At 48.4% G+C, this 248,834-nt stretch overlaps 2 protein-coding genes and 1 long non-coding RNA gene across 7 annotated transcripts; 1 reads left to right on the top strand and 2 right to left on the bottom strand.

The window, feature by feature from the left end:
* Positions 1-54,553: 54,553 nt before the first annotated feature.
* On the top strand, positions 54,554-70,644 carry LOC139041811 (uncharacterized). Of its 3 annotated transcripts, XR_011497780.1 has the most exons (4): positions 54,556-56,535; positions 64,606-64,724; positions 67,876-68,022; positions 68,222-70,644. It is a non-coding gene; the product is annotated as an uncharacterized lncRNA (long non-coding RNA). The 3 variants fall into 3 exon arrangements; XR_011497779.1 differs by having other exon boundaries at positions 54,554-56,535; positions 67,670-70,644; XR_011497778.1 differs by having other exon boundaries at positions 67,876-70,644.
* A 17,738-nt stretch (positions 70,645-88,382) lies between these two features.
* On the bottom strand, positions 88,383-207,908 carry LRRK1 (leucine rich repeat kinase 1). 2 transcript variants are annotated; one of them, XM_044762940.2, is made up of 34 exons: positions 207,757-207,908; positions 202,929-203,147; positions 167,031-167,194; positions 159,817-159,988; positions 155,689-155,868; positions 155,107-155,255; positions 135,856-136,082; positions 134,657-134,784; positions 134,404-134,567; positions 133,429-133,566; positions 130,790-130,902; positions 129,385-129,461; positions 124,256-124,385; positions 123,491-123,603; positions 122,850-123,064; positions 120,691-120,855; positions 119,936-120,108; positions 118,689-118,809; positions 118,261-118,420; positions 117,569-117,845; positions 113,845-114,016; positions 111,400-111,563; positions 110,237-110,376; positions 108,137-108,386; positions 105,514-105,680; positions 102,377-102,574; positions 101,082-101,359; positions 99,273-99,467; positions 98,373-98,524; positions 97,140-97,257; positions 95,607-95,723; positions 92,099-92,949; positions 91,594-91,695; positions 88,383-89,792 (listed from the first exon to the last, which is right to left on the bottom strand). In XM_044762940.2, the coding sequence occupies exons 2-34, from the start codon at positions 203,023-203,025 to the stop codon at positions 89,615-89,617; spliced, it is 6,045 nt and encodes a 2,014-aa protein (XP_044618875.2). In that variant the 5' UTR covers positions 203,026-203,147; positions 207,757-207,908; the 3' UTR covers positions 88,383-89,614. The 2 variants fall into 2 exon arrangements, with proteins under 2 accessions (XP_044618875.2, XP_070352554.1); XM_070496453.1 differs by lacking the exons at positions 155,107-155,255; positions 155,689-155,868; positions 159,817-159,988; ... (1 more) ...; positions 202,929-203,147; positions 207,757-207,908 and adding an exon at positions 149,758-149,891.
* Positions 207,909-211,281: 3,373 nt separating this feature from the next.
* Positions 211,282-248,231, bottom strand: ALDH1A3 (aldehyde dehydrogenase 1 family member A3). Of its 2 annotated transcripts, XM_014854208.3 has the most exons (14): positions 247,985-248,231; positions 247,408-247,650; positions 242,272-242,376; positions 240,122-240,262; positions 235,806-235,935; positions 235,431-235,492; positions 232,658-232,786; positions 230,912-231,025; positions 228,452-228,554; positions 225,908-226,092; positions 221,198-221,362; positions 219,634-219,791; positions 218,737-218,811; positions 211,282-212,689 (listed from the first exon to the last, which is right to left on the bottom strand). In XM_014854208.3, the coding sequence occupies exons 2-14, from the start codon at positions 247,504-247,506 to the stop codon at positions 212,617-212,619; spliced, it is 1,539 nt and encodes a 512-aa protein (XP_014709694.1). In that variant the 5' UTR covers positions 247,507-247,650; positions 247,985-248,231; the 3' UTR covers positions 211,282-212,616. The 2 variants fall into 2 exon arrangements, with proteins under 2 accessions (XP_014709694.1, XP_044618858.1); XM_044762923.2 differs by lacking the exons at positions 247,408-247,650; positions 247,985-248,231 and adding an exon at positions 243,740-244,032.
* Positions 248,232-248,834: the final 603 nt, after the last annotated feature.

Here is a 248,834-nt window from a genome sequence, read left to right as displayed (position 1 = left end):
CCATTGATCATGGTGTGGGACCGAGCTAACTGACAGTCGCCTTTCACCTCAATCCTGTGTCCTGGAGGGGTCACTTGGAGGTTTGGGTTTTGTCTGCAACCACCTCCATCCACTAGTCACTGTGTCCACAGAAGTAAAATGCATGTGCCAGTGAGCCGAGGTCTCCACACCCCACCTTTTAAGGACAACAGTGAGGTTAAAGGAACAGTGGGTTTTCAGAGGCGTTTCTTGCCTTTCAAGGCTGGTCCTCTTGAGAGGTGACACATGTGGAACTGCCTGCCCCACTGGGCTGCTTGCTGGAAGGAGGTTTGCTCTGGCCCCAGACTTCCAGGATCATCCCTTGTGCTTTCCTGTCCCAGGGAAGTGGGTGCCAGCCCTCCCTCACCTGCGCTGGCGCCTGCCCTGGGGGATTAGGCTGCATTACTGCGTATGAATTGCTGTAATCTCTGCTGTAAAGGAGTTTATGTGCCGCAGTGACAGGGCCAGCGGGGGATCTGTCTGCTGAAGTGGCTGCACAGGGCCGTACCTGCCTCAGTGGATCCCACTGTGCTTTCCGAGCCCTGGAAGGATGTCCGCTTCTGTTCCACTTGAAGGAAAAGTCTGCTCACCCCAAATCTACTTAGTCTAACTTGTAAATGCAGTGAAAATGTAAATGTTACAATGCAGTGGATCAAATTACAACAAGTCATTGTATGACTTCCAGTAGGACAAAGAAAATACTTCTGTTAGTTTTGCTATGCCTCAGGGTTTTGTTTGTGTTTTTTGCAAGGGGGTGTGTGGAGCGGGGGATGGGTATAAAATCTTCACCCGGAAACCATAGGGCCCACCAGATTAGGGGTTGGCTTGTCGTCAGTGCAGTTAAACCACGTAAATGCCTGTTGTCAGATATTTTTTAATGCTTTTAATTTACCATTAATTATATTCCAGTTTAAGGGTCTTCATGTCTTTCTACTCCAGATAAAAACAAAATTTTGTCCTTGAAAGAACATTGTAGCTACATTTCCTTCCAAGTGATAAGAGTTGTCAGTTATGCCTGACTGATTTCTAATGAGAAAATATAATAAGAAATTGATCATATCATTTAATAGTGCAAATTAGGCAAGCTCCGGAATCTACTTGAAGGGAGCTGATGTATCTGTAATGAATTTCTCTCCATCCACTTAAGTCGGTGTTGCCTCTGGGCTGCCACCTTCTCTTTCCTCCTGTTGATTTGTCACAACTCATCACCCCGTGTCAGGCCACAGCCCACTGCATACCTGGCTTGGTGCTACATGCACATTTCCCTTGCAGAAAAGAAAGCACTTCTAGCCAAACCTCAAAGTGACCTTCAAATTCAATAATTCTGAATTAAGCTTGGGTCTGTCTTTAGGCGAACACATACTTCCTGTTACCTAACTAAAGGAGGAATCTCATTCGTGTGCTCCAAATGCCCTCTGCAAGTTAGAAACGACCTGTTTCTAAAAGTGCACATTCAAGTGATCACATTTGTGTTGTGAAGGAAGCATTTTGGATTTTTAAGTCAAGTCTGTTTCTTCCATTGTAAATAACACAATACAAAAATATATGTATACTGGGAAGTAGAGGAGGAGAAGGAAAGACTCACAGTACCCTCCTCTTAGACCACCCTGTTCCCACTCTGGCAAATTCCTATGGGGTTATTGGAATATATTTATAGTTTGATGTAATGGCGTACATACAATTTGGCATCCTGTTCCCCCCACCCCCACTTAAAACACATGAATTCTTTAAGATCGTTTTTAAAGGCCGCCATGTCTCCTGGAGTTGAGAATTTCCCTTCTGTTGACCATCTTGAGTGCCCCGTTGTTCCGTCTTGAGTAATGCCACAGTGGGCGTCTTTGACTCATAGATAGCCCTTTTCATACTTGGTCATCGGATGGATTTCCAGAAGTGATCCTCCACCTCTGGGGCTGAGGGAGTTTGGTGTTTGGCTATTTCTGACATAACACTAAGTCATTTGGTATTTTACTCCATTTTGTACATACTAGCAATTCTAATAAAACCTTTTAAAAATAAACCTGAACAGCTAAAAGAACTTCAAGAAATACTCTGGGAATATTGCACGCAGTATCTTGGCTACGTGATCCCTTGAAAGTGGGAACTCCACAAACCCAACTCTGTTACTGCAAAACTTGAGTCACTGCAAAGTCAGAGGAAAGGCAGACAGATTTATCAGTGACTCAGGGAGTGAGGATTGGCAAGTTGCAGACAGATGGCCTGTTTTTGGGAACAAGGTACACTTCCCTGCTCCCAGGCCACAGACATTCATCCCAGGAGACTGCAGGGCAGGGGCAAGGGACGGAAGTGGCCAGCTCGAGATAAGAGTGGCTCTTCGAGACTTCAGGAGGTGGTGAGGGTGCTGGGCGAGTTGTGGACGTGACCAGAGGCACCCAGGCATCCTTCTGTGCAGCCAGAAGTGAGTCTGCATTTTCTGGTGGGAAACATGTACATTTTAACACAGATGGGAGTTAATTTTATTAAAGATGAAACTACTGACCACTTACCTATGTTCTAGGTGAGTTTTGAGGACTCATTATATATTTTATATAATATATGTAAAATGTGTTATTTATAATTTATTTTTATTTAGCTTCCCTACTACTTGGAAGCCAAAGCACATGACTAAACTGGAAGGTGATGTTTGGCTGTGGCTAAGTTTAGAGCCCAGAGCTTGGGGACTCCGAACCATCCCTTGCAGTAGGAGCAGGCAATGAAAAGAAGATACAGGGTGTCTTATGGTAGAAAAGGGCAGCTGGAGAACCTGTTGGGCCTCGGTGAGCTGGAGATCTCTGAGAGAGGGTCTTGGGCTCAGGGAAAGCCACTGTTACTAATATGTACCTTCACGCCTTTTCCACGGGCTGGAGCAGGCTGAAGGTCTGAGGTGGCTCCCCACGCAGACACTGCATAATGAGCAGTTTGTTTTATGATTCACGGACCTTCTTTAAAATTAGATTTGGGGACGGGCCTTTCCTTCTCCCAAGGAACAGAGTGTGTGCCTTCCAGCAAAAACTCCCCAGGCCCAGTTTCTCTCAGGCGGATTGTCAGCACAGTCCCTGGCTGGGCCACGTCCTCAGGAGGATGCGACATTTCTGTTCCACCAGGTTGGCGGGATAGGAAAGCCCTATTGAGTCCCAGCCGGTGTCCCGTGGGTCTGTGGGGAGTTGCCAGGCAGCCCTGGCAGGTGTGCCCACCCAGGAGCTGGGTCTCAGCTGCCAGGTCTTCCCCGAGCAAGGAGGATGCTTGACTCCCACTTCCCAGCCCACTGGGGACCCTCCAGTAAGCTCGTGCTCTGTAGTGCCATGTCACCACCCTTGCCTCCTGACTGAGGGCCTGACATAGCCTTGTCCCTCAGAGTCACTGCTGAAGCAGCCAGCTGCCCCCTCGTCGCTTTGGGAGGCAAGTTTATCACAGAATCGCTCCATTTCACCCCGAAGCCCGCCTCCTCTTCCTGCGTAGAAGGCACTGTCAGCAGGGCCCCGCTTGCCGTGACTCCTGGCTCTGTGTGTTTGCCTTTCTCCTGCCTCCATGGCAGTCAGTCCCAAGTTAGAAGGAAAATATCCACAAACCGCAAGATTTGGGAGAAAATGTGACCCATATGGACTTTCATAGGTTTGGCACTAAAATGCTGCAGATTGTCTTCAAATGAATTGTCTGAGAGGATTCGAGTTGCCAATTTTGAAGACGCGCAAATTGGATCCATTTGCAGAGTGTGACAGCAGAAACACAGTTCCTACTTGGGAGGAGAAATCGCCGTGTTGGGATCTGAGTGGCGAGCAGGTATCGGATCCTGCTGATGTAGGAGAGCCGCCAAGGGCAGCTCCTGAGGCGAGCACGAAAACCAGACACACGCTGTGCGCTGGAGCCGTGCCTGTGCTTTCAGCAAAAAGGCCCTCTGCAGGAGGTTCACCGCTTGACTACGGCTCCAGAATTCACTAACTGGGCATCCTGAATAGCCTGGGGCTGGGGACAGAATGAGGGACAGCGGTTCTATAGTAGTGTTAGGCGTCTCCCTAAAACACATTTGACACGTCAATCTGTGGTTGAATAAACGCGGGAGAGTTTGGAGTGAAGGGCAGTGAATAAAAATGCAAAGAACTGGGTTGATTGTGAGGTGTTTGGTTTGGCACTGTGGAGGGAGAAGGGGCCGCAGAACCAGACAGACCTGGGTTTGAGTCAGTGGTGGGCTGGAGCCGGCTCGTACCAGCTCACGACAATCGATTATGCAGTTCTTCCCAGCTCCGAGTTCTGTGACATCACGCTGGTAGCCCAAAATTGGCCATGGCGGGAGCATTTACACCACAGGAGATGGCAAGGGCTTCAAATCAGGCTTTTTTTCCTCTAAGAGTTGGATCTACCAGCACAGCACGGGTTTGCACTGGTTTGGATCAACTCCTCAGACGATGGGCCGGGCCCTGTGCCAGTCTGCCTGCCACTGTGTGACCTCGGACAAATGACCTGTGCCGGAGCTCAGCTTCCACCTCTAAAATGGGCACAGTTGTGATTACCTTACAAGACTGATGAGAGAATTCATGGGACCTGGTTCTCCTCCAGTCACTTTGTTTCAGTTGATGTGTCACCCCCATACCATCTCCCTGCCTAGAAATTCCAGTTGCTCAAAACTCCTTCCAGACCCGCATCTGGAGTGTCTTCACATCCCGTGAGTCTCTCCCGGGTAAAGCCACCAGGATGGCCCCCACCCGCCCCGTCTCCCCACAAAGCTGCATGTATAGGGTAGGTCCTGCCCACTTCCTGCTCCAGTCCAGCCTCTTCTTGGCCATCGAACTCTTCTTCCTAAAAAAGACAAACCTTATCTGGACTCTGCTGCTTAGACATGACTCCAGTTCAAGTCCAGACATAGTCTGACTGCCCTAAGGCTCTGCTTGACCTGGCCTCCGCCTGCCTTTCCAGCCTTCTCTGATCTCAGCAGCCCCTGCTGTCATCACCACACCCTCCTATCCAAGAGGAGACAGGAAATCCCTCTGAAAACTCCCAGCTTTGGCCCAGGGGCATCAAGTGCCCGGAATGCCCACCTCCTCTCTCCCTGGGCAAGCTGTGGATTCTGTGGCAATGATACCCTCCCAGTCAAGCCTTCCTGGGCACCTTCGGCAGAGTTTCATCCTGCCTCCTCGCCCCATCTCAGGCCCCCTTTTCACTTGCCCTTGTCAATTCTAGCTCCTAGCTGGGGGCTTCTTGTCTCCATCTGCTGGTTGCCTGGCTGCCACACGAGACTCGCTGAGACCAAGGCTCACTCACCTTTGTGACCCACCAGGGGCCTGGCAGGTCGTTGTGTGCAGCCAGTGTTAGTTTCTCTTTACTGCTATTGTAGGTTCTTGGCTGGGTTATTTGCCAAGCGAAAATAGCAATCAAGATGAAATATTTCTATACAGACAACCTGGGACATCCAGTTTTTAGGTGAAAACAATCAGTTTTTAGTGTAAGAACAAGAACCTTACTTCAGAGACATGGAATGCTTTCCCTATTGAATCATGAAACGAACATTTATGGAACAGTTACTAAGTGCTGGGAACTTTACATAAGCTCCTTCAGTTACTGTTCCCTTAATCACTATGAGATCAGTATTCCTGACCTCAATTTACAAGGGAGGAATGAAAGTTCAGAGAGCTTAGGTGACATGCCCAATGTCACAGAGCTGATAAACAGCAAATCCAAAATTCGCACCAGCTCAGCCTTTTTCCAAAATCCATGTCTGGAGCAAAAAAAAGCAGTCTACGTGTCAGGGAAATTTAAGGTCTTCAACCTACAGCGCTCACAGACTACCACGAAGTGGTAACCCACTGAATGGGGTGTTTTCAGAACCACAGGAGAATGGCGGAACTCATAAATACTTTATCTTTTCATTTTTCCCTGCCTTTTTAAAAGACTGAATTTTAAGGTTCTAAAACCATGCAATTCAATAGAGATGTAGTAAAAACACTTTTTTCAAAATGCACAGTATTCAGAAGAGTTGTAGTTCTAGTCATGGTGGAGTATTATGTATCAAACCGGCCTCCCAAAGATAGCAATGATAAACTGTGGACAAAGTAGCAAAAAAACCCCCCAAAAACCCAAAAAACTATTTGGAGGCACTGGAGAGTAACCAAAATCAGGCAGATAGAGGAGGAGATTTGACCCTTAAAAGAAAGGAACTGCAAGGAAACAAGTGATGGAGAGGATGTGCAGAAAAGGGAACCCTCGTACACTGCTGGTGGGAGTATGAACTGGTGCAGCCACTATGGAAAACAGTGTGGAGTTTCCTCAGAAGATTAAGGATAGATCTACCGTATGATCCAGCTATCCCAGTGCTGAGTATTTATCCAAAGAACTTGAAAACACAAACGCATGATACATGCACCCCTACGTTCATCGCAGCGTTATTCACAATAGCCAAGACTTGGAAGCAACCTAGGTGCCCATCCACGGATGAATGGATAAAGAAGATGTGGTATTTATACACAATGGAATACTACTCAGCCATAAGAAATGATGAAATCCGGCCATTTGTGACAACACAAATGGACCTTGAGGGCATTATGCTAAGTGAAATAAGTCAGAGGAAGAAAGTCAAATACTGTATGATCTCAATCAAAAGTAGAAGATAAAACAACGACAAACAAACACACAGAGACAGAGATTGGATGGGTGGTTACCAGAGGGGAAGAGGGGAGGGATGAGGACGAAAGGGGTGATTAGGCACATGTGTGCGGTCATGGATGGTAATTAGTCTTTGGGTGGCGAACATGATGTAATCTACACAGAATTCAAAATATATTATGATGTACACCTGAAATTTATATAATGTTATAAACCAATGTTTGCCAAAAAATAATTTTTTTAAAAATGAAAGGACCTGCATATTGCTATAATTATGCATATTATTTATCCAGCTCTCCCGGAGGTCACTCTCCAGGCCACAGAGCACTGGAGGATCAGAAAGTTCCATTATTATTGGCTTGAGGTGTCAGAGGATGAAATTAGAGCTGACAGAGCAACTGGAAGTGAAGAGGGAAATCCCAAGAAGCAGAGACACACGGAGTGGGGAAGGCCCAAATCTGCATATTGGCTCCCTTCCCAGCCTCAGTTACTCCTGAACTGTGCCTGCCTGGGGAGACTCCAGGGAGCACAGCAGAAGGCAATGGTGGAAGGCTGGGAAAGCTAATCGGCAGCTGCCAGCTGCTCCCCATTGCAGGGGAGTCAGAGTTTGGAGTTAGAATCCTGCTGAGTCAGAGGAGCTGCACAAACACCTTGGGATTTCCGGTGAAACCCCAAGCGGGCTGCGTATTAGGAACAAAGACTGTCTCAGATTTATCCGAAGACCAGAGGCAAAATCAAAACAAACTTCCCCCCAATGAGTGTGAAAAATATGCCTCTACAAAATCAAGGTGATTGTCTAGGAATTTAACACTCAGGAATTCACAAAAATCAACACCCTTCAGAGGAAGATAACAGGATCCAGTGTTTGTCCAATAGATCATCAGTGAGATCCAGAATTTCCTTCTGGTCGAGACTTCTTAGTGCCGTGGGCAGAGTTTTAGTCTATGGCTCATTCCCATCCTATACCCTCTTTGCACTGCACCTAGTGAGTTCTAGCATGTACATGGGGGCTTCTTGTCAAGATCTGCTGGTTGGCTGGCTGCCAGACCAGACTAATAACTTTTGATTAGTAGACATGTAAAGAAACAGGGAAATGTGACCTGTAGTCAAGAGAAAATTCAGGCAGTAGAAACAGACTTTGAGATGAGCCTGGTGTTCAAATTATCAGATAGCTTCTTTAAAATTATTATAAAATTTTATATTTTATTATAAAAATATATTATTATATTATAATTTATATGTTATATTATATAAAATATTTTATTATGAAATATTCTATTATAAAATGTATAAAATATATTATTTATAAAAATAGTGTTATTCCAAAAATATTCTATTATAAAAATATTGAAGGAGTGACTATATGGAGACTCTTAATTCAGAAATAGAAAATAGAAAAAAGAACCTTTCATGGATATTCTGAAAAATACAGTATCTGAAATGAAGAATTCACTGGATGGATTTCATGGCATATTGAAAATTGCAAAAAGTTGTTTTTTTTTAAAAGATTAAAGAAATTAGAAAAGTCTTACAAGACTGATCAAGAAAAAAAAAGACAAAACACAAATTACCAATATCAGAAGTGAAAAAGAGGCTGTCACTACAGATCCTGTAGCTATTAAAAGAATAATAAGAGGAGCCAGCCCTGATGGCCGAGCGATTTAAGTTCGGTGCACTCCACTTCAGCAGCCTGGGTTTGCTCCCCTGGCACGGAAGCACACCACTTGTCTGTCAGTAGCCATGCTGTGGCAGTGTCTCACACAGAAGAACCAGAAGAACTTACAACTATACACAACTATGTACTGGGGCTTGGGGGGTGGGGAGAGGAAGAAAAACGGAGGAAGTTTGGCAACAGATGTTAACTTAGGATGAATCTTCCCCTGCAAAAAAAAAAAAAAAAGAAAAGGAATAATAAGAGAATATTAACTTTATGTCAATAAATTAAATAACAAAGATGAAATGGACACATAAATAAAACACAACTTACCAAAAGTGACACAAGATGAAATAGATAATCAGAATAACCCTACATACGGTAATAAATTTAATTCGTACTAAAAAATCTGACCAGAGAAAAAACTCCAGGCCCAGATGCCTTCATTGGTGAATTATATCAATATTTACTGATGAAATGATATCATTCTTACAGAAGCTCTATTAAGAAACAGAGGAGGAGGGAACACTTCTCAATTTCATTTTTAAGGCCAGAATAACCCCAATACCAAAACCTGACAAAGATATTACAGAAAAAGACTGATATCTCTTATGAACACAGACATGAAAATCCTTTACAAAATATTAGCAAATTGAGTCTAGCAACATGTGGTGGTTATGCTGGGAATGCAGGGTTTTTACAGCATTCAAAGCTCAGTCAATAGAATTGATCATATTAATTGAATAAAGTAGAAAATCATACAATTATTGTCATATATGTAGAAAAAAGCATTTGATAAAATTCAGCACTCATCCATGACATTAACTCAGCAAACTAGGAAGAGAAGGGAACTTCTTTAATCTGGTAAAGGGTATATACAACAAGACCCTGAGCAGTGACATTATACTCACTGGTGAAGTATTGAACGCTTCACCCTGTTGTTGGAAATGAGGCAAAGATGTCTGTTCTCATCACTTCTACTCAGCATTGTGCTGGAGGCCTTGTGGAGTGCAGTGTCTGCTGAGATGTCCTGGCCACTGGACTCGGCCTGTGGGCTTCAGACGTCACTATCATGTCCACATCCTCCACTGCAAGGTCTGTCTGCATGGAGCACCCTTTCTCGGTTTCAGTAGTGCCACTTGCCACATTCAGGAAGCATTTGTCAACTTCTGGGCCCCTTCTGTTTCCCTTCTCCAGCACTGCCAGGCGCAGGGTTAAATGTGGGGTCTTGCTAATATCCCCAGTCCCACTCAGGATGGGTTTGCCAGTTCCCTCTGCTCTTAGATTCCCCAGAAACTAAGCGTTCAAGAGAGATGGCCCTGAGACAGGATGCCTGCCCCCAGCTCTGCTCTGCCCCTTGCTTCTCCTCCTCCTCATCCAAGGGGTCTTTATCTCATCTCATGGGTGTAAGATACTAGCTCTGACTTGCCTGTGTCTTTTGAAATTCAAAAGTCCAGAACTTGACTATCATCTGTATTCTGCTGCGACAACCATCCCTTAGGAAATGGATGTCTCCTAGGCCAGCTGCCTGGCTGAGGGAACAACATGGGGGAACAGGAAATAGTGCGGTGGAGGGAATATTTGTTTTCAAAATGTACTTCTGCCGCACTGTTCTGTAATAGGGGACTGCTTAAATGAAACCTGGGGCCGACAGAGAAACAGATCAATGGGACAGGCTGCAGAGCTCCGAAGCAGGTCTGTGCATAGGTTGATACCAAATGTTACAGAGGTGGCCCGCGGATCTGTGGGAGAGGATCGACTTTTCAACAAATGGTGCTAAGACAATCGGGTAGAATTAAACCCCTACTTTATACCATATACAAAAACACCACAGACGGATGAAAGACCTGAATGTGAAAGGCAAGACAAGACAACTTTTAGAAAGTAACATAGTAGAATATCTTCATGACCTTGGGGTTAGGAAGGGTTTCTTAAACAAGACCCCAAAAAGGTACTAACATAAGGCCAAGACTGATAAATTCACGCACATCAAGAGGCAGCATAAAAGGAAGAAAAAGACAAGCCATAGACCAGGAGAAAGTATTTGCCACACATATAGCTGACACAGGACATATATTTAGAATACATACAGCACTCCTATAAGCCAATAAGAACAAGAGGACAACTCACAGGAAGTGGGCAAAAGATCTCAACGAGAATTCCACAACGAAGGAAATCCAAATGGCCAATAAACATGAAAAGATACTCAATTTTATTAGTAATCAGGAGCATGCAAATTAAAACCACAATGAGGTTAGTAAAAATTTCAGTCTGGTAAAAGTTTTAAAGTCTGCTGCTGCCTAGTGGCGGTGAGGATGTGGAAGAATGAGCGCTCCTCCACTGTTGAGGGCAGTGTATGTCGGGGTAAGCATGTCGGAAACAAGTTTGGCATTATCTAATCAAGTCAATGGCACTCATACTTTGTCTTAGGAGCAATGCCACTCGTATTTACCCAGCAGCAATTCACAGCATATGCATAGGATTCATATACAAGAATGTTCATAATAGCATTGTTAATGGTAGCCAAACTCTGGAAAAAGTCCAAAATTCCACAAACAGTAAAAGTGGGTGAATAAATAGAGGTAAGCATATATTTATACAAGGAATACTATATAGCAACGAAAACTAACAAACTGTTGTTACATACAATAGATGAATCAACAGGCAAATGAACGAAAGGAGCCAGCAGAAAGACATTACTGTATGTCCCATTTATATAAAATTCAAAAAATAGCCAAACTAAACAGTGTTGCCTAGAGATGAACCCAGAGATACTAAAAGTAAGAAAAGCAAGGGAAAAATGATCATAAAGCCAGGATAGTTGTTGAATCTGGCAGGGTAAGGGTTTCTGGGGTACAGTAAATGCTGTTTCTTTACCTGGGTGTTCATGTTATAATTCTTATTTAAATGTTGCGTATGTTAATGGCCTCTTTTATGTTAGCTATCTCACAAAAAGAATGAGTTAAAACAAAAAATGAACTATGGCGCTGTGGTCCATATCCATTAAAAATCATCTTCCTGGGGCCACCCCGTGGCCAAGTGGTTAAGTTCACATACTCTGCTTCAGGGGCCCGCGGTTTGCTGGTTCAGATCCTGGGCGCGGACCTAGCACTGCTCATCAGGCCATGCTGAGGCAGCATCCCCCATACAAGAACTAGAAGGACCCACAACCAGGATATACAACTATGTACTGGGGGCTTTGGGGAGAAAAAAAAAAAGAGGAATATTGGCAACAGATGTTAGCTCAGGGCCAGTCTTATTTAAAAAAAAAAACAACTCATCTTCCTGAAGACAATTCTACAACATGGTAAATTGTTCACATTTCAGTAAGAATAAAAAGGAGGTTACACAAGCATATGCACGTCATGAGCCCAGCCTAGAGGAGAACATATATATTCATAGAGAAAAGATTGAATGGAAAACCCTCCAAAATGTTCAGTGATTCCTTTCTTTTCGTTTGTATACTCCTAAGTAATTCCCACATTTTCACAACAAACAGGTGTTAATTTTTCGGTTTTAAATAGGAAACCAATAAATGTATGTAAATTCTCTGCAGAAAGGTCTGAAATAGGACTTACCAAATTATTTCTATCAGTCAAGATCCAGTGTGAGAAATGGAAGCTTCTCGAGGATTTCCAGGAAAGGCATTTAGAAGAGGAGATCAGGTGGCTACTGTGCTATTGGCAGGTGAGCCAGAGGCTGCCGCTGGACTGATCTGTGGGAGGCGCACCATTACAGCTCTGGTTCAGAGGTCATCGTTTATCCCAGCCGTCACTGCCACACACACCTCTCACACCCGTGAAGCATCTCGAGATGCTGCAATATGCTGAGGCGGCCACGGACACCCACAGTCTCATGTCTGCCAGCAGCAGAGCAGCCACAAGCTGGTCTCTACCTCAGTCCCACCTTCCAGATCCCACAAGCAGCCCTCTCATCAGTCAACCTAATTCATATGCAGAGCCCCGGGTGTATGAAAGTCTGGTGAATGGAGTTTGGAGCACTGTGGCGCTAGCGCACGGTCCACAGGGGTTACCCTGGAGGAGGATTGGAGGGGAGGCGGCTAAGGGAGCTGGTTAGGGCTGCCATCATAAAAGATTGTAGACTGGGGGCTTAAACAACAGAAGTGTGTTGTCTCTCAGTTCTGGATGCTGGAAGTCCAAAATCAAGGTGTCAGCAGAGTCGGTTCCTTCTGAAGGCCCTGAGGGAAGGAGCTGTTCCAGGCCTCTCTCCGTGGCTTATAGATGGCCATCTTCTCCCTGTGTCTTCACACGGTCTTCCCTCTACACAGACACAGTTTCTCTCTCTGTGTCCAGATGTCACATTTTGTAAGGCCATCAATCATATTGGATTGGGGCCGCCCTACTCCAGTATGACCTCCTCCTAACTAATTACACCTGCAGTGACCCCATTTCCAAGTAAGGTCACATTCTGAAGCTACCAGGGTTAGGGCTCCAACATACGAGTTTGGAGGGGACACGAGGCAACGCACAACAGTAGTGTTCAAGGTTTTTATAAGAAGTGTGTATGTTGGAGGGAAAAAGGAAACCTAAGATTCTCTGCAGATCAATCGTGGCGACTTTGACAGCGTGCCGTGCCGGGAAGGGCCTTGTGGAGGCTGTGATCCTCAGGAACTGTCCCAGACTGGAGGTCAGCACCACATGCACGGCCGTTGACCTTCTGAAACTATTCTTCCACGTGGTCACTTCATTGGCAGCAGGATCCGAGAACTGACATGAAACTCACCACCGAGGGGTCTTCTTTTGTGTGGCAGAGGAGGACCTCGTGCCCTATCCCCTCCCTTTTTATCCTTCTCCCATAGAATCCAGCTGCCACCTGGCTGGACTCACCTTGGAGAGGGAGGAGGGAGCCCGTCCCTGGGGCTTGGGGCTCCTACGCCTCTTTATTCTTCTGGGTCTGGCTTAGAGCCTTGGCAAGTGCTGGGGCCCTGTGAAGAGCCCCTCTCTTGATCTCGCCTGGCAAAGACCCGGCTTCAGGGCGGGGGCACATGCCTGCCTTCCTCCCAAGGCTGCTGCAGTGTCTCTGAACAAGGACAGCCTCACTGCTGCAGTGGCAGTGGACACGGCTTCTGAGAGGCTGGCCGCAGCAGGGCCTGGGCTCCGCTCTGCCCTGCTGGGACTGTCTCTTGAATGATAAGCAGTCATCCGAGGCCAGAGGGCCAGAGCGGAGCCTCGAGGCTCCCCGGGAGGGTTTTGAGTTTCCCTCGAGTCGAGCGTTGGCTGGGGCAGCACAGATGCCTCTGTCCCTGCCGGTGGCTCCGAAACTTGGATTCCATCCCTGGCCAGGCCCCAGAGACGCCGGCTGGTTTTCTCCAGCGGAAGAAGCTGCTCTGTGTGTGTCTGCAGATGGTCCTGTTGCAAGCCATCTCGGTCAGGGGGTTCCGGGAGAGCAAGCTGGAAGGAGCGGAAGTTCCCCTGCTTTTGAGGGCGGCTGCTGGCCGGGCTAGGAACAGCCTTGAGGTCGAGGGGTCTCTGTTCAGTACTTCTCTGGAGACCACTCACCCTGTCCCTTCATGACCTGCTCCTCTCTCTTCCTCCCCTTCCTCCTCTTAGCCATATGGATGCATGGCTCTAGACGCTCTTTCTGCACACCGCCATGTAACCTTCCACTTGTGCTCTGCACAGGCCTGCTCCAAAACCTTCCAGGGCTCCCTGTTGCCTAAAGTGGTGTTTCTCAAACTGCGGTGTGCCTCAGACCTCTTTATAGCTCACAAAAGATCAGCCTCTTCTGGGTCCCATCCCAGACTCCACAGTCACATTACCAACGGTGGAGCCAAGGACAGGACTCCAAATCACTCCACAGGTGGTTTGGTTTAACGGGTGTAATTTAAAAAACACTATTGTGGTAAAATATACGTAACAAATTTTACCAGTTTAACTGTTTTAAGTGTACAGTTCAGTGGAGTTAAGTACTATTATGGACTGAATGTTTGTGTCTCCCCAAAATTCATATGGGGAAGCCCCAACCTCTATTGTGATGGTATGAGGAGAGGGGCCCTGCGTGGTGCTTAGGGTCACGTGAGGTCACGGGGTGGATCTCACGAGGAGATTAGTGCCCTTAAGAGAAGAGGAAGAGAGAGCTCTGCCTCTGTAAGCGCCCGCTGAGGAAAGGCGTGTGAGTGCAGACCGAAGAAAAGGGCCTCGCCAGACCCCGGCCAGGCTGGCCCCTGATCTCAGACACCAGCCTCCAGAACCGTGGGAGACAAGGGTCTGCCGTTTAAGTGCCCGGTGTGTGGTACTTTGTTAAAGCAGCCTGAGCTGAAGCTGACAGAAACAATACGTTCCCACTGTGGTGCAGCATCGCCACCACCCATCCCCAGAGCTCTTTTCATCTTCCCAACCTGAAACTCTGCCCCAATTCAACACGAACTCCCCCACCCCTCCCCCATCCCCTCTGCTTTCTATCTCTATGAGTCTGACTTCTCTAGGACCTCACAGAAGTGGAATCATACAGTACTTGTCCTTTTGTGACTGGCTAGTTTCACTTAGCGTGATGTCCTCAAGGTTCGTCCATGTTGTAGCGTGTGTCAGAATTTCCTTCCTTTTGAAGGCTGCATAATATTCTGTTGTTTGCATATCCTGCGTTTCGTCTATGTATTCATTGGTGGATGGACACTTGGGTAGCTTACATGTTTTGGCTGTTGTGAGTAACCCTGCTATGAACCTCAGTGTACAAATATCTCTTCTAGACCCTGCTTTCAATTCTTTTGGGTACAGACCCAGGAGTGGAATTGCTGCATCATATGGTAATTCCATTTTTTATTTTTTGAGGAACTGCCATACTGTTTTCATAGTGCTACAGCATTTTACATTCCCACCAACAGTGCACAAGGCTTCCAATTTCTCCACGTCCTCACCAATGCTTGTTGTTTTCTGGGTTTGTTTTTTTTTAAGATTGGCACCTGAGCTAACATCTGTTGCCAGTCTTATTTTTCTACTTCTTCTTCTCCCCAGAGCCCCCCCAGTACGTAGTTATATATTGTAGTTGTGGTCATTCTGGTTGTGCTATGTGGGGCACCCCCTCAGCATGGCCTGATGAGCAGTGTCATGTCCGTGCCCAGGATGTGAACCAGCGAAACTTTGGGCCACCGAAGCAGAGTGTGCAAAATAACCACTCAGCCCTGGGACCGGCCCCTGGGTTGTTTTGGTAGTAGCCATCCTAGTGGGTGTGAGGTGATATCTCATTGTAGTTCTAGTTTGCATTTTCCTGATGATTAGTGATATTTAGCATTTTTCATGGGCTTATTGGCCATTTATATATCTTCTTTGGAGAAACGTCTATTCAAGTCTTTTATCTATTTTTTAGTTCGGGGTTTTTTGGTGTTAAGTTGTAGCCACAGGTGATTTTGATGGAAGGCGAAGGGAGAGAATATAGGATTGAGAAGATGAGCCCTTCGTGGGGTACACAGGGCCCTTTGTAGTGTGGTCCTGACCCACCTTCCATCTTATTTCCGGCAAGAATACTTTGCTCAAGCTGGATGCTTCCATCTTCTGACCTTGGTTTATACCATTCTGACAGCTTAGACTACTGCAGCAGGAAGACTTTTTCTTGTCTGCACAAGAACTACCCTCCCCTGTCTCCTATTGACATAGTTCTGATGGGACTGTGGGTCATAGCGTTCCTCCTCCTGGCCGCATGATGACACGTGACAGAGGCTTGCCTGATCCTAGTGCTCCCATCACTGTGGTATCAGGGATTGCCCCAAAGGGTGGACATGAGATTCAAGCCAGTCAGGCCTCTATGAGGCTAGTAGAGAAGTGTCTCTTCCTGCTTAGCTTGCCAAGCTGGGGTAATGTAAGCCTGGGCTACCGTGGCTTCTTCCTTGATAGCACAGCTCACCTGCAGGAAGAAAGAAAAGGTCAACACATAAATGTAAGATGAGTCAAGACAAGGAAAATGAAGACAAAATGTGAGTAAGAGAGAGAATGATATTATTGTGTGAGTCCCTGGATCACGCCATACCTGAAACTAGCGCCTCCCCTGGATATTTGGGATACATAAGCCAATAGATTCTCTATTTGCCTAAGCTGGTCTGAATTTCGTTTCTGTCGTTGGTAACAGTAAAAGTTCTGAGTAATGCAAATCTCCCTTCCCAGTTCTTTCATCTGTTGCTCCATGTGTCCATCCACCTGCCCTTTCACCTTTCATCCCCACCCAGCTCAGATCTGCCCTCTTCTCTTCCATGTCTGGCCCAAAGGGCTGCTCCCTTTAGAGATCTCTGGTGGTCGGGCGGTGGGGAGACGGCTTTCTAGGTGTTCTGATTTCCAATTCCCTGCCTGCCATGTCCGTTAAGACCCTCTGTATTTTACACTTGCTGTCCATACCTTGTGTAACAGGCTGCGTCTTTACAGGAAAAGTAATCCTCGTGGCGGCTGGCGTGGACTTGCGAGGGAGACACGCTGCGTCCCCACACCCCCCACCCCCACCTCGGGGCAGCCTCGGGCAGAGGCTCAGCCCCAGCTGAGGAACGTTGGGTCCGCAGGGCCTTACGGAGGGAGGGTGTGAAAAGGTGAGTAATTGCGGAAAACATGAGCCAGTGTCTCCTTGTGTGGGTTTTGAGTGTGTGGCTTTTTCTTTCACAGCTGTGCTCTCCCTAGAGGGCTTCCCACCCCCAGCCCGGAAGGGGAAGCCGCCCCCGGGTGTCGGAAAGGGCTGGGCTGTTCCCATGGGGGAGCCACTTCTCTTTGTGGTTCGGTCCCTGGGGGCGCTGCATCCTTGGAGCAGGATGGTGGTTGGTGGCCTGGGTCACAGTGTTGGGGAATGGCCGGGCCACCCCGAGAGAGGGGAGGGGATGGATGTAGGAGTCCTGCTCGGTGGGGAGACCAGCACCCTGGGCAACCCACTCCCGGAGAGCGCCGAGCAGGGGGATCTGCTCCCCACCCTTGAGCAGCGCTGGGCTTATACCTCGGGCGTGTGTCTGGTATGACTGGCTCTAAGACAGTGTTTTTAAAGTTTAGAAATTTTTATTCGAAATCAAAGAAATGTTTCTTGCACCCAGGCATTGTGGACCAAGTTCTTACATGCTAACCGTTGATGTGTCAGTGGATCATGTGGTTCCTCTGACTGTTTTTCCAGCGCTGTTTTGAACGCTTGTTTCGTACTTACACTGTTAATTTGGGGTGTTCGCGTCCCATCTCTCCAGTCGCATAGTTAGAGTCCTGCTTCCGCTGCTTTGGATTGCCCTCGGTGTGTGGAGCCCAGCCGATGAGAAATGCACAAAGGGCGTGCAATCGATGATAATAACGACAACTAGCATTTACAGAGGTTAGTCTGAGTCAGGCACTGGTTTAAGCACTTTACAAGTATTATTTTATTAACAGTTGATATTGAGAAAGGTCCCAAGTTGGTGACCTACGCAGATGTGTGTGGGCTGGGACTGGCCCCTCCTGGCCCGCTCCCCCTGCACCCAAGCACACGTCCCTCCAAAAGCGCTCCGAGCCGCCCCCGAGGGTCTGAGGGTTTCTTCCCGATATGTTTATGCCAGTTGCACTTGTTTTAATAAGGATGTGATCTAATTAAATATGGTGCAAACCAATGAGGTCTGAGGGTAACAAGGATGAATTGTTGTTTCCATGATGTATAAGTTGAATGTTTTGGAAACACTTGATAAAGATGAACATTTTGCCTTTGTGGTCAAATTAGATGTGGGCAAGACAGCTGTAAAAGATCAGGGAGACCCAGGCGAGGGGACCCTGCCCCGAGTTCCTTGCTTCACACAGGTCTTCAAGTTCTGGCTCTACTTGAAAGGAAACCAAGCTGGAGATCGTGGATGTGCATTTATGGATATGATTCATGCCAAAAAAGCTGATGCGGGGCTCCACCGAGGGGCTCATTCTCAGATAGAAGGCCTTGAACCTACATCAAAGTGTAGTTGCTAGGGGTGTTTTCACTTAAAAGCTTTAAATCGTAAGAGTGGTTTTATTTCATGACTGCCTGTCTTTTTCAATTAACCCACCCACAGCAGGTGGGAGGGTTTCAGCCATAGATATGTGTGAGTGTTGAAGCAAGGTCACATGTCCACTGCTGTCTTTCTTAGGAAGATTCCAGAGACATTCTCTGCTTCACTTCCTGTCCCCTTGTCAGGGGCAGTCTTTCTTTCACCCCCAGCCCCCCAGGTGTCCAGGACTGTTGGGCAGCGGGTCACCTGCAGGCCCAGGTCGCGGGAGAGTCCCACGTCCACCTTCCATTCCATCCCCCTGACGACTCCAGCTCACCTTGGCCTCTCCTCCCTGGTCTCGGGGAGCCTCTACCGCACCTGGCCCTGCAGGCACACATCCGAATCTTTCTGTTTCTTGTTCCAGCACCTTCTTGGAGACTTTGTTGTGTGCTGGGAGGGGGAAGCGGCCCTCAGGGCACCAGTAAGAGTCAGAGGGGAAGAAAGTCCACAGAAAACACTCAGATTAAAACACAGCATTTGGATGAATGGATCAACAAATGTGGTCTACCCACACAATGGAATATTATTCAGCCCTAAAAAGGAAGGAAATTCTGACACCTGCTCCAACATGGATGAACCTCGAGGAGATTATGCTCATTATGCTAAGTGAAATAAGCCAGTCACAAAAAGACAAATACTGCATGATCTTACTTATATGAGGTCCCCAGAGTCATTACATTCATAGAGGCAGCAGGTGGAATGGTGGTGGCCAGGGGCTGGGGGAGGGGGTGGGGAGTCAGTGTTTCATGGGAGCAGAGTTTCAGTTTGGGACGATGAAAAAGCTCTGGAGACGGATGGCGGTGATGGTTACACAACGGTGTGAGTGTACGTAATGCCACTGAACTGTACACTTAAAAATGGTTAAAATGGCAAATTTTGTGTTATATATATTTTAACACACATACACACACACATACTCTGGGCTAAGCCCTGCCCCTCAGTGCTTCACCTCACCAAGAAACCCCAAGGTTGTTTCTCGTGGGTGGGATTGTGGACATTTTAATGTTCTTCCTTGAGCCTTAATATGTTTTCCAAATTCCCTAAAAGAGGGCTTACTACTTTAATAATTGGAGGGGGGAGAGGAGGGCACTTTAAGAATTTAAAAGAAAATAAAAAGTGAGAGAGTGAGGAGTTAATTGCCCAGATCCCCTCCTCCTGCCCAGGTCCTGGGTCTTGTCCAGTTGGGCAGAGGCCGTCCTTTTAGGTACATCTTAAATAGAGGAGTAAAATGAACAGCTGCACAGTTAGCACCACGTATGTGTGCATTTCTAATTAATTCATTAGATAGTTTTCATTATTTTTGTATTTTAGTAAATAAGATCATATTAAAGGAAGTCTTTTTAAATTCTGTGACTCCCCACTTTTGCTCAAAATCATGTTTTTTGAGGTTTACCCATTTCATGATGCTAGATTCCATTGAATGAGTGTACCGCATTTAACAAATAATTTAGTCAGCTCTTGAGGGTTATTTGCACCCTGGCCAGTGTTCTGTGTCTTGGATGATGAGGTGTGAGTACCCCCTCGTGCCTAGGGCACTCGTGCACGAGTTTTCTCTAGGTTACACCTAACAGTAGACTTGCTCCGTCACACGGCGGGTCTGTACCCGCCTCCTTAGGTGCTGCCAGACTGCCCCTCAGAGTGGGTGCACTGAATCATGCTCCCACTGCTCCTCAGTCTTATCTTGGCTTTCTTTTGCATTTCAGGTTAAGCATCTTTTCCTTCATGTAATTTGAGTTTCCTTGTTTGCAAATGCCACTGTGTGTCTTTTGTTCATTTTTCCATTGGACTGTTTATCTCTTCCGTGCTGGGTGGAGGAGTGTTTTCTATACTTTGAATAGTAACTCTTTTTTGGTTATAATTGTTGCAAATACTGTCAGTTTGTGGCTTGTCTTTAGCCTCTTCATGATGTCTTTTAATAACAGAAGCTCAGAATGTACTGTAGTCAAATGAATCACTCTTTCCCTTAAGTGTGGCTTTTTCCTCTCCAGAAAGGAATTTCTGCCTCTGGCACCGCAATCAGCACTGAGTTTCCTGCTTGAGGAAGCTTCCTTGGCTGAGGTCTCAATCCCCACTGTACACGGGGGCAGATGGTGGTTCAGATGTTGGGGTAACGTGCTCAAGGCCGAGGATTGATGCCCAGTTTCCTACCCAGTCTGCTCCTCCTGAGGAGTTGCCAGCACAAGCCCAGCCTCCCAAGGCCAGAGTGAGCCAAGGAGATGCCTGCCCCTTCCCAGACCAGCCAGGGGCACCCTGGGCTCTGACGCTGTCCTGGACCCCCTCAGGCCCCCTCTGCTCACCACCCCAGCGGGTCTCCCCACCCTCATGCACCATCATCAGCTCCTCCTTCAGGCCTGGAATTTTATTTTTCTGTCTAACGTGCATCCCCATAGCACGACTAGCCTGTATTCCTTGGGCAGACAAGCATATGCCTTGTCCTTTGGGACATAGTGCCTCTGTCCCCCTTAGGGGAGAAGGAGAGCCTCAGCAAGTGGCTGGAGGTTGCTCCCGAGAGTGGGTCTGTGATGTCACCACCACGTGGCAACTTCCAGGGGCAGCTCGCTCTCTCTGGACCTGGCGTCTCAGGACCTTGGGGAAAGTGTGATTCATCAGGGAGGGTGTTTAACGTGACTCTAGCTCTGATGACAATGACAATGATGATGATAATGTTATATTGTTTCCACAGGGGCTGAGAGGAAAAGCAAGGATTTGGGCAGGAGGGGGAAGGCTGGGAAGCAGTTTAGGGCATTTCCTCCTTTCTCCACCTGCCAAGAGGAGCCACTCCTGGGGTCTCTCGTCCCCGCCCCTGGAGGACAGGCAGAAAACCCAATGGGCTTATTAAAGGAAGGGAGAGAGAGTGAGAGAGAAAAAGAAGGGAAGGAGGAAAGGAGGGGGGCGAATCCCCTGCAACTCAGCATCCCAGCGTCTGACCTCCTTCTGGGTGGTGCACTTAGTACATGTGTCATTTTATGTTCCTTCATTGCTTGTTATATATGTGTCCTTTTGAAACAGGCATAATTTTTTTTTTTCCTGAGCAAGATTGGCCCTGAGCTAACACCTGTTGCCAGTCTTCCTCTTTTATTCTTTTTTTTTCATGTGAGCTGCCACCACAGCATGGCTGCTAACAGACGAGTGGTGTAGGTCCACGTCCAGATCCAAACCTGGGCCACCGAAGCGGAGCACACTGAACTTAACCACTAAGGCCCTGGGGCTGGCCCAAAGCAGACATAATTTTTAACAGCCGTAAAGGACACTATCAAATTGATAGCCATGCACTAATATAGCCATCCTTCCAGGGCTGAACACAAGGCCATATCCAGGGTCAGCTTAGATGTTTCACTCAAACCCTGCAGTGGATAGCTTTAACTATTAATTTTTTTTCCCCTTCCTTTCAATTATTTTCTAAAGCCACATTCTCAGAAATGGGATTTCTGGGTAAAAGGGAATGGCTGTTTTGCAGCCTTTTAAAGAGTGGCAAATTTCCTTTCAAAGATGCTGTGTTAATTTGTAAAACCCAAAAGAAGTTCTTGTGACTTTTTAAACATAGAGTGGGGCAGGAAAGCTCCCCGGAATGTCTCTCCAGTGGCTTGGAGGGCTCTGGATGTAGTGTTTCTGGAAGGTTCTAATCAGCAGCCCTATTTTCGTGGGGCCAGGCTGGAGGGGTGGGAGGCTTCATGGCTATCTCGACTGATAAGGTTATTTGGGGACTGTTTCTGGCCAGTTTAAGTGCCTGTCGTGCAGGGCCTGGGCCTGGGGACCTGGCGAGTGGTGGCAGGGGTCTAACTGTGTCAGACCTTGTCTCCACCGTCCCCAGACGTGCACTTTAGGTGGAGCGGGAAGCAGCTGAGGGGACTGCCAGCCAGGGTCAGGCAACCTTGCTTCCCCAGTGCCCTTGTGTTGGCCTCTCAGAAGGTCAGGCCCAAGTGACTATGGCCAGGCCAAGGGCAGCGGCCCCTGGGGGCTAGAGATGTGCTGTGCTCATCTCAGGCAGAGCAGGGCCCTCAGGGAAGCACCAGGCAGCACCAAAGCCCAGAGGGCAGATAAGGGATGTAGGGGTGCCCCAGACCCCCACCAGTTGGAACCTTTCCCCTGTGGGCTGGGCCTTCCCTGGGACAGACAGGGACCCCCAGCTCAGAGATGAGGGGCATATGTCCCCACGCTGGCCGGGCCACAGACCCACAGGCATCCTCAGCAGAGGCAGTGACCTTTTTGCAGGTGCCTGGCCGGAACCCAAGCCCTCTCCTTTGGCCACCCCAGAGAAAGGCCATGGCCTCAGCAAAGGCCTGCCCAGGACCTGACGACAGGCACAGTTCCCTTCCACTCGGGGAGCTGGAGGGGGGGCTATGTGGGGACAGGAACCCAAAAGGGCCTGTGTCTCATTACTCAGAGCAAAATGTCAAACCCAAGCCACTTCCTGGGAGGGCAGTGCCTGGGGTGGGAGAGCCCAGGTCCCCACCTCGGGGCCTGCCACGGCTCAAGTGGGCTCCCAGGCTCGGCAGAGTTCAGGGTGCCTTCCCCCAGAAGTGCTTCAGTCATGCAGTTTCACAAGCTCCTCCACCCTCTCCAGCATCATCATCATCATCGTCATCAACAACAACAGCAATAAAAATAATACAGTAGCAATAGCTGATGCTTACACAGGGCCTCTCCTGTGCCAGCCACCGTGCTAAGCCCTTTACATAGCATAACTATGTGGTAGATGCTACTCTCGTTAATCCCCATGTTGCAGAGGAGGAAACTGAAGTGCAGAGAGGTTAAGAAACTTGCCCCACGGGCTGGCCCTGTGGCCGGGTGGTTAAGTTTGCACACTCTGCTTCAGTGGCCCAGGCTTTGCCAGTTTGGATCCTGGGTGCCGACCTACGCACCGCTCATCAAGCCATGCTGTGGCGGCCTGTCACATAGAAGAACTGGAACAACTTACAACGAGGATATACAACTATGCACTGGGGCTTCGGGGAGAAAAGAAAAGAGGAAGATTGGCAACAGATATTAGGGCAGGGCCAATCTTCCTCGCCAAAAAAAAACACCCAAAAAGCATATCTTTAAAAAAAAAAGAAACTGGACCCAGGTCACACAGCCAATGAGTTGTGGAATTGGGAATGAAACTGAGGCCGCCTGGCTCCAGAGTCCCTAGTTTACTCACCTCACGGTACAGCCCTTCAGGATTATGAGATGACAAATCTTACTTGAAACTCACAGGTGCCAGGCCTGCAGTTGGGAGCAGTGTGAGGGCTCCATGCGCTGACCTGGGCCTGCATCCCAGCACGGCCACTTACCGTCCAGGCGACTTGGCTGGTTACTTTATTTCTGTTGGGCTCGGGTACTTCATCTGTAAGATGGGAGTATAAGCCCCACTTTCCAGGGGGGCTGCGAAGTTTAGGTGAGGTGACATCCACGTACGTGTGCAGCACTGTAGCCCCCCTGGCAGTGTTGGACATCCAGGAAGGGTGAGCTCCCGTCCCCAGTCCTCTTCTTCCCTTTTGTCCTCAGAAGGTCCCCTAACTGCCCCGGGGGCAGGGGCAGCATCGGCAAAACAGTGCTAATTCTACGCATCCTGCCTCACGAGGCTCTTAGCAGAGACAAATGGACCTGACAACACAACCCCGGCTGCACAAGGCGGCGCTCTCTGTATGACCTCTAATGAGCCGTGAAACCAGGGGAAAAATAATGCTTTCCCAACACTTTCCTACCCACCCGAGGGATCTGTGGGTCAGCTGCCTGATGTCCTGCTCTCGGTTCCATCGTTTCATCACACGGCCCTGGGAACCAGCCAGTCTGCGAGCCCAGGGCACACGCCCGCAGGCAGTAATCAGTTTCCCCTCCACATTTATCTCCAAATTCCAAAAAGGGCCGTCCGGGAACTTACTCATCTTCTTGACCTCCCTATTCTGTGGGAAAGTCAGCCTGCCTGGCCAGAGCAATAGTGAAATATTTATTACCACCATAAAAATTTAATGCTGATTTGGATTTCAGTTTTATATTTTGACTCCACTTAAATAGATTGGGGGAATTGCAGGCATACAGCCCATTGCACCGTGAATATCACCGATGACGCTGTTACTGTTTCAGATAATGGATGGTATTAGAAAATGCTTGGCAAGGCATCGACTTTGCTGGGCTGCAGTCTTCCTTCCCCTCCTTGTCCTCTTTCCTTCTATGTTCCTACAGTGCTGCATGCTCCTCTCCTAGTGCTTCCTGCCTAGGTTCCTTCAGAGTGGGGTCATGTCTGGCTTTCTTGGCAAGCAAGCTGGCTCTCCCACTCACCACAATTTCACATCTCTCCTCTCTCTCCTAACCCCCCACATCTCTCTGGCTTCCTCACACTGGTTGGTGACATCTCTTCACACCACATAGTCACAAGATGGCTGCCGCATCACCAGCATTGTATCTCCTTTCTGGGCAGGAAGAGGTAGAATGAGGGAAAGGCAATGGAACAAAGGCAGAGTTTTGACTCTTTATTTAGAAAGCATTCTTTTCCCCAGAACATTGCGCCTACATTTCATTGGCCAGACCTGGGTAACATGGCCACCTCTAACTGAGAAGATGAGTATTTTAAAAGGGCGCATTTATAACCCCTCCCAAACCAGGATTCTGACAGTAAGGAAGAAAGGGGGAATGGATCCTGGAGAGGCGGCTAGCAGTAAACTGCCAGACAGCTTGCATCCAACCCTCATTCACACCCTCCCTTCACACACAGAAAACGTCACTGTCTCCCAAGGCAGAGAGTCAAAATCTCCTCCTGCTACAGCCAGGGCGGGCTTCTCCGTAAGGCTTCCTGTGGTCTGCAAACTTTAAACCACAGGACAAGTTATCTGCTCCAACATTCTCAGGGTCAGCGGAGGGTTGGAAATAGGAAGACTGCAATCACAGCCTCCATTAGAAAAAGGGAGAATGGGAAGCGGGCAGCTGTCGCTGGTGTGGGCACCTGTAGTCCTGCTCCGTGGGGACACCCAGCTCTGTTTCTGGGAGGATCTGCTGTGGCCGTTGCCCTCTGTGGACTCAGTTCTGCCCTCCAGAGGGGACCTCCTGCCCATTGCTCTCCGTGGTCACACATGAGGTGGGTCTTAGGGGGCATGCCATCCTTGGGGGCCACGTGGCTTCCTGTTGGTGTGAGTTTGGGGTCCTGGGGGTTGCATCAGGGATTAGCTGTTATGCACCAGCCTTGGATTATTTTGGATAATACATTTTACTCAAAAACCTGATTGGCTTCTGGCCTTTTTTGGGGGGAGTTCAGTTCCGTTTGAGAGTAACCGTAGCCAACGATCTCCTCTAGCCTGAGCCCCACACGTGACGATTATTTACCTCCTGGCCTCTGTGCTTTGCCCTCACCTAACTGAATGGTTGCTGCATTGGACGATTCAAAACAGTGGCCTCAGTGGGAGACGCCCCCTTCATATGCTGTATCTGGGGGCCTCTCTGTGGGATGGTATTCTGAAGAGAAGGTTCTGGAGAAAGACCTGTGTCCCAGTTTTATCTCCTGCTATGGCTGTCATTTGTAGGCAAGAATCTGCTTCAGTCTGAGGTAAAGAAACTGTGTGTGTGTGTGTGGAGGCGGGGGATTTCAGCAAGACTCCAAATTCTGGGACTTTCAGTCCGTTCAGATTACAGGCCACCTGGAGCAGGTCTTCTCTCAGCACTGTCGTATTCCCCTCTATCACTGCTCTGCTTGACGTCTGGCTCTCTGGTCTCAATCCATTCCTCTCTTATAGAACATTGCCCAAAGTAGCCAATAACAGGCCCATTCTGGATTTTTTTATAAAATTTCCCCAAGGCTGTGGCCTCAATTGGCATGTGGTCTGTGTCCCACAGTGCAGCAGGTGACAGTTAGGCCCAACCTTTTGTCGCCGCATAGCTGAGGTCACCAACATCACATCCTGCACAGTTGCGGTTCTCCATATCGCTCCTCCCTCCGCCCGTTCCTGCAGCGCTCCACTGCCAGCTGCCAGCCTGGGGCTCGGGAGGGAGTGCGTTTGGCTGCAAGAAAACCTGATGGACGGGGAGGGGTTTTTGGTCTCCCACAGCGGGCAGTCTGGGGCCGTCCAGGGCTGGCCCGGCACCAGAGGAGTCAGGGGACTCAGGCTCTTCCTTGTCTGCTGTTCTACTCTTTTTATTCTTTCTAAATCAGGCGTGGTTCTTAGTTCATGCCACAGAAGCTAAGTCGAGATGATTTAAACAAAACAGAAGTGTATTAAGAGGAATTTGAGAAAAGGCTGGAGGAGCAGGCTTGAAACTAAGCCCCAGAGATGAACTCCCTAGACTATAACACCACAGGACCAGCTGAGAGGAAACCACTGTCCGTGTCCAGATGCTACGTTGTGGCTGCTGCCTGGAGCAATTGGCACTGCTGTCACCACCAGTCCCTTTGGTGCTTGGAGCTCAACCACTGCTGCCCTCTGGAGCCTCCTTCTAGACTGACATCTTAAAAGGTTGAATCTGATTGGTGGAGCCAGGTCACGTCTCTGTCTCCTGGCTACAAAAAAGGCTGGGAAGGGATTTTGATGTCTCATGAATCTGTGAATCTGATTGGTAGAGCCAGGTCACGTGCCTGTGCCCTGGCTGCAAAGTAGACCAGGAGACCAGGAGGTTTTCTCCATTCTACCTCAGGGACACAGGACTCTCAAGGTGGGAAATGCCCCCAAACAGAGTCAGAGTGTTCTCAAGGTGGGGGGTGGCCAGGAAACATGACGGATGTCTCCCCACATGCTGTTTCCACTTTCTCACCTCCCCTTCACTCTTCCCCCGACTCCTGGTGGCCTCCTGTCCCACAGCCACAAAGGGACTGCTTTGGTCAGTCACCAGGGACCTCCACAAGGCCATCCCCAGGCAGGTCTCTGTGCTCATCTAACTTCTCAGCAGTCTGTGACACGTCCACCTCCTCCTTGAAACCCTTCCCTCTCACCTTCCATGGCCCCACTCTCTCCTGGTCCTCCTGCTCCTCCCCTTCCTCTGGCTGCTTGTCCGTCTTCTTAGCTTGCTCTTACTCCTCCTCCTGACTTTGAAATCTGGGGGTCCTGCTTTACCTAGGGCATTTCATCTATGAATTGGTGGCCTCACATGTCTATCTCTACGCCAGCTCTCTCCTCTGCATTCCAGCACCCCATCTCAAACTTCATCTGTACAACACACAACTCCTGATCTCCCCTTTTAATTTGTCTACCCACCTCAGTCAGTGTACCCCATCCCCGGGACTGCGACCACCATTTTAAAGCCAGCAGTCTATGGGGCATCCTTGATTCTCCTTCTTTCCTTTCAACCTCATAGCTAATCCAGCAGCAAGTTACATTGGGTTCTGTAGTCAAAATATATCTCAATCCTCACCTCTCCCCATCTTATACCATCACTGCCGTCTAAGTAACCCTCAGTTTTGACCTGGGTTTCTCCAAAGTCCTCCTGATAGGTCTTGTGCCTCCACTTTGGTTTCTTTTAGTCCATTCTCCACACGGCGACAGAAGAATGGTATTCCTCAGGCATAAATATGAGCACATGGCTCCTCTGCTCCGAACCTTCTAATAGTCTCCCATCTAACAAGAATAAAATCCACGCTCTTCTATGGCTTATGAGGCTTATGCCCTCTGTTCCCATCTCTCTCACTGCGTTTCAGCTGCCTTAGACGTTCAGGGGATTGAGCATGGCAGCCTCTCTCCTGCCACATGGCATTTGCACATTCTACTCCCTGTCTGTAATGCTTTTCCTTCCACTCTTCCCAGGACTGGCTCATTCTCCATCCTTCCAATCTCAGCTTAAATGTCATGCTGTCAAAGAGGTCTCTGATCGCTCAGTATTATTATCACCTCAGTCCTTTATTTTCTTCACATCACTTGAACACTTATTGATTTGTAATGGTTTTATTGATTTGACTGTTTCCTTGTCTGCTCCTCAACTTAAATAGCAGGTCCACGAGGACAAGGGCCACCCTCGTCTTATTCATTGACTAGCAGAGTACCTGGAAGAGTAGGCGCTCCGTAAACAAATGTTGTCTGAATAATCTTTCTGCCTGTCTCTCACAGAGCCCAGCACCTGGTGCTCCAGAAATCTTTATTGACTCGTCTGGCTTGAACACGTGGGCAAATGCTCCCTGTAGGATATGTTTTTGTTGGGAAGAAATGGTTTTGCAAACCCTGTGGCCCACTGAGCTCTCAAGCTGCATTTACAACTAACTGATCTGATCTTGAACCTTCTAATAACCAGCAGTCAACTGCAGCCAACCAGTTCGCCCCCGGGGTGCACAGGCCGTCTCCGGCCCGCTGTGAATTGAAGCTCCGTGGCTGTTCACACGCTTGTAGCAGGCGGCTCCCCGGAGGCCTCAGACCTCCTGGTTATCTGGCACGTTGACATGCATGATGAAAGTGCCCCACAGATCAGGTGTGGCGTGTGGGGGCAGAGCCCCGGGCAGCTCCGTGGGGTTTTGATTGATGACGCGTTGCCCTTTTCCGTTGAGTACAAGCCGGAGCCCAGGCACAAGATGGTTCTGCTCAGGCTTGTGGAGTTATAGGAATAATCCTATGCACCTCAGATCTCTAGTTTATGGCATCAGAGTGTGTGAGAGTAGAAAGGGCGCACATTGTAACCAGGCACAGCACTGATTAGGTGCCAGCTGTGTGCCAGCCCCAGCTAGGCCTTTATTCACATCATCTTGAGTCCTCACACACTCTGCAAGGTGGACGGTTCTGCATTTTCCGGGGGGGGTCCTGAAGCTCTGAGCAGCCCCACGGGTGGAGGGCGGGAGGGCTGGGACTGTGGCCAGGCCCTGAGAGCACCCTTTCCAGCTCCTCTGAAGGGAGGCTGGAGCCACAAAGGCCGCCTTGGCCAGACTCTTCTGCAGGTGAGGTCACGCTGTGGGGGTTTCTAGGTTTCTTCCTCTTGTGGGGGCGGAGACTTGGCAGCCTGGAAACATGGGGCCACAGGGAAGGCAGATGGAGGACTGGCCTGGGGCCCACTTTAGCTAAGTGGCCTGGCTGGGGGGTCTCTCACCCTCCCACAAGCCTCCCTCAGGGGGTTTGGGCCAGTCCCAGTATGTGGGTTGATAGCCTCAGCCCACCTTGGGAAGCACAGATTTCCAGAGGGGGCGAGGCCCGGGAGGGTTCCTCAGCGCTCACCAGCGTTACGTTTACGTTGTCTCCATGGGGCATTCGCTCCTCATGTATCAGAACACTTATCACACCACTACGCCAGTTGTTGTTGTTATTATTATTGTTCTGCTAGTTGTTGTCATATTGAGGAGGGAGACTGTGGCTCATTCTTTCTTTTTGTACTCACGGTGCTCGACAGGCAGGAGTATGGGATGGATGGATGGAGTAGTGGATGGATGGATGGATGGATGGGTGAGTGGATGGGTGGGTGGATGGATGGGTGGATGGGTGGATGGGTGGATGGGTGGGTGGATGGGTGAGTGGATGGGTGGGTGGATGGGTGCGTGTATGGATGGGTGGATGGGTGGGTAGATGAAGAAGAAGTTGAGGGTAGAGAGGGGATTTGCCTGCAGTTGTCCAGTCAGCTAACACAGAGGCTAACAGCACCCTCGTCCTCCTCACCCTAAGTTCTCTGTCTTCTTCCTTGTCTCCATTGGTCTCTTCTCCCACACTGGGGCTGCATGAGTTAGCTGGCCTTTGGGCCCTGGCATCAGGCAGAGTCTCCATCCCATTGGTTGGTGTGATAGGGCCAGGGTGTGGCTCTGGTCACGGGAAGTAGGAATTGTGGTCAAGGAAGAAGCAGGAGCACTGAGTGGGGCCCACTGCCATAGGTCCCCCATGGGAGCTTGTGGACTCTGGCCCCTCATCCCTCTGAGGCAGCACTGCCATAACACTTTATGCTATGATGGAATGTTCTACATCTGTGCTATCCAGTATGGTAGCCACTAGCTCCATGTAGCTATTGAACACTTGAAAAGTAGCTAGTGTAACAGAGGAAATTTTGGAAATTTATTTAATTTCAATTAATTTAAGTTTATATTTCAACAGCCACAACTGAATAGTGGCTACCATAGGGGCAGCACAGCTCTGGCGCCTGGGCTAGCTCTTGTTTGTAAAACAGCATCATCTAAGGGAGGGTTCCAGGACAGAGAGGCCCCTGACTTCTAAACCTGAGAGCTCTGAGTGCATCTGGTGGAGGGCTGTCATTAGAGCAGAGACGTTGGCAGGCACAGCCCTGGGGGCTCAGGTGCCCTCCACTGTCTTGCAGGGCCAGCTCGGAGCATCTCCTGCCTGGAGGTGCTGTGGCCCAGATCGCTGGTCACCTGCCCACATCCCTTTACCACTTTCCAGAACTCCTGACTGAGCTGGCACCTGGCCTCCTGACATAAGACTACATGTCTCAGTCTCCCTGGCATCTGGGTGTGGCCCAGTGACTGTGTTCTGGCCAAAAGGATGGAAGCAAGAGTGGTGTGAGGCAGCGGTTGGGAAATACCTTGAAACACGGCTGTGGAATGGCCCAGGCCCTGCTTCCCTTTCATCCATCCTGTTGATTGGAGCCTGGACATGATGCCTAGTGCTCTATCTCCAGTCATGAGGACCGGGGACAGCCTGGGGACAGCCCGGGGATGGTGGCCGGAAAAGCTGGAGGTAGCCTGAGCCCTATGTTTAAGCATGACTAGCTCTCCTGCCCTGGTGAGAAAGCCTGGCGGGGCGAGGCTTCCCAGGCCTGCCTCTCCCCTGCCCCTCCCCTGCCCCTCCCGCCCCACAGCCTCTGGCTGGCCCGTTCTTCTCTTCCCTGAGTGTCAGCAGCCTGCGATGGGAGTCAAAGGCTTACATGTGCAGGCTCTCTTCTCCGCTGTGGGCCCCTCGCGCTGAGGACAGCTAGTCTGAAATAACCCCCTGCCAGAACAGGCTAAGGGAGGGGGTAGCAGAAAGGGGAAAAAACCCAAAACGGAAAACACAGTCCTTTGGTTAATATGTCAAAATATTATCCTGCCACAAACAGAAATAGCTCCCGTGAAAGGAAAACAAAGCTTTAGTCTGTTAGTGAGGTAGACCTTTTTCGTCCTGAAAGGCATTTGGATCCCACGGGGGGACAGGTGGGAAGGGCGGAGTGGAGGGGTGGGGCGAGCCCTCTCAAAGGTTGTAGCCCCCTAAGGGCTTTTGGGGCCTACTCCTCAAAGCAGATGCCAGCCTGAGGCAGGCCCCCAACACACACACACACACGCACACGCACACGCACAGACATACACCTACCCACACGCGCACGCACGCACCTGCACCCTGCCCACCACCACTCTGGCTGGCTTGATGTTTTCACTCCCTGCCTCTCAACTCTGTCACAGAATAACATTTCCATTTGCATCTTGTCAGGCCCTGGAGACTACGAGAGTTACAAGGGAAAAGGAAACACATGGGTTTCTTCGCTGGCCATCATGAGTTCAGTGTATTGCGGCCATAAAGGCCGTCAGTGCCCCAGCAGAAGCCCCAGGAGCCCCCTGGGGGTCTTGAAGGTTACAAGGAATGATGTCTTTTTTTCCTAGAGCAGTGGGTGGGCAGGGGCTGGGGCTGCCAGAGTGTGACACTTATATGTGCGGTACTGCCCAGACCTAGACGGTCCCCAAAGTCTGTGTGGGTCCCCAAGCTCCTCCTCACGCAGAGTGGCCCCTCCCTCCAACCTCAGGGCCCAGGCACCTCAGGGTTGTGTTTGTCCCATCAGTGGCATCTGCTCTTGGAAGCATCTGAACACTTAAAGTGAACTCAGCGAGGGTGTGCTTCATAGAGACGTAAATGTCGCTGTTTAGGAATGAACGGTGGAATTTAGGCTTCCCCTAGTGCGCAGGCAGCTCTTTTTCTGTGTCTGGCCTTTTCCAGTGCCCTTGAAATGACTCATCGTCTGGGCTTAAGGCCCTGACATGGGGCGAGACCAAGGATATGAAAAGGACCCTGGCGAGGCCTCCTTTGGGAGCACCATGGGCCGGATGCCTAGAATGGACCTGGAAACCTCTCCCCAACCCACAGAGCCTGGGCCAAGCGTCGAGGGTTTAGTTCCCTCCCTGCCCTGGCTGCCTGTGGGAACCGGCCACTCCCCAGCCCCTCTCTGTTGTCAGATCTTTCTTCTGTCAAGGGAGGTGGGTCACCTCCATGACAGTGAGCACACCGAGAGCCGTGCCAGGGACCCGCAGCTCTTCCGGACTGGCTGGATCTAGGTCTGGGGAGGGGCAGTGTGAGGTGGGCCTGCGACGTCTGGTGCCAGGAAGAAGGAAGTGCTCAAAGATTTCTGGGGCAATTAAAGCATCAAAAAGCATAATGACTATAACTGAGCACAAAGAACGATACATACAAATCCACGGGCCCATTGTGATCATCAGAAATTGAAAGAAAAGACAAGGAAGGAAAGAAGCAAGAAAGAAAGAGGAGAGAGAGAGAAGCCCGTCTCCCACCCCTGGTGGCAGGTGTGGTGCCTCTCTGGGAGAAGCCCTCGTTCATCCCAGGGGACAGGGAAGTCCTCTCCACAGAAGAATGTCAGCTCATGTGGAAAGAAGGAGGGGAGCAGAAAGTCGCTGGTCTGCAACCCTCAGTGAGTAACCAGTTCAGGCCAGGACCACTGGTGGACGCTATAACCATTTAGTGAGAGGTTACCAGGGCCCAGGATAGTCAGGAACCCCGCAGTACCACTCGGCACTAACTTGGCGATTACTAAAGTGAGAAAGCCCCTAGGGGGGCTCTGGTCCTCCTTGAACTGGAGCCCTCTCCCTGAACCAGCTGCCCTTATGGGAAGGGCCACCTTGGGCGAGGGTCTCTGCCGCAGCCTTCTGGGCCCTTCAGTTGGTCCTCAGGATGGGAGGGCAGTGAGTCTGGTCACCTGTGTGGCCCAGGGGGCAGGAGCAGTCTACGTCGCTGGGACCAGATCCCTGAGAGACGCCTTTCTTCCAGCAGAGATGCTTCCTTCGAGGCGGCAGGCAGGCCGCAGGCCTCTGACTCTGCCCCCTGGGGGCGGCCTTGGCGCAGCCTCCAGACCTCTCCATCCCCTCACCTGGAAAATCAGAGGTGCTTGGATCCACACCCCTTCCAACTCTGGACAATTCATGAAAGAACACTCCAGAAATCTGTCACTGTTGTTCCTAGGCCTTTCTTGCTCTTCAGTGAGGTCTGAGATAACCCAACACTGCTCAGCGATGGGGTGGCTCTGTGAAATTTGGCACTGCCCACAGAGGACAGAGCTTCCTGTGGCTGGTAGGAGCAAGGCCCCCCAAGTCCTGGTGTTAAGTGACAAAAGCAAGTTGGAACAACGCATATGCTAAGAAACCATTCACACACACACCACCCTCCACTCGGGGTGCTGAGCATCTGAGGGCTAAGTGTAGAAAACCACGAAGGCCCAGCCCACTCTGCTACATGGTGGGGAGCGAGGAGGGTGTGTGTGTGTGTACGTGGCTTGGTCTGTCCTCGTGTGTTACTCGTGGAATTAGAAACATCTAAAGGGAGGTCTGGCAGTCTGGCCCATGTGTGGCGCGGGGAGGCACTCTCTGGAATAGAGGCATATGAAGAAGGCTCTGTGGGGGCCAGGATGGTAGATGTCTCTGTCCTGATCAGTCCCCATCACATCCCTGCTCAGAAAGCCATGCAACCGCCTTGGTGCCACCATGTTCCCTTCCACACCCACTAGTGTCAATTCAATGACCTGCGCATCGCGGTCCTGGTGCACACAGCATATCACGCCTCTGGGCTACTTGACCCGCAGCTCCCTGCGGAGGCAGACTGGCTTATTGTCATTAGCTCCATTTCACAGAGGAGGAAAATGAGGCTCATTGAGCCTTGGGGAGTTGTCCAAGGTCTCACAGCCAGGAGTGGCTTCTCCTGAACCCACATTCCCGCTATAGCCCACTCCAGCCCCCAGGCGACCTGTGCCCAGCTCCTCCGCTGCTGCCCAGCTCCCTGATCACATCACCGCTTGCTCTCAGCCTTCAGTGCCTCCCCGCTGGCCCAGAATAAACTCAAGGCCTCTGCTTAGCAGTGCAGCCCTTCCCCCTCTCTCAGTCTCCTCTCCCCCGGTGCCTTCCTATTCGCACTGCTTCGTGCCAGCTAAGACAGCCTGCTCCCACTCCCCAGAGGCTGGAGCCTTGGGCTCTGCCCCACAATCATTGCCCACAGTCACTACTCAGGAAATGTTGGCCTTAGGGGTTCAGAGGAACGAGAGTGACAGTGACCTCTTCCTGGAAGATGCGGTTGGTGGGGACAAGGCGTTCCTGGTGGAGGGACAGAAGCATGAGGCCAGGTCTGTGTGTGAGATGCAGGACTGTGTGAGGCCACTAGAAGAGAGAGGGCAGGTGACACCAACAGAAACCCTCTGAGTCCTGCTGGGGGAGTGGGGATAGTGTCCTGTGGGCAGTGAGTGGGAGCTGAGCCCCACTTTGCAGGGATGGACAGGCCTAGGGGGGCCTGTGATGCCCAGATGGCCTCCTTCAGGACTTGATCTCTAACTTGGAGGCATGGACATCAGGTTCCAGACTGAGAACATTTGTATCAAATTCTGAATGACTAGGTTATAATAATGATAATAGTTGACACTTAATGAGCACTTGCTGTTTGCTTGGCACTGACTGAATGCTTTCCGTGCATTTCCCAATTCACCTTTATAGGTACTATTATTTTACCCGTTCAGGGAACTCTGCATTCCTCCCTGTCTAGGTCCCCATGGGGGATGCCCACCAGAAGGACGGGGCCGGCCCAGGGCATGTTCTGGCTGCGGCCCAAGGCAGTACCGCCCCAGCCCCCTTTGGCTGGCCCATGGCTCTTGCTTTAGTGCACCCTGCGAAGTGAGTCTGGGGGGTCGGGGGAGGGCATGACATGTAGACCATCATGGCCCCAAGCTGAGAGACCACCACTGAATAATCGGGCTCTTCTCTGGCCAGTATTCAGAGCTGTGTTCAGGACTTGAGTTTGCTAGTTTCCCCTGATGCTACGGAGCTCTTTTGACAGCTTTACAAGCCTGTTAAAAAAAAAAGGAGGGGCAAAAGATTTGAACATCAAAGAGTATATACAGATAGCCAATCAGCACATGAAAAGCTAACATCGTGAATCATTAGGAAAATGCAAATTAAATTCACAGTAAGATGCCTCCATACACCTGTTAGAATGGCTAAAATGAAAAAGACTGACAATACTAAGTGCTGATGAGGATGTGGAGGACCTGAAACTCCCATCCATTGGAGGGAGTGTAAAATGGTAAGCCATTTGAGAAAACAGTTTGATTGTTTCTTATAAAGGTAAACCTACATTTACTATGTGACCAGTAATCCCACTCTGAGATATTGCCCAAGAGTGATGAAAACATATCCACACACAAACTGGGACACGAATGTTCATAGCAGCAGCATTCATAACAGCCAAAAAATGGAAACATCCAAATGTCCACCTGGATGGATAAACAGAGTGTGGGACATCCATACAGTGGAACACCACCCAGCTGTAAGAGGATGATGTTCTGATGCAAGCAATGATGTGCGTGTGGCTTGAAAATATTAAATGAAAGAAATAGACCCAAAAGGCTACATATTTTATGGTTTTAATTATATGACAGTCTGGAAAAGGCAAAACTATGGGGGTAGAAAAGAGATCAGTGTTTGCCAGGTTTGGGGATGGTGGAGGGATATTGACCACAGAAGGACACAGGAAATCTTTTGGGGTGACGGAAATATTCTTTATTCAGGTGGTGATGGTGGTTACATGACCGTATACATTTGCGAAAACTCATCAAGCCGTATACCTGAAATGGGTGAATTTTACTGTATGTAAATTATACCTCAATAAACTTGATTAAGAAGTAATTCAACCTGAAGGGCTGTGCCTCATATTTACTCATGGGCCAGGTCATGCCAGTCTATGCCCATCTTTTGTACAGATTTCCTGGATTGAGGAGGCCACAGTAAGAGCCGGAAAGGAAAGAATGACACCCACCAAGGGGCTCAGGTTAAATGCTCAGACCCTGGGCGTGTCTCTATCTCCCAAAGTCATTTACTTTGTCATCTTGATTCACTTAAAAGAACCCTGAGCAGGTCCATCTCTGAGGAGACATTTCGTCAGGACATTTCAAGGCCAGATTCTAGAAACATCCCGCCTGGAGAAGGTCCCTATCAGCCCTGGCCCTGCTGGTCACTCCCTGCTCTCCCAGTGGCTCTGGGCACCCTGGCAGGAGCTCCCTGGGGGCAGGCCAGGCTTGAGTGGGCAGCCCCTCGCTGTTCCCACCACGGCTGCCTGGGAACCTGCAGTTGCCTGGCACCAGCTGCCCCCTCTGATCTCACAGCCAGAGTGTCAGGGAATTAGAAACATATGGCTGAGAGGCCCTGACAGATGGGGGGGCGTGTTGGAGGCTCCTGGCAGCTGTGGCCCAGCTAGACCCTGGCCCTGGGATGCTGGGGTCTTGTCAAGCTCTGGGACCTAAAGCAGAAGCCTGGGGCTAGGGCGGAGGAGGGTCAGAGGTCAGGAGGGGAAAGGTTGGTGAGCACAGGGACTTTTTCAAGAGCGAATGGAGACTATTTCTTGAAAAAATAAAGAATTGCTGCTGGGCAACCAGGGCCTCCTTGGTGCTGGGGAGGGACTGGGAGGGGCTGGCCTGGCTGCTTTCTCGCACAGCACCCCATGGCTGGTCTGGCCTGCCTCTCTGACTGGACCCAGCAGGGCCAGCCAAGGGCATCTGCACGCACATCTCAAAGCGACCCTGCCCACTCCTAATTGCTAAGCCGCCTGCTCCTTTGAACGAGCCTTTAGGTTTGTACGAGGTTTTAGTCACAGGGCTGCCACGAAGCAGCTGTGGAGCCCCTCCTTGCCAGAGCTGGACCTGGAGAAATGGCACTGTCAGCATTTAGGAACTTCTGGGTGGACCCATGCCACCCACTCCATGGGCTGCGTCCCCTCCAGTCCCCACAGCACCACTCAGGGTGGACCAGGCTGGTCCCTTGGGCCAAGGTTAGGTGTGGGCAAGGGTAGAGAGGGACACAAGCCAGGCAGGGGCTCCAGGGCCCTCCTTTGCCACCACTCTTACTGACCACTGCTACCACTGGCTCGGTTGTCCTCCTCCACGTGGAGAAGGAAGGCAGCCTCCCTGTGGATGCCTGAGGCTGGGGGTTGATAGCTGTGTCTCGTTTGGGGTCTGATCTGGGTTACGTTGCCATGAGCACCCAACCTGTGCCTCGCCTAGGAAGACAGCCCACCTCACAGCTGGGTTTGTGCAGATGTGCAGAGCTTATGTCTGTCCCCCGGGCAGGGCGGTCACACATAAAGATGCTGAGGCCATGGGGTGAACGTCTCTCCCAGGTCAGACCAGGGCCCCAGCCCCCTGCGTGCCCTGAAGTCCAGGGTTAGTTCCTGCAGCAAAGCAAGCGCCTAAGGCAGTGCTCGATCCTTCCTGCTCTTCCAGGGCCAAACACTGCTTTCCAACGGCCAGTGTACTATCATTCCTGCAACCTCTTTTTTAAAAATTAAATATTTTTGAATTGGCAATAGTAGTACACTGGTACAAAATTCGGAATGCACAAAGGCGCACATGGTGAAAATCTCCTTCCCCACCTGCTTCCGGCCACCCTGCCCTGGAAGCAGCAGTGGACCCATTTTCCTGGGTATCTTTCTGGAGATAGTTTTACTTAGTGGGCAAACACGTTTATAGATTCCTTGGACCACTTTTAACCCAACTGGCAGCATACTATACATAACGATTTGTACCTTCTTTTTTTAACTTAACATAGTATGGAGACTATTCCTTATGCTTACAGAGCTGCCTCTTTCGTTTGGGGTGGCATCGCATTTGGTCGTAGGAGTCAGTATTGCTATTTGCACCACTCCAGAGGGTACCTTTCACACGGTGTGCCATGTGGCCCTGGATAGATACATATAGTTTATTTAACCAGTTCCCTATTAATGGACATTTAGCATGTGCATCAGTCAGCTTGGGCTGCCACAACAAAATGCCGCAGACTGAGACGCTTAAGCAATAGACATTTATCTTCTCACAGTTCTGGAAGCTAGAAGTCCACGCTCGAGGTGCCCTCAGGCTTGGTTTCTGGTGAGAGCTCTCTTCCAGGCTTGCAGATGGCACCTTCTTTCCGTGTCCTCACATGGCAGAGAGAGTAAGCAAGCTCTAGGTCTCTTTCTCTTCTTAAAAGACACCGGTCTATTGGATCAGGACCTCAGTCTTATGACCTCATTTAACATGAATTACTTCTTTAAGGCTCTATCTCCAAATACAGTCACTTTGGGGGTTATGGCTTCAAAAATGACTTTTTGGGGAGACACAATTCAGTCCATAATAGCTTGTTTCTGTATTTGGCTATTGTCAAATAAAAAAGAAAACCAAGCCTTTGACGACTGCACATTCAACACTTTTGGACCAGAAGCTCATGCTGGTTCTGGAGACAAAGCAGGACCTGGTCACTTGGTGCTCTGTCTGACCTCTTCTCGACACAGTTGCTGCCTCGGGGCTGACTGGCTCTCGTCCAGCTCTGCTGGGGCGTGAAACCGTGTAACTTTGTCTAATTAATGGTCATGGACGCAGCGCACCTTGGATGTGTTTCCTCTTATTTCTGATGAACAGTTGGCCTCTGCAGCAATTGCCTCCAAGGTTGTCGTGCCTCAAATCTCATTTGTGGCAGCTGATACAGAAACGACATTTTAATGATCATGGCAAATAAAACCATAATCTTGACCTTATTAACTGCCTCTTTTCTTAATGGGCTGCTTATGTAAGCATTCTTTCCCCCCGTAGATACACATCAACTTTCCAAACCCTCTTTGAAGCAACACACTGTTTTGTTACCTTGCCAATTCCCTTGTTGGAGGGTTAATAAACTTTGACATATGCTCAAGAGCAATTTGTGTTAAGAAATTTTCCTTTGATACAATTACTAGCAATCCTGCAACATCATCAGTCGTACGTCATTTCACACATGTGCCAGTTTACCATCGGATACATTCCCAGGAGTGTGTGTAATGGATGGTGGTTTGGCAGCTAGCATCCTTTCTATCCACCTTTCAGTGTTCCTTCAAAGGCTAGAATGTGAACAACTGCATTTCCTGCTTCCCTTGCAGCTAGAGTTCTAGATGTGAACTAGGTTTTGCCCAGTGGTTTGCTGGTAAATATTTAACAACCAGCTCTCAAAAAAAAAAAAAAAAATGCACCCTGGCTTGTCTGCTTGCTAATTTCCATGGTGTCAATTTCAACCAAGCTATTCCCACGATGTCACTGAAGGTGGAGTTGGAATTGCTGTGCACAGATGACTCTTGCTGGGGTGAGCTGGCTCCAGCACATGCCTTGTTCTGCCAATTAGTTGCATGCCATTACGATCCAAGGCCAAGAGCCTCCTTGAGCTGCTTTTACCTATTTCTGCTCACACACAATATTGTGGTGGTTGTTCCTTCTGCAGCCATGTTCCAGTGTCCATTCAGTCCCTTTGTGGGCTTAAGACGCAAGTGTAGAGGCAGCAGTGGCGACCTCCTGACCCAGCATCTGGTGGAGGCAGCAGCGCCTGGCCAGCTGGTCCCCAGGCTCTGTTCTGGGCATCACTCCAACAGGTCTGGCCCACGCCTGCTCCTCCGGTCCTCTCAATAAAATTGTAAGCCCCTCATTTCCTGTTCTAACTCTTTTTTCTCAAAATCGTTAGAGTGGTTTCTGTTTCCTGTAACTAAATCATGACTGATATAAAGTGGAATCTGAAACCTGTAACCATTTTTTGTAAAAGCAGATATAGATTTTTCTCAGGCCTGTTCCCTAATCTGCCTGTGCGGAAGGACTTTAATGAGTCGTGGGGTCCTGGAGGACAGTAATGAGGAAAGGGGCGCTTATTAAGCTTGATAAATCTAATAACTCCGGAGGTGAAGCACTGAGTGCCCTGAGAAAGGCAGGACCCACTTCTGGGGTTTATGAGATTTGGTCGTCTCACGCCTCCTTCTCCCAGGCCCTGGTGAGGCTGTCTGTGTTCACAAGGCAGAGGCTAATCTGTTGGATGCTAGCACCAGTGGGGAAGAAACTAGATTTTCTTGGCCCCATGTAACCAGACATAAGGCATGGGAACATGTCATTTGATTGTTACTCCAAATGCACTTTGTGGCCGAGTTGACTGTGTGGTCTCTCTCTTGCTTTGCCCTCAGGCAGGCTCATCTTTGGATAGCAAGCTACTCCTGAGGTGATACGGAGGAAAAGGGATGTGTGCATAGAGGCCCCAGCAGCCTGGAGGGGAGGGCTGGCGTTGTACCTGTAGAGGCATTCTTTTGGCTAATTAAGAAGTAGCCTCTTTGTTAAGGGCAAATACCTCCTGGGATAGGAGCCTGTTACACATTCTCAGCATCTAGGTGTGAAGGAATTTCCAGGTTCTTTCCAGGCTGGCAGCAGACACTGGGCTGAGGACAGTTTCCTGGGAGTGAGGCCCAGCTGGGGTGAGTCTGACAGCAGAAAGGTGGTGGGTGGACCAACCATGGCAGCAATAAGAGAGGCCAGTCTGGATGGGGGCCTGCAAGTGGGGAGCTGGGCCCTGAACCAGAGTGGCTGAGAACTGGGGTCTAGTGAGCATGGTTCCAGGCTCTGTACCATCGTGCTAACCCCTGGACAAGCCACTCACCTCTCTGAGCCTCTCTTTCCTCAACTGTAAAATGGAGATTATAATACTAGCCTCATAAGGTTCTTGTGAGGACTGAATAAAATAAAAACTCCTAAGCCTCAGGGAAATAGAAAGCACAGGTGGTGCCCCAAGGGCAGGGTGGTGGGAGCTGTCTGCTTGGGTTTAGGCAATAAGAGGATGCCATCCACGGAGAGCGGAGCAATAATGAAATCCACCAAGTTGGAATGCTGTTTTTTTATCACCTGGTGTGTTAGGCTAGTCCTCCCAGGGAAAATATTTTGTTGGTCTAAGTTCTAAACACTTGCTAGGGTTGCTGTGAGTATATATGTGCTACAAATTAGCATGATCTTATCTCTTACCCTTTAATAAGCTTTGTATTCTACATGAAAGTGAATTTGGAGGACTCCCAGGTGTACAGTTGGCCCAGAAATGTGCTTTGAAAGTAAAGTTGTGAGGAACTGGAAGGCCCTTTGGGCATAACTCACGTCTCCACCCTGGGTACTATGAATTCTATCATTTAAACAGCAGATTTGACAAAATAACAATGGTACAGTCATTGGAAAGAGGAAGATACAGAATTTGAGTTACTTCAATTCTTCCACTTTATGAGACCACTGAAGTTTTTTTGGTGTTAAAATTTAAAATGGTATAACAGAGTGCAAACTGCAAGGGGAATGCAAATTTTAGTTCATACATGAAATATTTTACTAAATTGGAATAATATCTTTAGAATTTAAACACATTCTTTTAAAATTATTAATTTAAAACTAAAGAACACGATTCTGCATTCAAGGAGTTTGGAAGTCGCCACTCCATCCTGATAGATAAAAAGCTGAACAAAGTGAAAAACCAAGAACTCCTTTTGAATGGATAAGAGAGGGGAGGACGTAAGGCAAACTGCTGCCCCCAAGACTGCAGAGGCAGACAAGGATGTTACAGGGAGTGACGACTTCCGGGAGCAGAGACTCATGGCTGGAGACAGCCACGGGAACCAGTGCCCAGATAGGAAAACCTGAGCTGTAATTGGTGAATTGCTGGATGAGGGCAACTCTGAGAGTTGAGGACTTTAGGGCACCCAGTCGTGGTGGGGGGGGGGGCCCACAGTGAGATTTACCTGCAGGAGTTCAACCAGGATCCCACAGTAAGTATCAGAGGAAAAATCCCCTTATATTTCTGGCAGAGGGAGGGAAAAAGGAACCTTTTTGAAATATGCCAGAGCAATCTGTTCTTCTTAACAAGGTCTGCCCTCAGGGGAAACTAGTTAACCAGAGCCTAACCTGCTGGGGTATTCTCAGAGAGTAACTGATCAGGAGGAAGGGAAACATCCAACTCCAGACCACTCTAACCATCCTGTCCCACCTAAGGGGGGAGAAAAAGTCTGAGAAACTCTTGTGAAGTTCACAATCCAAAGACACAGGCTCACTAAAAATCTGGGACCTGATCATAGGACTGTAGAACTCTTCCCCTCCCCGCACCTCACCACCACATCGCTAAGGGCTTATTTACAGCAGTTCTGTTTGCCCAGGACATTATGTTTGGCTATCAAGAAAAAAATTACAAGGCGTAGTAAAAGACGAAAACACAGTTTGAAGAGATGGCGCAAGCATCAGAACCAGACTCAGATATGGTAGGGATGTTGGAATTAATCAGACTGAGAATTTAAAACAACTATGATTAATATGCTAAGAGCTCTAATGGATAAAGTAGACAGTATGCAAGAATAGATGGACAATGCAAGAAGAGAGATGGAAATCCTAAGAAAAGACCAAAAGGAAATGCTAGAGATCAAAAACACTAAAGAATGCCTTTGATGGGTTTACTAGTAGACTGGACATGGCTGAGGAAAGAAACGCCGTGCTTGAGGCTATATCAATAGAAACTTTGAAAACTGAAAAACAAAGGAAAAAGACTGAAAAAACCCAGAACAGAATATCAAGGATTGTGGGAATACTACAAAAGATGTAACATACAGGTAATAAGAACACCAGAAGGAGGAGAAAGAGAGAAAGGAACAGAAGAAATATTTGAAACAATAATGACAGAAAATTTCCCCCAAATTAATGTCAGACACTAAACCACACATCCAGGAAATTCAGAGAATACCAAGCAGCATAAATGTGAAAACAAAAGAAAACTACACTAAGGTGTATCATTTTCAAAGTACGGAAAGTCAAAGATAAAGAAAAAGTCCTGAAATAAGACAGAGGGGGGAAAATATCTTACTTACAGAGGAACAAAGATAAAAATTGCATCCAACTGCTCCTCAGAAACCATGCAACCAACAAGAGAGTGGAGTGAAATATTTAAAATGCTGATAGAAAAAAATTCTACACCCTGGAATTCTGTACCCTGCCAAATGATCCTTCAAAAGTGAAGGAGAATATTTGACTTTCTCCAACAAAAAAAAGTTGAAGGAATTTGTTGCCAGTAGACTGACCTTGCAAGAAATGTTAAAAGAATTTTTTGGAGAAAAAGAAAATAATATAGGTCAGAAACTCAGATCTATGTAAAGTAAGAAAGAGCACTGGAGAAGGAGTCAGTGAAGGTAAAATAAAAACTTTTATTTTTCTCATTCTTAATCGATAGAACAGGTAACAGTTTGCTCAAAATAATAATACTGACAATGTGTTTGATTATGTATGCTTAGGTACATATTATATATACTTGCGTGAGCTTATGTGTAAGTGAATTATAGCAATGATGCAAGGGGTGAGAGGGAGGAATTAGAATTATTTTGTTACATAAGGTATTTACACTATGCATGAAGTGGTATGGCATTATTTGAAAATGGACTTGGGTTAGCTGTAAATGTACATTGCAAAGTCTAGGGCAACCACCTAAAAAAGTGAAAAAAAAAGTATAACTGATATGCTAAGAAAGGAGAGAAAATAGAATCAGATAAAATCCTCAAAGCTGCAAAAGGCAGAAAAAAATCGGAAGACAAAATAGAAACAAAGAACAAGGGCAACAAGAGAAAACAGTGAACAATGTGGTAGATATTAGTCCAGCTATATCAATAATCACTTGAATGTCAATGGTCTAAATGGACCAAATAAAAGAGCGAGATTGTCAGAGTGGATCAAAAAACAAGACCTAACTACATGTTGTCTTCAAAAAGCCCACTTAAAATATGATGACATATATAGATTAAAAGTAAATGGATGGAGAAAAATATACCGTGCTAACACTAAATCAAAAGAAAAGAGGATTAGCTATACTAACTTTAGACAGACCAGACTTTAAAGCAAGGAAAGTTATCAGGGATAAAGTAGGGCATTACATGATAAAAGGATCCGTTCTCCAAGAAGACATGAAAATCCTTAACGTGAATGCTCCTAACAAGAGAGCGTCAAAACATGTGAGGCAAAAACTGATAGAAATGCAAGGAGATATAGCTAAATTCACTAGCACGGTTGGAGACTTCAACACCCCTCTATCAGATGTGGACAGATCCAGCAGGCAGGCAGAAAATCAGTAAGAACATAATTGAACTCAGCAACACCATCATCAACTGGATATAATTGACATCTTTAGACTAACTTCATCCAACAACAGCAGAACACATCTTCTTTTCAAGCTCACATGGAACATTTGCCAAGAAAGACTGCATGCTGGGAAATAAAACACATCTTAACAAATTTAAGAGAATAGAAATCATATGCTATCTGCTCTCAGACCACAATGGAATTAAACTAGAAGTCAATAACAGAAAGATAATTCTCATTTACATTGTTGCCAATGTCAAGATCTCATTATTTTTTATAGCTGAATAGTATTCTATTGTATACATATACCACATCTTCTTTATTCATTCATCTGTTGATGGGCACTTAGGTTATTTCCAAGAGTTGACTATTGTGAATAATGTTGCAATGAACATAGGGGCACATATATCTTTTCAAATTAATGTTTTTGTGTTCTGTGGATAAATACCCAGAAGTGGAACAGCTGGGTCATATGGTAGATCTATTTTATTTTTTTATTTTTTTTATTTTTTTATTTTTTCCTTTTTCTCCCCAAAGCCCCCCGGTACATAGTTGTGTATTCTTCGTTGTGGGTTCCTCTAGTTGTGGCATGTGGGACGCTGCCTCAGCGTGGTTTGACGAGCAGTGCCATGTCCGCGCCCAGGATTCGAACCGACGAAACACTGGGCCGCCTGCAGCGGAGCGCACGAACTTAACTACTCGGCCACGGGGCCAGCCCCTGGTAGATCTATTTTTAATTTTTTGAGGAATCTCCACACTGTTTTCCATGGTGGCTGCACCAGTTTGTATTCCCACCAGCAGTGTATGATGGTTCCCTTTTCTCCACATTATCTCCAACACTTGTTATTTCTTGTCTTTTTAATAATAGCCATTCTGATGGATGTGCAGTGATATCTCATTGTGTGTGGTTTTGATTTGCATTTCCCTAATAATTAGTGACGTTGAACATCTTTTCATGTGCCTGTTGGCCATCTATATTTCTTCTTTGGAAAAATTTCTGTTTAGATACTTTCTGCCCATTTTTTAATTGAGTTTTGTTGTTGTTGTTGTTAAGTTGTATGAGTTCTTTATATAATTTGGATGTTAACCTACTTATTGGAGATATGATTTGCAAATATCTTCTCCAAAATGGTGGGTTGTCTTTTCATTTTATTGATGGTTTCCTTTACTGTGCAGAAGCTTTTTAATTTGATGTGATCCCATTTATTTTTTCTTTTGTTTCCCTTGCCTGAGGAGACACGATGTTCAAAAAGTGCTGCTAAGACTGATGTCAAAGAGCATTCTGCCTATGTTTCCTTTTGGAGTTTTATGGTTTCAGGTCTTACATTCAAGTCTGTAATCCATTTTGAGTTAATTTTTGTGTGTGGTGTAAGATGATGCTCCACTTTCATTCTTTTGCATGTGGCTGTCCATTTTCCCAACACCATTTATTGAAGAGACTTTCCTTTCTCCTTTGTATATTCTTGGCTCCTTTGTTGAAGATTAGCTGTCCATAGATGTATGAGTTTATTTCTGGGCTCTCAATTTTCTTCCACTGATCTGGGTGTCTATTTTTCTAATAGTACCATGCTATTTTGATTACTATAACTTTGTAGTATATTTTGAAATTAGGGAGTGTGATACCTCCAGCTTTATTTTTCTCTCTCAAGATCACTTTTGTTATTTGTGGTCTTTTGCTGTTCCATAGAAACTTTAGGATTCTTCTATTTCTGTGAAAAAAGGTCTTTGGGATTTCAATAGAGATTGCATTGAATCTGTAGATTGCTTTAGGACGTATGGACAATTTATCTATGTTAATTCTTCCAATCTATGAGCACAGAATATCTTTCCCTTTTGTGTTTTCTTCAATTTCTTTCAATAATGTTTTATAGTTTTCAGTGTACAGGTCTTTTACCTCTTTGGTTAAATTCATTCCTAGGTATTTTATTTTTTTTGTTGCAACTGTAAATCAGATTATATTCTTGATTTCTCTCTCTGCTATTTTGTTGTTGGTGTATAGAAATGCTACTGATCTTTGTATGTTGATTTTATACCCTGCAACTTTACTGAATTTGTTTGTTATTTCTAAAAGATTTTTGGTGGATTCTTTAGGGTTTTCTGTATATAAAATTGTGTCATCTGCAAATAATGACAGTTTTACTTCTTCCTTTCTAACTTGGATCCCTTTTATTTCTTTTTCTTGCCTAATTGCTCTGGCTAGAACTTCCAATACTATGTTGAGTGAGAATGGTGAAAGTGGGCACCCTTGTCTGGTTGCTGTTCTTAGGGGGATAGCATTCAGTTTTTTGCCATTGAGTAGGATGTTAGCTGTGGGTTTGTCATATATGGCGTTTATTATGTTGCGGTACTTTCTATACCCATTTTATTCAGAGTTTTTATCATAAATGAATGCTGTATCAAATACTTTCTCTATGTCTATTTAGATGACCATGTGATTTTTACTCTTCGTTTTGTTAATGTGGTATTTCATGTTGATTGCTTTGCAGATATTGAACTATCCTTGCATCCCTGGAATAAATCTCACTTGATCATGGTGTGTGAGCCTTTTAATGTATTATTGTATTCAATTTGCTAATATTTTGTTGAGGATGCACATTTTGTTTATCCATTCATTAACTGATGACATTTGGGTTGTTTCTACATTTTGGCTATCACAAGTAATACTGCTATGAAGATTTGTGTATAAGATGTTATGTGAACATGTCTTCATTTCTCTTGGGTGTGTACCTAGGAGTAGAATTAATGAGTAATATGGTGACTCTATGTTTAACTGTTTGAGGAGCCACCAAACTGTTTTCTAAAGTGGCTGCATCATCTTACATCCCCGTGAGCAAGGTAAGGGTTCCGCTTTCTCCACATCCTTTCCAAAATTTTTTATATACCTTTAAAAAATTATAGTTATCCTCATGTATGAAGTGGAATATCATTGTGGTTTTGATTTGCATTTCCCTAATGACTAATCTGTTGAACATCTTTTCATGCATCTTTCTACACGAATGCTCATTGGCCATTTGTATATACTCTTTGGAGAAATGTCTATTCAAATTCTTTGCTCATTTTAACATTGAGTTATTTGTCTTATAACTGAATTTTGAGTTCTTTACAGATTCTAAAAACAAGTCCGTATGAGATATATTATTTGCAAATATTTTTTCCCATTCTGTGGTTTGTCTTTTTAATTTCTTGATGGTGTCCTTTGAAGCACAAAAGGGTTTAATTTTGATGACATCCAATTGATCAATTTTTTTTCTTTTTTTGCTTGTGGTATTATGTCAAAGAAATCATCACTTAATACAAAATCATGAAGATTTATGCTTATGTTTGCTTCTAAGAGTATTTTAATTTTAGCTCTTACTTTTGGTTCTTTGATCCATTTTGAGTTAATTTTTTTATATGCTGTGAGATAGGGTTCCATTTTCATTCTTTTGTTGGTGCATATCCAGTTGTCCCAAAATCTTTTTTCCTGAGGGATATTTTTGCTGAGCTAACATCTGTGCCAATCTCTCTCCACTTTGTATGTGGGTCACCACCACAGCATGGCTTGATGAGCAGTCTGTGGGTACACGTCCGGGATCTGAACCCAAAAACCCTGGGCCACCAAAGCAGAGTGCACAAACTTAACCACTACACCACTGGGCCGGCTCCCAAAAGCAGTTTTTGAAAAGAATATTCTTTCCCCTGTTGTCTTGTTTTGACACCCTTGGTGAAAATCAGTTGACCACGGGTGCAGCTATTTGATGTTTCATTTCTGTTTGTCCTCCCAACTTCTTATTTTGAAAAATTTAAATTGCAAACCTTGACTCTTATTTCAGTTAGTTATTTCTTCCTAACTAATCTTTCCCTGGTAGTTGGTCGGGCTGTTGGCCTGGCACCTTGCTTCTTCTCCACATGCCCTCTCCAGCAGGCAGCCTCAGGCTTCCTCACAGGGCCCTGGGTTCCAAAGGGAGGGAAGTGGAGATCGTGAGACTTCCGGAGGTCTTGCTTGGAGTTACGTGGTGTCATGTGTGCTACACACTATTGGTCAAAGCAAGTCACAAGGCTGGCCCAGCTTAGAAAGGTGGAGAAATAGACTATGTCTCTTGATGGAAGAAGCTGCAAAGAATCTTTGACCATTTTTAATTCATAACAATCTCTAAACACACCAGTGTGTAGCTCCTAAGAACAAGGAAATTCTCTTGGATTATACAGGGATTACACATGGTTGTAAAATAAGTCTTCCCAGAGGAGAGGATGTTTCATAGCAACCAGAATGAAGTGAGGGAGTGTGGCATGGGGAAGAGTATTAAAAGCAGGAGGAAGAGCATGTGCAAAGGCCCTGGGGCAGGAAAGTGTTTAGTGTATTTGAGGAACAGCACAGAGACCAGTGTGACAAGGAGAGAAGGTGGGGCTGTTGTGAACGTCAAATGGGATAAAATATGTAAACATGTTATATTATGAGATGACAGCATGGTGGACTATTTCTCATCCCTGTGATTCTCTCAAGATGTTTCCAGAGGGTGGGAGAAGACAGAAAAGGAAATGCCTTCAGTAATTGCACCCAGCTAGGTCAGGGACAAGGACAAGCCTCAGGGATGCCACATCTACCTGAGTGTCTGGGTGCCACTAACTCCTGCTGCCCAAAGCTGGCGCCACCTCAGGACCCTGGACCAGTCCACCCAGGTGGGCTGAGCACCTGCCTTGGAGTTCCTTCTTTCTGGCTGCTCAGTGCCAGCTAGATAGCCCTTCCATGTCACATCTGGCTGGCTACCCCAGCCCATTCTGGCACTCAGGGTCCCTGGTTCCTGTGCCTCCTATGGGACAAGAGGGTTTAGAGGTCTGAGCATTGAGGGGTGCAGGGCTTGCCCCCAGGGCTGTTCTGGGTCCTGGGGCCTGTGCCAGAGTCCATAGGAACCCTGCCGTGCTCTGAGCCAGGCACTTACAGAGCCACACTAGCCTACCAGGTGACCTCAAGTGGAGGCAAGGCCTGGCCACTTTTGCTTTTTGAGCCTTTCAGTATATTTAAAATAATAATAATAATAATAGGAGACGGACAAAACAGGATTGCAAGCATTGGTGTATTTTCCATGTATTAACAAATTGATAATTTTTTAGTCTGCAAAAATACGGTAGAAATAATTTGTGCTGTTCACACCGTAGCCATGGACTTTCTGGAAACCTTATTTTATAGTGCAGCCCGAGGTTATCGGTACCCAGTGGGCAGCAGCTTCGTTCTGTCCTGCCTGTGTGACTCTGGGTCCAACTTCATTTGGAGGGAAGGTCGCCCAGGAAGTCCTCCCGAGCATGCTCAGCCGAGGGGAGTGGGGCCTTGGCGGGGGGGGGGGGGGGGGGGGGGCCTCTCTTCACACACAGGTTGGGGCACCCACCCTGCAGGAGATCAGGGGCCCAGGGGTCAGGAGGGAGCTAGGGCACCTCACTGTGCTCCCCAGCTCCCTTCATCCAGTCTGAGAGTTAGAAGGTCTCCTCTCTCTCTTTTTCTCTCTCTTTCTTTCTCTGTCTCTCTCGTCTCATTCTCTCTCTGTGTCTCTCTCCTCTGTCTGTCTGTCTGCCTCTGTCTATTTCTCTCTCACTTCTGTCTTTCTCTCTCTCACTCCAGATGCTAACGCGGGGCCTTCCCACCCCCACCACCTGGCTTCCCAACGTTAAAGCTGCAACTGGACATCTCAGGGTTGGGAAACAGCAGAAGGTCGCTGGTGGAGTGGGGACTTTCTTCTCCCCGGGCTGGCTGTCTCCCAGCTGGAGGGCCAGCCATCCCTGCCCCAGGACTGCCTGCCGCGTGTGGTTTCTGGCCTTGGCTGTGGCCAGGGCGGTGGTGTCTGGTGTCTCGGGGGGCCCCGCATGGCTGGAACAAACTGAGGACACGGTGGACGGGCGTCGGGCATTCCTGGTGAGTCTGCCCACACTCTGCGTGGGGAGAACGCTCTGGAGAGGCGTTTCCTCTCGTGGTCTCCTTCTGACTGTCTTCTCTAACCAGTTACTATTTTCCGCAGATGCTGGGAAATAGGGATGTGTGTGGACATCACAGGGCTTCTCCTCTTACTGGGCCAGGCGTGGGCCCTGCAGTGCTGGGGGCATGAGGGTGACATTGTCCCAGCTGGCTGAAGGCACAGCGCAGCCTGGCTCAGCTGCACAAATGTGGTGTTTAAATATTTATTTTTAGTGGCCATTGGTTAAATAGCAGCCTTCATTTTGGAGGGGGCCACCCTGAGAAGTAAAAATAAATCAGATCTTTGCCTTGTCAGTAAGTCCTACCAACCCCTGCTGGGTGGACCCTGGGCCCAGTGCCCCAAATGTCCAGGGCAAGCAGTGAGACCAGTGATTTGAGGGCCCGTGGGGAGCCAGGCTGGCGGGTGACCGCAGCTCCTCACAGAAGACCACAGCACAGCCTCCCAGGCCCAGCCTGTGCCCGCCTCACCTGCCTCCCGCAGGGCCCTTCAGAGGCCGGCAGACCACTGCTCAGGGCTGGGGGGCCTGGGGCTCACGTGGGCGCTTGCTGACCTCTCAGGTCAGGAGGTGCTGGCTGTTCTAGGAGGCACAGGAGACCCTGTCAGCCCTGGATTGGCTTAAATGCTCTGGAAATCATCTGTGTTTCCTGCCAGCACCAGCTCTCGGGGTTACCCCCGCTGGGCCCCTCCTGCTTGGTCCAGCCTGGGCTGGCCCTGGAGGTGAGAGGCCATTGCTTCTCCTCATGCTAGCATCGGAGGGCGTGGGCGAGGCTGCGTGCACCCTGGCATTTGGATTTGAGAATGTTGGGTGGTAGGATCCTGGCCCCACAGTGGAAAGGACAGCTGGCCATGGGGGGTCTTGGAGGCCACAGCCCCAAAGTCCCTGGCCGAACCCACCCCTATCCGGCTCATCGGGGGCCTGGCATCCCCAGCAGAGAGGGCTTTTCTCGGCTCCAGCTCCGTCTCCAGGGGAGTCTGGGCGCAGCAGGCCTGCTCAGGCAGAGTGACACCTGGGGCAGAGACCTCCTGCCCTTTACCGTCCTCTGCTTTCAGACGTGAAGACGAGCTCCCCGGGTCAGAGCTCTCGTAAAGTGATGCAGGTTTGAAGCCAGAGCTGTCTCTGGGCTTTCCACCCTCTTCCCGGCTGCCTCTGTGTCAAGTCCCTTACTGGCTGGGCACCTCAGACGGGACGGATTATTTTATCACAGTGTTTCTCAGAATCAAATAATGTAGGACCATCCTCCCCCCCTTTTAGAGGGAAAAATTCTCTTGAGTCCCTAGTATTGATTTAAATTATTTGTATTATAATGTTATTTAAATACATGAAAACATGAGAGCAGGAATCACCCGTTATGTTTACAGCCGTTATGGAACCATACCACCCAGACCATTCACAAATTAGAAACAAAGAAAAAGAAGAAAGAGATTCCAGTGAACAACATTAACCTAACGAGGTGGGTGACACCGTCTGGCTGAAGTGACTACTCAGAGCCCACTGGGCCTGCGGGATCTCCCCCATTGTCTTTCCTTGAACTGTGGGGCCTGTTGGGTGCACACGACATGGTGTTGTCATCTGGTCCTCCGCATGTTGAGGACACGAGCACATTCACCCACTTGGACCCCATCCACAGGACAGAACACCGTGGGGTGAAGACAGGGTCTGCCTTCTGGTCGCTGAGCAGAGCTCCAAAGACATGGGACGCTGGCCAGGGAAGTGTTGGGGCAGGACTGGAGCAAGAGACAGCAGCGCCCGCGTGGAATGGGGAGCCCTGGGCTTGGAGCAGGGAGAGGCCAGGAAATCTTTTGCCCAGGGCTAAGATGGTGGGAAAATCTTGTGGCCACATGTGAATGGGTGAAATCAGAATCACGTTCCTGTCCTTTGTCCCAGGGAAGAGCAGCCCCCAAGCCCCGCCCCACAGGTCCCCCTGCAAGCTGTGCCTGGCCTGGGCCCCTGGGAGCGGACCAATTGTGCTGCTGGCTACTACGGGCGTTAGAGGCCCTGCTGGGCCCTCACTGGCCCTGACCAGCCCCAGGGCCTCTGAGAATGAAGGCCAGGGCAGCGGAGGGCCAGGCCCCAAGAAAGGACTGCCAGGCAGGGAGAGGCCCCCCACTCTTGACCTGAGAACGACTGACAAGTCAGGAGCACTAACCCTGCCTCCTGTGGCCGACTGACAGATCTGAACCCCACACCGAGGGACAGACCTGGTTCTGTCTCTGTTCTTGGTTACCACATCCAGCCTCCTCTCAGACTGAGTGGGACTGACAAGAAGTGTGTGTCCCCTCGTCTCTCAGGCCTCCCATTCAGAGCCTCTCCACTTAGTAGCTGATTGTCCTTGGGTTTGTCAATTGACCTCTCTGGGCAGCAGTTTCCTAGTCTGTGAAATGAGCCCATGTGTGGATTCCATGAGGTAATACAGATCTTCTGCATTAGATGCTGGCTCACTTTCATATATCTATAAGATATATGTATACACATATATACATATATGTGTAGATGTAGTTATAATTTTGTTAGCAAGCTGAACACAACAGCAGCAGTAACAACTCGAGCTCCTCTGCAGGTACCTGGGACGCCGGGATTTGCCTCAGCAGAAGACGGAAACCACGTGCCCCCAGTTGGGAGTGCATTGGGGTGAAATGGTCACGGGCAGTGAGCCTCGGCAGTGACACAGCCCACATCCATTTTGCTTGTCCTGGTTTCATCTGGGAGCAGGGAAGCCACACAACTCTTCAGCTTCAGGAAGGGAATCTTGGTCAGGCAACATCACTCTTCAGTCAGGAGGTCTTGCCTGCTGGTGGCCCTCGGCCCATCACTCCACTTCTCTCAGCCTTCATTCCTCACTGTGAACACCCCGTGGGAACTGTGGCGACATGAAAACCCTTTGGAAGGATTATAAGCAAGGCCAAAGTTACATCGTGGCCTCCGATCTCTTTTGGAAGTAGACGATGTGTAAATTATTAATAAAGGAGATGCAAAATGCTATATTAGACTTTCCATGCCCAGAACCATCTAGGTAGTGTGGTGAGTCTCCTGGGTCCTGAAGCTGCCCCTTCGGAGCTCTGCTTCATGAGAGTTGCCAGAGCTTTTACTTTCCCAGGAAAGATCCTGCCTTCAGGCTCCCTGGACTGGATGGGGACAGAGCATTTACCTTGCCAAACCATGAGGAGGAGGAGCTGTCCTTCTATGGGGTTGCTAAGCCAGCAGGATGTACATTTCTAGCTTCCCTCATAATGGGAGGCTCGCCTGTGTTAAGGCCAAGATGGAGACATGAAGAGGGAGACCCTGGATCGTGCTGTGCCTGAAGCCATCTACTCAAACATCTCAGTTATATGAACCTTTCTTCCCACCAGCACTCCTCTCCCCTTTTTTCTTACAGAAGCTGGTTTTCAGCTGAAAGCATCTTGACCTCTCCACGTACTGTTATGGAGTAAGAAACGTGTGGACCTGCTCATTTGTCCACTCACAGGCTACCACTGTGCCAGGCCCTGGGATGATGCTTGGGGCACAGGATGACCTGCATCCTCAGTTAGGGCCTCAGTCAACTGAGGGGGCAGACGTGAGGCAAATCCACACTGCCTTGTGCTGAGTATCAGTGCGGAGAGCAACTGACTGAAGGAGGGCTTCCCAGAGGAGGGGACATGTGCCTTGAACTCGAGGGAAGGATGGGGCTTTGCTAGAGAGAGAAGAGGCCATGTGGGCACAGGCCAAGCAGCTGACAGAACACGGAGTGTGTGAAGAAACCACAAGCGAGGAGCTGGCAGCTGGCGTTCCCTGTGCCGGGGAGGGTGGGAATGGTGGGAAGACAGCTGCGGCCCCCACCCCGGCTCCTGCAGGGGCCCCAGGGCCAGCCCTCTGACTCCGTCCCCGCCTGGAGTGTTGGCAAGAAGAGACCGAAGGGAAACGGGGAGACACGCATGGCTGAGAGCAGTGGGGAGGGAGGGGATAAAACCATTCCCTTTCCAGCTCTGAAGCGCAAAGAAGTGTCTTTCCTCCTGCACAGCTGGACTTCCTGCAGCTGGAAAGAAGTTGATTAATGCCATGTTTTCTGATGCCCCGCCTGGGCCGAGCAGGGCCCAAGCGCGCACAGTTGGCCTGGCCGCCCTTGATAGCTCAGTGACTGTCCCGCTGGCCCGGCCCTGGGCCCCCGGCTCCAAAGCCAGGCCGGAGAAACTTGGCTCCATGGCAGCTTTCAAAATAAAGTGGTTTTTATTTCATATTCACCAGAGAGGTTACAAAATATAATTGGGGTTGCTGCTTCTCATATTATTTATGCAATTCTCCCCTGTGTCCCTGCCCAAAAGCAACTCACAAAAGGGTCTTTGTTCTCTGCAAGTTCAAAGTCAGCAGCTCCAACGGGAAACGGATTGGCGATTACAAGGAGGAGGCTGAGTTTTACTGGCTGTCAGACCAGGAATATGGGACGCGTCGGGGTTCCAGCAGGAGCCCATGAGTGTGCAGTTTGCCGGCTGCAGAGGCCTGTGTGAACGGGTTCCCAGTGCGAGATGAGGGCCAGCAGCAGGAGGGGGCGGTGGGGGAAAGCCCGCTTTCGCCCCTGTGGGCTGGGCCGCCTCGCCACGCACCCTGCCTCCACGGCCCCGAGTTCCCCACCCACAGAACAGGGTGCCAGCACACTAGGCTGCATCAGAAGGTTTGTTCCATTCCTCGGAGCTCTGGGGCTCTGCTGAGGGTCTCCGAACTGGGTGGGCAGGGCTCCAGGCATCCACGCCCACTCCTGCCCTTCAGATGTTTTGACTGATTGAACGAACATCCAGGTCAGATTTTATTTAAAGAAAATGTATTTTCAGTGGACATTTGCAGAGGGCTGACCTGGAGTCAGGGAGGCCTGGGAAGTGCTGGGCCCTGGAGACTGTGGGGTCGGAGGCTCAAAGTCCCGGGTCCTGTGTAGCCTTGAGCAGAGTGGCTAGCCTTTCTGGGCCTCATCTGTCCTTCTGGGAAGTGGAGTCACAGCTGCCCAACAGGAGCTGAGTGCAGGGCTGGGGGACTGTGGTGCTTGGAGGTGCAGAGGTTTCAGACTTCCCCTGCCCTGGGGCACCTGCTGCTTGGTCGAGCCAGCCTTCCACAGGTTGGAGAGCTTGCCTGTAGCACCTGGCATCCCTTGTCTAGCACACGCCCATCACCAAGGTGTGCCCTCACTGAGAGCAGGAGTGGCAGGGGCTCAGTACTGTCGGCCCCAAGCTGTGACTCTGGCGCTAACCCACAGGGGGCGATCCAGCTCAGAGCCTCCTGCCGTGGGGGCTTGCTCCCAGCATCCTGGAGGAAACACTGAGCAGGTGGTACCTCCAGAACCTCCGTTAAGGGCGCCTCACCTCACCATGGTGGTCCCAGGGTGGGGGAACCCATGAGGACCTCAGTTGCCAGCCTTATTGGGGCCCCAGGACACAGCAGGCCCATAGGGGCCCTCCGGGAGGATGTCCTGGCTTCCCTGGACGTAAAGCTGTCCCAGGACCTACGCCTCATTGAGGGGCCTCAAGGCCGAGGCCCTGGGCCTGGCCTCTCCTCCCCGCCACAGTGGAGCCCCTGCAGGCCTGACCATCAGACCCCGGGGCCCACCATCTCCCAGTTTTCATTCTAGCAACAAGACAGCCCAGGAGTTTGGGGGTGGGGCAGGGGTGTGTCCCAGTTGGCTGTCCTCACCATGGGGCTCTTCTCCATCCCTCGGGGCGGGAGGGGGCTGTTGGAGTGAGAGGGAAGGAGTCCTGCCGTCCCCTTTGCAAGGAGCCAGAGCTTCACTTGGGAGGCCTGCGATGTTTTTGCAGTTCCAGGGCCACGCTGGGCCAGGGCAGGGAACTGAGGACGGGAGTGGGAGGGGCTTTAGGAAAACCAGACCTACCACCTTCCCTCTGGCCCTCCCAAGAGATGCAGCTCTCCCTAGTGAGATGCTCTGGGAGTAGGGAGAGAGACATGGAGGGGAGGAGAGCTGGCTTCATGTGTGAGCTTCATGAAAGCCAGACGGAGATGGAGAGTCTTGGAGGTCCTCTCCGCCAGGATTCCAGATCTTTCCAGAGTGATCTCAGGGCTTTGCAAAGCAGAAACCAGGTCCAGATGGAAGCCCACAGGGAGACCTCACCCAGGGCTGTCGGCTCTTCAGAAATGGCCCTTCCTGTGGCTGTGAGACTGTGGGTGAATCCTGGGGTCCGGGCTTGGCTGCCGTGAGCCGCTGCCTCCCGGCTGATAAACATCGGCCCAGGGAGCTGAGACACCGGGGCCCTGGAGAAGGCCAGTGCAGGTGAGAGGCGCTCTGCTAAAACCACAGCTCGGGGGTGGCCTCTCCACTCACACCCCGTACGGGAAAGCAGCTATTTCTACAATAACGGCTTCCACATCGATGGAAGGACCACCAGCAGGGCTGCAGGTAATCTCCGGGATCACGGGTCCTGTCCTCCCAGACACTAGGCACTGTGGGAGGGGGAGGCTCAGCCAGGCCCACCCGGGGTGCCCTGGTCCACCACGGAGGACGGACCGTGATTCTCCCCATTTTACACTCAGGGAAACCAAGGTTCACAAAGCCAGGAGGGGTAAGGTTGGGGCTGCGGGTCATGCTGGAGTCTGCTGGCTCCAATCCGGGTGCTCTTTACTGCGTGATAACGGAGCAGGGAAGGACGCCCATGTTTCACACTGCAGGGTAGGGAGCATGCTGTACACCATGTCTGGACAGTGGGTATCAACCCATTTTACGGATAAGAAACTGAGGATCAGAGAGGTTAAGTAACTTGTGCCGAGTGAGCTAAGATTGAAACTCCAGCCTACCTGACCCCGAAGGTCTCACCCACCCCGCCCCGCAGGGCTCTGCTGCCTTTGCGCACTGCCTCCCTAGAGCTCTCCTTGGCCGTCCGTAAAGCTTCCCTGGGGTGCTAGGAAAAGGGCCCTTGTCTGGACTCCAGCCCCAGAGCTTCTAACCCGGCTGGCTGGGGTGCAGCCTGGGGGTCAGGGGTTCTCAGAGCTCCCCAGGGCCTTCCACGGGGTGGGGCTCACAGCTTGAAAGGGAGTGCCATCCGCTGGGAAGGCCCAGGTGGGTCCCGGGCATCCTGCCTCCCGTCTAGCACCCCCTACCCAGGAGAGCGGAGGGGGTGGGGGGCTGGGCTTGGCCCCGGCCCTGCACGCCATGAAGGAGCTGGGTCTGGCTTGACTAAGTCTTGGCCTCTTTAAACAACCCCCCTTGATTTGAGGCGCCTTCTCAGAGTGAAATGCCCGTTTTTGGTAAACACACGGGGCTTACTTCACCTCCTCTGGCCTCCTGACCACCTGGGCAGACGTCAAATGGCCTAGCTCATTTATTGTCAGTCTCCTCACCGAGACGGATCCCCATGGTAGAAGGACCTTGGCTCTTGCGTCCATCATGGTGTCCCTGTGTCTAGCGCAGTGGCCTGGCCCACGGAAGGTATGTGATCCAAGCATGTGGAACAAATGAATGAACAACGGGAGGGGGTCCCACTCATCAGGGTGCGGATGTCCTGTCTGGCTTGAGGCTGAAAAGTCAAGACCCCCGGTGACTAAGCCAGTCCTCGAGAGCCCTTGGCCCAGCGGTCTGAACAGGAAACCACTGGAAGGCAAGCCCTCCCTCAGGAGAGTGGGGTCTCTGCCTCCACCCCAGGGGCCCTCTCCTGGTCACCCTGGAACCAGCCCAGCCCAAGGGCCAGGCCCTCTGAGAGCCTGGGGCCCTGCCTGGGATGCGAAGGAGCTGGAAGACCCCGGACAAGCTCCAAGTCAGCTTGGGCTGGGCCCCAGGGGTCTGGGGAGCCTTGCCTACCCCTGTACCCTAAAACTACCCCAGGCTGGTTCCCAGAAGGGCTGGGTATGGGGTCCACTCCATTCAGAGTGGGTAGTCTGACCCCCAAATGAGCTGCGGGCCAGCAATGGGTGACCATGGCTCTCTTGACCATGGCCTCAGTCAGGTGGGCTCACCAGGGCCTAAATTCACTCCCCGTCCCCCTCACTCTCCCCAGCAGGTGCAGGGCTGGTTGGTGAAGAGGCTCATCCTCTCCTCCGTCCTCAGCCCCAATGCTCCCCAAACCTGTGCATTAGAGCTGTTCTGGAGCTCTTCACGTCTCTACCCGGTAGCTCAGCCCCCGCGGTCCCCGCAGCCAGTGGGACCTGGCTGCCGTGGCTTCATGAGGAACAGATTGTTCCCTGGGTAACTGAGATGCTCTCGATTCTGCCTCTTTTGCTGCTGGCACACTTTCATTCTAATCATTTGGATGTGATTCATTTCATTAGTGGTTAGCAAAGCCGTGCAGTTTCTAGGATGTTTTGATGACACACGGTGACAGCAGGATGGAGTTTCTGAAATTAGGATTGTCTAGGGAAAGTTGGGGTGTCTGGTGATCCCCTGATAGATATAAATGCCATGAGTGACGAGAAGGGATGAGGGACCCCCAAGGATGGCTGAGATGGGCTTGGGGAGGTCATGATGGGCGGATGGGGTCTGTGCTGAGTTGGAAGGTGAGTGGGTTCTGGAAGGGAGCAGCTGCATTCTAGGGAAAGGAGTTCCAAAGGGGCAGAAATCAGAGACAGATGGTGTGTCCCAGGAGAATCCCTGGGGGAGGCAGGACATGTTGAGGAGAGCCTTGAATGCCACATCAAGGAGCTGGAATTTTAGGTGGCAGGTGAAGGATAAAGGGAGCGACTCCATCCCTCTGTGGTCAGGACCCAGCAAGTGACCAGGGTGCAACCAAAGTTTAGAAAAGGCCTAAGGTCTGCTGGGTTTGTAAGTGGGTCCCCTCGTTTGGCGTCCTGTGGGGTGAGTTGCGCCCAGGGCTGGCCACCCTCTGAGCACCCACAGGAGCTGCTCAGGGCCTCAAGGCAGCTGCTGCTGAGCCTGGAGTCTCCCCGCACAGCCCCAGCTATTCCCAAGCTGTTCCTGCCAGCCCTGGCTGTTGTTCAGAGATCTCAGCAGGACCAAGGACAAATCAGCTCCCAAATACGTGTCCTTGGGACCACAGTACCTGGCCAGCCTGGGCCCTTTGTTCCCCAACCCTGCACTTGGCTCAGGAGGAGCCGGCTCCTCAAAGTCGGGCCCTCCAGGCTATGCTGGCAGGCTGCTCCATGAACTGTGTGGGGGGTAATTTAGAGTGAAGAATTCCCTCAGCGCAAGCCCCTTGAACACCAGGGCTTAGCTTTCAAGACATTTACTGATGTGATGGATTATTTTGTGAGAAGAATTTTGAAAGTTCTGGTTAGAAAGGAAGAAAGGAGAGAGAGGGAGGAGGAGAGAGAGAGGAGGAAGGAAGGAAGGAAGGAGGAAGAAAGAAAGGGAGGGGAGGAGGACGGAAATTAGTTAACTAGCTGAAAAGCCTCCGAGCCTCTGCGGGGGTTGCAGAGCTGTCGCTGTGGTTTCCAGCACGCTCTTCAGCCCACAGTTGGGCCTTTCTTGCTATTTTGAGAAGCAATCAGGTCCCTTGTTACCACTAATCCTGTTTTCTTGGACCACGGCAACTGGTTCCTTGACTGTTGACTTCCCCAGGCTGAAAGCAGCACAGCAATTTTTAAAAATTGTATAAACAATGTTACAGTGTGTTGTGAGGACAATAAGTGACTCAAATATTTGTTGTTGTTGCCATAATGTCATCTGTGCAGTAAATATCCCAAGAAGGAAGAAAAGACAGCCCCGACCCCAGCATCCCCATGCTGCTGTTGCCATTCTGGTCTTTTCCTCATCCTCCTTGTGATCTCAAGCAGATACATCGTGTTTTACTTTCATGTATCCTATTGTTACACATTTACCTGGTTTCCAGACATACCTGGGATAGATAACACCGCAGTGAACATCTCCATGCATGGGACCTTTTTCTCCTGCTGAAATATTTCCTTATGATGAACTTCTTAGACAGGAACTATTGTGTAAAATAGAAGAGGCTTTTTCAGGGCTTCTTAAGCACAATGCCAAGCGGCTTCTCACCAGCATCCTGCGCTGAGGACCGTCTTTGTGTTTTGATTCAAGCATTGCATCCTGAGCTTGATTCCCAGCAGCAGGCAGGCCCTGCACAGGTCTGAGCACAGATGCTCGGGGAAGGTACTCTGCATGGAGCGCTGCGGGGCTCCAGGATGGGCACAACCACGACACAGTGGATGGGGAGGGCTGGCTGTCTTCACTCCAGTGACCCCCTGGCATCTCAGACTCAGTCTTCCCCAATCACAGCCCACCGTCTCGTCACCCAGAGACCCCACCGACTCCCCAACGCATGCCCCCAGATCTCTCGCCAAGGCCTTTCAAATGTGTCTCCTATCTATTGCCCTGTATGCAAGTTTTACCTCAATTTTAAAAAAAGATAATGAAAAAATCTACTTCCCTAATCCTATCCTTCTTTCGACTCTGGCCAGCAGTTCAGTTCAGACCCTGGTACGGGACTATGCTCCAGCACCTTCTTCCTGGCCCCCAGCCTGCAGCCAGACTGCCTGCCGTGGAGTCATCTCTAGGGCCCCACTCCAGGTCTGAGAGCCGGGCCTGCAGGCTGACACCTCTGGCTGGCTCCCTGGGTGATCTTTGTGCTCCCTGAGGGAGAGAACTGTCCTGTAAGAGGAGGTCCACACACCCTGGCAGAGCCCGACTTCTAACTCTTGTCTCATTTGTTGCTACTTACTTCTTTACATTTTGGTCTCCAGGAACACCAAAGAAGTTGTAATCTTTCCCCCACCACTGCACACACACACACGAAACACACACACACACACGCATGGGTGTGCAGGTGCTCTAAGTCAGTCACGGCTCCGTGCCTCTCCCTGCCTAGGCTGTGCCCCTGCCAGGTCCACCTCCCTAACTCCCCCAGGGTCCTCTCCCTCCAGGACACTGTCTTGTCAACCCAGCTCAGCTCTTGATGGCTTGGTTCTCTCAGCAGACACCAGCTGGCGTCAAGCACTTTCGGGGGAAGGGTGCAGGTGGGAGAGAAGCAGGGTGGGCATCAGGAAACCCCACCTTAGAATTTAAAATGGACGCAGAATGGCTTAGCACACATATCACGTGTGAGTGTGTGTGTGTCTACACACATATACCTACATTCATACATATGTGATGAAGGGCCATATTTTCAGAACAAATAAACTAAATCCTTATCTGACAAAATATTTTTTTCCTGATTTGTGAATTTATATGTATGAAAAGCCCCACAAAAGTATAAAATTAAAATATAATTTTTTTTCAGTACACAAAACCACATAAAGAATAAGAGGACATGAACAAAAATTGGAAAACTGCAAACAATGCATCCCTTAATGGGATATTTGAAAGTTTGAAGTGGGAACTTCATGCCCAGCTCTCATAGCCTGGACAGGCTGAAGCTCTCTTTTCTTCAGAACTAGGCTGTGGGTCACAGGGACTCTGATGAACTTCATATTGGTGGCCTGCGAGGGGACGGGCGTGGCGAGGGGCAGGCTCCACGGCAGGGCGGGCGCAGACTCCTTCTCTCTCTGTGTCTCCATCCATCCTCTGAGACTGTACCAGGCCACGTGCCCCGAGGCTGCCCTGGCGGGATTCATTGCTTAGCAAGGAGAATGCTGCGGGGAGGTCACCCAAGGCAGGAGTTGCCCCCTCTATGGTCCTTGTATGGCTGCTGAGCAAGGAGCCCCAGAGCCAGGAGCACCTGCTTATGAAATAGATTGGACGGGGCAAACCCACAGGCATCACAGGGATCTTGTTTGGAATCCTGCATGCAGCTGTGGGGCATCAGCCTGTGCTGTCCCCTGCGTTGGGAGCTGGACGAGAGCCCGAGCGGACGCCACGGACACGGCAGAGTGCGCTCTTCTTCTAAGGCAGGTCCTGGTGTCCTCACACTGCCTTTTGTCCCTGCTGCAGTTCACTGATTGCTGGCTGAAACCTGGGATATAAACAAACATCCTAGAGAGCCCCTCTGATTGGGTGCCCACAGAGACAGGGCACCCACGTCCCTCCAGGAATGGCTGATGCTTCCTCGCAGGCCTCCTGCTCTGGGAGAAATGAAGAAGTTTCTTTCAGTTTCCAGTTGGGGAAGTCAGAGCCCAGGTGCAAGGCGTGCAGCTGCTACACCTATGGGGGCGGGTAGGGGGGCCAACAGCAGCCTCTGGGCCCGGACGTCAGGGTGGGCTGGCAGGAGGCACAGTGAGGATGGGAGTCGAAGGAGGACCAGAGGCTGGAGCTGGACAAGAAGTTGGGACCAGGATATGGGCCCTCCCTCCTGGCAGCACATCCGGACCCCCAGCTTCATCTCTGCTTCTTTTTCCTGGCTGCGTCAGATCTTTTTAAGATTGAAAAATATTCCATTGTCTGGAAAGACCACATTTTGTTTATCCATTCATCTGTCAGTGGACACTTAGATTGTTTCCACTTTTTGGCTACTGTGAATAATGCTGCTATGAACATTGGTGTGCTGCTTTCTTTTAAAAAATTATGTCATGTATGTTTTCCTTACTGGTGTCTGCCTGGAGTGGGGGTCAGGAAGCAGAGGGGGAGAGGACTCCCAGCTGACTCCTCCTGTAACGCTGCCTCAGCAGGGCCACAGCATTTCCAAAGGGGGTGGAGCCAGAAGACAGAAGGATGGGCTCACGGCTCCAGAGGGTGGTCCTGGCACAAGACTGATGTGGATCCAGGCAAGGGAGCTCTGATGTTGAGATGTCAGACTCTCATTGCAGAGTGTCTGCAAATGGATAATGACAATATCGTTTGCCTAATATTGGAATTAAGCAAATTAGCCAGCTGGCAATTACATTAAATGACGAGATTGGTTTTGAAAAATAGCCATTTGCTAAACTGCAGTCAGCCAAACAGAAAACGATCAATTTCCTGAATACATTTTGGCCTATGTTGAAGGTACGAAGGAGTGAGCATCAAGCCACCCTGAGAACACTGGGCCTTTGATCCAGCTCACTGTGTGCCAGGAAACGTGTGAATTGCTTTGCATATATATGGTAAAGAAGGGGAGAAGGGTTGGCCCCTGCAGTGGGCTGGATGGTGGCTCCCAAAAAGTTCTGTCCCTTTTCGAACCCCTGGAAACCTGCGAATGTGGCCTGATTTGGAAAAAGGGTCTTTGCAGATGTAATTAAGTTGAGGATCTTGAGAGGAGATCATCCTGGATTGCCTGTGTGGGCCCCGAATGCAAAGGCAAGTGTCTTTATAAGAGATGGAGGAGGAGACACAGACACACAGAGGAGAAGCTCGTGCGATCATGCAGCCAGAGCCCGGAGCGATGGAGCCACCAGAAGCTGGAAGATACAAGGAACAAGATCTCCCCTCCAGCCTCGGGAGGGGAAGACGGGCCCCGCTGCTCCTCAAGCTGGACTTCTGGCTCCGAAACAGAGAGCAAATTTCTGTTGTTTGAAGCCACCCAGTTTGTGGGAATTTATTGTGGCAGCCCCAGGAAACTAATACGGGCCTTGAAAATTAAATTACTAAAATCTGCAAACAAGGAGTGGGTGATTAAACTGAAGTGAACGTTAGCACTGTCTGTTGGTTTAGATCAGCCAGCCCTTCAACTGGGTGAGGCAGGACGGGAAAAGCGTGAGGTGTTACGAGAAGGTTCAGTGAATGGAGGGCAGCAGCCTGCAAGGGATGGGTTGCAGAATCCTGAGGTTCTGTGGGAAAGTCCCCGAATGTTTGATTTGAATTTCATTTATCAGATATTTCTAAGTATTTGCAAATTGTCCTGAAAACCTCTCTCTCTCTTTCTCCCTCTTTCTCTCTCTCTCTCTCTCACACATACGCACACACACTCACGCCCCCTCACTCAATGTGACCAACTCTTTACCCATCAGAGCCCACCAACACGTTGACTTGTCCTGACAGCTAACGTGATTTAATGTAAACCTTAGTTTAAAGCTTTTGCCATCTCTATGACAAACTTTTTAACAACAGTTACCATTTGCAATTAATTGTCTCTGTGAATCAGAATTTCCTTGATACTCTATAGCCAGGGAAAAAATTGGAAAATAAGGCTGATATGAAATTGTCAACTATGACTTTCAATTTTTAATTGCATCCAGGCCTGAAGCTGTGTCATCCTTAAAGAAATACAACTCAGATAGTAATTTCCAACTTTATTTACATCTTTCCAAAACATTTAAGTATTTGGTCCATAATGATTTTTACTGAAATATCCATGTGTGTTCCTAGTCTTTAACAGTGAAATTCCTGGGAAGCTCCTGCTTTCCTAGCTCATTGTGCCCCCACCTTAGTCCCTGCCCAACCCCTCCCCTCACTGTGAGCCCCGGCCACACAGAGGTGCCCTGATGAGTGGCTTTCATTGCTTTCTTTGTCTTCTATTTTGAAAATCCCCCTTCTTGGCTTTTGTCGCTTGTCAGAGAGTGAGGAAGCGTGAAGGCTGTGCAAGGCCCCGAGTTAGTGATTTTTATCCTGTCCCATCATGTTATACATTGGAATCCATAAAATACATTTATACCTATAAATCACCGCTTCTGTCTATTGTATAGATAATTGTCATGTATTGTATTTTATTTAAAGGCCAAGTGGTCACTGCTAAACTCGCCTTGGAGAGAAGAAGCCTGGATTATCTGTCAGGTCCAGGGGGATGATGCTCCATTGGTCCCCCAGCTTCATGGGGCTGCTACCTTGGTCTGGAGGTAAGCCCCCCCCCCCACCACCACCACTGCCCACTCCCGTGCTCACAGGGTACAGGCTCACCAGGCACCATTCCTAGGACTTGGCATTCTGGATATTCCAGCCAGAAATCCTTCTGGGAAATCAATTAATTTCAGCCCCTTGAAAAGAGCACCCTCCATGTGAATAAATCATTTGGCAGTTCTGAGTTTAATCACATGAGTCGGCTTCCCAGAGTCGCCCAGTTGTGACACATGCACACGACTCTGGGCCAGCCAAGAACCATGGGACATTTGCGTTTGGAACGCCACCCTGGGGCTTCCTGGTGAAAGCCCAAATTGTCAGCACCCTTTGTCAACTTTCATCAAAGTGGAACCAGATGATAAACAACATGAGCATTAGCATTAGTTGGTCAAGAGTGGAACACTTCGGCACAAGCCACCCAGCTTCAGGCAAACCACCACCAGGCACAGACTTGTGTGATGAGGGACGCTCTCCAGGATAGACTCGGCCCAGGGGGAAAGGCCCTTCAGCACCCAAGCTGAATATCGCAGCTCTTCTCCCTGGATGCTGGGCTGCCGCCTGGGGCATCTGTCTCATCTGTGGCGTGGGTCTCGAGGGAAGCTTTCTGGCCTGTCTGGAGCCTTGAAAGAGTTCCGGGTCCAGGGGGTCTGAGAGTGGGTTGGGTGAGACTGCCTTCAAGGAGGGTTTCTGGATGAAGCTTGCCCATTCGCTAGTCTCACCACAAACCGGCTCTCTTAGGGAGACGCCTTCCACTCCTTCCAGGGAGCGCTCTGTGGTTCTGGGTGCCGAGGGAGAGAGTCCCGTGCTTGTCCACGAGGCCGCTCGGCAGACACAGATCTTGTAAATGAAGCCAGAGTGCAGATGATGACCCGGGGCTGCCCGGCTTCTGGATTATGGCAGAGAAAACGTGTGCTTTAAAAAGGCTGGGATATCCTCAGGTTCTCTTCTCTCTTTATGACAACTACAATGTCTGTTGTCTGAAACCTGGAAAGGGAGCCACCCCCTGAGTGTGCTCAGCCTTCTGAGAGATGGGGCATTGCTGTGTTGCCGCTTGCTCAATTGGCTTTGAGATTGGTTGGCAACTCCAAAATGGATCTGAAAGTGCAGTTGCCTCCTCAGTTCCTAGGATCAGGTTCCTATCAAAGCCCAGCAGGCTTTGAAAAGAGCTTAAAAAATTCCCTAATCCTGGCAAGAAGTCAATATTCTAACTAGCATTCAAAGCAAACAGCCATTTCCAAGCAAAAACCACCTGTCCCAGGATAAAGGGTCTGGATTTTCCGCTTCAGACCTCTTTTGGAGAGTAAGAGCAACGCACGCTTTAAATTTATCAGAGCATCTTTCAAACATTCAAAGGCAATTTGTGGGGCTTGGGAACATCACTCTAGAGTCCAGCTCTTCTGTGTCCCATGGGGTAGAATGTTATGGGCTTTATGGTTTGAAGATGATGGCTCCAGGAGGACTCCAGATGCTGGCACCTGTGCCAACTCCTCCCAGCTCCACTCCCACGGCAGACATCACCAATCGATTACAGTGTCTCTCCCTGACTTGCATACCCTTCCCAACACCCTCAGCGAAGCTCTTGGCCTGTTTGCCTCTCAGGGCATATTAGTCAACACTGAAATAGGTGCCGGGGATGCAACAGTGAAGCAAAAGAGAAACAGTCCTGGCTCTGGTGGAGTTTGCACTCTAAGGGGGCCCTGACATGGTGAGCGGCCCACAGGAGTAAATGCGCGATTGCACCAGTGGTAGGAGAGAGATGTGGTACTAGGACCGCTTATCCTGGGGTCGCAAAGGAGCGACGACTGAGTTCTAGGGGATAGGTAGGGGGGAGAGGGGAGGTGTGCCTAGAAGCTGCAGGCAGAAGGCAGGGCCAAAGCATGGAAAGGCCAGTGTGGCTGTAGCAGAGACTGGCTGTGAATTCAGAGAGCTGAGAGGACCAGATCACATGGCTTCACAGGCCACGTTGAGGACTGTTGTCTCCACCGAGAAAGGAAAAAGCAGGCCCTGTCCAGAGCTGGCCTGGCCCCCAGAGCTGGCCTTGGTGTGGGTGGGAGCTGGCCTGGCGCTCCCAGCCAGGCCCTGCTGTCCTGTGGACACAAATACCCTTACAGAGTGCCAGCACTGGGCAAGATCACCCTGCGGCCAGGATGAAGTGCCACAGAGCAAGGCCACCCCATATTTGTGTCTAAGCACGGACACCAACAAGGTGGTTGTGCAAACCACAAAACAGCAAAGGTCCTCACTCCGTTACAATGAGTGACTGCCCCTCCTCACCTTGCTGGAGGCTACCCTGCCTGGGGACAGCATTTGTAGGGACACTCAGTCGTGGTGCTGTCCCTGCTTCCTGATGGCACCCAATCTAGAGCAAAGTCCCGCTTCCTGGGACCCTCCCAGAAGTCATGACACAAGCCAGCCTCAGCCCTTTCTAACCCCCTCCGCCCAGTGCCCCTCGGTTGCCCTGGGTGTCTGGCCTCCCTCTCTGCACGGGGCGATGTGCTCGCCTGGCTTCTGGAGGTGTTCCCAGGAAGCCCGGAGTTGGGGCTCCCCCTCCTCGCCTTGCTTAGGCTCCGATGCCTTCCCATCAGTGAGCAGAGCAGGCAGCCAGGGAGGTATTACTTGGCGGCTACTGTCATTGTGATCTCACATGGGCTCCCCTAGACCAGATGGCTTTTGTTAAGGGACTCTCTTTTCTGGGCACTGAGTTCTCCAGGAGACCCCCACCCCCACACTCCCTGGGGTAGGCTCTGCTCAGTGACCTTGACCCCAGGGAGCACATTTCCATTAAAGTTGACACCTCCAGCTTCTCTCTATCTGGGCCCCTCAGAAAGTATCCATCGGATGTGGCCCATGACACCCAACCTTTGGCCTAACTTTGGGGGTCTGCCCTCCCCTTCACCCTGCTGCCAGCAGTACACGAGCCACCGAGTGCCCTCTGAATTTCCAGGCGGGCGTCGAGGCGCTGCGTGCCCTGCACTGCGGGGAAGAAGATGAAGATTCTGAGGGGCCCTCTCAGGCCCTGCTTCCGAGATCTGGGGTGAAGGGGAAGCACCCTCTACTCTTCTCCTTTGGGGTTAGAGAGGGGACTCACAGGACTTCAACGGCTTTTTCCAAAACTCCGCTTCTTATCCCCAACCGCTGCCCGTGCTTTAGACCCTCCGTGTGTGAGGAGTTTGCACCCTTCAGAGTTTCAGCTGGAAAGTGGATCTATCGTCTTGGTGCTTCAGAGGAAACTTCTACAATATTCAGATGGACGGGGCTCTCAGCCCCTCGACCACAAGGCTGTTCCAGCCTGAGCAGGTCAGTTCTGGGAAGTCTGGGAGCGGGAGGAGGGGTCCGCAGAACTCTTCCTGTCCCCGCTTTCTGCCTTCGCTTCTCAGGGGTACCCTGCCCTGGAATGAATGAGCTCCGCAAATACTCATCTCTGGGCAGCTGCCAAGTCTGGCCCCGCTCCAGAGGACCGAGTGCTTGCATCTGTCCCACTTCCCTTGGCATGAAGGTCCCTGGCTGTCAGGGTGGGGCAGAGCTCTGGAGCCAGCCTTGGTGCTGGGACCCGGCCGAGCGAGGAGCTGCGGTGCCCAGGCCACATGGTGTTCCCTGGTGAGGAGACGATGTGATGGCCACCAACACCCTTGGAACCCGTGTCGGCCCCAGTGCGAGTCAAGTGGACCCCTGCTGTCCTCCCGAGAAGTGTGACCATTTAGTCTGAGGGGAGGGACAGTGGCATCCTGAACCCCCAACAGTGGCTGAGAAGGCTTCCAGCTGCCCAGCTGCCCTCTCTGCCCAGGAGCAGACGCTATGCCAAGGTCCAGCTGTGGGAGAGTCTGCATTTCCCGTGCCATCCACTTGGAAAGGGCCTTCGTGCAGTCAGGGACTGGTGTGATGGGGAGAAGGAGCCCAGTTTTCTTCTTGGGCGTTCCAGCCAAATCAGGCTTGTTGAAGCCCTTCCCTGACTGCCAAGAGGGAGACCACTGCCTCCAGCCCGGAGTGCAGGATGCCCGTTCTCACGTGGATTCTCGTCCAGTGGAATCTGGAGACAGGCCTGGACTTGGAGCCTTCTGCTCGTTGTCTGACCACAGGCAAGCCACCCCACCTCTCTGAGCTTTGGTCTTCTTGTTTGCACAATAGGCAACTGGAAGTGAAAGTATGGTCAGTAGTTTCTAGACGCCGGGCACTGCGTCAGGGGCTCTCACACTTGTGTTCGTCATAAGCTCCGTGGCTGCCACATAGGTAGTGACTATGCCGGGGACCACTGGCTGGCCCCAGAGGTGACTTATTCTCTTTATTCTGCTGCGAAACCCTCAGCCCCTCAACTGCAGAGATTGCTCCTTCCATTCTTGGCGCTCAGCCCTGTGACTCCCACATGGAAGGTTCTTGACTAGATGTTGCATGGATGCATACTAAGTGGGAGGGAGCTCACTTCTGGCTTTCACACATCAAATTAAATTTTCATGAACTCATGAATCAACAAGAGAAACTAAGCAGCATTTTACTGAACACCTACTATGTCTGATGATTTACATATGTTTTCTTATTTAGTCTTCACAGTAATCCTGTGAAGTACTCTCTCTTCCGTTTTGCAAGTTAGGAAATTGTGGAAGCTCACGCCTTGTCAAGATTAGTCAACATGTAAGAGGGAGGAGCAGGATTTGAATCGGAGTCTGATCCCTCGGACTGTGCTCTTTGCATTCCACCAGGCTGCCAACAGGGAGACGCCTGCTAGACCGTGGTTGTTACAAAGCAGAATCGTGGTCTAGCAGGGGGAATAATGCATCCCAACCAGCGTCAGAAGGAGGCGCCAGCAGAAGGCCCGCTGCTCCCATGGGCTTTGGGGATGAATGACGGAGGCCAGGACCTTCCCAGGGCGTGCCTGCAGACTTCTCCACCTAGACTGTCGTGGCCCAACCTCAGGCCAGCCCAGGCAACAGCGAGGCAAGGCCCGGCCTGGGTCTGCCGCCTCTCAGCCCATTGGCCCTGTGGATGCTGCGTTGCAAAACCACACTGTTTTGTTCTGACTTCCTCTTGGGTTCCCAGGAAGTTTATTTACAGAAGTAAAATTGCCTCGTAACGTAAAAAAATATTTTTTTGCTGTGGTAAAATATACACAACACAAAATTTACCATTTTAACCACTTAATGTAAAAATGTACAACTGCATGGTGTTAGTTCACAATGTGCACATTCCAGATGTTGCATAGCCATCACCGCCATTTGTCCCCAGAACTCCCCAACGGAAGCTCTGTACCTATTAAACACTAATTCCCCCCCTCCCTCTAGGCTCTGCTGATCTCTTGTCCGTGTTCTGTCTCTATGAATTTGCCTACTCTAGGTATGTGTGTAAGGGAGTCATACAGCATTTGTCCTTTTGTGACTGGCTAATTTCACTTAGTATAAAGTCTTCAGGGTTCATCCGCGGTGTAGCATGTCTCAAAAAGTGTTTCTTTTTTAAGGCTGAATAATATTTCATTCTGTATATATATCACATTTTGTGTATCTATTCCACTGTTGATGGGCACTTGGGTTGTTTCCATCTTTTCACTGCAGTCACGCATCACTTAGTGACCAGGATACGTTCTGAGAATGTGTCGTTAGGTGATTTCCTGGTTGAGTGAACATCGTAGAGTGTGCTTACACAAACCTGGACGGTATAGCCTACTACACACCGAGGCTGCACAGTACTAATCTTATGGGACCACTGCCATATACGCAGTCCGTCATTGACCAAAACATAGCTATGTGGCTCATCATTTTATTGTGAACAATGCTGCTAGGAGCACGGGCGCACAAATGCCTGTTCAAGTCCCTGCTTTCAATTCTTTTGGGTACACACCTAGGAGTGTGATCACTGGGTTGTACCATAATTGTAGGTTTAATTTTTTGAGGAACTGCCACACTGTTTTCCACAGCGGTTGCCCATTTTACATTCCCACCAACAGTGCACAAGGGTTCCAGTTTCTCCACATCCTCGCCAACACTTGTTATTTTCAGTTTGTTTTTTATAATAGCCACCCTAAAAGATGTGGTTTTTGTCTCTTAATTTTTTAAAACCCTCATATCCAATTAAAAAATATAATTGTCCTTTTTTACCTTATTTATCATCATTTTTTTATTACATGTGCAGTACCTTAACATATTCTTTAGAGAAAAGTATGAAGAAATGGAACAATTGGGTGCAAGGGTGCATAGATTTAAATGTTTAATGGCTGCTGTCAGATTGCTCCCCGAGGTGGCTGTTCCTGTTTACCTTCCACTGGCAGAGTGCGAAGGGCGAAATTTCCTCACATCCTCGCTAACGTTGATGCCATCACTCTTAACATTTTGACAATCAGTTTGGCAAAAAGTGGTGCCTTTCATGACTAGATTTCCAAGATCTCCTCATTCGATATGGCTTGGTCCCCACAGCTTGCCCTCGGCAAGGGCAGAAACAGTGTGGCCACTTGACAACAGCTCCCCTCCCCTCTGCTTGGCTGCCCTGTCTCCCCTCTCTCTCAGCCCTGCCGATGGATGCCCGTGAGCTGCCCAGGATCCTCCTTCAGACTTGGAGGTGCCTCTGTGGAGGGGCAAGCACAGCGGCCTTTGGAGATGGCACCAGCTTGGCTGGGTGAAGTGGGGCCTGAGGAGGGCAGTGCAGCCCTGCGAGGGAGGGGGAGAGCCTGGAGACGTGGCTGCTTAAACCGGGGGCCACGGTGAAAGCTTGGGAGTTAAGAGACCATGGTAATCCCTGGTCAGTTCAGCTGGCCTCCAGCTTTGCCCCTGCGAGAGGCTCAGGACATAGTGACGGGAAGGAACCTCCAGCCGGGCCTATGCTGACTTGATTTCTTTTGAGACAAGAGAAGCTGGAATTCTGCCATAATTGTCTCCATTCCTCACAGAGAAGTCTGGAGTCATGTCCCACACAGCTGGATTAGTGCTGCTTTTTGGTCTGATGTGACAATTAAGTGAATGTGTGTGACAACATGAAATCGTGACAAATGACCCCCTCCACTCCCCTAACTTTGCAGAGAAAAGAAAATATGGCAACCGCATCAGATTACAGGCAAAGAACTCAATCTTTTAACCTCATTCCTCCTTGAAAGCTGCTGATTGAACAAAGTGGACAAATCCTGGCAGGAGGCTTTGGGCTCAGGCGGGAGCCGTGCACGGGTCTGGGAACCTGCAGGGTTTCTGTCGGAACGCATCGACTCTCTGCCTGGGTTTGCCCTTTCAGGCCGTCTGCAAGTGATGCCGTGTCCTGGAGCAGCATTTTAAAAAGCTGATTTGGTTCAGGCTTTTTAAAAATCAAAACAAAACAAACACCCACCCCCGCTGTGAGGAACGACAACTTTTTCCCAGGCTTGGGAGCCAGTGAGCCTCGCGCCCAGGTTGCCTCGGTGAGGACACATTTTGAGTTGGCTGCTCCTCTGGGCCTTTGTTTCTCATGTGCACAATGGCGGTGGGAGAAGGTCAAGGTCAGTTTCGGCTGCACATTCTGGGAGGCCAAACCCACCCCTCGGGCCTCTCTGCTGCCCCTTAGCCCCCTGGCGGGCATCACATGGGGGAGAATAATGGGGTCTGTGTTGCAGGGTTCCCAGGGCCCCTTGCCTGGGAACAGATCTTCTGATGGCCTAGGAAGGCAGCTGCTGACCACCCCGGGGCCCCATCCGCTGTGGGCCACTTGAGCCCCTGGAGCTGGGAACACTTGTCCAGGCTGCCCAGCCCCCTACCCAGCCCCACCTCCACAGCCACAGGGACCTGCTGTCCTTTTCCCCTTTCCTGGAAACCTCCGTCCATCCGTCGTCCGCTCCCAAGCAGTCAGAGGAGCCGATGGAGAGGAGGGCAGAGCCCAGGCAGGAACAAGGGCAAAGCGAAGCCCTGTTCCCTCTCTGAGTTTCCCATCCCACAGAGGCAGTGTTTTGCCTTCAGGTCCCTTGTGAGGACCGGTTGCTGCTGTAACCCATGACTTGAGCCTCCATTCATCCATCAGGCTCAGGAACGCTGAGCGCAGCCTGGCAAATCCAGCCCTGGAGCTCAGCCAGTGACAGCGGCCAGTCGTCGTCGGCCAGCGCCTTCCTCGGCCCCCGGGAGACGCACACCAGCTCTGCCTGGCAGGGCCTGCCCACATTACTTCCCTGGGTCGGGCCGTGGAGCCTCCTAGTTGAGCTGCCCTGTAGGAGGCTCACCCGTGGCCCTGAGCCTGGGTCATTATCTGCTAAAGAGGGGGCACCTCTCCAAAGGACCTGTGGCGTCACAGTCCCAGCAGCATCCAGGAAAGGCAAAAGGACAGGAAGGGTGAACTGACATAGCTTTCAGAACGCTCCTTGGCCACCCCTTCCAGTTTCCATTGCTGCGTAATGAGCCACCCCAAAACTTAGCAGCACACAACCCTCTTCCCATACGCATGATTCTTTGGGTCTGGAATTTGGGCAGGGCGTAGCAGGCTGGCTTGTCTCTACCCCGTGAGGTCTGAGGCCTCGGGCGACAGTTGAGGGTGACCAAACAGCTGGAATCATCTGAAGCAGCTTCCCTCATGTTTCCCCCACATGATGCTGGCTGTTGGCTGGGTCCTCAGCTGGGGCTGTTGGTCAGAGTGTCTACACACGGCATCCCTGTGGCTTGGGCTCCTTCACAGTGTGGCAGCCTCATCATTGTCATACTTCTTACCTGGCTCGGGGCTCCAGAGGTGAGCGCCCAGCTTCATTGCCGTTTCTGAGCTTTGGAAGTCACAAGGCATCATTTCCACCACACTCTATTGATTACAAGCAAGTCACAAGTCCTCCAGATTCAAGGGAGGGGACACAGACCTCTCTCTTGATGGGAGGACTGTCAAGGCCAATCATAGAAAAACACACAGGATGGAGATACAGTTGTGGCCATGTTTGGAAAGCACAATGGGACTCACCACTCATGGGCTCTCCTTCCCTCTCCACCCCGGCCGCTTTCCGGCTGCACAGACCACCTTGGCTGGACCTCCCCAGTGCCTTTTCCCCTCCTGACGGCTGCGGGGCAGGTCCCCCACAGGCCCACTGGGCCACACAGCACGGGGAGGCCCCTGCACCTCTGCCTTCTCACTGCGCCCGGGCTAAAGAGGCAGATGCAGGGTTAACCGGAGCTCAGAGCTACTTGGTTTAGTGGAGGGTCCGTGGCTGCCTGGGCCGGCCAGCCCCCTTGGTGTCCGAGGCTGTTACATGGCTTCGGGCCTTGTGTTTCTTGGCTCTCGACCTGCAGCTCTGGAATGAGGGCAGCCAGGCAGAGCGTCACCCTGGAGCCAAGCAGCCTGTGTCCCCAGAGCCCCCCAGTGGCCCAGAGGGTCTTCTGTGGATGGCCCCCCCTTGGTGGCTGTGGTTCAGGGGTCTCGGGCCCTATTTGTGTAAAGGGGCAGGTTGTCCTCTGTGGAAGCCGGTGTCTGTGGGGCTGAGACGGAGGGAACCGCACATGTGCTCCCTGCTGTCTTTGGTGGTTGAGAGACTCCGAGGCACTCAGCTGAGCACAGTGCAAGGATTAGTAGGTCCCAGCTGTGAGAACTGCGGGCCTTTGTACTTCCAGAAGCTACTTTTGTCGAGAGAGTCTCGCAGGAGAAGTTTTCTCGGGACTTCCAGACTCCCCCTTCCACTCTTTGGCCTGCTACCAATGTGCTGCTGACCCTCAGACCCGCGCCGTCCCCGGAGTGGACACAGGCCCCACTCAGGACACAGGGCCTGCACCTGGCCATGGGGCCACATGGCAGAGATGAGAGCATGTGTGCGTGTACACACACACACACACACACACACGCACACACATGCCCTCACATGTGCATACATACCCACACACCACACAACACCCCCCATACACACCCCCCCACACCATACAGACACACTCCATCACACACACACATACATGCCCCATCCTCCCCCACACCACATGCATACATTCACACACCACCCACCCACCACACCCACAACACACACTGCATGCGTAGGTACACACAACACATATCACACACCATACTACACACGCCGTACTTCACATGCCACATGCACACATGTACACCATACACTCCCCCCCGACATATGCACACATACACAGAAAAGCATCTTCATAAGCCTGTGGCATATACAGAAAAGCCAAGTTACATTCTTAAAAATTGCTATTACATGAGGAATGTAAGATGTCGATTACAAGGTTCCAAGAAGTCCGGAGAAGAGACTGCCCCGCCTCCCCTGCGGCCGGCCCCCAGGCACGCCAGGCTCCTTTGGGCCTCTGCCTGCCCCAGCAGCTAGGGTGTCTGTATTTACATATGTCCACACTCAGCCACAAGGGTTCCTTCTTCCCCAGATGGGATCATACTTGGGAATACTTGGTAAAGTAAACTCATCAAGCCCACAAACTCTTTTCAGAGGGCCAGGAGCCCAGGGCCTCCATTTTTCCACAGGCCCTGTGGAGGCTGGACCTGACAGACAGACAGAGAGCAGGGTCTGGGCCTCTTGGAGCTGGGCGCCCCCTGGCCGTGGGTGAGGGAAGTGCTCCCAGGAGCAGGGTGAAATTGCTGGAGTGGGGATGGGAGTGGCTGTAAGAAATAGGGATGGAGAGGCTGCATTGACTCCTCTCCTCTCCAGGGCTCCAAGGAGGGAGAGGAGCTCTTCTATTTGGGAACAGCACGTCTTTTTGGCCAAGTCCCCAACAGCTGGTGGTCATGGTTGGTGGAGTTCTTTCTCCACTGTGGGAGAGTCAGGGGCTGGCCCCAGGCCTTCCCCAAGGGTGCCACCATCACCGTCGGGGGTCTAATGATGGCTGGAGAGAACAGGCTTAGAGAAAGGGGCCATGTCGAGGAGTGCCACATTTGCAGTGTGCCCAGAAGGCCTCTGCACCCCGACCTCCACATTTCCCTACCTGAGGATCCACCTGCCGGTTTCCCTGTCTTTTGCCCCAGCCCCTCACCTCCATGGAGCCCGTTCCTGAGGACCAGCAGGGGATGAAGAGAGGAAAGCTCCCGTTGTGATTTTGTCCACAGTCGGCCCTGCTTTGAGCAATTAGAACTCTTCTTCAGGGCCTTGTTGCCTGGGGAAATGGGCCCCTCAGCTCTGGTCCCTGGTATGGGGACAGCCGTGTGCAGGAGCTGAAGAAGAGAAGGCCCACGGCCACGCCTCTGAGTCCAGTCTCCTCCCTGGCTTGTGCAGAAGTGAAGAGGAGGAGGTTCGGGCTCTGCCACCAGAGGCTGACGCAGCCCTCGGCCCTGGTGTGCCAAGGTGAGGAAGCGTGTGTGTGTGTGTGTGTGTATGTGCACGCATATTGGTGACATGGGTCTTCAGCTCTGGTCGGTGGATGTCATCCAAGAAGTGTCGACAAGAAAGGCTCCGAGGCCTCTGGATAGCAGCTGGCCCACACACTGGGAGCCAGGGTGGGAGCTGTGACATCTCCTCTGACCCTTGGTCCTCAAGGAGCATTGTTCCTTGAGGGGGTTTGACCCCTAAGTAGTCCTCGCCATAGCGGAAGGTCGCACTATGAACACATCCTTACAACCTGCAGTTTGAGCCCTGTGTGGGCCCAGCCCCTGAGAACCTGTGCAAGGGCCCCGGGCACACACACACACGCATGTGGGCTGCACGGCCCACTGCTGGGGCATGGAGACTTCCCCTTTCGCTGACCCTTATTATGTGCCTGGAGCTGTCACTAAGTCACCTGTATCATTTTCCAAATCTGTCAACGAGGAAACAGGATCTAAGAGGCTGAGAAACTGGCCCTGGACTTTAGGGCAGTTGGCACAGTTGAGAATTGAACCTGGGCCTCCTGTCTCCAAACCCTGCCCTCCCCCACACGTGGGGGAACAGACACTCCCTTAGTCCTCAGCAGGCCTGAGAGGCACGTTTGGGGTGAATGCCCAAACCTGGGTACTGGGTTTTTGAGGTTTAGCGGTGCCAACTACAGTACTACGCAGAGACCCCGCTCCTGGCTGCCCCTTCCCTGTGCTTGGGGTCTAAGCTTTTGTGTCCTAGGACCCTCAGGCCTTCTCATGCTGGGAATTGGTCGTTCACTAGCACATGCCATGGGTTCTTTGTCGCTACCCAGGAGGTGGGCTGGTCATGGGAGCTGGAGGTCCCAGGAGAGGGACTTCCAGGAGGTGGCAGAGGGAGGGCAGGCCGGGTTTTCTGACTCCTGCCCCAGCTGCCGCTCCTCACACTGTGCTGGATCAGTCTGCTCTGTTCTCCCAATCCCAACCCCTGAAAGTACTGTGAATGAACAGGAAATCACCAGTGGGAAGCCTAAAAGACAGAAGTTTGGGGCTGGGTGGCCCAGCAGCCGGAAGGGGTCCAGTCTGGCTCCTGGGATCACCGAAGGCCCTGGGTCCCCCCACAGCAGGCCTCCTGTGAAGGGATGTCAGCCTCACTGATGAGGAGGCTGGGTTTGAGCCCTTTCTCTCTCCGTGGACTCCACTGAAGGCCACAAACACTTGGTGTACTTTGATCAAGTTTAAACCATTTTTATAAATAAAATCAGATAAAGCATTCATTTATTTTCATTTCTCCAGCTGTACTTGCTTTGAGGTTTCAGTGACCCGACGCAGCTCTTTCAGAGGTGGAGGTGTTTTCTAATTCCTTCCACCACGTGTCTACTGAAGCTTCCACACGCCCCCCACTCCCGTCTTCTCTCTGCTCCCTCCTACCCTCGTCCCTCGTTGCAGACCTAACAAGAGGATACACTGTGCGAAGGGTAGGGTTGGCATGGACTGGCCTTGGCTGAACTTGAACAAGACGGAGGACTTGTTTGAGGCAGTGGGAACGATGTCACCTTGCCCTGCACTGCACACACAACAACTCGGAGGCCACCTGCGGAGGAAGGGAGAAGGTGGCTCCTCATCCCCGTATGCTGGAAGCCAGCCCGCCCTGCAGAAGTGTTTAAGATCCTCATGAGGGACTAGTGTGTGCCTGGAGGGCAGAGGCTGGGCCTGGCTCTCCAGAGCACGCAGAGAAGCATCTCCTGGATATTCGAAACATACCCTGACTGGCATCAATTTTTCCCCAGCTTTATTGAAGTATGATTGACAAATAAAAATTATACATATTTAAGTTGTATAATGTGATCTTTTGATATACATGTACATTGTGAAATGATTACCACAACCAAGCTCATTAACATATCTATCACCTCACATAGGTTTTTTGTGTGTGATGAGAACACTTAAGTTTTACTCTCTTAGCAAATTTCAAGTACACAATACGGTCTTATTAACTATGGTCACTGTGTTGAACATTAGGTCTCCAGAACTTAGTCATTTTATAACTGAAAGTCTGTGCCCTTTTGACCAACATCTCCCAAGTTCCCCACCTTCTAGCACCTGGTAATTACCATTCTATTCTCTGTTACTATGAGTGTGACTTCTTTAGATTCCACATGTAGATGAAATCACCCAGTATTTGTCTTTCTGTGTCTGGCTTATTTCACTGAGCATAATATCCTCCAGGTTCATCCATAGCACTGCAAATGCCAGGATTTCCTTCTTTTTTAAGGCTGAATAATATTCCATTATATATACACCACATTTTCCTAATCCATTCATCTGTTGATAGGCCCTTACACGTTGTTGCCATTTCTAGGTGACTGTGAATAATGCTGCAATGGACACGGGGTGCAGGTATCTCTTTCAGGCAGTGATTTCATTTCCTTCAGATAAATACCCAGAAGTGGGATTGCTGGATCATATGGTAGTTCTATTTTCAATTTTTTGAGGAACCTCCATATTGTTTTCCATAATCACTGCACCAATTTACATTCCCATCAACAGTGTATGAGGGTTCCTTTTCTCCACATCCTCTCCAACGCTTGTTAGCATTTGACTTTTTTATAATGGTTATCTGAGATGTGAAGTAATATCTCACTGTGGTTTTGATTTTCATCTCCTCATGATCAGTGATGTTGAGCATCTGTTCATATACCCGTTGGCCATTTGTATTGTCTGTAGTAGTAGTTGTTGTTTTATTTTCGCTTTTGTTGCCTGTGCTTGGCAAAATCATTGCCAAGACCAACGTCAAAGAGCTTTCCCCCTATGTTTTCTTCTAGGAGTTTTATGGTTTCAGGTCTAACGTTTAAGTCCTAAATCCATTTTGAATTGATTTTTGAGTATGGTGTAAGACAAGGGTCCAATTTCATTCTTTTTCGTGTGGACATTCAATTTTCCTAGCACCATTTATTGAAGAGACAATCCTTTCCCCATTGTGGATTCTTGGTGCCTTTGTCAAAGATTAGTTGACTGTATATGGATGGGTTATTTCTGGGCTGTCAATTCTGTGCCCTTGGTCTATCTGTCCATTTTTATGCCAGTAGCATGCTGTTTTGATTACTATAGCTTTGTAATATAGTTTGATATCAGGAAGTGTGGTGCCTCCAGCTTTGTTCTTCTTGCTCAAGATTGCTTTAGCTATTTGGGATCTTTGTGGTTCCACATGAATTTAAGATTGTGTTTTCTATTTCTGTGAAAAATGCCGTTGGAATTTTGATAGGGGTTGTACTGAACCTGTAGATCCCTTTGGGTGGTATGGACACTTTAACCATATGAATTCCTCCAGTCCACGAGCACGGCTATCTTTCTGCTTACTCACATCTTCAGTTTTTCAAATCAATGTTTCGTAGCGTTCAGTATCCAGATCTTTCCCCTCTTTGGTTAAATTTATTCCTAAATATTTTATTCTTTTTAATGCTATTGTAAATGGGACTATTTTCTTAATTTGTTTTTTGGATTGTTTGTTTTTAATGACTAGAAACAGAACTAATTCTTGAATGTTGATTTTGTATCCTGAAGTTTTACTAAATTTGTTTACTAGTTTCGGCAGATTTTTTGAGACGTCTTTAGGGTTTTCTATATACAAGATCATGTCATCTGCAAACAGAGACAGTTTTCCTTTTTTTTTTTACTATTTGGATGCCATTTATTTCCTTTTTTGCCTTATTGCTCTGGCTAGGACTTCCAGTACTATGCTGAATAGAAATGATAAGAGGGGATCCTTGTCTCGATCCCAAAGGAAAAGCTTTCAGCTTTTTACTGTTGAATGTGATGTTAGGTGTGGTCTTGTCAAAGATGACCTTTATTATGTTGGGGTACAATCCTTCTATAACTAATTTGTTGAGGGTTTTTCTTTTATCACGAAAGGATGTTGAATTTTGTCAAACTCTTTTTCTGCATCCATTGAGATGATTGTATGATATATATCCTTCATCCTGTTAACGTGGTGTATCACACTGATTTGCATATGTTGAACCATGCCTGCATCTCAGGGATAAATCCCACTTGATCATGTTGTATGATCCCTTTAATGTGCTGTTGAATTTGGTTTGCTAGTCTTTTGTTGAGGACTTTTGCATCTTTGTTCCTCAGAGATATTGACCTGTAATTGTCTTCGCGGTGTCCTTGTCTGGTTTTGGTATCAGGGTAACGCTGGCTTCATAAAATGAATTTGGAAGTGTTACCTCCTCTTCAATTTTTTGGAAGAGTTTGAGATGGATTGGTATTAATCTTTCCTTAAATGTTTGGTAGAATTCACCAGTGAAGCCACCTGGTCCTGGGCTTTCTATGTTGGGAGGTTTTTGATTACTGATTCAATCTCCTTACTCATTATTGGTCTGTTCAGATTTTCTATTCATGAGTCAGTCTTGGTAGGTTGTATGTTTCTAGGAATTTATCCATTTCTTCTAGGTTATCCCATTTGTTGGGGTATGATTCTTTATAGCAGCCTGTCATGATCCTTTATATTTCTGTGGTGTCATTTGTTTGTGATGTCTCCTCTTTCATTTCTGATTTTTTTATTTGAGTCTTCTCTTTGTTTTCTTAGTCTAGCTAAAGGCTTGTCAATTCTGTTTATTTTTCAAAAAACAAGCTCACTTTTGTTGGTGTTATCTATTGTTTTTCTAGTCTCTATTTCAGTTATTTCTGCTCTGATCTTTGTTATTTCCTTCCTTATGTTAACTTTGGTCTTAGTTTATTCTTATTTTTCTAGTTCCTTGAGGTGTAAAGTCAGGTTGTTTATTTGAGGTTTTCCTTCTTTCTTAATGTTTTTCTCACTATAATACTCCATCTTAGAGCTGCTTTTGTTGCATGCCCTAAGTTTTGGTATGTTGTGTTTCCACTTTTGTTTGTTTCAAGATATTTTTTGATTTCCCTTTTGATTTCCTCTTTGACCCAATGGCTGTTCAGTCATGTGTTGTTTAATTTCAATATATTTGTAAATTTTCCAGTTTTCCTTCTGTTATTGATGTCTAGTTTCTTGCTAGTGTAGTTGCAAAACATACTTGATACGATTTCAATCTTCTTAAATTTGTTATGACTTATCTTGTGACCTAACATATGATCTATCCTGGAGAATGCTCCATGTGTGCTCGAGAAAAATGTCTATTCTGCTGCTGTTGGATGGAATGTTCTGTATATATCTGTTAGGTCCATTTGGTCTAAAGTGTAGTCCAAGTCCAAGTTTCCTTAATGATCTTCTGTCTGGGTGACCTGTCCATTGTTGCAAATGTATTGGGTAGGGTACTGAAGTCCCCTACTGTTATTGTATTGCTGTCTATTTCTCCTTTTGTATCTATTATTATTTGCTTATATGTTTTGTTGCTCCAATGGTGCATATATATTTACAATTGTTATATCCTCTTAATGAATTGATCTCTTTATTGTTATATAATGACCTTCTTTGTCTCGTTACAGTCTTTGTCTTAAAGTCTATTTTGTCTGATATAAGTGTAGCTACCCCTGCTCTCTTTTGGTTTCCATTTGCATAGACTATCTTTTTCTATCCCTTCACTTTTAGCCTATGTGTGTCCTGAAAGCAGAAGTGAGTCTCTTTTAATCAGCGTATAATTGGGTCTTGTTTTTTTTTATCTATTCAGCCACTCATTGTCTTTTGATTGGAGAATTTAATTTACGTGTATTTAAAGTAATTATTGATAGGTAATGACTTACTATTGCCATCTTGCTAATTGCTTTCTGGCTATTTTGTAGTTCCTTTGTTCCTCTCTTCCTCTCTTGCTGTCTCCCTTTGTGATTTGATGATTTTCTGTAGTGGTACTCTTAGATTCCTTTCTCTTTATCCTTTGTGTACCTACTATAGGTTTTTGCTCTGTGATTACCATGAGGCTTACATACAGATCTTATAACAATCTATTTTAACTGTAAGAACTTAACTTTGATCACATACAATAACCCTACCTGCAGTGGGTCAAAGTGCAGACTGTAAGCCTCTGGTCAGGGTCTCTGTTCTACACTCCACGGGGTGGAGAAGGGGGATCCTAGAGCTGCACAGCCTGTGGGATGGTGTCAGGCCATCCCTGGCCTCCCCAAATGCTCCTATGTCCCACCCCTTGAAGGTTTGCATCTGCAGAACCACACAGGTGTGCCCAGAAGGGCACCAGCGCTGATCTTCCTTCCCATTACTCAGACCTTTCCTGGGTCCTCTGAGGGTACAGGGGAGGGAAAGGAGTGTCTAGCCTGGAGTGGGGTGGATGTGATCTTTGGAAAGGTGGGAATAGGATGATGTCCTCCTCTGATCTTTCTGGCCCCTAGGGCAGAGAGGTGGCAGACACTCCGGCACTTTAAGCCAGCAAATCTGAAGCATCTTCATTGCTGTCTCTCTCTGCCTTCAATTAACTCTGGGATTTGTGAGCATTTCCTGGGTGGAGGCCAGGCTGTGGGCATGGTGCTGGGCTCACACGCTGCTGCCTGGACACTGGCGATGCCTGCTTTATCTGGCTTGTGGATCTATTAAACATGAAATAATTAACCCAGCTCTAAATATTAACACACTCTTTATATATTAATATAGAACACCTGAGTTTTGACAATTTTCCCCAATTTAACACTGATTTAAAATTTTATTGTATCCCACTTACCATTTAATTAAAAATCCAAGTCTAAAATATTAGACTGCCTTCAGTACTTTGAACACTCTAAGAAATGAACAAAACACACATAAAATGCTATGTCACTTACACAACTGAGTACTCGGCTCACTATAAAACTGTACCCAAATGCTACAGGATTCACATTTTCCTTCCTTACTCCACACTAGCCTCTTCTTCCAGGCATTCATTGGTCTTCCCAGGGTTTCGGAGCCTTCCCAGGGTTGCAGTGATATTTCCAGATCCCAGTGAGAAGAGATGAGACCTCAGACCCTGAGGGGATAAGGCTGAGGACGTAGGATCCAGGGGGGTCAATGGTTCTCGTGGAGCAGGACTCCCGGCTGCTCCTCCCGAGGCGACTGGAACCCAAGCCTCAGGTGTCAGTCAAGCTGCGTGTCCTGTCGGTGTGAAGCGTTAGCTTCCTGCAGCCACAGGATCTTTTGAGCTCAAGCTTTCCAGGAAGCTTTGCGGAGTTTTGCAGACTAGTGTCCACCTCCCAACATGAAGCATTCTCTAACTTCCGCTTGTTGCCGCCTCGTCTGTGACCTGGTCTGTTGGCATCATGAAAAACGTATCTTGTTAGCATCTTCTAAACAGGCCAACTCAAGGTCCCTTAGGAACTTAAGCCCCAAAGGAACTTAAGGCAAGTTCCTTTGTCTGTTGAACACTGCTCCTGAAATCCCTGGGTACCCAGCCCTAGGCCCAGTCTAAATTGTGTGTGTGTGTTTGCGTGTGTGTTTGTGTGTGGATGTGTATTTGTGTGTGTGTGTTTGTGAATGTGTGTGGATACGTGTGTGTGTGTATGGATGTGTGTGTGTGGGGTGGGGTGTGTGGTGTGAATGTGTGTGTGTGTAGATATGGCATCAGCTGCCTCCAGCTTCCTGCTTCCCTTCAGTGGGGAAGAGCAGCAGGTCCAGATCTCGGAGCTGGGGCATCCATTAGTGTTGTGATGTATGAAAGTGCTACTATATGGGCCACTTGCAATGCCAGAGCTCAGAAAGATTTTTGGCGATTTCACATATTAATTTTAATTTACTTTTTTAATAAGAAATACTCATGATAAAAGGTCGACCCTAACCATCTGATTCAGCTCCCATGGCAACCACACTTCCCTCCTCTTGGTCTCCTTTTGCACCAGAGGTTGTGAGTGTGCGTGGATGTTTCCCATCCCACGTATTGTGCTGCTGTCCCCCCATGCCCCACCTTTCTTTTAGGATGAGAGTTTTTGAGTATTTAGACCTTTCTTCCCTGTTCCTTCCCTCGAGAAGCTCCTGGTCCACAGGAGACAGAGCTGGGGCCATTTCCTCTTTGTAGAGCAGGGTGGCCAGCACCGTGGAGCTTGGTGGCCAGGGCACGAGACCTGCGTGTGAGTGTGCTGGGGGATGGGCATGGAGGGTGGTGGGGGTCGGGGTCATACATCCATGAGGACGGCTGAGTGAATTCGGCGAGCAAACCCCAAATCCCAGTGGCCCCAGCCACAGGTTCACTTCTTTCTCTCTTCCCGTGCCCACGGGGGATGTCGGGCACCCTGGGTCATCCCTCCAGAATCCAAGCCGACTGGACAACCATCAGCTGCAGTTGCAGGTCCTGGGGACAGAGGGCAGGATGTCCTGGAGGGTCCCACCCAGGCGAGGGGCACCCCTTCCACTCACCCCCCATTTGCTAGAACTAGTCACAGGGCCTCTCCTGAAGGCTGTGGGCCGAGGAATGCAGCTCGATCACAAGCCTGGAGTACCAGTGACAATCCTGAGGATGACACAGACCAAAGATGGCAAAGTAGAAATTTACTTATTTTATTTGTGGGCACATCCTTATTCTTGGTTCAGTTTTTAAAGAATGTGTTCTAAAGTGAGACTCCTAAACATTCCTATCATCTTCTCACACATCAGCTTTCATTATTGTTCTGTGTACTACACCTTAACTCAATTCTCAAATAAAGGTGTTAGTGAAAATCCTCCTGATATTTCAGAAAAAACAGAAAGGAGATTTATTTTTAAAGTTGGGCTATTCCATGGGAACAGAACTGCTTGTGTTTCCTCTGAGTGGTTCTCAGACAGAACTTGCGCATCCCTCTGGCTGAGGGTCCTGGGTTGCCCTTCCAGGCAGGGGAGAGGGTGGTCATGACCCGGGGGCAGGGAGGGAGTCCTGGCCCTGGGTCGGGGGCTAGGCTGGGGCTGTCACTCTTGGTCCCACACTGACCCTGATGGGGTAAGAACTGTCATTGTCATTTCACAGAGAAGAAACGAGGGCCCCAGAGGTGGCAGAGCTTCCCCAGGGTCGAGGATTTAAACTTTCAGGACGTCAAAGTTGGCCTTGGGGTGACTAGGATGCAACCCTGGACCCCTTTGTAATTGTGGTTCCTCCAGGGAAAAGAACTCTAGACCACGCATACCCAGCAAGCTCTCTTGGGGCACATCGGCTCACAGAATGTTCCAATCCATCATTGCTGGGGCCCCTGTGCCCGAACCTGAACAGAGCCTGTCAGGGCCAGCTCCAGAGCATCACTCATTAGCTCTCAGGGCTCTGGCTGGGCTAATGGAAAACGTACCTGAACATTTAGGAATTGCATTTGGCTGCTAGTAATAGAGAGCTGGAAAATACTGGCTTAAACAGGAAATGGTTTCTGGTCCATGAAGTAATGAGGAGACTGGAAGTTAGCAGCTGGGGCTGGCATGGAGGGCTGCCTCCCCACCTCTGTCCCAGGTCTTCCTGGCACCCCCAGGGGCCCTGCCCTCATGCTCTATAGAGCACCAAGGAGGCAGGAGCAGGCTCGAAGGGGCTCCCACGGAGTTGGCCATTTTACAGCGCTTCCCTGAAGCCCCACTCAGCCATCTCCATGTCATGCCTGGCCGAGTTCAGTCCCAGGGCCACCCCCCTATAAGGGAGGCTGGGAGATGATGCACTAACAAAAGCAGTCTGTTACTGAGGAGATGGGGTGCCGTGAGCAGTTTCTGTCACAGTGACTCTGCAAGTGCTATTATAACCGACTGCCCATCCCCATTTCCTTCCAGATGGCTCCATTCAGCCCAGGATGGGAAATACTGTCAGGCATTCAGGGATGCAGAGTTTGAGGCCCCAGGCCCACCCGTGCCAGAAGATGCAGCTCCTCCCAGGGCAGCAGCCTGCTGGCATCCGGAGGGGGTTCATTTTGCTGGGTTTCCAGAGTCTTGGGGTGTGATGGTTCTGCGTCACCAGGCCTCCTTTGGGGCTCAGCAAGTACTTTCTGCAGGAGGAGCCATAGGGAAAGCAGGACCCACTCTCAGACCCTGAGGTGCTTTGCGGGGAGGGGGAAGTCTGGTGCACCCCCAGGCAGGTCATTGCAGAGACTCTGCAGGCCCGAGCAGTCAGTGGCCCTGGAAGTGGGTGGTGGTCCAGCCAGTGACCAATCATCAGAAAGGCTGCTGCTTTCCCAGGTGCAGGGTGTGGGTGGGAGGAGGCTGGCTGCCGTCTGCTGGGGGCTGTGCGTGCTCTCAATGTTGGGGCTAGGGGCAGACCAGGGTCAGAGCCCACCGACCTTTGCTGACTGTCCCCAGCCCCTCCTGCCCGTGCCCCTCTTTGCATGTCCACCTTGGCCTGGGACTCTCTGCCTGCATCCCAGAGACAGCTAGGGTGGGTTCTGGTTGAGCCAGGCCACGTGGTCGGATGGATGTGACAGATTATTGTCCCTGTCCCTGGGACCTGATAGCCGCCAGGGGGGTCAGCTGCCCCCACGGAGGAGAGTGGTGGACAGAGGGGGACTTCCTGTTATTACCTCTGGACAGCAAGGCCAGGCCAAGGGCATCCTTCCTGGGGTCCGGGGGAGAAGTCCCTCCCAGCCTGGTTTACCTCTGTAAAGAGGCCTGTATACAATCTGAACAGGCAGAGAGGAAGATGAAAACAAAGGGCCCACTCCTCTGGGCCAGCCCAGGATTCTCTTCCCCAGCGGCAACTAGTGTCCACCAGAGCCCTGGGCATCCTTCAGGATATTTCCCCCGTGCACACCTATGTAGCTGTATGACATTTTTTACGTAAAAGTAACTCTATACACACCACACTGCAAGTTGCTTTCTAGAAAATCAATGCCTTTATTATACCTCAGAGAACCTTTCAGACCAGCACTGTCAGCACCGCCCCGGAGGGCTGCAGAGTGTGCCATTGTTGGAGGTACGGGCATTCTGACTTCCTTCTTGATAGAGGTCTAGGTTGTCTCCTCAATATATAACTGAGACCATTATATATTGGGGCCATTATAAGCGACGCTGCAATGACATTCTTGTTCTGTATCTTTGGGCATTTTCCAGATATGTCGGGGTCAAATACTTAGTGGGACTGCTAGATCAAAGTTTAAGTGCATCTGAAATTTTATGGATACAGTCAAAATGCCGTCTAAGGGGTGGGCCCAAGGTAGACTGCCTTCCTTTCAGTCCATCTTCTACTGAGCAGTCAAAGTGATTTTTAAAGACAACCATCTAACACCCCTGTTTAAAACTGCCAATAGCTTTGCCGGGGACCCATGCCTATAGTGAGGTGCCTAGCCAGCCCCTGAGCACCCCTTCTTCACAACACTCCAGCCACGCCAGACTTTCATTCACCCCTCCCACACAGCAGCTTATTTCCACCACAGGGCCTTTGCATATGTGGGTCCTTCCACCTAGTGCCCTCAGATCTCCACATGCCTCTGTCTCTCTTCACCATTCTCAAGTGGTACCTCTTCATGCCTTGCCCAGCCTCAGCTAAATGTAGCAGCCCCCTCGGTCATTAGCTCCTGACTTCCCGACTTTATGGTCTTTATGGTCTCCTAGCTCCATCATCTCATTTGTGTGTTCGTTGTCATCTCCATCCACTAGAAGTGAGCTCCTAAAAGCAGAGATTCTTGTCTGTTAGATTATCACTGTGTCCCAGGGACAGTGCCTGACACTTAGTAGGTGTTAAGTAAGTAATTGCTGACTATTTAACATTTGCCAACACGAGCGTAGTAAATGGCAGTTGATTGCTGTTTTGTGACTATCTCCTCACTGCTGGCTGAGGTTGAGTGTTGATGGTTATGGGCCTGTCTTTGCGGTTCAGTTGCTCACTCGTGTCCGCTGTTTTCCTAGTGGGTTTTCTCTTTTTTACTGAGATGTAAAAACTCTTTGGATACAAGATAAATGAGCTATTTGTCTCTCATTTGCCACAAATATTTTTTCCCAGTTGACTGTTCATCTTTTGACTTTGTGACAGTTTCTCCACGTAAGTTTCTAATTTTTATGTAGTCAAGTTCATTAACCATTTCCTGTCTGGTTTCTAACTTTTGGGAAGACGTTCCCCAAGCTGGCTCTGGGAGGCCATGGGCTGAATGTGGGCCTCTCCCCCAGCAGCTTGGGCCTGGGGCCGGGCTTTGCTCAGGGACAGGAGGAGGTGAGGTCAGAAAGGCAGGTGGGGACCGGATCGTGGCAGCCTTGAGTGTGGGCAGAGCAGCCTGGCTGCAGGTGACGGAGAGCGCAGGTGTGGGGTTTGGGAGGGACAGGATCCAGTTGGCATTTGGGGGGTTAACTGGGCAGCTGAGGGGTGCTGGGATGAGAAGAGGGGCAGAGCACTGCTGAGGGAGCAGGGTGGGGACTGTGGTGAAGTGGGCAGGAGGCATAGACCCTCGGCCCCCTGGAAGTCGGTGCCCAGGCTAGTAAAAGGAAGCGGGGGGCCTGACAAAGCGGCCATCTCTGCCCACGGGAACTGCTGTGGGCAGCCTGCACGGGAGCAGCTGTGGGCCAGGGAGGGGCAGCCATCACCCTGGGCCATGGTGGGCCTGGGTGGGATGGAGCCTGTGCGGTAATTACAAGCACTTTACAGACGGAAGCCATGACTCCATTCTTGAGAGACTCTGTTTATTTTCAGATAAAAGGAATCATATTTGCCCGCATACCCCAGCAAATCTTAAGTTGGATTTTTATAATTTAATTTTAGAAAAAGGTCAACAACTTGAACTGGAGTATGATCTCACATTCAAACCCCTGTTCTGGGTCAAATGGTGACTCTTGTAACGAGGTGGATACGTGTGTGTGTGTGTGTGTGTGCGTGTAACTTATAGAAATTTGTGTCGTGGGACCTATAAACCCCCCTTAACAGTTTCCTTTTTATCTCTGCTCTACATGTGTGTAGTAAATGTCTAGCAAATACATAATTTGGTATAAGCCCCATACGATGTGATTTCACAACCAGAGGCCTGACCACTGAGATACTCTTAATTTGTTAAAATGATAAAAAAGATTATTATGTGCAAACAAACAGGGCTTGTGCTCCAGCTGCGTCTGAGTTTATTTTACAAAGCTATAAACACAAGGCCCCTTCTCCGGTCCTGCCGACTCGGATTCTCCTTCCTTTTGTCGGCAGGAGGACGTGAAGGCTGAGCTGGAGTTCTCGGCACTGAGCTAGCCTTGGCTTTCGGCTGTGTCACTTAAAGGAACCCATTCATCCCCAGATTGGGCAGTGCTCCTTGCCGAGGGTCCTTCTGAGAGTTTCTCACACAGACTTTCCTAAGTGGGAGACATCTGATCTCAGCTTGCCCAAGCGGAGCCCTGGGCCCCGGGGACTCAGGATCTTGTGAAATGTGCTGAGAGCCTGGGGGCCGAGGGGAGAAGGGGCAGGGGTCACGGCCCTCCTCTCACCCTGCCCCGAACTGCTCCCCAACTGAGAGCCTTGAGTGTAATTCCATCCCAGACCTGGGGAGGAAAATGGGCAGACCCTTTATACTGGGAAGGCCAGCCTCCCCTTTGTGTGACCCAGTCCCGAATGGGGTCCCCCCTACTCTTGGAAGTGGATGGAGGAGGCAGAGGGAGTTTCTGCCGACCAGACCCCATCGTCTTCCCTTGAGGTGTAAAACCAGCAGTGGGGGAATGGGGGTCTCCAGGTAACTGTCCTGGAGAAGCAGAGAACCCCCGAACCACCACCAGGGTGGTCACTTCTCAGCATTTCTTAGCAGCACGTGGTTGATGGGAGAATCTGGTCCATCTTCTGGGTCCTCAGAGGGCTGCGCTGCAGGCGGAGGGGTCAGGCCACTGGCCCGGCTGGGCCAACTCCGAGCCACTGTCATTCCACAGGAATTACCTTCTCTTCCGCATGCAAGCCTCCAGTCGGCCCAGCTCCTCGTAGGACTGGTAGAAAACATCAAACTCCCTGGTGCCCCAGCCCCGCCAGACAGCCAGGCACCACTCCATGTTTTCATTCTCAAAGCCGCACACAACTGTGTCCTTTGCCACCACGGCCGCATCCATGAGCACCCTGCAGAGAGGAGGGGTCTGAGAAAACTCACAGGGGTCCCTACTCTGTCGGGGCCGGGACCCTTGCCCCGCACCTTCTCAGGAGCCTCGCTAAGGGAGGCGTTGTGCAGCCCAGGCTGGTACCACCAACGTGCTCTAATGCCCTGCGTCTCCCTGCTGGTCCAGCCTATGGGCAGAGGCCTTCTAAGGTCTGAAGGGCCAAGGCATTCACGGGGATTGTGTGTAAGGGACTGACTCCTCGGAAGGCCACTGATGCAATCTGAGCAGGTCACCTCTGTAACTGGACGCAAACCCCTAAGTGTCCAGAAAATACCATCGACTCTGATTCCTGCTCATCAATGGCCCTGATGGATGGTGAGCTTTAGCTCACTGCCCCCATCATCAGCTCGGGTGCAATTCTTCCCTCATTCTAGGTTTCCACACGCTTAGGAAAAACAGGGTAATAGATCAGGCAGGAAACCTGTGCCAACAAGTCCTAACTATAAGTGCTTTTCTTGAGGCTGTGGGTTGTCTTGCATGATCTGTGCATGTCCACAAGCTTCTCAGGGCCTCCACCAGGTTGTGCAGCCTACTCCCTGCCTGCACCCCCTCCCTTGGTACCTGGCACCAAGGCCAGCACGTAAACCAGGATGTCTGGGGCCTCTGCCTCCCCGGGGCCTTGCAGGGCCTTGCGCATGGCGGGCACTCAGGAATCAACACTGGAGACACGTCTCAAAAAGCTGGTGGGCTCAGGCTACGACCCTCTTTTCTGGCCACCTGGGCTGCTCTCTCCCTACAGTGAGTATGCCTGGCTCTTGGTAAACCTGCCTTTGGGGGCTGAATAGGAAAAACAACACCAGGAAAAAATTCAGGGACTCTAACGGTGGGCGCTCTGAAGTCAACGGGCCTGGGGCCTATAGACCCATCTGCTCTCCCAGAAGCATGACCTTCACTCTGGGAACTATTTCAGCCCAAGGCTGCCACCCACAAACTCAGCCAGGGCTCAGCAGCAAACTCAGAGCTTGTTTCTAGAATCAGTGGCAGGGCAAGGGTCATGGGCCCCAGCGACTCGGGCAAGGGGAACTGCTGTAGATGTTTCCTCTGTCATTTTCCTGCTCTAGGGGAAACAGGCTGAATGGGATTTCTCCATAAGGGAGACTTACCATATGGGGCTGGGCAGACAAAGTGAGGGGTGCAGACATTGCCAGCTGCCAGAGGATTCTGGGAACACCACCCAACACCAGCCTCCCATCTCCACAGCCATTCAGACCATGTCCAGGAAGGCTGTCCTGCCCAGAATGACCCTCACAGTGGAATCTGGCCTGCCTCCCGGTAGGAGACCCCAGCAGATGGGTACGAAGGCATGGCTGAGCCAAGGCTGGGGCACGGCGAGGGGTAGATATGCTAGCCCATGTGGCCCCACTCAGTGCTGTCTGGGCAGGTGGGGCACCTCAGGAAGGGCTCTCCTGCTCGGCAAGAAGGACAGTGAATCACCTCACTCCCTATTTCAATTGCACCTGAACTCTGGTTGTGGAGACATACTCCAGGCAGGGCGCTTGGTCCGTAGGCATGCTGGGTACGCCAGAAACAGGCAGCCGTAACCAGGGGCTGAAGCGTGGTTCAGCTGGTATTTGCTGAGCCCCTGGGAGCTGCCTGGAGGATCCCATCTTGCTCCTTCTCTGCCTTATGGCCACTTTGGTGGATGAAACGTTTATTTGTGGAGGACAGACGGGTGGGAGGCCATTGTGCAGGGATGTGGCAATGGGACCTAGATTCCCCACCAGCCATGCCCCAGGTCCTAAGGGAGTTGCCCTCTGTCTTACCCATGCGGAGTCAGCTCGCGGGCTTTTAAGACGGCAATGACTCGTCCCCTCTGGCTGCCTGCATCCTTCTCCAGGCCAATGACGATAACATCTCCACCGCGCCTAAGAAACCAAAACCAAGAAGGGGAAGCGTCTTGTCCAGGGCTGTGCTCCCCTGGGGAAATGGAACCAGTGTGCAGAAAGGCTCAGCACAAACGCGCAGTTTCTGTGAATGGATTGAGTTTCCAGAGGGCCCCGAAGCCGGGCGGAGAGGCCCTCTCCAAGGAGGAAACTTGACTGATCAAGGTTGACCTCGGCTCTCCTCTGTGCTGCCCTAGCTCTCTGGTGGGAAGATGAGCTTTAGTGCAGCCCTTCTAGATTTGCTAAAGAGAGCCCTCCAGATCCCAGAGTAGAGGAAACAGCTCCCGATGGATGGATCTCGACAGTGGCTGAAAACTCCGTTCGCCCTGCCCTCAAGGTAGGACCAGTGGCAGCACAGGAGTGCACCCCCTGCCGGGAAACCTACCTGGGGACCCAGATGACATCTTTCACGGCAAGGACCTTCACAGCCTGCAGGTGCTGGCTGAAGGCCTCCCCATCCACAGGGGTCAGGTCGTGCTCAGACCTGTCGGAACCCCCGGTGGGCCCGTGCAGCCGCTCAGAGTCCTCGTAGTCGGTGGAGAAAGGCATGCTGGAGGAGCTTGCTGGGGAGCAGGGCAGGCTTGAGGAGGACATGGGGACCCGGTGGGGTGGGGACGAGGAGTAGGAGGACATGGAGCAGTAGTCAGTCAGCGAGTCCTGGTGGGTCAGGATCTGTGTGCCCAGCTCCTCGCTGTACATGATGCTCACGTCCGCGATGAAGTCCCCCTCTGGCTCCTTCAGGCTGGCCACGTGGCTGTCTGGGGACTCTGGGCCCAATGGGCGCACAGGAAACATGTCCCTGAGGGGACTGGGGTCCCCGCAGAAGTACCGGGCACACAGCTGGTAGGTGGCTGAATGGTACATCACCAAGGAGTTGGCCTTGTCGTCCAGGCACCAGACCACCTCCTCCCCCGTGCACTCAGAGCTGCACACGACTGACGTGACCACTGAAGGGGCCGAGTAGGGTTCCAGCCGCCTGCTGATCTCCAGGGCCGCACAGTTGATGATCAGCAGGCCTGGCCCATTGCTGTACCAGACCTCGGATCCACTGTTGACCACCTCCATGGCCTTCACGGGGTAGGGGTTCTGCCGTGCATCTTCGTCTGGGATGCTGAACTTGGACCTGTTGGCTGTGTGTGAGCACAGGTAGGAACAGCTGTCATCTGGGATACCCCGCACCACTGGAAACACTGCCACAAGCCCGTCAGCCAGACCCGCCAGCACCAGGTAGGAATTCTGCTGGGAGAAGACAGGCACAGGTGATGCTCTTTCGTCTCATGCATTATAGGAGAAAAACAGAGTGGGTGCAAGACTCATCTTCTGCACATATCCCAGGTGGGCATATGCTGTCTACCAGTATACCCCGGAGGAGTAAGGCTCCTAAAAAGGCAGGGGCTGCCAGTGGGAGCTTCTGGGCATGCTCCCAGAGGAGGTGCAACTCAGGCCCAGAGGAACCACACCCACCCTCCCTGCTGGGAGCAGGAGAGGATCGTGCCTTCAAAGAGCACGGCCACAGCACCAGCACCCAGCGAGAGGTGTGTGTCGCCTACACTGCATGGCCCTGCCTCTGCTCAGGCTGGGTTTACTCAGGCTGGCTACTTGCAATGCAAACGCAGTGAGCTGCCTTCTTCTGGAGGTCAGGTGTGGTTCCCTCCCCTCCGTGAACTCTGTCTGTTAAGGCAACAGCAGTTGGGGGCACCCTGTGGGTCTACTCCCTGCTTCCTGCCTGCTGCCCTGACAAGGTGGGTGCTCCATGAGAGCAAGTGTGGGTCTGGCCTGGCTCAGGGAAGGGCTGAGTCTCATTCATCTCTGTGTCCTCACTGGGTTTTCTGCTCGAGGAGACATATGCCTGCTGAACTAATTCTTGAAGAAATTTTGCTTCCAACTCCACCCTCTGGTGGAGGCACTTCTTGGCTGCTGTGCCTACACTCCCAGCTTATCATGTCTACTCTGAAATGCCTGTGGTCCAGCTGACGTTGACGGGGTCCTTGGGGTGCCCTGGACCCCTGCAATGAAGTCTGAGCACTTCTGCAGCCACCAGAGGTCATGGGGCCGAGACCCAAGTTGCAGGGACCGGGCTGAATGCTGGGCCCCATCTGAGCAGGTGCGCAGAGCTGGGAACAGAGTGCAGCTTGTGGCCTAGATGCCAGGTGGGCCTAGGGTGGGGGCAGCACGGGTTCAGGAGAACAAAGCCAGAGCCGGGACAGAGCGGGGGTCCAGGCCTCGTGCCAGTAAGCCCCCTTGTTGGGAGCCAGAGGGTCTCGGGACGTTGGGCTGGCCAGGTTAACAAGCAACCCAGCGTCTAGCTCCACAGCAAGGTCAATCAGCCCTAAGAATGTTTATCGAAATCTGTCTTCAGGATTTTAGGAAAGAAAGCAGCCAAAGCAAACAGGAGCAACATCTCTATCTGGAGTCCAGGCCCCATGCCCCAGCTGGGGCGGTGGGGAGCCCCACATACCGGCTGTGTGTGGACGTGCACGTGCAAGAACGCAGGGACCTGCCATCCGTGGCCGCGGGGCAGCAGGGCCTCCGAGGGGCAGGCACCCTGGCAGGGCGGCTCCGCACAGAGCCGGCTTTATTCCCTCTGGTCGTGCAGGCGATGGTGCCCTGGCTCAGGGGCTCTGGCCAGCGGTGGGCTTAAATAACGCTTTGTGTTGTGTTCTCCTGTGCTCTGGTGCAGACCGGGTACCCAGCTGCCCAGCCTTGTCCATGGGGCCACAGTCATAAATGACTCTAAGGTTGATCTCATTTTTTTTTTTAAAGAAATGGAAGTGGAGAAGGTTGCAGAGAAGAGTGCATATATTTTGGGACTGTCAGTAAGTAGTAATAATGCTCATATGTACCCAAGTGCCCCGGCAGAGCTTCGGGGAGGTTATGCCCAGAGATTTTTCTGCCAATCTTATGCCCATTTTGCAGATGGGAAAATGGGAATTGGATGATGGCAGCTAACATGTTTTAACCAAGCAACACCAAAACCGACCCCTGAGTGTTGACTGTGAGTGGGGTGCACGCCTGCTGCACCAACAGGCGCCCCGGGGCGGACCAAGGGCAGGGCCCGGAGTCCGGAGGCCACTGAAGCCAGGGAATGCCACTGGGGGGCTGGGCAAGGGTGGGGGCAGCTTCTCAGAGCAGGGGTCATCGGACCTGGAGAACTGAATAGGAGGCAGCCTAGAAGAGGCGTATGTGGGGGTGCTGCTCCTGGAGGCAAGGGCCCCTCAGAGTGCGGTGCTGCATGGGCCTGGGTCTGACTCCGAGGGGTGGCGGAGCCACCCAGGGCCGGGGCGGGGTGAGCACACTTGGGATTCATCTGAGAAAGGCAGGGCCTGGAAGGTTGACAAGATGAGTCTCTGGAGCCATAGTAGACAAAGAGGGACAGAGGTCTGGGACTGACGGCGACACTCCAGAGGCAGAGGCGGGGAGGAGAGCTGGCTGCCCTGCAGGGACGGGGCAGGGCCTGCCAGAGCCTGGTGACTGAGTGGCCATGGGGAGGCACTGGCCCGCGCGCTTCCCAAGCCACTGCCATCAGAAGGGGAAGGGCACACACAGGCAACTGCTCCTTTATACCATTTGTATCAGAAAAACATTTCACCAGAATCTGGGGAGGTGGCATTTGCATGTGGAATGCAAGCTTTCCACTTAGCCTGAGGTTTTACTGGTCACAGAAGTTCTCACAAACCCAAAGGGCACTAAGGATGGCCCAGGTTTCCTGTCTCTCTAAGGCTGACTGTGACCTGGGCTTGGTGGTCCCAAGAGGGCATGGCTTTGTTCCCCCCCTCCTCTTATCCACCCCCCCCCCCCCCGCCCCCAGCCGGGGGAGGAGACCCATCCCAAGGAAGGGAAGGGAAGGGAGGGATAACCCGATACCTGTGCGCGCGCCTTCCCCCTTACCTCACCTTTTTTATAACAGGCACTGCCAAGAAGCAGGTGACGATAGCTGGAGTGTCCAAAGCCCGCTGGGGCGTGTTTAAGGGACACATGCCCTTGAGGCTGTAGATGTAGATCTTCTGGTCCTGCAGAGGCAGACGAGCCAACGTGAGACCCAGGTTGCAACGCGCCTGCCATTTCCTACGGCGGGGCACTTGGTCTTGGGAATCCCTCTGTGTCTCAGAAAGTAACACGTATTGAGACTTTCTGGTTGGTTGTTTTCATATATCTGTTCTTTGCAGAAATTTTGAAAACTATAGAATAGTCTAAAGAATAAAAATAAAATCGCCCCCAGTCCATTACCCAGAGAAAACCACGACTGTGATTTGGGGCCCAGACTCAGCGTCCTGTGGGTACCTGTGTGTGTGCACATTCCCGACAAGAGGGGGGCCACACTGCCATGCTGTTTCCACCTTTCCTGTTTGCGTGATGACGCACTGCAGGCACAGGCCCCGTCCTCCCGTGGCCACGAGGGAAGGACGGAGGAGCACTGCTCCGCCATCTGCCCCTCAGGTGCACCAGAACTCAGCTCATCTGCGGTCAGACGTTCAGTCTGCTTCCAAGTTTTCATGACTATGATTACACTGGGATGAGCATTCTTACAGACATGTCTGTCTGTCTGTCTGTCTGTGTGTCTTGGTTATTTCCTTAGAACAAATTCTTAAACCTGAAATTACTGAGAGCTTACGTGGTATGCATATTTTTGAGTTTCTGATACATATTTGAACCATATTTCCCAACTGCCATCTGGAAAGTTTGCATCAATTTATGACAACCTCCCCTCCTGCCCCCAGTAGTTTCAGAGCATTTGTTTTCGAGCATTCCTCTCTGTTTCTCAGGAGACAGCTCCTGTGCTTTCTGCTGACTTTTTTCTTTTTAAAGATTGGCACCCGAGCTAACAACTGTTGCCAATCTTCTTTTTTTTTTTTTTCCTTTTTCTCCCCAAATCCCCCCAGTACATAATTACATATTTTTTAGTTGTGGGTCCTTCCAGCTGTGGGATGTGGGACGCCGCCTCAACACGGCCTGATGAGTGGTGCCATGTCCACGCCCAGGCTCTGAACCGGTGAAACCCTGGGCTGCCGAAGTGGAGCGCATGACCCTAACCACTCAGGCACAGGGCCAGCCCCACTCTGACGACTTTCTTGACATGAAGGCAAAGGGTCTCTGAGCTGAGAGGATTTGCTGTGTAGACCTGGCAGTATTATAAGAAACCCAGTCTCTTTACCACCCCACTGGGGTTCTCTTACTGCTGGGATTCTGTGCTTGATACTTATCTTGGCCACATCCCAGTCGCCAGCCAGGGACAAGGCAGGTTCTGTCACCCCTGGTGAGACGTTGCTGGCATTGCTCTGGGGGTCTCACAGGTGTGAGCTGGGGTTACTTGAAATTCAAATGTACCTGCGTGTCCTGTATTTTCATTTGCTAAATCTGGCCCCCTAGGGCCATCCTGCACCCAGTGTTGCCCGCCTTGATGAGAGCCCTGCACAGTGGGTGGTTACCTCAGTGGCTGTCCACAGAGAGCTCTGGACCTTGAGCTGGCAGCTCAGCTTCATTCCTGGACAGTTCATCCGCTGCACTTCCAGGAGGCCCTTCTCTGTGTTCACCACTGTGTAGTTCCTACAACCGGTGACAATTGTTCGGTCAGCTCACGGTGGCCAGGGGCCGCCTCCCTCACCCGGGCCTGGCCTGCAGCCACCTTGGAGGAGGACTTCAGCTGCGGGCTACGTCCACGCCCTCGAGTCCAGGGTCAACTTTTGCCATGTTCTGAGAGGCCCACGGCCTGTTCATGGTCTGAGGCAGAGCCGGGTTCTGCCTGCCCAGTAATGCTTGAACATTTGGGCAGAGAAAGGCCATTCCCAATGGGAAGAAAGATTCTCCTCTTTCTGCAACCTTTGAGGGCTCGAAGAGTTGCCCGCAGCGTGAAGAAGGGACACCAGGAGTCTGCAGCTTCAACAAGGCCACTCTTTACCCTCCTACCGGCTATATCTGCCCCACCCCAGTAACATAGGAGCCCTCCATAGCACGGTAGACCAAGTCAAGACTAAAGACAAGATGGGTGAATTTCAGAGTAGACTGGGGGCCTCAAAACAGGCCCCCAACACGAGTGCTCTGAGAACTAACAAGCTGCTGTTTGATGAGAGCGGCAGCTCACGCCAGCCTCAAGTGGGCCTCAGTGCTACACTGCAGTCGCCCTTGACTCCTGCCTCGATGCCCATGGCGCACCTTCTCTTTTCTCCTTGAGCATCCAAAACCTCTCCCCATGTTCTCAACCTTCCTGCCACTTCACTGAGAAAAAGAGATGCAACCAGAAGGAAAGGCCCACAAATATCTTACTCAGGGCAGCCCTCCTGCTTGGCCCTGGGTCCCCTGCCCCTCTCACTACTCAGCAACTCCACTCCACGAACTGCCTTCTCTCCCCGACCCCCAGCACCACTGACCACTCTACCATCAAGCTGGGAACAGCTCCCACCTTAAACCAAGACCCCCCCCTTCACCCCCACCTACCATGTCCCCGGTAGACCCCAGTTTTTCCTTGCTTCTCTTAACCACAAACCCATGCCCGCATGTGTCTATGTACAGACTCAGCGCTCGCTCTTGTGCGGACTCCATCAGGCTTTCAACTTGCCCTCCACTAACGGTCTCTCACCATGGTCATCCCTGACTGCTCCTCAATTCCACAGTCGCCCCCCCACGCCGGTCCCAGCAGGGCGTGGCAAGCCTCAGGATGTTACCTGGACTCCTCCTTCCCATCCCAGAACACCACTGTATACTCCTGGCTCTGGGATGAGAAGAAGGCTGTCTGCTTCCCGCAGGGCAGCTGGTACATGAAGGTTGCAAAGGTCGGGTCCTTCATCTGGCTCACTATCGACAAGGCCAGTGGTCGCTGAGGAAGAGAGGCCACCAGGGCCATGAGCAAAGGTCACTACAGCCAGATTGATGCCCATTCTGCCCATAAAACCAATGGTCTTGAACCAGGAGGAAGGAGTGGAATCTGCTCATTCAGGATCCAATGAAAATAGGGGCAAAAACAAATTCAGATGCTGGAACAAGCCCTTCCAGGTGTCTGCGGACTGTCATCGTCATCGATGGCAACTCAAAGTCAGGTGGTCAGGTTAGCCTAAACTCTGATATTCCAGACCCCTGCCCAGGGACACACAGTCTTGTCAAGAATTCTCCTCAGACCTCATTTACTCTCAATAATTTAAACTAGCACTTCCAATTTGACAAATGAGTTTTAACCTCGGAGCCAATAGCCTCTTCTGAAAACAATTAGCTTTAAAACGACAGCATTACATTAAAAAGAGATCCTCACACTCTCTCTGCTCCTACATGGGGAGTGAATTGCTCTCAAGGGGTTGGTAGGCTTTGTTTGCATGACGTAACACAAAAGTTGGGGAAGAAAAGAAAGTTCATTTCTCCTGAGAGTGACACACACATAAAGAAAAGGAACTGGATGTATTAGGAGCAGTAAATATCTCTTTCCAGGGGAGGCGAGCAGCGAAGGCCTGCCCCATTTGTTCTAGATCCTGAGGGAAGGGTGGGCAGGCAGCCATATATGTGCACTCTGGAGACCCACAGCCTCAGCCACAGGGGTGGGAGGTGCCAGGCCCCTGCTCTGTGCCCCCAGCTACCTTCTCAGGCTTCGTGTCCCAGCACTCCATCATGAGAGCTTGGAGCCGATGGAACTGCACCTCCTCCGGCTGCCCCAGGATTGGGCGGATGCCCTTGGACAGCTTCTTGGCAATCTGCAGCTGGTGGTGGCCCAGCGCGGGCCGCTGTCCTGACAGCAACTCATAGAGCACCATTCCATAGGAGAACATGTCTACCTGGGCAGAGAGGCAAGCGAAGTCAGCTCCCCTGCCTGGTCCCAACAGCTTTCACAAGCTGGCCCTGAGATGGAGGGAGCAGGGAGACACGATGAGATAAGGAACACATGGCCCTGCCCAAAGGGAGACAATCGTCAATCATCCACTGATCCATCTGTGTTTCTCCACCTGTCCAAACATCTGACTAGCCATCTCACCATCCATCATTCTGCCCCTTTATCCATCCCTCTTCCAATCCTCTCCTTCCTTCTTTCTATCCATCCATCTACCTGATCACTCATCCTTCTGCACATTTATCTATCTATCCTCCTGTCCACCCATCCATCCATCTCACCGCCTGTCCTTCTGCCCATTTACCCACCCATCCTCCCATCCTCCCGTCGACACACACTGAGAACTTGCTAACTGTCAGGCACTGGTTAAGTGCTCCAAGGATGTGCTGGTGCTTACTCTTGAGTATCAAGACAAGGCAGAAAAACACAGACCCCAGCCTAATGTGCTTGGTACTAGAAAAGCAGTGTAAGCAAATCCTAAGGGGGGGAATGTCTCCTAGATCAGAACATGTTGACTCCTCCAATTTTAATGTCATAAAAGGCCCGGCAAGGAGAAAGTTACACAGGCCTCCATAAGGTCAAGAACTAACATTTTAGGAGGAGAATGGCTGAGATGGACAGAGAATTTTCAATGTGAAGTCTCCTGTTATAATCTTAGTTCCAAAGTGCCTTGTCTCCATCATCTGCTACTAAGAAGTTCTTATTTTTGTCACTCTGCTTTGCCTTTTCTATCTTGGTTAATAGTCACAGGTGCCAAGTTAACCCACACATGCTTACGTCATTCTTGAAGCAATTAGTCAATGACCCATCTGCAAATCACCAAATAATGAGAAATTATAGACCAGGGAGTTTCAGTGCTGGGTGACTAATTAACCAGGGCTGGTACTGGATGCAACATGAGCATTGTAAGAGAGTTTTAAGTTGTCCGTGTGCCTGCATCTACCAAGCAGCTACCAGACAGGAAGGTAAACATTTTGCCATCATCTCAGCCAAGGCCGGCCATGTGGCTGCCTGGGAGGCCATCTCGTCCTGCCAGGATTCACTCTCTTCTCTGAGCTTTGGTGATGTGGTCTCTGCCATTCAATTCAGCTAATGCCTTGTGATCAGTACCTATGGACCAGGAGCCTTTACCATCCTGATTCTTTCTGCTCCTCATGAGCCCCTGTGAGGCTGGTCCTTTGTTGCCATTTTGCACCTCTAAATGGCAGAGTTGGGACTCAAATCCGGACCCATTTCTGTCTTGGGCTCTTTGTCCACTGTGTACAGCCTTTACCATGTCTCTGAATCGAGGTTTGAGAATTCTGAGGCTAAGGCACTGTTCCTGAAGCTAAGGAGACAACAACCTTGACTTTACTAGGTGGACAAAGGCCTCTGTGCCCTTGTGGTTCAAGCCAGAGCCCCCTGGTTGAGCACGGGAGAGGGAGAGAAGTGTGCCTGGGGGGACTGGGAGCTCAGAAGCTGCAGGCACCACCAGGACTGCCTGGCTGGCCTCACATGGGGCCTGTGCTCCTGCATTGTGGGGCTGGGCGGACCAGGGGACGGCAGTGGGCTGGGTGGGTACCTTCTCATCATACACTATGCGAGGCCTGATCTCTGGGGCCTGGTAGCCAGGAGTGCCCTCCACGCCGAGGGCACCCTCGTGAAATGACTGCCGTGAGATCCCGTAGTCCGACAGCTTGATGTTGATGTGTTCCTTGACGTCGAGAGACCAGACCAGAATGTTGTCAGACTTCAGGTCACAGAAGATGATGTTTTTCTTGTGCAGGTAGGCCAGGCCGGAGGCAATCTGGTAGGCTATTTTTTGGGTGAGCATGTGTCCCAGGGGCATAAAGGAAGAATCTTTGCAAAGAAAAAATATCAAACTATCATTGTAATAGCTGTCTTCTTTTCTTACCTTCTGTCTCCCCAAATACTTTATATTCTATTGACGTGTTCTCGTCATTCTCCACGCTAGATGTCAGAAGAGACAGAGAATGAGCTTCTTAAGTAGAATATTATTTAGGATAGATGTGCTTGTCGTTACCGCTTCATGCACGGTATCTCATGACTGGAATTGTTGGTATGATTGATTTTGATTGTTCAAAATCAACCAATTGATATAAAATCTGGAGTTCATCTCGGAGCAAGTTGCTCTATTGTCAAGGGGTGAGCTGTAGGTATAAGAGCTTCATTAAAAAAAAATTCTCTTTCATTGAGGGAGAAATGATTGATTTTAACTGTATTTCTTATTCCTGAGTCAAAAGACAGTGAGCTCTCTCCCTCTGTCGGCTCTTTGGAATTTAGTTACCCATTTCTCAAGGTAAACTATTTCAAAAGTTCATTAAAAACTAAGATAGGATGAAACTGACCCCACGGTCTCAGAGTTTTAACAGCGGTGGCCCTGTGTGGCGCATTATACACAGTTAAAGGAGGGATTTACGCGGCTGGTGGGCTCTCGGGCGCCAGGCCGGGCTGCGTGGGACCTCTCGGGGGCCTCATCTGATGCTCTTGCCTGCCCTCCCGGGGGGTATGACTCTCCTCCTTTCACAGGCCAGTAAATTAAACAACTTCCTGCATTATGGGAGAGAACCAGATCTGGGGACACGGCTCTATCTGCCTCCATACCGTGAGCTCCTCCAGCCTTGCCAACGCTACCACACAGGGTTGACACCTGGTGAAGAGCCTTTCTTCACCCACAGAGAGTTGGCCACGTGAGCCCAGACAGCTGGGCCAGGCCAGAGGGAGCCCCCACGCCCACCCATGGCTTCCCTGGGACCTGTGCTACCCGCTTCAGGCTCTTGGGTCTTCCAGGGGCTCGATCGGGCCAAGCTGGGCCCCAGGCAACGCCCTGCGGAGCGTTCTTAGCATGGCTGGTACCTTTGGCATTCTCCGACAGCACGGTGTTGAGGCTGCCCAGCGGGGCGAGCTCCAGGGCAAAGCAGAGCGGGTGGATGCTGATGCCGATGAGCGACACGATGCAGGGGTGCTGCAGGGCGTGCAGCATGCTGGCCTCCTGCCGGAACTCCGAGAAGTTCTTCATGGCGTCCGTGGCCCGCAGGTGCCTCAGCATGGTGTCTGCAGGGGAGAGCACGGCTGTCAGCGCTGCCTGGGAGGGCGGGGGACGTGGAGCACCGGCTGCCCCGCTGAGCCCTGCACTACCCGCCCAGGGAGCCCTCTGGGCCACTCAGGGTGGGAGCCCCTGCCACGCTCGGAGCTGCCTCACAGGCACTCGAGGGGCTGGATGGGGCCAGGATTTACAGTCTAAGGCTCCAGTATTGTCACCCAGATTTTGGCCCCAAATGGTGGCATTCTTCAGACATTCTAGGCTGATTGCTCTTCCTTGGGTGCAAACTTGTCACACTCAGCAGTTCCTGCTCCCTCCATGGAGGACTGCGCATGTCCCCACCCTCGTCACCCAGACCCTGCTCTCATAGCCTCGCCCCAGCCCACTGCCGGCCCTGTGAGGCTCACAGTGGCATCTTATTCCAATCCTGCATCCCCAGAGTGTCGCCCAGAGCCTGGTTCAGACGACATGTCGGGAATGTGACCAGGCCCCGACCACTCACTCGCAAGGATGCTGAAGGCTGGTCGCTGCTGCTCACCTTCCTCCCCGCCAAGGAGCAGGGACCACCGAAGGCAGAAAGGCCCACCAACCTCTCGTCAGCCAGAGAGAACACTGTGGGGCAGCCTTGGGCCTGTGATGCATCATTTCAGGCCAGAGGAGAGAGACTATGGGCAGAGGGGGGCCATTTCTAGTCTGCACTGTATCCTTCTCCCAATGCCCTCGAAATGTCTGCCTGAGTCTTCCTGAGGGGCCTCTCCTGCCAAGTGGAGGGGCAGGATGCCACCCACCATGCTGTGTCCGGCCCTGAGGCCATGGAGCAGGGTCCACCAGGCCCTGCTGATCCTCTTGTGTCCTGATCTGTCCCTCCCCTATGTTCAGATTTTAAAATTGGGGATCATTGGACATGGAGGTTGAAACAGTATGAAAAAAACCTTGGCAATTAAGATGCATTGATTGTGCCAGATCTGTGCTGGCCAAATTTGGGTTTTTTAAATTTTGTTTTGTTTTCTGAGGAAGATTCGTCCTGAGCTAATATCTGTGCCAATCTTCCTCTACTTTATATGTGGGTTGCTGCCACAGCATGGCTGACGAGTGGTGGAGGTCCACGCCTGGGAAATGAACCCATGAACCCTGGGCTGCCAAAGCGGAGCACACTGAACTTAACCAATATGCCACAGGGCTGGCCCACCAAATTTGTTTCTTAAGTGTAAAGGTTTTGTTTTCACATTGGGTCTTTAACCCATTAAGAATTTATTTTTGGGGACTAGCCCAGTGGCATAGTGGTTAGGTTCATGTGCTCTGCTTCAGTGGCCTGGGGTCTGCAGGTTTGGATCCTGGGTGAGGACCTATACATCACTCATCAAGCCATGCTGAGGCAGCATCTCACATATGAAATGGAGGAAGATGGGCACAGATGTTAGCCAAGGGCTAATCTTCTTCAGCAAAAAGAGAAAGAAAAGAATTTTTTTCAACTATGGTGTGAAGTCTGACCCGAGTCTCCACCCCAATAGTCAGCCTTTCCCCTCTGATTCATGATGTTACCTCTGTTAAGTGCCAGCTTCCCACACATATGCAGGCTGAATCTGCTCCCTTGACTGGCCTATCTTTGCCCCCAGAGAAAATGGCCTTAATGCCTGTAGACTTGTAAGTCATGATGTTGGCTGGGCAGGCCTCTTTCCTTCGTCTTCCATTGTAGAAATTTCTCAGCTATTCTTGGGTTTTTGTCATTTCACAGCCATTTTAGAATTAGTAAAATTTCCCTCTCTCTCTCACACACACATACACATGTCCCCTCTGCTGGGATTTAGATGAGAACTAAAAAGAATGATAGATGTTAATTATGCCTCAATACCTTATGGTTTAATTGCTGCCATGGAGGATACTTACCAATGGGTCAGTGCTGCACATGGGATCGCTGCTGAATTCTGGTCTGAGCTCATGTCTAGCAACTTTTTTTTTTTTTTTTTGGTGAGGAAGATTGGCCCTGAGCTAACATCTGTGCCAATCTTCCTCTACTTTGTAAGTGGGCTGCTGCCACAGCATGGTTTGATGAGTGGTGTGTAGGTTCGTGCTTGAGATCTGAACCCATGAACCCTGGTCTGCTGAAGTGGAGCCTGTAAACTCAGTCACTATGCCACTGGGCTGGCCTCTCATGTCTAGCAACTTTATGAAACTCTTATGGGCTCTGATGGTTGTCAATAGAATTTCTTAGATTTTCCGTGAAGAAAGTCACATTCTCGTCACCTAATTAAAATTTTGTCTCTTCCTTTCTGATGTTTTCTTCACATTATTCTATGATTCTAATTTTTCTACCAAGAGTATAAATTACCATTATGATTATAGAGATGACCATGCTAAGCCCGGGGCAGTGAGAAATGTGATATTCAGCCAGCTGAAAGTGAGGAGGCCTCCCAGCACTGCACTGGTGGGGCATTAGGTGGTGACAGGTGCCTCTAGGTGCAGCCACACGTGATGTGTGGGCCTGAGTGTGTCAAGGCAAGAAAGTGTTGCCTCCCCCGTGGGGGTTAGGAGGGATGGGGGCAAAGTCACGCTACACTGGCTTCCCAGCCCATTCATCTGGAGCACCCACCTTTCTTTCATTAGTGGAGATGGCTGAGAGGGTCCTGCAGGGTGAGGGTTCCCCCTGAGGTCTGACTGTGTGCCCCCACGTGCCAGGCCTGTGCTGTGGAAACTGTAAGGATGGCCCCTGCTCTTCAGGGCTCACGTCTAGACAAGAAAGTCATCTTCAAAAGCAATTTCCAGGCCTTGCTCAGCCTGCCCTCGGGCCTGTCCCACATCCTGTTAGGCACAAGGCAGGGCGGCCCGCGGGACCCACGCTGGCCTCGCACACCCTCCTCCTGCCCATGTGGCCTCATGCTGCCCTAAGGGGTGCGAAGTTTGGACCAAGGGAGCACATGTTTGAAAAGCAAGGCCTCAGCACCATGTTTACCTGCTGGGACATTAGCGAAGTTTTTGAATTTCTTGATCTGGAATCGCTTCACAGCCACAGGCTGGCCCTGGTACCGGGCCCGATAGATGACGGTGCCGCTCCCACCCTGGCCCAGGACGCTGCTCTGGTCCTCGCTGTGTTCCAGCTTGCTGTTCTCCAGGAAAAGCCTGCCAGAAACACAGCGTGGGGTCAGAAGGGACCTCCCCAGAGAGGCCTGTTGAGCTGAGAGGAGGGTTCCGGGTGGGACAGACGCGAGGATGAGCTTGGTTATTTATTCCCATTGCAGAGGCACAGAGCAAAGCCATCTGTGGGGCCAGACGGATCTGGGATGAACCCTGGGTCTGGGCGGGCTAAGCAGCCTCGTCAAGCCTTGGTGTCCTCCTCTGTCAGTTGGGCTCCTAACAGGACCTGGCTCACAGGTGCGGATGGTGCCTTGCATGGGGTGAAGCCTTTGAAGGTGGTGGACATAGAAAAAGATTCCTCCGGTCCGTTTTCCTCCAAAAGACTCTGTGCTTTGAGATCTAGAATCCATCAGACAAACCACGTTTACCTACTGCTGGGTTAGTTGTTTCCCCATTTCTGTTTATTAAGCAAAGAATTATCTAAATGGCCATGTAGAGCTTCTGATAGGCATGACCAGTGTCCCCACAATGGATGGCTAGGAGTTCACCCAAGGGCAGGGAGTTTAGACCTTCTCACTGGTCTGTGTGACTAATCCCAGGTAAAAGGGAGATTTCTGTGGGGCTTTTGGAAATACTGCACGCCACTCCTGGAAGGGAGAGGGAGGGAGGGAGGGAAGGAGGGAAGGAGAGAGAGAGGGCAAGGCAGCCTCGATGTCCTGCCACTTCAGGGCTGCCTCCTGCTCTGCTGAGGTCCACCGGGTTCCTCATGAGCTACCTTTGCCAGGTGTCTCCATGGGAGCCCTCTGGGCCCCACAGGCCGACGCCCTCTTCCCTGGGGATGCAGTTGTTTCCCATGCCTTCCAGGAACAGATTCTGCAGCTGCTCAGACTTTGCACAGCTCAACCACATCAAACTCCAGGTAGATGCAACTGTACCCGTTGCAGCCCTTGGGGATGCAGTGGAAGATGAGCTGGGCTGTTCTCCAAGTGCCCACCCCAAAATGACCGGCTTGGGATGTGTGTGTGGGCTCTTGGGGGCCTCCTAGGATGGGCATGGGGAACAGAAGGAAGGTTGGGGATCCCTTGGGGCTCTCTGTTAGGACTCCTGTAAACTCAAGGCCGAAGGACAGGGCTCCAAGGATGCCAGGTGCCCCCACCCCCACATGCCCAAACTCCCAGTGGGAGGAGTGTGATGCTTCTGGGCCATGGTTGGACCAGTGCCAAAGTTTCCAGAGAACCTCTGCAGGATTGTGAATCCTGTTCAGATTGTCAGGCTTTTCAACTCCTGGCCAAGTACCTTAGTTTAAGAACCATGCTACAGCCTGTAATTAGATCCAAACCAACAGGGACACCAATCTGGCTCTCCAGATTCCACGCAGCAGTTCCACAGCCCAGACCCAGCTGGGGCATAAAACATAAGAAGGTTCAGCAAATAAATGAAAATTCTAAAATGTGGGGCTGCCTAATCGGGCACCATCCCAAGAAATCTGATTTATACAAATACAAAACTCTGCACATGGTCTCTGAGGAGTGAGAATCCTCATGTTAAAGATTTGGGAATAAAAGGAAGTCATCTTGCACAAGAGCGGTGTTTAATTGTCATTTCCACCGATGAGGTAACTGGGAGTATTGAAAAGCACGAAGCAGGGAGATGATCCAGTGCAGGGAGCGATTTCCTAATTTAATAGACTCATCCAGAAGCATGCTTTAGAACCCCAATTCTGCAATATCTCAGAGTACTCCACATCTATTTTTTTGGGATGGAGGAGCAACTTGGAAAAATGAGAATACAAATATTCTTACCCCCAAAATTTTCATTTTCTTTAAAGACACCAGATATAGCAATTCTTTGAATAATAAAACAACAGGACTTCACAACTCCAAAAAAGTTGGTAACTACCAATGTCAAATTGTCTCCAGGGAGACCAAATCATAGCTTCCTGTTTCCATGACTACAGAAGATTCCGTCTTTTATCAAGCACTTGGATTTTGTGACCATTTCCTGTCGGATGGGACCGCAGTTTAAACGTTTTCTATTTTCTCCAGCATTCTTTCCCCAGTTATTATCTTCAATCAGCACAGGTAGACTCAACTCTACCAACAGATTTAGGGGATCTGAATGCTCAGCCTCAACGCAGGAGTCAGGAGTCCTCGTTTGCCAAGAAAGGAAATGAGGCTGTAGGTCTGGGAGTGCCCCCTCTTGAACACTTTCTATTCCTTGAGTCAGCAGCAAAATAGGCCTCAGAGGGGAGGAGGAGCTCAGAGGAAGGGAGCTCCAGCTAATGTGAGGGAAAGACCGGGTGGGGTCCCAGAACGGCTTCACCTTCCAAGTGCCCTGCCCAGCTGGGCCTGTTGCGGCCTCAAAACCAGAAAGCCCAAGCCTGGTTCCCTTCAGGCAGCCTAGGATGGGAGCCTGAAGTCCCCATGATTGGGCAGGAAGCAGTGGCTGCAGAGGCTCCCCACTGAGGGTGGATTGCTGTGCGGTGTGGCATTGTGGCATACCTGGCTGGGAAGTCGGTCATGAACAGCTCAGGGACCAGCTCCTGGAGAGGCACAGGGAGGTCGGGGTGTCTGGGGCAGGAGATGAAGTCCCGCTCGATGGCCGTCAGCACACAGTCCTCCATGTCGAAGTACTGCACACTGTCCGATTTCTCACTTGGGTCAGCGTGCTGGGCCCAGGAGCTCTCGCAGACTGGGCAGGGCACGTACTGCTCCATGAGTGGCGTCCCATCACTCTCCGTGGCCGTCAGGGCTAAGTGGGGACAGAGCGAGAGACAGCTCACACAAAGGCAGCTGTAGGTGGGTCCCTTAACAGTACCCTGCAACCCCAGGCTGGGTGGGCGCTTCACAGGAGGGGTCTGTCTGCCCTCACCTGGACCCCAAGAGTGGCTGAAATGTGACTGCCACACTCCAGTTCATTTTTGGAGAGCACGAGCCTTGATCCTGAAAGATGCATGCAGGGAGGGGTCAGGGATGCAGGGATGCACGGGACAGCTGCTGGGTGGTCCTGACCCCGAGCAGGCTGGCTGAGGAGGGGCCGAGGGCTTGGGATCCCTCCTGCACAGCTGGGCCCTGACAGGATGCTGTGGGCTGGGTCTGAGCTATGCCACGCTCCAACAACCGAACCACAACCAGTAAGGAGCCATTCTTAAAATTAGAAACATAAGGCTTGCAATTACTGTGATCCTTTCTAGCAGAGCAGTGCAGGGGGAGAAATGTGTACAAATTATAACAGACAAAACCTAGTCATTCTACACAGGTTCCCTTGGGCAAGAGACACACAGCTTTTCTGAACACCTCTGGAAGGAGGTGCAAAGATGACTCTCCAAGGTGCCCTGGGAGGCACCTCGGGTGAGCTGACGGCCTTCTTCTTGCAGGGTAGGAGGTGGACTCCTAGAACCTTCTGGGCACATCTGCTGTCCACAGGCCTGTGTGTAACACACCCTGCCAGCTGTCCCCAGGCAGCCCTGTCTCAGGCCCTCAGCCCAGTCCTTCCTGTCTCAGGCGACTGTCTAATGGATGCCCAGTCAAATCCCAGCAGTGCCTGCTGTGGGGGACCAACGGTCAGCGGGGAGCCACACAGGGCCCAGGAGGGTTCACATGGGCCTAGCAGCCTCCCTTGGATGGCCAAGCATCCCCAACCGCCATGACTCACACGCCAAACTGCCTTCTCTCAGGCCCCTTTCTAAGCTTTTTTCCTTGTAGGTCACCCTTCCCGTCGACACCCAAAGGACCCCAGGCCCTGGTGTCTGGAGCACGTCCTGCCGCTGTTCCTTAAGCATTTCCTTTGACCCTCTCCTGGGATGCAGGGCCGGCGTGCAGGTGAGGGAGCCAGCTCGGGGAGGCTGGGAGACTGGCCCAGCAGGCCAGTGGTGGTGCTCAGGCTCCAAACCCACTCTCCGTTCTCTCGGCCACCAGCCTTCAGAGGCTGAGGGCTCACTGGGTAGAGGCTGTCCCACTTGGCCCCAGGAGGCCTCCTCCCTGCAGGACGCCCTGCGGGTTTGTCTCCACTCCAATAGCAAAACAAACAGAGGACCTCAACAGCTTCACTTCAAAAAGTATTTTCTTTGGGTGGACTGTCAATGAAGACACTGATCAAAGGGTCTGAAAAAGGCCGGGTGGGTGGTTGATCACCTCTGGGATTTGAGGGAGGCGGCCAGGCAGGGAAGCAGAAGGGGGCCCTGGCAGGTGTAGCTCCCTTCTCTCCCCACCCCTGCACAAGGGGTGCATCTCCAGCTGTGGGGTACTCCGAGATTTCAGCAGCACTGTCCTCACTGCGCGAGGCTTACACTGAGGGTCTTCTTGGACCACGCATGGTACCCAGGGTTGTCTTTCTTCCCATACACTGTGGGCAGCCAGGAGGCCAGGCCCTCACACGCCTGACAGGGACTGGGCCCAGGTCTGTCCTTCCCATGGCGCCCCAACCACGCCCAAAGCTGGACTCCCCCAGGGGTCAGGACTCTGCCAAAGGGCTGTTAGGACCCCTCTGGTTTCCTTGGGCTGAATCCCAGTGGGATTCTGTTCCCCAAATAAGGAACCCTGCCCTCATATATAATGAAATATTAACATGAGCAAACACTTGGTTCAAGAACATTCTCTCACCGGGAAACCACTGATCGATCAGGGAATTGACATGGTCTGTGATAAAAGCCATCGCTGAGAAGTCCCTCATTTCTGATTGGCAAATGATTTTTATTCCTCCGCTTTTTTTCTTTTTCCAGTTCACATCCGAGGATTCCACACTGCAACCCAGAAACAAAAAGGAATCCGTTGTGATCTGGCTGTGGAAGGCCCTGGTGTGAGCTCCTGGCCTCCAAGGCAAAGACCTGACCCCCAGGGGCCCACAGGGCCTGGGGTCAGCAGGACTGTCGGGGGTCTCTCGCATTTGTGTACCAGCGTGCGTGGCCCTGCCCCGTCCCCCCACCACCCCCCAACATGGCCAAGTGGTCACAACAAGGACTTTGCAATAAGGGATGCTCAGGCTGGGATCCGGCCCTTAGGTGAGGCCCTAGCGAAGTTCTTTCCCTCTCTGAACCACGGTGTTCTCATCCACCAAGCGACAACTGGGAGCTCGAAGCGGGAACATCTATATGAAAGCACCAGACACCAAGAGCGGCCCAAATCAGGCCCTCACGGAAAGTTACTTTCCCCTTTTTCCCTCTCTTCTCACAGAACTGAAAAATATTTTGAAAAATTCGTCATAAATATGAAATAATCTTGTGTATTTATTAAGCCTGATTAAAAATCACCTGTTAAACCTGCAGAGCTGACTTTATGTCTATCTCTCTCAAAAAAAATAAGAAAACAGGAGAAGGGAACTAAGTTAGGTATTCTGTAATGTCGCACATGGCATCAGGGCTGGGGAAACCAGTGGTATCAGCTGGGGCATCATCTCTTAGGATAAGGGGGTGTGGTTGGATGGCTGCAAGGCCCCTGCAGGTTCCACCTAATGACCATGGGGGTGCCGAAGCCTCAACCCTGAGCTCAGTGGCCGCCCACCTCCCTCAAGTCCTGGGCTGTGGTCACCACACTGTCCCTCACCTTTCCTGTCCTACAAGGGGAGAGAAGTCTGGGCGAGGATATGGGGAACCTCTGGGACGTTTGCAAGGGGGGGGGTCTCCTATTTGAAGCAAGCTGCCACGATGAGCTGCTCTCGGGAGCAGAACCCTGACACCAAGTGGACAGTCTCTTGGCAGAGGCTGCCCCTGGGGCTGTCTCCACGGCACCACAGTGACCCAGTCAGGTGGGCTCCCACACGTTCCTACCTGAGGTAGCCCCCGTCAAAAGTGACCAGGAGCCCTTCCTGCCAATAGATGGTCTGATTTCTTTTCACTCTGAATGTGCTGCAGCGATTTCTCTGGTTTCCTGTAAAACTGTAAATGGTGACTCTCCTGTGTCTGCTTTTAGTATTCTTCTTGTTTTCAAAAAGCTGAAAGACAGAGAAAAGACCCTGCTAAGTATTCTGGGCTCCTCGCTGGCCCTGGGCAGAGACCTGAAGAGGCCACATCGTGATAAATGAGCACCGTTTGTCCCACCCGGCTCATCCTGCTGCCCATTTAAATGGCGCATTATCTGCAGGGTCTCCAGGAGGCTCTGGGAACACATTTTCCCCAAAGGACTGAAATAGGCTTTTCTTCTTCAAATCTTTTCTTTCTTTGATTTTACAAGCAAAAATTTAGTTTAGAAAATGTGGAAAATACAGAAAAATGTAAGAGAGAAAATAAAACACCAACTTAACACCAAGCAGAGAGATCATGAAATTTTGGTCTATTTTATTTTAGGATGTTTTCTATCTACATATATGTTTATAAAGCAGCTGAGGCCATATTTTCTAATTTTGTATACTTTTTACAAACCTCACTTTTCCGATGCCATTAAAAGCTCATAAAATTCATTCTTCTAAAGCTCAATATTTTATTAAGTATAGTAACTTCTGAATCATTTTTCTTTGGACGTTAAGGTTGGTTCCCATCTTTTGCTCCTCAAGCCAGATGAACATGAAACGCACGAAGCTTTCTCCGATTTCAAATGATTTCCTTAGTTCAGATTTTAGTAGTAGGATTCCTGGGTCAAAGGGTCTGAACGTTTTCAGGCTCTAGATGTGTATTGAGGAGTCGCGTTCAAAACAATTAGACAACATAAACGCTGACTGAGGTGTGTGACCATTTGGAGATTCTGCGGCTGGCTGTTAGGGCTTAGCTCTGCGGACGTGAACAGTGGCATCTCATTGATCCTTGAATTTGCATGCCTTTGATTACTCCTGAGACTCAAGCCTTTTCCTCATCTGAATTTCAATAGGACTTCTTTCCCAATTTGAGTGAGGGATGCTGCCAGGAAGGGGCCCTGCCTCTGTGCCCAGCTTCCCCCCCACTCCCCCAACCGCTGAGCCCACTTGGGAGCTCAGCCCTCACAGGATGCTGGTGCTTGGTGACCTCCCACTTAGAACGTGGTGGGAGGAAGAGTTCAAAGGGAGGGCAGAGTGACCGAGCGGGAACGGAGGACAGCCAGCTCCTGCACCCACTCCTTCCCTCACTGCACCCTCCTGGCGCTACAGACAAGTCTCCCTGCCCGCTAAGATGTGTCGAGACAGTTAGGATTTTCAGGCTCTTGCATTAATTTTTTAACATTTCAGTAAAATGGGAAGATCAAAGAATATCTTTATTTAGCCCAGAAGCTGTAATTCCATAAGGGCCTTTTAATTAGAATGTGGCAAAAGTAAACTCACACTGAGTTTAATGTCAATTATTCAAAAGACCAGGTTTATGCCAAGGGTTCTCACATCACAGGGAGGGTCAGAATCCCCTGGAAGATGTGGAAAACGGAGTTCTGGGCTCCTTCCTGGAGTTCCTGATGGGGCAGGTCTGGGGTGGGGTGAGAATGTGCATTTCTAATAAGTTCCCAGGTGATGCTGATTCCGCTGGTCCAGGAACCCCTCTTTGAGAACCACCACTCCAGACAACTAGGACTTCCATATTATTGTCTTGCATTGAAATTAATGTTGATGGACAGCTGGGACTCCTTTCAACAACCCCAGGTGAACCCACAGAAAATAACTCCTTGGGTTAGGTCTTCATTGCTTCCAGACCAAGTTAAAGTTCTATGCCAGGAGTTCCCAAGCTTGACTGGACAGTGGAATCACCTGGGAGCTTTAAAAAAACTGATGCCTTAACTGATCACATCCAAAAATTCTGATTTAAGTGGTCTGGGGTCTGGTCTGTGTCTTTTAGAAGCTCTCTGCATGAGTCTAGTGCACAGCCTGAGTAGCCAAACTACGGTTCCAAAGCTATGGTTCTCTAAGTGTGGTCCCTGGACCAGCAGCATGCCCTGGGGCAATGGTTAGATATGCAGATTCTTGGGTCCCACTCTACACCCACTGAATCCGAACCTCTGAGTGGGGCCCAGCCACCTGTGTTCTAACAAGCCCTCCTGGGAATTTTGATGTGGGTTAGCTTAGAACCACTGCTTTGAAAGGGAATATTCTAGATAAGCCAGCTGGGCGCTGATTTGGTATTCACAGAATGGTTCAAATGTATCCACTGGCCTAGAGAAGAGAAGGCAGCCAGGCTGCGCTTGCCTCCTGGCCCGGTCAGCAGCTTTGTTGCAGGAGATGGGTCTTTAATCGGGACCCTCAGGCAAAAGGCACGTCCCTTCCTCTAGGGCACAGCTGCAGGTGCCTCACATACATCCCCCTGTGCAGAAACTGCAGCTACCTGGAGGTCCATCTCTGCCAAGCTGATCAGCATCCGTGCTATAAACCTTTGCCAGAAGCCAACGGGAACGAAGCTCATCTTAAACACCCTCTGAATGGTGTTGGCCGTGGGGTGCCGCATGCCATGGGTGTCCAGGCCAGGTTTGGATGGAAGGAGATGTGGCAGGAGATAGCTGAAACACATCAAAGGGGACCAGTGAACCGTGTGGCCCGAGCTCTGCAGCAGGGCCCTGACCCTGGCAGACAGCGTGGCCCAGGGCAGGGTCTGCTGAATCAGCCCCGACTGCCCGGGCGCCTTCCTCCCGGTGCCTTTGTAACTGTGGTTTTAGAAAGAGAGGGTAGTTTATATGCTGAGAATAAATGATCCAAGAGAAAATGAAGATGAGCACGATGAATTTACTTACTGAAGTCTCTAAGGTAGACCAGGATGATGCTAACGGAAGACATGAAAACATCTGTGGTCATAGACGCGTCAGACATAGCAAATCGCACTCTGTAAACTGGGTTGTGATTGGGGAATCGCTTAAAATTAACTTTGGACTGTGAAGGGAAAACAAATACAGCTGCATAGTTCCAAGGACAATGGAGATATTGGGGTCAGAGTAACGTTTTTGGCCTTCAAAGCTATTTATTGTTCTTGGCCAGTTGAGACAATACAATTGCCTTAAAAATTGGAATGAGGCTGTTTGTGCAAAAGAGGGATGTTTTATTAGAGCACTCTTGCTCATTATAAAAGTGCTGAATCGCCGTGTCAGTGAGCCGTTCATGACTGTGGTCATTTGAGAACAGCTGAAACCGGGGAGGTCCCTCCAAGAGTGTGCCTGAAAACCAGCATCTTCTGTGTACCGTGGAGCCGCAGGGCAGGCACAGGCGGCCACCGGCGAAGCCTTGGCTGTGCCCTTTTCTTAACAAAGGCTTTGCTTCAGCTCTCCTAATCCTCTTAAAATACATCAGTTTAGGTTCAGTAAAATGCCTTTAGAACATTCTGGATGAGAACACTGAAAATACTGTAGAAGGAAAACTCAATGACAGTCTGGTGGGCCGAGTGTACAGGCGTCAGTCCCGGCTCTGTGTCCTCAGCACATGGCTTCACCTCACTGAGAGTCCCCTGCCCCAACGTGGGAAGAGAAAGGATACTCACCTTGCAGCAGGGCTGAAGGACAGATGGGGCTGTGCGGTGAGGGCCCACAGCGGGCAGGCGGTGAAGTTTTAGGTCCTCCAGCCATTTCAGATCATGGGTGAAGGACCTTCTCAGCCACCCCAGCTAGACTGCCTCTCTCCAGCCCCAGGCCCTCTCCAGCAGAACACCCTGATTTATCCCTTCATGTTTTGAAAAGTCCTTGCTTGTCTATCTGTTCAGTGTCCCTCCTCAAAACCAGAGGCCCTTGTCAGTGCCTAGTATGATTTACTCTGCTGCTTCCACCCACATCACACCCAGTGTGGATCTCTCGGCACCCCCTTACACTGGCCGTGCCCTGCAGCTTCCTGCTTCTTTCCCTCCTTGTAGGTGTGCACTGCCTGAGGGGAGGGAGCACGCTTTGCACCCAGGGGCCCCAGCATGGTGCACATGGAGCAGGTGCTTAGTATATTTTTTTTTTTTGAGGAAGATTAGCCCTGAGCTAACATCTGCTATCAATCTACCTCTTTTTGCTGAGGAAGACAAGCCCTGAGCTAACATCTGTGCCCATCTTCCTCTACTTTAAATGTGGGATGCCTGCCACAGCATGGCTTGATAAGCGGTGCGTAGGTCTGCACCCGGGATCTGAACCGGTGAACCCCAGGCCACCGGAGTGGAATTTGCGAATGTGCTACACCATCGGGCCAGCCCCAGGTGCTCAGTATTTTTGAAGGCAGAGATGACTTATAAGCCAGCATGGCAAATGAAGAAAGCCCTTCTAAAGCGGAGTGGGGACCCTGGTGAGACCACTGGCACCTGCTTGAGAGCAACTACTAACTGGAAAATCCCGACCCAGGGGATGACCAGAGAGTCAGCAAGATGGGAATGAAGAGGCCAATTCTTCACGTGTCTGTTGAACATAAAGCCGGGAAGACCTGGGTGGTACATGCATGGAGGAGCTGGCTCATGTGGCACCATTGAGATAGCCTCAGACAGCAGGGCAGGAGCCCTTCCCAGAGTGCTGAGAGCGAACAAGTCTCCGCCCGAAAGATGCACAGATGCTCAAAAGAGCACGTGGGCTTCCAGGAGCTTCAAACACTCCCTGAAGGTTTCCAAGGGCCTGGAGACATTCGTGGATTGCAGGTTGAAGTCTCTGCTCTCAAAGGAGTGCAAATGTGATAGCCTGCACTGTTCAGAGACGGTCAGCAGCACTGCTGACCATATAAGAGCTTATGGTGCAAGGAGCCGGCACTCGCCGAGGGCACAAGGGAACCATTACACCTGTGCTAAGTCGGAAACTGCTTGGGTGTTCATGACTTCATATGGAACCGGACATTAGGCTGTGACTGCTTCGCACAAAGGAGGAGTAACAACAACAGTACTGCTAACAGCTGATGTCGTTGGAACTCTCAGGTGCAATGCTTTACGTGAATTGACTCCTCACAACTATAATGCCAGCAGGTGATAGTATTATTCCCATTTTACAGATGAGAAAAGAAAGGTAGTTGGGACTCACACTCAGGCATTCTAGCTCCATGTTCTAACCCCCTGCAGTATAAGCTTCCACAAGGACTTGGCAATGGTCTGGCTGATTTTATTGGTCAACTGGACATACATGTATGTGTAACTGACTTGCTGTTACTGAGTGCTAATTGTCTCCTCACTCCTCCAATCTGTTGATAAAATCACCAGCAAACTGTCAGATCTCAGCCATGTTGTCAACGCACAGGCTGCCTCATCTTGCACTTTTTAATGGACCAAAGTCAAGCACACCTCTGGGCCACAGGATGAAGGATCATGAGGATACTGAATTCCCCTTTGGGGTTTCTCCTTTTAGGACTCACTCATGGCCCCCACGGGGCTGGAGCATCAAGAAGGACTGAGCCCTCCCTCGCAATAGCTATAAGGCTAAGTGGAAATCTGAGGGTGCCTCAGGTGAAGGGGACCCAGGGCTGGCTCCCGGGAGGCCCAGTCTGTGCCGACGGGATCTCTGGGCTGGCTGCACAGTGTCCAGGCCAGCTCCCCAGGAGTCTCCAGCGGGCATCCCCCTCAAGCTCTGGGGTTGGGGGGCAGGGTGGTACATGTCGTATGGTAGGCGCACGGGAAAGGTCTGTGGATTTGGGATCCTGGCCGCTGCCTCATGGCCAACATCAGCATCAGACCCAGGAAGTGGCTGAAACTGAAATTAGAGCAAGGAGACCCTGTACTCAGCTGTACTCAAGCTGTTTAGGGCGGAGCATCACTGGACGGGACCCATGCCCCGCAGCCACTGCCCTCCCTACATTTGAAGCCAGGATGTGTAATGAGCACGCACATCCTCATCACTTACTCCACTTTTATTCAGCAAATAACCAATCAGTCAACCCCCTAAAAGGTGAACCAGTTATTTTTAATGCTTGCATATTTCCCTACACCTTTTCACTAAATGGATTTCTTTGAATTCCCTGGCCCAGAATTTCTTTGAATTCCCACCCCACTGTGGCCCCAGCCCAGGCAGGCAGGTTATCGCCATGGCCTGTCCCTGGAAATCTTGTTTAAGCCACCAGCGGCCCCAGTCCTGACTCTCTCCTCCAGGAAGTAGCCCGCACAGCTCGGTCTGTGGCCTCACCTGTCATTGGCGACGGGCAGGGCGATCTCGAACTTGGCCAGGAACTGGAAGTACTGCTCTTCTGTCTGCTGCGTGAAGCCAGTCCCGACCAGGAGCATCCTGAGGTCCTCCGCCCGGATGACCCCATTCTTGGCCACCGACCGGGAGCCCTTGATGTTGAAGATCCTCTGCAGACATTCGGACAACCAAATGGGGTCGAGGAAGTAGAGGTTCCTCAGGCCGTGGCTGGTGTCCGGGAAGTGGAGTAGGGTGCCAGTTTCTATGAGGAAGCTGATGGCTGTCCAGAGAAGGGGAGGAGGGGCAGTGTCAGACCAAGGCCAAAAGGGACTCTGGGTGACCTATTTTCAAGGTGGCCGGGTCATGAATTCTTGTAGGAAGCAACCAATACTCCCAACATGCAAGGCCCTTCAGACCTGCAAGCAGCCCCTCACAGGTTCTCTAACAGCACTGCATAACTCTTGCCAAAGAGCTGATCTGACGGCCAGCTGGGGAGCTACAGTGGATCCACCCCCATTATTCATAGATTCCATCTTTGCAAATCTGCCTACTAGTTAAAATTTATTTCTGATCCCAAAATCCATACCCACAGTGCTTCTGTGGTCACTTGCAGACATGCACAGAGTGGTGAAAAATTTGAGTCCTGTTTCTGGGGGCCCCATGCCTGTGCCCGCCCACCCTCCTGGCCCACCCACCGGACTGCAGGTCCTCGTAGTCCTTAATGTCGTTGCAGGGCGTCTGCTCCACCAGCTGCTCCAACTGCCTGTCAGTCAGGTACTGCACGTCGTCGCTCAGGCTGCGTCGCTGCTGCTCCGCCAGCACAGCCTCCTGGAGGCTCAGGTAGCTCCTGGGGATCTGGGAGACAGGTGGGCAAGGCTGGGCCTCTCAGGTCCCAAGGCCCTGGCCAGCCCAGCCCCGCCTGCCACCCTCCTGGGGCTGGAGAAGGTGGAATGTTGTTTCCTCTCACTGCCCCATCTCCTTCCCCAAGAAACTGCTCACACTGGGACCACCGAGCCCGGTGACACAGCATCAGTATTTTACAGTAGAGAGGGGGGGGGTATGGGTTCCCTCACAAATGGGAAGCAGGCCCCTCTGGTTTCAAGTGGATGAGGGAGGAACCCACCAGCCTCCCGGCAAGTCGCTGGCAGCCGATGGTGCTGCCCACGTCCTTCATGCTGCACGTGACGTGGAAGATCAGCTGTCGCAGCCCTTCCTGACCTTCCAGGCTCTTACAGGAAAGCTCGCTGTGAGTGCAAAGAAGAACCGTGCTTATCCATCACACCTCCCCTCTCTGATAAGCGTTGCAGCATCTCTGTTTTCCCAAGGGTTTCTTTCCAAACACAGGCAAGTGAGGGAACTCATGAAAGACAGAAATTTATTGAGGCCTTGCTTGGTGCAAAGCACTGTGCTTGGAGCTCCATGATATGTCACGTTAGGCTGTCTTCCCAATGTGCCCATTTTACAAAGGAAGGAAGTGCGGCACGCAGCTATAAGGTGACCCCCAAGGACACATGCTGGAAAGGAGTAGACTCAGGGTGGATCCAGGACCCAGAGCCAGCGTTCCTACTATCACAGACCTTGGGGGGCATCCTCAAGGGCACAGGAGGAATTCCTGAAAGCCCCACCCTGCATTCTGAGCCAGGCTGATGTGTCCCCAGGCTGGCCTGCGCATCGTCAGTGGCATTCCATGCAGAGTGAGGAAACCGAGAGCCACCACTGCAGCTGCAGCAACACACACTTTCTTCCCATTAGAGAATGCTTATGTAACTCACTGAGCCTCAGTTTCATCATCTGCAAAGTGGGCACAACAATCCCCATAATCTACAGGGCTGTCATGAAAGTCCAAGGCCTGGAGGTAGGAGAAGCAACAAGCCCAGGACGCTGGTCCCATAGGCAGTGACCCATCCTGACCCTGACTCTGACCTCCCCCATCCCAGCCCCTTCTGGACCACTCAGACCGAATATGGGGCCAGGACCAGGACCACACCTGGGATCTGTTCTTGATCAGTGATCAATAGATGTAACGGGTGGTGAACAAGTTTACATCTCCTGGTCCCATGGGGGCTGCGCATGCTCAGCACTGGCCACAGTGGGGTGGTGGGTGGAGCCAGAAAGGAAGCACAGAGAGGACGTCTCCAGACCCTGCCCTGCCAGGCCTCTAGTAGGTCCTCACCCTCCCCAGGGCTGGGTCAGCTCTAGGGGTCAAGCTGCGACCCTTAACCCTGGAAGGGGCCCCAGAGGAGCCCAGCCCCTGGCTCAGGAGCCCTCCGCGGGCAGGTCCCAGGTGTCCCCAGGAAGATGAAGAAGTGAGGGACTGGCAGCCATGCCATGTGTGAGGTCGGAGTGAGCAGGAGGCTGGGGGACACTCACTGTAAGTGTTTGAAGGTGATGTCTGGGAAGCCGGTGGCCCTGGACCCGGAGGGCGAGCGGCAGAGCGCCAGCACGTAGGCCCGCAGTGTCGCGATTCTCTCCACACGGAACTTGGTTTCGATCAAGTCCAGGTGTGTTCCGACGACCAGCACCACTGCGTTTGGGGCCTTGGCCTGTGAGAGAGAGCCCTGCCACTGAGCACCAGCTCCCTTGACTCAAACAAGAGACAGGAACAGCTCCCCTGGAGCACGGGTGTGAGACCCTGGATGCCGTGGCCCTCCCTCAGCCTGTCATCACCCAGCCAGTGCCCTGCATTCCTCTCTGTAAGCCTCGAGGGCCTGTAATGACACTGAGGGGCGTATGAGGCACCCATGACTCCTCCCAGGAGGCTGGATTTCTGATCCCTTCAGACAGTGCGTCAGCTACCTGAGGCAGTGGCCTGCATCCAGGCCCCCATCACCTTTACACTTGAGAGTGGACGCTTCTCCCTTTTGAGCCCAAGGTGGGGGGGGGAGGCTCTTAAATTTAAGGTAGAAGAAAATTCTAAGCACACCACCCACCATCTGGCCGAGAAGGGTTTTCAGGGCTTCCTTGTGACCTATGATTCGGGGGCCCTCTGTGAGAGCCCACCAAAATGCAAAGCATTTCTCCCTAACGATTTATTTTTTTCCTCAATAAAGGGGGATGCTTCAGAGAAGTGGCTGGACCCCTGTGACACTCTGGGGACTGAGGATGGAGGGCTGGCGCCTCCTTACCTCGATGTTGAGCAGCCAGAACTGGAGGTTGGCCACAGCCTCCTCCCCCAGCGCCAGGTTCCAGACTACCACATACAGGGCCTTATCCGTGAAGAAGCACTGGTTGACCGTGGCCATGCTGGCGGGCCCGCCGATGTCCCAGACGTTGAACTCCACGGACTCAACCTACTTGAGCGACAAGGCAGGGACAAGGAGGTGTTTTAGAAACCAAGATTTTAGTCAATCAAATTCAGGTAACTGATCGCTTTGAACACTGCACTTGGGGGCCTGAGAAAGACACGACAGTGGGAAAGCTTTGCCTGCCCTGCCGTTGGTGTCAGGAATCAGTAATCTAAGCGAGGGAAGGGGCCCAGAGACACAGAGGTGGGCTTCTGGGGCCTTCCCTCTCCTGCTAACAGAGCAGGGGACCAGGCCCTGGACGCCGGTTCCCGAGGGTGGGGTCATTTGTGTCTCTCTGTGTCTGTGGAACATTGGAGGGCATTGTCCTGCCTCCGCCTCGGCTTCAGATGGTCAGGAGCCATCCTGCTGGAGGAAGCCCTGGTGCTGACGTCAGCGCTCGCACCAAGGCTTAACCTCCATCTGTGCGAGGGCAAGGCCAAGGAGACGGGCCTCCGAACTCGTGTAGGTCAGAGGGCGGCGCCCACCAAGGATGATGGGAAACTGCCCTGACGGGGAAATCAAACAAAAGATTAGCTGTTGGGCTGCCGGGAAAGGCTGTCTAAACGGTGGTTTCTCTATCGTTCTATGAGGTCAGAGTCTGGCCCGAGCAGCTAAGCCTGCAGTTCTCTGTAGCAAAGACTCGTTTCCACGATGCTGCAGTCTGGCCTGCTTTTGTACAGAGATGATAACAGACAGCTGTTCTAAACTGGCTGAGGGCCCAGCCACAGAGAGAGTTACGGGCTCGGCGTTGGAAAGCTCAGGTGGTTGTCCTCCCACGAAAGGAGGGGGAAACTTTAATGATGGCAGAAGGGGGGGGTGCTGAAGGACAGCAAAAATGGAAATAATAATTCACCCCTCAGGCTTCTGACAACCATTTGCTAAAGAACAGAAGGAAGAAAGTGACAATGAATAATTGCTTAAAAAAGCAGGAGGGAATCCAGGGACTGTGGTTACTTGAGAAAACCTTCAGACGTGAGTTAGCTGGGTTCACTCCTGGGGTGTTGGGGGGTGGCTAGTATTGATTATTTGACTGTTCTGGCCCTAACAGGCGGACTTTGTTCTTCAGAGGACCAGTTTCTGAGTCCCTGTTAAAATATAGACTCGGTTTAAATGCCTAAGGACTTGACTTACATCTCTCTGACTTGGAAAGTGATTTTGTGTGAAAGACTCCGCAAAACCTGTCTGTAGCTGGCACGGGGCCGGGGGCCGTGAGGACAATCACGCAGCCTCTGGCCTCAAGGCCCCTTGGTTTTCCACAGCCTCCTTGCAGCTGGATCCCTGCGTGGCTCTGTGTAACCATGAATACGGCCACACGTAAGGGAAGCATTATCAGCGTGTGTTCGTTCCCCGCTCTGGGAGAAATAGCTAACGGCCCTGTGCTGTGTTCCGTCCCAACAGTATCCCACAGATTCCTTTCTCTGACTCAAGTGCAAGGCCATTTTCATTTTCATTTGTCGCATACTGAATGGAAAACAGGATGATTAACAGGTTCATTGAAAGATTCATTTTAAATTGGGCTTAAAAACTAGACTTTTCAGAGCTTGGGGTGAAAGCAGGTGTCAGGGAGCACAGTGCCCTCACTCCAGGGGTGCTTTCTCAGCCTCCCCATTCGGAGCAGGTGATGGTGTGTCTCACTGCCGATGGTAGTAGTTCGTTTGTAGGCCTGGGGAGCGGCCCTACACCAGACGACTTGAATCGCAATCTTTGGAGCCACTGCTGTCTTTAAAAGCTCATCAAAGAAATCTAACAGACAGCCAGAGTTAAGAATCACTGTCTCAGAGCCTCAACTTAGCTATAACAGAAAAACTATAAGGTCATGTTAAGAAATTATTCACTGCCCTTGGCAGGAGCTGGTTTGAAACAGCACGCAGTGGCCCCTGTAAATATCCTGGGTCTCAGACACCGGGCTGAGAAAATCTTGGGCTGTGGAGAGAAGAGAGAAGGGGCCCAGGGAAGTTCCCTCCCACCCATGGCGACTGAGCACGCCGACCATCCTTGACCTTGGCTCTCGAGCCAGCTGGCCTCTGGAGCTCCCACTTGGTGGTCCTGATGGTGGCCTCGCCGTGCACCACCTGGGGGGCCCTCCCCGTCTGCAAGATCTCCAGGAGGGTGGACTTGCCCTGGCGCGGAGGACCCACAATGATCATCTTCATCAGCTTGCACTTCTCCGCTCTCCGCAGCTGGGCACGCAGGTAAGACAACATTGCTTTGGGGCCTATGCAGAATCACAGAAGGGAAAAGTAGATGCTGCCACTGACCTATAGGTAGGAATATGCTCACATCTCTGGGAAACAAAATAGTGTCTTGAAGGAACATTTCTATGTGTTTTAATGGGGTGAGTTGAGAGGACTATTGGGTCTGATAAAGGGAAAGCGATATACCAATCACCCCAAAACTGAAGTCTAAAAGTCAAGGACCTAAAGACAACACCCTTGCCGTCTGCAGGGTCATAGTTTTATCACATGGTCAATCGCAATACAATGGCCCTCAGCCACTACTGCTTTCTGGATCATTATACAGCATCTTCACAAACACGGAGACCAGAGCTGGGCTCCACGGGTCCCCCAGGTATTTCCATCCCAGGTCCTTAACAACTGGGCTTGAGCTGTCTTTCCAAGAGGGTGATGCCGAGGAAACCTACCTTCTTTTCTGATCTCTGCAGGCACGTTGCTGATGTTCAGGTCTTCAACGTCCAACTGCCACAGGTTGCCCAGCTGCCCCAGCTCGGGAGGGAGCTCCCGGAGGCCAGGATTGCTGAGGGCACAGACATACCACAGGAGAACACACACCACACACACAGGTCAGCCTCTGGGGCCTGCAGGGGCCACCGACAACCTGCACCCCATGCCCGATGTCTTGGGCCCTGGTTTCGAGTGTTCCATTTAAATACTAATTCCAAAGCCTTTCTCCCTGGAAAGTCAGTGGTACAAATGGCAGCTCTGTCTTTTGCACATCCCCATGGCTTAGAACTGGGTCCCCTCCCCCAACTTTCCTGTCTCTTCTATTCATTACACTACCATAAAGATTATTACTACCTCTTCTTGAAAAGCCAATGTGACCTGAATTACCTTATATCTTCACCAAGTTTTTCACACTGTCTGAACCCCTCCGCCCCCGCCAGTGCCTGGCTGTAGGTACTCAATAAATGAAAGGATGAATGATGGAGCAGTTCTCACTGTGACTGAGCATAGCGGCAAAGTGCACATCACTGCCTCATTACCCATCCTCCACGACTCCACCCACCCCACCTCCTTGACTAAGCCTGGTTCTAAAAATCCCACTGCTGCTTCTTGGTAAATAGATGGCTTCTTTCTCCCTGGCTTCTGCACCCTCAGACGGTTTACAGGAGGACATTCTGCCTCCCTGGGCAAGAAGGGCTAGAGGGCCAGTGCGGCTGTATACTTACTTCCCCAAGTAGAGTTCTGATAAGCTCTTCAGTAGGCAAACTGAGGGCGGGACTATGTCCAGGTGATTGTCGTTCAGACAAAGGACTTCCAAAGACTCACTTAGGAAGGCTGGAAATTCTAGCACGCATGCTGCAAAGAAATGGCAAAACAGGCGGTACATTTGAAAATATTTCTGGACTAGCATGGCGTGGAGGCCAGGTGGGTGTATAAAATGGTGCCACCTCTGGCAAGTCTGTCAGAACGAGATGCTCATCTTATCGACCTAGGGACTCTAGTTCTAGGATGTCCTACATACATCATTGCACGTGTGGCAGACGTGAGAACAAGGACACTCAGTGGCACACTGTAATGGCAAAGATAGAAGACAGCCACCCACAGGTGGTTGGTTCAATGTGTAACGGGATAATATACGACTATTATAAAGCACGGGGCAGGTCTACATGTGCGGGCATGAAGTGATACTCAAGAGCTACTGGTGAATCGAAAAAGCAAGGTGTGGAATAGGTATCTAGAGGCTTAATTTGTATACCACAAAACGTGTGCAGATGTGAGCAAACACACACTCCATTTATGTATGTTATATACAGGTGTGTACACACACCACAGGTATATGCAAATATGTCGCATGATGTCGTATGCATGTGCACACATACACAATGCATGTAATGTGGCATATGATGTTACAGGCATTTGTACACACATTGCAACACATAAATGCTTGTAAGTATGTTGCATGATGTTATACGTATGTGTACACACACCACATATGTGCAAGTGCATGTACATGTTATATGGTGTTATAGGCATACACATATCACATGCACAAATGCACGTGTGTGTTATATGGTGTTACAGGTGTGTGTACACGTTACACACAAACGCATGTACATGTTATACAATGTTACAGGTGTGTGTACACATATCACATGCACAAACGTGTGCATGTTATATGATGTTATAGGTGAGTGTGCACATATATGCACAAACATGTGTGCATGTTATATGATGTTATAGACATGTGTACACATCTCACACATGCCCATATGCATATATATGTTACATGCGGTTATAGGCATGTGTGCACATATATATGTATATGGCACACATGTATGTTAGACACAAACATAATTGTTACCAGAGACACATGAAATTCCACAGTTGTCTCTGGGGAGGGGAATTACTAGGAGATGGGAGACTCATTCCGTGCTTTCTGGTACTGTTCAAAAGTGTTGTTTACCATGTACATGTGTTACTTCTTCAATTAAAAGAGGCTCGTTAACTAAAACATAATTATATGGGCTCAGTTTTCATACTTCCTAAGATGGCACTCTCTGAAAAACAAGCCAACTGTCTAGTATTTAAGTGGCTTCATTAATTAGGCTAATTACGAGATTACCATGAAAATCACGTCAAATCTGCTGTTTCCACGGGCACCGGAGTGTGTGTTGAGAAAGAATGCGGCGGAGAGCTTGGAAACACACCCTGATGGGAATCGGAGGTTTGGGTTTCAGCAGAACCTCTGAGGGCCTTATCCTCCCTCCTAAGGCGGGGAGAGAGGGCAGGACAGCGCAGCCCCAACGGTCCCTTGCAGCCCGGAGCATTCAGATAAAACAACTGGCTGACAGCCCTCTCCCTCGGTTCTCTGCCAGGTACGCAAGATAGAGAAGCGGACGCTTTTGTTGGGCTCAATCGGTGTTCCGCTGTCCTTGATCACAACTTCCCCCTTAGCGCTGGCTTTTCTCCATACATGTCGCTGCGGCATCAATGGTGATGGGGTAACCTGGCCTCAGAGAATGTTCTGGGAGAGACGATAACAGAATGCCGAAATGGGCGCCTGGAAAATCTGCCCAGCCAGCCGCAATGTGAACGGGACTCAAGGCAGTGCCCCCAGGGAAATAGAGGCACAGCAGACTCTAAAGATGGCTTTGTCCTAGACCCTGTTCCATAAGGAAATGTCCAAAAAGGCTGCTTTTGTTTTCAATGAAAAAGAAGGATCAACTTTAGCTTGCCCTAATTCACATTAAAAGAACGTCAGTCATTAGAAAGGCTCACTTTCTTCCCAGAGGCCACATTCCGAGCACCCGGCCTCCGTACTTTCCAATTTTAAAGTTTCACCTTGGTGTTTATGAAGCCTCTTTAAGCAGCAGACAGATGGAATAGGAGCTTGTACTGCAGATGGAGGCAACACCTGTCAGAGGCCCCCTGGCCCAGGTGGAAACTATGGAAACCGGAGTGGGGAGAGCGCAGCTCGAGGTATTTACGAACTGCAGTTATTTATTCATAAGTTATTTATGACTCTGCTGGTCTAAATTTTACCGTAAAAATGGCCATCCAAATTATTTTTGGATGAGGCCACTGCACAAATATGACTACTTGAACGTACATAAATCTACTTGGAATTTTACTATTCGTCTGCAAACAAATTATCTTTTATAGACAATTCCTTACCCAAGGGTCAATGGCCCCCCGAGAGAATAATCCTACTGAGGAAAAGGGTTTGCAATGGGCCTCCTTCTTTTCACCAGGGTGTGAGCCTCAACTTTCTAGACAAAATTTAAAAAATCAAGAGGCCTTTGTCATATGCCAAGGCCATGATCCATTTCTGCCAGGGAAACTCCCAAGAGGTGTGGCTTCCTCACCTAGCTCCCCAGACACGCTCCTGCAGGCCACCAGCAAAATAGTTTTCCAGAACATCAGTACATGTTCCTATGCGCTTTTCGTTATGTGCCTTTGTCCTTGTACTCTGGTGGCTTCCTGGGGGAGTAGCTGGCCCCACTGGGGGTTGGGCCCACCTCCTCGTGCACTTCTGCATGGTCTGCATTTCTAAACTGGGGACACGTTTCTGGTCAACCCAAACATATGAGGCTCAACCCACAGCGATGGAAGCAGGACTGAGATCCATACCCGCAAGGCTTTTCATGCCCATCATCCCATTTTGGCATTAATGAGAAGAAGGTGTTTGTTTCTCCTTCCTTCTAAGTGAAATCCCTATGTCCAGATTCAATTTCCAAAGTCCTAAGTCCTAAGTCCAAAGTTTTAAAAAGGATCAGTGATGAAATTCCTAATCATATTTCCCTATTAGTGTGGTGCAGGGCCTTTTCATTTGTTGCTGGGCCATCTGCACTTCCTTTTCTGTGAACTGTTTATATTCATTGTCCATTTTTTGCCTATTGGGTTGTCTTTTTCAAATCAATTTGTAAGCAGTCTTTGTATATTAAGGACTTAAGCCAATGTATGTTGCAACCATTTGTGTTGCCAATATTTCTTCTCAGTCTGTTTGCATTATGACTTTGTTTATGAGGCCTTTCACTGAACAAAAGCTTTTCAATTTTTACGAAGTCCAAGATTTTGGCCTTTTTTAAATGAGTTCTGGATTTCCCACCTAGTTTTTAAAGGTGTTCCCCAACCCCAAATTATACATACATTCTTTTAAATGTTTTCTTTTTCTTTTACACTGAAAGCTGCTACCCCTGTGGACATTTTTGTGATTGCTGTAAGGTAGCATCCAGCATCATGATTTTCCCTTCCAGCCGGCCGAGCACTACACCAGCACCGTTTACTGAAACAGTAAAACAATCTTTCCCACTACACTGAAACGCCTCCTTGGTCACATATTAAGCTCTCGTATTTACTTAGGTCTGTGTCTGGATGCTTACCTGTTCCACTGATGTTGTAGTCCTTTTTCAGTCATATGTACATACAGTCATACATGACTGACGTGCATATCATATGTATACACACGCACATCAGTTCATCAAAAAGGGCAACAGGTGGACAGACCATTTGGTTCACCTCTTGCAAAGGTGTCTTGGCCCCTGTGGCATTTCTTAAGCCCACCTCACATGCTCTGTACTTAAAGGGCACTTGCCAACTTAGATCTATTAGGCTGAGGAAGAAAGTTGTATTACGTTTAAAATGACCTAAATATTGGTTCCTGTTCTATGGGGCAGCATCCTGAGGGGTATTTCTGTGAGCGTGGCTGGCTTTAGAAGGCTTAGCTTTCAGGTTAAAAAGTAGGGCTGGTTGTTTGTGAAGGACAGGTCCGCACCTCCTCCTGGTACCTCACAGAAGACAACCAACGAGAAGAACTTGTTTTCCTAGAAACAGTCTCTGCTGAAGTGTCCTTGTTGTGTGACCAGTACAAATATTCTAGAAAGTTCTGTTTCTGATGAGTTTGGGGACAGACCCCAAGCCCCTCTGGGATCTCAGCCTAGCCAGGACGGCCTGTGGGACTGGGGGTGGCTGTGCTCCCGTGTGGACTTCACGAGATGCTGTAGCGTGGCAGTAAAGACTTCACAGTGCTGTCCCCCTGGCTCCGGTGCTGGAGTCCCACAGGGCTAGCACGAAACCTGGCTCTGCCACCAAGCCGCCATGTGACATGAGTCAACCCCTCTGCTACAGACTGAATTGTGTCTCCCCAATTCCATATATTGAAGCCCTAACCCCCAATGTGATGGCATTAGGAGACAGGGTTTTTGGGAGGTGATTAGGGTTGGATGAGGTCACGAGATGGAACTCCCATGATATTAGTGCCCATATAAGAAGAGACACCAGAGAGCTTGCTCTCTCTCTCTGCTATGTGAGACACAGCAAGAAGGCAGCCATCTGCAAGCCAGCAGGAGGGCTCTCACCAGGACCTAACCATGCTGGCACCCTGATCTAGGCTTCCAGCATCCAGAACTGTGAGGTAATGTTTCTGCTGTTTAAGCCACACAGGCTGTGGCACTTTGTTACGGAAGCTCAAGCCGAGTAAGATACTCCGGGAGCCTTGGTTTCCTCATCCGCAAAATGGGAAACCACAATCTATAGCTCATGTTGTAAGGCTTAAAGAAAGACTCGAACATATTTAATGTGTCTAGGGCAGTGCTCGCATGCAGCAGGCCATCCCCACACAGCAGCTACTAGTCTCTGGACTGCAGACAGGAAAGGGGGTTTCAGGATACTTGCAGGCCACACGTGTGACACGAGCAATGGGCACAGTTCACTTCCAGCCTTTTCAGTCAAACGTGACCACGTCTGGCACTCCCACAGGGCATTGCAGGGGAAAGCCCCATAGAAGGGCGACCCCCTCCTGGTGGAGCAGGGAGCAGCCTGCCCAGCTGTCTTGACTCCCAGCTCTGACACACACCTGGCTCAGTCCCTGAACGCTGGCGGCCTCTGGTGGTGAAAAAGGAAATCCGCTTTGTTTTAAGTCCGTCTTCATTTCTGTAGGGGCAAAAAACGTCAAAATTTGAGGAAAGCACAACAAAAACATTATTATTTTGGCTATGACTATATAATGCCAAAGCATGTAGAGACTCGGGAGAAAATTCCATCAGCAGGGTGTTTGGGCTCCCCGCAGCTGATGTGTAAGCCTCAATAGCCCCTGCCCGCTAATTGCACCAGCTGTGCTCAGGAGTCTTTTGGGGGACAAACATCCACAGAGGGTGATCTAACGCTGGCATGACTGGTGGTTTCCATTCTGGAGCTTTTCCATTTCAGGCAGGTGTGAGCGTTTCTGTGCCTGGCAGGAAGGCCCATTCCAGTGGCTGCTCCAGTTTATGCTGCACACAGGGGACTTCTCTTTGGGGTGTGAGTTCTGCTGAGACACTGCAGAAGTGGCCTTCAGCAAGTGAACCAGGAAGGCTGGTCTCCTGGGCCCCGAGGGTCAGCTGGGCTTGTCCCGAGATTTTCACCTCTTATTAGAAGACCTTGGGGGCACACTTTTTATTCTATCTAGGTATCGGTTAGTGATCGGCAAAAACTTTTGAACAGAATGAGAGGTTAGGCTGAAGTGAGGAGATTCTCTAGGAGCCTTTAAAAATTAGAAATGATGGGGCCGGCCCCATGGCGAGTGGTTGGGCTCGCACCTCCGCTTCAATGGCCCTGGGTTTCACTAGCTCGAATCCTGTGTGGACATGGCACCACTCATCAGGCCATGCTGAGGTGGCATCCCATGTACCACAACTAGAAGGACCCACAACTAAAAATACATAACTATGTGCCGGGGGGCTTTGGGAGAAAAAGGAAAAATAAAATCTTTAGAAAAAAAATTAGAAATGGGAGGATACTGTTATGGGCTGAATTCTGCCTCTCCTCCTTGAAACTCATATGTTGAAGTCCTGACCCCCAGGACCTCAGAATGTGACTGCATTTGGAGATGGGTCTTTACAGAGGTGATTAAGGTAAAATGAGGTCATGTGAATGGACCGTAATCCAATCTGACTGATGTCCCTATAGGAAGAGGAGATTAGGACACAGACACACACAGAGGGACGACCACGTGAGGACCCAGGGAGAAGGCGGCCATCTAAGCCATCTATGTGCCAAGGAGAGAGGCCTCAGGAGAAGCCAACCCTGCCGGTACCTTGACCTCGGATTTCCAGTCTCCAGAACTGTGAGGAAATAAATGTCTGTTGTTTCAGCCCCTCAAACAACGCGTGGCATTTTGTCACAGCAGCCCTAACTAGCTAACAGAGATGCCACCCCAAGCATCTACCCGACTGTAGCCACACACATTTCAGAAGCTGCCAGGGATGGAGACCCCTACTTACTTGCCGAACAGGTTTCTGGAGAGATCCAGTGTTTTGAGTTGTCTGCAGGTCCACTTCTCTTGAGGTGGCAGTGCCACCAGCTGGTTTCCCTGTAACCTCAAGAACATGAGGGTCTGGGACAGACAGAGAGAGGAAAAGATGCTGTCAAATCCCAAAGGTGAGGAGAACTGAAGAGCAAGGTCAGGTCCCTGACAGGGCAGCCCAATGAGTACAGCCCAGTCACCTTCATGGAGAGTCCAGGAGTGTCTGAGAACTCAGGAAGTTATACCAAACAGAGCAGACGGGACAATTTACAGGAGGGCGTTGCCTCCGGATCAGTGGGAGGCAATTATTCCAGAAGGAAAGGAGTCCCAGTACTTCTCAGTGTGAAGGCTTCTTAAGAATGATGATTATCTGTGGGTCTGTCTTGGGAACAGCAACTGACTCTGAAGGTCCTGGAGGCCTTGATGTCACCACGGGTGGGGGCACAGCATGATGCTGCCTTGGGCTGGCCCAGGTGATGCCCCAGACAGGGCAGGGTGGCAGCAGTGACACCGAGGGTGACCTCCCCAGTCCTGCTCCCTCTGCTGGCCTGGTGCCCCGGGCCACTGTTGTGCTTGCGGTGCTCTCGTTGACAGCCTGGCCCCTGCCCTCTATGTCCACCAACCTCACGCAGGCCCTGCAGGCAAACCCATCACCGAGGGGAAAGGCTCTGCCCTTGGACTTGTTACACGTTTTACTTTAATGAGAGCATAGGGGGCAGATTATAACTCTTTCCTGACGTCATCCCCAGGGACACCAACTATTCCATCCACAATGGGGGTGGCTCAGGGGGGCCAGCAGGTCACCCCACTTTAATCCCCTGTGGGGGAGGGGAATTGGCCACCCCAAGAGATGTCTCTTTGGCATGAGGATTTTTTGGGTCTGGTTACTTTTAATAAACTGCAGACAGGAAAGAAACTCTGAAAAGCAGAGTTTACTTACCCTTTGTGAAGGGGAATGACTTTATCTCTAGACACTCTTAATCAATGCCAAAGGCAAGGACTTAAATCTGCATCTTGTTTACTGTACTTGTGTGGTAATCTCCTGTAACTGACTCCCCCCCCCCCAACCGCCACCAACCTCCTCCTTTGTCTTTAGCTGAGGATGATATTTAAGGTGGGGGCTTCAGCCATTTTGGCAAGTTGCTCAGGTTGCCTGAGCCTGTCCCATGTATACATGTTATAAAGCTTTGTTTAATTTTCTCCTGTTATTCTGTCTCATGTGAATTTAATTCGTTCTCTGGCCAGAAGAACCCACAGCGGGTAGAGGAAATGTCTTCCTCCCCTGCACTCCTTACTCTGCACACTTTTGTCTTCCCCCTTGTGGAAGGGGTCCAGGCCAGCTCCCACCATCAGAATCAGGGGCAGCTCCTGTGGCCAGCCCATCCACTGAATGTCTTATTAGAGCCCTGCCCATGCCAGGCCCAGGACCAGCAGTGGGGTAGTGGAGGCCCTCCCTGACCCCCATCTGGAAGAGGAACATGAATTCCCACAGGGCTGAGTGGTCAGGTCCTGTACAGGGCTCTTTCCCTCTTGATTTGCTGCTTCTGGCTGCCGTGGGAACTGGAAACCGAGTCAGCTAGCTGTTGGTGTGAAATAAGAGGAAACAGACTCAGAACAGGGGACCTGTGCAGGGGCTCTTCCTCAAGAACAGAGGTTGGGCGGTGGATGTGAACTTCTGGCCAGGGGTGCCCCTGTGGATAATAGTGACTGGTCTTCTTACGCACTAGCATCCCCCTGCAATGGACACACCCAGAGGTCCTTTCTTTGCCTCTGTTTGCCCCAGTACCTGTGACTTGACGGCCCTCCTTCCTGAGCACATGCATGTTGAAGGGCCTTCGCTGCCTTTTAGGGATCCCTGGACGTGGGGGGCCGTGCACTGGGCCTTGGAGCAGAGCCCATGGGGCCAGGTGGCCGGCAGGACAGCACTGGGGGCGGAGGTCTGTATGCTCAACCAGGGGCCGCCCTGTGGCTTCAGCAAACACACATCAGGCCTGGCTCTGGGGCTGGCCTGGGCGCCAAGTGAGGAATGAGCCATGCTCTGCCTTGAGAGGGTTGAATTTGAGTGGGGGAAAACAGACATAACCTGCAGTGAGAAAGCAGCCCCATGCTGTGGGGTAGGGAGGGTGGGCGGGGACACAAGGCTCTGGAAAAAGGCACTTTCCTGAATTCACGTCCAAAGAAGCTTCTAACCCCCAGGAATTCCAGTTCTGCCACCTCTGGGGAGGGAGGCAGGCACACGAAGGGCCCGCACGTCAGTGCTCCCTCTTCCTCATGCACCGGCCACCTGGGGGGCCCACCCAGGAGCCGAGAAGGGACAGAGCCAGGCAAGGTCAGGTAGAGGGGCTGGGGGCTGGGCTTACAATCGTCAACATTAAAGAAAGTCCTGGAGGATAAAAACCCATGATCCCACTGCCCTTGCATAGCTGTTCTCATTTTGCACGTTTTCTCTCAACCTCTGCTCATAACCAGGTATATTTTTGACAGTTAAACTTTTCTTTCAACCTTTTTTTTTCCTTTTGTCTCAGAAGCTCAGGAGAAGCACACAGACTTCACTGCAATATGGAGTGATTTTCTCACAAAAGCTGAAAACGACAAATAAAGGGCCATTAGACTCACGTCGAGCTGAAAAAGCCCCAGGGGAACTTCTTTGAGTTCGTTTTCTGAGAAATCGACATCCTTAAGATGATTTTTCCAAAAGATGGCCATTTTGTCTGGCAGAGATTCCAGGGCGTTTTTGGATGCTTTACAACATTTCTAGGAGTTTGACAAGAAAGAGAATGAGATATGAATTAGTTTTTTAAATGCAGTGGTGCCTATGAAAAAGACTGCTTCTGAATTTGATGTTAAAAATCAGACCATTACAATAAACCTCGAATAAATATGATTCAATTAGTTGAGAGGTTACAAACTGTCATTGGCCCATTTTCCTGTCCCTGCTCCCAGGAAGGGACAGGAATGGTTTCCTGGGGGAGACAGGCGGCTCATAGTCCTTTCCCTTCCTTCCAGAGTGTCTGGCCCATTGTTCTTGGAAATAATGGGACAGTTCAGGACTGTGCTCTCGAGAAGAGCTAGTTTCCCACAAACATATGTTTAAACTAGAAATGTTAATGCTAGTGATGGAGAATTTTCTGGTTTAAAACAAACAGCACTAAAACACAAATATTCTTCATGCTGTTCCCTTAGTTTTAACAAGCAAACTTCCCAAGAAACAAAACCAGCGTTTAATTAGCAGTGCTATGGATGCAGGGCATTTCTTCTTCTTTTCTTTATTCTTATTTTATAGCTGTCCTAAGGGAACCGAACCCCTACTTTTGGGCAGAACTCATCCTGTGCGTTAACTGTGGACAGTTCTGTGGGTATTAAGGGTATGAATCTCAAGCCCAGAGCCAGTGGGCTGGCTTTCAGGTGAGTGACCCGCCCGAGACAGTCAGCTGCTGGTTGGTGAGTGACACTGCTCGCCTATCACATGGGAACAACAATCCTGCTGCCCAGTGTGGCCGCCTAGGGGAGGAAGCGAGACAGCACCCGAAGAGTTCGGGGAGCTGAAGGGGGAAGCAGAGTGACTGCACCTTTCATGATTCCCATACTAACCAAAGGGCAGGCCCAGGCTTCTGGAAACACCTTCAGGTTGTTTCTAGAGACATTCAGACAATTGAGTGATTTGAAAGAATGAAGGAAAAGCGCAGGGAGTTCTGTCAATTTATTGTCAGAAATATCGAGTTCCTGTAGCTTCCGCAAACCAATCCAGTTAGTGGCTGGGGAAAAAGAAAGGTATGAATTGGTAAAAATATCCTATTAAGAAAAAAATGACAAATGAAGTCAGGTCACTGATGATAAAACATACCACTTTCTTCTTCAAACAATTTTTCTAAATAATTTTTTGACGCTGTCAGTTTTTGAAGTTTTGAGAGGTGCAAGAATCCTGGCGGGAGATGGGACAGCTTGTTGCTGGAAATGTCAACTTCTAGCAGCCTGTGGTTGGGGGAGAAGGCAGTCAAGGCATCAGAAGAAAGAGGTGAAGCACCATTGTAACATAGCTCTCTGTAAACGTATTTCTCTCCTCCTCCTTGCACAAGGCTAAAGAGGGTACATTGAAAATGCAGTAATATGATTTTTAATCATTGCATTAACTGTTACCATGTCCTGTGTAGACAAAGTAAGTCAAATCTCTCTCGGGCTGACCCTGGTCTCACTGACTGGTAGGGATGTGAACCTTTCTCATGTATGTGACAGCGAAATGAGCAGGTGCCCTGAGAGCTGCTGGAAGACCACAGAGCGGGGCTTTTAACTTTTCAGACCCTCGATGGCCCTGGTTAAGGACCTCCACTTGGACGGCACCTGGTCTTTAATTTTTTGTCTGTGGGCTTCCCCACGGTTCCTGCTGACCTTAAGCTCTTTCTAATGTTCTTTCTTACTTCACCTAGAGCTTTAGCTTTTGAAATCAGCTCAAATCCTTTAGGGAACAAGCTTTGCAAGTATGTATCATCAACACGTCAGGGAAGGTAAGGTCCTTCCCCTTGCCGTGAGGCCTCAGGGGGAAGGCTCAGACCTCTTCCAGGCTCCCAAAGCAGGAGACAGGAGCTGCCTACACGCCCACCTGCTGCCAGAGCCCTGCAGGGTTAACTCTTTCTCTGAGGACCTTCCCACTTTCCTGGGAGGCGGGATAAGAGCTGCTGCCTCTGGGCCCCACGGCCTCCGCCAGCCCAGAAGTTTTCAGGCCCCCTCCTCTTTTTCCTGTCTGCGTCCACAAGACTGGGCATCTCAGGCAAGCGGGTGCACGTGGCTGCCAGTGAGCAGTGTAAATATGGGCCAGACAAACCACCCCTCTGGACCTCTCTGTGTTCACCTGGAAAGGAAGCGGAGACCTTGTTCCCAAGTGCTTGCACAGGGGCAGGAAGAACTTCCTTCTCCCATTTTAACTGCAAATTTGTTGTGAAAACGACTAACTACAATTAGGGAACACATGCAGGAGGAGGACCGTGGTGGCAGCCAGGGCACAGAGCCTGTTCTCCCTCGGGGGGCCTGCGCGGGGTGGGAGCCCACCTGGAACAGATGATCTCATCTGATGACTGCACACTGGGCAGTTCCCCCAGGTGGTTGTCTGAGAGGTTCAGCTTCCGGAGGTTGATGAGTCCCCAGGGGATGACCGAGGGGAGGGAAGCCAGGCAGTTGGCAGAAAGGTCCAGCTCCGTGATCTGGCAGGAGATGTCTATGAGCCAGTCTAGATCCACCCAGGGCAACTTGAGGTGGGACCATTTCACACGAAGAGGCTGGGTGTTGGAGAAAGGGAAGAGCACATGTGGCGGTGAGCACAGGGCCAGTGTCGACTTGGAATAAAACAGTGACTCATTCAAGCGGGAGTGTGTCTGCTCATCTTAGCTGGGGTCCCAAGATGCTGGGACCACGTCCCTCCCGTGGCCGGCACTGAGGAGGGACCTATTCCCATCTGGACCTGCATCTCTCAGGTCATCTCTACATGGCTCCAGCTACTCACTCTCCAGCCTCTAGAGGGAGCACGTGGGTTCAGTGTCACCTTTTACAGGGCAGATCACAGCCAGGCAGGAAGTGCAGCAGGAACGGCCCCTGCTCTGTACAGAGGAGGCCATGCAAACTTGGAGGCGCCTCCCCAGACTGGAGAAGGCTGAGACCCAAACCTGGGTCTTCTGACCTCCCTTCAGGGCTCTATTCCCTGTGATGGAGCTGCTGCCGCCTGCAGCTGCCTGCACCATGCCAGGCTCTACACTGGGTGCTTGTGGACAGGCTGCCTCCAAAGTGAGAGATGAGTATGCAAACAGACCATGGCCAGGCCGTATGTGAAAAGAGAACTACGACCCAAAACCTGCAGCAACCTGCCCAGGAAACCAAGCCCCTTATCTGTAATAACAGCCCAGGAAGAGCTGAGGGCATACGATGAAGAGAAGAAAGTCTCTTTAACACATGGTGCTGCTAAAACTGGACAGCCACATGAAGAAGAATGAAAATCGACCATTCTTTTACACCATTCACAAAAATAAACTCAAAATGGATCAGAGACTTAAAGGTAAGACCTGAAACCATAAGACTTCTAGGAGAAAATATAGGCAGTACACTCTTTGACATCAGTCTTAAAAGGATCTTTTTGGACACCATGTCTTCTCCAAAAAGGGAAACAGTAGAAAGAATAAACAAATGGGACTTCATCAGACTAAAGAGCTTCTTCAAGGCAAGGGAAAACAAGATTGAAACAAAAAAACAATCCACCAACTGGGAAAAAATATTTGCAAATCATATATCCAACAAAGAGTTAATCTCCACAATACATAAGGAACTCACACAGCTCAATGACAAAAAAATAAAACAACCAGATCAAAAAACGGGCAAGAGACATGAACAGACATTTCTCCAAAGAAGATATACAGATGGCCAATAGGCACATGAAAAGATGCTCATCATCACTAATCATCAGGGAAATGCAAATCAAAACTACACTAAGATATCACCTTACACCTGTTAGAATGGCTAAAATAATCAAAACAAAAAATAACAAATGGAGAGGATGTGGAGAAAAAGGAACCCTCATGCACTGCTGGTGGGAATGCAAACTGGTGCAGCCACTATGGAAAACAGTATGGAGATTTCTCAAAAAATTAAAAATAGAAATACCATATGACCCAGCCATCCCACTACTAGGTATCTATGCAAAGAACTTGAGATCAGCAATTCAAAAAGCCCCATGCACCCCTATGTTCATTGCAGCATTATTCACAATAGCCAAGATATGGAAACCACCTAAGTGCCCATCAACTGATGACTGGATAAAGAAGACATGGTATATATATACAATGGAATACTACTCAGCCCTAAAAAAGGATAAAATCATCCCATTCACAACAACATGGGTAGACCTTGAGGGTATTATGTTACATGAAATAAGCCAGATAGAGAAAGACAACCTCTGTATGGCTCCACCCACACATGTAAATTAAACATATGGACAAAGAGAACAGATTAGTGGCTACCAGGGGAAAGGGGGCTGGGGAGTGGGCACAAAGGGTGAAAGGGTGAAAGGGTGAAGAGATGTACCTATAATATGACTGACAAATAGTAATTTACAACTGAAATTTCACAAGGTTGTAAACTATCATAATCTCAATAAAAACAAACAAAAAAAAAATAGCCCAGGAAGGCAAACTTATAGGAGGGCAGATGGCTATCTCTAATAACAATCCAGGAAGCTCAAGAATAACTTCTGTAACCATGGGCCCCGAATGGCCAGGACTTGATTAATAACTGACAGCTTCCCTAGGCTTTGTCCCCACTTCCAACTTAGACCAACCCAGAGGAAGCCAAATATGCACCCCAACCAATCACGTGGGACACCGCACCTCTAGTTGGCTGCCTGCAGCTTCCCCATCAGCAGCCTCCATCAGGGCACACCTGAAGCCTTCCCTTTTTTCCCCTGTGAAGCTCTCCCACTGCTCTGTCTGCCTTTGAGTCTCTGCCAAAACGCAAGTGCCGATGGCCGACTCTCTTGCTACCTCAAGCTCTGAATAAATCGCCTATGCTTTTCTCATTTGATTGGCCTTTGTTTATTTCCACAGGTGGGAGTCAGAAAGCCTGGTGGTTTGGTTCGCTGGTGTCGCGTGGTAAAGAGACCTAGTTAAATATACATGAACAGGCTTTTCTCTTTCTTCTTGATTATCAAAGAATTTGGGGCTCAATTAGGTTTCTGGGAGGAAGAAATTGGCTTTTTGGCCTGTTTCTCCAAAGCAGTTGGAAATCCGTATCAGAAAATTAGAGAAACAAAACTGAGTGCTTCGCAAGTGGGAAAATGCTACAACCAGGCGGACAGTGGGAAAGACACCAATAACATGGGCTGTTTGCTTTCAAAATTGGCAGCGGCAGACAGACCTCCTTATCTGGCCAATAGATGGCGATGTGTGTCTTGTCTTTGTCTTCCTTGGCTAAGTAGCCAGGATTGGAAAGGCTGGGTCTACAACACTCTCTTAGAGCTCTCGTCCTTGAACCAAGGGGATGAGGGACTCTGTCTCTGTCTGTCTGTCTCTCTCTCCATTCACCTGGATGAAGAGGGATGGGAGATAGCATACTGGATTTGGGGACAAGAGAATGAAGTTTTAGTCTCAGTTGATCTTTTTTTTAGACAAGTCACTCTACTGCTGTGGGCCTGTTTTTATTATCCTTAATGTTTCCTCTCACGATTTTTTGTTTTGAAAAATTTCAGAACCACAGAAAAGGTGGACTAGAATACTCATTCATCTATCCCTCACCTAGATTTACCACTTGCTAATATGTTGCCACATTTGCTTTCTCTCCTTTCTCTCTCCAGACATACTTTTCTTTTTTTTTTTTTTTTTTTTGCTAAGGAAGATTTGCCCTGAGCTAACATCTATGTCAGTCTTCCTCTATTTTGTATGTGGGTTGCTGCCATATCATGGCCAACATCAAGTGGTGTAGGTCTGTGCCCGGGAGCTGAACCCAGGCTGCCAAAGCAGAACATGGTGAACTTAACCACTAGGCCATGGGGCTGGCCCCACACTTTTCATTTTTTGCTGAATCTTTTGCAAGCAATCTTGGCACCGCACCCCTAAATACTTCAGCATGTATCTCTGAAGAACAAGAATTTTTTCCTACATGACAACCATATACTTATCATTTCCAAGAAATGAAATCAATACAGTATCATCAAATCCAGTCCATGTTCAAATATTCCCAATTATCCCAGAAATGTCTTTTATAACTATTCTGTGTCCTGATCCAGGATCCCATCAAGAATCACACATTGTGTTTAGTCGTCATGTCTCTTTACTTGTTTTGAATCTAGAAGAGTCCTCATGCTTTTTTATGTCTTTTTCAACTTTGGCATTGCAATTTTTCACGTCATTCCAGTTGTCTTGTGGAATATCCCATAATCTGAATTTACTCAATTGTTTCCTATTGTTTAGATTCAAGTTAAGCATTTTTGGCAAAAATCTCAGACAATGTTGAGTCTTACCCATGGAACCCCACCAGAGGGCATCTGACGTCAGGTTACTCCTTGAATGGTGATGCCAAGTCTGACCCCTTGGTTAAGGTGGTGTCTGTCAGATAGAGCCCTCCTTTGTTAAGGTACATTTTATTCTTTGTGATTAACAAGCAGTCTGTGGGGTGATATCCTGAGCCTAGTGAATATCTTGTGTTCCTACATCATTTCACCCAATAGTTTCAGCATCTTGGCCTGACTCAATTAGTACATTCGTGGTTGCAAAGTGGTGACTTTTCTAAAACTACCATTCCTTCTATATTTGTTCCCTGGCATTCTTCCATACAGAAGGGTGCCCCCCACTATCTGCTCCTTTTAAGTATCACTATGGACTCATGGATTCCGTTTTATTCTAAGTATTATAATTCATTATTATCATTATTTCTTTTGATGCTCAACTAGTCCCCAATTTGGCCAGTGGGAGTCTCATCAAGGGGGCTCCTGGGCTCCTCTGACATATCCCTATCACTCTGGGGCACTTCCTTACTTCCTGGCAAAACAAGATGTTCCAGTCTCCTCTGGTACTTTCCAAGCCCCAGCCCTGGAATCAGCCCTGACTCCCCTTAGCAGAAAACGGCATTTAGAAACCAAGATCTGGGGGTTAGGTATGCTCACTGGTCCTGGGGAGTCACTGCTTCTCGGCCCATTGATCCCACACCACTCTGTATTTAACATGAGTGCCTTCTGATGCCTCCAATCCAAAGCCAGTCACATAGGCGTCTTCCTAATCTTTCCATAATTCATAATCGTATCATTCTTCACCTTGTTACTGTTGGTTTTAATCTGTTAAATAAGCATTTTGGACCAGATGATGCCCAGGTCACTTCTGGACTCAGGATTCTTTCTGGCTTGCAGTGGTGAGGACAGTGGCCTCCCATGGGGGACCTTGGGGTAAGCATGACAGCCAACCTAGGAGTGGGCTGAGAGGAAGGTGGCCCTGCCAGTCTTTGCAATGCCAAGTCAAAAAAGGCCCTCCAAAAGCCTGGCTGCCTCCTCTTCCTGGGTTCTTGGAGACGCACCCAGGCCCCGGGCCCAAGGCCGGACAGCTAGACACAAAGCCAAAGGGTCTAGATTGCAGTCTGACCCTTTCCACTCGCCCTGTGTGGCCATTCTGGTCATTCAATATCAAATGGATTGGGCCAGAACTGAAACTGCAGCCAAATGCAAGACGAAAAGGAGGCTAGTTTGGGCTTTGATTTTAAACAACAAATCTTAGGTGTCTATTGAAAGTTTTATAAATAAAATTCTGTAGGACTATAAAAAAAAAACCAACAGAAATGAATCAGATTGTTATTGTGACATGAATCAAATACGGTACAAACGAATCTGACCTCCTTGGGGGATCAGCTTAGATGATGCTGTCCTGACAATGGCATTTCCCTCCTGAATCTCCTCCATGTCCTCTGAGCCTGGAGCTGCAGCCTAGAACTGCATAAGGAGCGAGGGTTTGACCTTAGGAGACCCAAGCCCTGTGGCTGCTTAACTAACTCTGTGGAGGACGTAGGCAAGTCTCGGTGGACAGGGGTACTTTCTCAGGCTCTGTCCGGCTCAACTCCCCTTATATGAACCTGCCCACTGATTTTGTGCTGCACTAACTCAGCCCAAGGGTCGTCTCCTTTGCCCAGCAGGTGATGTGGCTGTCCACAACCTAGACTGTGTGCGCCTCCAGTGCAGGGCCTTGTCTTTCTCTGAAGTTCGGCTGCATGCCTAGCATGCAGCAGACACTAAATGAATGTCTGTGCGCTGAAGAGAATCAAGTCACCGAGACCTGTGATCCATTCATCACACCTCTAACCAGACTGAGCATCCTAAAATATCCAGGTCAGCTCAAAACGCTTCCACCTTCCCCCACCCCTACCCTGCCTTTAGCAGAACATCTTAACCCCTTCCCTGGGCAGCCCCACGCCTCCAAAATCTGCCCCAACCACTTTCCAACTTTATGTCTCACTGTTTCCTCTAAGACCTCTGCCTGCCCTCTGCATTCCTGCAGGCAGATGGCTTGTGGGGTTAACAATTTGTTCTAGGTAGAAGAAATTGGGGGCTGGGCACACTCCTTGAGCAGAGGATTCAAGGCCAAGGGGAAACTGCCATTAACCAGAAGCTGCCTGTTCATAAATGAATCACAGGGCTCAGAAAGTGGACCCAATGCTGAAATTCATAGGAAGGCTCTGGGGCCTGAGGGGGTATGGCCTCGCTGTCAGTAATTGGCTGGCCAATGTGCCAAACGGCTGCCGGTTGCTCTGCAGCTGCAGATGCTCTCCCTGGTATATGGGTTGTTATGGTGATGGGAGTATTTGGTAGGAAACACAAGCTTGTGGGCCTGGAGCTAAGAGAGCTTGTGCAAAAGCTTACTTCTGAGAGCTTGCTTCCTTCAGATGGTGGGTGTCATGAGGTCACTCAAGGATCCAAGATTCTGTAGGCTGGACTGGCCTCTATCTTCACACTCTGTCCTGCCACTGTGATGAAGGGGAAAGAAACCCTCTCCTGCCTCTGAACCCTGCTCTGTCTTCTCTCTTCTGGAACTCATGGCCCTCCTCGCTCCCGTCTAAGTCCTACTAATCCTGCAAACCCTGGTGCAAGGACCACCTTCTTCACCCTAAATTGGGGTCCATGTGTTACCACCCCCACTTATATAACAGGGACGCCATCTTGCTTAACTTGTGTTCATACATTCATCAGCATTTACTTGAATACTGCTGGCAAAGCCATTCTGTCAGGCACTGGGGCAGATTAGAGATGTGGATGCTACAGATAGAAGCAACGCTCAGAGAGTTTATGGTTCAGAGAGAAGAGCAGTATGTGTGTGTGTGTGTGAGTGAGTGTACTGAACGTGGATCTGGTCACCCTGACTCATGGGTTTCTTGATCTTCATGGACTATGAGCATATGATGTTGACCACAAAGCCAAGAAAGAACACCTGTTTGGAAACCTCGTGTGCTTCCTTTTGGGGCATTGTTTTATCAGAAGAAATCATCAATAAGAAGTGAGCAGCTGTGTGTGCCTCTGAATTCCCCAGACATGAGGAAGAAGAGGAAGCAGACGCTGCCAGTTCCTAAAATGGAGCTCTTTCTAGGTCTCATGCCCACCAGAGTTTCTGTAGGGTTGACATTTGTTCAACGCAAGCCCCAGAAGAAGTTGTAAAAGCAGAAGTCTGCAAACATGATGACACACTCAGAATGTGGACACACTTGTGAAGACTTCTGGGCTGGACGGAAGTTGAAAAAAAGTGTAAGATTTCTACCTGGACTTGGGTTAGTTTGAAAACTTTCATTTACAAAACTTCTTTTCCTTTTGGTGCACAAACATTACAGGGTGCTCAGATGTTTACAAAGCAGCAGAGAGGAAGGAGCAAGAATGCACAGTGAAGAAGGTGGCAGGACACTTGACAGCAAAACCTAGCCAGGCAAGCCCTGAGGCCCTCATTACTAATTTGTGTTTAGTCCAGGTGGGATCACAATAAACAAGGTTTCGAGGGAGAGAGGCCAGCAATTGTATAATTAACTCCATGCACACTGGACTACAAAATCAAAGACAGCTGCACGCGGAGATCCCACCAATTCAACAGTGCCGTGGTTGAGGCATACCCACTCTGGAGCAAACAGATGGAGAATGTGCTTGTGTTTGACCTCAAGAATGCACCCTTTAGATTTCAGGCCAAAGAGGAGAAAGTAGTGCTCTCCCAGAAGGCACGGTGTGCTGACTTAGGAAATTTGTTTTCTGAGGCAGTGGCAGTGACTAGGGCCAGTTCAAGCAGGACTGGATGTACTTAAGGGCATTTGGCTCTTAATGCAGAGTGATGTTTGGGGGTGCTTCTGTGTAAGAAAGGTCTCCCTGTCTTGTGATGCAGCTTGTGGTCCAGGAGGACAATCATCCACCTTTACACAATGCTTCTTGAAATCACTGGACATAAAATATCACGGTGAATGAGCCACGGGCTCCAATGACATCTCTTATGCTTTTATGTTAGTGCAACCCTTAATGGTTGAAGAAAAATAATTGTTAAGTGAAGGACTGGAGTCTGTTGCTTTTAGCATGGCTTTTAACCTTGAGAGCTGTGGGCTGGCAATCAGGATTGGAACAGACACAGAGAAGGATTCTCTGCTGTGATGGCAGGGTGCATACCTCTGCGATCTTGTTAGGTGGAGAACAGCCTCACCAGAGTGGAGTTCCAATGGTACCTCCTCGCTAGGTCTCTACTGAGTACACAAAGCAGAATTCATCCCTCTGCTCTCTGTGCTCCCAACTCATTGCTCCTGTGACCTATGGTTAACGGGGTAAGAATCTTCCCGCCTGGAGACTGTAAGTCCCTTGAGGGGACAGACGAGAGCTCAATGACAGCAGGGCATGATGCATGAAAGCAGTCAACAGAATTAGTCTACTCAATCAAGACACACATGTGAAAGTGAGGGGAAATACATAGAACATTATAAAACGTGTTCATGAATCCTTGGCCCATAAAAAACCCAAGCCTTTCTTTTGGTTGTTGAACAAAGATTCCTGGGATGATGGCAGAGGGTGCCTCCTCCTTGTTGAACCAGCCAGGAAGACAAGAGCCACCTTCTAGTATGTGTAGGAGCAGTCAGAGCATCTAGACAGTTAAGATGAAAAAGCAGCGGGTCTAATCTAAACAGAGCAGAGTCACTAAAAGGCCTGAAGAAGGAGCCAAAAGAAACTCTAAAAACAAAGATGCTCAGAGTGGCAGAGCCAGTTGCAGAATCTGAAGATGCATCTCAGGTTACCTGAGTGATGTCGATGATTGTAGCAGGGAAGAAATATGGCGGCAGAAGGGGGTCTGTGGATGGATGCCAATAAGTTGGGGGTAAATTCCAAGCCTGCAAATGTTCTCCAGGAATCCAGACCATCAGAGGATGCCCTACATGACAGGGATTCAGCCGGACAGAGGATCCGCACATTGGTGACAGCAGCTCTGTCCCAGCCTCCTTGTGCATGCACGGGCTACAACAAACGAAACGGAATATGCCCGCTGTCCTTGCCCCCTCCACGTGGGGATTCCAACACCTACTGCTCAAGTCCCTGCACTCTGGTGGGGACAGGCTCTCAAGGAGAGAGGGGACATTTAAAATGGAAGGATGACCTTGACTGGCCAACTGCACGTGTAAGCAAGGTGGCCATGGCGGGTGGACCCAGGCCAAGGGCAATGGAGTAAGGGGCTCAAAAATGGTGTTATGGGTGGAACTGTGTCCCCCTCAAAAGATATGTTGAAGTCCTAACCCCCAGTACCTCAGAATATGAGCTTAAATTGGAAATAGGCTCTTTGCAGAGTGTAATCAAGTTAAAAATGAGGTCATCAGGGTGGGCCCTCATCCGATATGACTGACATCCTTATGAAAAGGGGAGATTTGGACAGAGACAGACACGTGCAGAGGGAAAACAACGTGAAGACACAGGGAGAAGATGGCATGTAGCTGGAGTGAGGGGTCTACAAGCCAAAGAATGCCAAGGGTTACCAGCCAGCACCAGAAGCCAGCAAGAAGCAAGGGAGGGTCCTTGCCTGAAGGCGTGAGAGGAGCACAGCCCGCCAACACCTTGATGTTGCACTTCCAGCCCCGGAAATTGAGACAATAAACTTGTGTTATTCTAAGCCAACCAATTTTTGGTACTTGGTTATGGCAGCACTGAGACAGATGGCAATGAGTCAAGTCAAGACAGGAGAAGTCAAGACCTGGGAACCTGGAACATTCCATTGACAGAGGCCCACAGATTACAAAAAGAAAAGAAAGAAACAGATTCTTGAAAGCCAAAAGGATGCCTGTTGAGATAATTAGATTAGAAATATAACAAAAAGATGAGGAAAAGGACAGAAAAGCCAGTCATTAAATTAGGGAAAGCCTGTGAGGACTCTACGGTATAGAAGGAGAATTTCAAAAAGGACCTGAGAATACTAACAGAAGCAAGGGAAGGGAGAGAGAAGACAAAAGCGTGTCTGCTAAAAATGCCGCAAATATCAGAATTAGCAGTGGTTAGCTACTAATATAACTTAAACAAACAAAAAAAGGAGATATTACCATAGAAATTAGATCAATGAGAAATACAAGTACAAAAGTAACTTACAAGACAAATGTATAATGGCCTTTTAAAGAGTAGCCTGGAACAACCGTTGCCTCCAAGGGCACACTCAAGACCAGATGCTGTAGGGGAACCTTCTGGAAGCTGAGCTGTGATTGCATGCCAATACCTTCTTGGTGACTCTTTGCAATGCACACACAGCACTTTCATGCCCACTTTTTCAATGGACTCTCACAGGAACCCTGTAATGTCGGGCACAATTTGCACAGAAGGAGCCTCAGAGAGGTGACCTGCTCAAAAGTAGGAAAACCAGGATCACAATTCAGGTGCCTGATGCTCTGTCTGGTTCCTTTCTACCGTATCACCATGTTCACATGGTCTTGGAAAAGCTGATACAGTTTCAAAGGCATTAGGAGAGAGAACATAGTGATAAAGACACTTAACCAACCACAACACCAAATACAACCATGCTAAATCTTTATGTTCCAACGCAGGATCAAATACATAAATGAAAAACTAATAAAAATTCAGGAAGAATATGAACAGAATATGCTAGATCAAATATGCAAAAAATTAATAGAAGAATCATAAAGCTACACGACACAGTAACAGTGGTAGTTCACCAAATGGTAGGGGTAAGAGAATGAATTCTGTCTTCAAATAGATATGAACTTGCACATAAATTGATTACATTCTGAGTATGAAGGAAAAGTAAATAGGAAAAAGTAAAAGGAGAAAATGGAGGGGAAAAAAGGCAAGTCTCTATGTATCTCATTCCTAGAGAGAGGCAAAGTCAAGGTAGAAACCAATGATGAAAGCAGAATCGAAGTGTCCCATTATTTAGACAGTAAAAATTCCCTTTTAAGTAAAGCTTGGGTGGGAGAGAAAAACCAATTCACAACAGCAGAATGTATTTTTAGAACAATAAAAGCATCACAAGTAATGGAAAAGAAAACACACAGCTCTGATTGCAGTCACGAAAAATAAAAAGTGAAACACATTAAAGGGCCGTGCCCCACTTAGAATGGAAAGCTAAAGGAAGCAGGAAAATGAGAACAATTAGACCAAGCAAGAATAGAAAAACCAAGATGAAGTAAAAACAAGGAAGAGGATAAATAAAACCAATTCAAGCATCTCTGAAAAAATAATAAAGTTGATACTCAAGTGACTAAATTAAAAATTAAAGAAAATGTACCTTAATAATCTGGGAAGGGAAATGACAATCTAACAAGCAATGCAGAAACAATGTTTAAATGACGGGAAATGTTGTCCTTAGCCAGACCTAACATTACCAAATAACGATGCTGAGATGAGAGATTTCCTTACAAAAATAAAAATTCTCAAAGTGACACAATAAGAGAGAAAATAAAATAATGTGCATGAGAGAAACAAACACAGAAAATAGAGAATCACTCCCTAAAGGCTCCTCATTCAATACAATTTTTTCAATCAAATCTTTCAAAGAACAAACAGTCCCTATGTTACATAAATGTTTCCTTCATAGAGGACTCACTTCATTTTATCAGTCAAAACGAGTTACTTTGCAAGAGCCATTAAAATTTTAGGCCAATTACATATGCACATGGATGCAAAAACTGAACAAAATCTTCTCTAATAGAAATCAACAACTGAACTCAAAGATTTAAGTTCTGAGGCCAAGAAAGACCTACCCAAAGAAAATAGCCTCATGCGAACTTAGGAAAGTCATCAGCACACTATGTCAAAGGAAAGTGGACCTCTTTTAATCATCTGAATGCCAAAAAGTGTTTAATTACATTTATCACTTTTTCTTCACTAAAATTCTTTAAAATAGGTATAGAGGTTTTTTTTTTTTTAAAAAAGAAAACATTGTGCTTTTTTTTTTCCAGTAGTATTTTAGTCATTCCTTTTAAAAATAGGAAGCTTACAAGAAATCTCCCATCACTAGTTCCAACTTAAGAATGTTGCCAATAGCTATTTGAGAGAGAGAAAAAAAAGTAAGAAATAAAAGTGTCTGCAGTTAACTAAGCTATCTAACATACTGTTGAGAGAAACTCAGTTTCCTCAACTTTTAAATAAAGACAAAAATTTCTACCTTGCAGGACTGTATAGGAAATTACAGCAGAATGTTTGGCAAAGTAATTTGTTAGCTATTAAAGTCCTATGTAAACAGAACGGAGGTTACTGCATATATAAAATTTCAACCATCCATGCATCCATCCACCTATCCATCCATCTACCCACCAATCCATGCATCCACCTATCCACCCATCCATGCAATTACCCATCCATCCATCCATCCATGGAACCCCCCATTCATCCTATTCTAGGCCCTACTCTAAGGGGCAAACACAGAGTGAGCAAAATTGGCCAAGTTCCCTGCTTTGGGGAAGCTTCCAGTCAAATGGGGAATTGACATTAAACAAGAATATTACCCAAACAGACAACCCCGAACTTTGTTAAGTGCTATGAATAAAATGGACAGGAAGCTCTGAGAGACATAAGGGGAGATCTGACCAGGCCTGTGGGTTAAGAAAGGCCTTCCTGAGGATGTCGTGTGGGGCTAAGATTGGGAGAGCGTCCTGGGATCAAGGAGCGGTGGTGTGCTGAGTGCTGAGGAGACAGGCACTCTTTTTCCTTGCTCTCTGGTGTCCACCTGCAAGTATAGCATGGAAGGTATAAGTTTCCCCTGCTACTGGACATTTGGCTTTCTTTCCCCTAGTTTCTTCTTATAAAGAGCAGTGCTTTGGAAATGTCTGTGGCTATTGTGTTTTTTTTTTTTGGAATTAAGTCCTAGAGGTATCTTTCAGAAAGGAAATACCAAATTTGGAACAGTTCACTGGGAGAAAAGAGTTTTATAGCTTTTGTCACATGATACCAATTACTTTCCACCCATATGGAACCAATTTACAACAGTGCCAGGAGCAAGGCATTGGTGTGCCCATTTCTGTACGACCCTGCCAAGTGTCTTACTCAGCATTTATATTTATTTTTGCCAGTTTAATAGGTATGTGACAGGACTTTCAAGCTGTTTTAATTTGAATTTCTGTAATTGCCAATAAGGCTGTATGTTTCCATGCCATGATTTACTATCTGTGTTTTCTTATTTGTAAATTAACTGTTCATTTCTCTTAACTTCTTACCCAATGGCACTTGTGAACCATGTGATGGCAAGGGCTGTGGTTCTGGCTTGGTCACTGCTGAGTCCTAAGGATCTAGTAGGTGATTTATAAACAGTGGCTGAATTAAATGCAATTATCAACTGACATATAATTGTATCAATGACTTATTTTGGATTTAAGTTTCTGTCAGTTCTTTTTTCAAATATATTCAATTGATTTTCTTCTTTACATTTCTTTTTAAAATTATATTTTACTATAAATAATTTTGCTTTAACATATAAATACATTCATCTTATTTCTGATTATATATCTTTGTACATCTGTATATATCTTAAAAATCTTGAAACATAATCATCTCCCTTTTATAACTTGGATAAACATGCTTTTAAAAATATATTCTGATGAGTTTCCAATACTCCCCCCAGCCGCTGCCGGTAGAAAACCAACGGGGGCTTCTCTGCAGCCCGTTTGCCAGCAGAGGCAGGTCCTGGCAGCCTGAGAACTAGGCGATGCCTGACACAGGCGTGCAGGAGGGCTTGGAGCCTCAACTCCCACGGAGGCTGCAATTCCATTAGAAGTACCGACCTTCTGCAGGGGCAGGCAGAGCACAAATACACACAAAACAAGATGACTACTTCAGCAAGGTCACTGCCACGGATGCCAGCAAAGTCAAGGGAGTTTTCAGGCTGTGTAGACATGGCAGCAAAGCACCCTTTTTATGCCTGCCCTTGTCTAATTTTCTGAACTGAAAATGCCAGTTCAGTCCCACTGCACACCTGGAGAGACAGCAGCACTTACCTCTGGTTCCTGAGTCATCGTCCCGACTGCTGGACCCCTCTGGGCTGCCCCTCTCTTATGCCAGCAGCACAGAAGGAATGTGCTGTCACAGGGTAGAGATCACGGCAGCCACAATTGCCCACTGCAAGGCACTTGCCTTTGAAATTCACTTGAATAATAAAAATACCACTTGCTTTGGGGAAGCCCAAGGAGCCCTTATGACTCAGGCCGCACTGTAATTTCATTTTCTCTTCTGATTCTACCAAAAACGGCCAAGGAGAAGAAAAGCAACATTGTCTTTTCTTTGTCTTCTTGTTCTTGGAATGCATGCTCTGTGCTTCTTTTGGCAAATGTAGCAGGAGTTATCCGTAGAAAAGATCGCAGACATAGACGTCAACCATCTGCTTTCAACCTTTAGCCAAGAAAATCAAAGGCCCCAGCTCTCAATCTTGGGTGCACGCTGGAATCACCTGGGGGAATTTTAAAAACTACTGACGTGGGTCCTACCCTAGAGATTCAGATTTAATTAGTGTAGGGTGTGGCCTGAGCATGGGGATTTTTAAAAGCTCCCAGGGATTCCACGCACAGAAAAGTGTGAGAACCACTGTTCTACATGAAACACCTGGAGGGTCAGCTCAGGAATCATGACATGGGAAAAGCCCCAAGTTCAGGAGGCTCAGGTTCTAGTCTGAGCATCACTGTTTAGTATCTGCTGTCTTTGGACAAGTAACAAAATGTCTCTACAGCTCAAGATTTTCATCTGTAAAACAGCTTATATTCCTTGTAGTTCTTACCAAGGCGTTCTAAGGATCAAATATGATAAGAAAGTGCTGGAAAAAACACCAAGCACTACCTCAGTGTAAGGGTCAGGTGGTCAGTATTTCCTTTTGCAATGCAAGGCTAATATTCAACTAACATTTATGGAGCACTTCCTGTGTGGCAGGCCAACTGTACAGCTGCCCTTCATGGGGGACACTTTAATTATCCCTGTTTTATAACTGAGAAAACTATAACAAGGCACGGAGAGGTAATAAGGGACAGAAAGTAGAATATCAGTATTCTTTGGAAACCAGGAAACCTGCTAAAATAAGGGAAGGGTAAAAAGAAAATAGCAATAGATATAATACAAAAAGATGGTAGGAATAAACCCATATGGCAGGTGAATTGAGTGGATTCCTCAAAGACACACTCTTGGATGGGATGAAAAACTGATTGCCGTTTATAAGAAATATACCTAAGACAAAGAAAAACTGAAAATAAAGGTCTGGGGAAACTTATACACGGTCAATGCAAAGAAAAAGAGGGCAGTGTGGCCATGTGACAAGGATATAATCCCACTTTTAAGGACAGAAGCATCAGTAGGAATAAAGTAGTTATTAGATATAATGAAACAGGTCAAAACGGGTCATAAAACCATAAACTGGCTATATGAAGCAACAACTTGTAGAATTATATGAAGAACTAGATAAAAATCAGTAGAAGTAGGAAATGTATATATTTATATACACTCATACATATGTATGTACATATATGTGTGTGTATTTCACATTCTGATAAGGAAAGCCAGCACAAATAGACAGCACATGAAGGACTCGAACAATGCAACCGACAAGCTAAAGTTAGAAGGAAAAAAAGACTGAAATAAATATTTAACTCAATAAGTCTGAAAAAGAATTCCAATAATAATAGCAAACATCTCTTATGAACTTACCATGTGCCTGGCATTGTTATTAGAATGTTACAAATACTATCACATTTAATTTGCAAGCATCTCTCTGAGACGGGTATTTTCTCTTTCTGTTTTACAGATGAGGAAAGCAAGACACAGAGAGGCAAAGTAATCAGAGGAAGGGCTTCAAGCAGCAAGGCCTGGAGCCCTGATTAGAACAGGAGGTCACGTGCCAGAGCCTTGCCTAAACCACCACACCACTAAACACAACAGACATGTTCAAGAAGAAAATGTGAAGAAGGTTTCAGCACAGATAAAAGCTAAAATTAATGAAATAACAAACAGAACAAATCTCACACACACACAAGAAGTAAAATCTAGCAAGTTTCTTGACAGGACCACTAGCATATATAAATTCCTGGCTGGTCTGATTAAGTTTGAAGGGAAAAAGCATAATTGTCCAACGTCATAAATGAAAAGGGAAATATAACTATATTATAGAAGAAAAGAAGTACCAAAAAAACGTAAACGCAATACACCATGATGGCAACTTAAAAAGTCTGAAGGAAATGGATGGTTTTCTACCAAAATATAACCTCCTGAACTGCAAATAAGGGAAAGAAGACAACCTGAAATGACCAATGACCTCAAAAGCAGTAAAAAAAATAAAGATCTGTTTTATCTAATTAACCTTTAACAATAAATAATTACTGTAAAACTTCTCTAAATCGTAATAAGGTGGAACGTTCCCCAAATCTATTTATAAAGCTAGCATAGTCTGATGACAGAATCTCATAAAAACAATAAAAATTAAAAATTATACATTGCTACCTATAAATATAGATCCAAAAATTACAAATAAAATACTGATCAAATCCAGCAGTAAAAATGTCAATTAGAATTTATTACAGAAATTCAAGGTTGGGTCAACATCAATCATCATCATTTATTACACCAACAAATTAAAGTAGAAAAGCTATATGAATATATCAACAGCTGCCAAAAAGGGAGCTGACAAATTCAGCAGTCTTTCATAATAAAAATTCTAAGCAAAAGGGAATACAGGGAAAATACCTAAACATAACGAAAAAATCTACAGCAAATGCCCAAAAATTGCTGATGCCAAGACCTTTAAAATCAGGAAAAAGAGAGATATATCTGCTATCAATATGATGATCCAACTTTTGAAATTTCTAGTGACAAAATAAGACATGAAATAAAATAAGTTACATAAATACAGTCATACATCGCTTAATGACAGGGATGCATTCTGAGAAATGCATGATTACGTGATTTTGTCATTGTGCAAACATCATAGAGTGTACTTACGCAAATCTAGATGGTATAGCCTACTACCCACCTAGGCCACATGGTACTAATCTTATGGGACCACCATCATATATGTGGTCCATTGTTGACCAAAATGTCATTATGTGACACATGACTGTATTAGAAAAGAAGAGACAAATCTGTTTTAAATTTGCAGATGGGGGCCAGCCCAGTAGCCTGGTGGTTAAGTTCGCATGCTCCACTTGGGCAGCCTGTGGTTCACCAGTTTGGATCCTGGGTGCAGACCTATACATCACCCGTCAAGCCATGCTGTGGTGGTGTCCCACATAGAAGAACTAGAAGGACCTACAACTAGGATACACAACTACGTACTGGGGCTTTGGGAGAAAAACAAAAGAGGAAGATTGGCAACAGATGTTAGCTTAGGTACCAATATTTAAAAAAAGAAAAAAGAGAGAAGTTGGTAAGGGGACTGGATAAAACATAAAGAAAGGAGCTTTTCTCTGTACCAGTAACATCAGGTTGGGAATGGAAATGGAAAAGAATTATACATATTCCATTCAAATAGTGGCAAAAACAATAAAGAAGTCACAAACTAACAAGACGGGTCCAGAACCTTTGTGAAGAAAATGACCAAATCTCATTAAAGAACATAAAAGCTGCACAAATAGAGTCGCCATAGGAAATGCACAAAATGGAAGGACAAATGTCTGATACCAGTCAAGATACTTTTGAAAAAAACAAATAACGAGTAGGAAACTTGCATTAATTAATACATGAAATGCCTATTATCAAAACAGTATGGCATTTACCCAGAAACAGATGAATAGTCCAGTGCGCCAGTACAGAGAATCCCAAAATGTATACAGGTGGATAGTGGGGAAAATGACAATGGTGACATTTCAATTCAGAGGAAAAAGGAAGCTCTATTTTAAAAATTGTGCTGGAATAACTGACCATCTATCTAGAACAGATGAAAGCCAGACTCCCTCCCTCATACCACATACACAAATAAATACCAGAAAAGTTAAAGCTTACAATGTAAAAAAATAAAAGAATATAAGTATTGCAAGAGATTCCATGGGAATATTTACATAAAATGGAGGTGGAAATGACCTGATTATATAACTCAGATGGCACAAAGGAAAAGATAGACATATTTGATTATACATATTTTTTATCTTTGGTATCACAAACAGACAGAAAAAAGAATGGATTGGGGAAAATATTGGCAACATGCATGATAAACAAAGGTTTAAAATCTCTGACACAAAAAGGCCCTCCAAGTGAGAAGGAAAAGACAAACAGCCTTTTAGAAAAATAATCAACAAACAGTAACAGGCCACTCACTTAAGGGGAAATGCAAATAGCCCATGAAGATAAGACAAGATGCTCGATATTATTAATAATAAAAATGTGGACACTAAAACAAGGAGATGTCATCTCACTCATCGGACTGATGAAAATTAAAAGGCTCCTGGATATCCAGGGCTGGCCAAAGTGTGGGGACAGAAATTCCCACATCATGCTGGGGAAAGTGGGAATGAGCACAGCTTTTTGGGGGGCGTGACTCCAAAGCAGTCTGCTTTTAGGACTTTGATCTACGTAAGCATATATCTGAGAAAACCGGGCCATGTTAGAAGAGGCAAAAACTCGAAATAATCCAAATGTCCGCCAATAGGAGAAGCGCTGAGTCAACTCAGCTATATTCACTCTGTAGATTTAAGATACGTATTTAAAAGAATGAGTTGTAGCCACACTGACTGATCCAGAGGGAGTCCATGACAGGTTGCTAAATTTAAAAAGCCAAGTTTTTGTTATTAAAATGGAAAACTAACTAAAACTAAATCCTGTGTATTTTTCCAGTTTTATTGAGATATATTTGACATACGACATTGTGTAAGTTTAAGGTGTACAATGTGTTTATTTGATACACTTATCAAAATGATGACTGCAGTAGTATTAGCCAACGCCTACGCCACGTCACCTAATTACCATTTCTTTTTTGTGGTGAGAACATTTAAGATCTACTCTCTTAGCAACTTTCAAGTATATAGTACAGTATTATTAACTATAATCATAATGCTGTACATCAGATCTCCAGTACTTATTATCTTATAACTGAAGTTTGAACCCTATGATCAACATCTCCCCATTTGCCCCACCCCACAGCCCCTACCAAAGTATCCACTCTGTTCCTATGAGTTCGGCTTTTTACACTCCACATATAAGTGAGATCATATGGTATTTGTCTTTCTCTGTCCGACTTACTTCACTTAGCCTAATGCCCTCAAAGTCTATGCGTGCTGTCACAAATGGCAGGACGTCCTTTCTCATGGCTGAAAAGTATCCCATTGTAGAAATATACCACCTCTTCTTTATCTCTTCATCCACAGGCAGTGACTACTCACCATCTTTCCCGGACAACTGCTGGGCAAGGCACTAGCTTCAATGAAATACTTCCTGAGGAGATGTTTGCTGGGGTCAGGACTGTCCAATAAGATGTAGGAGCAGAAAAAAGCCCCATGCCGAAGCAGGAATATGGCAATGTCTTCATTCCCTAAAAGACGGAAAATGGAAAGCTAAGGGCATTTCAGATACAGAGCGTGTCACGTTGTCCAAAACGGGAGATACTGATGTGTGAAATGGAAACAAAAAGCGCCCTTATGCTGGTTGAGCTTCCCTATTACTTCCCTTGACGCATCGAGTTCCTGTTAGTGAGAGAATCTTTGTGGGATTTTGCTCTTTAGAGTAGGTCCCATTTTGCCCTTTGGTCCCATTTGCCATAGTTGGTCCCTGTCCCTGAAATGCCCCTGCAGATGCGAGTAGCAGGGGATGGGGAAGGTGTACAGACATCTTGATAAAGAAGCAAAGAACACGAGTTGCAAAAGCCTCCTCACAGGCAATTTGAGAGCCAGGGGTGAGTGGGAAGAACCGTCCCACATCTCGAAACTGCGATGGTTCTCGTGGGCGAGACTGACCAGGGGACCCACCTGACTTGATGGCCGCATAGAGGGGTAAGCGCACGATGACCGGGAACTCGTTCTTCCTGACCGCGTAGCTCTCCGGGTCAGCCCCGTGCGTCAGGACAAGGAGCTTCACCACCCCCAGGTGGCCTCGCTGGCAAGCCAAGGCCAGCATCCAGTTCAGCAGCCGCTGGGGGCTGCAGTGACCTGGCGGGAGACAACAGGGCAAGGGAAAGTCCCACTGAACGGTACTGGTTGCTCCCACTCTGACCTCCTCTTTGACCATTAATAAAACCCAACTGTCCTGTTCCCAGCTGAAAGTCGCTTCTGTTCAGTTGACCGTGTTTCCTGGAATAGTCCCTCTGAATCGCATGTGACAGTCCCCACATCATTATAAACCCACCTGCTTGTCCAATGACACCAAGTGAGGAAATGCATCATTCAAAACAGCATATACAGTGTGACTGTAACAATAAAAAAATGTATGCATGGCAACAAGACTAGAAAGAAGTACCTCAGTGTTGCAGTATTATCTCTGGGTAGTGGGACTGTGAACACTCCCCTAATTCCCTTCCCCATCGCCAGTGCTGACCTCACCCCTAGAGTAGCATGACACACAGGGGTCAGGGCTGTGGAGACAGGGAGGTGAGGGTTAAAATATTTTAGCTGTGTAATCTTGGGCCAATTTCTTAACCTCTCTCTGCTTCAGTTTACCCATCAGTATAATGGGAATAAGAACATCCATCCTCCCCAGTTTAATGTAAGGATTACATGACATAATGTATGTCAAGTGCCTGGCTCAATAAATTGTCATAATATATGTCAGGTGCCTGACATAACTCATGTTATGTCATTATGTTCTGAGAGTAATAACACTTCTCTACATTTCTAAATTATCTGTAATACACATATATTGCTTTTATAGGTAAAAAAAATAGCTTTAATGGAAGAAATAGATCTGATTCTCCATTGTAAATCTTTGAGAATTACTCCTTGAAAGAACCCCCTACTTAATTCCAGGATGAAATAATGCTTAACACATTGAGTGAAGAGGGACAGCGTGGGCTGAAATGTGACAATATCTTCAAGTTCAAAGCAGCACAATGTCTTTTGGATCTAGCTGCCATGGAAAAACGACCTCACCCTCCACACTGAACTTCCCAATTGCATCATAACATAGTCTCATTTCCAGAGGCGGAGAGTCCTTAGGAACCCAAGTGCTCCCAAGCAAGGAGAGAGTGGCCCTCTCAGCCACTATAGGAAATTGACCAGGAATTAGGGGTGAGGTCAGGATGGCAGGAATTAAAATCCAGCACATCGGGCACCTGGCAAAGAGCCTGGGCTATAGCAGGTGCTAAATAAATGTCCCTTCTTTTCCCTCCACTGATAACTTGAACAATTCAAAGGAGGTGGTACATGAACAGAGATTAAGGAGTGATCCCTAACTCACTTACTACAAGGATGGCTAGGTAAGAGAAATCCAGTCTATGCTCCAACTTCTGTTAAGGATGGATATGTGTCCGTGTTAGGAGCAGGTGCTGTATTTCATAGCCATGATTTTAATATGAGGAACCAAAGCTCAGAGAGATTTGGGAACTCGCCAAAGGTCCCACAGTTGGTAAACGGCAACGTCAAGATTTGAGCCCTGCTTTATCTAAAGCCAGAGGGTGCTCTCTTAACCATACGAAACCCCATGTGTATTCTCTGAGGCCCAATCCAACGACACTGAGACAGAGCCCCATTTTGGTCTCCATGCTTCCTCTTCCTCCTCCTCTCCATCCCTGCTCAGGTACAGAGACCAGGAATTACATAATGATGTACTTCAGATGATGCTCACAATCACATGGTGAGGTACCCACCCCTCGTGAGCTTCTCATCTCCCCTCTTCTGGAACCCTCCCTCATCTCTAGCTGCCTCGTGTGTGTCTTCTGGTCTTACATTACTTCTGACAATGGCTGCCTTCCTCTACAGTTTGGGGATTCCCAGAGGGAGCACACTGTCTTGCCCATCTCCACACTTCTGGCAGGGCCCAGCACAATGCTCTGGACTCCTTTAGCCCTCAGCAACTCTGTCCCCAGTTGAAGATAGGATGCCCCTGGGAGCAGCTGAAAATCGTGCTCAAGTACAGCCAAGCTCCCTGCTCTGCAAAAGCAGGCAACCCAAGCCCTTTGCTCACCTGTCTGACAAGTAAGCTCCTATTCACCCTGCAAAGCCCAGCTCAGATGTCAGCTCTCTCTGAAGACCCCATCCTTCACCCAGACGAGACAGTGTGCTCACAAATCGCTGTGGAAATACTTCCACCTCAGCAGAGTTACGCTGCACAGAGTTACTCTTTTCTGCCTCGACTTCCTCTGCTTGACCAGGAGCTACAAAAGGGCTGGGACCACCTTTTAAAATCTCTTTGTGTCTCTCAAGTTCTGCAGAATGTCCAGTACTTGGCAAATGTTCAATAAATGTAAACTGTACAATTCAGTGAGTGAGTCAGCTAGCATGTACTCTTTGGGGCTAGAACACAGCTACTCTTGGGGATCACTGAAGAGAAGGTGTCAGACACTGGCTTCTCAAGGGCACCCAGGCTCCTCCTTGCTCTCCTATTTCTCACTTGACCCAATCTGCATCTCTGGGCCTTAACACTGCCTTGATTTCTATCTATAACTTCATTCTCCCTCCAGATATGTGAGAGGGGCACCAGCTTGGAACCAACTCTGAGCACAATATCTACCTCAAAGCACACAGCAGGACACCCTCTAACAGTATGACTACATAATTTGTGGGGCCCCATGCAAAATGAGAAAAATTGGATCCCTTGTTTTAAAATTATTAAAAATTTCAAGATGGCTGGGGCTGGCCCAGTGGCACAGTGGTTAAGTTCACACATTCCACTTCTCGGCGACCTGGGGTTCGCCGGTTCGGATCCTGGGTGCGGACATGCCACCGCTTGGCACACCATGCTGTGGTAGGCATCCCACATATAAAGTATTGGAAGGTGGGCACGGATGTTAGCTCAGGGTCAGTCTTCCTCAGCAAAAAGAGGAGGATTGGCAGCAGTTAGCTCAGGGCTAATCTTCCTCAAAAAAAAAAAAAATTCAAGATGGTGAGTGCAGAGTGTTAAACCACGTGTGGGACTTCTGTAAATGCAAGGCCCTGTGTGATTGCACCGTCACACACCCACAAAGCCGGCCCTGCTCCCAAGCAAACGCCTGTCTCCCAAAGACCACTGCTAAGGTAATGCCTCAGTCTATAGCTGTAGCGATGCCTGGACTTGCACAGTGTCATGGATCCAAGGCCACCATGAGAAATTAAAGGAGACCAGGACACCTTGAGTCTAAATTACTTGTTACTAAAAAAGCAACAAAGCATGGAACATCCAGACAGTGTAATATTATTCAGTGATAAAAAGTAATGCGCTCTCAAGCCATGAAAAGACATGGAGGAAACTTAAATGCATATTTCTAGGTGAAAGAAGTCAATCTGAAAAGGCTAGGTACTGTATTAACCCAACTATATGACATTCTGGAAAAGGCAAAACTGTGGAGACAGCGGTTGCCAGGAGGTGGGGGAGGCGGAGGTGAAGAGGTGGGGCACGGAGGATGTTTAGGGCAGTGAAGCAGTTCTGTATGATGCGGTAATGGTAGATATACGTTATTATGCATTTGTCAAAACCCATAGACTATGAAACCATAATGTAGACTATGGACTTTAGTTAGCAGTAATGTATCAGTATTGGTTCATCAATTGTAACAAATGTGCCACACTGATACAAAATGTGAATAAATAGAGGAAACTGTGGGGGGTGGTATATGGGAATTCTCTGTACTTTCCCATCAACTTTTCTGTAAACCTAAAACTGCTTTAAAGAATAAAGTCTACTAAAATTTTTAAAAAGGAACACAGATCCATATTCTTTATCAAACACGGCATGAGAGAATTTACCTCGTGAGTTAAAGAGAGTGAGGTGTGGGACGCGGTGCCGCCGTTGGCGGGCAGTTTTCACTTTGTTTGGATTGTCAGCTGGATGCCCCAGATTTCTGGATCTCCTGATTGGTGGAAGTGTGAAGAAACAAGCATTTGGGGGTGAAGTCCCCCAAATGCCTGTCTGATTCCTAGGAAGAGGGTCTCCTGAGAGGTATGAGGGGCTCACGCCCTGGGATTTACCTGGCAAAGACTCGAGTAATTCCTGCACGACGTCAGTGTGCCCAAAATGCGCTGCTACCACGGCTGGGTTGTCATCGGTGGGCTCTGTTGGCAGCTGTACCCGCCTCTCGGTGAGAAGATACCGGACGGTCTCCAGATCCCCATAGGCCGCTGAGATGCTCAGAAGCTGGCCCTGGTCAGAACGGAAGAGGAACAGGACTTCCGTGAGATGAGCACTGGGCACTGCCAAGAGAAGTGACTCTAAATGCTTCACCAAGCCCATGGGCAAGACCGGAGCTGGGCTGTCCAGGATCACAGCACCAGCCACATGTGGCTGCTGAGGACTTGAAATATGGTTTGTGCAAAGTGAGAGGTGCTGAAAGTGTAAACTCACATGTGATTTCAAAGACTTAGTACAAAAATGGTAAACTTTGATTACGTGTCGAAATGATGATCTTGAATATATTTAGGTTAAACAAAGTAGATTATTAAAATTCCACCTGTTTCTGTTTACTTTTTAAACGTGGCTACCGGAAAATTTGATATTATAAATGTGGCTCACATTCTAGTTCATTGGGACAGTGCTGCTCTCTGCCATAAGCTGCAAGAGGACAGGGACAGTGGGAGTGTCCCCACCTGGCACCGAGTCAGAGCTCAGTAACCATCTGATACAAGTTGTGTGGACCTCAGGAGGAGAAGGCAGCCAGGCTCTCTGAAGGACCACCCTACAGGTTATTCATAAGTGGACGTGACAGACGAGGGGACTCCACAGACCTGAAACTAGGGACAAAGACCCTCCAGCAACAAGCAGTGGGATTCCTGACTTGGTGGCCCAAAGGAAAAGGATGGGGTGGAAATTGGACCTAAACCTGAGTTCTACGTGTTCCAGCCACTCTGGTATTTAAAGGCATTATGAGGCGGGCAGTATATTAATACATGGACAAGGACATGGAAGTTCAGAGAGGTTTCATAACTTGTCCAAGATCACACAGCTAGTAAGTGGCTGCCGTAGACTGACTGTGAAAATGGCCCTGACTTTTCCTGGGCTCCCTGGGTCTGCAAAAAAGATGCTCAGATCAATGCTGGATGCAGTGTTAGATTGCACTACTGAAACTTTAAGTCCTCCTGGAACTTGGCTGCTTCCCATGCCCTTGGGCATCAGCATTGGTCAAGGAAGCAGATGCAGAACCCACGCTGGAGTGAGGCAGCCTTTGCCATGGTCGACATGTACTGAGGACCTGCTATGTGGAAGAAGCTGGGCTGAACACTGACGATGCCAGGGGCAATTTCTGGCTTCCATGAGTTTACAGTTATGTTTGAGTGAGGAATTTGCGTAAAACAGCCACAAGTGAGCATATTTTCCTTGCTGAATAGGTTAGAAAACAAGTGCCTTTGGAGATCAACTTAGGGTGAAAAGGGACAGGATGGGTCTATGGACCCCCAGGGACGGGAACGGATATCTGTCAAGCTCTTCCAGGAGCCAGATTCCGCACTGAGTACTTTACTTGGCCACATTTAATCCTGATAACAGGCCGTATCTGTATTTCCATCCTATGGGTGAGGAAACGAAGGCTTGCCTAGGGGTAGGGAGTTCACAGTCGGCAGAACTAGCCAGGATTTGAACAGGTGGCTCTAGCTCCGAAGCCCACATTCCCTCCCTTCTACCCAAGGCTTCCGGGGAAACGTGGGACTGGGAGGGAGGCTTGGGTGCTGTAAGTGGAGAGAATGGGCTGGCCATGTGAGGTATGTCTGCCAGGTAAGACGAGGCACAGTCTAGGGGACTGGAATTAGAGAGTCACATATTCAATACGACCAGAAAAGAAAACCCCACCGGCCTGCACTCTGCCCAGGGCGGGGCCCAGTAGCCCTGCCATTCCAGGAAAGCACTCACATGAGGGAGAAAAGCCACAGAGATTGATCAAATGATTCGCTGCACATCACCGGCAGCTGTCTAGACTCCAGCAGGTTAGAGGCTTAAAACCCCCCTCCTGCCGAGGTGGCACGTGATGTCACAGGAGCCAGCCCAAGGCCAGGGGGCAACCAGAGGGCCGAGGGGACAGGGCTGGTTCTCCGGCCAGAGACAGCCCAGAGGCTCTATAGTCGGCACTCATTTTAATTCAAACAGCATACACAAGTGTAAGACAAAAAGGAGGCCTCCCTCTGTGTCTCTACCTCCCAACCCCTCTCCGCTCTCACACAGCCTTCCAGAACATGCTTATCCATATATACACACGGATAATCCCATATGAAACCAAATGCTTTCTTCACTTCATTCATTGTAACTTTTTATTGGCATATAACATACCTATAGAAAAGTACAAAGACGATGTGTTCAGTTTGACAAATTGCCACAAAGTGAACACATCCATGTCACGGCACCCAGACTAGGGAACAAAAGATGACCTGTGCCCAGTCCCCCTCCTGCCCCTTCTAGTCGCTGTCCTGCCCAGAGTAACCACTATCCTTACTTCTAACACCATAGATTTGTTTTTGCTAGTTTTTAAATGTTATAAACGTGGAATTATACTTCATTTCTTTTTTAACTTTATACTTTGAATTAATTGGAGATTCACAGGAAGTTGCAAAGACAGTACTGATAGCACTCGTGTTTCCTTCACTCAGTTTCCCCCAAAGGTAACACCTTACATACTTGTAGTTCAAGATCAAAACCAGTAATTTGGAGCCAGCCCTGTGGCATAGTGGTTAAGTTGGTGCCCTCTGCTTCGGTGGCCCGGAGTTCACTGGTTCGGATCCTGGGCATGGACCTATACATTGCTCACCAAGCTATGCTGTGGTGGCATCCTACATAACAGAACTAGAACGACTTACAACTAGGATATACAACTATGTATAAGGGCTAGAGGGAGAGGGGAAAAAAAAAAAGAGGAGGACGATTGGCAACAGATGTTAGCTCAGGGCCAATCTTCCTTACCAAAAAAAAAAAAAAAACCCTAGTAATTTGACATTAGTACAATGTGTGTATATAGTTCTGTCACTTTGTCACATGTGTAGATTTGTGTAACCATCACCACAGTCAAGATACAGAACCATCTCATTATAATGAAGATTTCCCTCTAGCCAACCTTATGCTGCACCCACCCTCTGCCATCTCTAACCCCTGGAAACCACTAATCTCTCTTCCATCTCTATCATTTTGTTATTTTGAGAATGTTATATAAATGGAATCATACAGAATGTGATCTTCTGAGATTGGCTTTTTCCCCCCTACTCAGCATAATGCCCTTGAGATCCACCTGAGTCACTGCATATTTCAGTGAGGGCCTTTACGTTGCTTGGCAGTATTCCATGGCATGGTCAACCATTCACTTGCTGAGAGTTTTTGGTTGTATCCAGTTTCTGATTGTTACAAATAAAGCTGCTGTGAACAATCATGTGCTGATTTTTGTGTGCACATGAGTTTTCAGTTCTCCAGGATAAATGTTCAGTAGTGCAATTGCTGGGTCACACTCTAAGTGTATTTCTAGTTATTTAAGAAACTGCCACACTATTTTCCAGAATGGCTGTACCATTCTATATTCTCACCAGTGATGTATGAGAGAGAGTTTCTCTGCATCCTCATCAAAATTTAGTATTGTGACTATTTTTTATTTCAGCTGTCCTAACAGGTGTGCAGTGATAGCTCATTGTGGTCTTAATTTGCATTCCCCTAATGGCTAATGACGTCGAACATCTTTTCTCAGGCTTATTAGCAAAATGATTCTTTATCTATTTCATACATTTTCTAAGTTGACTGTTTACTTTTTAATGTTGAGTGTTGAGAGGTTTTTATATATGAACTAGATATGAGTTCTTTGTCAGACGAGTGGTTTGCAAATATTTGCTCCAAGTCTGTAGCTTGTCTTTTCACTCTGTTAATAGGGTCTTTCTCAGAGCAAAAGTTTTTAACTTTGATGAGGTCCAATTTATCAATTTTTTCTTTTATGGATCATTTCTTTTTTGTATTTCCATGTAGACTATCATGTCATCTGCAAATAAAGATAGTTTTATTTCTTCATTATTTTCTTTATTTCTTCTTTATTTCAGATCTGTATGCCTTTCATTTCCTTTCCTTGTTTTACTGCATTGGCCAGAACTTCTAGTAATATACTGAATATAATTATGCTATAATTACTTTTTATATTGAGAATGGACATCCTTGCCTTATTCCTGATCTTAGGGGAAAAGCAGCCTTTCACCATCAAGTGTGATGTTAACCGTAGGTTTTTGTTGATATTCATCAGACTGAGAAAGTTCCCTTCCATTTCTAATTTTATGAGTTTTTATCACGAATGGGTATTACATTTTTTTCAAATGGTTTTCTTCATCAATTGATACGATAATGTGATTTTTCTTCTCCAGTCTATGTCTCAATCCATTTGGACTGCCATAACAAAATACCATAGACTGGGTGGCTTATAAACAACAAAAATTTATTTCTCACAGATCTGGAGGCTGGAAGTCTGAGATCAGGATGCCAGCATGGTCAGGTGGAGGCCCTCTTCCTGGTGGCCAACTTCTCGCTGTGTCCTCACGTGGCAGAAGGGGTTAGGGAGCTCTGTGGGATCTGTTTTATAAGAGCACTGACCTCTTCATGAGAGCTCCACTCTCACGATCTAATCACCTTCCAAACGCTCCAGCTCCAAACACCATCACATTATTCAACGTATGAATTTTGGGGGGGCACAACAATCTGTTTGTAGCAGTCTATTGATATAAAGTCTATACCACATATTGATTAATATAATCAATATTGATTGATTATTGCATACTGAACCAGTCTTGCATCCTTGGAATAAATCTCACTTGGTCATGGTGTACAACTCTTTTTACATATTGCTGAAATCCCTTTGTAAATTTTTGCATCTATATTCATGATGGACATTGGTCTGTACTTTTCTTTTTTTTACTGTCTTTGTCTGGTTTTAGTGTCAGAGTAACAGTGTTGCAAAGTGTTTCCTCTTCTTTTCCTGGAAGAGACTGTGTAGAATTGAGATTAATTCTTCTTTAAACCTTCGGTAGAATTCTCCACTGAAACCATCAGGGCCTGTGGATTTCTTAAGAGGTTTTAAACTATGAATTGTATTTCCTTAATAGTTAAAACTCTATTAAAAGTATGTATTTCATATTGAATGAGTTGTAGCTTCTATTTTTCCAGGATTGGTCCATTTTATCTAAGTTGTCAAATTCATGTGTGTAGAGTCATTCATAGTGTTCCTTTATTATCCTTTTGATGTCTGCAGGGTCTGTAGTGATATTCCCCGTTTCATTCCCGCTACTAGTGATTTTTCTCTTTTCTCTTTGTTAGTTTTGCTAGAGGTCTGTCAATTTTATTGATCTTTTCAAAAAATCAGCTTTTGTTTCATTGATTTTCTCTATTGTCTTTCTGTTTAATTTTCTATTTTTATTTTTAGTATTTCCTTTCCTCTGCTTGCTTTAGGTTTATTTTGCTCTTGTAGTTTCTTTAGGTGGCAGTTTAGATGATTAATTTGAGACTTTTCCTCTTTTCTAATGTAAGCATTTAGTGCTATAAATTTCCCTCTCAGCACTGCTTTAGCTGCATCCCACAAATTTTGATATGTTGTATTTTCATTTTCATCAGTTCCATGTATTTTTTAGATTTCCCTTGAGACTTTCTCTTTGACCCATGGATTATTTAGAAGTTTGTGGTTAGTTTCCAAGTGCTTGGAGATTTTCCTATTACCTTTTTGTTGTTGATTTCCAGTTTGATTTCACTGAAGTTAGAGAACATATTCTATATGATTTCAATTCTTTTAAATGTGTTGAGGCTTGTCTTATAGCCTGGAATATGTGATCCATCTTGAGATATGTTCTGTGGACACCTGAAAAGAACGTGCATTCTGCAGTTGTTGGGTAGAATGTTTTGTAAACGTCAGTCAGGTCCTGTTGGTTGATGGTGGTGTTAAGTTCTGCAGCCTTGCTGATTTTTTGTCTAGTTGTTCTACCAATTGTTGAGAAACAGTGTCAAAGTCTCCAACTATAATTGTGGATTTATCTAATCCTCCTTTCAGTTATATCAGTTTTTGTTTCACGTATTTTACAGCTGTCTTGTTTGGTGCATGCATATTTAGGATTGCTATGTCTTCTTGGTGGATGGATCCCTTTACCATTATGTAATATCCCTCCTTGTCCACGCTAATTTTCTTTACTCTGAAGTCTACTTTATCTGCTATTAATATGGCCACTCCTGCTTTTTATTGATTACTGTTTGCATGGCATATCCTTTTCCACCCATTTACTTTTAACCTACACATATTGTTGTATTTGAAGTCAGTTTCTTGTAGACAGCATACAGCTGCTCATTTTTAAAAATCTACTCTGCAATCTCTGTCTGTAAGCTCATGTATTTGGACCATTTATGTTAACATAGTCCTTTCTATGTTAAAGCTTAAGTCTGCCTGCTATTTTTGTTTGTTTGTTTTCTGTTTACTCTGTCTTTCATCTCTCTGTTTTCTTTTCCAGCTTTTCTGTGGGTTCCTTAAACATTTTTAAAATTCCATTTTGATTGATCCATAGTGTTTTTGAGAATATCTCTTTGTACAGTTTTTCAAGTGGTTGCTCTAGGTATTACATACATAACTTAACGAAGTCTACTGGTTTCAACATTTTGTCAGAGTGAAGTATAAAAACCTTTCCTCCTTTACAGCATACAAGGAATTTATTATCATATGGAAAATTCTTGATTAATATTATGTGAGAAAAAGCAGTATGCAAAACTATGCATACAACGTGACTGTATCTATATTAGAAACAACAACAACAACAACGCACACGTGGATCAGCAGGCTGGAAGAAAATATACCAAAACTGCTAAGTGAGATTGTTTGGATGTATTAGGAATATGGTTACTTTCTTTTCTTTTTTTGCTACTTTTATATATTTCTAAATTTTCTGAGCATGTGCTATTTTTACAATGGAAAGAGAGTGTACAAGAATATACTAGGTTAAACCTTCAGAGTGGCATTTTGTTCCTCACATTTCAGTTACCCCTCCCCTGTCTCCTGGGAAGGCAGGAGTGATGTGCCTAGGGGATGACAGGCTAAGAAGTCAACTCTAAAGGACTGGCACCTGTACATTTACATGTAAAATGAGGTATTTCCAAAACACAATAAAAAATCTCCACTATGATTATGATGATAACAAGAAAATAATCTGAGTGGTAACCTTTGTCCCACTCAGGTCCCCAGTTTTGGCCAGAGGGGCCGGCATGAACCTACCTTTTCCAGCTGGGACGTGCTCTCATCACAAGCCTCTCTGAGCAGGTGCCGGGCTCTGCTGGGGTCTCCTTGCTTGTATGCGGCGTGAATGCCTTCTGTTCCAGGGCATTGCACTGTTGGATCACCGCCTGGCGTGGATGGTTTGCTGCCCATGTCCCCAGCACCTGGGTGAATGGAAGCACACACATAGTGTCAACATCACTGCCGGTGCTGCTCAGGGAATCACTGGAGAGGTAAGCAGGATGTGCTGTCCATGACATAAGTCTAGGGGCTTTAGGAACAGAAAGGGGCTGCCCAGAAATGCTGCCAATGTCACCAAGCACAGCAGACCCTGAGACCTGCACCCTACTGGAGGGACTTCCTGTGTGGGGCTGGTGCTGAAGCCAGGCTGTCTGTGAAGGCACTAGGCAGCAAGTAGAGCTCATGGGGATTCTACAATAAGACTATCCCCTGGAGCTGGTCCAGGGCACCCAAGGGCAGCTGCCTGGTGGGGAACTGCCAGGTTGACCTGACTGACAGCAATGGAGAAGCAGAGGCTTTGGTGGGAGAACTGGTGGTCCAGCCAAATTGTCTCACTGCTGTACCCGTAAGGGGGATATAGTATTTAGTGGAGGAAGAAAGACAAATCAAATCCTAGGGCTGTGAAAACCTATACCTTCTCTGCCTAGAAAACACCACAAAGGGTGTGGGATTTAGAATTGGCAGCCCTCATCCATACCCTCCCCTGTACAAATGTGCCATATTATGATCTTGGCAATCCCCTGAAACTGTGGGCCTTGGGACACCCTTGAACCACTGGTGTGATTGGCCCAGGGCATCCCTAAGTTACCTCCTGGCTCTGCCATTCTGGTTATCTGAACTGTGGTGTTGCCATAAGCACCTTGCTATTCCCTAATAGTGGACACTGGCTGTACTGGGTGGGGGATGATGCAGGGCTGCTCCAGGATAACTGAGCACCTGGTGCCACCTGGGAGGAGAGACCAGCCTTGCAGGAGGCCATGATGAGGCAATACCAGGGCATTCACTGAGCAGCCCTGGTAGGCCAAGCACGGTGCTGGGTGCTGAAGATGCAGAAGTAAAGGAAGTCAGCCCTAACCTCATGGAGTTCCCACTCTAGAACAGGGGTTTTGTGGACCCCAAGGGCTGATGAACAAGCTTCAGAGGTTCCCTGAACATTTTAAAATTGCACACAAAACTATGCGTGCATGTGTATGTATATTTTTCTGGGGATAAAATTCAAGGCTTCTATCTGATTTCCAAATGTGTAAGTGAACCAGAGTTAAAAGTTTTATTTCTATAGATATTGCAGAAAAGACTGCAATGAATAAGGAGTTAAATTCTGATTGTGTTGAGTGACAGAAATAGGGAGAGAATCCTAGCATTCTTGGTCAAGTTCACACAGTCAGTAAAAGGCAAACCAGAACTGAAGTTTGGTCCCCCAGCTCTCAGGCTGGGGCAAAACCCACCCCATGTCTCTGTGCCTCTTTGAAGAGATGAATAAAACAGACTTTTTTCATGTAAAAATATAAATGCTGAGCAAGGTTGGCTTCCAAACATTCACATCACAAAAGCAAAAGACATTATAGCAGTTAACATTTGGAAAATAAAAAAATTTAATTTATTTACAAAAGCATAAAAATTACATGCTTAGAAATAAATTGAATGAAAGATGGACAAGATCTGTACCCTGAAAACTATAAAACTCTGATGAGAGAAATTAACCAACACCTATAGAAATATAAAGACATCCATGTTCATGGATTAGAAGAATCAATATTGTTAGGATGTCACTTCTCCCCAGTTTTATCTAGAGATTCAATGTAATCTCAACTATAATTCCAATAGGCTTTTTTTGGGGGGTAGAAATTGACAATCTGATTCTCAAACTTGTATGGAAAGTCAAAGGACTTAGAATATCCAAAGTAATCTTAAAAAAGAAGAGAGTTGGAGGATGTACACCACCTGGTTTCACGTCTTATAAAGCTACAATAATCAAGACAGTGTGCTACTGGTACAGAGAAATAGATCCATGGAACAGAACAGAGTTGAGAAATAGGCCCACACTTGTACATCCAATTGATTTTTGACAAGGGCACCAAAGCAATACAGTGAGAGAAGCAAAGTCTTTCCAATAAATGGTGCTGGAACAACTGGACATCCACACTGACCCATACACTTCTCACTACACACAGAAATTAGTTTGAGATGGATCATGGACTGAAACATAAAGGTTAAAACTTTAGAGCTTCCTGGAAAAAAAAATAGGAGAATATCTTCATGATGTTAGAGTAAGCAAAGGTTTCTTAGATGGACACAGAGAGCAAGAAGTACAAAAGGAAAAATTGCTAAATTAGACTTCAACAAAATTTTAAACTTTTGCTCATCAAAAGATTGATCTACCATTTAAAAATGAATAGGCAAGTTACACACTAGAAGAAAATATTTGCCAAACATATATCCAAAAAATGAATGGTATATAGAATATAAAAAGAATTCCTATAACTCAGTAATAAAGGACAAACAACCCAATTAAAAATGGGCAAAGATTTAAATAGCAGAAGATAGTCAAAGAACTTGATGTCCTTAGCCATCAAGGAAATGCAAATTAAAACCACAAGGAAACACCACTACACTCCTACCAGAATCACTAAAATGTAAAAAGACACAATACTTGGTGAAGGTATGGAGCAACCAGAACACTCATACTTTATTGGTTGGAGTATAAAATGGTATAACAATTTTGGAAATAAATCTAGTGGTGTCTTAAGAAACTAAACATACACCTACCCTATGGTCCAGCAATTCCATTCTTAGATATTTACCCAAGGGAAATATGTCTAAAAACTCATCCAAGAATGTTCATAGCAACTTTATTCACAGTATTTCCAAACTGTAAATAGCACAGGTGTCCATCAACAGAATGGATAAACAACTACTATGGTTTAGTAACTACTCAGCAATAAAAGGAATGAACTACAGATCCATGAAATGACTGATGAGGAATCTCAAAGAATGAGAAAGTGAAAGAATGATTGCACAAAATGATTCCATTTATATGCTGCTCTAATCTATGAGTGGAAAAAAAAATCAGAACAGTGGTTCCTGGGGTAGTAACAGGCATGAAATTTACCACGGAAGGGGCACGAAGAAATTTTCTGGGTGATGGTTCTATATCTTGGTGGTGATTTCATTACATTGGTGTTATTCATCAAGACTTTTCGAACAGTCCAAGGAAGACATGTGCATTTTACTTTATATAAATTTCACCTAAAAAAACTATAAACAATATTGAACTGTAGTTAATAAGACGAATGCTAAATTATTTGAGGGTGAAGTGTACAGATGTTTCTAACTCACTTTGAAATGTGTTAAAAATAATGGATTAAAAATAATGGATGGAGGGGCTGGCCCCGTGGCCGAGTGGTTAAGTTCGCGTGCTCCGCTGCAGGTGGCCCAGTGTTTCTTTGGTTCGAATGCTGGGCGCGGACAAGGCACTGCTCATCAAACCATGCCGAGGCAGTGTCCCACATGCCACAACTAGAAGGACCCACAACGAAGAATATACAACTATGTATCGGGGAGCTTTGGGGAGAAAAAGGAAAAAAATAAAATCTTTAAAAAAAAAATAATGGATGGATACAAAAATAGATAGTTGGATAGAAATGTGAGAGGGCAATTGTAGAAAGCATTAATGGTAGAATCTAAATGGTGGGTACATAGATCTATACGGTTCAATTCTTTCAACTTTACTATGTGTTTGAAATTTTCCATAACAAAGTGTTGGAAGAAATGAATCAAAATATCATCCCCCGAATGCAGGGCCTGCTATATGGCATACTGAATGAGCTCCGCCACCAGCGCAGAAAAATCCTGCTCTGCAGAAAGGCAAAGACAGCTGCTTACGGGCCCTTGACGCCATCCAGGGTCTTTACAGCTCACTCTAAGCCATGATTTTCACCATTTCAAAGGCAACCATTCTGAAAACCCACGTAAGTGGATGAGCATCACACACAATCTCCATCATTCCCCAAACATCAATTCAGTGTAAGATGGCTGTGTCTCAGCAGAGATTCTTGTTTTCTTGGCTGTGTATTTTTGGAAAGAGGAATCAGAAAAGGGCTTACTGTGCAAGTGGTTATACGTATGAATGAGGCGGTTTTGCCTCCCATCACACACTAACAGTCCCCGTTAATTATTTACAATCAGAGACCCTGAAACATCAGAGAGCTGGCTGGCAGGAGAAAGGCCACTGGCAGGGGCGAACGAGAGGTGGAATCAAGAGCAGTGTCGCCCATCAGAAGGAGCACTTAATTATGTCATTGCTCAGCTTCCAGACTTAAACAGAATTAAACAGAATCTCTCTCTTATCTCCATAAAAGACAAGCGTGTATGCGTGTGTGTCTGTGTGTCTGTGTTTGTGTGCACAAGCAAATGTAAAGTAACCTCTTTTGTTCACTTTACGAACGTAAATAAAAACAGTTAACCTTTAAGCCCAAGTTAAGGGACACTGAGAAGGTAGAACCAGGACATAGGGTGCATATGAAATTACAGGGGAAATTTTAGTTTAACTTGGTTTTTAAATAAAGCAACATATGTGAAGTAAATGATGTATTAAGAACCAAGACTCTGCTCAGTTCTATTTACATTTTTTAATGTAGCATTTTCAGTTTTGAATCTGACTTTCTTAAGTTGCATGGATAATGCTCGTCCATCTTCACTGGCCCCAAGAGCTGGGGGTCTGGTTATATCAAACTGTTGGAAGAACGTTATGGGGAAACGTCAGTTAATGCACATGCACTTAATTTAATCTGCCAACTTCATTTCATTTCCTGAAATTGTAAAGAGAATCATTAACATATATTTAAATTGAAGGAAAAAAAGACCAAAATGCTAAGGATGATTACAAACGATGGGCTGGAGGGGCATTAGTGATAGGATTAGAAAATATTTTTCTTTATTTCCCAAGTTCCTCATAATGGAATTATATGACTCTTTTATTTAAAACTTTAAAGAAATTACACAATTAATTTTAAAAACCACATTCTCACTGAGCAATAATACAGAAGTACATCACGTAAAGGGCAGAAGCCCCTCCTCCCACCATCAGACACCTTTTCTGAGGCAAATATTTACTTTTACAGTAACTTTTTCCCCCAAAATACTACAGTTTGGTATTTGAGAATTGGTCACCCTTGATTTAAATTTACAGCAGAGGAATGTATTTATACTATTTGAGATTATTCAGTTATTTGTGCCTACTCATCCACCATTGTCTATAATTATATTCTCTTATACTGTAAAACATCACAATTCTGAATATTTAGCTCCGATTTAAAATTTATGTTAGAAAAATAACCCCCAAAAGTTATTCTGTTTCAATAAAATATTAATTTACCAAATAAGTAACTAGAACTAGTAAGAAAATAATAGTAAATGTTAGAATGTTTCTGTTTTAAATTGAGGAAAAAAATTCCTTTTCGTTCTCTATTTGTTGTCTAATCTGCGTCATTATTTTCCTATGTAGCAAAGAGAATTCCCTATATACATGTATATATAAATGACAAACAGGCATTTCACTTGCTTTTAATGCAAAGTTAACACGCATAATGCAGTAGGTAAATAAAGCAGAAGAAGGGAAACCAATAGCAGTTTTTTTTAGAAGTGGGAACAAGTGAGAGGAATCTGTAATGTAGTAGATGGCTAGGGTTACGGATTCAGCACTTGGAGATTTATTCAAGAATACAACAAGCATTTACAATAAGCTATGAGATGATAAATGAACATATTCCTGGTCGGTGATAAACGTTAATATCTACGTAGCCTAGTATTTAAATATGCTAGACACGGTCGGTAAATTAAAGTTCATTATGCGCAGAAGAATTTGGTTAAAAAAGTATTGAAGAACCTGTGGAACGAGAACATCATTTAATCCTTGATAATCACTTTCAATTTAGTATTCTATTTATAAACAAATACTTTCAGTGACACTGAAGTCACATATTCAGCCATTTCTGGGAGAAATGTTTTTAGTTGCCAATACCTCAATCTCTAAATGTCATTTCTGTAATTCAGGTTTCAGAAAAACAGATTATTCTGACTATGGGAAAACTAACAGAAATTATTCTTCTCTTTTATTTTGGGGAAGTAATAAAACAGAATTTTATGAATATTATACAGTCTGACCATAAAAGCCACGTCACTTATACCAACAGTTCCTTGTGGCCTTCCCCATTTAAAGAGAGGCCTCCTTTGTCTGTCGATTCTGAGTGTGCTCTGTCCTTATATCCAAAGACGACATTCTTACTCTTTCTTCGAGAAGAATAGTTGTTAGATCATCCCTCCTGATCCAACAATTGGGATAAAATTCTCTCTCTACTGTTTTTTCCCTTCAAATCTAGGACAATAGAGAGGTAATCCAAAAGCGACTTTAATTCTCTAAGTTCTAAGTGTTGGCCTCTTATGTATATATATTGTATATTTAATTTTCTCATGCCCATCTAAGAAAATATGTACGATGGAAAGAATGCTGTCAATTCAAAACCTGTGGCATCCTCTGCACATCCTACAAAAGACACGATTTTACTTGTACATTCTTGAATTTTTTTTTATTACGTTCACCTCCAACAATAGAGTAGCAAAAAAGTAAAAATAGATCTATCATCACATGGTTAATTGCAGAATAAACAAAAGCAAACTTTAGGATGCTACTGACCTGGTCATAATTGTTTAACAACCTTCCGGTACCATCCTCCACCCAGTCCTCGTGTGGCCAAAGTCCAGGAGAAGGGGGCTGTCCCTCCCCAGAGGTGAGCCCTCCTGGCACTGCGGGGGCTTGCCCACTGTAGCCCCGGGTGTACCAGGCTCCAGTGGGAAAGATGCTTCTTTCTTTGCCAGCTATCACTTTAGAGTTTTAGCCTCAGCAGCAGTTCTCATCTCTGAGTCACATTACAGTGAAATCCAACCCGTTATTTCTTCGGGGAAGATGCAGAGGTTGGGGGTGTGGAGGGCAACATGACCCCCAGGGTGACCCTCGGCGGTAATTCTTCACCCGCTCCAGATGGCCCCCGATCAGCTCCATCACACTGGGCCACTTGGACCAGCCAGCATCAGAAAAGAAAGCAAAGATAGCAGTGGCATTCACCAGGGGCCTGGCTCATGGCTCACGGAGAACAGCTTCCAGCAACAGAGGCTGAGCGTTTCTCATACCAGCAAAGCCTCACAGCACAGATGTCCAACTTCTCTGTGGATATTGTCACCAAATCACCGGAAATGGGTTTTTGTTAATAAAAGGGGGATGGGCATTTATAAATACAAACAGGTCACCCTGGGAGAGATAGTAGAAGTGCTATTTTCTTTAGAAACAACAAATACAGTTAATAATAAGATGCCACGTTATATCCACCCAGCATAGTGAAAAAATTAATGGATTCTGACATACACTGCTGGCCAGAGTGTGGTGAAATCGGTAGGTGTGTCATTGTGGAAGGCTTTGCAAATGGTATGCCTGTTTCAGAAAGCAATAGGACAATACTACATATTAAGACCCAGGGCGAGGTTCTGCCAGTTCATGCAGATTTTTTTTTCTCCTAGGAATTTTCCTGAAGAAGTAATGTGGCACAAAGTAAAAGATAACATTCCTGAGCTATGACCCTGTGCTCTGCAGAGTCACCCACAACAGCGGAGGGAAGAACCCGCCAACCAGGTAAATGGCCACTGTCAGGGAATTAGGAGGCAGCTTACAGTAAAGGGAATCCTAGGTGGGCGGCACTGACTGTTGCTTGATTTATGTCATTTAAATGAACACTCACCTCAGTGCTATGAGCAGGTGTCATGGTTGCCATTTTACAGATGCGGGAGGCCAAGATGAAGACACTATGCACAGTGATACAGCTGGCAAGCAGCAGAGGAAAGAGTGGAAGCAGAGGCCGTAGAATTTCCCCTACTCTGCTTTCCAACTTAATATTTGTTATGGACTGCATGTTTGGGTACCCTCCCCCCCCCAATTCATGGTTTTAACCCTAATCTCCAGTTAGGGGATGAGAAGATGGCTGTCTGAAAATCAGGATTTGGGCCCTCCCCAACAACAGAATCTGCCAGCTTGCTCTTGGACTCCCAGTCTCCAGAACTGTGAGCAATGTCTGTTGTTTAAACCTCCCAGCCTGTGGCAATTTGTCACAGCAGCCGGAGCTGACTTAAATAGTGCCTCAAGGTACGTGAGAATGAGGAACTGCGACATAGCCATTAAAACCGACAACAATGAATACTAAGGAGAAGTATGAAAAACACTTGTATAAAATTAACCTAAGAGAGCAGAATGTGGGGCACAGACTGAAACATGGAAAGAACACGTAACACAGACACTGCTTGACATTATTTGAAAATATGCAAAGTGAAAGAATTTATTCCAGGTTGGTAGATTATGTGTGATTAAAATGCTGTGGAAAAAAAAAGGAAAGAAATTTAGTCTGTCTGTCTCTCTCTCTGTTTGGAAAGAAGACCTGAAGGACACACATAAATAATAGTAGCAGCTGCCTTTAGCAGGTGAAATGACTGGAGAGTTTTTCTTTTTGTGTTTTTCTGTGTTTTCCAATATCTTTTTTTTCTCATCAAGCTTGTATTGATTTTGAAATTAAAGAAAAAATTAAAAGATGAAGTGTATCCAGCACAAATTTGACTACTTTCAACCTGACTTAGTGAACTAGTTCTTTGACGGTATTATCTAAACTGAAGCAACTCTTTGCTCTTGGATGTACCAAGTCTTGACTCAGTAGTTCTAGAAAAAAAGACAGCAAGAAAATCTCCTGGGACAATAACTGGCAAAGGTGTCCCAGACTTTAAAAGATAAAATAAAACGGTCTATGATGATATTTAGCATATCAGTAATTGGTGCTATTTATTGAGTATTGCCAGATGCTATAAGAAATGTCCTGTATGCATCCGCCTTGCTCCTAATACCCATGCAAGGCAGCGGTTCTCAGCACCACTTTCCACGAGGTGCCCAGTGCTCTGGGCAGTTAGAGAAGCTGCCCCCACCCAGCTCCCAACAGTGAGCTGGGACTTGGAACCCCAGCACCTGCCATCAAAGCCTGACCCCCACTGCCCAGGCTGTGCATTCCCAAGCAAACTTGGGACACTTATTTGGCACGTACTGTGGTCGGCAAACACGTGGGAACTAAAAGGAGGGATGATCTTGTCTCATTAGATGGAAAAACCAGAGAGGAAATGGAAACCAATGCCTCCATGAATTTCCTGCAGCAGAAGAAGAGAAACACAGACATACAGAGCTGCAAACATGAATTCTTTCCTAGACTTAGTTCATCTTCCAAAAATTCATTTATTTATTGCTCATTCATTCTACAAATATTTAATACCTACTATGTGCTGAGCTAGACCCTGGGGACACAGCTTGATAAGCTAGGCAGGAAGAGCCAGATGGTGATGCTGTAGTCTTCGCAGATTTTACTTTTCAACATCTAGAATAGACACCACGCAGAGAGATGCGATGGTCAACAGAGAAACCCTGACCTGGTAAAGAAAGAAGAACCATCCTTCTGAGGAACTAAAAATCACAGAAGTAAGACATTTCCTTTATTTAATCCTCACACAATATAAAATGGCACGATCTGAAGATACTCTGATCTTTGGGGAGGTGACTCTGGTTGCAAACCCTGAGGAGTAGGTCACGCTCTGTCACAGCAATCCTGCTTCTGGGGAACTGACTCCAAGGAGATAATTCTACACGTTTAAAAAGCACTATGCAAAAAAAAAAAAGCAATATGCATAAAGATGCTGCCTGCAGTATTGTCTACTACAGCGGAGAACAGTGTTCACGGATTATCAAATGCCTTGAAACGCTTATCACGTGGAGCGCGTGGAGGACACTGCAGCACGGAAAACTGACAACAAGGAAAGACCCCAAAATGATAACACTGGTTTTTCTTATGCACTAGAGCTTGAAGTGCTCTTCCTCCTTTTTTCTGTTTTCCAGTTATTTCTCCATTACTGCTATGATGGAAAAATAGTTTTTTTAAATATTCTTTTCAGGTTAACAAAGTAAAATTTCTAACTGAATCTAACTTCCTCTTGGCAAAAATGGGGAGAAAGAAAGGAAGAAAATATCTCAGTCCCGAGGGAAATTTAGCATGAGACACCAAGATTTTTCCAGCAGTGTCTTTTACTGAGAATGTGAACTGTGCTAAAACACATGGTTATAGAAATAGAACTGTATTTAGATGCTAAGTCTTGGGTTCAAGTCCTAGCTCTACTGCTTAACCGCTGCCTGGTCTCCGCAAGTATTTAAGATGTCTGAATCTTTTGTAAAAACAAAACAAAGCCAAAACGGCACATATTAAAAAAATTGCTAAATGCATGACCAAAAAAAGGACCAACAAACAAATGGGGGTTATTTCCTGGGGGCCTGTCCCTTTCCTCTCCACTCCAGGCACCTCTGAGGTAGCTACACTGCGCTCTCATTTCCTCTACGGACCCCAGGCTCCCTCAGCCTTCACTCCAGTGTCTCTCCCATCTGGAAGGAACCCCTACCCATTTCCTGCTTATGGAAACTCTCCTCCTCCCCCCAGACCCAGCACTGATGCAACTTTCCAGGGAGGCCTGAGCCTTCCCATGGGCTCCCTTCTTCCTCTGCCTGCACCTGGCCTGACTGGGACCGTCCACCATGTGTGGTGTCTGTCTGCCTCTTTTCTCCTGATGGTGCCTGCAGGCTGGGCCCCGCTCACTCAGCATCGTGTATGCCTAGCACTGTGCCATGCACACAGCAGGTGCTCATTAAAAGCTTCTTGAATTCAATTTGCTGAACCTCCAGAGCTCTCCGTCACTAAGAGGTTCACCTAGAATCTTGCCCATATGCAGTATTGTTCAGAATGGCTACAGCGGCAGAGAATTCTCATGGTAAAAGAGGAGAAAGAGGCCCTGTTCAGGCCCTTCTGGATTTTTCTTTCCATGAACGGCGTCATTTTGGCCACTCGTCCTGCCTCCACCCGCCTGCTCTAGAATCTGGCTGCATCTGCACAGTGGTAGGGTTCACGCTAGGTCAAAGTTTAGACTGTTTCAAGACAATACTCTGGGGCTTTCCAATTCATAAAAGTATCCCAGGACTCATATGCACTGCCAGGGAAGGAAGCCCCAGAGCACAGCCAGCCATGGAGAGAAGCAGAGAAGTGTGACAACCATGTCACCCTTCTTTTGCAACCAGCAGGCCATGCATCTTCACATTCCCGCCTTGTGCCTCCTGGAGGTGATGGCAGCTCCTACCTTAGAGGGGTGGTTGTGAGGTTCAAATGAAAGGAAGCATGGGAAGTGCTTAGAACACTATCTGACCCTTAGTGGGCTCTGGACTCATGCTAGCTCTTATCATTGTTACTTAAAATTAAGTTAGAAGTTTGGCCCGTGTCTAAAAACTGTGAAGTCTGGGGTTCTCATCTTACTCCTCTGGCATCTGAGATAAATCACGTCAATTCAAATGGATAAGCAGGTAGTTTTCTGAATCTTATTTACTGAGCTCTGGGTCAGATGTGAGTGGAGGCCAAATAGTGGAAAGCAAAGGGCTTGCCTCTAGCACCCTCACTGGGCTTGCAGGGGACCAGAGGGACAGAGGAAGCAGGGTACCCAACATGCCAGGGCATCAACTCCAGGCAGGATGGCATATGCCAGTGGACACAGCCAGGCCCTTGCCTGCTGCCCAGCACAGAGCCAAAGCTCCATAAACATTCAGTATAAATGCTGCTGGCCAAAATGAAGAGCCCTAACTGTTTACTCTGATGGTGCCCTTTTCTAAAAATGCTGCTGAAGGAGATCAGCCAAGGTTCAAAGAGCGGCCTTAGAGTTCATTCTGGTTAACAGATCTTCTTAAACAATTGTCTTAGTCCATTCAGGATGCCACAACAAAATACCACAGACTAGGTAGCTTATAAACACCAGAAATTTATTTCTCACAGTTCTGGAGGGTGGAAGTCTGAGATCAGGGTGCCAGCATGGTCAGGTGAGGGTCCTCTTCCAGGGGGCCAACTTCTTGTTTCCTCACATGGCAGAAGGGGCTAGGGAGCTTTGTATGATCTCCTCTATAAGACACTCACTCCATTTCTGAGGGCTCCATCCTCATGACCTAATCACCTCCCAAAGGCCCCACCTCCTAACACCATCACCTTGGGGTTTAGGATCCAACACAGGAATTTTGGCAGGACACACACTTTAGACCATGGCAAAGACCTTGCTTAAAAGCATGAGAAATGCTCAATAATATTCCCAAGTAGGAAGTAAGCTTATAGTTAATGTAGTTTTAAATCCTGGAGACAGTGTTCAGAGTTAATTGTCTGGTTAATCAATATAAGAATCCTTGATGGGAATATTTACTGGGATAAAAACTGAATATAACCAAAACCTGACAAGCAATTTGATACTTTCTCCAGGGAAAGGTGCCAGGACTGCATACTGTCCCTCTCAGAGGAGAGGTTCACCCAGGACAGAAGTAGGTTCAGCAAGGATACCCTGCAAAGAGGAGCATGCTAAATGGGATACGTACAATCGGGCAGCCACGGGGGAGAGAGACTGTCAGAGTCATTCCTCCTGATCCAGCAGGGTAATTCCAAATGGATCAGAGACATGAGAGTAAAAAATGACACTACGTAAGCATTAGAAAAAAACAGGGGTGAGTTCCTTGTTAATCTGGAAGAGTGTGACTCAAAACCCACTAGCAATAAAGGATTGATAAATCTGACCACATTTAAAAGTAACAGCTTTATTAAGATGTAGTTCACTTATCATAAATCACCATTTTAAAGTGTGCAATTCAATGGTTTTTAGCATATTCATAGACTTGTATAACAACCACCACTCTTCTAACTTTAAAACGATTTCATCACCCCAAAAAGACATTTCATACAAATGGAATCATACAATAAGTGGCTTTTGTAACTGGTTCTTTCACTTAGCGTGTTTTCAACATTCATCCTGTTGTAGCACGTTTCAGTACGTCATTCTTTGCTATTGCCAAATAATATTCCATTGTGTGGATATACTACATTTCTTTATTCATTATGAGTTAATTGACATTTGGACTTTTCCACTTTTTGGCTGTTACGAATAATGTTGCTATGATCATTTGTGTACAAGTTCTTTTTGTGAACATGTTTTCAATTCTCTTGAGTACGTATGTAGGAATGGAAGTGCTAGGCCACATATGGTAACTCTATGTTTAAAATTTGGGGGAATGGCCAAACCATTTTACATTCCCACCGACAACGTATGAGGGTTCCAGTTCTCCATATCCTCACCATCACTTGTTAGTGTGTATCTTTTTTATGCTATTTATTCTAGTGGGTATGAAGTAGCATCTCATTGTGGTTTTGATTTGCATTTCCCTAATGACTAATGACGTTGAACATCTTTTCATGTGCTTGTTGACCATTTTTATATCTTCTTTGGAAAAATGCCTATTCAGATCTTTTTCTCATTTTAAAGTTGGGTTGTCTTTTTATTGTTAACTTAGTTCTTTATATGATCTGGATACAAGCCCTTTATAATATATATGATTTGCAAATATTTTCTCCCATTCTGTGAGTTATCTTTTTACTTTCTTGATGATGTCCTTCAAGTACAAAAATTTTTAATTTTGATGAAGTCTAATTTATCTATTTTTCCTTTTGTCACGTGTGTTTTTGGTGTCATATCCAAAGTTGTGAAGATTTAATCCTATGTTTTCTGTTAAGAGTTTTATAATGTTATCTCTTACATTTAGGTCTATGATCCATTTTGACTGATTTTTTTGCATACTGTGTAGGTAGAGATCCAACTTCATTCTTTTGCATGTGGACATCCAATTGTCCCAGCACCATTTGTTGAAATGATGATTCTTTTCTCATTGAATTGTATTAGCATCCTTGTCAAAAATCATCAGACCGTAAATGTATGCGTTTATTTCTGGACACTTAATTCTATTACACTGATCTATATGGCTGTCCTTATACCAATACCACACTGTCTTGACGACTGTGGGTTTGCAGCACATTTTGAAATCAGGCAGTGTAAATCCTTCAACTTTGTTCTTTTTCAAGATCATTTTGGCTATTCTGGGTCTCTTGCATTTCCATATGAATTTTAGGATCAGCCTGTCAATTTCTGTGAAAATTTCAGGAATTCTGATAGGGACTGCATCTGTAGATCAATTTTGGAAGTACTGCCATTGTTAACAATGCTGAGTCTTCCAACTCATGAACACAGGATGTTTTTCCATTTATTTAGGTCCTCTTCAATTTCTTTCAACAACATTTTGTAGTTTTCAGTATATAAATCCTGCATGCCTTTTGTTACATTCATTCCCAATTGTTTTATTCTTTTTCACAGTATTACAAATGTAATTGTTTTTTTAATTTCACTTTCAGATTGTTCATTGAGAGGACATATAAATACAATTGACCTTTACATTTTGATCTTGTATTCTGAAAACTTGCTGAACTGATTTATCAGTTCTAATTCTCTTTTGTGTAGATTCCTTAGGATATTCTATATAAAATATTATGTCATTTGCAAATAGAGATAGTTTCATTTCTTCCTTTCTTTTCATTTCTTCCTATCTGGATGCCTTTTATTGCTTTTTCTTGTCTTATTGCTCTTGCTAGAACCTTCAATATAATGTTAACAGAAGTGGTGAGAGCTGACATCTTGTTTTGTTCTCAATGTTAGAAAGAAAGCATTCAATCATTCATAATTAAATATGATGCTAGTTTTGGATTTTTAATAGATGCACTTTATCAGGTTGGGGAAGTTCCCTTCTATTACCAGTTTACTGATAGTTTTTATCATCAAAGGGTGTTGAATATTGACAAATGCTTTTTCTGTGTCTGTTGAGATGATCACATGATTTTTTTTCTTCTTTATTCTCTGAATATGATGTATTATATTGATTGATGTTAAACACTGCTTGCAAACTTGCGATAAATTCCACTTGGTCCAGTATATATTACTGAATTGGTTTGCTGGTCTTTTTTTGGAGATTTTAGCATCTACATGCATAAGCGATATTGGCCCGTAGTTTTCTTTTCCTGTGGTATCTTTGTCTGGTTTTGGTTTCAGGGTAACAATGGCTTCACAGATTGAATTGAGGAGTGTTCCCTCCTCCCCTATTTTTTGGAAGAGTTTGTGAAGTTGATGTTAATTCCTCTTTAAATGTTTGATAAAATTCACCAGTGAAGCCATCTGGGCCTGGCTTTTCTTTGTGGGGAGTTTTTTGACTACTAACTCAATCTCTCTACTTATTATAAGTCTATTCAAATTTTCTCTTCCTTCTTGAGTCAGTTTAGGTAGTTTGTGTCTTTCTAGGAATTTCTCCATTTCATCTAGGTTATCAGATTTGCTGGTGTACAACTGTTCATAGTATTCTTCTATAATCCTTTTTATTTCTGTATGGTTGGTTGTAATGTCTCCCTTTCCTTTATGATCTTAGTAATTCGAGTCTTATCTCTTATTTGTCTTGGTCATTTCTAAGTAAAAGTTTGTCAATACTGTTGATTTTTTCCAAGAATCAACTTTTGGTTTCACTGATTTTCTCTATCATTTTTATATTCTCTATTTCATTGATTTCTGCTCTAATCTTTGTTATTTCCTTCCTTCTGTTTTCTTTCAGTTTAGTCTAGTTTCTTAAGTTGGAAGAGTAGGTTATTGATTTGAAATCTTTCTTCTTTTTTTAATATAAGCAGTTATAGCCATAAATTTCCTTCTAAGCCCTGCTTTAGCTGCATGCCCTAAGTTTTAGTATGTTGTGTTTTTGTTTCATTCATCTTAAAGTACACCCCAAATTCCCTTGCAATTTCTTCTTTAACCCACTGGTTATTTATCAGTATGTTGTTTAATTTCCATATATTTGTGAGTTCCCCAAATTTCCTCCTGTTATTGATTTCTAATTTCACTCCATTGTGGTCAGAGAACATACTTTGTATGATTTCAATCCTTTTAAATGTACTGAAGCTTGTTTTCTGGCCAAACATAAAATCTGAACATATAATGAAACAAACCACAAATCCCTATGTGTCCCAAAACACACAAACAAGGTAAAAAGACAAATGAAAAATTGGAAGAAAATATTTGCAACTTAATATGGGTTAATATGATGAAATAGGCACGCTTTTACATTGCTGGAGTGAACACAAAATGGTGCAACCCCTCTGGAGGGGAATTTACCAATACCTAGTAAAATTATATCTGCATTTTCCCTCTGAGCCAATACTGTGACTTTTATACATTTATACTAAAGATATGCCAGCAAAAATGCAAAATGATGTCTATACAGGCTATTCATTGCCTCATTATTGCAAGGGAAACAATCCAGATGTCCATCTACAGAGAACTGGCTAAATAAACAATGGGACATCCCCACAACAGAGTCCTAGGCAGTAGTAAGAAGAAAGAGAAAGAGTGCTATATACTTGAGAGTCATCTCCTATTGTTCTGTGATTCTCAGGGCAGTTCCCATTACCTTCTCCTGGGAGTGGGGCACACAACACCCCAGCTCCCCATGGCCCTGTGTGCCTACAGCTGGGCAGACAGAGGCTTAGCTAAGGGCAAATGAGGAGCCTGAACTATGCCCCCAAGTGGCAGCTCTGGCATAGCACAGTGCAGGAACTATGGCACGCGTACTTGGCTTGGCTCTGACCATAAACTGACACTTGTTTGTAGAACAGGGAGAAGCCCACTCCCCTCCACCCTGCCACCATGCCCATGGGTCACACTGCCAAGGCTTCTCCTGATGCCTTCCATCATCTCCGTGCGTCTCTAAGTACTGATGATGGGGAAAGAACCTGCAAAGGAGGTATCCCACTTCCCCTGGCCCTCTTCCCAGGCAGAGTCCCAGTGCACCTTCCTGGTGCAGGGTGGGAAGGGCAGGAGTGCTGAGGGGCTGAGGTGTCTGCACTGCAAAGGGCAGAAGTGGGGGCAGGTAGACAGACACACACACCAAGAAAGACTGGCTTTGGGAGAAGTACCTGGGGCCTTTCTCAGGAGAATGAGATTAGAAATTAGGACAGGGCTCCTGCGGCAAAGGAATCCAGCGGCTTGGCTGGTGCTCTCAGTGGAATTCCTCGTGGATGCCTTGTCAAGAAACTTTAGTAAAGATTTCAGCTGCTTTTTAATTTTGTTTTAAGATTCCAGGCTACTAGGGTTTCCTTTGAATATATCACTGTGCTGATAGAGGCCATGAAGTGGCTCGCATTTCCCTGGATCTCACATAAATATTCATTTCTCCTCTTTTTTAAACACAAATGGATTCTACTATAATTATGTTCTACAACTTGCTTTTCCCACTTAAAAAGTTCTTCTGTATCAGCGCAGGGAGATCCAGCCATCCTTCTTCATGGTAGTTCTTTGTCCACACTGATGGACATTTAGGGCATTCCTAGTTCTTTGTAATTCCCTTCAATACTGCAATGAACATCTCCTATATGTATCTCTGCTCACCTGTGAACTACACCTCCAGGTTAAATTCCTAGCAGTGGAAGGAACAGAGGATATATCAGCCTTAATTTTTGTAAAGATTCCCAATTTGCTTTTCCAAAAGTTGCACCAATTATATCCTTACTTATCAACTCAATTATTAGTTAAAATATGAAAAACAGAGCAAAAATTATATCTTTGGCATATTAAATAATGCCAAATTTTCTGATTTTTTTCCAATCTTAAAAGCAAAATAATATATCTCATTATTGGTTTTGGTTTGTGTTTCTTTCCATATGAATGATATTCAGCTTATTTTCATATATTTACCGATAATTTCTATCTTTTTCAATGAACTAAACTCTCTAATTCTATTTTTTGGTTCATCTGAAAATTGGAAGGTTCTTTTTCTCATTGATTTGCAAGTGCTCTTTGCAGATGAAGGCAGTTAGCTCTTTGTGGTATTTGTTGAAAATAGTTTTTACCTGTTTGTTTTATGTCTCTTGAGAGAGGCTTTGCTGGAGAATGGTTCTAATTGTTATTTAATCACTTTGATTAATCTTCTCCTCTATGTTACCTTGGTTTTGTGCTTTGCTTAGAAAAAAGTCCTTCCTTGACCCAAGAGTATTTTAATTTATCATTTTACTAGACTTTTAATGGTATTAACTTTTATGTTTAAATATTTGATTCACCTGAAATTGATTTTGGGGTGGAAGTGAGAAGGTGATATGTTATTTCTATCCTATTATCAAATAAACTTTCTTTTCTGGACTAATTTGAAATCCTAAGTAGGAAAGCATAATTGATGTGCATTTTGGCCTATGTACTAGCTGCTACTCTGTCCCATTGCTTTCTGTCCTTCTCTCTCTAGTCTTCAACCTCCTTTGTTACTGTGGTGTTGTAACGAGTTCTAACATCTGATGGAACTAATCTCCCTTCCTCTCAACCCACTTCCTCCCCATCTGAATTGTCCTGGCTATTCTCATACATTTGTTTATTTTTCTAGAGTAAAATTTATTAGAAAGTTCATGTTCCAAAAAAAACTCTGTTTGTATTTTAATTGCTGTTGCACTAAATCATAGAATCAACTTGTGGAGAATTGACGTATTTACAATGTTGTCTTCCTATACAAGAGGACAATATGCCATTCTATTTATTCAAATATTCTTTATGTCCAAGGTTTAAAGTTTTATTCAGAGGGGCCTGTATATTTATCATTGTTTCCCCTAGATATTTTATATTCAATTTATATTAATTCAATCACTAAGCAAGAAAAAAACCAAAACATTTCCACTGATAGTTCCTTAGACATTCAAAGTTTTCATTTCAGTTTTCTGGGTTCTTAAACAGATCTCGATAGGGCATCTAATTATGTGTTAACACCCACTAGATAGGATGCCAACAGGAAAAGCTCCTAGAAATTGACAAGGAAAGGTCAAAGAGCTCCGAGAGATTGATAAGCAAAGGTATGAAGAGAGGATTCAAAAGAAGCAACTATAACCAGGTTTGATATATGTCAAAATGTGCTAAGCCTCACTTCTCACAAGAGGAATGCACACAAAACTATACTGAGACACCCTTTTTCACATATCAGGTTAGGAAAAACCAAAGTTTGATTAAAAAACACTGTTGTCAGGCCTCTGGGGAAATAGGCAAGCACATACATTGTGGGAGATGGGGGTAAACAGGAAAAACTCCAATGGAAGCAATTTGGAAATACCCAGCAGATTTTTAGAAGCATATGCCCTTCACCCATCACTTTGGGAATTTATTGTATAGCTTTCCTTTATACATGTGAAAATACATCATGGAATTGTTTGTTACAGTAAAATACTAGCGACAGCCCAAATGCCCATTAGGAGGAGACTGCTTACATAGACTGAGGGACATCTATGCAATAGAATACTATGCAGTTGTCAAAAAGAATGGTGGTGATGATGGTGATGATGATGACGATGACAGCCTTCATGTGCGAATGTGTGAAAGAAACAGGCAAGGCACAGAACACTGTGTGATCAGCTACATTCGGTGTAAAAGAGGGAACAATAAGGATCTATATTTGTTTTGCTTGTATACATATAAAGAAATTCTGGAAGGATATAAGAATCTAAGAATCGTAGATTGATACTCATGGCTTTTGAACCGTGTGATTGTATTCAAACAATTACAGTTTTAAAATCTTGGCAAGGAAAAAATATGAGGTCATTTGCTCTTCCTTTTCCTCTGCATGTCTTCAGGCAGAGACACACACCCTCAAGTTCAAATGACAAAAATTGACTCCAGCTGACTCGCCTCAGTGCGGCGACTGCTATCTGCCCTCCAAATCCCAAACCAGGCACACAAAAAGAAGCAAAAAGGCCAGGATCAGGGGTCCTCTGTAGCTTGTAAAGTTGTAGGTTGATGTGTTTAATGCATGGATTTGAGGGGAACCCAAAGGGTGATTACAACGTGGCCTCTGAAAGGTAAAAAGCAAATGCCACAAATGCTTCCGCTTAAAAGATAATGCTTAACAGAAGTGAATGCCTCTCCCACCCCTTTGAGCTAAGACAAAAACTCGGAGATCTTCAGTCTGAGGCGCAGTTAACATTCCTGGGAGCTGCACTCCTCTGCCGCCAGGCTTCTAGTGTGTGGCTGAGTTGGACCCATGCTGCTCTGTGGTTGTCACATTCACAGCTATTTTTCCTGTATGGAAACTGTCCACTTGCGTAGTACAAACTTCTTCAGTTTAGTACAAACCCTGGGCGGATAACGACACAGCTTTGTTTTTATGCGTGATAGTCTGATTATTAAAGTGAGGAGCTGCATGATTCCTCAGTAACCGCAAACATCCCGAGAATGCCTGGGCTCCGCTACCATGGCACCTTGCCCACCGAAACCTGACTCACACACATCCCTTCATGATTTCTCTATGACCCGAGCTCAAGGCACTCCCTATGGACAGCTTGTGGCTGAACATTTAAAAGATATTCATGAATATTAGAACTTGAAGCTTTACTAGGAGTTTTCTTTCACATGACACAGATTTTAATAATTTGGCAAAAAAATGCATTCTGAAAATGAGGCAAGGAAAGATTTTGGTTTAAATGAAAATATTTTCATTTAAAACTTTAATTAAACGGTTTTACCTAAAACTATTTTAGTGATTAGATTTGGGGTCATCACATTTCAGCTATATACACATCTGAAAATGAGAATTGGCCATGTTTTGAATTCCATGCTTTCAACGGCTTAGAGCCAAATAAATCAAAGTCCCCTCCATTTTTAAGGACGTCCCATCTTTACCATTTTAATACTATTATCATTCACTAATAGAAATAGAGTCCAGGTGAGGCTGTATACTTGCCCAACAGGAAAAGACAACGAGATCAATATTTATTGAGGGACTACTCAGCATGCACACTTGGCATGGTGCTAAGCATTCTGCAAGCAGATTCTAACCATGCCTGTATTACAGATAAGGACTAGGGTGCAGAGGGACCAAGATATAAACCCAGCTCCTTCCAATTGTAAAGTCTATATTCTTGCCACTGTCACTCAGTTATTTCTGCAAACTGCACACCTCAGAGATGCCAAAAGACAGAATCAAGACAATAGACCGAGCCCCGGTTGGAGTCACCACCTCCTGCCCCAAATCCTTAGAAATTATTAAAAGTATATGAAAAAAATACCAACAAGCCACATTAGCACAGGAAAATAAGGAGACCCAACAGGGCCAGAAACCATGGTACAGAAGGTGGGAAAGCTCAGGAGTACTCCAGGGCTGCCTGGGGTGCATATGGGAAGCATGAGGGCCCCCAAGTCACCAGCATGAGGACTGAGGGGAGGGGGGAACCACAGTGAGCCCATCTCTGGCCCGTGCTACGCAGTGGGGGCTAAGAGGAAGTGTGGAACCTCAGGTGTGGGTGACACCCAGGAGGCACACAGAGCCACCTACCCAGAAGACATACTCCAGGTGCACCCAGGGCAGCCCGCTGCAGTCTTCCTGCCCTCCTCTCTGCAGGCTGCAGTGATTAAAGCTGCATTCACAGACAGCTATGGGGAATCCCAAACACAAAGATCAACACCCAGCCACACACCCACAAACATTTGAGGAAGGTCAACACCATAAAGGAGAAGCACCCAACTCCACCAACCAAGCCAGCAAGGTGGGCAGGCCACAGATCGGCAGGAAGAGACCCCTCCTCACCTTCCACCCCCTACACAGAAAGTAATGCTAAATTAAGTTTCCTGCTTATGTAGCTGTGGACCCCGCACCATTGGAAGCACAGTGTCCACCAGGGCAGGAGAAGATGTGGCATGTCTGACCATAGTTCCCCTTGGGCCTCAGAATCCCCAAGGGGAAGTGAGAAGCTGAGAGTGACAATCCCTGTGCAAGGAAGGGTTTTGCCAGATCTGAGAGCCTGCATTTCTTGCTCCACCCTTACGTTACTGCTCAGGAAGGAAACCTACACAAATAACCCAGGCACTGAGATAAGGGAGAGCGGGCAAACTTTGGACTTTCCTGGTTCAGGATTAAACTTGATATCAGCAACCACCACCCTCATCCGGGAGGAAGAGACCAAGTGAGCGCCTGAGCTTCCCTAAGCAGAATCTAGGGCTCTGGCTTTCCAGCATCTCAGGGGCCCACCTCCACCCAGAACCAGTGTTTGTAAAGCAAGAACAAGACCTCAGAATAAATATGAATGACACCTCAGAAAGATACAGGAGGGCACAGCATCCGTAAACAAGAATTGACTAAATGGCTCGGAAATTAAAACTAGAATAATTGAACTATGGTAAATGGACAGCAGAGCAGAATAGACAGGGCAGGAGGACAAACCAGTAATCTGGAAGACCAAGCTGAGGGTGTAGCACCAGGACATAAAGAAGTTGAAAGTACAGATAAAAAATTAAGAGACATGGAAGATGATGCTTGAAGCTTTCCAAAATGTATCTAGTTAGAACGCCAGAACTATATGCTCAAATAAATAAGAAAAATTCTCAAGTTGAAAAAGATGAGTTCTCAGAAGTGAGAAGATACTACTCAAGAAGTTGAAAATGGGAGGAGTGAATTTAGAAAAAAGAAGAAAATAGAAAAGCAGAAATCAACTAAATAGGAAGTAGAGAAGTAAAAAAGAGCAACAACAAAATTATCAAAGTTATCCTGGGGTCATGTCAAAAGATAAGGAACCAACCCAAAGGGGCTTCTGCTGGCCAAAGTTGAATAATTTTAGCATCAAAAACCAAGTAAGTTAAGGGGCCAGCCCGGTGGTGCAGTGGTTAACTCCGCACATTCTGCTTCGGCGGTCCAGGGTTTGCCAGTTCGGATCCCAGGCGTGGGCCTATGCACCACTTGTCAAGTCATGCTGTGGCAGGTGTCGCACATATAAAGTAGAGGAAGATGGGCACGGATGTTAGCTCAGGGCCAGTCTTCCTCAGCAAAAAGAGGAGGATTGGCAGCAGACATTAGCTCAGGGCTAATCTTCCTCAAAAAAAAAAAAAAATCAAACAACTTTAAATACATGAACTAATAATGATACTAAAAATAAAACCCTCATTGGTTGCCTTTAAAAGATGCTAGGGAATCAATTCACTTTCAAGAAAAAGGAATAAATAAATTAAGAGAAAGATTCATTTATCCTGACTTTGTCATTCAAACTGTAACTCAAGGTATCACAGAGTTGATAGGAGAAAGTCTTAGAGATAGATTTCAGCTAGATGTAGAAGGAATAATAGCCTTCAAATATCACCAGTTTACAACTCCAAATGAAATAACCGATCTAAGCAATGATTAATGACCGATAAAACCATTAGGTGAAAAGCTGAAAAACCCGTGGGATTTTTATAATGAATTATCAGGCTGAGGACACCTGAAATCACCAGAAAGTCTAAACATCAAAGAGAGACAATTACACAGCATTCGACTCCTGCAGTGATGCAACAGGAAGTACACTCCACTGGTTGTCTAAATGTTCTTGCGGAAACATCACTGAATCTAATCAAGCCTCTGGATCTATGGAAGCACAGAGGAGGGAAGAGCTTGTGAAGCAACACACCAGATGCAATCACCAAAATCCAGACTGTGGGAAACTGCAGAGGACAAGCAATGTGGTTTTACCACGACTGAACTGCAAGGAAAAAGAAAGTGAGGGAGGGAGGTGGAAATTAAGAAACTCAAGAACCATAGGCAAGGACCTTGATTCGTAAAGCTGATTCAAACAAACAAATGATAAAAACAAATTATGAGGGAATCAAGGGCATTTGAAAGCTGATTAGATACCTGATGTTCTTAATGAAATATTTTTATATTTTTTAAAAGTGTATGTAAAATGTATTGTGATTGGGTTTTTTCTTTTAGACTTCTTCATACGAAGTCTGGAACAGGGTTCTAAATAATCGAGAGAGAAAGGGAAGGGGACGTGAGCGGATCAAGATTAGCTATGTGAGAAAGTTGCTGAAGTTGGGGCAATGGATACAGAGAGCTCCATGATAGTATTCTATTTTTGTAACGTGTTCAAAATTTTCCATAATATTGAAAAAACTAAGATAAAAATAAAACATTTCAAAATTCTGCCAAGGCTAAAGATTTGTTCAAAGAAAAAAAGCCATTTCAAATCTAGGCCTAAGAAACTGTGGTTTTTGAGGGGAAGAAAAAAAAGAGGGAACTAACTATTGTCTCTGATTCTTCAGAAACGAGGGGAACTAGAAGACTGGGGACTGAGGTGGAAGGGAGAACTTTTCATAGTAACTCCCTTTTGTACTTTTGAATTTTACATCAACTACATGATTTACTTATGAAAAATGAATATAATAATTTAAACCCTGAAGCACTATGAACTTTATGCTAATATATTTGAAAATCTAGAATAAATGGCTTACTATCTGGAAAAATGTATGGCCAAAATTAACTCAAGAAGAAATGGAGAATTTAAAAGTAAAGCTTTAGGCTTTAAAGAAATGGAATCAACAGTGAAAAAAATCTACCCATAAAAAAGCACCAGGCCCAGATGGTTTTATAGGCAAAAGGTTTTATCCATCTTCTTGGAAAATATAGCTCTTATATTGTACAAACCTAATGTTGACTGAAAAAGAAAGTTACAAAAAGATTGGCACAGTGTGAAAATAGTTACTTAAAACTTTTAAACATGTAAACTGTTCTGACAGGAGCAGGATTGCTGATGCTGTGATAGCCACACCAGACATTTCCCAGGACCCCAACCCCCCGCCCCAGGCCCTGGCACACCTTCCTGCAAGAGGACGAGAGACTGGGGACCACGTGCAATCCGTCTTGCAGACCCAGGCTTTGTGATCTCCTTTCAACAAAGCCTCTCCCTTAACCCAGGCGGGTGACACGGTAGAATTTATGCCGACCTCTTGTATACCAGGCGGCAGCCCAGAGGGGACCCACTTGGTAGGACAGAAACAATACTATGTATTTATGGGTACATATATATTCAGCAATAGTATAAAGACGGTAAAGGGTTCACACTAACTTCAGAATAATGGCTACCCTTGGGGGCCGACGGAGAGCAGCAATCAGGGAGAGCGCCAAAGGGGGCTCTAAATATACCTGCCATGTTTTACTACTTAAAATAATTTTTTGAAGTAAAAATGGCAAAATATTAGCACTGGTTACATCTGAGTGGTGGGTACATCCTCGAGTCCTCTTTCTTTTACTCCTCACGTCAGGCCATTACCAAGTTCTGTGGTGTACTAAGGATGGCCATCCGCTTTTTGCGGTTCCTCCCCTTGGGAGGTGGAATCTGTTTCCGGTCTTGCACTGATCTGGACTAGCCTTTTGGCCTGTTTTGACTAACAGGAGGGGGCAAAAGTGAGGAAGAGACGGTTCCAGGCCGAAGCCTGAGGGAGGCCTGGGAGTTTCTGCTTCTGAACTCTGGGAATTCAACTGCCGTGCTGTAAAGAAGCTCGGGCTAGATGCCTGGATGACGAAAAGCACGTGGAGAGAAGGTCACGTGGAGGAGCAGTGAGGCGGCAGACATGCGAGAGACACAGGAGCAACCCAGCTTAGCCCTGCAGACTCCTGACCCACAGAATCCTGGGAGATTATAAATTGTTGTTTTAAGCCCGTGAGTTAAGGGGTAGTTCGTTACATAATAATATCTAAACATGCCCGCCTCTCCAGCCTCACTCGGTGCTTCTCGAACTCTGCTCCAGCTACATAGGCCACCTTGCTGGCACTCAGACAAGCCGAGCTCATCCCACTTCACAGCTTTTGCACTCCCTGGTACCCTTGCCAGGTGCACCATTTCCCGGCTCTTCATGGGACTCACTTCCTCACACCATTCACTTGATTCTGCTCACACGCCACCTCCCCCTAGACATCTTCCCTGACATCCCATCTGAAATAGTGCCCTTTGTGTATCACTCTGCATTCCTGCAGCCTGGTGATTTCCCTGTGGCTTCTTTCACTCCCGACAGTAGAGCACATGTCTATTTATCGTCTTTCCCTCTTGGAAGATAAGCATTATGAGGTCCTTTCCTGGTTCCCCAGCGCCCAGACTGTAGCAGGCTCTGATATAATGTGGGGGGAACGAATGAGCACAGGAAGGAGGGCTGGGCACATCTTTCTCTATTGTCTTCAGTATGTTTGAAAAGCACTCTTCTTCCCAGGCTTCCTGTCGTCCCTGCCTTCTGGTCAACCCAGCAGACCTGAGGTCGAATGTCACTTCCTCAGAGAGGTCTTACGCAATAACAATTAAACATAGCCATGTGGTGCCTCTTCAGCACATCGCCTTGCAACCCAGCAGACCTGAGGTCGAATGTCACTTCCTCAGAGAGGTCTTACGCAATAACAATTAAACATAGCCATGTGGTGCCTCTTCAGCACATCGCCTTGCTGTAAGGTTTCTTCACCAAGCATCACTTTCTGAATTGCCCCTGTTCCTCGTTGTCTATTTTTCCTGCTAGAATTACAAGCCCCATGAGAGCTTAGGCCATGCTCCTGCCATGTCCTCAGAATCTAGAACAGTGTCCCCCACAAACAGATGCTCAATAATTGTTGAAATAAGAGTACTGAATTAATAAAGACAAACAAAAAGCCAGGCCTTGGCAGAAACATAGATAATGCAGGGCATTAAAAAGAACTTCAAAAATAAGTGCCAATGAAAAAATATTTTCTGCCAGCATTTTTGCTGACTTCTCTTAGCATTGAGGGAAGTTGCTTCCCATGTAACTTACAGACATGCTCTGCCTCCAAAGTCAGCTGATTGCAAATTTCCCTAATAAAGTTGGAATCATAGAATTATTGGTTTATCTGGAATTCACTGTAAAAATCTTGATTTTAACCACCAAATTTGACACTAAGAAATAAATTTAAAAATTAACTGAGAAGATAAGATTGATATGAAAATAAAATAAATGCTAATTAGGATCCTCAGGAGAGTTCAAGAAGACACTGCATATATAAAACAGGAACAGAATGCTATGAAAAGGCACAGTCAAGAATAGGAAAGAGCTTCTGGAAATTAAAAATGAGAGCCAGCATGAAACTTTCAGTAGGGGGTTGGAAGATGCAGTCAAGGACATCTCTCAAACTTTAAGAGAAAGAAGAAGAGTTGGAAAACGTGAGAGGAAAGATAAGCAACATGCACCTTAACTAATAGTAGTTCCAGAAAAACAACCAAAACAAAACAAAAAAGAAAAAAAGCAGACGAGGAAAATAACATAAAAAAAATACACGGACCTTTCCAGGCCTGAAAGGGAAAAATGGCTGGCCTACCCAGTGCCAAGCAGCTTGGATGAAAAAAGACCCTCACCAGGTCTTTGGCGAGGAGAAAAAAAGCTTTCAGAGAGGAAAAAACAGGTCAGCCACAAAGCAATGAGAACCAAACCACATCAGAGCAAGCAGAGCAGACCCTTCCAAGTTCTGAAGGCAGACGATTTCCAGTTGGGATCGCGGGGCGGGTCAAGCGAGCGTGCTTTCAGGAGTGCCGAGCCTCTGACGTGTGCCTCCATAAGCCCTGTCCTAGGAGTTTTCTTGATGGTGTGCTCCTGATAAACACGGGCTCAGAGTAAGAGGTGGAAGGGGGATGCAGGTAAAAAGGGAAGAGGTGCTCACCTCCTGGGCCCCACAAAACAAGGATGACACAGAGTCCCCAGGCCACATAATGGTGATGGGAACACATAGCATTGAACACTACAAATGCAACCTAGAGATGAGTCAACACCGACAGGATTAAACGTGGAGGGAGCAGCAGGGCTTTGCAGTGTGAAAGTGAAGGCAGGCAACAGACACTGTCTCAACAGATGGAGCAAGAGAAATGGTAATAACCTGAAGAACTAGAACCAGAAACAGGAAAGAGAGACCCTTTTGGGAGCTGGCACCGGGGCTTTGCTTATAGTCTGTCATGTATCACCTGCCTCTTTAAGGAGTGTGTATTACTTCAATAATTTTTAATGTGCTTATTCTTTGATCCTGCAATTCTGCTGAGGCATAAGCATAATAGTCAACCCTTATGATAATGAGCAAAATGTGTAAAGAATCTAAGGGTACTTCAATAGGGGATGGATTAAATAAACATTGTTGTATTCTCACTACTGAATTTATTGCACATGAAAAAGACTCCAAGACTTAAAACTCAAGGGAAAAATGTTGCACAGCATATATACAATTGAACATCATGTATGTAAAACCAGGAACACGTACAAAAAGAATCGTGTGTTTGTGTGTGTTCGCAGATGGGCACAAGTGTAGGAAGAGGTTGGGAAGGAAACACTCAGCTAACAGTGATCACCATGGGCGGGACGGAAGGGGCCGAGGAGTACTGTGACTCTGTGTGTATCATCTGGACATTCTAGGAGAATGTGTGTGATTATACACAAATAACTTTTTCTGAACTTCAGGGAGCTCCCTGCCCACTCAGGGAGGGGCTCTTTGCTTGCTGTTTGCTTTTGGACCCAGAGGTTTGCAGGCAGACAGGGCAATGGCCCAGGGGAGCCTTTTGATCTGACAGCTGGGGCAGGGGTGGAACGGCCTGAGGGGCCGGCCCTGGCCTCCCTCCATCTCTAACTCCCACAGGTGTGGGCCGCCTGTGACCACCCACCTGCCTCTAAAAGCTCACAAGGCCATCTGAAGTCCAAAATGAGCTCCTAAAAGGAACTCTGAGTGTCATGCTTGTCTTTTTGTATTCAAATTCTAACCTCAAATTTACATCATCACATACTCTATATTCAAAATAATGGCCTACAATTTTTCAATGCCCTTAAATATCTCTAAGTCTCTGATAAATTAAAAGTGCCAAAATTATTTTTGTTCTTCGTTCTCCTGAAATGACCAGGTAGGTGATTTTAGCCAATGCCTGGCGACATGTCCTAGCCACTGGGTCCTGGATGCTGGATAGATCAGATAAAAGCTCTAGGCCTAACCCTAGAGAGAATTAGCAAAATGAAGTGTAACAAGAAAAGTTCTTTACAGTTGACAGTAAATTTCTGACTAGCGTGTGACTCTTCTATATCATCGGGGCTATGGGCTCAGGAAGGATTCTATTGCATGAGATGCATGTTTCTGGTTTTTGGTTTTTTTCTCTTTTTTATGACAAATGTCACTCAATAAGTAGCAAGATGGTTAAGGGGAATCTGGACAAACCAAACACAAGGATGGCCAGGATGGTGAACAGACTCAGAACGTGAACTTCTCAGGAATATTGGAAGCCCCCTATCGTCATTCATCGGGGTTCCTAAAAACACGTGTGTGAGATTCATCCACTAGAGTTTAGATTTCCATGTTCTTGGTGGGGAGGGGTCCATTCCCAGAGAACTAAAGAATTTCATATAAATCCCTAATTATGGCTCCTCCAAGGTCTGACTCACGTGGACCAGGAAACCAGGCAGGTGGGAGACAATCCCTGTCCCTCTGGACTGGATCCTGGTGACATCCACACAGGTACCTCCCTGCTCACAGGCCACTGACCTCTTCAGTGGGGGGCGGGGCACAGGGCTGGAAAGAAAATCTCTCTCGGCCACTGAATGCATGCCAGGTGGGCCTGGGTTGCTCCCCAGCGAGCAGGGGTCAAGAGGGGGCCTGCCCTGTCCACCTCTCATAAATGGAGCCAAGTCAGGGGCAAATGCTGGGGACAGGAAAGGCAGGCAGCGGCTGAGGCCCTGGGTGAGCTTCAGGGTCTGGCACCTAGAATGTGTGGGGGGGTGGGGTGGTACGCCTGAGAGCCGGCCCACGGCAGGGTTGGGGGAGGACGTGGGAGGCAGCTCTTCCCCTGGGCCCAGGTGGCCATGGCCTAATGGTCTGTCCACAGACTAAGGAGCAAAATCTCGAGGATATCCGAGTGGAACCTGTGAAGTTGCAGGCTGCCCGCTCTTGAAAGTAGTGGGATGGTTTACTCAGCCTAAAAAGGAATCCACAGGGAGGGCAAGACATCTCCTTTAGTTGCTGCAAGAAAGGGGTTAGGGATTCCAATCAGCCTAGATAGGTGAAGCCAGATGCGACAGGGGCAGGACCAGTTTCTGCAGCATAAACTTCCTAATGGGGTTGCCACAGAAAGGCTAGCATTGTTGAAGAGGTAGTCAGCTCCCTGTTGCTAAAAGCAAGCAAGCACATTCTGGACAAATAATTGGGAGAAGATCTAAATCTTAGATTAAGGTTAACGTTAAAAGCCCCCTCAAACCCAGAGCTTCTGTAGTTGGGGGTGGCTTTGTGCGCATGAAGCACAGCTGCCCACATGACAGATGCCTGCATGGGGGATGACCACAGCTGTTTTCTCCCACGACCCTGGGCCACCGCTCAGCCTCCCTTCCCTTCTCTTCACTCAATAAGGGATTCCTTACTGGACACTGGCTATGGTCCCTGGAGGGCTCAGGGCTGCTCCTGCGGCCAGGCTGGAGAAGGGTGCCCCACTGACCACAGTCTGCTTCCCAGCAAAGCTCTGTCTACCCCTCCTCGCTCCCACGGTGTGAACACAGCCCAGCAGGTCTAAGTAGGACACCAACTCCAGGAACAGGTTAAGGATGTGGGCTGGCAGTTACGCTCTGAAAGGCACTCATCAACGTGGATCTGTCCCTTGCAGGATTTCCTACAGCAACCCACCAAGAAAGCCCACTACCACCTGAAGGGCACTTCCTACTTCAGTCTACTTCCTACTTCTATTTCTGGAAGGCAGGAAGAACCCCACCTGAGCAAACCATTTGGCTCTTATGTTAAGAAGTTATTTTTAATACAGATTTGAAAAAGCCAAAGGAAAAGGAAAGGAAATTGAAAGTAGTTATGTAAAAACCTGGGAACTGAAGACCCTCCGGAATGTTCCTTCTCCTCCTGTGGTCCATGCTTGGTCTGGTGGAGGATAGTGCTCTGAGAGGCAGGCAGCTGAACTTAGGACCACTCACAGAGAGGTGGGGCACGTGAGCCACCTCGAGTGATGTCTGTCCAAGCACCCCTCACCCTCCATGGTCCAGAAGAGTCTCGCAAATGTTCTCAGCCTGAATTGTCTAGAAGTTTCCTCACTACTCTACTTTCCAGGGAGCCTCGCCTCAGCTGGCAAGACAGGTTTTTCCACTCTGACTAGTGTCAGACAAGGGCAGCAGAACTCTAATGACATGTCTGTCAAAACAGATTGCCTGCAGCCCCAGCCCCGTATCTCATCTCATCCACCCTTGTTCCATCAGCTCACACGCTCTAAACTCATCCACGCTTTCCAAACATGCCCCCTGCCCAACAGGCGAGCGGGCTGCTGACGGTGCTAAGGAGACGGTGCTAGTAAGGTTGCGACACACCTTCCTGGGACACAACTGTGCTGTACACACACAGGACAGGCACATACAGACCACCTGGCACTACACAGCAGCTAGCGAAGCACTCACACATTCGCAGGCTTTGAAAGAGCTAATCTTCTAAACAAGGACAAGGTGGGTATGCGAGTTGGAAAAGGCAGGGGCAAACACACCTAGAAAAAACACACACAAAATGCCATTACCAAAAACCTAAAAGTAAAAAACCAGTCTTCACTGATTTTTATCAAAGTCTGGATCTTTGTCTAAACTATACTTGGAAGTATAGCCATAACTTTATCCTTTCCACAGCATTTTAGCTTCCAAGGATTTTTAAAAGGTGAGAAAGCTGTTCCTACATCTAGCATAATTTGAGTCTCACGGGTTTTCTTTCTGGCAACTGACTTTCCTTAGGCAGTGCTGGCAATGAGGTCTGGAACAGTCTTCCCTGGGGTGAGGCTGGTGGACGGGGCGGGGGGAGCGGGACTCCCCACGACTCCAGGGCGTCTGGGCAGAAGGTAGGACAGAACAGATCCAGCTCATCTGTTAGGTGGGCCCTGAGGGAGGGGCAGCTGTAGCCTCACTGAGTCAAGCATTTCCCCATTTGTTCCGGAAAGAAATTACAGGGAAAGAGGGCAGTTGAAGCAAATTTGACCTTGGATGTGAGTACCGAGGTGTGCCTTTTAGATCCTAATCACAAAACATCAGCACTTAAAGAAACAATGATTTTTAAAACAAACTGCAATATTATTTTTCTGGTTGCCTAAGTAATGCAAAACAAAACACTAGCATGCGTGCTCCTTGTAGAAAATGTTAACACTACAGATAAGTAAAGAGCAGTGGCTGTAATCCCCACGTGACTGGGCTACCCTTTGAGTGTCACCTGGCCCCAGGCTGCGCTCTTGGTGCATATAATTTACACTTTGTGAAAATGAAATCTAACATGGGATGTTTTAAAATTGGGCCTGCAGAGCTCTGGGGTCAAGGTGAAGAGCAGTGGGTGGGATTCACCACCGCTACCCCCTCACCAGTGCCCTCAAAGCAACTCCACTTTCATCTAGATGTTTCATAGGCTGGGGCTCCAGGCAAGACTTCATGCAAGAAAAGGGCTCTGCCGGCTACTTAAATAAGTAAATAAAAATACAGAAATAAGATACACTTTTTTTTTAAAGGATTGAAGCTCACCAAGTCCTATCATGGCAGACTGAATAACGGGCACCAATCCGTCACCGTGGCCTGCATCCACAGCCTGGCCATGACCTCCCTGTAGACAGAGCTCTTTACTTGGGCTTGGCCATGTGACTTACTTTGGCCAAGGCACAGGGGTAGAGGGGACAGCATGCCACTCTGGTGGCCCAGGCCTTAAGAGATATGACATGTTTCTGCTTTCTCCACTTGTGCCTCTGCCACTGGCAATGGAATGCCCCCTGCCAGCCTGCTTGTCTCAGGAGCATAGGAGTCCCGTGGAACAGAGCTGCAGATGGCAGCATGCAGCAGAGTGCCCCAGCCACACAGTGACCTAAGGGCCAGGAACAAATACTGACTGGTGCATCCCAGTAGATTTTGTGTCTGTCTGAATCAGGGTTTAGAGAGGTTAAGCCACTTGGCCAAGGTCGCCCAGGACTGAAAATTGAATGCAGGCCTGATAAACGCCACAGTAGGGTCTTGAACCTCTCACCACACTGTGTGAGTCCCAGAAGCTTCTCCCCATCCCTTCCTACTCAGTGAAAGGAAACACAGTCACAAACTACCTGTGGGGTTCTAAAGACCACAGTGATGAGCAGTGCCCATCTCCTTAGCTCACGCACAGTTAGTAGCGGCTGCTTAACCCAGAGCCATCGGTAACGGCTTCAGCATTCCCAGCGCCCATGGAGGTCTCCACAGTGAGACTGTCCTCCCCTGGAGGGGTGGGCAAGCAGAGGCAGGTCCTCCTCTGCCCTCGTTCCTCCACTGCGCCCAGCAGGACCGAACAGTGGTTGCAAGAGGCCAGGAGGGGCATGATGCCTGGCCACCAAGAAGTAGCCCATCACCAGCAGGAGAGGGTGTTGTAGGGTCTAAGCCCTGGGGGTCCAGGGAAGGGCTGCCACACTCAGTTCCTCTGCTATCACCTATAGGACCTTTAAATTCTCAGCATACGGGCATAAATTTGTACCTTTTTCATAGGGATCGTTATGAGGATTTAATAGAGAATATAATTTCTGTAATGCTAAGCCATTGGACAGAATTTTCTGATGTATTTCAGGCCACTTTTCTTTCATATTCTTTAACTCTCTGGTTCTTGTGTTTGGTCCCTGTGTGAACACCTCCTCCAGCATCAGGGGTTCACAAGACATCAGCTCCCCTGTGAGCACCTGCTATCTCTAAGCACTGGGAACAGTACCCAGTGGGGCTGCATGATTCCCATTGTCTCCTGTACCCTTGTGTGCGTCCTGAGGTCACTCAGAACAGGGTGCTGGGAGTCCTGAGATTCCGCTGGGGAAAGAGGCCCCTCGGCAGAAAAGACTTTTCTGAGCCCGCTTCTTCCAACCTGGTGATCACAGCTGTCAGGGAGAGGGAGCCCATCATCGGAGCACTGTGAAGTTCAGACACAGATCTGTAAGGGAGGAAATGGGGGCTGGGAACGTCAGTGCTTTGGCCTCTCGGGACACAGGATCATTGTCTGGTTATCGGTCCTACCTCAAGCTTAGAGACAGGGCTGGTTCCGAGTCTGTGCAGGGCCCATTGGCCCAGGTCTCCAGGACCCGTAAAATCAGTGGGGATCCCTGGACACCTTGGAAAGCTATCATCTCAGCCTTGCCACTCTGTTGGCAGACCACAACAGTGGCATGACCCAGGAGCCTGTCAGGGATTCAGACTCTTGGGACCCCCAGACCTCAGAACGAGAATCTGCATTTCACCAAGATCCGCAGGGAACTCACACATTCATCGCAATCTGAGAAGTGCTGCTCCATGGGACCCAAACCATTTAGAGCAGTTGATTCTCAACCCCAGCTGCATATTAGAATCATGGAGGGGAGAGGAGCTTTTAACAAATGCCCCGGCCTGCCCCTCCCCGCGAGAGCCTGCTCCAGTGGGTTGAGGTGGCGCCTGGGCTTTAGCAGTTTTTGAAGCTTCCCAGTGATTCTGGGGACCAGGGTGGAGAAGCGCTCATTTAAGACCACCAGCTCTTGACCAGGAGGGGAAGGGACAGAATCCCTAGTCGGGCTTTTTCGGATGACACAGTAACCCATGAAGCAAGCCCCAAATGGAGCCCACGTCCCTGCCCCAACGCTCATCCCTCAGGACGGCTAAGAGGAGAGGCAGGTGGGCTAATGGAGCTGAGAGCACCCTGGAAAGGTAGAGTCACTCCCCAAAAATCGGGAGTAGCATTCTACTACACGTGTTGCCGTGATCTCGCGCTAATAAGGCCAGGCCTATCTAACAAGCAACTGAAAAAGACACACATCTGAAAAAAGGAAAAATAACTGTTCAAAAGATGCAAGTCAAACACTCTGGGAACATTTAGTGCTGGCCAATGTCAAGAGGCAAATTCTTTTCCCATTTCATAATTTGATTTATGTGCAAAGAAATCTTCCAGAAACATCACCCTACTTAGCTTTTGGGCATTTTTGATGGAGAAAAAACACTCAAGCAACTAAGCAAAGTGTGTGCTGAGCCAGGTACGACGTTGAATCACTAATGAACGCAACTGAGGATATAAACACACAAACCCTCTCAAAGCCAACATATGGGCCCTCTCCACCCATGCAGCATGGCCTAGCCTTTGACGCCCAGAGAGTTCTAGGGTTAAGACAGGGTTCAAAGTACAGTTCTGCCATTTACAGGTTGCTGACCTTGACCAAGTTTGACCTTGACCTAGACCTTTCTTACTCTCATGTTCCTTAGCTATAAAATAGGGAAAAACGAGATTATTTCCTAAGGCACTGAATGCAGAGCTTTGGAAGGTACTAAGGGTTTAACAAATATTAATTGTTAACAACAATATCAATGATATTCTATTGGTGTTAAAAATGGTGTAATTCTAGGGGAAAATCTGGCAATAATGCAAAGAGGCATAAAAACACTCAAACCCAATAATTCCACTTCCGTAAATTTATTTACTGAAATACTCTCAAAACCATGTATAAAAAGATGGAAGTGCTCACTTGTTTGGTAAGAGTGAACAACTAGAAGGAACTCAAATGTCCCCAAATGTCCAATAGATGTTATGCTCCCACATAAAATGATGTTTCACTTGACCACATGAGCTAGGTGACTGATACAAGGTTAGGAGAAAAAAGCAGGATACGAAATTATGTGCACCATTATAAGTAAATAAAATTAAAACAAAGTCTCTAAAGCCCAGAGAAACTGACTGGACGAGAACACATAAGATGTTAACCGAGCTTGTGTTGAGGGTATTAGGACTCCGGGTGAATATTTTCTACTTCCTTTTTTTCAGTTTTTCTTTAAAAAATATGTATTATTTTTATAACAAGAAAATAAAACCAAATCCCCATTTAAAAGAAGTCTTTTTAACCAACATGAAGCGACACACTGATTCTTAAGAGCTTTCAGTCCACAACAAATTTTGTCCCATGGTCCCTCAGTTTTTGGCATTTAAGTGAGAATCCCAAGATAAATTTTATAATGAAGAATTCACGAAATATTGGCACTTTATATCCTTTGGTTGAAAACCCCTTGCTCTTACATACCCAAGACCCCCCACAGGACATGCACAGCAGGCTTGGCCAACCCGGCCCTTACCGTGATGCGTCTCCATGGCGCGTTCTGGACACACGGCTGACCCCTCCGGCCCCACACACCAGTACATGCTGGGTGGTCGCTGCGACATGCCAGCCATCAACCCCCAGGGTGGTCGCTCTCCCAAGTCAGTTCTGGCTGTGGTCACTGCCTCCGCCGCTGCCCAAGGGTTGGACTAAAGCACGGACACACAGTCATGGCTGAGCAGAAAGCTGTCTCGTTCTGGTGGTAAAAAACATCACAAAATCAGAAAGCTTTTCTTAACTGTCAAGTCCCTTCCTTCACCCTTGCCTATATTTGCTATTTACATTGGTTCATTGGTCTTTCCCCTCTCTTGTGTGACATTCCATCTATCCAGCCACGCCTGGCCAGTGGGAGCCGTGAGAGGACAAAGCTCTCCCCACTCCACCTCGCAGCTGGGCTCTGAGCATGTCTACCTGAGAAGAGTCTGGAAGAAAACCCAAACAACTGCAGGACATCCACTGGTAAAGGGTTCAGTCATTGTTCCATCGATACATATTCATTGTCACTTGCACAGTGACGCCAAGAAAACTAAATGAGGCTCCTGCCTTCAGGGGCTCACACTCCAGTCGGGATGGGGCAGACACACTTATATTTAGTCACAAAGCAAGGGCCTCCCTTTGCCCAGGACAGACTCTTCTGGAAGCCCAGAGGCCAGCATGGAATTTCAAAGAGGCAATCAGGCAAACAAACCCCAAAGAGAACGGGTCTGGAATGCACTGGTACTGGTTATGAAGCCAAGTCAGTTTGAGCCCTGGGGAATAACAGAAAGGAGCCCTATATATTTTGCCTGTTCTCCAACACCCCAGGGTACATTTGGCAATGTCTGGAGGCATTTTTGGTTCCCACGTCTGGGGATGGAGGTGCTATAGGCATCTACTGGGTCGATGTCAGGGACATTGCTGAACATCCCTCAATGCACAGCGCAGCTGCCCCCACAGACAATTATCTGACCCAAATAGTTTCAGTATCCAGAGAAGCTGATCCAGAGTTAGATGGAGAGTCATCTCCTAAAACTAACGAGGCTCTGACGAACTGCCACGGCGGGAGCTGCTCTCTCCTGCTGGGCTCCCACTGAGCTTGGGGCTCCTCCAACACACGTGCCCATGCTGCTCTGGTGATTAAATGACCAGAAGCGCCTAGAGGGCAAGGCCCAGGCCCAGCTCAGGCTTGGCACAGGGTAAACTGCAAGGGGAAGGGTATCACCATGTGAAACGCATGTGTTTCTAGTAGTGTTTGTACAGACTACATCACACGTCAAGGACAGGGTAATTAGCAACCGTTCTCTGAAACAGAGAACTCTGAAATGGAGAGTAATAGAGTAGTCCAAAAAAAGAAAAAACAAAATCACGTAAATGATGCCCAAGACAATGTGGAAAGGAAAAAGCACCATCTGGATGTCAAAGGCTTGGATTATCTCTGTCACATGTCAGTGGTGTGACCTCAAGATGAAACTCAAGTGTCTCAGTTTTCTCATCTATTAAAAATAGACATGCACCCCCCTCCCCAGGCACCCTTGCAGGTTGCTGTGAAATTTCACGTAAGGTCAAGCTTCTGCAGTCACTTTCGACAAGAGGACCAGAAGCGGTTCTTTCCTGCAATAACAGCGGGATGATTGTGCTGGCTCCCCAGCGAGCAGGTTCCAGCAGGTGCCCTGAGCAGGGTGGGCACTGAGCAAAATCCGCCTGAGACAGAGACAAGGAGGAGCCACAAAGCAGAATCTCCATTTTAAAATAAAGGCTCCAAATCACACAGTAACATTCAGAAACCAAGAAGCAGAGTTGCTAAACGCTTTCAAACGCCTCTCAAAACCAGCTACAAATATACCCACAACACATCAACACTCCAAAAGCTAGTAGCTGTTCCTTCTGAAAACAGAAGCGTCTTACCATATAATGGTTTTAAGTTTAAAAAAATTGTAAAAATATTTTCGGCCAACCCTCACCCAGCACGTTTTGTTCCCCTTTTCGTTTTCAGTTTCCTTTTGAAAATCACTTTACTAATGGAGGATTTTGCCACTGGAGCATTTTTTCAATTATAATTTGTATTTTGGCGTCCACTCTAAGGTAGAAGTTTTAAGATGAGGTAACTCAGGTTTTGCTCAATCTTTGCCCTCAAATGGATCTTTGCTTCCTCCTGCTTCATTGGGTCCAGACCAATGCAACAAATTATGGCTGTAAGTTACATGTTTTCTTTTCATTATGGTGCATACATCCTAAAGAGGGCGTCAAGAGGTTGTCTGCAATAATAATTAGTTTAATAATTTTTAAAACCGCACCAATTTTCTTTGAATAAAACTAAATCTAAATATATAATGAAAAAGAAAAGAAAAGAATAAATCTAAATGCTTAACGAGATTTGTACTACAAATGTTTTTACTGGGCCCTTTCCTTGAGGAATGAACTTTACGAGCTCATGAAACTTACAGCTTGTGGGAAGGGCAAGGTGGCATACTTGCTGTAAAGTTTCCGACAGGGAAGAAACATAGGAGACCTGAGCCTGCTCACCTGTCTTTTCAGGAGGCTTGGAAAGGACTGCCAGTACCAAAGAGCCGGAAGCTACTTGCAAGTGAAGCATGTCAGCAATGCTCATATCGTTCAGCTCGTTTTTTGAATCAAAAGCTTGTTGAGATGGTTGGCCCATGGTGCTAAACACGCCTTTGGCATTATTAGCCTCTCTTAACCAGTACTGGCTTGCCTACAAAATGTGTTTAGTGGATTTGTGGACATCAAAATATCATGGAGCTGCACACTGGTGAAATACACCGTTCTCAGTTCTGGATGAACACCCAAGAAGTCCCCAAGTTCTCCACACCGTCTCCCTCGGACCCCCAGAAGTCCCTAAGTTCTTGATCACCATGGCCTTCTGACCCTCAAATGTCCCCAAATTCTCCATCACCATCTCCTCTGACCCCCAGAGGTCCCCAAATTCTCCAAGGGTTTGGGAACAGAAGCCCTTCATGAGTCTGAAACCACAAACAAGTTAAGGGTGTGCATTCACCATTAGGTCTATATACCAGGATGCACTAGGCATCTCCTGGATGGTTCTGGAAGTCAAGATGCAGCAGTGAGCAAGGTAGGCACGTAGGAACAATCTCTGACCCCTGGAGCTCCAGTGGAGACCTCCAGGTAATTAAAGGAGAAATCAAACAGATAAAGTAGGAACACACACAGACAGTGGAGACTGCAAGAAGGATGCAGAGAGACGGATGTGAGAGAGAGGCTGGGTTTAGAGACGGTGGCTGGCCAAGTGAAGAGTCAGGGGGCAGCATTGCAGAGGTCACGTGCTGGAGAGGCAGATGGGCCAGGGTGGCTGGGGGGCAATGGCAAGGTGGTCTGAGATGGCAAAGGCTGGATCAACTAGGGGGTGTGAGGGGAAGGAGGTCTCCTGGATTTCATGCCAAGCAAGCACAAGGAAAAGCTAGTGAAGGGTTCCAAGCAGAGGAGCGACACTCTCTGATTTACCTGTTCTAAAAAAACAGTCACTCTGGCTGCCAAATAGAGAATGGAGGGAGGACTGCAAACATAAGAGAAAAAGACACTAGTACCTTGGACTAGGGTGGGGCTGTGAGAAAGAAGGCGACAATGGACCCAGATACATGTTGGAGGTAGACCCAACAGGACTTGCTAACAGACTGAACTCAAGGAATGAGGGAATGGGACGGAGGATGACTCCTAGGCTTTTGATCTGAGCAGCAGAGTTGACTATGAAGCCACTTGCTGAAATGTGGAAGCCTGGGGAGGGAAAGGTTTGGCAGACCCTCGAACCTCCTTTATGGACAAATTAGGTGTGAGGTTTGGCTGTTTTTAACTTAATTTTTATTCTTCCAGGACATAAACAAAGATAAAGTCAAACCACAAAAGGCATTGAATGTTAACGTTTCCCAAAATTGTGCATGATCTGGCTGAGCCTTCATCTTCCGGTGAGTGAGCGGCAAACTCTAACAGTGGTGTATTTGGTGAGAGGCACGCTAAACACTAACTCCAGGATCCCATTTCTCCACCTCTCCGACCTCTGCAGGGGGACGTGCTTGTGGGAGAAAAACTTCGCGGCTTCAATCCCTGAAGGGGCAGGTTGAGCTGGCTGCAGAGGTCCCCAAATTCTCCGTCACTATCGCCCTCTCACCCCGAGGTCCCCATATTCTCCATCAGCATCGCCCTCTGACTCCCAGAGGTCCCCAAGTTCTCCATTACGACCGCCCTCCGACCCCCAACCTCCCCAGGCTCCCCTCCTGCCCCCCCGCCCCACACTCCGCTCCCGCGCCCGGGTCAGGGAAGGCCGCCCGCTGAGACCGCGGTAGAGATGGCGGTTTTCATCCGACCCCGCCAGAGGCGCGACCCTTGGGCAAGAAGCACACCCGAGACCCTGAGGAGGGTGAAGGCGCGCTCGGCCATCTGTAATCCCCAGGCCTCCCCCGGGCAGAGGGAGACCCCTGTGCAGTCCCTTCCCAAAACACATGCACTCACACTCACACTCGATCGAACCCGCGTACACGCGCCCATACGGCCGCCCCAAGACGAAGGAAGGAGTTTTCTCCAAAGCGGAGGAAACATGTAGACGCCCTGGTGTATTTTCCTACTTTTGTTTCTTGCCTCTGCTCCGCCCGCCCGACCCGGTCCCGGGCCGGGTTTCGGGGTTCCTCTCGCGGGCCCCGCACGCCCCCCGCCCCGCGAGAGCGGCGTGGGGCAGTGGGCAGTGAGACGGGGGTCGCCCCGCGCCCTCGGCGGCCCCTGGGCAAAGGCCGCCACGCGGACCCGCTGCAGGAGGCGGCCAGGCCCCCGGACGGGGCGCCGGCCCGGGCAGCGCTTACCTGCGGCGGCGGCGGCGGGGCAGGGCCGCGGGCGCTCCAGGACGCGGGGCTGGGCGCGCGGGCCTGGCCTGGGGGACACCAGCGGGTCGGGGCCTGGCCGTGCCACTGCCCTCCGCCCCCCGCGCCTCGGGCAGCGCGCGCCGGGCCGGGCCGGGCCCAGACGCACTTCCTCAATCCTGGGCCGGCGGGCGGGCGCGGAGGGCGGGCAGCGGGCGGCGCGAAGAGCGCGCAGGGCAGGAGTCGGCCGCCGCTGGTCCTCCCGGAACCGGCGCGAGGCGTCCCGGTGGGACCCGCCTCAGTTTCCCTAGCCGTAAACCGTGGACGATCAAATTCACCGCTCCTGCCCAGGAGACCACAGGGCCCTCGGGCCCTTCCAGCGCGAAGTCTGCTCCAGGTCTGGGTACCCCCTCTGTCCACGCGAGGTAGGCACAGCGATAAGATTGGCGGGTTCTCGGCTCAACCCAGTTTTCACGGTCTCTCTGTTCTGCTCAGCAGCAAAATCTGCGGATTAACCTCTGACTTGTATGTTGGCCGTGTACTCTGTCAGTAAACACTGAAAAGATGGGGAATATTCATTCATTCTTTATAGGACAGTATAGAAATGGGTATTTTTAAAGCTTTAATATTCTGCAAACCGCACCCCCTCCACCACATGAATGTACTAATTATGGATATATGCAAAGATGCCGCTATTTGGTGAGTCATTTTAAATTGGGGTTTTTTGGGGGGATAGATAAAACATGGTAGAATGTTGGCAATTTATAACATTTCAATCTAACATAAGGATGTTCATCACACCATTGAGGCCATTCTCCTAAAGCAGACCATAAAAATGCACGTCTGCGCTGCAGGCAGGCCTCAGATTCGGCTTCAAGTGCCCGTCAGGAAAAGAGAAGCCTGCTCAGAAAAAGCAGACGGTTCTGCACCCTGGCATGACCCGCACCCTGGGCTCCTCTCATGTGATGTCAAGATTGGAAAATTCCCAGGAGTTAGCACGAGGCACAGGGACAAATCGCTACCACTCTCACTGTCATTTCATGAAAACAGGGCAGCCGCAGGGCCCCCACACCACCTCGTGGACACTCTGGGCGCAGAGGCCACTTGGAGCGGCTATTTGGGCCCCTGGTTGGCGAGGGGACCACCGGGCAGCTTTGCTGTGCTCCCAAGAGGCTGCCCTTCCAACTCTCCCGCCACGGGAAGCCCTTCTACAACGGTGAGCGCGGTTTTGCAATCCTGTCCTCACCCCTCTGCGGTCCTAATCCAGTATGCAAAAAGGAGCAGTATGATTGCTACCGAAAAGTCCCTAATAATTTGCAGGGCGTGGTGTCCGCGGTGCTGAGTGAACGCCGCGGCCGCGGGCTGCGCCTCCAGGGCGCGCGGCCCCGCCATCTAGCGGCACAGTGAGGAAGCGCAGGCCCAGGGCCCGGGCAGACACTGGAGGGGACGTGGCCCAGGCCCATGTGGGCAACTCAACTTCCCTTTTAAATGAGCTTGGGAATCGGCTAGAAAATATCTCCAACGTAGGAAACAGCCGGGATGCTCGACACAAGGGTGGCCTGTTTCGAGCTGGTGATAGCCTAGCACTGAATTCTATTAGGCAAGCGTCAGTCACAGCTTTGAATGGGGTGGTTCTTCACAGGTCAGTTACGGTTTTTTACTGCTGTTTCTTGACTCCCGCTGACGCGTGGTCCTCTAACTTTCGCTCTGCACCTTACCAGATTCTCAGCATTGCATGTTGGAATGACCCCTGCTAGGGTGGGGTCAGCTGGAAGCTACTCCCTGGCCTAGCATTTCTGCCTTCTGAAGGCATAGTGGCTGACTGCCCCCTCGATGTCTTCTAGTCATCTTTCTTCAGCTGGGTACTCGGTTTCCTTAGACATTCCTCCTTGGACACTTTTTTTTAAAGGTTCCTCATTATCCACTTTCAAGCTCAAGTCAGCATGTGCTAGGAGTAAAGATAGAAGGAAGTGAGGGCATTTCAAAGGGTCCACTCTTAGAGAATGTGCCCATCTACTGCACCCCACCCTACAGGCACACACGTGCACACGCACACACACCACAGCCGGTCTGTGTCTGCAGAATGGTTCCCTTCACAGAGTCATGCTTTGGCAAATCAAATGAAGGAAACTGTCATTTTCCTAGAATTTTCTGCTCACATTTAGACTGAGAAACGGGCGGTTTCTAGGTACATTAATGCACACAGAAGAGCATACATTAAGAGCGATCTGATCCAAGACTCCCCTAAGTCTTCTCTTAAAGGGTGGTGCTTTGTCGCTGCATGGCCGAAGAGGTCTGGACTGTCCACATCAAATGCACAGGTTGAACCTGGTGGACCTAACCAAGTACAAGGAATGTTCTTGATCTGACCTCAGTGTCAGCTCACAGCTTGGTGACTGAGGCCTCTTGGTTTGAAGCCTTAGAAACTTTAGGTAAGTTAAACCCAAACGCCTAGATCCTCATGGAGAAAAATCACAAAAATGGATACTTGTGCACACGGTGGGGGGATGATTTTCCCTAACTTCCCATGCAATCCTCCCCATCATTTTCCACACTCATGTCCTCATTGTTCTATGATAAAAAGAGATTCAGGCAGCTTAGATGACAGCTTAAATGTCACCAACAAAGATGAGAGTCTCTGAGATGACCTCCCTGCCTGGTCTACCCCCAAACCACAGACGTGGGTTGCACTCAGGCTAAGTGCTTGGCCTGATGGACTGAGCAAATGTAATTTTATTCTTAAGTAATTGGTACTGCTTTATTACAAGCCATATTGTACCGAAGGTCTAAGAAAGAGAAAGTCAGTCACAGAATTAAAAGATGGGTTTGGTCTTTAAATAAAGAAACAAACAGGGGCCAGCCGGTGGCGCAGCGGTTTTCACGTTCTGCTTCGGTGGCCCGGGCTTCACCCACATATAAAGTAGAGGAAGATGGGCACCGACGTTAGCTCAGGCCAGTCTTCCTCAGCAAAAAGAGGAAGATTGGCAGCAGATGTTAGCTCAGAGCTAATCTTCCTCAAAAAAGAAAAGAAAAGAAAAGAAAAGAAACAAACATTTCTCAAATATCCAATTTTATTTTATCATTGCTGCATTGTTGAACACAATCTGCAGTCAGGATCAGAATTCCCAGGCCAATAGATTTTAAAACTCTACCACAGGAGTAAACCATAAAAAGAAGTGAAATCTAATACTATATAGATTTCCATTTCTAAATACAATATATTACAGAAGGTTAAATATATCACCTCTGTGTACTTACAACTATAAAAAGATACATTAACTATACCAATTATAAATAATGTAGCATTTCATATAAAGTCATTATTGTACAATGAAAGAATAAGAACCTTCTAATGCATTACTATCAAGGTTAGTGTTTATAGTTACTTGAGATAAAATCCTGAAAATTCAGTGTATGAAGTCAAATCCTGATTTAACAAGTTACTCATAGTGTAAGTGATGTGTTAATTAATGGAGAGAAGGTGAATTGTGTATTGCATATTTCTGATAAGAATAACTCCATTTCATATATGACTTTCTTTATACATATGCTGTTTTCGACACAGACCTTCATTTTATTATTGCTCCCCACAATTTAATTCTCAAACATAAGCACCATTAGAAAAGGACTAGTTAGTAATAGTAAAAGTATCCGAATAACACAATTTAAGTTTGGTTTTGTCTGTTTTAAAGCTATATGGGAACGCTTGCAGTTTTCCAAGTTAAAATATGGAATTGCACATCATTTGGATTCACAAAGGAGAAAAGAAAAACTCACAACCTGTTAGTGCAGAACTAAGGCCACTTTAGTAGGAGACCCAGTTCCTCCATGGAGTCCGGGTGTTATTTGTTAATTAATCACTAATTAATATCAAAATAGGACTTGAAAAACCAGGGCTGTGTTATAACAGCAATCTTTCCAGTTGTGAATATTTTCCTAATATAGAATGGATAACCAAACTGGAGAAAAGAAAACTATATAGGCTTAGCATAAACCAAAATGCATGTGATAAAAATGCATAATTTGTAAAAGTGAATTACGGCTCTAATTTCTAAAATTCGAGACTCAATTATCCTAGGATTTGCTATGCTGCTGTAGTGTCAGAGCACTGGGTCCTTAGCAGTGATGGTGACACTAGGATGTTTTCTACCTAAGAAAGTGCCTTGGTTAAGGTAGACTGTGACATGGTTTTGGATAAGCTCTTTGAGCTGTTGACTCGGTCATATTCCAGAGGCAGTATTGATTTGAAACTGAGTCCTATGGTAAGGTCAAGATGCAGTCCTCAAAGACCCATGCCTGTCCATGGCCAAGGCCTCCAGTCCCCTTCTATGGCACAGGCACACGCTTCCCCAAAGCTCCCCACATCAGATCCTCGAAATCCTGGTTTTTTTTTTTTTTTTTTTTTTAACTTAGTGCTAATCCTTTCCCTCTGAATGGTAGGAGGGCTTGCCCTGTGGGCAGGGACCCTGAGGAGACCACAGGGGCAGGGCCCTGTTTGCAGAACATGCAGGGAGTTTTTTCCAAATTCTTACTGGAGTCAGAGTCAGCAAAGCATTTTTAAGCAAGTGCTGGACACTTCAAATACCACTTCCTGTTGCAAAGCCCTGAGCCTCTTTGCTGTCCCTGGGGCTTGGTGGCAAGGGGAGAACAGAAAAGACCCATTGCTCCATCCCCAAATCCACACACAACATCCTGGTCAATAAAACAGGAGTGTGAGAGGAAACACAGATTGTTCCAATCCAGTAGGTGTGAAGTCTCCACAAGAAAGCATCCCGGGAAGGTCAGAAATGCGCTTTTTTCTTCGGCAAGTTTGATCTGCCACATTCAGCTGTCGAACTTTGGAGGAAGGGGGCCGCCTCTCCTTCAGGGGTTCTTGTCATCGAGTTTGATGGTGACAGTTTTCACTTCGGTGTATTCGGTCAGAGCATATTCACCTCTGTGATCACAGAAAAGAGGAGAATTCAAAATGGGTGGTGCTGTGGGACCCGCATCCCAGTCTGGATGGGTTAGTGTTCTGTCGGGCAGTCTGGAGTTTACACAAAAGGTCACAGTGCAATGCCCCGATAGAATAGTGGCCAGGACTATAGCACCATTAGTAAGTTTGAGTAACTGGATATGTAACAAGTTTAAATATCAAGTTTTTTGTTTGTGAAGCTTTTGAAATCTTCAGAAGGACTAAGGGCTTGCCTTTAAAGAATAAAGGGAATTAAAAAGAAGAGGTGATTTCTCTGGGTGGGGGAGTAGAGAGCTAGAAGAGAGGGTGAGCAAAGAGGGTGCTGGGGAGCAGACATTACACTGGGTTTATAACGTTGGCAATTTGGAGCCACTTGAAGAGACAGAAGAGGCCGAGGCCCAAAGCTGTTGACTGGGGATGTGGCCAGAGGATCTACAAGGGGCAGGGACACAGAGGCCTTGGAGCTGGCCTTGGAGCACGTGAGGTGGCCTGGAGCAGGGAGGGGAGCAGACATTAGCAGAGACTGGTCACAAGGAGACCACAGTCTTGGAATTAGCATCTTAGGTATATGCCCTTTCTTTAGGTCCTGCAGAGCCCAGGGGACCCGTCTCAGGCCTCATAGGCCATCCTCAGGGCAGCTCCCCTTCCGAGAACTGAGAGGCAGCTTTGGATGGATTTAAATGCCTCAACAGCACGTGCTGTGCTGTCAAGCAAATCAAAATGTATACTTGTTTAGGAAAACAGGTGGAAGCAGAGGTGGCCACTGGAGGTTCTGTAGCTAGAAAGACTTGAGACAGAATCCCATCTCATCCCTTAGCCCAGTGCTTCTCAAAGTGTGGGCCCCAGACCAGCAGCAGCAGCCTCACCTCAGAATTTGCTCAAAATGCAGATTCTCGGGCCTCCCCAGATCTACTGTGGTAGGCAGAATAATGCCTCCTCTCACACACAAAAACCTGTGAATATGTTAGGTTATGTGGCAAAGGGAAATTAAGGTTGAGGTGGAATTAAAGTTGCTAATTAGCTGACCCTAAAAGAAGGAGGTTATTCTGGATAATCTGGGTGGGCCCAGTGTAATCACAAGGATCCTAAAAAGTGGAAGAGGGAGGCAGAAGAAGAGTCACAGGGAAATGAGACACACAAGTAGGTTCAGAGACACGCAACATTGCTGGCTGGGAAGATGGAGGAAGGGACCACCAGCCAAGGAATGTGAGAAGCCTCTAGAAACTGGAAAAGGCTAGGAGACATGTTCTTTCCTAGAGTCTCCAGGAAGGAACGCAGCCCTGCAGACGCCTTGCTTTTAGCTTGTGAGACCGTATCAGATTTTTATCCTACAGGACTGTAAGATAATAAATTTAGGCTGTTTAAGCCACTACCTTTGTGTTAATTTGTTGTAGCAGCAATAGAAAACTAATGTACCTACTGAATCTAGGGGCAGGGCCCAGAAATCTGTGTTTTAACAAGTAACAACCCAGGGGATTCTGATATAGCTTAAGTTGGAGAACCACTGGATTAGAGCGAGGTGGCTTCAGCAAGTTCTTTGCCTTCCCTGACTCTCAATTTCATCATCTGCAAAATGGGAATACCATTACCTCCTTGTAGTTATGATTAGAGATAATTCAGATAGAGCATCTACTGTGTGCTACGTAAAAAGTGAATGGTAAAGAGTAATATTATTATTTTATTATTAATATGTCATGGAGATTTCTTGGTAGTTTCTTAAAACAAATAGTTTAAGAACCCACCGTAACGAATGAATTATTTTGTAATCTTTTCTAAACATGACGCAGAATATAAAAGCCACACACAGAATGCTACATTCAACTTTTGTAGAGGAGAAACTCCATTCCAAAAAAGCCAAAGACAAATGACAAACTAGAAAAAAAATTACACTGACAACCCTATGTGAGAAACAGAGTGCTGTTTTCCTTAATATACAAAGAGCTCTTACAAATCCCCCCCCCAAAACCAAAAACAACCAAATGGAAAAATCAACAAAGGACATGAATAGGCAGCTTGCAGAAAAAGAAACATAGATTCCCAGTAAGTGTGAAAAAGGTGCTCAGCCCCCTCACAATTAAAGAAATGCAGGGGCTGGACCTGTGGCTGAGTGGTTAAGTTCGCGCGCTCCGCTGCAGATGGCCCAGTGTTTCACTGGTTCGAGTCTTGGGTGCGGACATGGCACTGCTCATCAAACCACGCTGAGGCGGCGTCCCACATGCCACAACTAGAAGGACCCACAACGAAGAATATACAACTATGTACCGGGGGGCTTTGGGGAGAAAAGGAAAAGTAAAATCTTTAAAAGAAATGCAAACCCAAAGAGTAGGGAGCTCATTTTTCATGTGGCACATTAGCCAATTTTAGGAACTTATTCTGAAAACAATGTCCCACGAGGGCACAAAGATTATGCACAAGGGAGAACATCAGCATCCTTTGTAAAAGCAAAACCCCTCGGAAATAACACGGAAGTCCAACAATCGGAAACGACCAACGAGAGGAAAGGCAGGATAGCCAAAGCCCATTCTTAAAAGCAAAAAATAGTTTGCTCTCATTTCACTTGAAAACCAGAAAGAACACACGTATTTATGTCCATCACATGCATAGAAAACGCACAATAACCTTTAAAAGTGAGCATATAGTATTGCATTGTAAAAATTCAAAGTAGATAATGAGTTATCAACTTAGTAAAGGAACAAAAAGCAAAACAAGTGATGAAATCATGTTGAGTTAGCGCATGGCCACTAAATCCAGTATTAAATCACCCCTGTAAGACTAAGTGCAGGAATCACTGCATTCTTTCTATTCCTGCATCACTGTCCTAGTTCAAATTCTTGCCGCCCTTATTCAACCCACTGGGGTGTCTCTGAACTGGCTTCTCATCCAGTCTCAACTGCCTTGGTGTGCAAGGCCATCCATGAGCCAGCCTTTCTCCCAGCAGAGCTCCAGAAGTCGGAGGGGAGAGGGACCGTGACGGCACTGTTCACTGCTGTAGGCTCAGAGCCCAGCATGTGTCCAGTGCATCAAAGGTGCCCCACAATATTTGCCAGGTGAATGAATGAGCAAACGAACAAACTGAAGGACCGCACGGTGGTGACCTCTAACAGGTGGGATTGAGGGTCAGGGGAGCGAGGCCTGGACTCTCCACATGTCTCTACAGTGTGGATATTTTTGTTATTGTATTACTTTTATTGCAAAGCAAAACAAAGAACTAAGAAAAGCACCCAGGAGGAAGAGAAATTGCAGGCTTCATCCTAAGACCTGCGCAGGAAGAGATCCTGGAGGCGCCTGTGGGTGGGCGGCGGACAGCCAGCGGAGCCCAGGCGGCTGGGGCCGGGGAAAACCATGGAATCCACCGCACAGTGCTCCAGCATGAAAAAGGGGAACTTGGTGCAACATGAAGACATTCATCAGAGACAACTGAAAACGGAAATTGGTTTTCAAGGCATTTTCCAGGCCCCTTGTGAATTATGCTACTTTATCAAAAGTCTTGGGAAAATATATGCCAAGAGTCAAAGAAACAGACATTCAAAAAAGTCCCAATTGTGGCTAGCTGGCAGGATGACACAGGGACCGTGTTCAGCGAATACGCACCCACCCTGTTCTGTGCTGGGTGGGGGGCTGCTAAGGAGCTGAAGCACTGTCAGGGGTGGGAAGGGAGATGGAGGTGACGTTGGTGAAGAAAGCAATAAGCAAATAGATGGTGTGAGTCAGTACACACTAGATGTCAGGTGAGCCCCACACATTCTTCCCGCAGCTTTGACATCCAAGGACATCCGCTTTGGGGACTGAAATTCTTGCTGGCGGAGGAGGCTGTGCCTAGCCTCTGGGAGTGGACTTTGTGGGGTTCTGGGTCCCCCAGCTGTCACGACCTGACTGGTTGAAGGCAGCAGGTCAGAGGAGACAAATGACCATGAGTCCCCTGGCTGGCTTCATCCGAGGGGGCTTACAGAGGTGACCCCTGCTGAACAAGGCCCTGTGGTGTGGCAGGTTGAAGGGCTCAATCCTAACTCTGTCGCTTACTGGCGGTGTGACCTGGGAAGGGCAGTGGAACCTCCCTGGCATCCCTGGGTCTCCCCCTCTGAAGACAGGGGTAGCTATAGTACCCACCTACAATGGACTGAATGCTTGCATCCCCTGAAATTCATACGTTGAAGCCCTAACCCCAATGTGAAGGGATTAGGAGGTGGGGCCTCTGGGAGGTGATTAGGTCAGGAGGGTGGGACCCTCATGAATGGGAATAATGCCCCTATAAAGGAGACCCCAGGGTGCTCCCTTGCCCCTTCCACATGTGAGCACACAAAGAGAACACGGCCATCTACGAACCAGGAACGGGGTCCTCGCCAGACACTCAGTCTGCCAGCACCTTGCTCTCGGACTTCCAGGCTCCAGAACCGTGAGAAATAGATGTTGTTGTTTAAGCCACTCAGTCTATGGTGTTCTGTTCCAGCAGCCTGAACGGACTAAGACCGTCTCATAGACTGTTATGAGGATGGCATGCATTAACACATGCAGAGCGCTCACACAGAACCTGGCCGAGTCTGTGCTCAGCTAATGCCAGTTTTCACCAGTGCTATTGCTGTTGGGGGGCCCTGGAGGGGACCTGGGTGACTCTAGCTCAGGCCTCATGTCCCTTGTGGGTAGGTGAGCGTGCAGACCTAATGAACAGAGGCTCACAGACTGCAATGCAAACAAGCCACTCAGGGGAGGAAGTGAGGTGTCTGCAAAGGGCCTCCATGGCCAAGAATTTACTGAGGTTCCATGCAGGGGAAGCCATAGGAATTAGGGGGAGACCAATGGACACACTCTACTCAGATATTCAGCTGGCTCTGGGGTACTTGCTATGAGTCAGGAATGGACTAGAAAGAAGGACTGAGATCGGGGAAGGAAGCCCAATTCCATAGAGACTGGGCAAGAGCATTTTCTCAGGGATGGAAGCCAGCCTTGTTCTTCCATAAGATCTTTATGAAGAATCTGGACAGGGAGCTGCCCAAAGGCCGTGCCAAGGCCCAAGCAGAGGAGAAGCATTTGGGTGTTCCCACTGGAAGATGAACAAACAAGTACGAGGTAATGCGGTTGTATATAAATAATACAAACTGTTTAAATAAAAGAAGAGCTTGGAGCCCTTCAAGATGTCCCAGGAATGGCCTTGTATGTTGTCACAGATAGTCCCTCTGGGAAGATTGATCCTACAAGCTGTTTGTCCACAAAGCCTAATAAAACCCCAAGTACCACCAAGAAGGATATGGGAGAGAAGGCAGCGTCCAGCTGGAAACCACAGCGTGTCCACCCCCAGAACACTCTGTCCAGCTCTGTGCCTGGGCCTTTCATCTTGGGCCAGACACAAGAAGGCCTGTCCATTAGTCTACGCCTGTGGAGCTCATCTTCCCAACAGGCAAAAAAGAAAGGAACCGTGAAGGAGTACGTGGTGGGTTTGAAGGAGCCATGGAGGCCCAGCAGGTGATGCTGCAGTATGCTTCCCAAAGAGGCATTGAGAAGGAGCCAGAGTCGCCTATGGTCTGTCCCAGGGGCCTCTGCTGAGCTCAGAAAGCAGGGGGCCAGAGCTGGAGCGTCCCCAGGGAGAAAGCCTATCTTCCTTGCTGAGAGCCAGGGTTTGTGTGAGTGATTGCATCCTCCGCCTGGCAAAAAAAGGTGCACTTTTCAGTTCTGCCCCTATCTTCATCCAGCAAGCCTATGTCAAGTATCTACTGAAAACGTCCCCACGTGTGATGGATGCTGGGGAGGACACATCAGCTGAGGCTGGAGGGTGATCCTGGGGCCCAAAGGAGCACAGCATGAGGATGACAGTGGGGAAGGGCAGAAGTGGGAAGGCAGGAGGAGGAGAGAGGAGGGGAGGGATACAGGCCAGCCCCAGAGGGAAAGGACCACCAGCTTCCCTTACATGACTGACAGACTGACACACAAGAGCCCAGGGGAAGGGTGAGTGGACCGGAGCACACGCCACCACCCTACAAATCTAGTGCATTTTTCATTCACCTCACTGGCAAGCGTGGAGTGACAGAAACACTTACAGTTCTCTGCCATTTCCAGACATTTTAAAGCCACCAAATGGAGCCTGCGCGTAGATGGCATTGTAGCAGTTGATCCTAGAGAAAGAATGAAAAATGGTCATGATTACCTGGAGAAGACCTAGCTGGATCTTGGCCCTTCTGGCTATTGGGGGCTTGATGCAGATTTTTGCCTAATGAATGAGCTTTTATCAAAGTTTTAATAATGAAAACTGTTCTTTCAACTTCTGCTTTCTCTTTCTTGCCACTAGAAACTAAAATTTTGAATATTTAAAGCTTTTCCTTGAGATAGGAAGGGAACGACAAGGGGAGAAGAAAGAAGAGGGAACTTATGGCATAGAAGAGTAAGAATTAGCTTTGAAATGAGACAGACCTGACGTGAAAGTTCTCCTGCTTCTTGGCTCTAGGATTCCATGCTTGTTACTCAACCTCTCTGAGCCCCAATTTATCTTCATCATCTAATATCATCTTTAAAATGAGGATAGTGTAACTTGCAGAATTACTGGTAAAGCAACAACTTCCATCCGTACTTGGCACAAGAGCATGCGCTGATTTTAGAATCAGAATCAAAAAGAGTGCCACAGGGGGTGAAGTCCGAGGGGCCGTCCAGCCTGGTGGTCAAGACCATGAGGCACCAGAGCTGGACGGCTGGCTCTCAGCTCCACTCTGCCATGCACTAGCTGTGTGACCGTGGGCAAGTCACTAGGTCTCTCTGCATCACAATGTCCTCATCTGTAAAATGGAGACACTAAGGGTACCCACCTCGGAAGGTGGTTATGAGGATGGAACAAAGCGCTTAGATGGTGCCTGGCACCCAGTATAGGACTAGAAGCTCACTGTTAAGAGCAGAGTAATGAAGCCAGCAACGCACGAGAGCCAAAACACACACGCTCTACTCACCAGACAGTCCCAGCCTCTAACGCGGAAGCCAGCTTGAGTGCTTTGTCAAGGTTTTTTGTGAACACAGCTGCTGTGAGTCCATATTCAAGGCTATTTGCTCTTTTTATCACTTCTTCAATACTTTTGAACTTCAATATTGGCTGCACCGGTCCAAAAATCTATGATTAATTGCAAGAATGGCAGTGAGCGGCATGTTCGAATGAAACGTGTATGCTCTGAGCGGGTGTTTCATGTTACGCCTTTTTCATAAACCCAAAGTGCTCACATGCATGAGAAACAATGATGAGAAAAGAAAGCACGCCCAAAGCCCTTTTTAGCTGTGTGATGGCTGAAATCTGAAGGGAAGGAGTCAAACGAAACAAAAATAAAAATAACCAAAAGTGTAGGTCAGGTTTAAGATCTCTCGCTCTCATCAGGGCTTCTGAGAAGCCCCAGCCCTTGAGCTTTGGATGGCCTCTGCATCCTGGGATGCACAGAAGACAAAACCCTGGAAGATTCTCTTGGAAAGTTGTCTCGAAGGGTGTTTACAGGCATAGCTGTGGGACGCACGCCCCAACGTCTTGGTGCTGCACTTTCCACCAATGAAGATGCTCCGGAATGTTTCCCTAATAACGCCCAGGGGAAGGAAGGAGATCATGGTCCTTGCAGTCTAGGACACAGCAAAGAAAAGGAAAGGAAAGAGCTAAAGGCTGAAAACTTAAAAGTAATTTTGAAGGGAGCCTGTAACCGATTCAAGGTTTAGCACGATTATAACCCAGCAGGACGAGGCCAGCTGCTGAAATACCTTCCCAGGTTCCCCGAGCTCTTGCCATAGAGAGGTTTAAAGAGCTGAGTCTCAGCCATGGAGGGACAGTTAATAACCCATAAAAGTCTCAAGGAGAAAGTCTATAAAATACCCACACAGGAAGCCCTCAGCAGTGATTCACTCTTTCATGAGTCCCAGAAGGCCACATCCCAGGGTCCAGCCACCCGGGACCCAGGCAGGAACCCCTTTCCATCTAGCTTAACAGTGGGATTGAAAGACAAAATTAGATTTACACTTTCATGGGGTCTCCTTAATTTCCACCACTTCCAAGGATGCCCACGATGGAACATTTCAAAGAGAATTCTAGCCATGATGTGTTCTTTGAATGAACACTTGTTTAAGTTTGGTCCGGGAGACTGAAGGCAGCTTTGAGCTCTGAATCCATGGCTTGATTCCTGGCAAAACCCACAGGTGGCAATAGCCTCCCACCCCCGGGCTAACCCAAGGACACGTTAGAAGATGGAAGAGGGATTCTTGCTCCCCAGAGACAATGAGTGAGGAGTGGACACATGGGTTAGGACAAACTCTGCTCCTGCAATACAGTCCTCAGGGTTCACCAGAGGCAGCAGGGCAAGATGGTTTCCCTAAGGGCCCCAGTGGAGAGGGAAAATGCAACAGGAGAAAGGAAAACATTCCTTTCGCAAAGATTTCTGGGATCCTGGGGCCCTAGAGAAGATTCCTATTTGAAAGGCCTACCCCTCGACCCCCAGCTTGGCCTGAGGTCCCATGCGACATAGCTTTTCCTGCAGCCCTCAGTACCTCCTCTCTGGCAATCCTCATGGTGTCAGTAACTTCTGAGAAGACAGTGGGTTTGATGAAGAGGCCCCTGTCTTCCATGGCTGAGCCCCCACATTCCAGCTTGGCTCCCTCTTCCTTCCCGCTGTCAATCAGATCGAGGATTTTGTTGAACTGCTTTTGGTCAATCTGCAAAACACAACGGGAAGTACAGTCCACTTTCCTTCTGGGCAGAGGCTGCCATCTTATACGTCCAATGGCCTTCAACGTGATCAGCTGTCTACCCCGAGATATTCTTGCCAAGTCATAATTCATGCAACAAATGTGCCTTGAATGCAGATGATCCTTGGATGCACAGATCTAGGCTCTTTGGAGCAGAGGAGAGCTGGGAAATCCCAGATATGGGATTTATTCATACATTTGACCTCCTCCATGCTGTTAAGCAAATCCGTGGGTGAAAACAAGATCTGAAGTAGTCACCTTCTTTGCTCTCCCAACACTGCATCCTGCCTAGGGTTGCCATAGTTAGCAAATAAACCTACAGGATGCCCAGTTAAATTTGAATTTCTGAAAAACAATAAGTGATTTTTTTAGTATGTCCCAAAGAATATTCGGGGTATACCTATGCTAAAAATGTATCTGTTGTTTATTTGAACTTCAAATCTAACTGGGCGCCACACATTTTATCTGGCAACCCAGCGCCATGCTCACAGAGCACCATAGATCAGGGTAACTGTTACTGGAATTCTCCGTCCATGGTACAAAGGAGAAGGAATGCTGACTACCTTCCTCAGCGCCCCCGAAAACAGAGTGGACTGAGGCACCGGGTTGGGTAGAGGGGCTGTTCCTAGGTTGGTGGGGAGCCCACTCATCAGAAAGGCTCCACCATCTGCCACCTTGTCTAGGCGTCTCCCAGGCCAAGAGTGCACACTGTACCACCAGCCTTACATTCAGTTTGTGGCCATGGTACCCAACCAGCTGTCAAAGAGCACCCCTTTCAGAGACTGCGCTCAAGCGGGGAAGTGCTCTCTCCATCCCCACTGGCCCTTCTTCCTGAATCCATGGGAGCCCTGTTCTTGACCGTGACCTGTTGCTAGTCCCCTCCTCTTCGACTGAGAGAGACAGAGGTTTGATAGGTTTGCTGTAGCTGAGATTTTTAAATAGAAAAACTACTTTCATCTAAACGACTTTAAGTAAAACAATAAGCAAACTCAATGGTGCATTTAGATGACTGTCTGTCCCTAAGGAGCAGGCTGGCTTTCTCAGTAGGGGTGGACACAATCCATGCATGTCACTTGACCAGTCATCTTGTGAAGTGTGGATCCAGTGTCAAAATATCAAGCTGGATCCAGACCTCACACCTTATACCAGGATAAATTCCAAACAGATCAAAGTCTTAACCATGAAAAATGAAAGCATAAAAGTTTTCAAATTCTCTCATGTGGGAGAACGCCTCCATGAACTTGGAGTGCTGATGGCCTTTCTATGACTCGAAATCCAGAAGCCAAAAAGAAAAGATTGAAAAATTTGAGTATGTTAAAAAAAAAAAAAGGCAGAAACATCAGAAGCAAAGTTAAAGGGCAAAACAACAAACTGGAAAAAGTTGACAAGTAATATTATAGAAATAGAGCCAATCCCTTTAGTATGTAAACAATTCTTAGAAGTGATAAGGAAAATGACCAGCAATACGAGAGAAAAATATGCAAAGCACAGGCACAGCTGATAGAAAAGGAAGTCAAGTGGCTTTTAAATACATGAAAAGAGGTTCTACCTCACTCATTGTAAGAGATACATCCATGTTAAAACCAAATGAGATAACATTTTTAACTATCAGATGGGCAAAAATCCGTATCCTGTTAGTGAGGCTGGAAAAACAGACAAGCTCATACAAGGTTGGTAGGAACTAAGTTGGTTCATCCTCTTGGAAGGTAATTTAGCAACACTTCTGGAAACCACCAGTGTGCTCCCACTCAGCAGTGCCACTTGGGGAATCTGTCCCTGTCCCAGGGATGTCCTTGCCTGTGTGCGAAACGACCTACTCTGCGGCATCCTACATGACTGCACACCCACAGGGTCATCAGAACATGATGCTTGAATTCTGGTGGATTCACACAGCACAATTCTATGCATGCGTGAAAAAACAATAAGGCAGGTTCCCGTGGACTGCTATGGAAAGCTCTTCAGGTTTCTTGTTAGGAGACAAAAACCAAGGTGCAAAACAGTATAGAAATCACAGTTATCTTTTGGGTAAAAACAGGGGAAATCAGAATACATACTCATATTTACTCGTATACACATAAAGAAATTCTGGAGAGATACACGAGAAACTAAGAACATGGGACACCCATGGAAGGCAGGGTAAGAACCAGACCTATGAATGGAAGGGGAGAAGGAAGGGAGCCTGTTCACTACAACCTTTACATGCGTTTGGGGTTTTGACCCATGTGTATGCTCTCCCACTTAAAAAAGGAATTCAAATCACCGCAATGGATCCAGTAATATCTCCAGGTTCTCTCAGCTTCCCTCTGAGTGAACCAAGTCTTGGGGTGAAAGTCCCAGGTGTTGCTCTCCTCCTCCTCGGAGGCCACAAGGGCTTTCGGGGTTCCATCTAATGACAGAGTGGCCACTGACCATGGAAGACAGGCTGCAGGCCCGTCTGTCCTGCAGGCAGCGCCGGGTCGCTGTGGAAACCCTACCTATCCAAACTCAGCTCTCCCTGGCGAGTCCATGTGAACACACTGTTTAAATCTAATCACCCATGAAAGGTCAGAGCAGGAAGAAGAACCTGCCGGAAGTGATGGACGTGGCAGGGCACAGCACCAGAGACAGAGAAATATGGCCCTTGAAAGACCAGCTGGAGGCTGTGCTTGGCTCTGCGGGGAGGACGCCGATCCAGCCTCCACCAGGTGGTCTGCAGTGTTGGTCATGTACCTGGTTGCTCAGTTGCCACATAAACCTGAATGCTTTTGGAGCATTCCGACGAGCGGCTGCCTGCAGTGGACGCGGATCTAGGTCAGCTAGCTGTTTTACAGGCATGAGACAGACAGGACTATTTGGACAGATGTAAGTCCTCTCAGAGTAAAACCTTATTACCGTAGATGAAAAAGCACTTTGGGGAAAAAAATCCAACAGCATCCTAAAATAATACGCTGAGCTTGGACAGCTTAAGTGAGCTTTCAAAAGGACTTGCAGCAGCAGCATCAAAAGCACTGATGAAATCAACACCCGTTCTGCTCGGATCTGCCCTCTTGGAAGAGATTTGTACATCTGGCTTCAGAAGTTAAGCCCAGAGCCTTGGAAAGACACTTAGGAATAATGATGGGGTAAAAGGGTTTCCTTAGTGTGGGATCAGCTCACATATTTTCCATGGATTCTGGATTAGCTTTAAAATCATGGTAGATTCGATAATGACTTGTGACTGTGTTTGTATTCAAATCTGAAATCCAACCAAGGCCACCAGACAACTTTCATGTCACTGGCCGCTGTTCTGGAGCTGAGGCCTGGCAGGATGGAGAGTGGCCACAGTGGAGACACTTCTCTCCACCAGGGTCACGTGGCATCAGAGCCACAGAGCATGTGGGCTGGTGCAAGGCCAGGGTGGGCAGTGTGGCCAGAAATGCACCTTTTCCATGTGGTCGCCCCCCCTTCTCAGGGAGACCCCACGGGATGGTCAAGCAAGACCCGACCAACACGGCTTGAAGTCATGCCCAGACATTCCTTGCCACCTAGATCAGGGAGCTCATCCTTTAACACTCCCCCTTTAAAAAATAAAAACTTATTAGGTGCCCTGAAATTTTCATCGATTACTCCCATTTTCCAGATGAGGAAACTGAGGTTTGGAAGGAGTAAACATGGGGTGTGGAGGCAGTGGGCTAGCAGCAAGCTCCCGGGATAGACGCAGGTGGGTGAGTCCTGACATGCGATGTGACACTCCACAGCCGGGGCAGGACTTCGGCTACAAGCAAAGTGGGTTTCTGTTGAGCTCCATTTCAATAATGCATGGGAGGGTCAGCCTGCCCTCTTTTAAATATTTATCATCTGCTGCACTGCATAATTAGTAAGAAAGTGATACAGGATGCACCCTTTTAAAGAGGTTGTTAAACCTCGTGGTTATGATCATTTTCATACTGGCGTTATGTTAGCTTTGAAAACCAGGCCTCAAGACATGCTCCTCCTGCCTCGAGACGCAGCCCCAGCCCCCGAGGGAGGGGATTCTTTAGTTTCTGACAGTTGTCTTGTCCTGTAACTGATGTGGGCCCGAGGGCCTCCCGGCTGAGACGGCCAGCTCCGGGTACTGCCTCCACCTGCACTCTGCTGCCTTTCAGTCAGGGTTACAGCTCCCCTTCTGCAGGGAGACCAGAAGGGAAGACAACCTCGGCCTGAGGCTCTCTCCTGGGACCCCGGGGCTCCGAGAAGGGATGGTCCTCTGGCTGGAGGTGCAGGCACATGGCCTTATGAACTAGAACGCCTTCCTGCTGCCAAGACCCTGAGCTCAGCATTATCTGCTGCAAAGAGCAAAGCCCCGGTGTGTCCACCCTGTTTTAATAACTCCCCCGAGACCTGATGGGACTGCACTGTTGAGCAGTGTCCAAACAAAAGCCTAAGTGGCAGGGCAAGGCAGCCTGCCTTCTGCTTGGAGAGGGACCCTGGAATCGCAGAGCACCGGGGCTGGACGGGGCTGAACCAGGCAGACCCCTGACATGAACCGCAGGTTCTGACACTTCAGTAGGTTACCTGGGGTCCCTGTTCCGTTCTGACGTCGAAGGGGTCTCCGACAGGCCGTTTCTTGGCATACTCCACGCTCCGCCTGACAAAGTCGGCGTAGACCTGCTCCTCTACGAACACCCTGGAGGCAGCTGTGCAGCACTGGCCTTGGTTGAAGAACACTCCCTGATGGGCGCACTCCACTGCCAAGTCCACTGGAGGGAGGGGGGCAGCGGGGGCAAGAGGAAGCGATTAAGTCGTTAGGGCGGACTGGCGACAGCTGCAGCTCTAATTGCCCACACCAGAAAACAGGCCCCAGAATGGCTGCGTTTCAGAAATTAATTTTGTTCTCAGCATTTTCCAAACAGAGAGGATGGGAAAAAGGATTTTCGAGTCCACTGAGTTTAGGGTTAAATTGGTCCCCTGACTGCAGGACTTCTCAGGACATTTACTATGACAGTGAGCACAGATTGTTGTGAAGTTCCCCATTTCACCTGCCCCTGGGTCCCTCCCCGGCCTTTCTGCAGACTAATGTTCTACAGAATAACCTTTGGTAAATATTGATGTCAGCCACTGGTGAGAACTTTTAAGGGAGCCAGAATTTTCCACCCTGAGCAAGAGAAAAGTCTTATTAAGTAACACACCACCATTTATGACTTATAAGGGTTAAAAAAAATGCACTGATTCTGCCTGATGAAGGCTGAATCTGAATTGTAGAGCTGACACTGAATTAAAACCAGTTACTAAAATGAACCAGAAGGTGCTTAGTAAGATTTTGGGGGACATGCTTAATGGATGTGTGCTAGTGGGATGCCATTTACATTCACAGAGGGGCTTCTAGCCCCACCATTGGCTGGGTTTTCAGCACCCTTCCTGCACCACCCCTCCATGCACCCCCACGCTAGCTTAAAAAGCACAGCTTTCCTTTGCACAGAGCAAAAGCAAGAGCCCTCTGGCCAGGGGCAGGTGACCCGCTGACATGCAGCACTGCTCTCTGGGCAGCTCCCAGGAGCACTGCCCTGGGCTTTGAGAACCACGCTGTTGCTATCCAGCAGGGTCTTCTGTGTAAGTTGCTGTGGCAGCAGGACAGCATCACAAGGTTCTTGCCACTCCCCGCACCCCCGACTCTCTCTGTGCCAGCTTAAAACTGCCCCTCCTCCAAAAGAACTAATTCACTTCCTGCACCCTGATGGGAGCTGGGGTGGCAGCTGCAGTGGTGGGAACGGTGGCGTGTCACTGTTGGTATCATGCCTGGGATGCCAGTTATGTCAGGATTTAATTTTTTGGACTGGCACTGCCCAGATGAGGAGTAGGAGATGGCTACATAGGGTGTGTATGACCTTGTCAAACCAACCCTCAAACAGGAGTCCTGGGGGTTAGTGGCAGTTTCCTAGTCACTAGGAAGAAAAGAGCATGAGCTGAGGTGCAGATGGGGCCCCCAGATATGGTGGCACAAGAATGAAAAACAGGAGTCCTTGCTCTTTGAGATTGGAGTTTGGAACTCCAAACGTGGGTTGCAGTGGGGCCACACCCACTGCTTCATGTGGCTCCAGAAACCATTAGTAAAACGAACGATGCTTCCACAAGGGAGCACCAACCCAGGCAAAAAACCAGCAGTCCAACTTCCTGCTCAGATTCCCTCTCCTTCCTTGGAGCCTGTTTCTTCACCTAGGCCTCTCTCCCACGGAAAGCTAGTGTCAAGGATATCAGTCATTTACACCTTAGCAAGAAATTGTGCCAGGGTCATTTTTTTCTCAGGAATATTTGCAATTCCAACCTTATCTGAGTGTAGAATGGAAGGCTTTGTTTGCTGTGAAAGGAATTTCTGGCACCAGTGGGCTGGTGGGGGAGGTTATTCTTTAAGGCACAGGTGCTTCAGGGTACTTAGGAAGTCACGCCTTTTGACAGCTGACCCTGTCAGCAGGTGAATGAATGCCCGCGTGGCCCTTTCTTCCCTCTTCTTGACACGGCAGCCAAGAATAGCATATATTTTAATACTGTGTCACAAACTGCCCCCAAGCTGCTGGGCAGAGTTGCTTTCCCAGGGAAGAGGTGGTGGAGGCAGAGACAGTACTCAGACCAGGGGGTTATTTTTAAGGGTCAGCTGCCACTGTCCTCCTCTGATATGTCAGGCCTGAGACAAAACGGGAAGAAACATCTCAAGTCTTTGGAGAGCCTGAGAGCACGACAGGGAACCCTGACTCGGGGATCGGATGCTCGATGCCTGTGAGCGGGGAGCACCTGTCCTGTCCCCCTGCTCCTGGCCCTCCCCCTGCACAGGGACTCTGGAGAAGAATCCGGCCTGCTCCTCATGGCCCCAGCTCTGTGGGGACCGGGAAGGTGAACTTAACCTTGAAGGGCAGGTCCTCCTCCGACGCAGCTTTCTATCAGCAAGAGAGCTCCATCCCCACCTGCCTGTTCTGGCAGGATGACCACGGTGGGAAAACGTCCCCATGTGTATGTGTGTGTGTGTGTGTGTGTGTGTCTTGAGTGAGTCGGAATCCAGGCAAGGAAGCGGGGAGAGATTTATGGACCCCCTAAAGCCCCAGCAAGGCCCAGAGGGGAGAGACTCACAGTCAGCGTCGGCACACACGATACAGGGGTTTTTCCCTCCCAGCTCCAGCGTCACCCTCTTCAGATTGCTCCGGGAGGCGGCTTCTTTAACCAGCTTTCCAACCTTCAGGATAAAAAGCAGACCAGATTAAACCTCGAACGTGGCTGGACGCGGCCCAAACGTCCTGGACATGCCGGGAGGCAGTGAGTGCTGTGTGGCCAGGCCCCCACCTCTCTGCCAGGCGCCCTGGGCCTTGATGCTGCTGCCTTACTTCCTGGCCTCTCTCAGCATCTTCTCAAAGCTCAGACCTTGACATGGCCAGAATCCTTGGTCTGAGCTCCACTTACAGAGGTGGAGCAGGAGCCTTTGGAAGGCCCAGTGACTTGTCACACAGCTGGCTAGTGACAGAGCCGGCTAGTCACCTGTCCTGGTGGCTGTCCCTCCCAGCAGCAGGCTGGTCCAGCTAGTCTGGTAAAGAGCTCAAGGGGACGAAGGGGCAGCTCTTCCACCTCTCAGCAATGGAGCAGGTGGTTCTCTGTGTCTCTTTGGTGTAACCTGAGGGAACCTCTGAGAAGGTGGGAAACAGGGAAGCTGACCCTCAGGATGAGAAGGAGACAATTCTCTGGAAACACTCTATGACTGAAGCTTCCCCGGGCATGGGGAGAGAATTGGTGTGCTCTGAAGTAACAGAAGGACCACTCACCAAACTGCTACTCAGCCGCCCCCATGGACCTCAAGGGTCTCTCCTATCACCCTGTGCACTGCTGGAGGGCAGGCTGGACCCAGCACACTGCAGTGACTTGCCTTGGGCCAGACGCCAGCAACTTAGAGCCTGGAAGACCTTCAGAGACCAATGCGCACAGACAGCTAGCAAGCAGGGCTGGCTTCTTCCAGCCTTGTTTCCCCAAAACTGAGGGGTGAGTGCATTTTAAAAATCAGCCAGCTCGTGAATGATGGACTGAATGAGGTGTGGAATAGATCCACCACGGCAATGACTGTCCCCAGGGAGATCAACAGAAGCAAAACCAGTCTGCCACAAGCTGGCGATTCCTGGGACGGGTAGAGGTGTGCTCCTACAGCTGGATGCAGCGGGGGTCCTAGGGCGAAAAGCACCCCTGTTACGGAGATGCCTGCCATCGAGCAACCCCTGCGGTCACAGAGGCAACTTTCTCATCCGTGAGGTCGGTTGCCGAGCGAGAGCACCACCCTGCTGGACCTCTTCCCCCCCTCCCCCCCACCGTCTCCTGGCCGCCAAGCCAGGCTTGGAGCTGCGGCTGCTCCGGTCAGTGTGCTGAGCGCCGCTGGCTGTTTTAACGCCATGCAGGGCCCCCACTGGGTCTCGCTATGCCTCTCTAACAGTGCTCACCCTGGCCAGCACAGGAGGGCGGCGGCAGTATTGTCCAGCAGGACGGGGCTTGGGCTCCTGCTGGACCAAACTAGAAGGAGATGGGGACACTTGTTGCATGGGAAGTGTTTATTCATTTCTTTTTTAAGGACAGAGGAAGTACCTTCTCATTAAAAATAATCCCACATACAGACGGGTGTGAATTGAAGGGGGACAGTTTTGGTCTCCCCTCGCCCCGTGCCCCAGGACGTGCCCCAGAGGTCGCCACGGTAAGAATCCTTCCAGACAGTTTCTATTTCTCTACACACGCACTTCTACTGATGGGCTCATATTGTGTCTGCCTTCCCACTGTTGACGTTTTTTGTGCTTCAACAATAGATGGCGGACAGCTTTCCTTATTGTAACGGCTGTCAAACACTGTACAGAACGGATACGCTCGACCACTGGAAAAGGCGTCCTGGAAGGCTTGTGAGAATATTTCTCTAAGTAGTTGCTTCGAGATGGAATTTATGAATCAAAAGTTTCCCACTTTCAAATCTATGGCCAGTGCCACAATCCTGCCCTCCCCCTCAGGCCCAGGGTGGGTCACAGGCTGTTTTCTCGGAGCCCCAATTATACCGGATTTCGGTTTTTACTGATCTGACAGACAAAAGAAGAGTCTGATTTTCATCTAACTTTGCATTTCCCTCATCACCAGTGAACCAGGCGAGGCCTACTGGGCATTCGGTCTTTCTCTTCTCTGAATTCCCATTTTCCACCATTCAGTTTGCCTTTTCTCATTGATTTTTAGGGGCCCTTCAAATATGAATTTTAACCTTTGGAGAGCTGCATAAATTATGACTATTTTTTCCCCCAGCTTATTATTTGCCTTTTAACCTTGTTTATGATGTTGTTTATCCTATGGGTGCTTTACATTTTTATTTTACCTTATCTATCAATCTTTTCTTCTAAGGCTTCTGAGTTCTACTAAATATTTACTTAGTTTGGAAATGGGACCAGTGACTTTTTTTTTAGCTGATTGGTATGTGCTAAAACGTGGTCAAATTTAGAAGGATCATAAATCATAGTTTAGCCTCTCAGAAGAAAAGCCCCCAGGTCTCAAATCATGCAGTGACTGAGCCCGTGAGGAAGTTACCTCTGTGGACCCAGTGAAGGCTATCTTGCTGATCTGAGGGTGAGAAGAAATTGCTGCTCCCGCTGTGGGCCCAAATCCTGGCACGATGTTCACCACGCCTGGAGGGAATCCAACCTGGGAGGAAATCGAGATGGCATTCAGAGGAGGAGGATGGGCCAGTGTCCACCCCAGACCCGAGTGTCTGAGAGTGCCATGGCTGTGTGCCATCCCAGAGCAGAGCAGCATCCTCTGGGAAGTCCTGGGAAGTCTGGGCCCAGTGTGCGCGCTGGGCCAGGGTGAGGTGTACACCCCTCCTTCCAGGCAGCACTTCCCATCCCCAAAGGGCCTCTGAGCAAAATGGTGGTAGAGCTCCCTAGCAGAGCACCATTCTGCGTGTGTGTGTGTTTGTGTCTGTCTGTCCGTGTGTGCATCTGTGTCTCTGTGAGTGTCTCTATGTGTGTGTGTGTTTGTGTGTGTATGTGTCTGATGTGTGTGCATCTGTGCATGTGTCTGTGTTTCTGTGTGCCTGTGTGTGTCTCTGTGTGCTATCTGTCTGTGTGTTGGGGGAGGCGGGACACCTCGGTCACAACCTTCAAGGCTCAGAGGCACCTGCAAAATATCCTTCCCCAACGTCAGCTTTCATTTTTCAAATCTACCCCATTAATGTTCTAAATGACAACACAGTATCCCTCCCTCAAAGTTGTTGTGTGTTGAACCCGGGCCACACCTGGAGCTGGCCCTTCCCAAAGGTAGGGGCTGCCGTTCCTTTCACATCCATGCCTTTGCACGCGTGAGGCATCTTTATCACCCAAGAAAGAACACCACAAAAGAACGAGGAGGGGATGCTGTTCCCCACATGCCCAGTGTCTTACTTAAAACACATTATTTTAGGCAGGCAAGATATTAGGGCCTGGTGCTCGAGTCTTTAGTTTTTCTAGATGCTGTGTTTTAAGAATTATGATTTTGCAATCTGTAAGCCTTGTTAATATGACATAATTATGTCCTACATCACAGGTCAAAGGAAAGTGGAAGACGGATCATTTACTGGCTGCTGCGACCTTGCATCTAGGCAGCAGAGGTCGTGCTTCTGGTCACATTAGCCCAGCTGAGAAGAGAAGCGAGTGGGTCATTCTCCCATCCCCCTTTCCTTTCTGTTTCTTTTTAAAACTCCTTGTGACACACAAGCTGGGGACAACATGGCTGAAACATGTTGCCAGGTGTGTCTGAAGCAGGTGTCCCTTTGTGCCGCTTGTTTCCCTGAGCTGTGGCTGCCTGGGGGATGGTCTCCAGAGCAGAGCACTGGTGAGGGGGCTCCGGGTGAGGGAGCCCGGCTCCACGGCAGCCCCTCAGTGGGAGCTGGCAAGACCCCCCTCCCAGAGAAAAACAGACTGCTTCACACACCACAAACGTGAGGCCCGAAGAACCTCCCGGATCTCTGGCTCCTTCCCAAGTGAATCTCCTGCAAATTCTCTAGACAAAACATTTGGTCCTAAACCATAGGTTTGAGCCCATAATAAGAGTTAAGTATTCTCATTAGGCTCAGTGGGAGGAAAGGAGTTTCTTCTAGCTCAGTGACCACAAGCAGGAGAAAGAAAGCACAGCTGCCAAGTGAAACGCAGGAGTCATCCCCTCCCACCGGTGTGAGCAGGCTGGCCCTGTCACGCACGTACAGCTCCGCGGGGCAGCTGTATCTTGTGGTGGTGGCCTGGTTCCTAGGAGCAGCAATGTTATCAAGAACACACAATATTTTCCTTTCGGAGGTCTTACCTCTTTGATCAGAGAGCCCAGATAAAGGGCAGTGAGGGGAGTCTGTTCGGCCGGCTTCACAACCACAGTGTTCCCACAGCAGAGAGCGGGCGCCAGCTTCCACACCAGCATCAGCAGAGGGAAGTTCCACTGCAGCAGAACATAGAGGAGTTCGGAGGGCCCAAATCAACCCCACTACCCTGCCCGGGAGGCCCAACGATGCCTCTACGGAGGACACTTGCTTTTCATGGTCTAGATTTGGGGTATAAAGGGTAGCATAGGAATGTACAATAATGAGAGCTGCATTCCTGCTGGGAGCTTCCTAAACCGCATTCTGGAAGATGCTACTAGGTAGTCTTTGAAAGAGGATTCTGCAGTACGTGCACTACCTTCTCCTCTTGGAGGTTTATAATTTCATCAGCTTGTTAAAGGCTCTGAAAAGTCCTGCAGAAACAAGGCCTGCCTTTCCTAAACTCAGACGCCACAGGATCTTTTTCTCTTCTTATGGAACATATATGCATCGCCCCCACCCCGATTTGGTGTTCGGTGAAATTCATTTTGGGAAATGCTTTTCTTGTCGTCTTTCATCTACAGAGGCAAGGATACCGAAAACGTTGTGACAACAAGCCTAACAGGAGCTAACGTCCACTGAGCATTCACCACGTGCTGGGCGCTGTTCCAAGGACCTCACAAAAACTTAACTCATTTGATCCCTGCAAACCCATACGAGGTATTATCGCTCCCATTTACAGATGAGGGAACTGAGACACAGAGGTCACCTGCCCAAGGTCACGAAACAGCAGGCAAAGACCAGGATTCACGGCCAGGCTTGTGTCTTCTGCTATACTGATGCTCAAAGTGTCATCTTCGATGAGATGAGATGAAACCAAGCATCTCCAAGAGAGCAGTTAGTTTGAATCTAGCCATCCCACAACCTCCCCCCTAAAAGAAGAGTCTGTTTGGCTCCCTCTGCTCCAAGGATGTGGACAGAGGAGCTCATGTGCATGCCCATCCCCGCGAGGCTGACCGAAGGTGGCCACCTCCTGGGACAGCCACTGGAGTTTCCCCCACCCCTACTCCATCTGGAATTCCTACCATAGACAACAAACATGAGATGCTCGTTCCCAAGGACCTGTGTGCTCTGATAAATGACAGTAGGCATTGCTTCTGGGCTCCCCACCAGCGGCCAGGGTCCCCTCCTCTTCCTGGATTCTGCTCTTTAGCACACAAATACCATCATCTCTCTATCCTGCAAACAAATACGCACCTTCCCTCAGCCTCCGCCTCTTCTAGCAGCTCCTTCTCTCTCAGCACAACTTCTTGGAAGAGTGGTACCCATGTGCCCGGCTCCCCTTCCGGAAGCCCCAGCAATTTGGCTTACACGGCACCTGAGACCCCCTGACACTGCTCTCGGTGAGCAAACCCAACAGCTGTGTTTCTGTTTTTAATTTCTGGGTAGGATACAACCCCATTGACCACAGTCTCTTTCTGGAAATGTATTCCATCCCTGAGATGCTCCTGACCCTAGCTGCTCAGACTTCTCAGTGGGGTCCCCTGGTGGTCTGTGGAATTTGGCCCCTGGCCCTCTTCTTTGCTCACTCTACACCCCCTCTTTGGGTGACTCCCCTCCAACTGCCTCACCCAGCTTGATGGGCAGAAGCCCCTCTGGGCTGACCATTGCCCATGGGTAGCTCCAGCCTCGGCCTCTCTCTTGAGCCCCAGACCCAAAAATGCAAATGTCTAATGGGACCCTCTGCCTGGCTGTTTCCACTGGCCCCTCAACCTCACCTGCCTGGAATTACCATCATTCTTCATTTCCCTCCACCTCCACCTCTACTTCTCCCCCAGTCTCCCCATCTCACCGATCGGTAATACCATCCACCCAGTTCCAGTCAGGACTCACCCCAGTGCCTGATTAACCACCAGAGTCTATCAACTCTACCTCCTCAGAAGCTTTCAAATCCACATCTCTGTGTGTTCCTCAAAGGGGTCCTGTCTTATCATTTCTCCCGCCATGAATTCCTCCTTCTACCTGCCCTGCAAGTTCCTCAGGGACAAAGGCCAGGCCCCTTCCCTTCATGTCTCAGTACCATGCCTGGCACGTAGTGCTTCTCAAAACTCTTTGCTGAAGGGACAACATCTTCCTTGCCTCCACGGAGCACTTTTCCAATCCTCTCTCCATGCTCCTACCTGTCTTCCCAGCTCCCTGCCCAGCTGTTGCAGGGGCCCGGAGTCTTCTCCAGCAGATAGGCAGCATCCTAGCACCTGCAAGGCTCCCCGCTTCCCAGTGCATAAAGTCTGGGCCCTTGGTGGCCAAGGTCCACTGGAAGCCGGGCCCACAGCACCTGACGCGTGTGCTCATCCTCTTCCTCACTCTTTCCCCCGCCGCCTGAGCTTGGCTCCACCGGCTGGCCTACTGCCTTCCAAGTCACCCAGGCACTTCCACACCTCGGCTCAGGCCATTCCTACTGCTTAGAAAACACTTCTTCCCGTTGGACGATTCTTTACTTCAAGGTCCAGCTAAGAGACCACTGCCTGAGGGTTGCTGGCCACCCCTGACCCCTCTGTTTGGAAACCGTGGTGCCTTTTGCTGTACTCCTGGCCCCTTGAGAACAGGGATGGGGTCCAATCCATCTTGATAATCCCCAAGTACTGAGCTCCATGCCACACACATAGCAAATGCTCAATTAATGCTGGTGTGATCAAATCAAAACACCCTAGAAATTGGTTCCAAAGGCCACAGGGGAGTGGGGGGGCTCCATATAGATCTATCTGGAAAAGCCGCCGTACTTACGGGAGTGATGGCCCCACACACTCCTACGGGCTCATGCCTGGTGAAACACACAACGTTGTCATCTGGAGGAGAGGTTCCATGGAGGAGAGGAAGACACTCGCATTAATCTAAGTTAAGAATTTTAAGTAGTAAAACGCCAAGAAAGAAACCCAGAAACCCACAAAAATGTCAGCTCCAAGTCTTGTCTATACCACAAAGAAGCGATTTTAAACTCAATTTCAAAAGTAAAATTCCTAAGAACGGGAATCATCATGGTGCCACTTCTTTTTTGGGACGGGGAAGGATGCCCTGGGGCCAAAGACCAGCAGTACCCTGAAGAGAAGACAGAGCCCCAGAGAGGCCCCAGGCGGGGCTGCGCGTCCTGCGGTGGCTCACCGGTGGGGATGGTCCTGCCCTGTATCTTGTCTGCCCACCCTGCGAAGTATCTGAGGGTTTTAATACAGCCCTCCAGGTCAATGAAAAAGGCATGAAGGAACGGCTTCCCCGAGTCCATCGTTTCCAGGGTCTGCAATGACAAGATGACATCCGTCTCAGATGCAGGTTCTTTTCTTTTTAACTGCCAGGTTGTTAGGGACAGGGGGTGGGCAGGGGGAGAAAGCACGGTCCCAGGACATGGCTCTCTCACCTCACGGTCATATGTATCTCTTCAGAGAGCAAGGCACGAAATTTAAAATAAGGCCTGTCCTAGACTGTCAAGGACCGCTTTTATTTCAAAACATCCAAAGCTGGGGGGTCGGCAAGAGCACGGGCAGCGTCCCCATGAGGGAGGGCGGATGCAAGGCTGATGTGAAGCCTCGTAGGAAGGAGTATAGAGACAGAGTTCGCATTTGGTCTTCTGTCTGGAGCACAGTTGCCTCAGCCATGTGACCTGGCCAGATGGGTTTGTCCCAGGGGGCCCTGAGAAGGTTAGCTGGCTTCGGGGTGGCTTCCTCTAACAAAGGAGAAGGGAGGGCGCAAGAGCCGCTGTGGAAAGAGTGACGGAGCCCAGGAGGGTCGCAGCACCAGCACAGACACAGTCCTCCCCATGGGCTGTGGAGCCCAGGAGGGTTGCAGCACCAGCACAGACACAGTCCTCCCCAGCCGGGCTGCGGAGCCGGATGCTCAGTGGGAAGGGAGCAGACTCGCCCTCGGTGGTGAGGGAGGTGATTACCCAGGGCAAGTGGGCAGCTCTCAATGGCAGGGATTCTTTTCTATTTCCAGCCTGAGTTTAAGAGAACTCCTTTGTCCCTCAGACAAGCGGCCCCAGTGGAGCCCAGCGCTGAAACTGCCCGTCACCCGTCTCTGCAGGAAGTGGCCACCCTGACACAGCCCAGGGCTGGATTCCTGTTTCAGAGTCGAGAGAGTGAGAGGATGGTTCACAAAGGAAGAGAGGCCCCTCAGCGCACACCCATGTGTGCCCCGCCTCTGAGCTTGGCATCTCTGTCCCCAGCTCAAGGGGCAGATGCCAAGGCTGACAGATCCCAGCGACTCCTCCAAGGTCACCCAGCGGGTCAGCAGCACGGCCAGCACTGCATTCAGGACACCTAACTTCCAGCCAGCACGGTGGCTGTTCTTCAGGCCACCGCCCCCGGACATGCGCATCTGGACAGATTGTAGGACGGCCACGCAAGATGCTGCAGCTGCTCGGTCTGACTTTTGTTTCAGGGATGAACCAAGCATTCTCTAACTTCCCCTGGTGTGGGCAAGTCCCTGAACCTCTCTCTCCCTCAGTTTCCTCAGCTGTAAAGTGAGAATGATAATAGTAACAGCACCTACCTCACAGGGCTGGAGTGAGGGTTGGAGGAGTTAACATACATAGAGTGCTATCCACACTGCCTGCCCGTAGCAAGGGCCACGTTCACTGTTAAAACCATGAAAGTAATAGCTGTGCGGATTACGATTATCTTCCCTTTTGGGGTCAGACAGGTACACTCGGCAATCCTCATCTGGGGACACCGAGGAGACAGGGCTGTGAGTTGCTGAGGACAACAGGGTTGGGATGGCTCTGGGACGTGTCCCACCCCCAGGAGATGCTGCTCAGAGACCGAGTCAGGCCAACGTGGTATCAGGGCACTGTGCCTGCAGCTCCTATTGACTCACATTCCAACTTGGAAATTTTATTTTCCCCGGGGAAATCCAACAATTGCAAATAATGCCCAAAGGTCTCCGGGGCTGCGCTGCCCCAGACAGCATCTGCACATCTGTCAGTGAAACCAGGAATTTATTCTTGGCCCTTTTCTGGGATGGGAAAGGGAGAGAAAGGCGGGGGACAGCACCATAGTATTGTGGCCATTGCAGGGCATGGGGCAGGTGGGGCATCTCTGGCTGGGTAACCCTGGACAGGTTACCTAACCTCTCTGGGTCTCAGTGTACTCATCTCTGAACTGGGATAATAATACGAGAGGTCAAGTGCCCACAACAAGCCTGGTGCGTGGTGTGTATTCAACAAGCATCGGCAATCTTCCCTTATTACCTTGGGCAAGTTTGCTTAGTGGAGGGACGACATGAATTTGCCAGGTCGGGTTTATGGAACCTGTCCAGGCAAAATGGGGTCACGATAGGTTTAGACAGAAAATTCTTAAAAAAAAGAAAAGTTAAAAAAGATTTGCAGATGAGTACACAGGCATCCAGCTGAGAAGTCAAGTGTTAGCTACTGATTGGGAGTTTCAAACAGTTATTGGCTGGACCACGAGTAAACCACAGCTGTTCCTAAGTTTATTTTCTTTAACATCTTAAGAGGAAAATATGCCTTCTGAAAAATTAACACATGGGACCCCTCCGATACGAAAGAATGAGGGAACAGTGTGTGGGAGCCTGCCCCCAGACTCACAGGGTGCTGAGGCTTGACATAAGGGGGCCCAGAGTGGGGCTCAGGTTGAAAAGAGAGTAAAAAGGGAAAACCCGTATTTGGGGGCTCCCCCAATGGGCACCCGAAGAGCGAGAGTCTGTGTCCAGGTGCCTCCGTGAGGGGGAGAAAGGTGGGCTGCTGGATTCCCCATATCTGTTTCCAAATATTGAGCACAGAAGTCAATATAAGCTCTGTACAAACCAGCGAGCCAGCAGGAGAAGAGGACAGAGAGAAGCACTCGCTGTGTGAAAACGCAGGAAGACCGTATCGGGGTGCAGAGGGAGGGTCTGATCTTTAAAAACCATATTTGCCAGTAATTCTTTTGTCCTTTCATGATTGGCAAAGAGCTGGATCTTAGTTCTCCTGGGCAGTGAGGTCCTCATGACAGAGGCCACTGGCTGTGCCCGCTCTCACAGCCCAGTCCTGCCGGGACAATGCAGCAGCTGACGGTGAAGGTGGCCTTGCAGCCACTGCTCCCGAAGATGATGCTGACACTTGAGGACAGGGTGGGGAGGGTGCCCAGGGCACATCCTCTCCAGCCTGCAACTAGTCCACACGGACATTGCAGACTGGTGAGCTCATGCTGGGTGAAAACAGAAATGTTTTTGAAAAAGCCAGTTTGGCAGCTTGAGAGTTGAGGCTGGCTTTCACTGCAGGAAGAAACCAGAGGCTCCACGGGGTGAAACGCTGACCCTGGGAGGGAGCCGCCCTCGCGAGCATGCGGAACAAACATGCAGGATGGGCAGACTAGGGAGGGAGGAAGGTTTAGAGCAAGTATTAAACAGGAGTCTGAGCCACATGAGGCTGCGTGTGTAGGTTGGAAAAGACCCCAAGGCATGAGGTGGCCCAGAGATTTCTTCTGATCACCCACCGTTAGACCAAAGGACGTCTGAGGATGCCTTTAAATATTGCATTTACCACTTATAAAAGTTGTCACAGCCCCATCTCCTGGCATTAACCCAACCTCATGCAGCAAGCTGAATTAATATCCCCATTTTGCAGTGGAGGAACTAAGGTGCCTAGAAATTACTGGCCAGAAGGGCATGTAGTTGGAGTTACAACCTGCATCTTCGGATAGCATTATTATGAGGACTGCTATTACTAATCATAGCTATCATCTATTTAGTGCTTGCTGCATGCCAGGGACTCTGCTAAGGATTTTAACTGGATCATTCTCACAACTCTTAAAGAAATACATGCTCAGAGATGTTAAGCAACTGGTCCAAAGTCACACAGCTAGTAAGTAGCAGAGCTGGGATTTCATCCTCTGAGGTTTCCTATAACCAGTTTACTGTTCCCTCACCATCATTCCACACACACTTGCACTGCCCAGTTCAGGGGTGAAACAGCAGTGATTTTTAAGTTATATGGGGTTGATTTTTTTCTATGTTAAGTAATGGCATTTATTTTAATAAGTATTAGAAAAAATACAACTAGCACATTAAACCTGTGATTTCATGGATATTGCCGCTTAGGATGAGGTTAAATTTAAGTTTAAACGGAGTTCATGTAAAAAAAAAAAGTTAAGTTCATAAATGTGCAGGTAGGACCAGGATACAGCCCAGCCACCCCAGCAGTCTGTGAATGTCCCAAGTCTGGGAACCACTGACAAAATGACTTCCTTTAGACAACTTCTTGTTCAAGAGACTGTACCGCATGGGGCAAAAGTCTGCCTCCAAAATGAAAGGACGAAGTCCAGGGGCATGACACCTGCCTGCCGCCGGAGAGCTACACCCCAAAGGACTGAACAGACCCACCGCCACACCAAACCAGCGCTCCAGATCTCTCTCCCGGACCCCATGGGGGACGGGCCCCTCCGTGAGGTCGGCGAGTCCCACACCTGCCCCCGCCTGCATGTACTCACGGCCAGGACAGCACGGTCCCTCTCCACGAGGTCAGCCAGCTGGTGCAGCAGCCGGCCGCGGCTCAGGGCATCCAGCCGGCGCCAGGGCGAGCCCCTCTGGAAGGCAGCTTGTGCGGCCTCCACGGCCTTGTCCACGTCGGGCTGAGCAGCCAGAACAAGAGAGAGAGTGTGTCACCTTTGGATGCGACTGCCGTTTGGGACAGCTCGACGTCAGTTGCAGAAAACAGCAGATGCCGCCTCTGCCGTGGGGCAGAGGAAGGAAGGGTGGCGGGCACGCTGAAAGCAGCTCGGGGAGGTGGGGGGTTAAATCGCTGAAATGGCTGGGGGCCTTCAAGTGATCTTTTTCTTCTTCTTTACATCTTAAGTCTCTTTCAAGATTTCTACAATGGCCAAGTGTGAACTTCCTTTCTGATTATAAAAGCCGTTTAAAACAGCTTACAAAAAAATCGACCTCCATTAAGTATTTTCCTTGGTGACCAAAGCAGGAAGAGGTTTTCCACTTGCTAGCTCACAATCCCACAGTTCACAAACTAGGGGGACACGTCTGTCTTGGCACTTTATTCCGGCTGAGAACTGTGGTCCGGTGGTGAGAGGGGGCCACGAGTGCTTCTCTGGATCTCAGAACCGACTGTATCAGCAAAGTCCACATACGGCGGGGACCAGGAACTGTTTTCTCCCTTCCGCCTCTCCTACCCTATAGGGGCAGAACTGTCACACCTTTTTACAGACAAGGAGCTGGATCCTCTGTGCGCTAATAGAAGAATTAACAATCAAACCTTCTTAAAAGGAAAAAAGTGAGAGCTGTTTAGTCATATCACCCATTCCTATTTTCAGGAAAATGGTGCTCCAGGTTCTGATTGCTGCCCAGCAACGGCTCATCACCCAGACTGCCCTGAGCCTCTCTCCCCAGTGGATGCCCGACTCAGTCAAGAGAGACAGTCCCTCGAGATTCCGTGTCTCCGAGGCGTGCTTGGAGGTGAGCGGAAGCTTTGACGGGGGAAATATCGGGACTCAGAATTCCTTGTCCCAGGCTCTGGGGTGGAGGCCAGGACCCCTCCGGCTGCGGGACAGGGCAGCCTCTGTCTCTGGTGCTCAGAGCAGTCACCAGACGAAGGAAAAGCCGGAGCCTGGGGCAGGGGTCCATTTTCCTCCCTGACACCTGTATACTGCACCTGGGAATCGCCCACTGGGAATCCTGCTCAGCACCGTGCCCCCCCACCCCCTCACATCGGCACGGCAGCTCGTCGGTGCCACTATCTTCGTAAACAGCGCTTAGCAGGAGGGGCTGCATGCGGGGGCCGGTACAAGTGGAACCACTGTGCACTGCACACCATCACAAAACTCTCACGATGGGGTCAGATTCAAGCCTGTGCTCCACGCATCGTTCACCCTCTCATTCTCGGTGTCACGCACACGCTTACTAAGAACATCGGCTCAGGGCTCCAGTGGTCGAAGGATAGGTTTACGTTTTGTTTCCCTTCTCTCCTTAGAAAAGCTTTATCTCCAACCTTCCCCCCAATGGCACTTATATGCCAAATAGACTTTGTGACCTTGGCATGAATCAGGGACACATCCAGAAGTCCCTCAGCTCATAGTATTTTACGTATACATATATATATAGTAGAGCTGATATTATAATTTATACCCTATATTATCAAGTAAGGTTATAAAGGCCACAGCTTTACATGATCATTTAAGTGCCTGGTAGAAAAGAAATGTGGCAATTGTGTGACACTATTACCCCTGCCTGACTTGGTTAGCAAGTCTTTTTCCCTTCAAGCCTATTTTTTTTTAAGTGTCTCCTGCCAGAACACTGCATTTGGTGAAACACACCAGCCGGAAATACTTTCTGGAAAGATTCTTTAATGCCTCCAGTTCAAATAATTGATGAAAACCTTTCCTTTAGCCCCGTGATGAGGATAGCTGAGGTCATCATCATAGACAGAGAAATAGCTATCAAAGGCTAGCGACTCTCAGCAGCGGATCATCCCTAATTGATCCCATTCTGGGCCGTGCGTCTGAGAAACAGCCAGCCCCCGCCCTCACCCAAGCCTGGGCCGGTTCTGTCTTGTAGCTAAGCCAAACCATTTCCTTATCCTTTAGTTATCTGTAATTGAATTACTTAGGAAGGAAAAAAAAAAAGCACCCACCTTATCTCCTTCTTCCACTTCACATATTTTTTCTAGAGTTGACGGGTTATACGTAGCAAACTTTTTTCCACTCTTGGATTCATGCCATTCGTTGTTGATGAATATCTAACCAAGAAAGGAAGTTGTAATGCATTAGGTTTAAATCAAAATCATATAATTCCAACATGCTGAGGACCTTAGGTAACGTCTTGTCCTCCCCCTCTACCTGCTCCCGCCCCCTGCCCACGGATTTATAGATGGGACGCCGACGGGGGACAGAGCGACACATCCAGCCGGGAGCACACTCTGAATTAGAATCCAAGTCTCTTGACTTTCAATACATTTTCAGAGAATTATTTTTTGTCATAATAAAACTAAAGTCATTTGGAATTTTTTCTAAAATGTTCTTTTTCTAAACTGTTACATGGATTCATGAGGAATAGCTGATTAGATAGTTTAATAAAGGGTATAAGTTAAATCCTATATGATCGTAAGAGTTTGGGGGAAGATTAAATAGGTTTATATACAAAGTGCCACCCATCTGCCTGCCCCTGAAGGGCACGTCAGCAGCGAGCACTTCCTTCTCCCTCCTTCCTGCTACAACCCCCGGCTAGATGACTGAAGAGCTTGCTCTATACAAGGATCTTACTGTCACCCCTCAGTATTCATTAATGCACTTCACCACCCCCTCCCCCATTCTCTTTAAAAATGTCTATTTTCACGTTGGGCTTAATAAAAGCCAGTGTTGGAATACAAAGATAAATATCCGGGTTAGGAAATATTCTGGCTATATTAATAGACATAGCAAATAATTGTTTATATCCAGAACCAAAGAATTAACCCACAAAAATCACCCAGTTGTGGGAGCTTCAATTATTTAGAACGCAGCTGAGAATAAAGACATTGAAAATAAAACGACATCATGAGCAAACTAAAAAGAATTCACAAAGCCCACACGCTGAAATGTGCATACTATTTACCCTTAGTTTACTCTAAGTTCTAACTGCCTGAAAAGTGCCACATTAAAAGAGAGGGGTTTTGGAAAGAACTAGGAGCAGAGGTGACACATAACGTAAAAATGCGTTCCGATACGTCCTGGCTACCTGGCAAGAGGACAGACAGCCTCCTGCTGCACCAGCTTGGGATGGCGCATCCTCACAGCCCGTCATAGTGTCGGAAAGACTCCAGTCTCGGAAATGCGCAACATGCTATAGAAGCATTTCCATCTCATAAAATGCCATCACTAATTTCTAAGTACAAACTAGCTCATCAGATTCCATTTCTATACCTATATGCCTATCTTTTGCTCCTCTTCAGGTTGTTTAAAAGAGGAGTTAACTACAAGGGCTAATTTCAGTTGCTGTGAACTGTACTCATTTGGAACACTTGACTCTCCAGTGAGGTAGAGGAGAGGGGAGTCGTCTCATCCAGTGCACGGCTGGGTTACATTCTCTGTCCTGGGCTCTCCTGCAAAAACTGTGAAGCTCACCGGGAAGGAAGCTCGCTCTGGGAAGCTGCTGGTGGAGACCATTTTGATAACGTTCCCCAGAAAGCAGGCAAGTCTGCATCTGATGGGGTCGAAGCACAGAAGGCAGGCTCCAGCTGGGCAGGTCAGGGCGCACTCTCCCCAACCCCCTGTGTGGAATCCAGAGCTGAGAGCATCCCTCGCCCGTGGGATGTGCCCGTCCAACTTCTGGAAGCTCAGCGCCTTCAACGTGAGGCCAGGCCCCCAGGGAAGCACGAGGAAAAGGCCAGGCTACAATTACAGGTTTATTCTTCCAGCTGAAACCAAATCCAAGAGTTCACTTTTGCCATCCAGCAAGCAATCACTTGGTAACAGCGAGAAATTAATAAGTTGAGAAGAGGAGTTGAGTTAGAGTGGGGAGGAAAGTGCAGCCAGGAGGAGAGGCCCATTTGTCGGAAGATGAAATTTCGTGGGTTAGATAATAGAGACTGTCAGTGAAAACTGCTGATTCTAGGTCCTTCCTGGTATCAATTCCAAGGGGCAGGGAAAATGAGAAGGTGGTAGAAGAGAATATAAATAAGGGGATGGAAACAGATTGCAATGATCGGATGTCTGTTACACTTCATCTCCAAGCATGTTCCTCCAAAAAAAAAATGTTGCTTGGTCGTTCATGACATTGATCCATAGTCCTTTCTAACCAGCAACTTAAAAAAAAATTCAGACTGCTCAACTCTAACCATATTTTCCCATCACAATGTTTCTAATTTAGCAATTTTTTTTTCTTTATATTACTCTAGTAAGAAATCTTGTGAGCGGTTTCTACTGTTGATTTTCTCTCCACTAAAACAAAACAAAAACAGAAATAAGGAAGGGGTCTGTGGTGTGGCCTACCAGTTATGCTGGCTGTACTGTCTTGAACACCAAATCAGGATAAATGGGTCTAGAAAAGAACTGTTCCCCTTGGCTTGTGAATTGGTATGAAACAAACCTTACAGAGATATAAAATTAAGTTACATTAATCTGTAGACAGAATTCACATGTTACTGGAGGAATGGAATGGCGTGCCCTCCGGATTGAGCTGGAAAACCACAGCTGCTCTGAGGAGCCGGGCATCCGCGGCGGAGATGAAGGTGCTGATGCCATTTACCGTAACTGCCATGGACCCCAGCTAAACTCAAAAGGAGTATGTTTTCAGAAAAGGAGATTTGAGGGAATTTTATTTTTCATAAAAGAGATCCTAAAAACTGGTGTTTTAATGAACTAGAAAATGTCAAAGAGAATGTCTGCTACTAGAATAAATTTTATAAGGAAAGGACAGGGCCCCCTAAAGTGAAAGGGGCCACTACCCTCTGAGATCTGTGTGGGGGTTCTGGGGGACCCTCTCCCCACCAGAATCACACAGCCGAAACCAATGTTAAAATGTGACAACAAATGAAGGAGCTTGGACAAGGTTGTCCTTCTGGAAAGTGGACTTACCCCGGGAAATGGCACCCCCAAGGCTGAGACTCAGACCCACCATCTCTGGCATGTCCTCCTTTAGCAGGAAGCGCCATGAGTCAGGTTTGAAAAGTAACAGATCATAATGGGTTCACATGCTCCACCCTCCCGACTGCCCACCCTGGGCCTCCATTCTGCAGTTCTTTTTTTCCGGCTCTTTCCTCGGCCCTGTCGGCTGCCTCTGCAGACACAGGCTCCCCAAGCATTGCTCTGACCGGCTGCCCACCCTCAGCCACAACGACACAGGCTGCCTGCGCCCCACAACTGCTGGAAGAGGCCTCTGGAGAGGTGGGCCCAGAGAAAGGACAGAGCAGGCAGAGGCCTCGCCCTCCTCAGAGAGGGAGTACCGTGTGGCCCGGTGTCAGGCCATTGCAGCCACCATCACCTGGGAACTGCTCAGGATCCTGGCTTTCCGGCCCGCTCCATCTCATCACCCTTCCTATGCCTTAACCACACACCCAGGTCTGTTCCACCGGGCAGAGGAGGTCCACAGCAAGACAACAGACACCAGTCGCAGCTCCATGATTCTGCTGGAGTCCTCCTCTATATAGGCTGTATTTACACTTATAAAGGGCCATAAAGAATTGCAGAGAAAGAGGGAAACTTTCCATATGTTGCTGTATTGCTCTGATGGAACTCAAAAAGGTAAAAAGTAAAAGGACAAGAATATGTGTAATTTCTGGTTTTTATATTGTTTTTAAAAACCCTATAAAACAAAACATCACTACCACCACCAACAGGCAAGTTGTTAGGGTTTTTAAAAATTTAGGTACTATTCTCACCGTTCCCAGAATTTGTGTTGGAATTTTCGCTCTGAAGCCGATACTACTAAGGAAACTACATTAAAAATAATCTCTAGCAATTATGGTGAAGTGTCTCTGTTGATTACAGAGCCCTCTGAAAACAGTTAATTTAAATGTCATATGATCAGAGGCCCAGCCGACATTAAGTGCCAAGAGACCAAAATCTGAAGGCCACACATAGTGGCCTGCAACTTTCTCTGCTTGATTAAAATTATTTGAGAGACATAATTGCTACTTTTGAAAGTAAAATTGATGGGGGAATTTTCTAAGTGCTGTGTCAGCTGGAGTTGGGGGCTATGGATTAGATGCAAAAATAAAAGGAGACAAAGTCGGGGAAAGTGAGACAAAGTCGGGGAAAGTGAAGCCAGCCGTGGCTGTCGGCCTGCACCCCTGAAGTGCCCCCAGCTCCAGCCCACGGCCTCCAAACAGCCTCAGGCTGTCCCCCAGGGGACGCGCTCAGAGAGCGACGACGGGGCTCAGGCCTTGCCGCCTCAGGCTCTGCCCCAGGCAGGTGATCTCACTGCTGTACCGACCCTCCAGTCCCCTGGCCGGCAGCGCGAAAAGGCAGAGAGCCTCGTGGCTCCGAGGCGCAAGGGGGCCTTGCCTCCCGCGGCTTCCTAGGCCCAGATCTGAGACCATCTGGGATCGCGTTCTTCGTCTGTCAACACCAGGGCCTCTGGGCTCCGGAAAAGTGTCACCGGCGATCACCTTCCTACTTCTCCTCGCTCTACTGGTAAGCCGGGTACAAGCTCAGCACAGAAGGTGCCAGACGTTTCTCCCGTTGCTCCTGATGACATGTTTCTGGAATCCCCCTGTTGCAGCGTCCCCGATGTAGCCTGAGCTCTCAGAACAGCTCTTGGCGTTCCCGGGCACCCTCTGACCCTCCCAAAGCCCGACCCGTTCAGCCGTGGAAGCCAAGTCGCAGGGTCTGCAGAGAGACCACCGCGCCCGAGTCACCGCGGCCGCGCACCGCCGCTCGCCTTCAAAGCGGGCCTTGCGGGGCACGTCGGGGCCGCGCCCGGCTGCAGCCTGGCACCGCGCGGGCGCTGCCCAGCCCCCCTGGCTCGGCTTCGAGGCTTAAAGCGCTGAGCTCCGCCGCCCGACAAGCCGTCTTGGGATGTGGATCGCGGAGTCCGCTTCGGGGTACCGGATGGACGCGCGCAGGATGCCCTGTGCTGGACGCGGCTTCGGGAAATCCCGGCCCGGAGACCCGGCTTGGGTCACGGGAGCTCCGGGCGAAATTAGCTGCGGGCATGTCGCCCGCAGCGCCCGGCACCCTCGGAGAGGAGCGCCGGGGCTCCCGGCATGCGGGCCCCTAGTCCCCGCCACCCCGAGCCGGGCAGCCTAGCTCAGAGCCAGGAGGCCGTCGAGCGGGATGGGCGCCCACCTCACCTTGGTGAACTTGACCTCCAGGTTGCGGAGGGGGCGCGGCAGGGCAGGCGGCTTCCTGTCCGGCTGCCCGTTCTCCACGGCCCCGTTCGTGGTGGCCATGGCTCCTCCGCGCTCCCTGGCCCGAAGCGCCCGAGTCCGCGCCGGCTCCGGCCTGGGCGGTGCGCAGCCTGCTCGCGGGGTGACAGCTCCGCGCCGCTTTATGGAGCGCCCCACGCCTCCCGCCCGAGGGGGCCGTCTAATTGGCTGCAGGACGAGAGGAAGGGAGGGAGGGAGGGCGGGAGGGGAGGGGGCCGGTCCGCCTCACCCCACCTCGCCCGCCGCCCTTGCGGGATCCCGGCCACCCCCCGCCCGGCCACCGCGCCGCGCGCTCCCCCGCCCCGGAGGCTGCCCTTGGAGGAGCTCCCGAAGCGCCGCCGGGCCCCGGAAGTCCGCGGGCTCGGGCAGCGGGCCGGGGCAGGGGGCAGGGAGCAGGGGCGCGGGGGCCGCGGCGCCCGGCTCTCTCCCCGATGTCCCGAGGTCGGGCGAGTTCGCCCGCGGCACCTGCCGCCCCCTGCCCGCCGCCGCTCCGCGCACTCACCAACTTGGGTCGGCGCGCTGCGCTCGGGAAGGCGCGCCCGCCGCCGGGGACCCTGCGCCGCGCCCAGGTTCGGGGCCTTCCCCGTCGCTGCCCGCACGCCTCGGCCGAGAGTCCGGCCGCCGGGTCCCAAACTCGCGGGACGGACGCCCTCCGCGGCCCCACTCGGCCCGAGGTGGGACAGTAGGCAGGCGCGCCCTGGGCCCGGCTGACCCGGAATTTCCCCGGGCCCTGGGGCTTCACACGCCGAGGGGCAGAAGGCGAAGGAAAAGCGTCCGGCCCGCTGCGCCTGGGCCTCTCACCTTCACAGGCGCACACAGCCCTCCAGCCCGGGGCCCTGGGATGCAATTCTTTTGATTTTTAAAATACATAAATTATACCTCAGTTTTTTAAAATGAGAAAAAGAAAGCACACGAGATTTTGCAGCTTTCTGTTTTAGGAGTTGAAGCTTTTGTTCCATAGGTTGCTCATAACTTCCCAGAGAAGCAGAGGCGCGGCCAGCTCCTCTTCTTTTGCCTTTTGGGAAACGCTCCACCTCCACCGATCCCAGGGCCTTGCCCAGGTCCCATCTGTGACGCAGAAGCGACTCCTGCATATCACCCCTCAGGTTTCCAGAACAATGATGTGGGGAGCAAAATCGAGAACAAAAGCAGTGGTTTAATCCCCAGATAGGCTCCGGCCCTCAGTCCACTTCCTTCTGTGAATGATCTCTAGCAATCAGCAGTGGGGGCATGCCTTATTGTCCTGAGGCTCCTTCTGTTTGTTTTGGGGGTCTCAGTGTCTATCTCTGTCCCCTGTCTCCTTCCTCACTGCAGTGCTGCTGAGGGTCCTTCTGGATAGCAGAATAAGCTTT

Source organism: Equus asinus, chromosome 2 (assembly GCF_041296235.1).
Source record: "Equus asinus isolate D_3611 breed Donkey chromosome 2, EquAss-T2T_v2, whole genome shotgun sequence".
NCBI classification, from domain to species: Eukaryota; Metazoa; Chordata; class Mammalia; order Perissodactyla; family Equidae; genus Equus; species Equus asinus.
Note: the sequence above shows the minus strand (reverse complement) of the source record. Positions and strands in the feature narration are given on the sequence as shown.

Excerpts from the sequence above, each read along its gene's own strand:
- LRRK1 (XM_044762940.2), bottom strand. The coding sequence starts at position 203,025 with ATGGCTGGCATGTCGCAGCGACCACCCAGCATGTACTGGTGTGTGGGG. Across the intron at positions 155,256-155,688 it reads CTATGCGGCCATCAAGTCAG|GGAATGAAGACATTGCCATA; the intron begins GTGGGTCCCCTG and ends TCCGTCTTTTAG. Across the intron at positions 117,846-118,260 it reads CTACGAGGACCTGCAGTCCG|CCATCAGCTTCCTCATAGAA; the intron begins GTGGGTGGGCCA and ends TTCTCTGGACAG.
- ALDH1A3 (XM_014854208.3), bottom strand. The coding sequence starts at position 247,506 with ATGGCCACCACGAACGGGGCCGTGGAGAACGGGCAGCCGGACAGGAAG. Across the intron at positions 231,026-232,657 it reads TGGGCTCTCTGATCAAAGAG|GTTGGATTCCCTCCAGGCGT; the intron begins GTAAGACCTCCG and ends ATTTCCTCCCAG. Across the intron at positions 218,812-219,633 it reads TTAGAGGCTGGGACTGTCTG|GATCAACTGCTACAATGCCA; the intron begins GTGAGTAGAGCG and ends TTCTTTCTCTAG.